This window comes from Mastigoproctus giganteus, chromosome 13 (assembly GCF_048544385.1).
Source record: "Mastigoproctus giganteus isolate SK-2022 chromosome 13, ASM4854438v1, whole genome shotgun sequence".
In the NCBI taxonomy this organism is placed as follows: domain Eukaryota; kingdom Metazoa; phylum Arthropoda; class Arachnida; order Uropygi; family Thelyphonidae; genus Mastigoproctus; species Mastigoproctus giganteus.
In genome coordinates, this window is record NC_143587.1 from 71694172 (window position 1) to 71982529 (window position 288358).

The 288358-nt window shown below is 37.5% G+C and overlaps 2 protein-coding genes and 1 long non-coding RNA gene across 3 annotated transcripts; 2 read left to right on the forward strand and 1 right to left on the reverse strand.

The window, feature by feature from the left end:
- Positions 1 to 10958: 10958 nt before the first annotated feature.
- LOC150076158 (uncharacterized) lies at positions 10959 to 21767 on the forward strand. The gene is made up of 5 exons (XR_016547842.1): positions 10959 to 11044; positions 13042 to 13068; positions 16078 to 16134; positions 20090 to 20146; positions 21685 to 21767. It is a non-coding gene; the product is annotated as an uncharacterized LOC150076158 (long non-coding RNA).
- Positions 21768 to 40866: 19099 nt separating this feature from the next.
- LOC150076159 (synaptophysin-like protein 1) lies at positions 40867 to 124872 on the reverse strand. The gene is made up of 6 exons (XM_090387725.1): positions 124717 to 124872; positions 118453 to 118518; positions 92802 to 92923; positions 66908 to 67106; positions 51191 to 51382; positions 40867 to 41113 (listed from the first exon to the last, which is right to left on the reverse strand). Exons 1-6 carry the CDS (start codon positions 124801 to 124803, stop codon positions 40979 to 40981), a joined length of 801 nt encoding a protein of 266 aa, XP_090243851.1. The 5' UTR covers positions 124804 to 124872; the 3' UTR covers positions 40867 to 40978.
- Positions 124873 to 125353: 481 nt separating this feature from the next.
- Prosalpha5 (proteasome alpha5 subunit) lies at positions 125354 to 221492 on the forward strand. The gene is made up of 9 exons (XM_090387064.1): positions 125354 to 125539; positions 152415 to 152510; positions 156643 to 156769; positions 179531 to 179598; positions 193262 to 193369; positions 203514 to 203572; positions 211351 to 211453; positions 211615 to 211701; positions 221367 to 221492. Exons 2-9 carry the CDS (start codon positions 152415 to 152417, stop codon positions 221442 to 221444), a joined length of 726 nt encoding a protein of 241 aa, XP_090243190.1. The 5' UTR covers positions 125354 to 125539; the 3' UTR covers positions 221445 to 221492.
- Positions 221493 to 288358: the final 66866 nt, after the last annotated feature.

Consider the following 288358-nt stretch of genomic DNA (forward strand, 5'->3'; position numbering starts at 1 on the left):
TAATTAAGGTTACCTTTAACGGGGTTAGGAATTCTAACCTAAATATATGTAAATACCACCAGTTGTAGTTTTTTTTTCTTTCCCCCCATAGGTTGGGCAACTATGGAACACAGTGCATCCATTGATATTGCACTACCTCTAATTGATGCGTCTGCAGTGCTTTTATTGCACTAGACAGTAGAATAAGGCCCGGCTCTGCGTGCCTAGGAATGCACACTGGGGGCCTGCTGCTAGGATGTCGACCGCTCCCTGGTGGTGAAGAGGCCTGAAACAACATAAACAACATAGGCATGCACTTACACCTTACAAATACACACACACTCAGGCCGTTTCACAGAGTGCTGTTGCATCACAATTATTCAGGGTGGCGTTGGACGCATGTCTGGGATCCACTGAAAACAGATACACATACATATCCTTTCTATACTAAGATAGTGCAGTATTCGGGACTGAGCAATCTGAGTAGGGGGGTGCAATGTATTCATTGACTTTGCACTACCTCCAGTGGACGCAATAAAAGACAGGAAACAAGTCCAGCTCCAAGTGTCGAGGACGGGCACTGTGCAGCAGTTGTCCAGGTTATGGCTGCTACCTAGTGGAAAAGAGACCTGACATTCACAATACATACTACAGAACATTCATTAACACTGAATATACAGGGTTATTCAAAAGTTTCCGTATATAGGGAATAATGTTGGATGGTTGGATCAGCAGTTTCCGGGTTCCTGAATTGGTCACAGCGGTCCCGTGGCGTGGCTTCCGAGGTTCCCCACTCGATTTTTACTTGTGGGGCACTTGAAGGCCATGATGTTCCAGGAAAAGATACGAAACATGAATCGCCTAAAAGAACGCATTCGAAATGCAATTACGCACATAACACCAGATGTGTTAACGTGAGTTCAGCATCAGTGGGAGAGACGCATCTGTATGTGTTTTCAAAGGAATGGCAACCATGTAGAGCATGTTTCTTGAATAAAGCGACAGTTTATTAAAAAAAAAAAAGTGACCATTTTCCTATGTATGGAGATTTTTGAATCACCCTGTACATCCATTAACCACGTCAGGCCCGTTTTACAGAGCTTCCGTACTTCATCACAGTGACACTAGGTGGAGATGGACATTAGTCTGGGAGCCATCATAGACAGGGCACATATACCTGTTTTTCTATATATTGTACTCTCCGTATTCAAATTCTGCATTCCTTATATCTGAGTGACACGACGTCTCTGAAATCTTAACAATGTTAGCATTTGATGTCTTGACCAGCACTTCAAATTCTTCATATTTATTTTCTATACTCCTAGCATTGGTACACATGCACCTGTTCTTAGTCCCAGTTACCCTAACACAGCCCAGGTGTTCATTTGTTTCATGATGACTTCCAGCAGTTCTTGAAATGCCCAGCACTCTGCTTTTAAGGGTGCTGAGGTTAGCATCAGCAAATATTCTTGTACCCTTTCTATTTAAGTGCATCCCATCCATGTAGAAGCAGTTTCTCCTATTAACAGGCATAGACTAAAAAATTCTACCCCACGAGCCTTGCACAATCTCTCCAGGCCCGAAGTATATGACAAGGCTTTTTGTCATATACTCCCTTCTGTCGTGTCTGGGCAGAATTTCAGGCTCGCATATCCCATTGTATAAGGCAATGGTCAGGCCACATCTTGAGTACTGCATACAGGTTTAGAGGCGTCATTTTAGGAAGGATGTAGAGCTGCCGGAATGAAACAGAAGAAGGCAACGAGATTAGTGAGGGGAACAAATGGGTGCACTAACCAAGCCAGGCTTCAGTTCTGCAAATTACAGTATCTGGAAACTAGGTCCCTGAGAGAGGTGATGTCATCGAGGTGTTTAAGGCTTTGAATGGATTGAGCAATGGATCAGCTCAGTGCTGATGGGATTCATCCTTTTCTTTAGCCAGCGGGTGGATAACTGCTGGAACAAACTGCCATCTCTTCTTGTGGAAGTTGATAGCTTAAATAAATTCAAGTAAGAACTAAGCAAACCATTAAAGAGAATAAATAGGTGAAACGGGAGGTGTCATGTTTTTTTTTTTTTTTTGACTGATGCTGTATAAGCTTGCTTTCTTTCATCATTTGCCGCTACTAATGCTAGAAATCTAAATTTAGCTTGTAACAGAGTACGGGATAAAACTATGTTGAATTTATTCCATAAGGAATATGTCACAATGTTTATAAGGATATATTCAATTCATTCCAGGGTGATGGACTGTAATCTAAAATTGGCAGTACAATCATTTTATAAATGTTTACCAACAATTTGGGATTATTGAAGTTCCAACAAATTCATTTATTAGGCCAAGCTCTTTTCTGGCCTGTTTTTACACATAATTATATTATATTATACACTTTGCCGAAGCCCAAAACTTGTAGGCCTGTGTAATCGGCATTATACAAGGATTATATATTCGTATATTGCGCATATATTTATCATATATTGTACATATAAAGACATTATTCTGCCTTTATCCCCCCTCCAACTCATATAGCCCATATAAAAAACTTTTTTTTCCTGTTTTGTAATTCATGTAATTCTGTTTTTTTTTTTATGCTAAGAATTTCTATGGAAAGTACGGCTTAAAATCGGTTTTCACTGTAATAAAAATCTTTATTCTTTCTATTTCAGATTTAAAAAAAATAAATAGAGGGTTAGAGGACTGTTCAACTATAAATTGTTCACTTGCGAACTTAAATTCATTTTAAAATGTAAACCGATAAGAATAAATTCACACAGGGTTTGACAAACTTTTATTCTCGTAATTATTCTACATCTCAGTAATTTTATAAGACTTATTTTAATGTGGAAATAATTTATATAAATTGGTATAACAAATTGAAAAACTAGGAAAATTACAAAAATTTGCTGTGGCCTGTAGGGCAGACAGTGATAATTGTACAAAAGCTACAAAGGAATTAATACATGATGTGGATTTTCATGCCCTTCGTTTTATGTATTTAGCGCTCAGCAGAATTATAACTACCAACGTCATGGTATTTGCGATATATGCTATTATATGCTATATTTGCTATTTTCCATTGTATCATATAGATTTGCTATATGATACAGTGATCCAGCAACATATTCATCTTTTTTTGTTTAATTCTGAAGATCTCAATTTCATTTACTAAGATAAAACGAAGCATTTGATCGCAAACTTTATGACGCTACTATATTCCCCAAGAGTGTAGGAGGCCAATCGATAAATCAATTGCGTATTTTATATAATAACAGAAAAATTAATGGATGTTAAACAACAAGGTGGGTATTTGATATAAACGTTTAAACTTCGCAAAACTTTCTAAACGGGAAGGCAATAAACTCCTCGCAAAATCAGCCACATTAATAGCAGATTCCACGCAATTGTTTATATTTCTTAGACTGGATCCAATACCATCTAGGGCCCTGTTTGTCATTGTATACTCGAATTTAATGCAAAAGTTATCCGAGTTAGCAACACGCAATCTTTGTCATCAGCCAGAGGTTATATTCATTGCATTATTTCCTCTTATAACCTGCGTTTTGTTTTTATTTTTACTTCCTCTTTTTAGAATTGTATGGAGTATGGGATTTCTATTTACAAAAGCATAGGCTACATCTGGAGATTCCTAGGTCTCGGTGAAAAATTCACTTCTTTTCAAGCAATTTATATATTCAATCTTTTTCATTTTCTATTCTTGAGCAAATTTTTAGATCTGGCTTTCCTTTCTTTTAATTACCACGTACGGCACAGATAGTTCCTGTAATTTGGCAAAGGATCATTAAGGTTATCATATTTTATACGCGACCATATTTTATATTAGAAAAGTACCGCTATACCACCTTCTTTTGTGTAACATCTTAAGCAGCATTTCGGAATAGGTCTCTTCTATTATATTTCTATTAATATAAGTACGAAACATTCTCAAATATAACAGTTAAAGTTTAATCAATTCATCCAAAAGAGATGTGCAAGCGGTTCTTTATGTTTAGAAATATACGATGTGATAAAACTTTCTCCACGTATTTTTTCATTTTCAGAAGAAATTCTCCTATATACAATAATTAAAATAAGTCCCAAACATTGCTGACTTGATGTACTGAATATAAAATAACAAACAATATAGATCTCTAGGGCATAAGCTTAGAAATATCGATCTCCATTTTACTTAATTTGAAGTTCTAGCAAGGAATTACTCGAATAATTAAAATGAAACCGTATTACTGGAAAAAAAATAAAATATATGGGAAAAGTATTCATTTAAATAGAATTTTATCCAAAACTAATATTTTTATTTGAAAGAAGCGTTTAGCCCAAATATGGACAAATATTAAATTTAATAAAATATATTTATTATAAGAAATAATATGTAAAAAGAGAATAACTAAACAAAAATAGTTCTGAATGAGTCCTGACTACATTTCGAATCGGAGCGTGAAAACCAGAAAGGTGTGCACACCACATTACCTAATTTCTCTTCTACCATTTGCTGAGCTTCCGATAATGTGCACTCTCAGATTAGAAAAATGATATGTGACACTAAAGAACTAAAACTGAGTATTTCTGCAGCGAGATTAAGAGAAATATCTTCGAAGGTTCCTGTAAAACTACGCATGAAAAATATTACAACGCTACTATTTCTGTTATGGCCAATTACAGCTAAACACATACAATTCTCACGATTTTAGCGTTTCGGTTAGTTTGGGATATTTCATTTGTACGTCATAGTTACGCAAATTCCTCAACGTATTCATTTCCTCTTCAACTGGGTTGAAATGTCAAGGTAATGAGACCGCTTAATTGAAGGTAACTATTATGTCACGATTTTTGCCCGATTCCATGCTCTGGCATAACTCACGATCATATGAATGGATGCTGATATATGCATTTTCAATTTTACCTATATTAAGCGAATGCTGAGATTTCGATAATAACGTGAACTACTCGTTTTTTGATTAGTACACGTGACTCCTAAGTTCCTAAAAAGGAATCTTAAGAAGCAAATACCGTTAAGTGATTCAGCAGAGAAAGGAACATATAAAATAAATCTTGTCCATAGCTCGCACCTGCACGTAAGAAAATCGCAAGTATGAAGTCAAATCTGACTTCGATTCTTTGGTATCTGCTTGCCGTAGGATTGCTGTTGGTACAGTCCGCCCATGAAGACGAACTTCTATCGAGAGTGAGGCGGACGTGGGGATGGGGAGGAGGAGGATGGGGAGGTGGAAGATGGGGTGGCGGAGGAAATTGGGGAGGCGGAGGAAACTGGGGAGGTGGAGGAATGTGGTGGAATGGAGGCAATTGGTGGGGTGGCAATGGCGGATGGTGGGACGGCAGAGGTCGATTTAATCAAACTAGTATGTACAACGAACAATGCTGTAAGTATTTTTTATTTTAATTTCTTATTATCGTTTATTTTATTTTTTAAACTGAATTTTTAATTTTAATTCCTCACTAGAAGTAAATTAGTGTTTCTAATTTACTTATAGACTTATAGTAATAATTAAATGAGATAGAACATACGGAAGTTCCTATTTATTCGCTGCATCTACACTGGCGTTCAAAGGAAGCATCACCTAGGAATTTCACAATTCTAACCCTTTTTTCGCGATGGTATGTTACATTAATGAATAGCATCACAAATAGAAATATAAACAAAAGATATTTATTAATAGTAATTAAGGCAAAGCTAAGTAATATTTGACAGCTACTCTCAAAATTTTCCAAAATGGACATTTGCAACCTTTATACAACAGTTTTGGTAAACATGACAATTATGGCTAAAATGTTATCAGAAGCCCTCAATTTGCTTCAGTTTATCATTTTAAATGGAAAACAAAATGAAAAGTTCACCACCAGGTGCAAACTAATATTAAGTTCAACCGCCTCTGGCCCTGATGACAGCAGCACACCATCGAGGCACTGACGAGATCAATTTCTGAGGATAATCAACCGATAGTTCGTGGTTCCAAACACGAATTATGGCTTCCTGAAATTCACGAAGGGTCTTTGCTTTCTTTCTGGCAACTGCAGATTCCACACGATGCCAACAGTTCTCTATAGGATTCAGGTCCCGGCTGTTTCCTGGCCAGCTAAGAGTTGTAATGGACCGTTCTTCCAACCATTTTTTCACCTGTAACGAATGTAAACACATTACTGTCGAACCTCTAATGCACAAATGAAGCTAAAGTAACTACAGAAGTACCTACTTACACTTTTCGCCCAATAACAAGGAGCAGAGTCGTCCTGAAAGATGCAGTTACTTGGCAGGTTGAAATTGTCTCTAATGGTTGGCAGCAATTTGCCTTCCAATATAGCCAGGTATGCATTGGCATTTACGGAACCTTTTAAAAACTGCAGGTGACCTATTCCGCTATACGAAATGGACCGCCATATCATTTGTCTGGTAGGGAATTTCACTGTAGACACCATTCAGTCTGGATGGTATTCTTCACCACATCTACGGCGAATCGTTTTTCTCCCATCAGAGCCATGCAGGTTGAATTTCTTCTCAACCGAGATAATAACTGACTTCCACTTCTCGGGGGTCCATTTGACATCTTCCTTACAACAAATTAATCTGGCCTTTTTCATTATTTCTGTGAGGGGGGGCTTCTTAGGACGACGGGCTACAAGTCCAATTTTGAAGAGGCGTCTTCTGACTGTTACTGCACTTGCTACCACTCCAGCGTGTTCTTCCCATTATCTTTTCAGCTCAGACGAAGAAGCTTTACAGTTTTTAAGGCATAAGCGCTTCAAAACGCGGTCCTGTTTTGGAGTAGAGACTGATTTGTGTCCGGTTCCTTTTTTCCTATCAGCATAACCAGTATTCTTGAGTTCGGAAAGAAATCTACTCACTGTCGGCTGATTACAAGCAATATGACGGGAAAAACATCTATAAGAAACATGACGGGAAGAACATCTATAAGAAATATGACGGAAAGAACATCCTTCCTCACGTAAAGCAACAATATCACTCTTTCTTCATGGTGTCAATTTCACGTAACTTGCCATCCTGACAAGCAAGGAATGACTGCAACTCTTGCAGAGCATGCTTATATAGCTGAAAGTAACAGCTGATGCAATATTACGTTATTACCTATGCGTGTCAATCTTATCTGATGCAATCTGTAAGAAATATTGCCATATACTTACGTTATTCGGATGACAATTACAATTTAAGGGGGAATGCACTTTCTTTGAACACCAGTGTATAAGGATAATTCCATGCAATATACGCTTCCATTTAAATAACGAAAGAAAATTCACCCTTTCGCTTTTAGAGCTTCAACTTCTGTAACACAGTGTTCCATAGAATTTCGTCCACTCCAACACTGTTCGCGGGAAACAACTCTTTAATCCCCTCCCTCATAATAAGCATAATTTCTCATATACTGCGAGAATCCCTTGTTATTTCTTATAATAGGTCGCCTGCATCCATATACAAGATCGTTCTAAAAAAAGGAAACGAGGTATCAACTTTCGCTTCGGCTGAAGCTTACAGACATCCCTTGTCAGGAAAGACAGTCCGTGATTTCAATCCTTTGTCCAACAGAGTGGTTATTTCGAAAAATGCAAAATTGTATGGCTCAAAAATAGTAAATATGCCAGGTGCGCGAGAGTTCTTCTTCCTGCTTCCATATTAGAATTTCTAGTATGAAACTTTGCTAATTGATTTGGTATACAATGATAAACGCTCCATTCCATTCTTATATTCAATGTCAATAAGATCAATCTGGCTGCAGAAGTTCATTTGAAACAGTAATTATATTAATTATTGTTAAACTCTTGCTAATTTTATTATCACTCCTTCTTCTGTTAACAAGGAACTTACACTGTTTAAAATAAGCCATGGTTATATTTTCCTTGTTTTGTTGCTGCTTCAATTCATGTCTGATACAGTAGCCAAGACTTAAATGCGTTTCGTGTTTTATGTCAAAACATCTTCTTCAGATTTAGGTATGGCAGTAAAGCCCCAGGGCTAATTTTTTTCCCCCTGTCTAAATAGGAATATTGAATAAGATTTCGCCATTGAACGTAATATTCAACGATTCTGCGTGAAACTGCATTGTCATCGGTTGTGTTTTGTAGTAGAAGTTTTGCAAGTATATGTATTTTAGTCGTGTTCTGAAAATGAATGAAAATATGTGGAACGTGAATTTTTTCGTGAAGAATTTGTGCAATTGAATGAATGTGTCCTGGATATTTTCGACATGTCGAAATACTTATCGACTTTCGAAATGGACGAAAATGTGGAAGCATGACGTAGCCGAGTGGTTAGGAGCGAGAGTACATAGCACGCGTTCCTTGAATGGACCGGGGTTCAAACCCGTGACTACTAAATACGATAAATATTTGTATTGACGATTTATTGTAAATTCTTCTGACTTGGTTGTCGTGCCGGAGTATAAACAGAAAATTTATTTATTTATTCAAAAGTCGGTCATTATATCGCTTGAATGACCTTGAACAGAAAGGCTGCTAAAGAGAGAGAGAGAGAGAATCGTTATTGCAATTTCAAAATATATAGATTCCATAAATTGCAAGGTCATAAGGCTAGGAGCTAATAGCCTTCAACTCCGAAGGACTCATAATTATTAACAAAGAAGAAAAAGCAACATTATATCTTCGATGTTTGAAATTATAAAATCATAAAAAATAATAAGTAAAAAAAAACACTGTTCTTGGAGGTGAGCCTCGAGTGGGATGGCTTAACATCGAGATAAAGAGCTTAGCCTCAATTAAAAAGAATAAGCAGACTTAAAGGAAAGCAATCTGGTCACTTGAACGTCATTCAGAATAGGTAACGTGCAGTACAGAATGTCAAAAGTGAAAGTTAACTGGTGCAAATCTACAGTACACTGTTCGCGATGCCTTGCAATCGTTTTTTTTTTTTTTTTTTTAGGGAAAGGGGGAAACAGTACACTGAACTGACCTGTTTGGCAGTGTATAAGAAAGCAACATCGGCGTAAATCCTGCTATTTTAAATAATTGAACTTTCAATTTAATTATTTTAGGCTTTTAGTAATTTAATATTTAAATCTTAATTTAATTTAGTTATAATTGAAGAAGGATAGCGAATTATTTTCATTCATAAATGATTAATAGCATTTTATTTTTTTTATTTCAGCCCGTAGAACTTCGTTTGAAAACAGACGTGATTTCTATAACTGTATCAATAATCGAGACTCACGTCAGGTATGTAACTAATTTCGGTCTTCATTTTGAAGATTTACGCATAAATGATTTAAGATTCTTATTTCTTAAAGATTTACAATCTATAGCCAAACATCCCATCTGAATGCACAGTTAGTCTGCAGATTTTCTGATGCAGTGGATTCGATTATGCGCACCAGTCAAGAACCTGGTTGATAAATGCCACGTACGCTGTACATATGACATGTAATCTTATTTGTAACAGCTAAATTTTTGACAGTAAAATAAATTTAAGTTAGAGCTAATGAAGGCTGGATTTCTCGTAATATCATTTGGTAAAAGTCAAAATGAAGTGCTTTTATTTTCTTTGAGTCCAGCGTACGTTAATACTTATGAGATTCAGTTGCTTATGCTATAGTGTATTTATAGCCCCAGTCGGATTAAGCTACGGGCTAGCAGGGCCCTTAGGTTTGTATTCTTGTTTGGTTCTTGGGATACAATAACAGTACAAGAATATAAACTAGTTGTTTCCATTTAACTTTAAAATACATTAAGCCTATACTATAGCAGCATTTTAAAATACAAACAGTTTAAAATATACTATACTGTTGTACTGGAAAAAGTGTCTCTTCATAATGACTCTTCAGTCCTTATCGATATAGAAGAAAATGTGTATAATTAAAAGTTTTAGAATATCTTTTGGCTATTTTCAGTAGTACTGCGGGATAAATAAGCAAAGAAATAGCAATAGAACGATAAAAAATAACTTATCGTGTCATGTTGCTCATAACTTATATTAATCCCTCTAATTATACAACTTTTTACTTTTATAATGAATTTATAGTATGCTAATTCATGGTAATATATCTGGTATTTTAAATCGTTGCGAGTAAAGCAAAAAACAAAACAATAAAGAGATTCTGTTATTGTTTTGTTTTTTCCTTTACTCGCAACGAACTAAAATTTCTAAGAACAAGAATATCTGTCCAATGTCAACTTGCCTGGTCACTGGTGGGCAAAAGTAAACGCAGAGTTGGGTTCATTTACCCCTCTTAAATCGAAGTGAAAAAATGTAAATATGGACATGTGCTTATTTGCAAACATTACAATATCTGCTATTTACTTGATTTAAATAGAGTGGTTGGCCGTTTGTCATCACTACAATTCGACTGTGAAATACACCACAGTACAGTACTCAATTGTTTTCAAATCTGGTACATGTGGAGGTCAAGCGATGACGCTAAAGTCTACTGAATGCTCATTCACCCTGTACCATCAAACCATGAAATATGATATAATGGCTCCACCTCAAAATGAACCCCGAGTGAGTATTTATTGAGGTGGAGATCGATTGGCAAGGTGGACGCTAGCCAATCACAGGCGAAAGTTGCAAGTGATGTCCGACTAAATGTGAGAGCCTGCTTGTGGAACGGGGGAGGGGTTTCCAGGAAGAGCTGCAAAAGATTGATCAAAGGCGACAAACCTGCAAATGATCGATATCTGAACCTAATTGCTAGATGATATAATAAGAAGACAGTACAACTCTCTTCTGAATATGCACTCGCTTCAATTTTAAAGTCTTCAAAAATGGAGTTTGGATGAAAAGCCAAAATCTTTTAAGTTTCACATATGCAAGCAAATAATTCAGTATCTTAAAAGTGCTGAAAGGAACATTTCTTAAGATAATAAACAGAACTTCAACGGAGTTGAAGTTCTGTTTATTATCTTAAAGTCATAATTAAGATTCCGTTACTCTATATTCTTTTTTGTTTCTATTATCTTAAGGTATCTGACAATAGGGAGGAATGTCGCAGACAAACCGGAATCAGCATGAACAACCTCAATGAATTTCTGAACCGGTATTGCAACGATGAGAATTTTCGTAATAACGTAAGTAGTTCTGTCAATTTAGATGCCTAAAATCTAGAGGTGCCACTTCTCCGGGTTTTAACGAAGTCTTTAACATGACATATCACGATTTTTAAAAGCGTATGTCTATATTAAATCAAATGTGCTAGTTGTAGAATTATAATTTTTATTGCAAAACTACATTAGGTAAGTATGTGCATACAAATTTGAATAAACATAAAACAAGTCAGGCAACTAATTAATAAGGTTTCTGGTAACTGGTTTTCTTAAAAAATTATATTTCTAATTGTATGCTCTATGATCGACCATTTTCTTGCCCCTATTTTAAATTATGGCATTATTAATAAAGTGTCCTCAACTGGAAATTAGAAATCTACAAATAGTTATCACAAAATTCCTTTTATTAATTTTTTCCTTATAGATAATATTTGACAAATTAATTTGTTAAGAACTAATCTAAAATACCATCTAGGGTCATAGATTTTGAATAGGTACTCCACTGAAAACAAATCTGTGAGATCTGTTTTTAGATTTTAATCTTTTTAGTTTGCTTGTCTGTTTAGCGGTTTAAAATAAAGTTTTATGAACTTTATTTTATAAATTTCATAAAAGGAGGTTGCTCATAACTCATTGGCCACTTAGTGTATAACATAGTTTATATTGAAGCCCAGCAAAAATTACAGAGGAGTTGAAAAGATATTTATCAATGATATTTACAACTGAAAGAAAGATGGAGTCTCTGAGGAATATTATGGGATTAATTTACTGTAAAATAAGTAATATAATGATTCAGAAATGTGTTTGCTGGAAAAGTTACTGAGGTTAAAGGAGGGCAAGGCCCTTACCGTAAAATGTTATACAATATATTCATTACAATTGGAAAAAAAAAAAAAAAGTATGCATGTGAGTGTTTGTGTGTCAAACCCAATGGTTTGATAGATCTACATTGATACTGGACGGATGGCAATGGGAGTGTTAATAAGAATGTAAATAGACTCCAAGAAGAACCACTGGAATGGGTGTGCTAATATCTCTTCAATCCACAAAAATGGTGAGAAAGAGAAGTTAGATAACTATAGGCCAATGAGTTTGACTTCTGTGGTAGGGAAAATCACGGAGTCTGTGGTTAAAGATGCCTCTCAGGATCATATCGATAAAAATTGTATCATCAGTAGATGCTGACCAATTTCATCAATTACTGTGGTGAAATCATTAAACAGTTAGATGCAAGAAAGAATTTTACGTTATATACCTAGACTTTTGATATCCATCCATCTAAAAAGCTTTTGATATCCATCCATCTAAAAAGCTTTGGATATCCATCCATCTAAAAAGCTTTTGATATCCATCCATCTAAAAAGCTTTTGATATCCATCCATCGTGAGAGGCAGCAAATATAAAGTGAAATAAATTGCGATTACTGGTAACATTATACCAGGCTACCCCGAAGACTGACTATTTATTTCATAAATAGTCAGTCTTCGGGGTAGACCAGTGTAACAAGTAGGGTCCCTCAGGGATCCGTGTTGGATCTGTCCTTTTCTAATTTTCATACAGAATATTGGCAAAGTGTATTCAAAGGAAGCAGTCAAAGTTCGCAGATGAATTGAAGGATGAGTTGCAAGCTGGAGGAAGTTTTAACTACAACATACCACTTCCATTTGTTTTCAGACTCATCGAACATGACCATAACAGCACCAGTCCGGGAATTTTATTTCCACACCTCGTATATATTTCCTTTCAAATTAACAGACGACCCATATTTGCCACAGGCTTTACCCCCTAATAATCAATGAAATCGAGATTTTACTACATCTTCAAAGATTTGCATTTATTCATTATTCCTTTCCTTCATGTATAAATATAGTGCAAGCACATCAGAAATAAATATAGCGCAAGCGCATCTTTCCTTCATTTAAGATCTTAAAATCTTACATGAAAAAAAAAAAAAAGATATATTATATTATATAAAATAGTAACATATAAAATGTGATTTAATTATATACATTTTTTTACAGTATGAAAACTGCGTCAGAAATAGAATGGTAAGTTGTTTTATGATTTTATTTGAATTACATGTATGTATATCATTAATGAATATTACATACACCCCTTCACACGTACGTATATTGTCCCACGTTACGAATTTACAGTAGTATTCATCTAGGTGATGCACTTTAATTATACCTATAGTATTTTATTTATTTATTATTATTATTTTATATTTGAGGACGTTTAGTTAAGTGAAATTAGTGTAATAACATGCTACTGACCAAAATATTTAGTTTAGGAATGATGTGAAGCAGACACAAAAACAACGGACTGGGCATTTGAGCGAAAAATGGTTGTGTGGTCCGATAATCCTGATGCCAGTTACTCCATACTAAGGTCACGATAGTATTTGGTAATAGCAGCACAAGTCAATGAACCCATTGTGCCAGGTGTCAACCCACCAGCGTGCTATATTCACTGTGATGAAATCTTCAGTGATGGCGTGGGAGTATCATGCAGACGTTAATTATACTGATAAGAGTGGATCAACGTCTGAATGCCACAGCAATCTGTCTTCATGCTAAGCAGTTTATCCACCTCGTAACAGTTACTTCCAGCAGGATGATGTGCCTTTTCACAGTGCACGGATCGTTGTGGAGTGGATCCTGGATAATGAGAGTGACCATACTTCTTTTGCCTGCTCAGTCATCTGATGAATGAGTTGAAATGAGCTGTTCATAGCAGGGATCTGCTGCTGTCGAGCCAAGCATCTGGGGGATCCAATCGAGTCTTCAGGGACTACCTCCCTTTTGAACGTCTTCGGCACTCTTAGAGTAACATGCTCCAACGACGACTTACAACTGATCTGACGGCTAAAAGAGGTGCTATTCTCTATTAAGTCAATATCCTTAGTAAACTGACTGCTCGGTGTATATATTATTGAAAAAAGACTAATATACACAAGGTTTTAATCTTTTAATCTTTGTGCTTGCCTGGTTGAATGTAGGCCCCGATTATTTATTCTTTAATTTTAATTTCAAGTATTTAGTAGTTTGATTTTTAAATTTTGCTTGTATGAAAGTGAAAGCTGACACCTCTTCTTTGTTACAATATGCAATAATTCTTTTAAAGTGGTACAATAGTGTTTAGTTTTATAAATCTTAATCTACATTACTAATTACATTCTTCATTCTGCCGAATTACGTATATGACTACATTTATAATATCGGTTATGAATACAAAATGAACTTAATTGTTAATAAAGAAATTTTAAATAAATAAATGGAATCGTCGTTGATGGACACAATAAGGTGCCGAGAGCGTGTATTTTTGTGTTTTGTGTTTTTGTAATAAATACATAAATAAATGAAAAAATACTTACTTTTATTTATTTTTTTAGGGTTATGGTGGAAGTTCTATAATCCAATAGGCAATCACCACTGCTCAAAATTACGCAGTTTTCTCTCACAACTGTGCACCCAATATCTCACTGCAATCTTATAAATTTATTAGTTAATAGGTAACATAACCCAATTAACTTAATGATTAATACAGCATTCGGCTTCTACTATTGCGTTCAGCCGCCTATTATAGCACCAGTTTCCAAGTTGGACTTGGACTCTTTGGAATCTACTGAGTTTATCCGATATGATGTTGTATTATGATGATGTATATGACTATCACTTAACTAGCAGTACTGATACAGTCCAAAATTAGAGTGGCGTTGAAATATGATCAGGTCCAGACCTTAACTACTATTGTGATACTGATTTATAGCCAAGTGTAATTACTGACAAAGTTATTGAAAATTACACAATAAACAAGCCAGAAAATATTGGCGAGATGAGCAAATTAAAGTGTGAGTACCAAGACAACAAATGAAATTATTTTCGAAATTTGCAAGAACAGCATTTGTATTGCTTAAACCGAATGGTGAAAAATAAAACTCGAATAACTTATTTATAGCGTCACAAACAAATGCGTATATTGTAGTGGAGTACAGACATAAGCCTTGCGTGAAAATTGATTACAGGTTTTTGTTAATGGAAAAATATACAAAAAAATTTTAAATGAAATCTCTAAAGACAAAGTTATGAAACTTTGCATGTAACTAATTTCTGAGTCAACAAATGGGTGATGGATAAAGGTATTGGCCTGAAGTATTGAAACGCATACACTAAAATTATTGTCCATGTTAGGAATAATTTTCAGAGGCCATGAAGAAAGTTTGAATTTAAACTAAAAAGGTAATTACTGAAGTTGCCTTATGTACCTTAGAAAATTTGATGATTTTTTAAAATTCATTTGGAATACTATAATAATTGTAGCCAAGGAATTAAAATTTATTTAACACAACTGCCTTAATGAGTTCTTAAAACTAACAGGAGATCAGCTCTAGAATAAATTTATAAAAAAAATTAAACGTACGATTTATTTTTGATAATCACTGACTCAACACGGCATATAAGTCATACTGAACAGCTTGCTTTTATTATACATAATACATTAGGAAAAATAACTGAATAAAATAGATTCGGTTATTTTTTCTAATGTATTATTAGGAAAAATATCACAATCTTATCTAAAAAAGTTAAATAAGGTGTGATAAATACTTTGCAAGTATTAAATCTAGAAATCAAAAACTTATGATAATTATTTGAATATCATAAGTTCAAGGATGAACTAGACAAACCCTTAGAAGGGATGGACAGGTGATAGGAGATACCTTAGAAAAGTATCCCCCCCCTTTTTCTTTCTTTCTTTCATTATTTGCCATTACTAATACTATACTGCCTCAATCAGTGAACCAGTATTTGAACGCTGCAAAACGTTCAATGAATTTTGAATCTAACCAGAAGTTTAGGCTTTTTATTATTTTTTGTTGTTTAATTAATATTTTTATTCATTATTTTATGATTTATAATTTTTCTATATATACAGAAACATCAATTCTCAATTCAAAGTCAATTTTGCTTATCTGGATAGCGAGTTTGCCGCTCTGTTACTCATTATCTCCATTATTCTTTCTTTTTATGCGTCTTTTTTTTCTTTTTTTTTTTCAGATAAATCAAGGTAGTACTCTAAGATGTGGAGGTGTTGTTTCACGAAGTATCTTAAATGTAAGTTATTAAATACTACTTTTTCATTAATAATATAATTAGACGAATGCTATTTCGAATTAACAAACAAATATTTGTTCGTTTAAATGTTAGAAAATAGTTCCACTATATCAGAATATTGATTATGAAAAATATAAACTTTAAATGAAAACTGAAAATGAACCTAGTCATGGAGCACGCAATCCTGTTTACTAACGTTGAATTCTACAGTTCATGAAACAGATACTTTTCATTGCGACCAAGAAACGCAGACATACCAGAGCTTCCAGTGTAAATTTTATTTCTGCACATCCTTCTTCACAAGGGTGTACCATCACGAACTTAGAACTTGGTACAAAGCAATTTATTTTTATATAACTTTCTCAGTTTCCTTTTTTCCTTTTGGGGTGGTCTGTTTTCAGCTCAAGGCCCTGGTGCAGCTGCACTACTGCATCATAGGATAACACACCACTGCTTCCTCAACTGGGATATGGGTTGCATAACAACGGTTTCCATGTATAAAATTAAACTCTCGGACAGTATCGGTTTCCAACACTTCCCAATAGTCACAAAACAGAATACATTGCGGAACTGGCAGAAATATTCTATTGCAGCTTTGCAGTTAGGTAATCTTTTGAATATTATTGACTGGTAAACAAAAAATGATAGCTAATTTCATTAACTACAGTTTTTTTTTTTTTTTTTATGAAAACCCCAAACACGAAAGGTATCAAAACCTATAGTACTTAGTACCGTGCATGGGTTGAAAGAGAAGTATGTGGGGAGGGGGGGATGCCGGAAACTTTGCTCTAGAGACTAAACATGGGTTTTTCCACTTCAAGCCTCCAATAAGCAAAGCGGTGGTATTTCACCGGTTAATGAAAGTCATCTACCACCTGATTGTTAACAGTAAAACGACAAAGAAAACCTATGCGCAAACCATGTAAGACGCCATCATGGCCAAGAGTAAAGTAGCGGATTCAATTTCAACTGCTGGGCAAAAGGAGATATGATCCCCGATTGCAATACATAATGCAATGTGATGCTTCTTGTTATTTAATAAGGATATCAAGGAGCCACAATAACATGTTTAACCTCCTGGATAGATTATGGAGGCAGTTGGAGGATAATACATCTCTCAGGAGCATCCCTGAGATATTCTATGGTTTTTAGGTCTGAAGATAGTGCTAGTTACATCATAGGGATAATGGTATTCATCTCCAATTAGAACTCAAACAGTGTAGCACGATGTGATTGGCCCTTGTCGTATTATAAGACGAACATTTCCCTTTCCAGACTTTGAGAAGTCTCAGATAATGCATTTGAAATGTCATCACTGGATTTAAAATGAATAAATGGATTTCAAATGTTATCACAATGAGGATACCTTAAGATTCAGGGAAACTGCTAGTTTGGTTTGTTATTAGGAGCATTAGCAACTAAGGCCATATTGCTCCGGGGATATGCGGTGGTCATTCCCTGACCTTTCCCCATCCTCCGTATTTGGTGGGCACGGGCTCGAACCCCGGTCTAATCAAGAGGCGTGTGCTACGCACTGTTGCACCTGCCCACCTGGCTACGGAGGCGCCCTGCTAGTTTGGAGGACCAAGGTAATATAAATACCTGTTTTATCTGATAATATTTGTCAAAGTAACGCTTGCACATACCTCGAGAGTTCTTGTTTGTTACCTCAATAGATCATATTAGCAAGATGTTCTGAGGGCAGAAACTTTTAAAATGGGCGAGAAACCAATGACAGGGAAGCAACCTTAAATAACTTAAAGGGGGTGTGTCAGGGTAGTTAAAAACTATACAAGAACACTAAGTGTTGATTGTTTATAGTAATATCAGACGTGTCGTCAATAAAATGAGTGGATTCGAACTGCTGGTTAAGACAAGTAACGCTGACATAATAGGGCTTACGGAAACGTGGTGCGACCGGAAATAGGCAATAATGGGTTTCAGTATAGTATTTACAATGTATTTAGGAAGCATAGCACAGATATAAGGGGTGGTGGGCTCATGCTTTTTATCAAAAGCAGCCTGAGCGCGCAAAAAGCTTTCCCGGATTCAGACGTTTCGCAGGAGAGTATAGCATCTGCATGGTGTGAGATAGTTGGAAGATAAGGTATGATGAAAGTGGAAGTATTCTACAGGCTTGTGTAGGTGATTGTGAAAATTATGATGAGAGCCCCTACATGCAAATTGAACGAGAAAATGAGCACGCATGCCGTATTATGGGTGATTTTAACATGACTCTAATTGATTAGAGCAAATGGGAAGGAAACTCGACATGGGGGACGAACTTTTTAAATCAACAAGATGACTGTTATTTGTATCAACATGTCAGGGAAAGTACTAGGGAAAAGAATATTTTAGACCTAATCATCACCCATGAACCAGATGACATAATAGGGATGGCAGTACAGCCTGCAGAGTCGCCCCAAAATTTGTGGAGTCCTATGGTCTGTGCAAAACTTGTGCAAAACTTATGCAAAACTTTCGTAATAGTGATTTTTTTTTTTTTTTTAATTTTTCAAATTTCACAGTTACTAAGACAAAATTAAATAATTTTATATTATACTGATAATAAAAAAATTTAAATACGAATAATATTTAATACATTAATCAACAATATTGTTTTGAGCGCGGGGCCCTGTTCGACAGAACCGGTTGAAACTGCTTGTGGCCGGCACTGAGTACAGGATCCAATAGCAGGAAGTGATCAAGGAGTTCTACGGTGGACGATGAAGAGAGAGGTAGCAGTAGTTAAAGGCAAAGGAATTGGTTATAATTTCAGGAAAGTAAATTACGACTGCTTAATGTGCTGCATTCACTCTAGTTAACCTGCTCTGGATTACCAGTCCTATCTAATTACCTAATGCAGTTCAGGAAAGATAAAAAAACTTTTAGAGGACTTACTTTCCTTTTCTCAGCAGGGTTTCTCCGTTACGCGAAATCAAGTGATCCCTCTACTAAGCAATCCCCCCGTTTTCGTGTTTGCTTTAATTGCTCCCACCTGCCGTGCTTAAGTAGTAGTAGTAGCTACTACAGTAGCTACTATTACTACTTACAGTAGTAGTAGTAGTAGCTACTTACAGTGTCTACAGTAGCTACTACAGTAGCTACAGTAGACACCCTGTAATCGGTCACATCACAAAAGTGACGATTAGTTTTAACTCTGAAAACTCATTTACTCTTCTAGCTCTTATATTTATCTATCTTTGAATGCGTTTCTTGATTCTACTTTACCACTGCAGAGAGATCGGCTACCTTCCCCTTTGACTATATACCGCGATCCATTATCATCACTTTTGGTGAGTTCCTTTAACAACGCACCTTGCTAATATGCTACCTAATGGCAACATGGTTAAGTGGTTGTGCGCTTCCTAAATCACATGTCTTTTTCGTTTCTTGAAGTGCACTTAATGCCTATTTAATCTTATAACGAAAGTTCTTCAAGAAACCTTAAGTGTTCACTCCGTTGTTTACTATTTAGGAACTTACCGGCCCTCACTCTCTCTAAATCCTTCAAAGCTTCCTGAAAATATGATTCTTTCCTGCCACCACACACTTAGTTACCATTACTTCTTGTACTGTTCTAACATTTTGAATGCCTGTTCTTTCCACCTGTATTATTAAACACAATAGTTGTAAGGTTTATACTTTACATAGCACAGTTGCTATGATCACCACCCTCCCCACACCAGATGAAAATGACTTGAGATCGAATCCCGTCAAAGATGCCAGGAATTTTTATGGGTCCTTTTCATAACGTGGCTGAGTTAATCGGTCTCAAGTGAAGTTAGAATAGTTTATCTCCCGAAACGTAGGATTTTTCGTCCAGTAAACAGCAGATCGACCACAGAGTACACGTAATTTATAGATATATTATATATGCAATATGGCCTATATAATAAGTTTCTGATTTGCCTAAATGAATATATTCATTTGAAATTCTCTTTCGTTTATTCAGGAATGTGCTAGAGTGACATCAAGTAATTGATGCTGAGTTTAATCCTACCTGCTGCAGGTAAATATATGTTCATCATTTTAAAATTAGTTTCCAATTTTGGTTTATATTCCGTTGATGCCTGACAGGCAGTGCCGGATTAAAGCACGGCCTAGCAAGGCTGGTCCGGAACGCTATTCTTTAAGGGGCGCAAAATTTTACAAATCATGAAAAAAAATTTATATATATATATATATATATATATGCTTAGTAAAGGGAGCGCCGAAAAATCTTTTTGCCCGAGTAGCGAAAATACCTTGGTTCGGCTCTGCTGACAGGCAGGCTTTTTCCAATGAATGTAAAAAACAATAGCAATGATTAATATTGCTTTTTACAATATTGTTACAATAAAACTAACAGCAATTATTCAATATATGTTTTCTAATTAACAACAAAACAAGTTTCTTTGTCCGCATTAGTATATATTTTTTAATATATAGAAAAAAGCATCTACAAGAATTAATAAAGCGGAAGTAAATGTAATCATATTTCTTATGAAAAATAACAGTTCTGTTGAGCATCTCACAGTTGTTTTTTTTTTTTTTATAGTTAAAAATGCAAGCTTTTTTGAGTTAACATATAGTCTCTAATCAATATTAGGAACCACCCAGTTCGTTTAAAGCTGCCCATTTTAATTTTCCACTACATTAGATAAATTTACAAATCATATTTAATTAATCGAACTAAATCTTACATTTCTTAACGAAAAGTTTTTAATAATTTTAATACAATATCTAAATAATGCATAATCACTGCAAATCATTAACAAAATATGTTAGTTAATCTTTAAAATATGATTCCAGCATCCACGGATGGTTGCAGAGGCGTGGAGTGATGGATAAGCCTAGTTCCTCCCACCCCGTTGCTCTGATAGGTTGTTAATTACCTCTAGTTTGCGTCAGAATCGACAAAGTCGCCAGAAATGGAAAGTACGCGCCGGCCAACCTGACCTTTGTTTTTAGTACACTTTCAATTTCGGTACCTTGCTGCTGGATTACTAAACGAGATATTAAAGATTAATACAAAAAAAAAAAAAAAATGGATTAGTTTGGTTAGAGTGAATTCCCGTGGCTGGACTAATATCGGAAAACGATTTTCCGATTTTAATCTAGGCGCGAAGGGGATGCTGTATACTAAAGATTAACCCTAGAAATGGAACATACTAACCTAAAAGCATATTCCAATACAAAAAAAAAAAAAAAAGCAGTAAATTACGCAGAGGACTAGACCTTCAAATCACTGCAAAGAAGCAACGGGTAGGAAGAGCTAAGATATCCAACATTGCTTTTCTCAACTATCGATTGGAACTGGGATCATATTCTAAATTTAACCAATATGCTTTATTTTAGCTCCTGACATGTAATCACAGAGTTTTGTGTAACAGTCATAGTAATTTTCTCTCTCTTAGTACAATAAATGAGTATTTATTTTTTAAAGTGATCAGGTATTTATCAATCCCAGATTGATCTAATTAAAGCACTATGTCTATAATTTAAGTTTTGATGCATTTTTTTTGTTTTCATGAACACAGGTATTAATGTATTCATTCTTATTTTCAGGAAAACAACATTTTTGTGCTAGTGCTAATTTGCTTTCAAGTTTATCAAAAATCCTTCATTATAATAAAAATTCTTAATAAAGCTGTTTTAAATACTATGTGAATTTTTGTATTTCTTGAGCACAAATACTAAATACTCTAAAATTTAGGAATATAGCTTATAAAGTAAATATATGTTGTATGGCAAAAAAGCATTTGGATACAGAGAGGTTGTTGCAAAACAGCCTTATTACTTGAAAACATGGACTATCCTGATCGTCTTCTTGGGCATAGTTTCTACCACCTTTTGACAGATGTCACATTCAGCTCCTTTCTTCCTGCAAAGCAGGAAGAAGGGAGCTTCTTTGACTGTCAAAATTCTTCTACATCAGTCAAAATTATTTTCTGCATCCAGTTCATTTGTTGGTGCATCATGTTACTCAACTGGATTTGCAAGACAAGACAGCCCCTTAACAAATCCATGCTGTTTGCCATATAACACTACATTCCTGCCTAAATGATCCTACTTTACTTCTTTAATTAGCAACTCCATTTTTACTGGAACACAAGTCAAGCTTTCAGGTAATTACTAACTTCACCCCTTGTGAATTGGGAAGACATTTGCACATCAATGAGACCTCCCCTGAATCCAATGATGCTTTCATAATTATGGCTATGGATTTGATGCTTTTTTAAAATATAATCTGATAGATCACATCAACCTCAGGTACCTTATTCACTTTTGGCTTCAACGATTTCTCTTCTACTTTCTTCTCTGTTATCACAAAATCATTTGCTCAAGTAGCCTATGGTACATATAAGCTAGTCAATAATCAAGTCACAAAGCAGGTTAGACAAGCGAAGGCAGATTAGGAGAAATCTTGGGAAAAAAATGCAAAAAAAAAAACAAAAAAAAAACCCAGCAATGACTTTTTTACTTATATAAACTCTAGAAGGAAGGGGATGAATCAGGTTGGTCCACTTGATGTTCGACTATTGATGATCCTGCTCAGATAGCTGACAAACTGAACGACTATAAGCTTATTAAACTCTAACATGGAGCTTAATGATTTTGTAATAACTGAGAGAAAAGTGGAGGAGAAATTGTTGAAGTTAAATTGCTAGTCTCTCAGCATGTTTAAAGATGAAAATTACGGATTAATGCGGAAGGGTCAGAAAGGTTCGGTTAGAGAGAGGATATAAGAAAGGCACACGGGACGGGTGGGATCTATCCAGTTATATTAAAGGAGCTGGTAAAGGAAATAAGCAAACCCTTAGCCATAATTGTGAGGGCGTCCTTGGCATAATTATGAGGGCGTCCTTACAGACTGGAAATCTGCAAATGTATCCCCAAATCACAAAGCGGGATCAAAGAGTGACACAAGTAATTACAGACCTGTTGGTTTAACTTCCGTTCCGAGAAAAATAATGGCGTCACTGGTTAAATCATTGCAGGATCAACTAAACAAGACTGCAATAACAATTCTGACACAGTATGGGTTTGTTAAGGGGAAATTGTGTCTGACCAATTTGATTGGATACTATGATGTGGTTACAAGGGAACTGGATGCCAAAAATAATTTCGATATTATAATACAGTAGAGCGTCGATAATTTGAACTAACTCGGGGTAGTTCGGACTTCCGATTTGATCGGATTTTCGAACTTATCAAAAATACAGTTCTGGAGACTACAAAGAAGTTTAGTTAAGCTTAGAAATAAAAACAGTAAGTTGTACTTACGTATTTTTATTCATAGGTAACAAAACAAATGGAACTTTCAGCCACAATAACACATATGTATAGGCCTTTAACGAAAATAATTATTTATTTTTTGCTGCACCATTTTCGAACTTCGTTTCTTTGTTTCTAGATCTATCTCTTTTCAGCAAGAGTACTTGAGTTAGACAGTATTCAGCTTTTTGCTCGCACCTAGCACATTTGGTAGAATCACCTTCCTCCCCACCCTGGGTTTAAAAGATCTGTGTTCGAGTCTCGTCAATGATGGAAGGATTTTTTATGGGCCTTTTTCACGTGGCTGAATTAGACGGCCTCAAGCATCGCTTTACTCCCAGAAACTCGGGTTTTTCGTCCAGCAAACAAAAAATCGACCACAGAACACTAATTTACGCAGTATACACGGAGCAATATGGCTTTAGTTGGTCATGCTCCCAGAACCCAACTACAACAACATCTTCGAGGGATGGGTCATTAGCTGTTCTCATAGTTTTTATTTTTTGCACCATCTGAATTAAGTTTTGATGCGAACTTAAAATTTTTTTCCCTTGTTTTTAATTTCTGTTATGGTTGAGTTTCCCACCTCGTAAAATCTTGCTAATGAAGACCCGCTTTCTCCCTTTGAAAGTCTGTTTAAAATCTCAATCTTCGATTTAATTGTTAAAAATTTCTGTTTCCTTTTAAAAGAAGACCACAACTTCAGTAAGGTAAAATGAAACTCTGTAAATGTTCAGAATCTCTTCATTCCTGTATCTAAACTTCTTAAACATTTTACTCCGCATATCACCTATGCGTATCGTGTCAGTTGCAATTTCTGAGCCGTGTTATTTTCGACTGACGCTTATCGTTTTTGATATTACTGTTTTTGATATTACAACCCAAAAAAAGTCAGCGAACAGAAATATCAGATTGCAGCGTTACATTTAGTTAGTACTGTATGTATATTAATTAAGCTGTTACATAAGCGCAAATTTATTTTTATTTTGCTAACCCGTGGATTCTTTCGATTTTCTCGTATCATATAATTTTGTTAATTGGTATGGTAAAATAAAAATATAAATTTGTGCTTTATATCATTTTTATAGCCTGTGGATAATATACCTCCGAATTTCACTTAATAAAATTGCCGTTTAACAGAATCAAAATTCAATTCGCAAACGTCATCACAATAACCAGTGCTTACTCCAATTATTTAATAGCACCAGCAAAGAAAATAATAATTGACGTTCGGATTTTCGACGCTCTACAGTGCAAATTGGAGCAGTATGGCGATAAAGACAAGCTGCTACCATGGATAAAGGGGTCGTTGAGTGAGAGAAGACAGAGAGTGGTAATTAATGGACACTGCTCTTCGTGGAGTTCCCCAAGGTTCGGTGTTGGGCCCATTGTTGTTTTGTATATTTATCAATGATATTGATGAAGGTATATCAGGTTTAATGACGAAATTTGCAGATGATACAAAGGTTTAGAGGGTTACAAAGTTTTACATGAATTATAGCAATGATGGTATGTTACTGCAACAAGATCTAGAAAAGTTGGGAAGCTAAGAAGTGACAACTAAAGTTTAACATTGACAATACTATTACAAATTACTGCATATGGGTAGAAATAACTCCCCAGAGAAACATACGAACTGTATAGTACTACACTATGGTAGAGAATGAAAAACACGTGGGAGTATTTGTGCAGTTAGATATGAAGTTTTCTGAACAGTGCAGACAGGCTGCCACAACAGGTCATGGAGTCTTGTCAATGATATACAGGACTTTTGCTAGTAGGGAGAAGGAAGTGATTATTCCTCTGTATAAGGCAATGGCCAGGATTTTAGGAAGGATGTAGAGTTGCTAGAACGAGTACAGAGAAAGGCAACAAGATTGGTGAGGGAAACGAAAGGGTGCTCTTACCAAGAAAGGCTTAAATTCTGCAAATTGTAGTGCCTGTAGACTAGGCATCCACAAGGTGATCTGATTGAAGTGTATAAGGCATTGAATTTGTTGAGCAGACTCAACAAATTCAATGGATGGGATTCTTCAACTTGCTCAGATTACAAACCTGAGGGGGCACAAATTCAAATTGAAGTACAGTTGTAGAACAGATGTTTGGAAATTTCTCTTTATCCAGCAAGTGGTTGATTGTTGAAACAAACTTCCATCTGTCATTGCCGAAGTTGACAGCTTAAATAAATTAAAGGAAGAACTGACAAACTTTTAGATCAAATAGTGTGTGAAATGGGATTTTTTTTTTTTTTTGGCTGATGCTGTATAAGTTTGCTTTCTTGCATCTTATGCCTCTAGTAATGCTAAGTACTAAAAATTGTTGTTATTTGGTTTTTAGGAGCATTAGCAACTATGGCCATATTGCTCCGGGGATATGTGGTGGTCATTCCCTGACCTTTCCGCATCCTCCGTATTTGGTGGGCACGGGCTCGAACCCTGGTCTAATCAAGAAGCATGTGCTACGCACTGCCGCTCCTGCCCACCTGGCTACGGAGGCGCCAGTACCAAAAGTACACAGAGTTATAACTCAGTGTACTTCTTGTCTGTGGACCAGAAATACTCCCATTCCTGGCTTCCATGTTTAATGATATAACCTGTCTCGTGGACTTAAAGTTGCATTAATAGAGATAATTGTCTGATTTGCTTGTCTCTACTCCCCCAAATGTACTCAATGTGAAAAATAAAAAAAGTTAGCAATTATCTCTAGATCCAAGATGGAGCTATGGTCATGAGTCCACCCACAAAGTAAAATACTGATTAACTTCATGCCTATCCCATATTTAGAGATCAGCATGTGATATACTGAACTTCTAAAATACCAGTGTGTACTGAATTTGATAAATAACCTAATTTAGCTTTCTGGTAGCAAGATTATAATTACTTTTTTTGTTTCAATAAAGACTCCATTATAGATTACATACATGCATCATTTTAGTTATTTTAAAAAAAAATAATAGACTATATTATTATTATTATTAATAATAGCCATATGGTGCAAGGAAGCCTGAGGCTTATGCTGCACCAGGAAAAAAAAAAAGTTCCCGAGTTACCATGAGAGAGAGAGTCAAAAGTAGAAAGGAATCACCAAGAAAGAGAAGAATGATATCCAGCCCTGGGTGTGCCAAGCTGTGATGTGAGCCGCCCAACTTGGAATTATAGCACTCCTACGAGTACTATAAAGGCAGTTCTCGCTTTACGAGTTTTTTCCCCCCAAGAATCGAGTATCAACAAAATCGAAAATATGAACGTTAATTGCAAAAAATGAATGTTAAACATTCATGAATACCACATTCCAAACTACGCGCGTAGCTATACAATAGTGTACCCCCACTTTACAATATTAATCAGTTACAAAGACACCATTGTATCGTTAAAATATCGTAATGTGAACCCAATAACAGTTTTTTGGCAATTCGTTTCAAGATCTCGGAATTTGACATTTTCGCTGTATAACTAAGCTATGTCTCTCTCTAAAATGTAATTTTAAGGCACGAGCGTGACCTTAAGGCCATATAAAAGTTCGTGAGCGTGGTTTGTAAATTGTATTAGTTACCAATTCAAATCATTAAAATGCACTACACTTTCATAGTTATGATATGTTCCGTTATAAGAATCAAATTTAAATGCTTTTGTGATATTTTTCTAAAGCACATTTCTGGAGGTCATGACCATAAAACAATATGCACTTTCCAGTTTATTGGGCTTTTCTGTTACTGCAAGAAATTATAAACAGGTAGTAAACTCGATGTTATTGCATTTGCGAAAATACCGATAGCTTTGGAATTGTGATTTTTTGCGTTATTTTGGTGAAATGTGTTTCCCCTTTACTGAAATCTTCAATCGTATAAAAAAACAAATAAATTTTCAGAATATTCTCTTCATTCCTTTTTTTTTTTTTGTTTCGTAAACTTGTTACTCCGCGCAAACCGTGTTAGTTGCAATTTGTGCATTCTGTTAATGAATGCTTATAGATCTATCGAAATTTATAAAGAAAATAGATCTTAGAAACAAACGCCTCTTGAATGACTCCTTGTGCAACAAACCAACGAATGGTGAGCCAATAATAAGAGGTCAACGAGTGTGTATTTAGTCGATGAAGAATAAACATTCGTTAAAATTTGTAAGTCATAAATAATTTCTTTATTATTATAATTTGCTTGATAAATAAATCATTGTTTAAACAAACTAATTAGCCAACTGATTTCATTGTTGAGAACGTAATCCCTATTTTTAACCTTGTCTATGGGAAATAAATTCCCGCCTTATGAGCGCGCGTTAGAAACGAATTAACTTGTAAAGGCCAGAACTACCTGTATATTTAGTACACCCAAGAACTCAAATTCTTCAAAATCTCCTGGAAACAATACTCTAAAAATTCTCATTCTTGAACTGCACTTACTATTGCTGGTAATTCAACATTTGCATGATCCAGTCCCATAATACAAGCAGATGTGTGCAGGGAACTCATCAGCAGTAAATTCATTACATCAATTAACACAATGTTCATGCACTCTTGCTGAATTGCTTAAAATCATGTTATTTCATGATGAATACTTAACATAAAATGCAATAGCTCTGTTTGCGTAGAATAAACTGTCAGCAGTTTTAAACATTACATATCAAAGTTATAATATTGTACATATGCAGACAGTTGCATGATTATTTTTCATACAAACTGACACAACTGATAGTGCCAGTGCATTTTCTGTTTAGCCTATTTTAGTTATCAGTTGTTTTAGTTTTCAGAGTAGATGTGTGTGTACTTCAGTGAAAGTTTCAATGCTATGCTGGATGACTCCAAGGAGAAAATGGAAGACTATCAGCTGCAGATAAAATTAGTCATTAAGGCTGTAGAAAAGAGTGACAAGCCTTTAAGTTAAACACCTTTTTTTTGTCTGTCATTACAGCATTCCCACTTCACTTATTCTCTTACGTGGTTTTGACTTCAAAAATGCAAAATTATCTTACAAAACCTCAGTAAAATTTCCTAAACTGTTATAAGTTCATTGGTCTTCTGCAATGTCAAAGCCCAACAGGCACAAATAATTTTCTAAAGAGAGCGAACCATCTATGATGGTTCTCATTTCAGCTATTCAGTGACAGTGAAAATGTTAAAACGTGTGTAACTAGTTCTTACTGATAGAAGAAATAACCACTGGAACGAGAGCAGAATTGGGGACATATATCTTCAAATTTTAGGCAATAATCTTGAAATGAAGGCCTTTATACAAACTGTATTATCACTGAGGCAATTTCTGACAGAAAAATGGATCTGTCGGATGGAACATTTTCCCAAACCAAACTCCCAAAATTTGGTTCCATGGGAATTTTTAAATTCCAAATACCAAAACTTCACTGAAAGCAACATATGTTTGGTTTCTGGAAGGAGTAAACAGGACTGTATGTTCAGATTTACTTAAGTCTGCATGTTAGGGCACAAAAATTAATATAAGCAATTGGAAACATTTCTTGACAGAAATATTTCCAATCATAACATAGGAGAATGTTTTGTATAGAGCTGCATAAGGAATTACTTTGAAGAAAATAAAAGCAAATAATCATTAATTTTAACTTACAAGTTATTCCTATAACCAAAAAAATTTTGGTTAAAATATGGAACATTCACCTTCCATAGAGTTACACATTTTCTAATTAGGAAAAGAATAAAAACAAAAATGTTCATAACCAAATCACACGTCAAATTAAGGATACCAAATGACTAGATTGACTAAGTGATTTTATGTATATAATGTTTTATATACAGCAAATATTTTCTGATTATAACTGGAAATAAAAAAATGTGATTTTGCAAATATCCAATCTTGTGTGTTTATACTGCTTTTATAACATGCATGCTTTTTTGTAACATAACAGTGAAGAAGAAAACTAATGTCCAAACAATGCTCAACATATTTATTGTCATTGTACAAAACAATCCTTTGAATTTTCAACTGCATCAAGTATAAACTTGGCAGTAACACCTGTTGAACACCACTATTATTAAAGTAAACCCATTAAGTACATTAAATGTTTAACAAATTAACATATTATAGTATAAAAACTCAACATTTCATCCAATAAATTTACCAGAATAAATTTTTCTTGTAAAGAAAACATTTAATGAATATCGAAAGATAAAATTCCAAATACAACAATTTCATAAATAAAATGGCAGTATTTCCAACTATATTACAATCACTTCAACTACCATTAGTTATACTCTTAGAGAATATCAATTTTTATATAAACTACTACTATGTATCAAATTTATAAACCTAATTATTATAATAAAATTTTGTTTAATAACTAGCTTATGGGAATAATCAAGTATAATGAACTTCTACACATGCCAACATGAAATATCCCCCCCCCCCCATTTTTTATCTAATGAGTAACCATCTTTGCTGGACTTCCACTACTAAACAAGGCACTTCAGAGTAATTTGATTTTAGGCAATTGAAAGCTATAAGCTACACTCAGTGGTCAGGTGGTCAAAGAATTAGTGTAAGTCTATATACAAAATCAGCTCTAACTGTAGAGGAAGCAATGCCCTGAGAATTGGATTTGTTTTTTAAATAAAACATGACATTTGTACCAATTAATTAGGGTAATAACTATAGCATGACTAACCAAAAATAACAGCATACTACTCTTCTAACAAAATCAATGCTAAAATACACATAGAACACACTAAAATACCTAGGTACAGAGGACACTGATGGAGGACTTGTGGTCATAAACCATTTCCCACATAAAAACGAAGACATCTGATCCTGATGTCAATAAGTACTTTTAAATGAAAGACAACTTTCATTTGAGACTGAAGTTCCCTCTAGGGAGGGTGATTACTTAGAGAAACGATGAAGTGCTCATAAGTGCCATTGCCATCACAGATTCAGTCTTTGGCCTAAACTAGTTACTGCCAAAAACAAAAGTGTGGTAAATCTATGCTGTGATTTGTGATTTTGAGACTGTTTTATTTGACAATTTAAAGCCTCACACCTTTTGTCATTTACATGATTTATGATATGGATTTCTGAATTGTTGTTTAATGTTCCTTGTGAAAAAAATGGTTGTTTAATGTTCCTTGTGAAAAAAAAAAAAAATAAATAAATAAATACCTTCCAGCCACTCCAACTGAAAAGCTGGAGTGGCTGGAAGGTATCAAATTATTTTCTATAAAAGGAAAATAAATTTCTTATTTTAAATTGTTACAATACAACTTTCTTGAAAAACAGTAATTATAACAAGTTTCTTCCATCTGAAATTAATCAAAAATTAGATGTATAGGTACATATAAGTTACTAAACAGTGGGGAAGTGAGAAAAAAAAAAAAGTCTCAGTAAAAATCAATTAGGCTAAAAAGATTTTTTAAAACTTAATATTATATGGCCAAGGAGAAAAAATTGTTAAATACAAGAACATATCTGTGTTATAAATTCCTGTATGTCATGAAAATAGTATTACTTAGAGAAATTCCCTTCAAAAATATGGTATTTTATTTTTTTTATGATATTATATACTATAAAAAAATTCATTCAGCAAGATATAATGCACTGACATACTATAAATTTCTAAGGTTTAAATATGAAAAATTGCCTCCTACAACCACTAAGTTACACAGTTAAATTAATAAGTAATAATTACTACTTTTCTGAATATTATTATTTTTAGAAGCACTTGTACTTTAGAAGTGATTCTAAAGTTCAAATTATGTTACAAAAATCAATCCATGCAACCAATTTTTTTAAAAAAGACTTCTATAATGAATACAACATTCTATTTTTAGAGACCATATTGCTGACCAAGGGGGGAGGAGAGAATCAAAATATTTATAATGCCCATGCTTCTAAACACAGGAAAAACTGCTATGTATTTTTGCTTATTAATGAACAGTTATCAGTTATTGTGCATAAAATGAATGCACAAAAAAGTTCTTTAATGCAGTATACTTTAAAATGATTTATTGAATTACCTGTTAAAGAGAGAATTCAAGCATTCCATTGGTGAAAACTTCCAATTAATACAAAGGAGAGCAATTATACATATATCACATTTCAAAAGTTCTATTTAAATAAATTTTGGTGAATGATTTAATTTATTTACCTATATCAAATTTCTAAAGGGCTAAAGAATATTCAGTTCAAATGGGTGTGAATAAACAAATTACAAATAGTAGTTGTTGTTATTTGTTTTTTTAGGAGCATTAAGCAACTAAGGCCATATTGCTCCAGGGATATGCGGTGGTCATTCCCTGATCTTTCCGCATCCTCCGTATTTGGTGGTCACGGGCTCAAACCCCGGTCTAATCAAGAAGCGTGTGCTATGCACTGCTGCTCCTGCCCACCTGGCTACGGAGGTGCCTACACACAAATAGTAGTGGCAGTAGTTTTCGCCCATGGTAAAACTATTCATATAGCAAAATTCCTAGGCAAGAAGAGTTTGAAAGTTGCTGGTCAGTAATCATAAACAACTAAATAAATTATATTCATAATCATTAATAAGGCGAGTTAAAATAAAAACTGACTCTCAATACCATCTCAAGAAAATATCTATTTTTGAATATTTTTATTGAGAAATATCTCATCAATGAAATCATCCTAAAAAATTAAAAATTTAATTTGAGCATTCTTAAGTACCAATTATCAGAGGCCAGTAACTATTATGAAATATGGATCAGAGTAATGCAGAGGTCTAATATCATTCAGAAAGAAACAGTCTACATTACCCTAACTTTACTTAAAATATTTTTATGATTTCAGTTTAATATATATCTATAATTGTGATATAATCATGGTTGTAATTTACCTACTAATAACATGGTATGTATATTTCATAACACAATACAAAATCACAATGAAAATAAGAGGATTTTCATTATCCTTTCTTGCGTGTGTTTTTGGGTGGCAGAATTAAAACTTGATAAATAAATGGTTAATCAGCCATTTATTTTAAATATGAGATGCATCTTTTAAATAAATGACAGATTAACCTTCCAATGGATTAATCATTTCTTTAAAAGTGATTCAATATGAGGAAACTCATGATGGAGTTCATTCTGTTGTAGGCCTAAAAAAATTTTAATTTACTTAGTAGTTTTAATCCTAATGCTCAAAAACACAAGAAAGGATAATGATTTTCCTTTTCATAATTAGGAAAATTATGAAAATAAAAGGTCAAAACATTTCTTATTTTTGAATTGCAAGCAACAAAAAGTCTAAATAATTTTGAATTACAACACAAGTTTAAAAAAAATAAAAATAAAATAAATAATAATGTTTATTGTTTGGCCAAAGAATAATTTAACTGATACAGTAATATACAACAAATCAAATATATAAATTAACCATATATTTAAAATATAACATCCAACAAACTCATATGATACCCCTGACACAATACTATTTACATACTGTTATAAACAAAGATATGCTTATTTGTTGAAGACTTTGTGGCAATTCATACATTACATAATATTTTACTGAAATAATTAATAATTACAGGAACATCAAAGAAAAAAAAAAATTTTTATACAAGGTAGCAGTTTAAAAAGGCCATAAAGAAAACTAACCATAACAATTAACCATAGTTTCTTTGGGTACCAGATTACTTAAATCTAAGTAACAGTTAAATACTTTATGTAAAAAGAAATCTTTATGAAATAATAAAATTTCATATAAAAATATTTATCTACTGTATATTACTGTTTCATTCCTTAAAATAGTATCTGAAAAGGCAAAATATGTAAAAGGCACTTCTCAAAAACTGGACAAGTTTCTAAAGATTATATTATCTCAACTCTTAAAGTATTTTAGAACCAAGATTATATTGCTAATAATTTATCAAAAAGTAATTTTTATACTAAAAAGTAAGATTAAAGATTAAAATCCTGAATGAAGTATATATACAGTTATCCAATATACAAAAGCAGCGCATTAACTACTTGTGTTAAACTTTACTAGTAACAAATTAAAAGCTAGTAATATTTAAACAATTAAATGTTAATGGCCAAAAAAAAAAATTTTTCACATTTCAATTTTTTTAAAAATCTCACTTGTTTCTACTATAGCTATTTATAAAAGTTTCATTAGTTATTCCAGTTTCAGTAACTAATTGAAGATAATGTCATCGTCATATCACACTGCTTAATTCAGAAACATCTGGCAAATATCCCAGATCTGCTCTCACTCATAAGTACACTAAACAGCTGCATTATTATGGTTTATATTCTATAATAAAATCAATTTGATTCCCATTATTCAAACAACATAATGCAGTTGTTGATAATATCAGTTCAACAGAGAACATTCTGCATACATCACCTGATTTTCATGAATTGCATTTTTCTTTACATGAATCAGTAAATACAAGTCAAGCTCATTGTACAAAAACTAAAAAGAAAAAAAACATGAATGTTTCTAAACACATGATACTATATATTTAACATAGGAATTTAAATACAGGCCATATGAGCACATAATCCATGCACATACTCTCAGACTCAACTGTCTACAAAATAAATTTATCCTACATATATCAAAACACAGTGTATATGTGCACATCTATACCAGTTATGATTGAATAGCATGTTAATAGGTTAATATCAAAATTCACTAAAAACAAAGAGCAAATATTTAAATTTAGAAAACCATACAGATAACTATATATAATTTGGAGATGGCAGATTCTAGGTTAGTGAATTAGGTATGGTAAAGAGGCATGCTCTAGTTCTCACCACCTCCGATTACTTCTGAGTAGTTTACTGCTATTGGCACTTATTGTATTACCTTTGCTCCATTAATTTAATACATGGATTTACCTATAGGTGCATATGGCATAAGCATTTCTGTTCAGAACTCAATTATATACAATAAACATTCCACAATATAGTTTGTCGTCACATACCATATTATGTGACTATATTTTTTTGGACCAAACATTGTTAAGGACTATAAGATGCAAAATGATTATTAAGTGAAAAATTAAGGAAAAATATATTTTAACTGAAAATAATTCACATGAAGAATTTTTCTGAACTTGTAGCAAAAACAGAAATTAAATATAAAGTGACAATTTTACACAGTTGTAAAAAAACTGGCAGAAAAACTGGCTGCCCTGTTTTCATGCTCTTATGTATTCTAGTTTTATCTTTACAATATAGAAACTCTATTTTGTTTTGTATTGCCTTTTCACCATGACTCAGTCATTGTGATATGGATTATAACCAGTGATAATCCTTTATGACTAGTTACAGTGCTTGGAGCAGAAAATATTACACCATTGTCACAATTACAAATGAAACTATATAAAATTTGTTAGAGAAAGAACTAATCTACCATGTGAGAGATTAAACTGTTTAATCGAAAATGTGGAAATTAACTTGAATAATACTCAATAACACTAAAGCAGTTTAGCAACATTTCATGAGGTCAGTATTTTGTGTTGTTGGGCATATAGAGAGGGTTAAAATAAGAGCAAAAGTCTGAAATTAATTATCATGAATATAATAACATTGACTATTTAAATATAAATTATATAAAATAAATTTAATGTAACTAGTTGCTGAAGTGATTAGATTACTCTTCTGTTGATGAGGAGGATCAGGAGTGAAAAGGAGATAACCAACATTAAAGCACTGCCTATATTAAATCAGACATGTAATAATACGAAGAGGTGCAAAATAGCAGTACAAACTACAAAAATAACTAGAATGGCAATTTACAGTAACAAACAATACAAATCACAAATATGCTTTCACTTCCCATTGGCTCCCTTAGGAGTTTCCTAAGCTTTACAAGCCCAATAGTTTGTTCCAAATCAATCCAAGAGTCAGCCCGAAAGGTGGGCCTTCACCATATTTTCTAAAGTCATTAACTATACTTTATTCATAATTTTCCATTTTGTTTTTGGTCTGTACTTTATTACTTGACTGTTTTTCACTGTAAACTGCCATTCTAGTTATTTTTGTAGTATTCAATTTAATACAGAAGGTGCTCAAATGTTAGTTATCACCTTTTCATCTCCAATCTTCCACCTCCTCCCAGAAGAGTAACAATCATTTCAGTAACTTAATCATATTTAAGAAAGAACTAAACAAATTAATAGAGTAGGTGGACAGGTAATGTGAGAAGCTTTTTTTTTTTTTTTTTTTTTTTTTGTAATTTTTGTACAGCACACTCTCGATTTACCGGAATTGGATTAACCGGGACACTTCAACTCCAAATTAAAAAAAAAAAAAAAAAAAAAAAAATCAACCAGAAATCTTATATAAAATTCAAGTAATAAATAGAAAGGTATAAACAGATGTTTTGCAAGTCGTAAATAAGTGACGTTATAAGTCATCATTGGGAGATTAGTGTAAAGTATTACCTAGCAACCCCCCCTGCTGTTTACACACCCCACCGCTCAAAAAGAAAAGAAAGACCAAATGTTTAGTTTGTTTTAGTGCACCGTCGCACCACAAAAGGGCAAATTTTGTTTTGTTATTTGTCAGGGATGTCGGAATTTTTTTTTCTTTTAGAGTAACTTTTTTTCTTTTCTTTTTTTTAGAAATTGCAAAAATGATGAGCAAATGCAAGAATTGTGCTTTCAAAGACTTGAAATTATTCAAAAGTTTGAAAACGGTATATCTGTTAAAAACCATTATAATGCTGGTGAACAAACCATACACGACATTGTAAAAAATAAAGAAAAGCATCATATTGGACACGCAAGTAGTGCGTGGTAAGTTTTTTTTTTTGTTTTTTTTTTATCTATCGCCATATTTTTTACATATGTTGCTGAACATTTTTTGATACAGTAAGTCGCTGACTTATGTAACTTCGGACTTACGTTAAGTTATTTATATATTTTTTATATGACTGAATATTTCAGTGAAGGGGGGACACCCACAGAATTCCAGCTATCGGTATTATTGCAAATTGAATAAGATCGAGTTTACTACCAGTTTATAATGAATTGCACTAACAGAAAATCCCAATAACCAGCAAAGCGTGTGCAAATTGTTTTTATTGTTTTATGGCAGTGACCTCCAGAAATGGGCTTTAGTAAAATGTGAGCTTATGTGGGATGATAATAGTGAGTTTTCGCTTTAATCCCGTGAAGTTCTTTCCAGAAAATTTTATTTTGACTGTTTTCATGGTGTCGACTAAGAGAATAAGTGACAGCGGTACTAGTAAGTCTATTTTTTATTTTTTTTATTTTTGTGTTTTTGTATGGACAGCTCCTAGAACAAAAGTTCATCTCCACCTCATTGCTCTGTTCAGTTTTTATAGACTCTGTCAAGATAAGACCAGTGTGTATCGTGTAAAAAAAAAATAAATTTTGTTTTCATTCCACATAGGAATATCCCATGCTGGATAAAGATAGATGAAAAGGACGGGGGAGGAGTTTAAAAGTTTTTCATCCCGCACGGGAGAAAATGATAGGAAAGAAAAACTGTTTGTGAGCTTATGTGTGTGTTCTGTAGTGTGATGTTGTGTTTTGGCCACCTGGAAGAAGTGAGCACCTGGATGACTTCCTCCAGGTACTCGTCCCTAGCAGGAGGGCAAGGCCTCCCCTACTATCTGCACGCCCTCCTCCCTGGGGAATGAGTTTACCAGGGAGGAAAGAAAAACTTGTATAAGATGAAGAGAGGGAAAGAGAAAAGAGAAGGACTATCAAAAAAAGGAAAGCGATTGGGTTGGATCAGAAAATTAAAATAATAAGGATATACGAAAATGGCCAAATATTAACAAGTATCATGTGGAATTCAGATTTGCCAGTGGAAACGGTGAACACAATAAAGTAGAAAGGCAGAATATGAGAAGCGCTGAAGCGATCGGCACCAATGAAGTCAACTATAATAACTAAAGCTACGAAATACATATCAGTTTTTACAGTACAATAACATGCGTTTTTTCTTCCTTTTATGTTTTCTTTTCTTATGTGCCACTTCACCACTGTCCCCAGATAAAGTTTTTAATGAATTAAAATATATAACTATTTTTCTTCATTCTTCTGAGGATATTATGTGGTTTTTGTAATTTTGGCATATCAGGGATATAGTAGCAATATTTTATTAGTCATCCCTGAGTTACGTAAAACTTGACTTACGTAATAAGTCCTGGTACGTATCTCTTACATATGTTGGGTAGTTACTGTATTTTTGGTTTAACCAGGAAATCGATTATCCGGGAATTTTTTTTTTATCATCTATCCTGGAAAATCGAGAGTCTACTGTATATTGAAACAATCAGTGTCATTATATTCATCATAATTAATTTATAACTTTGGCTATTATTTTAGCACACTCTATAGGCATGACAATGAGAAGCAGTGATTTCTCAAAGTGGCAAAAGACTTTAAATGTTTATATTCAGGTGTATTCAATTTAATTACATTTTTAATAAAACAGCTTAATCCATCACATGGTAGATCAGTGCCATTTATTTTAGTTCATTCCCATAAGATGAGTAACTACATAATACTCCTCTTCCAACTAATAAGAAAATTTGTAATTTTTGTCCTTTCTAATGACATCATTATCAAAACATCAGAGCACTTTCAGCAGATTTGAGATTAGGTTAAAGGGTACATCCTAACGTTCACTAATAGTACTGGCTGCTGAGAAAAAATCTGAAAAATATATCTGTACTTTCAATAAGTGGCGAGGGGATGTCTGGATTATAAGATGCAATGCAATTTTAGGCCCTTTGCTTTCAACAACAAAGCATCTTACAGCCCAAAAGACATGGTATATATACATGCATGTAAAGAACCACTTATAACTGAATAACACACCCAATACTACTAACAGAAAAAAATATATATACATTTTGAAAAATATCTACATATATAGATACTTCTGAGCTAAAATATTTCAGATTATGGAATTAACTATTCCTTTAGTAAAGAGTATGAGATGTGCTCTGTTTTGTCACCTCCTTCCAATTAATTTTGAAAAGCTAATTACAGTTTGCACTTCCTACTGTGTTTCTTGTATTATCTTTAATAAATTTTGTTCTTGGAACTGTTACTGATTTAGTGCAGTAGGGAATGAATATTTTGTATGCTATAATCATTTGCAAACAAAATGAATAAATATTTTGTTTGCAAATGCCACATTCTAGTGATAGCCAATGAAGTGTTATGTTTTATATGGTTTCCTTATGGCACCAATTCCATATTGGTATGGACTGGAAAAACCTGAAAAAATTTACCTATAAACAAAGTTAAATATTAATTTCTATCAATTCATTCTTCATTATACTAAGTCATTAATCATCTGAAAACACCAGGTGGGACAAAACTTGCACACATCAGGAAGTGTTGGTGTCAGCTAGCTATTCAGAATTATCAGAAGAGTATCACATAAGAATTCCACACCTCTTTGTTAAACTACTAAAGTAGAAACTAGTGAAATAAGCAAATCTTGTAATTTATATAATGCTTAATTTAGATATGATGCAATAAATTTTAAACATGCAAAAAGAACATAAGTATACTGTATATGAAAAGAAACAAATTATTTATACTGTTCTCATTTGGTATAGTTTAAAGAAAACAGTGCTTTTGGCAAAGTGACTGTAAAATAATAATGGAGCTACTGCAACAAACCGCTAGTAATCATATCATAAAACTGTGATTATTTTAAATTAAAAGTTCAGTCTTTGTAGATAAACTTATTTATATTCAGATTAGCAAACAATACATAATGTGGATTATACAGACATAACAGAATCAAGAATCACTTTATGCTAATCATACATTTTGATCACAATACTTATTTAGGTAATGTTACGATAGCTGTGTTGTGTATTCCAATAAAAATCTTCTATTCGATGGAATGTCATGACATAAAATTATTGCTAAAACCATTTTTAGTGCAGTAGCTTTAACATTATAGTTCTCTACCAAAAGAGATAAATATTTAATATACAGCATACCAAATAAAATAACCATTATTACAATCCTTAAAATTAACTGTAATACTGGTTAATGCTTTAAGCACTATTCTATGTCTGCCTTTTACATGCTATGAAAACAGTCAGAATGTGGTCCAAAAAACTAGTAGCAAAATGTTTATGTTTACTTCACATAACCAGTAGGAAATGATTATGTTCCACAAATAAAATATTTTATTTTATTTTATCCTAATATGAAGTAAGATAACTTAATAAAAATTATAGTTGCCATTTTTAAAGATACTATTTGTAGTAGATAGATATTTGATATTATCTACTATAAAAAGCCTTTGAATTCTGATGCTTATATCATTTATTAATTTACCTTTAAAGTCCTTCACAAAAACAGTTATAATCATAAAAAAAAAGAAGCAATGACACCATCAGTCTACAAAAGAAAGCTTGCCTAACTGCCAAAAAAAAAAAAAAAAAAAAAAAAAATTGTGCAAACACATAAAACATCATTAAAATTATACATAAACTATACACAACTGGTTCAAAATATAGTGACACTCACTCTGCATCTACCAGATTAATATGATACATTAACTGAAATAATTTAGTGAGATCTTGGGCCATTATTTTAAATTAATTTGAGCAAACATCATATTAAATGCTATAGTTTGTTACAGTTTTAGCCAAATTATACTTTTATTCATGGATTAATTTACTTCCCAAAAGAAGAAATTATATGACATAAGGAAAACTATTCTCCCCTACTTCCCACTATTACTGAGCTGCACTATTGTACAAAATTGTTATATATATAAAAACAAAATCTTTAATACAGTACTCATAGTGCACAGTTAAGTAAAATTCATACAACAAAGCAAATGATCATAATGACCAATGCAGTTACAAAATTATGAACTTTAAAATTAAATCACTATACCATTACATATATTTCATATCATTATGGTCACACTGTATTATCAAAAAAAAAAAGTTTGTAAATCAACAAACATGCAAAATGCTACATAAAAATATCAACAAATATTTATTTTTCATCTTGATTCCCATAGTTATTTTATTCTGTTATTCTTCTAAATTGTCATTTATACTTTAATTTCAGCTGAAATTTCTGATTTTATCAAATTCACCCAAACTCCTCTCAAAGAATAATTCAAATTACAGGAAGCTAAAATACTATTACTCATTACAGTTATCTGCTAAACTATCAGGTTAGCATCATCTACTTTGATAGATGAATTAGTTATTTAATCAGTGGTTCACATTTTTATATTCCTAATTATTTATTTTATTTAAAATATTTTCTCTATAAGCTTAATAAATGGAAAACAAAATTAGTAGCTAATAACTAGAAAATCATCACATTTATCAAAATTAAGAAGATATTAATATTGATTCAATTCCAGTATTAAACACTAGAAATAATAAGGCATAAAACTAAGACAAAAAATAAAATAAATAGAACTCTATACTTTCTAACATAAAATTTATAATTTTCATAAAATTCAATTGTCTGCTACCTGTAAATCATTTAGGAAACTGCACTATTTTTCTTTAGCTATTAATTACAATTCCATAAATTTAACACTGAGAGGAAATGGCAGAATTAACCAACATTTCACTTCTATTCACTCCCTGAAAAATTTTCAGGTTTCATTCCTTAGTTTATGTTCATGCTTGGCCCCCAATCTTTGGCCCCCCTTGTGATTGTCCTTCTGATACCTGTGGATCCTGATGAAATATTGTCTCCTTATAAACAAACCAAAGTCCACTTGCCCATAGAGCAAAGTTTGCAAAGCCAAAAACCTAAAATAATAGTTCAAATGAAAATCAGTTTATTTCAAAATAAATAGACATTTATTTTGAATAAATTGAATACAATGACATTTTCACTTAAAAGAATCACTGTAAAACAATGAAAACTAAAACCGATTATCCTAAGTGTGTAAAGGATATTATGTGAAATAGTAACTATAAATATAATTAAATGACATACTCAATCCGTATGACAAAATTATAACTCAATGAAGTGGAAAAAGTGAAGGAACATTTTCACAAACTTCTGAACCCTGTAACAGTATTCAAAATAATATGGCAATGTTTCTCAATTCAACTATGGGATTAATTGAGATTAATTCTGTCTTCAGGCTGGGATAGGGATTTCCTCGTTAACTAAAGACCAATATTTGCACGAGCATATGACATAAGCACACAAACACAAAAATGTCATTAAATTAGCACACTGCATTGGCATATAAACATAGTCTTTAAGAAAATAGTCAGAATGTGCTCCAAAACACTAATAGCAAATTGTGAATTATGTTTAACTCACATAACCAGAAGAAACTGAGGACTTTTTTACAAATGAAAGAAGGACAACAAAGAGGTAGATTAACTGAACAATATAAATTAGTTGAGATACTACTATAAGTAAATATTTCATATTTAGTAAATATGAAATATTACTAAAAAAAATCTTTCTAATTGTAGTGCTGTTTTAAATGTAAACCAATAAATAATAATTCTGTCATGTGGAAAAAGTGTTTATATTAATCTATCATTTTTATATTCAATTATATCATTATCACCTAGGGAGAATGCAAATAAAGTCAAAAATTCCCAACATCTACGACACACTAAATAGTTCGCTGTTATGTGTGGCACATGTAGTTACACATGATCATACTTCCCAGTTAATTTTCTTAAATGTTATTTCCATGCAATGAATTTTATTAATACATATCTATTGGTTATATATCACATTGCAAAAGTATTTTTATATGATATTAGTATTAGTATTTATGGAATTTAATTCCATAAATCTGTCAATGATAAATTAACACTTACAATTTGGGTTGGATGAATTTTGAATCACACTATACTTTGGAAATTTTTACAGATAGGCTACTGTATATGAATGCTACCCAGTAGTTTAACTGTTGCAAGTATTAGCCAGTTTCCTCTATCAATTTTCTTTATCCTTGATGGGAGTCGAAGACACTTCTCGAAAAAAGGTAAAATTTTTATGCTCCCTTAGAGTGGCAACAGAAAAGACACCGGCACCTGAACTGAAGATAGTCGATAATGAAAAGGACCTTGGAGTAACTATACAGTCTAATACGAGGTCCTCTGAACAGTGTAAACAGACTGTTGGACAGCTGATGTGTTCTGCCAGTGACACACATTGATGTTCCCAGTAAAGACATGGTTTCCTATTATTATTCCACTATATGCAGCAATGGTTAGGCTACATTATGAATAATGCGAAATAGGCTTAAAAACAGCATTTGAGGATCTGTTTGGGGGGGGGGGAGAAGAGTAACAAGATTGGATTTGGGCACAAAGTGACATCCTTATCTAGCAAGACTAAAGTTCTGTAAGTTATAGCATTTCAAAACTAGGAATTTACAGAGTAACCTTAATCAACCCTTTTAAAGCTATGAGCTATAACAGGACTCAATTAACTAAACACTTAAATCATCCTCAGAGTCAGTCACTTAACATATTTTTTATAATCACAAGGGGTCATAAATTTAACTTCAGAGGAGATAACTACTGAATAGATGTCAGAAAATTTTCCTTTACTCATAGTCAAAGAGTGACTGAATGTTGAAATAAATTCCAACTTAGAAGTGGAATTTATTGTGGAACTCAGAAGTCTATATATATATCATAAATCATGGATTTATCGGAAATATCTAAATTCAGGGAAGGACTGAAAAAAAATAAATAAATAAAATAAAACACACACACACTAAAAAGACACCATGAAAATGAAGGAGAGTAACAGTGATTTTTTTTTTTCTTTTTGGCTGATGTTACATAAATTTGCCTCTTTAAATCAAATCATTTTGCAATATACACTGAGTGATCACTGAATTATGTCCACCCCTATGAAAACTGAATGCAACCCGTTGACCACATGAAGAACGAGAGTGCAGAGTTAGTCGACTTACATAACCTAGATAAGGTGTCAATGGTTCAATAGGTAGTATAATTCCAAGCTTGATGGGTAAAAGGGAGGATTTATTGGACTTTGATAAAGGACAGATTGTGGGTGCTCAATGAGCTGGTGCCTCGATTTCCGAAACGGCTGAACTAGTGGGATGTTCGAAAGCTGCTGTAGTTAAAGTGTACCAGGACTGGTGTCAAAATGGCCAAACAACAACCCAACGGCAAAACTGCAAAGGTCAGCAAAAGGTTGATGTTAGAGGTGAGTGCCGGGTCCAACGACTCGTACAGGCACAGAACTATCCAATAAAATATTGGATGCTTGCACTATACTAGCAGACGATCGCTATGGCATCCTCTCCTAACCAAAGTTTATCGGCGTAAAAGACTCACCTGGTGCAAAGAGCATGCAAGTTGCACATTAGAAGACTGGAAAAAGGTGTGCTGGTCAGATGAGTCACGTTATTTACTCCACAACATGGACAGTCGTGTACGGATTTGGCATCAACGACACGAGGCTCTTCATCCATCATGCATGGTATCAAAAGTGCTGGCCGGTGGAGGCAGTTGTATGGTGTGGGGCATGTTTCACTGGCAGGAACTAATGGAACAATGTATCAGTGGTTTCCACTAGCGTCAACTGCTTGCTGACTGTGTACACCCCTCTATGTTACACTATTTTCCAAATGGTGTCTTCTAAGATAAAAATGAGCCGAGCCATCGGGCACTTGTGCAGGAATGGTTTGAGGAACACAGTTCTGACTTCTAGCATATCGATTGGCCTCCGAACACCACCGATATCAATCCTCTAGAGCACTTGTGGGACACTATGGAAAGGTATATCAGGCGTCTGGATACACCAATCACCTCTATATTTCTATATTTCTTCAATTTGACACTATATCCCCTCATTTTTTTTTTTTTTTTTTGTTAGTTGTTGACGCATCAGCTTCTATGGCCATATTGCACATCCCAAAGTTTTTGCATTTTACTGTGATCCAAGCCCGAGGAGGGAATCAAACCTGCGACCTTTGGGTTGTGTCCCCTCAAGTTCTTAGTCTGAGCAAGAGGAAGAATCCCATCAGCATTCAGCTTGCTCAACCCATTCAAGACCTTATACACCTCAATCAGATCACCTTGCAGGTACCTACTCTCCAGGCACTGCATTTTTGCAGAACTTAAACCTTTCTTGGTAAGAGCACCCCTTTGTTCCCCTCACCAATCTTGTTGCCCTTCTTTGTACTCGTTTTAGCAACTCCACATCCTTCCTAAAATGAGGCCTCCAGAACTGTACACAGTACTTTAGGTGTGGCCTGACTATTGCTTTGTTCAATGGGCTAATCACCTTCCTGTCCTTACTAGCAAAATTCCTATATATCATTGACAAGACTCAATGACCTGCCCTGGCAGCCCATCTGCACTGCTCAGCGAACTTCATGTTTGACTGCACAATTGCTGTTGTTTGGTTTTTAGGAGCATTAGCAACTAAGGCCATATTGCTCGGGACTGCACAATTACCCCCAAGTCTTTTTCACTTTCCACTTCCCTGAGTGTAGCACCACAGAGTTTGTATGTTTCTCTTCGGTTATCACTACACATATGCAGTACTTTGCATTTGTCAATGTTGAACTTCAATTGCCACTTCTTAGCCCATTTTCCCAACTTATCTAGATCCAGTTGGAGTAGCATACTGTCTTTACTGTTGTTAACAATTCTGCCAACCTTTGTATCATCAGCAAACTTGGGCATTAACCTGATATACCTTCATCAATATCACTGATCATTATACAAAACAACAATGGGCCCAACACCGAACCCTGGGGAACTCCACTAACAACATTTCTCCATGGAGAGCAATGCCAATTTATTACCACTCTCTGTCGTCTGCCACTCAATCATCCCTTTATCCACTGTAGCAACTTACCCTTAATGCCATACCTCTCCAATTTGTACAGCAGTCTTCCAAGTGCAACACTATCAAAAGCTTTCCAGAAATCCAAGTATATGATATCAAAATTATTTTTTGCATTCAGTTTCTTTGTGACCATATCTTAGTATCCAATCAAACTGGTCAGACAAGACCTCCATTTAACAAATCCATGCTGTGTCTTAACTATTACTGCAGTCTTGTCTAGATGAACTTGCAATGCTTCTTTAACCAGTGATTCCATTATTTTTCCCAGAACACAAGTTAAACTAACAGGTCTATAGTTACCTGTGTCAACTTTTGAACCCCCCTTTGTGCATTGGTGATACATTTGCAGCACACATCTAGTCCATGGAGACCTCCCTTGAGTGCAAGGAAGCTCTCATAATTATGGCTAAGGGTTTGCTTACTTTCTTTGCTGCATCATTCAATATAACTGGATAGATCCCATCCACCCCAGGTCCTTTTTTTATGTTTAACTTCAATAATTTCTCCTCCACTTTGCTCTCAGTTATTACAAAATCACTTAGCTCCATGCTAGCATTTGATACACTTCTGGCACTCCCCTCATTGAATGACTCCTCATGTGTGAATGTAGATGCAAATTACTCATTCAGTTTATCAGCTACTTGAGCATGATCATCAATAGTCAACCCATCTATGTTAAGTGGTCCAATCTGATTCATCCCTTTCCTTCTAGAGTTTACATAAATAAAGAACTCTTTGCTGTTTTTCTTTGCATCCTTTGCCAAAGATTTTCCATAATCTGCCTTTGCCTGCCTAACTTGTGACTTGATTACAGATTAGCATTAGCATTAGTAGAGGCATTTGATGCAAGAAAGCAAGCTTATGCAGCATCAGCCAAAAAAAAAAAAAAAAAACCACGTCCACTTCACCCCTCTGTTCGTTCAAAATACCTGTCCAGCTGAGCCTTAAACTTATTTAGGCTATCAACCTCCACCACAAGGGATGGAAGTCTGTTCCACCAACCAACCACCCGCTGGCTAAAGGCAAATTTCCGCACGTCTATCCTACATCTGTCTTTCCTCAATTTGAATTTATGCCCTCTCAGGTGATTTTTCTGAGCTAGAGGAAGAATCCCAACAGCATTGAGCATGCTTAAACCATTCAAGGCTTTATACACCTCTATCAGATCACCTCGCTGGTGCCTAGTCTCCAGACACTGTAATTTGCAAAACTTAAGCCTTTCTTCGTAAGAGCACCCCTTTGTTCCATTCACTAATCTTGTTGCCCTTCTCTGTACTCGTTCCAGCAGCTCTACATCCTTCTTGAAATGAGGCCTCCAGACCTGTATACAGTACTCTAGGTGTGGCCTGACCATCGCCTTATACAATGGAATAATCACCTCCTTATCCCTGCTGGAAAAATTCCTGTATATCATTGACAATACTCCATGAGCTACTCTTGCAGCCCGTCTGCACTGCTCAGAGAACTTCATATCTGCCTGCACAACCACCCCCAAGTCCCTTTCATTCTCTACCACTGTCAGTGTTGTACCACAGAGTTGATACGTTGCTCTGGGGTTGCTGTTTCCCATGTGTAGTACTTTACATTTGTCAATGTTAAACTTCATTTGCCACCTCTCAGCCCATCTGCTCAACCTTTCCAGATCCTGTTGCAGCAGCACAGTGTCAGTAGTGTCCTTGACAACCCTGCCAACCTTTGTATCGTCTGCAAACTTGGACATTAAGCCCGATATACCATCATCAATATCATTTATAAATACAGAAAACAATAATGGACCCAACACTGAGCCCTGAGGGACTCCACTAATAACATCAGTCCACGATGAGCAGTGTCCATTGATTACCACTCTCTGTCTTCTCCCCCTCAACCACCCCTTTATCCATAGCAGCAATTTGCCTCCAATGTCACACTGCTGCAATTTGTGCAGCAGTCTTCCATGTGCAACAGTATCAAAAGCCTTTCTAAGATCCAAATATATGATATCAAAGTTATTCCCTGCATCCAGTTCCTTTGTGACTGCATCATAGTATCCAATCAAGTTGGTCAGGCAAGACTTCCCCTTAACAAAACCATGCTGTGTCTGAGCTATAACTGAAGTCTTGTCTAAATGATCCTGCAGTGCTTCTTTAACCAGTGCCTCCATTAATTTTCCTGGAACAGAAGTTAAGCTCACAGGTCTATAATTACTTGTGTCAGCCTTTGATCCTCCTTTGTGAATTGGGGTCACATTTGCACATTTCCAGTCTATGGGTACCTCCCCTGAGTCCAAGGAAGCTCTCATAATTATGGCTAAGGGTTTGCTTACTTCCTTTGCTGCCTCCTTTAATATAACTGGATGGATCCCATCCACCGCGGGTGCCTTTCTTGTGTTTATCTTCAACAGTTTCTCCTCCACTTTACTCCCAGTTATTTCAAGATTCTGTAGCTTACTGCTAGAGTTGAATACACCTCTGGCATTCCCCTCGCTGAATAACTCCTCATGTGTGAATGTCGATGCAAAATATTCATTTAGTTTGTTAGCTACCTGAGCAGGATCATCAACACTTGACCCATCAATATCAAGTGGACCAATCTGATTCATCCCCTTCCTTCTAGAGTTTACATAAGTAAAGAACTCTTTGCTGTTTTTCTTTGCATCCCTTGCCAAGGATTTCTCGTAATCTGCCTTCGCCTGCCTAACCTCCTTTGTAACTTGGTTGCATATCAACTTGTATCTATCATAGGCTTCTGTGTCATGTGTTAATTTGTATGTATCCCATGCATTTTTCTTCTCTGCCATATGCCTCATTAGTTCATCTGACATCCATTTTGGCCTAAACCTTGAACAATATTTCTTAGTTGGTATGTAAAGCCTAGTAGCTTCCAAGATAAGTTCTTTGAATGCTTCCCATTTTGAATTTGCTGTTGGTAACATCATCAGTTGGTCCCACTGTATAGAATTTAAATACTGTCTCAGTCCATCGTAGTCGCCTTTACGGAAGCAATAACCCTTCCCTTTACCCCTAATGGTAGTTACCTCTTTGAGTAAATCCCACTTCAGCAAACTGTGATCACTGCCACCTAGTGGTTCATTTATCTGCAGATTCTTAATGCATGAAGAATCACTGCTGATAATCAAATCAAGAGTATTACTCCCTCTAGTTGCCTCCCGAACATGCTGATGTAGAAAACAATCATCAAATACAGAAGCAATAACCCTTCCCTTTACCCCTAATGGGGTAAAGCACACTGTGATCACTTCAGCACACTGTGATCACTGCCACCTAGTGGTTCATTTATCTGCAGATTCTTAATGCATGAAGAATCACTGCTGATAATCAAATCAAGAGTATTACTCCCTCTAGTTGCCTCCCGAACATGCTGATGTAGAAAACAATCATCCAATAAATCCACAAAAGCCCTGCTAGTGTGTGAGTAACCAGCCCCCAAAATCCAGTCAATATCTGGGAAATTAAAATCTCCCATTATAAGACACTCTGATTTACTGGCCCACTCTATTTCACTGTACAGTTCCTTATTATACTCATCAGAGTCATTAGGCCTATAGCACACTCCTACTCTCAATTTTGATCTCCCAATGTTTATGTCACACCAAACTGACTCCACACTGCACTGTCCAGCGATGTCGACTGGCTTCACTTCCTTGGTTTTTATGTGTTTTTTAACTAATAGCATAACACCTCCCCCCTTCCTATCCTGTCTATCCTTTCTGTAGACGTTGTACTCCCCAAATTGCAGTTCCGCATCCCTTATATCTGTGTGACACCACGTCTCTGATATCCCAACAATATCTGCCTTTGATGTTTTGAGCAATACCTCAAATTCATCAAATTTATTTACTAAACTCCTAGCATTGGTGTACACGCAAGTATACCTGCACCTGTTTCTATTCTTAGCTACCCTAACACAACCCATGTGTTTACTTGTACCGCAATGACTCCCAGCAGTCTCTGAAATACCATGCATCTTGTTTTTCAGGCTTCTGCTCATTCTAATAGAAGCAGTGCAAGAATCTCTTTCACCTCTGCCAGTGGCTACTGTCAATCTATTGGTCTTTGTCTCCCCCCAAGCTAGCAGTTTTCCGACCCACCTAACACTGCCTCGATAGCATCAGCAAATATTCTTGCACCCTTTCTATTTAAGTGTATCTCATCCCTGTAGAAGCAATCTCTCCCTTACACTTCCCATAGGCTTGTGTCACCTGATACTTTATATGCATCACATAAATTCTTTTTTATGCCACAAGTCTCATTAATTCATCTGACATCCATTTAGGCCTAAACCTTGAACAGTATTTCTTAGTTGGAATGATAGGCCTAGTAGCCTCCAAAATTAAGTCCCTGAAGGCTTCCTTTTAGGGAGCCTTCCTTCCTTCAACGTTGAATTCATTTAGAATTCAACGTTGGTAACATCATCAGTTGATCCCATTGTACAGAATTTAAAAACTGTCTGAGACCACTGTAGCCACCTGTACGAAAGCAGAAGCCCTTTCCTTTAGCCTTGATGGTAATTACATCTTTAAGTAATTCCCACATCAATACATTGTGATCACTGTCACCCAGTGGTTCCTGTATCTGCAGATTCTTAATGCATGAATAATCACTGCTGATAATCAGATCAAGAGTGTTACTCCCTCTGGTTGCCTCTCGAACATGTTTCTGTAGAAAACATGTCATTCAATAAATCCATAAAAGTCTTGCTAGTGTGCAAGTGACCAACCCACAAATTCCAGTTAATATCTGGAAAGTTAAAATCCCCCATTATAAGACATTCTGATTTACTGGCCCACTGTATTTCTCTGTACAATTGCTCATTATACTCATCAAATTCATTAGGCCTATAATACACACCTACTCTCATTTTTCCTTTGCCAGGGCTTATTTCACACCAAACAAACTCAACACTGCATTGTCCACCAACATCAATTGGATGCACTTCCTTAGATTTTATGTGTTTCTTAACTAACAGCATAACCCCTCCTCCCTTCCTGTCCTTTCTGTACACATTGTACTCCCCAAATTCCAATTCTGCACTGCTTATATCTGTGTGACATCATGTCTCAGAAATCCCAACAATATCTGCCTTTGATGTCTTGACTAGCACTTCAAGCTCATCAAATTTATTAACTACACTCCTAGCATTGGTGTACATGCAAGTATACATGCACCTGTTCTTACTCTTAGTTACCCTAACACAGCCCACGCATTTACTTGTTCCACTATGACCCCCAGCAGTGGTGGAAATTTCCATCACCTTGCTTTCCAGGCTGCTGTTCATTCTAATAGAAGCAGCGCAAGAATCACTTTTGCCTCTGCCTGCGGACACTGTTAACCTTTTAGTCTGTGTATCCCCCCCAAGCTAGCAGTTTTCCGACCCACCTAACTCTGCCTCGATAGCATCAGCAAATATTCTTTCACCCTTTCTATTTAAGTGTACCCCATCCCTGTAGAAGCAGTCTCCCCTGTTAGCAAGCACAGACCAGGCTGAAAAAACTTTTATCGCTTGGGCCTTGCACAATCTCTCCAGGGCCGAATTGATTGACAAGGCTCTCAATCATATACTCCCTCCTATCGTGTCTGGGCAGAATTGCAGACACTTTCACATTCAACCCTAACTCATGACATTTTTTCAACACTGACCTGTATTTGTTGAGTAAATCTGCAGATCTCTTACTCTTAACGTCTAATTTATATATAGTGTATTATAGAACATTTCCCACTGTGAAACTGTTGTAGTACTTTCTATAAATAACAGTGTGTGGAAACTTATACATTATGTTATTTGTATATGGAAACTGCATGGGCAGTTTTTCTTCTGGACAAAAAATCAGAGTTCCCAGAGGGAGAACTGTGCAACATTCATAAAATTTCCTACCACATGGATTCAAATAGAGGCTGTTTAAATTCTATATGGGGTGGAAGTACAGCAATCATTACTACTGTATTACTACACAGATTACATCACATGATTGGTAACTACTAATTAATGAAAAACTGGTCAGTTCTGCTTTTACTTACCAAAGATACATTTAAAGTTGCATAACTTCCACTGGAAATTGACACACATTCATTACTTTCGTCTTTACAAAATGTTGTAAAAGAAAACAGATTTTCTGGAGCCAAATAATACTTCACATCGTTAATTCCTTCTGCCCATGCACTTGATGCAGCCAACCAGAATAATGCTAAGACAGCTGTTACACTAAAATCCTACAAAGATAAACACATTAACTTATTTACAAAATTTCCAATGTTAACTGAGTATAAATTCATTTGTGTATGTGCACACATGCATATGCATCACAGCAAGCATGTGCTGACTGTCAACGAAACAACAAAAAAACAGTATAACAACTAATTTCTATTTTACTGATACCAAATTATAATGTACATTATAATTAACACTGATAAGTGTCAGCCATTTAGTGTTGGTCAAAATTGCAAACTGAAAAACAGTACAATATCATTTTATACCATTAAGCAATGAAATTATCTAATGCCACTACTGAAAAAGTTATTCACAAACGCTTACTGTGTACACTTCCAGTAAATTAACTTGAAAAATTAAAGCTTGATTTCAATTCCGAAAAAAGGCATAGGAATGCTAAATTACCACCTGCTGTATAATACATAAATTTAAAAGTTTAGGCATTCTTACTGCTTTAATATTATTAAAACAAAGCTCAAATAACAGATAAACTGCAGTTTATATAAAAATGTGCTAAGACTGTCAACGAAACAACAAAAAAAAAAAAAAGAAAAAAAAGAGTATAACAACTAATTTCTATTTTACTGATACCATAGCAAGCAACCATTATAAACAAATATAAAAAAGCATGTGTGTACCCTGTATGCACAAAAGATGTTTTATGTGAAAACATCTTTGATGAAAGTGTGAAATGGAAATGATGCAAATTACATCACTTCCTAAATGACACTAATGCAGTCACTAATGTTGATTCAGTAGAGTAAGTAATGGGCTCACGCCCACTACTTACTCTAATTCAGTAAAATTTCGTGAAGTAAGTAGCGGGCTCACGCCTACTACTTACTCTACCAAATCAACGTTAGTGACTTCGGCATTTAGCCAAGAAATATTTTTAGATTAAACCATGCACACCATCTATCATCTCTCACATCATGGAGTTATACTTCTTAACTGGGTTGTCATGCTGAGAATAAGTAACGTGTCTTCTCCACTGGTGAAGCATCACTTATTCAAAGCAGTGCAATACCTTGGCCACTTGGTGTGAAGGTTGATTCACAATATGAGATATAATTAAACGATTCATTCATACTATGTAGGTAGTAGAAATGATGCAAGTGCAGTAACCCATTCATAAACAACTCTTTCATACTCCTTAAGAATTGTTGATGTTAACCTGGCATCGGATGCCTGGTTAAAATCAATGGGGGGTCATGGTTACCTGACAAGAGACTGGTTTTGTTTTTTTATTTATGGAAAATGATTTCCATATTTATTTTATCTAACTTTTAATTTTTTCATAAAAAATTTAAATATTTTAAATTTTATATGCTTTTACACATATAATTTTAAAAAACAAAAAATTTAATTCAGTTGAAAGCAAAAAAAAAAAAAAAATTTTCAGCCATAAATATAAACAAGAAACTTATTAGTTTCTTCCATTTTCTAGTGCAGAAAATGGTTAGGAGCACAAAATTTCAAAATTACACATATGCATAGCTCCATGCGGGTGGGCGAAGTATTTACAGATCCAGCTAATAGAGCAGTTTTTCTTTAAATGTTTGCCATTTTATTGATTTAATTGGCATATTAATTTATTTTCTAGAAGTAGCTTTATATTCCTAGTTACGATACTTAGTTTATTTTGAATTTAGATAGAGGTTTTGTAGGTTATTACTTAGTATTGGTTAAATTTGTACCATTTGAAACTTGCCACCATATTAGATGGATACAGAATAGTGTAAAGCATATCTCGAACTTCATGCTTAAGGTATAACGTAAAACTAGATAGCGAAATACATAGCACTGTACTGGGACTCTGTTAGCTTAGTATAGTATTGTCAATTCATCAATTAAATTTATTTTTTATTATTAAAAATAATATTTTACAATCTTATTAATTTTTATTGTTAATTATATTGTATTCAAACAGAAATTATGCCCCATACTATAGCAGGAAAGCAATGTCCACAAAAAAGGAGAAGTGCTGTGATTCTGGAGAGCACCAAACAGGGCAATCTTCCAATGCATCACAGTCTAAAAAAATGTGCAAAATGTGACATGTTTGCAGACCTTTCTGGAACAGGACATGATCTAGCAATGGAGAATGTCTTTGTGTGTGCTAGGTGCAGAGAATGTGAAGAAATCAAGCGCCAACTCAGCATCTATGAGAGCTCGAAAAGTTGGGTAGATGCCCTTGAAGGAATTAAAATGGAGGGGTCCATCAAGCTCTCAGCTGCCCAACTCAATATCAGAGCTCACTCTTGTGCACCAGGCAACACAGCAGCAATCTTCTGGGCAGAAATTGCACTGATCCCACAGGAGCTAGTTATTGTTGGTGACTCAATTGTTAGGGAAATGGGAACTATATTGTGCAAAGAGGACCGGTGTATGTCTGCCAGAGGCAAGAGTTGATGTTGTAGAGCAGATATCATCTTTTAACGGCATAAAAGGTGATATTGTTGTACAAACATTGACACTAATGACATTAAATGTAGATCTGCAGATTTACTTAACAAGTACAGGTCAATGTTGAAAAAAATGTTGTGAATTAGGGTTAAATATGAAAATGTTTGTAATCCTGGCCAGATACAATAGGAGGGAGTATATGATGAGAGCCTTGTTAATCAATTCGGCCCTGGAGAGACTGCTTCTAAAGGTAGGGGGATATGCGTAAATACAAAGGGTGCAAGAATATTTGCTGATGCTATCGAGACAATGTTAGGTGGGTCAGAAACTACTAGTTTGGAGGGGTTCACAGACTAATAGATTAACGGCAGCCGCAGGCAGAGGTGGAAGTGATTCTTGCACTGCTTCTATTGGAATGAGCAGCAGCCCAGAAAGCAAGTTGCTGGGGTTTCAGGAACTGCTGAAAGTCATGATACAAGTAAATATATGGGCTATGTTAGAGTAACTAAGAATAAGAACAGATGCATATACACCAATGCTATGAATATAGTAAAAAAAATTGAAGAATTTGAAATGCTGATCAAGACATGAAAGCCAGATATTGTTGGGATATCAGAGACATGGTGTCACACAGATATAAGGAATGCAAAATTTTAATTTGGGGAGTACAATATGTACAGAAAGGATAGACAGGATAGGAAGGGAGTAGGAGTTATGCTGTTAGTTAAGAAACAAATAAAATCTAAGGAAGTGCATCCAGTTGACATAGATGGACAGTTTGGTGTGACATAAGCACTGGAAAAGCAAAAATGTGGGTAGGAATTTGTTACAGGCCTAATGATACTGATGAGTACAATGAATAATTATACAGAGAAATAGTAGGCCAGTAAGTGAGAGTACCTTACAATGGGATATTTTAACTTCCTAGATATTGTGGGATTTACTTAAAGATGTAACTACCATCAGGGGTAAAGGGAAAGGTATTTGCCTTCGTAAAAATGATGTGGTCTTCCCTCGATTTTTTAAATTCTATACAGTGGGACCAGCTGATGATGTTATCAACAGGAAATTCTAAATGGGAAGCATTCAAGGATGTAATCTTGGAAACTACTAGGCTTTTTGTTCCAACTAAGAAATACTGTTGTAGGTTTAGGCCTAAATGGATGTCAGATGAACTAATGAGACTCGTGGCAGAGAAGCAAAATGCATGGGATGCATATAAATTATCAGGTGACACAGAAGCCCATAGTATATATAAGCTAGTCTGTAATGAAGTCACAAAGGAGATTAGGCAAGTGAAAGCAGATTTCTTTATTTATATAACTCAAAAAGGAAGGGGATGAATCATATTGGTCCATTTAATATCAATGGTTTGACTGTAGATGATCATTCTCAGATAGTTGCCAAACTAAATGAGTATTTTGAATCTACACATGAGGAGTTATTCAAGGAGGAAAAGGTCTGATGTTTCTCAAACTTTAACAGGAAGTTAAATGATTTTGTAATAACTGAGATCAAAGTAGAGAAGAAATTGCTGAAGTTAAACATAAGAAATGCACCTAGGGTGGATGGCATCTCTCCAGTTATATTAAAGGAGGCAGCAAAGGAAGTAAGCAAACCCTTAACCATAGTTATGAGAGCATCCCTGGACTCGGGAAGTCCCCACGGACTGGAGATGTGCAAATGTATCTCAAATTTACAAAGGGGGGGATCAAGGGGTGACATAAGTAATTACAGACCAGTTGGTTTTGGCTTCTGTTCCAGAGAAAATAATGGAGGCACTGGTTAAAGAAGCATTGCAGGATCATCTAGACAAGATTGCAGTAATAATTCAGACAGAATGGGTTTGTTAAAGGGAAGTCTTGTCTAACTAATTTGATTGGATACTATGATGTGGTCACAAAGGAACTGGATGCAAAATATAATTTTGATATCCTATACTTGGATTTCAGGAAAGCTTTTGATACTGTTGCACATGGAAGACTACTGTACAAATTGGAGCAGTATGGCATTGAGGACAAGTTGCTACAATGGATAAAATGAGGGATGAGTAAGAGAAGAAAGAGTGGTAATCAATGGACACTGCTCTTTGTGGACTAATTTTATTAGCGGTGTCCCCCAGGGGTCAGTGTTGAACCCATTGTTGTTTTGTATATTTATCAATGATATTGACGAAGGTATATCAAGCTTAATGTCAAAGGTTGCAGATGATACAAAGGTTAGCAGTGTTATTAATAACAGTAATGACAGTACACTGCTGCAACAGTAACAGGAAAAGTTGGGCAGATGGGCTGAGAAGTGACAACTGAAGTTTAACATTGACAAATGCAGCATACTGCATATAGGTAGCAGTAACCCCAGAGCAATGTACCAGGTGGGTGCTGTTACACTCAGGGGTAGTGGAGAATGAAATAGACCTGGGGGTAATTGTGCAGTCGGATATGTAGTTTTCTGAGCAGTTCAGACAGGCTGCTAGAGTAGACCATGGGGTCTTGTCAATGATATACAGGAATTTTGCTAGCAGAGATAAGGAAGTGATTATCACCTTGTATAAGGCAAGGGTCAGACCACACCTTGAGTACTGCATACCGGTCTGGAAGCGTAATTTTAGAAAGGATGCAGAGTTGCTAGAATGAGTATAGAGAAGGACAATGAGACTTGTGAGGGGAACAAAGAGGTGCTCTTCAGCAGAAAGGCTTAACTCCTGCAAATTGCAGTGTCTAGAGACTAGGCACCAGCAAGAAGATCAGATTGAGGTGTATGGGACCTTTATGGATTGAGCAGGCTCAGTGCTGATGGGATTCTTCCTCTTGCTCAGATTACAAACCTGAGAGGGCATAAACTGAAATTGAGAAAAGACAGTTGTTGAATAGATGTGCAGAAATTTTCCTTTAGCCAGCGGATGGTTGATTGCTAGAAGAAACTTCCATCTCTTGTAATGCGAGCTGATAGCTTAAATAAATTCAAGTTAGAAGTGGACAAACCTTTGCAGCTAATGGATGGGTGAAATGGGAAGTTTTTGGTTTTTTTTTGGCTGATAGTGTATAAGCTTGCTTTCTTGCTTCATATGCCTCTACTAATGCTAATTTCTGCCAATCTTTGAATCATCTGCATATTTGAACATTAAGCCTGATATACCTTCATCAATATTATTGATAAATATACAAAACAACAGTAGGCCCGTGGACTAATTATTAGTCCACGGGCTAAAATATTAGTCCACTAAAAGCAGCATCCATGATTACTACTCTCTGTCATCTTCCACTCAAACATCCTTTTATCCATTGTAGCAACAGCAAATCCTCACTAATCCAGTTACAATTAATTCGGATCGAAATATGAAAAATCTGTTTGCAGTTGAGTACTTTGACAGACACATGGGATTTAGGAAGGCAGATAAGTCACTAATTGCTCAGAGATAGATAGACCATATGTTACATTGTTTTGTGTGTTGTTCAGTATCGCTGTTGACTCTTGAGATGGATGGATGTTATTGCTTATATCGCTTCATTTGCGTAGTTCTTTATACATAGATATGTACATAAGTTAACATATTTCATATAATTAATGGTACTAAAGAATTGAAAAGTAGAATTAAAAGAAAAAACATTACTTTAACTATCACTAACAAGTTCAAAGTGATAAAACAACTTGAAAATGGTGTTCCTGGAATAAAAAATTGCAGAAGAATTTAGTATTGGCCAACAGACTGTGTCAGATATTAAAAAATAAAAAAGAATCTATAAAGACATTTGCTTTAAATTCGATGTGGGAAGTGATAAAAGCAGTGTATCAAATAGACATTAAGGTCCTTGAGGTTGTCACAGACATTCTCTCAGATATGCCAGACAAGCTGTACTTGCTACCTGGGAGTCTAAAACGCTGATGGAACTGATATTCGGGTGACACTCAAGTCAAGTGGACCCAATTTCGGCAAAGTCCGAACGGTCTGTGACAGCCAAATCCCCTGCTTGCACCTTCACGATGGTGGGACTGTTAGTAATCCTGGGTATAACCTCCATGCACAAGTACATGGTGGGTGACCACCCAGGTGTGAACCAACGTAAGCAGGGGTCGAGGTGTGGTGCCCACACCACATGGAGGAATGCTGCCCCTCTATGTTACCAGGCAATACTAGGTGGTAGATGACTCTCATCAACCGGTGAAATACCACCACTTTGCTTATTGGAGGCTTGAAGTGGTGGAACCCATGTTTAGTCTCTAGAGCTAAGTTCCGGTCAACACTTCCCTATCTCTTCCATCATGCAGTATGATTGATGACTTTTGAGGTTATGATGAACGTCGTGGTGAGATCCAATATTCCTTACATTTCGAGGGTACAGCTCTAAAACAGTGTTCACAGGCCGGCCGCTAGTTAGCACACCGGACCGAACCTATTGGTATCTCTCTAGGAGGCTTCCGGATCAGCTAGTGTATAATCTTGCTACCTCTACTCTGCCAGATAGTGACGGGAGGGAATCCGAGTAGTGTGCATGCGGGGAGCACTGCTGAGGCCACGTTATGTCAAGGATCTGGGTATATTCTTACTACGTGTACGTCATATCCAAAAATTTCATTACTTCATACAGCATGTCCCACCCACTTTTTCTTACTATTGAATACACCATGAATTGTCAAACTAATAGAGCAAGCTAAGAAAGCTCCAGGTCCTTGATGCTAAGAAAGCTCCAGGTCCTGATGGTATTTCTCCACTTGCTCTCAAAACCTGTGCTCCTGAACTTACTCCTGTTCTTTGCCGCCTTTTTTCACCTACTTATTCCAAAGGTGCTTTTCCTTCTGTTTGGAAATTTGCTCGTATCCAGCCAGTTCCTAAAAAGGGTGACAAATCCCTCCCATCCAATTATCGTCCAATTGCAATTACTTCTACTCTCTCAAAAGTAATGGAGAAATCAATTAACCGCCAACTCTTAAACTACTTAGAAACCTTCCGTCTGATCAACGATCGCCAGTATAGATTTCGTCAGTGTCGATCCACTGGTGATATTCTGGCTTATGTTACCCATTTATGGACTAATTCAATGGAAAGGTTCGGTGAAACACAAGTAGTTGCTCTTGACATCTCAAAGGCTTTTGATCGTGTTTGGCATAAAGGTCTTCTAAACAAGCTTCCATCTTATGGTTTGCCAACTGTTTTTAGTAATTGGTTATCCAGTTTTCTCTCTGATCGCTCACTGTGGGTGACGGCAGATTGGATAGCACGCCAGGCCATCCAAAAGATTTAAGTCATCCAAACTTTAAAGTTATATTTCTACCACCACAGTTGTACTAGGTTAATACAACTTCTTTCATTCAGCCATTAGATTAAGGCATTATATCCACCTTTAAAATTCACTACATCAGAAAATCGTTACAATGGATTTTGGAAAAAATCGATTCCAAATCTATTGAAGTAATGGAGGCATGGAAATATTTCTCAATTGTGGACTGTATCAGAATCATAGCTTTATTGCTCAAAGAAGTAAAACTGTCAACGTTAAATGCGTGTGGAAAAATGTATGGCCAAGAGTCAGTTCATTCAGGAAATATGGTCGAGCCGGCAGAAAACGGAATCAGTGCGATTCTACTATCGTAGAGAGAATAGTCCTCCTGCCCACACCGGGTGGAAAAGACCTGAGTTCGAATCCAGTCAATGACAGGAGGAATATTTATGGGTCTTTTTAATAATGTGGCTGAGTTAGTTGGGCTCAGGTGAGGGCAGCATGGTTTTTTTATCCATCCAAACAGAAAATCAACCTCAGGACACAAGCAATTTATAGACAATATACGCAGAGCAACATGGAATTAGTCACCGATGCTCCTAAAAATATAAAAAAGATACGATTACTGAAGACATTCAAGAATTATTGGTAGAAAAACAGGCTGGCAAAGTAGATTTGGTGGAAATGGCATTGTAAGTAAAACTAAATAAATTCAGAGGATGATAGCACAGATGAAAATTCTGAAGTTCCAAATTTTACCCTAAAAAGCATACAGAAAAGTTAGCGGAGCAATTAGACTCTTAATTTTTTAATGCAGATTCTTGAATGAATCTGCATTCAAAATTTCTTGATTTATCAAGAAAAAGCAAACAAAACCAGATCACTGATTTTTTTAAAGAGAGCAGAAGATACATGAAATCTAGAATGGTGTATTTTTGCTAGTTTTGTTAACGAAATAGTGTATTTTTGTTAGCTTTTGGAACGTAATCCTCCTTTTTGTACCTTTTCTTAGTCCAGTATAACACAGTTTCTTACAACACAACATTTTATAGGAACCTAACTACCATGTTATACAAGGGTTACCTGTAATGTAGATTGGGATATTTGTCGTGTGGGAGGCGTTTGCAAAAATTCAATAAATCACCTTCTGTGAATTTTAATTTCAGTTCATCATTACAATGGAGGTCAATTAGTTTGAGTTGCAAATTTGGTTCAGCTTCTTCATGTAAAGCTTCAAAAGGACAGATAAATATTTTAAACAATATCTTATCTCACTCAAAGTTTTCAAATCTCTGTTCAGATGACTGCTATAGTTTTCCAAAGTGGTATGGTGTCTGGTGCACTCACTACTATTAGGTTTAAATATTTTCTAACAATTTGGAAAGTGGCAAGAGTTGTTATTTGAAAATTGGGACTGTCAAATAACAACTTACCACTTCCCAAATGTTGTTATTTGAAAGGTGGAACTGAAATAGTGATAATATCATTTGAAAAGGTGATATGTCATTGGTAAGTTTGGATATAAGTTGATCTTTTCCTTTAAATCTCTTATTTAGTTCATTCTAATGATCAGATATGTCCACCAAGAATTCCAGGTGGCAAACCCAATTTTCATCATCAAAGTGATCCATCCTTCGTCCTTTATCAATAAGAAACACTTTTATTTCTTCGAATGGCAACAAAAACCATTGTACAACTTTACATGTGCTAAGCCAGCATACTTCAGTGTAGCACACAATGCAACTACATTCACTTTCGATTTCATTGAGAAACTCATTGAATTGTCTATTTAACCCTTGTGACCTAATAAAATTTACAGCATTCACAACATCATCCATAACTGCTTTGAATCCTAATATTCTCCCCAATAGATTTTGCTGATGAATAATACAGCTTTAGTGTACTAATTTTGTCTGAAGATCTAGCTCTTTCATATGATCACAGAGAAGAGACACCATACCACTTCTGGAGCCAATCATAGAAGGTGCACCATCAGTAATTATTCCCATAAGTCTAGATAAATACAAATTATACTTTTTAAGACAAGGCAGAAGTCCCTCAACCAAATCTGATCCTTTCACTTGGCCTTTTAATGGATACAATTCTAAAAGTTCTTCATGGATAGCACCCCAAGTACAAAAATAGACAATTGTGCCCTTGAAGTGACATCTATTGACTCACCACAGCAAGAGAAAAGCAAGTACCCTGTTTCAAAATTTTAGAAAAATTACTTCTGATATCATTTGAAATATCAGATACTCACCTTTGAATTCTGTCACTGCTTTAAACTGATATTTTCAAACTTTTTTGTACAATTTTTGCAAAATAACTTCTGTGAATATTGGTAAACTGTGCTCACATTATACCAATGATCATGGAAACATAAAGAAAGTAAACATTTTTTTTACAAAATCCCGATCAGAAAAAGGTTTTGATGACTGAGCTATTAGCTGAGATATTTTGAAACTTATTTCAAAGGCTTGTTCTAAGATTTCAGATCACTTCACAAAAATATTTTGCTGAGCTTACAAGGAATGAAGCAATGAACTGACCTTTTGCCTTCTCAGTTCTCCAAAATATTTTTCATTTAAATCAGCATATTTTGCTTCAAAGTGCCATTTCAGATTATACTCTTTTGGCATGCTTATGTTTTCCTGGCATATCAAACAAATTAACAAATAATATTTTTATTTTGTTCAATTGAAATAATGTTTGTCCATTGCTCTTGGAATACATGTTTTTCATCTTCCATGTTTTTATTTATTTTTTTCAGCCATTGATTTCACCAGTTCAATTTTACACTTTTAAAATAATACAATAATAGCTTAACAATGGTACAGGAAAACAAAGTATTTTTAGATCATCAATAGTTATAACTCATATAGTAAGCCGTACTTCCCATGTGCAATATTTTAACATGAATACTCTGATGTTGCAACAATAACTATTTACAATGCAAGAGAATTCCCTATTTCTTTATTTAATGCAGTACTGATGTAAGCAGTGTGGCGCCTCCCTAGCCAGGTGGGCAGGAGCAGCAGTGCACACTTCTTGATTAGACCGGGGTTCGAGCCCATGACCACCAAATACAGAGGATGTGGAAGGTCAGGGAATGACTACCCCATATCCCCAGCCCGGATAAAGGGTGAGGGTTGGCGTCAGGAAGGGCATCCAGCCATAAAAATTTCATGCCAAAACACTAAAAACGCTGACCTCATATATATAATGGGAAAAGGAGAAGACAAAAAAAAAAACAAAAAAAAACTGATGTACACAGTGTGGAAACAACAAACAACAGTGATGGCATCTGTTACATACTATTAACATTTATGATTTCGGCAACTATTTATTTTATTACTTTTGATACTTGAACTGCATATTTTATGAAAATTTACTGACATACTCTTATAGGCCAAGAAGGGCCACAAAAAAATGTTTAGGTGGGCAGCATGCAGCCTGCTTGCACATAACTGCTCTAAACCAACATACACAGATACATACATAAATGCTAGAAAAAAAAAAAAAAAAACAGTTGGTGTCTGTGTTTACACATATCAAATACTGTCACGAGTATAATGAACAACAATACAGAATACAGAGTGAGTTATCAACAGTGATTCATCATTTATTAAGAATCTTCAGGTTAAGAAACCTTTAGGTGACAGTGATCACTCTTTCATATGATCAGGGAGATATATATCAATGCACTGCATATTGATATGGGATATATTCAAAGACATAACTACAGTCAAGGGTAAAGGAAGGGATTTTGTTTTTGCAAAGATGATCATAATGGACAGATATTTTTAAACTCTTTTTACTAAAACCAACTGATGCTAAAAATATAAATTCCAAATGAGAGGTGGTTAGAAAGGTAATTTTAGAAACCATTATGAATCTTATACCAATTAAAGGATACTGTTCAATATCCAGATCAAAATGGATGTCAGATGAACTGAGGAGCTTAGTAGCAGAGAAAGAAAAAATGCATGGATTGATTATAAATTATCAAGGCATAGGGAATCCTACAATAAGTGTTAATTAGGGGGTTAGGAAGGCTAAGCAGATTACAAAAAAGTCCTTGGCTAAGCTTATAAAGAAAAGCAGGAAGGAATTCTTTGCATATGTCAACGCTAGAAGTGATGAATCACGTTGGTCCATTGGATATGAATGGTATGACTACTGATGATCCTCTCAAGATTGCTGATAAACTAAATAAATATTGTGCATCTGCATTCACACATAAATAAGTTGTAAGTTTGTAAAGAAATTTCTGCAGCTGAAAGTACACAAAGTGCCTGGGGCTGATGGAATCTATCCAATTATATTAAGAGAAGTTTAAAAAATCAGATAGGTAACCTTTGGCCATAATAATCAGAGTATCCTTAGATTTAGGGGATACTCTCCAGTAGACTGCAGATTTGTAAAAGTATCCCCTATTCATAAGTATGACTCAAGGAGTGAGATGGCTAATTATAGACTTGTCAGTTCACAGTAACATCAGTGCCAGAGAAAATAATAAATCATTAATTTAAGGAGTAAGATAAGATCATCTTGAGAGGAGTGAAGTCATAAGGTAATTATAGCATGGGTTTGCTGAAGAGAAATCATGCTTCATACTTCATAAATCAGATTAGCTACTAAGAGGTTACAAAGGAACAGGAGGTAAAAAATGATTCTGACATTAGCATCAAAACTAAAGAACTAAAATGGTCTTGGGCAGGACACAGCTCGAAAACACAATGACAGATGGACTAAGAAAATAACAGAATGGTACCCAAGAGGAGCTAGAAGAAAACCTGGAAGACAAAGGCGAAGATGGATAGATGAAATTCATGAGTTTGTGGGTAGTAAATGGATGGCCAGTGCTCAAAACAGAAGGAACTGGAAAGTTGCTGGAGAGGCCTTCATCCTGCAGTGGATTGAAAATGGCTGATGATGATGCAAGAAAGCAAGCTTATGCAGCATCAGCCACAAAAAAAAAAAAAAAAAACCCACTCCCATTTAAAGGAGTTTACTGGAAACTAGGTATCTGTATGTTACCTACCCATAGTGTATAAAGCTTTAAAAGGGTTAAGTAAACTAAATGCTAATGGCATCTTTATTCTTTCTGATATTATCTACTTAGATTTCAGTAAAGTTTTTGATACCATATATACAATTGATATATATATATATATATATACAGGAATAATATGGCATTAGGGGGAAGTTAGTATTACTATGGATAAAGGGATGATTAAGCTATAGGAGACAAAGTGTTGTTATAAGTGGCACTGCTATTCATGGACTAATATGATGAGTGCAGTTCCATAGGGGTAGCGCGTTAGGGACCTTACTGGTTTAATGTTAATTAATGACATTGATGTAGCTATTTCAAGTTTGACGTCTACGTTCACTGATGATACAAGGTGGCACAGTGGTTAATGATAGTGATCAGAGTATGCTACGTCAAGAAGATCCAGATAAATTAAGGTTTGCCAGTGATAAATGCAAAGTACTGCTTATGGGTAGCAGTAATCTCAGAATAAGATACCATTTGGGTGGTACCACACTCAAAGCATGGAGTATGAAAATGATCTAGAGGCAATCATACAGTCTGACATGAACTTCTCTATGTGGTGCAAACTGCAAAGAGAATTTCATGTCAAAGAATTTCAAAGCTGCTAGAGCCGACTGGGCTAGCCAGGTTGGGTAAAGTGCCTGCCTGGAAACCCAAAGGTCGCGGGTTCGAATCCCGCCTCGGGCTTGGATCAAAGTACTGCAAAAAAACCTTGGGAGGTGCACTATGGCCACAAAAGCCGATGCACCAACAACTACAAAAAAAAAAAAAAAAAAGCTGCTAGAATAGGTCATGGGGCTCTGTTAATGGTATACAGGAACTTTGCCAGTAGGGACAAAGATCCCTGCACCCCTTCCAACAGATCTGTTGGAAGGGGTGCAGATCCTTATCAAAAAGACCTTGGATTCTCTAAATTGCAGTCTCTGGAAACTAGATATCTGTGTATTACCTACTCATAGTGTATAAAGCTTTAAAAGGGTTAAGTAAACTAAATGCTAATGGCATCTTTATTCTTTCTTGAATAAAACACACATGGGGACAGAAATTTAAATTGAAAACTTCCAATTTAAAATTCCAACTTAATTTAAATTGCAGAACAGAAGTGTAGAAATTAGCATTCAGACAAAGAGTAATCAACTGCTGGAACAAACTTTCACCCAGGGTTGCGGAGGTGGGTAGTTTGAATAAATTTAAGGAAGATTTTAGACAAATTATTGGAAGAAATGGGCAAATAAAATTTTTTTATTGCATTTTTTTAAATATATTAAAAATTAAATACTATATTCATAATAGTAGCATTTATTTAAAAATACATTTTGCAATTTACATAGTTCCACAAAGTGGGTTTTGCATCTTACTCTTTATAAGCGTACCAAGGATAAGAGTGAAAATCTTCTTTTTAACTAATCAGATACAAATGGATAAAATATGTTAAATTATACTGTTTACAAAACTTAGGCGCCTCCATAGCCAGGTGGGCAGGAGCAGTAGTGCATAGCACACGCTTCTTGATTAGACCGGAGTTCAAGCCCGTGACCACAAAATACAGAGGATATGGAAGGTCAGAAAATGACCACCGCATATTCCCAGCCCGGATAAAGGGTGAGGGTTGGCTTCAGGAAGGGCATCCAGCCGTAAAAAAAAAAAAAAAAAAAAAAAATATATATATATATATATATATATATATATATATATTGTTTCCGAAACTCTTATCAAATAAAATAACTACAGTAAACTCTTTAAAAAAGAGCATCTTCAGAGATTGATAGGTGCCAGATTTTAGAGAGATAAGCACCAGATTATAGTAGTTGAGCAGTTTTAGAGGAGCAACTAATAACTGAACTTATTTACAACTGCATATGTTTATAACCAAAAGATAGCACGTGGTTAAAATATAAATAAATAACAATAAACAAGTTCATGGCAAATGTTGTCAAATAGCATAAAGTCAGTTTTAAATACATGCCTGTTTGTTTGTTTGTTATTTGGTTTTTAGGAGCATTAGCAACTAAGGCCATATTGCTCCGGGGATATGCGGTGGTCATTCCCTGACCTTTCCGCATCCTCCGTATTTTGTGGTCATGGGCTCAAACCCCGGTCTAATCAAGAAGCGTGTGCTACGCACTGCTGCTCCTAGCCACCTGGCTATGCAGGTGCCAAATACATGCCGAGTATAGTATCAGAAAGAATAACAACTAAATGTGTTTCAGAGAAAAAAATATTATTTTTGGAAGATAAAAAAAATAACTATTCTTCTTAAGGCAGTTTCTCAAACTGTGGTCCACAGAGATACTTGGGGTGGGTGGGGAGGTCTAAGAATAACATGCAAAATTTCTTAAAAATATTTAAAAATTAAAAGAATTTTTAGTACAGAAAAATGATTTTGTTGAACCTGGCAGTTTCAAAATATTTTTCACACTAAAGGGAGGTCTACATGTCACTAAAGTTTGAAAACCACTGTCTTAAGGAATGATTATATGAGGTATATACAATCTTTATCAATTTACATGACATTTTGATTTTACTGAAGTTAATTATATAGCGATAGCTTAATTTTATTAATGTACCATGAAGAAAATCAATTTCTCACTCATAATAACAAATATTGCTGGGTCTTTTTTGGCCATAAAAATAACTACAGTATAGCAAAAGAAAAAGAACAGGTGACTCATGATTACTCACTAGGACTTTTCCTCCCGTATTAGTTAGGTGTGGGAATTGTGTGGAAAGGAGATAAGTGGCTATCCATACAGTAAGAATCAGAAGCCAAGTGATTGATCACGATAAGAAAAAGATCAGCATTTATAAAATAAAACAGAAGCTAATAAATTAATACTTACAACTAATGGCAGTATCCGGTTTTCTCTGTACAACACATGAAAGAATACATAAACAATGATGACTATAAGTGTATACATAAAAGAAAGAACGCCCGTTGCTACAAAGAATTCTGCTGAGCTTGAGAAATCAAATGGAAGCTTAATATCTTCATCGAGTCCAGAACAATCTCTATAGGTTTTTAAGGGATCATTACGTTTACTAAAATAATTAAAAATAATTTTTTTTAAGAAACTCGTAACTGCATCAAATTATAAACCAATTTAAATCAGAAACTAACGTCTTAGAACAAAAAACTAATTTTCAAAAATCCCAGAAACAGATTAACTTAAAAATCATAAATTTTATGAAACTTAAATAAAGCAGCATTTTATATAAATAATTAAAACAGAATACAAAATTCCAATAGTAAAAGAAATATTCCACAAGCAGAATATTTCTTTTAATATTGGAATTCTGTTAATATTTTATTCATAGTGTAAATAATTATACAGTACACTACATATAACCAAAGTCAATGTGTTGTGATACCTTTAATTTAGTTAAATTTAGTGTTAATGTCAGTTCATTTATCATACCACAACATAATAAATATTGTGGTATGATAAATGATATTAAATGTGGGGCATTAATTCAACTTGACCTAGATGCATTTTTGTATTGAGAGAGCACTGACTGTCTTTGCAAGTTCCAGCTGTGAATTACAAGCTCCAAAAAAGCATAAGTGTTTTGCTATTTTATTTACTTAATTGTCATATTAAATTATGCTTTATAAGTAGCTTTATAGTTCCAGTTACACTCGTTATTTTTATTTTAGATAGAGTTTTTGTAGGTTACTACTTAATATTGTATACGTAAAACCATTGTTACATTTGAATCTTGCAGCCATTGTTTTCATATAGAGTGAGCGGTAGGGAATTTAAATTTTTTTTAATTGTAGTAAATAGGTAGCTCTAAAGTAAAACTAAATAGCGTAATACATATTACTGCATTTAGGAATCTATTAGATAGTGTAGTATTGATAATTAATAAATTAAATTCATTAATCTTATTAATTTTCATTGTTAATTTCAATATCATGCCCCAGACTAGAGCAGCAAAGCAACAGGCACAAAGTAGCAGGAGTGCTGTGACTCGGGGGAGAACCAAGGGGGGCGATTCTCCAACGCATCACAGCCTAAAAAAAAAATGTGCAACTTGTGAAATGTTTGTGGAACTCTCTGGAACAGGACATGATCTAACCAAGGAGGATGTCTTTATCTTCACTAGGTGCAGAGAGTATTATGAAATTATGAGCCAACTCAGCATTCTGATGGGAGCATGAGTTTGAAGAGTCGGGTAGAGGCCCATGAAGGTAATAAAATGGGGGACCCACCAAGCTCCCAGCTGCCCAACTCAACGCCAGAGCTCACTCTTGTGCATCAGACAACACAGTGACAATCTCCAAGGCAGAATGCTGTGGTCCCACAGGAGTCAGTTATTGTCGGTGACTATTGTCAGGAAGACAGGAAATATATTGTGTAAAAAGGATAAGTGAAATAGGACCAGAGTATGTCTGCAAGGGGCAAACGTTGATGATGTTGTAGAACAGATATAATTTTTTAAGGGCACAAAGGGTGATACTGTTGTACATTTTGGCGCTAATGACATTAAGAGTAGGAGATCTGCAGATTTACTTAACAAGTATATGTCAATGATGAAAAAAAGTCATGAGTTACGGTTAATTTTGAAAGTGACTGCAATTCTGCCCAGACACGATAGGAGGGAGTATATGATGAGAGCCTTGTCAACTAATTCGGCCCTGGAAGGATTGTCCAAGGCTCATGGGGTAGAAATTTTCCAGCATGGTCTGTGCTTCTTAACAGGAGAGACTGCTTCTACAGGAATGAGATACACTTAAGTAGAAGGGGTGCAAGAATGTTTGCTGATGCTTTTGAGGCAGCATTAGGTGGGTCAGATAGCTGCTAGCTTGGGGAGATTCACACAGACTAAAAGATTAAAAGCAGCCACAAGCAGAGGTGAAAGTGATTCTTGCACTTCTATTAGAATGAGCAATGGCCTAAAGGGCAGGGTGTGGGGGTTTCAAGGACTGGTGGGGTCCTCATGAAACAAATAAATACATGGGCTATATTAGGATAACTAAGAATTAGAATAGGTGCATGTATACTTGCACATACACCAATGCTAGGAGTACCGTAAATTGGAATTTGGAATTTGGAGAGTACAATGGGTACAGAAAGGGAGGAGGGGTTATACTGTTAACTAAGAGAAATATAAAATCAAAGGAAGTGCATGCAGTTGCACTTCCTTAAGCACTGGGAAAGCAAAAAATGAGAGTAGGTATGTATTATAATGGGAAATTTTAACACTAGTCCACTAGCAAGACTTTCGTGTATTAAATGACTCTTTTCTGCAGCAGCATGTTCGTGAGGCAACCAGAGAGTGTACGACTCTTGATCTGGTTTTCAGCAGTGATTTGTGCATTAAGAATTTGCAGATTAAGGAACCACTAGGTAGCAGCAATCAGTGTACCGATGTGGGATTTAATCAAGGATATAATTACAATTAGGGAGTAAAGGGAAGGGTTTTTGCTTCCGTAAAGGTGACTACAGTGATCTCAGAGATTTTTTAAGTTCTATACAGTGGGACCAACCGATGATGTTACCAACAGCAAATTCTAAATGGGATGCATCCAACAAATTAATCTTGGAAGCTACTAGGCTTTTCAGACTTGTTAAGGAATATTGTTCAAGGTTTAGGCCTAAATAGAGGTCAGATGAACTAATGAGATTCGTGGCAGAGAAGAAAAATGCATGGGATGCATATAAATTATCAGGCGACATAGAAGCCAATGGCAGATATAACCTAGTCTGTAATCAAATCACAAAAGAGATTAGACAAACGAAGGCAGATTACAAGAAATCTTTCGCAAATGATGCTAAGAAAAACAGCAAGGACTTCTTAACTTATATAAATTGTAGAAGGAAGGGGATCAATCAGATGGTCCACTTGATATCGATGGTTCGACTGTTTATTACCCTGTTCAGATTGATTGGGTTTTTAATGGCGCATTGGCAACTAAGGCCATAATGCTGCAAGAAAATCCTGCTCAGATAGCTGATAATCTAAATGAGTATTTTGCATCTACATTCACACATGAGTTATTAAGGGAAGAAAATTCCAGAAGTTTATGAAACGGGGTGCTTATTGATTTTGTACTAACTGAGAAAAAAGTGGAGGACAAATTGTTGAAGTTAAACATAAGGCACCTGGGATCTATCCAGTTTAAGGAGGCAGCAAAGGAAGTAAGCAAACCCTTAGCCAAAATTATGAGAGCATCCTTGCACTCAGGGGAAGTAACCATGGACTGGAAATATGCAAATATATCCCAAATTCACAAAGGGGGATCGAATGGTGACACAAGTAATTACAGACCAGTTAGTTTAACTTCTGTTCCGGGGAAATTAATAATAGAGTCACTGGTTAAAGTTGCATTGTAGGATCATCTAGACAAGAATGAAGTAATAATTCAGACAAAGCATGATCGTTGTTAAGGGAAAGTCTTGTCTGACAAATTTGATTGGATACTATTATGTGGTTACAAAGGAACTGGATGCAAAAAATAATTTTAATATCATATTCTTGGATTTCGGGAAAGGTTTTGACACTGTTGCACATGGAAGAGTATTATACAAATGGGACCAGTATGCTATTAAGGGTAATTGGCTACAATGGATAAAAGGGCAGTTGAGTAGGAGAAGACAGAGAGTGGCAATCAATGAATGCTGCTCTTTATGAACTAATGTTATTAGTGGAGTCCCCCAGGGTTCGGTGTTGGGCCCACCGTTGTTTTGAATATTTATCAATGATATTGATGAAGGTATATCAGGCTTAATGTTGAAATTTGCACATGATACAGAGGTTGGCAGGGTTGTTAATACATTAATGGCAGTGTGTTACTGCAAGAGGATCTAGAAAATTTGGTAAGATGAGCTGAGAAGTGGCAACTGAAGTTTAACAATGATAAATGCCAAGTACTGCATATGAGTAGAAGTGACCCCCAGAGAAACGTACCAACTGTGTGGTACTACACTCAGGGTTGTGGAGAATGAAAAAGACCTGGGAGTAATTGTACAGTTAGATATGAAGTGTTCTGAGCAGTGCAAACAGGCTTCCAGAGCAGGTCTTGGGGTCTTGTGAGTGATATACAGGAATTTTGCTAGTAAGGAAAAGGAGGTGATTATCCCATATCTTGTATACTTTTTTTTTTTTTGTTAGTTGTTGGTGCATCAGCTTCTGTGGCCATAATGCACCTCCCAAAGTTTTTGCATTTTACTGTGATCCAAGCCTGAGGCGGAATTCGAACCCGCAACCTTTGGGTTGCCAGGCAGGCACTTTACCCACCTGGCTAGCCCGGTCGGCTCTTGTGTACTGCGTACAGGTCTGGAGGCCACATTTTAGGAAGGATGTAGAGTTGCTTGAGCATGTATAGAGAAGTGCAACAAGATTGGTGAGGGGACTGAAGAGGTCCTTTTACCAAGAAAGGCTTAAGTTCTGCAAATTGCAGTGGCTGGAGACTAGGCACCTGCAAGGTGATCTTGATTGAGGTGTATCAGGCTCAACCCTTAAATAGGTTGAGCATGTTGAATTCTGATGGGATTCTTCTGCTTGCTCAGATTACAAAGCTGAGGGGGCATAAATTCAAATTGAGAAAAGACAGTTGTTGAATAGATGTGCAGAAATTTGCCTTTAGTCAGAGGATGGTTAATTGCTGGAACAAACTTCCATCTTTCATTGTGGAAGTTGATAGTGTAAATAAATTCAAAGAGGAACTGGACAAACTTTTACAGGGAATGGACATGAAAAATTGTTGGGTTTTTTTTTTTGGCTGATAATACATAAGCACATACACTTGCTTTCTTGCATCATATGCCTCCATTACTGTGTGTGTGTGTGTGTGTGTGTGTGTGTGTGTGTGTGTGTGTGTGTGTGTGTGTGTGTGTGTGTGTGTGTGTGTGTGTGTGTGTTGTTTATTGGCACATTAGCTACTATGGCTACAGTGCATCTGCTTCCATTACTATTAATCTAGTAGCAGTGAGTATTACCTTGCTAAAATTCATCAGAAGTGCATCACATTGTCAATTAAAATATATATAAATTTTATTAATTTATTCTATGTATGATAACAAACAATTCGCAATGAACACAGCTGTGTATTAAGTTTTCTGACGAAGCCAAACCTAGTGGAACCAAACCAATCCACCTTTTCAATTTAATGTACACTGATAATTTTCTCTCTAAATAACCACTCATATACCATGTGGATTTTTAGTTAGTTTATTTAGCCTATTGACTAAATGTACTATACCATTAACATCAGCAGAGCCATATGATGCAAGAAAGCAAGTTTATATAGCATCAGCCAAAAAAAAAAAAAAAAAATCCTGCCCATTTCATCCATCCATTCACTCCAAATGGTTGTCTAGTTCAGCTTTGAATTTATTTAAGCGATCAACTTCTACATCAGATGGAAGTTTGTTCCAGCATTCAACCATCCCCTGGGAAAGGCAAATTTCCGTGCATCTATTCTACAACTGTCTTTCCTCACTTTGAATTTATGCCCCTAAGGTGCAGAATCTGAGCAAGAGAAGAATCCCATCAGCACTGAGCTTGCTCAAACCATTCAAGGCCTTATACACCTCAATCAGATCACCTTGCCCAAATTAAAACGTGAATTAATCAAAAATATGATAAATTAGGTAACATTTTGGGAACCTTGCCAAAACCTATCATCAGACCATATTTGGCTATACTGTTAACAGCCTCCTGCTTGCAGAATGTCTAAGTCACCTTCATTCAGTAAATATTATCTAACTTCAACACATTACTTAATTATACAGTACATTTAATCAATAGACTAAATAAATAAATTATCTTTATTCCTGTCACAGAAGGTTGCCAGGGGTTTATATATTAAATGGATATTACATAGAAAAATGATACATGGAGAAACATAGTATATAAGTAACAAATAAAGGTTTGTTTGGTTTGGTTTTTAGGAGCATTAGCAACTAAGGCCATATTGCTCCGGGATATGCGGTGGTCATTCCCTGACCTTTCTGCATCCTCCGTATTTAGTGGTGACGGGCTTGAACTCCGGTCTAATCAAGAAGCGTGTGCTATGCACTGCTGCTCCTTCCCACCTGGCTACGGAGGCGCCCTACAAATAAAGGAAAATAAGAACAAAATAGCATATCCTGTAATGAAAGGAAGGTACAACAACGAATTGTGTACGGGGGAAGACTTAAAAAAAAAAAAATCTATGGAGCATTGTAGCAGATACAGACAGTTCCAGTAGAGTATATGACAGGTTACCAATCCGTAGCTGAAAGTGCTGAAGTAAGATGCAAAGCAGGTGTTAAATGGCTTAGCCAATGCAATTAGGATGATGAGTCAGCTGGGGAGTTTGTGGTGAGGAGCACATTGCACCTATAAGCTGCATTGGCAGCAAATGGGTGGAGGTCAGCACCGAGTTCTTTGATATAGCCAAGCATCCGATTCTGTAGGAAACGGTCTAATAAGGGCTCACATCTGATGAGTATGGGCTTGGCACACCCAGGATCCTGAGCTGGATATCATCATTCTTCTTTTCTTGGTGATTCCCTTCTACTTCTCTCTCTCTCTCTCTCTCTCTCTCTCTCTCTCTCTCTCTCTCTCTCTCTCTCTCTCTCTCTCTCTCTCTCTCTCTCTCTCTCTCACACACACACAGAGTAATTCAGAATTTTTTTTTTTTTTTTGGCTGGTGCAGCATAAGCCTCAGGCTTATGCTGCACCATACAGCTAATAATAATAATAATAATAAGGCAAGTCTGTTGGATTGCACAATTGAAGTTATTATTATTATTAATATCCATATGATGCAAGGAAGCCTGAGGCTTATGCTGCACCAGGAAAAAAAAAAGTTCCCAAGTAACCCTGAGAGAGAGAGAGAGAGAGTCAAAAGTAGAAGGGAATCACCAAGAAAGAGAAGAATGATGATATCCAGCCCAGGATCCTGGGTGTGCCAAGCCCATACCCACTAGATGTGAGCCCCCGGGTTAAATTGGCATTGATCTTAAATGTTTCCGGTTGGGGGGGGGGAGGAAAGACGCACCATGAACACATGTCCCACATACTGAGCTACAATATAATGCCCATGACCATTTTAGCAGTGAATACTAGTCTTCTGTCTTCAACCAGTTTTAGCATTAGCATTAGTTGAGCCATATGATGCAAGAAAGCAAGGTTATATAGCATCAACCAAGAAAAAAAAAAAAAAAAAAAAAAATTCCCATTTCACCCATTCAGTCACTCCAAATGTTTGTCTAGTTCAGCCTTAAATTTATTTAAACTATCAACTTCCATGACAACAGATGGAAGTCTGTTCAACCAATCAAGTACACACTGGCTAAAGGCAAACTTCTGCACATCTATTCTACAACTGCCTTTCCTCAATTTGAATCTATGCCCCCCTCAGGTTGTTATTCCCGGCAAGCGGAAGCATCCCAACAGCACTGAGCCTGCTCAAACCATTCAAGGCCTTATGCAACTCAATCAGATCACCTCACAGGTGCCTATTCTCCAGATGCTGCAACTTGCAGAACTTAAGCCTCTCTTGGTAAAAGCAACCCTTTGTTCTCCTCACCAATTTCATTACCTTTCTCTGTACTTTTTCTAGCAACTCTACATCTTTCCTAAAATGAGGCCTCCAGACCTGTACACAGTACTCAAGGTGTGGCCTGACCACTGCCTTGTACAAAGTGATAATCATTTCCTTGTCCTCTGCTAGCAAAATTCTTATATATCATTGACAAAACTCCATGACCTACTCTGGCAGCCTGTCTGCACTGCTCAGAGAACTTCATACTTGACTGCACAATTACCCCCAGGTATTTTTCATTTTCCATCTCTCTGAGTGTAGTACCACACAGCTGGTACATTTCTCTTGGGTTACTGCTACCCATATGCAATACTTTACATTTGTCAATGTTAAAACTCCAGTTGCCACTTCTCAGCCCATCTGCCTAACTTTCCTAGATCCTGTTGAAGTAGCAAACTGTCTTTACTATCATTAAAAACCCTGTGAACCTTTGTTTCATCTGATTTATTACTACTCTCTGATGTCCCACTCAATCAACCGTCTATCCATTGCAGCAACTTGCCCTTAATGCCATACTGCTCCAATTTGCACAGCAGTCTTCCATGTGCAACAGTATCGAAAGCTTTCCTGAAATCCAAGTACATGATATCAAAATTATTTTTTGCATCCAGTTCCTTTGTGACCATATTGTAGTATCCAATCAACTTGATCAAACAAGACTTTGGTTCCCTTAGCCACTGATGAGTGCCTGGGTCTGCTTACTACCTCCTTTAATATAACCACCTGCCCCAGGTACCTTTTTCATGTTTAACTTCAACAATTTCTCCTCTGCTTTGCTCTCCATTATTTTAAAATCATTTGGCTCCCTGTTAGTTTAGTAAATTTCTGTCCTCCCCTTCCTTACAGAATTACTCGTGTGTGAATGTAAGCACAAAATACTCATTCAGTTTGTCAGTTATCTGAGCAGGACCATCAACGGTCGAACCATCAACATCAAGTGGACCAATCTGATTCATCCTCTCCCTTCTACAGTTTAGATAAGTAAACAATTCTTTGCATCCTTTACCAAGTTCTCATAATCAGCCTTCGCTTGCCTAACCTCCTTTGTAACTTGATTACAGACTAGCTTATATCTGCCGTAGGCTTCTGTGTCACCTGATAATTTATATGCATCCCACGCATTTTTCTTCTCTGTCATGAGCCTCATTAATTCATCTGACATCCATTTAGGTCTAAATCTTGAAGAGTAGCCTCCTTGGTCCAAGTTCTTGTGCCACTGCTGTTGTAGTCTGAGAAAATTATATCTGTGAGTGGTTACATTTTACAAACCAGTATTCCTCAACATAAATACTCTTCGCATTAGTGTGGGAACCCAATGCCAAGATTTCAGCTCCATACAGGATTCCAACATAGAGGAAGATGGTTATCTATTTGTGAGCTAGCACTGGTTCATCGATGTGGAGGAGTTGGCATTTCACTAGCCAGCACAGCCAACAGAATTTAGTGTTTTTTTTTTTTTTTAATATCATCGCAGAATCGTAACTTGGGGTTGAAGACAATGTCTAAGTCTGTGTGCATGGGTGCATTTAGTATCTGGGATCTCCAATAGTAGCTATGGAATGTGTTGGATTATTTTTCAGTGAGAAAATAATTTGAGCCAATTTAGACATTGATGGAGAGCTTGAAACATTTAAGAGAGTTTGAGGTCACTGAGAATTGCACTAATGTTAGCATTCATATCTGTCACCTTGTCTCCAGGATTGGTCAGGTCTAGTTAGTATCTTTAGATACTATGCTGATGATCTTAGTTAAGATCATCAGCATAGCACATGACGTTGGGCCTGTTCTCAATGAAGGTACGATGATGGCTATGAATAAAATTCCAGAAAGCATCCCCCATGTACTCCCGAGGTTCTTGGGAGTACATGGGGGACTCGTTAACATGGACTTGTTAGCATGGAGCATTATGGTTCTGTTGTGAAGAAGAGCACTGATGAACCATAGCACATCCCCATGAATTTCAAAATATTGTTCCAAGAGGGTGATGAACGTCAAGATGTGGATGGTGTCAAAGGCTGCTTAGAGGTTAAAGTAGGTGATGGCCATCTCAGCATCTTCCTCAAAATCTCAAAGGATGGCAGATTTAGTGACAGCTAGTTTGGTAATGGTAGATCTACAAGAGACCCAACATAATGAATCCACGGAGGACAATGCAGTATTTGGTGAGTTAGGATAGGAAGCAAGACTTTCCCCAAAAGCTTTAGGAGACTTGAAGAACTGGCCATTGGTTGGTATTCCACAGAGATGGAAAGTGGTGTTGGGAGAAGATTTTATTAAATATTATGGTTATGGTGTCAGAGGTAAGAGCTAAGATATTTTAGCATAAATTGGGGAATCTTATCATCCCCATTGTAGCAGCCAGGGATAAGAAATTAATTGCAATGATTAACTGCTACTTCGTTAACCTCATTGTGCCCAATGAGCCTGTCAGATTAACATTCTCACAACATTGTAGTTGATTGGAAGTCTCTCGCTGGCTAGCTATAAAATCCATCAAGTGGTCAATATCAACCCTTAATAATACTGTTGATGGACAGGAGTTACACACAGCTTTGCCTTTCTTGAGAGTTGCTTCTAGATACATTAATTAATTAATCTTTATTGTACATAAAGGTACAATACAGTGTACCCATCACAGCATGCTGCCAAGGGTTTCACATGGATGAATATACAGGTGACCCCTGCTTAACACTGATAATTTGTTCCGGAAAAACAGAGCACTAAGTGAATCTGCACTAAACTGTTGCTGTTGTTATTTGGTTTTTAGGAGTATTAGCAACTAAGGCCATGTTGCTCCAGGGATATGCGGTGGTCATTCCCTGACCTTTCCGCATCCTCCGTATTTGGTGGTCACAGGCTCGAACTCCGGTCTAATCAAGAAGCGTGTGCTATGCACTGTTGCTTCTGCCCACCTGGCTACAGAGGCGTCCCGCACTAAGCGAGCACCGCATTCCCATAAGATAACGTGTATTTGCGAGTTGCGGTCAGTGCCATAAGATATTTCCTAATAAATAATACACGGTAATGAAAAGATGCACAAATGTCAGTCAAAATATTTAAAATTCAAATATTTGTACATATGAGTTGAGTTGCTTGGTTTTTAGGAGCATTAGCAACTAAGGCCATATTGCTCCGGGATATGCGGTGGTCATTCCCTGACCTTTCCGCATTCTCCGTATTTGGTGGTGACGGGATTTGTACATATAAAATATTCTGCATTACATATGTATATAATTATGTGGTAACTACTTACATATCAAAATTAAACTTAAAATCATGAATTTAATTGATCTAAATTGATTTAATTTAATTGATGAATTTAATCATTAAAAATGTGTCGATTTTGGGTTGTACTTTGGCCCTCTTCCTGGTAAACTTAAGGGGTTTTAATTTTAAATCCCCTGCAGCGTTACCACCCAACAATAAAGCTTTGAAATCTGGTATGTTTTTTCTTCTTTCAATATGAAACTTCTTTTAGGCATTCATTTCCAAAAAAGTCCTGCTTCATCTATGTTAAAAACTTCTTGAGAAGTATAACACATAATACCCTTCTTCAATCATTTTAACAAGTTATATTTTTAAAGTTTCGGCTCCTTGATCTGCACTTGCAGCTTCTCCCTGGATTTTAAATCTTTTCAACCAGCCCTTACTAGTTTTAAATGGTTCCACATTTTTTTTTTTTTTTTTTTAGGTGAGTTTTCTTCAGATCATCATATAGGCTAATCTCTCTCTCTCTCTTTTTTATAATATTTAACTTAATTGAATTCTGCATTGGATATTATCTTCAATAAAATTAGTTCTGCACAAGTCTCTGCATCTCAATCCTAATAACCAGCCTAGCCCTAGTTGCTTGCAGTGGAACAGCTGTCTTTCTCGCTGCTAAATTTAATTCTTTATTTTTTATAATTGTTCTTGCAGTTAAACTTGCCAGTCCTAAATTATGGCACACATCTGCTTGTCATTGACCGGAATCAATTTGCTTCAAAACGTCTAATTTAATTTTCAAATTCAGTCTTTTTCTTACATTTATAGCCTTCATACTGCGACCAGACGCTGTTGCTTTTTCATTCTTATGCGTCATTATTAACTCTTCGAAAATGTAACTGCATTGGTTGCATTAATTAATTATGATTCAATGTCCGAGTAAACTGTCTGTTACTTACGATGTCTAATACTGTACTGAGTGATGACTACACTTAGGATAAATGCATATAACGCAAATATTACAAGCAATATACTGATCATTTTTTAAAATATTCATCTCGGAACTACGTAACAAGTCACTGTACTGCAATTAAATTAGCATGCGAGAAAATTTCACTGAGCGTGGGAAAATTTCTCAAGTCGGCGTGAGAAACATTTTAATGCTGTTTTGCTATTCATTTTCAAGCTATCGACTCCATCAAATTAAACAATTTCATTAAATATGCCAAAAATGCAATCTGTAATAGTGATTTATGATAGCGTTATAGCCAGATACGGGTTATAATATAAGAACAGTGTTATAGTGAATCAGCATAAAGCGAACCCTGTTATAACGAGGGCCTGCTGTAATAAGATATACAATAACAAAATAACATTGATAATTATTAAAAATAATAACAATGATTATAACAAAATATCAAAATTGAGTCCATAAAGTCCAATCCAGGAACAGATACCACGTGAACCACTTCTCCATACATCTACATTACAGGAGTATGTGGTTCACAGAATAGAGTGACACAGATCGAGTTTTTCACAGTTCAGAGATAGATTTTACAATTCAAATCCGTCCCCCTACTGGGTGGGGCACAGATCACATGCTTTAGTTAAGATCCTTCTCCTGTACTGCTTATCGCAGACAAATTGGTATAGATCAACATCCAACGATTGAATAATTAATATTTGTGTGGGAAGAAATCTTTCATTCATGTGCAGTCTCATATGGGTCGAGCACAACTGTGGCTTTGCTCTCAGCGCAAAAGGAGGAACTCTCCAGCAGATCATGTCCAAGTTGTTGGGGGTGGAAATCTTTCCCGTGAGCATTTTCACAGTGAAGGTTAGGCATCTCTGTTCCATCTTCACTGGCAATTGTTCCAGACTAAGAGCGGTGACCATCGCTATAGTTGGCTTGTGTGAAGGTAACTGAAACTTCTATGTGGCCCATTTCAGTAACCAAAACTTGGCTGCATATAGCGACATTAGCGTAGTTTTGGTCACAGAACCTAAAATTTCTGCTCTGCAGAGGATGCATTGGAAGATGATGGTCTGGATGTATCTCTTGGTAGTGCCTCGATTTATGGCGTACAGAAGGTGCTGTTTTGCCATCCAGAAATTTTGGCTCATTTGAAGACACAAATGTTCAAGATGGTAGTTGAAACGTAACGTTGGGTCAGAGTTCACCTCAAAGTCATGATGTTTTGCTACACACTTGTTGGTTTCCCCCATCATGCGTAGGGTGAATGACTGTTGGATCGGACTTCAATGAAAAGACCATGCAAGTGGACATGTCTGGATTAATTTTCAGACCAAAGAATTTGGTCTGAAAATTCCAGCATTACCAGCTTATTGCATATACAATGCACATTTTGGTAAAATAACTTCAAGCGGATTTTTTTCCATACCACCTGTCTAGCTGGATTGTCACATGTCATTCGTGAGGATCTGTGCTCTATAATAAGAACAGGGATTAGTGACCTATGATCTTTCATCCTCATTTGGTCACACCCAGTTGCAGCAGGTTATTGGTTAACTCACTGAGCCAGCTGGTTGATTTACTGTCTTGGGATGGCTCGCCCTTCAGCTAAGCAGGATTGTCATAGTATGGCCTAATCAGTGTTCCTAAGGGCCAACTGGAGGGCTGTTTTCAGAAATACCAACTTGCTTGCATCACATTCGATCTTGAATGAGGTGTAAGTCAGCCTCCTTGATGAAAGCTGATGTACAGCGACCACTAGGTTAAAATCCTCCTCAATTATAGTTGCCACCTGTTCAGATGTGTTAGGTGCAAGCCACGATACAAATAAACTCTTACACTTGCGCTTGAGACCATATAAGTCTGATCTACTCACTGCCTGTAATCTAGACTGAGCTGTTCCAGACATATAATTCCTTCACCGTTCATTCCTGCTGAATTGTCCAGATGGTTGTGGGTTTCTGGTTAGCTGGTCCGTTGGTGAGGTGCTGATGGAGGGGGCAACTTTAGGTGAGGTTCTTCCCACAATATCAGCCCAGGAGGGTGATGTGTTACTTCTAAGATGTTCCATAGCTATCACGTCAGCCATTTCAATCCACTGCAGGATAAAGGTCTCTCCAGCAACTTTCCAGTTCCTTCTGTTTTGTGCAATGGCCATCCATTTACTACCCACAAACTCATGAATTTCATCTGTCCATCTCTGTTGTCTTCCAGGTTTTCTCTTTGCTCCTCTTGGGTAAAAGTAAAGTGCAGCCCTTATCAACCCACTGCAGGATGGAAGCCTCCTCAACAATTCATGCTGAGGGAAATGGACCATAATCTGCCACGCTGGTCCAGAGCGGGTTGGCAGATCGACCGTATTCAGCAGTCAGGGGCTTGAACCCCGGTCTACTCAAAGAGCGTGTGCTACTGCACTCCTGCTCCTGCCCACTCGGCTACGGAGGCCATTCTGTTATTTTCTTAGTCCATCTATCATCATGTCTTCAAGCTGTGTCCTGCCCACGACCATTTTAGTTCTTTAGTTTTGATAAGAATGTCCTTTATTTGAGTTTGCTGTCTAATCCATATGTTTCTCTTCTTATCTAACAGTCTGATTCCCAATATAATTCGTTCCATTCTTCGCTGTGTAGTTCTCAGCTTCTCTTCCATTCTTTTGGTGAGTGCCCAAGTTTCACTTCCATAAGTCATGGAGGGGAGTATACATTGGTTCATTATTTTACGTTTCAGAAAAATTGGGATATTGCTCCTCAGTATGTGACTATTTCCTGAATGCTATGTCCCCAAAATTTATTCTTCTCTTGACTTCCATCCATTTATCATTATTACAGCTAATGACTTGTCCCAGATAAGTATATGACTCCACCTTTTCAATTACTGCCCCTTCAATCATTATATCTGTTTCTGTGACATACTTGTTCATCATTAATTTTGTTTTAGCCACATTCATCTTTAGTCCAAAATCCTTACTAGCTGTGCATAACTGATTAAGATTTTTCTCTAATTCTTTGGGATCGTGGCTTATGACCACAATGTCATCTGCAAATTGTAAATGGATTAGGTACTCTCCATTCACTTTGACTCCTTTCTGCAACCAGTCTAATCTTCTGAAAGCTTTCTCAAGGGCAGCAGTAAACAACTTCTGAGATATTGTCTCCTTGTCAAACTCCTTTCTCAATTTTAAATTTATTACCTGTCTTTGTCTAGTCTAATAAAGGAGGTAGCATTCTCATATATTTTCTTCAAAATCATAATATATGGGGTATCTATGCCTTGTCTTTCCAGTGCCTGAAACATTGCCTTATGCTGTATGGAATCAAATGTCTTTTCATAATCCACAGATGCCAGACATAATGGTGTTTTATATTCATTTGCTTTCTCCATTAGCTGTGACATTACGTGAAGGTGATCCATAGTTGAGAATCCTGTCCCAAAGCAAGCTTGCTCTTTCGGTTGATTCTCATCAAGTATTCTTTCTAATCTGTTAGTAATGACCCTTGTGAACAACTTGTAGATGTGGGATAACAAGCTAATTGGTCTATAATTTCCTATTTCTGATTTATCTCCTTTCTTATGCAGCAAAACTATGATTGCATTATTCCACTCCTTAGGCACCACACCTTTTCTAATGCATTTTGTGAAGAGTCTTGCCAGTTTTTGTGTCGTGTCTCTTCCTCCCAATTTTAACAACTCTACAGTAACTTCATCTTCCCCTGGGGCTTTCTGATTCTTCATTTTCTTCAATGCATGTTCTACCTCATCAGGAAGGATATCGGGTATGTCGTATGTGTTACTAATTTGAGATCCATCTTCCCCCACTGCTAGTATCATTCCCTCGCTCCTTGTATAATTCCCTATAGTAGTCTTCTGTATTTGAATTATGCCTTCTCTGCTGTTTATAAGTACACCATCGCTATTCTTCAGTTTCAGTATCATTTGTCTTTCTGTATTACTGTTCATGACTGCTGATTTAAATCCTTTGTTTTCCCATAATGCTTGTTCTACTTTTCTTGTGTTAAATTTTCTTATGTCCTCTCTGAGTCTCTTTCTAATGGCTTTGCATAACTCGTGTCAGTGTTTTTTTTTTTTTTGCTCTTCATTTGTCGTCTTTGGTTCATCATGACAAGTGTTTCTTGACTGATTTTTTTTTTCTTCTTTGGATTTCTTTTTACCTCTAGGTTTCTTGGGTTTTATCACTTTCAGAAAGTTTTAATATTCCTCGTCAATATCTTGGTCCTGAACAGTCTGCAGAAGTTCAAACTTGTTCTTAAGTTCCAGTACATACTGCTTTTTATCCTCATCTGTTATCTCAAAGACCTTTGTATTATTTACTCGAGTCAGTTTTTTCCTTTCCTTTCCTACATCTATATCAAGTGTACATCTTACCATTCTGTGATCACTTCCAACATTTACCTTGTTCAGGACAGTAACATCATTCACGATATATCCTCTGTTAGTGAGGATGAAGTCGATTTCATTAGTGGTTAATCCATTTGGGCTCTTCCATGTCCGCTTTCTGTTCACCCTTTTCTTGAAAAAAGTGTTCATTACTGACATTCATTCAGATTGTGCAAATTCCACAAGTCTTTCACCTCTTTCATTTCTTTCACCAATTCCAAAATTTCCCTTAGTTCCCCTTTCTGCATTGTTTTGTCTCTTTCCAACCTTAGCTATAGCACCCTATAACGCACAACACTCAACAAAATGAGGTGGGTGGCCTGCATCGGAATGCACGTGTGCACTTCTGTCTACAGGAGTGGGGTGTCTACAGGGTGTCCCCACACAATTCACTTTTGTCACTTCACTGTGTGTGCCACTGGAGAGGACTGACTTCTCATGGTTATCTTGGACTGCGGGATGGTGCATTGTCATTGGTCATTTCACATTTTTGTCGCATTTATTTTTTGGATCCATTAGGGCGTGGTTGCGATGCTCGATAGGAGTTTTTCTAGTAATAGCTGCGAGTGTTCATTAAAGATGAACACTTAGATGCATGCGGATGACTGGTAGGAGGTTGCTGATTTGAGTGCTGGGTATCCACTCCCAGTTTTCCATATTCCCCTGCAGCACTCACTGCTGTCACAGTCAAATTGGTTGGAGGGTTAGAATCAGATATATATTGTGTAGTCCATTTGGATTGCGGTATCAGTTCATTCCCCAGGCTGACAAGGAGAACTAGGGGACTGCTGGCAACCTGATGGAGCAACTTGTCTGCCCACAGTTGTCTGTGTGATGCGGGTGCAAGCTATTGCACTGTCAATGTGTTCTTGAGATTCAGTAGGGTCGTTATCATTTACTGTAGAATGGTTGGCGAGTTGGCTGCTTAATGAAGTCAGCAATTTCAAGCCCCATTTAACATAAAAAATATTCCAATTTAAGGCCAACGGCCGACAATCATCTGATGGCAACTTGTTACGCACTCCCGAGCTGTGGGTGTGTCTGTTATAAGAGTTTTGCATGTTATTTGCCTAATTTAGTCGTAGTCGCTGTTTACACGTCATTTGCCTAATTTAGTCGTAGTCGCTGTTTACACGTCATTTGCCTAATTTAGTCGTAGTCGCTGTTTACACATCATTTGCCTAATTTAGTCGTAGTCGCTGTTTACACTTCATAAGGTATGTTTCAGTGTGGTGCATTGCAATACATGGTTGCCATTTTACCGGGGTAGTATCAGTCTGGGTGACTTCCTTACCTGTGGTTTGCAACTTCCACTGGTAGCTTTTCTACAATGCAAACATCCCCAGTGGGCTCTCTTAATAGAGGAAAGGCATTTTTAAGTCTGCCATTTAAGCCTATGGCATATATAAGGTGGTCTGTAACCAAGTAACAAAAGAAGTTAGGCAGGCAAAAGCAGATTACAAGAAATCTTTGGCAAAAGATGCTAAGAAACACAGCAAGGATTTCTTTACTTATATAAACTCTAAAGGAAGGGGATGAATCTGATTAGTCCACTTGATATCGATGGTTCGATTGTTGATGATCCTGCTCAGATAGCAAACAAACTGAATGAGTATTTTGCATCTACATTAATAACACATGAGGAGTTATTAAGGTTTGAAAATGGCAGAAGGTTATCAAATTGTAGCAGGGTGCTTAATGATTTTGTAATAACTGAGAGCAAAGTGGAGGGAAAATTGTTGAAGTTAAACATAAGAAAGGCACCTGGAGTGAATAGGCTCTATCCAGTTATATTAAAGGAGGCGGCAAAGCAACCAAGCAAACCCTTAGCCATAATTACGAGAGCATCCTTGGACTCAGGGGAGGTCCCCACGGACTGGAGATGTACAAATGTATCCCCAATTCACAAAGGGGATCAAAGGGTGACACGAGTAATTACAGACCAGTTAGTTTAACTTCTGTTCCGGGTAAAATAATGGAGTCACAGGTTAAAGATGCATTGCAGGATCATCTAGACAAGACTGCAGCAATAATTCAGACACAGCATGGGTTTGTTAAGAAAAAGTCTTGGCTGACAAATTTGATAGGATATTATGACACGAGTAATTACAGACCAGTTAGTTTAACTTCTGTTCCGGGTAAAATAATGGAGTCACAGGTTAAAGATGCATTGCAGGATCATCTAGACAAGACTGCAGCAATAATTCAGACACAGCATGGGTTTGTTAAGAGAAAGTCTTGGCTGACAAATTCGATAGGATATTATGATGTGGTTACAAAGGACCTGGATGCAAAAAATAATTTTGATATCATATATTTGGATTTCAGGAAAGCTTTTGACATTGTTGCGCATGGAAGACTATTGTGCAAATTGGAGCAGAATGGTATTAAGGGTAAGTTGCTACAACGGATAAAAGGATGATTGAGTGGAAGAAGACAGAGGGTGGTAATTAATGGGTGCTGCTCTTTGTGGACTAATGTTATTAGTGGAGTCCCACAGGGTTCGGTGTTGGGTCCTCTGTTGTTTTGTATATTTATCAATGATATTGATGAAGGTATATCAGGTTTAGTGTCGAAGTTTGCAGATGATACAAAGGTCGGCAGGGTTGTTAATGACAGTAATGGCAGTGTGCTACTGCAACAGGATCTAGATAATTTGGGTAGATGGGCTAAGAAGTGGCAACTGAAGTTTAACCTTGACAAATGCAAAGTACTGCATATGGGTAGAAGTAACCCCAGAGAAATGTACCAACTGTGTGGTACTACACTTAAGGTGGTAGAAAATGAAAAAGACCTGGGAGTAATTGTGCAGTCAGATATGAAGTTTTCTGAGCAATGCAGACAGGCTGCCAGGGCAGGTCTTGGGGTTTTGTCAATAATATATAGGAATTTTGCTAGCAGGGAAAAGGAGGTGATTGTCCCTGTGTATAAGGCAATGGTCAGGCCACGCCTTGAGTACTGTGTACAGGTCTGGAGGCCTCATTTCATTCATCATGTGGCGTCAGATGACTGGAACCGGAATCCATCATGTTTTAGATGATACATGTATTACTGAAGTGCAATTCTGCTGTAGATGCATCAGGATAGGGAGGGTTAAAAATATTTTATACAGAGAAATGTGCTGAATTTATGGCCTGCACCCTTATCAAAGTGCGTTGAGTGCAAACACCTATAAATACTTTCCAGCTAATTCAACAGTAACCTATTTCTGTAATGGAGTCACACTAATTAAAGTGTTTATAGCAGATCATTTCCACTATTGTAACGTGAACCTAGTGTAGCATTCCTCTACAGTGCAGGGATTAGTGAGTTGGCATTTACTCCGATTGCGAACACTGGCAATCTGAATGCATTATAGAGAAATATACATCATGCACTGGTGTTTGGTGAGAGAATCTCAGGGTACCACATAGACATTGGGATTAAAAAATGAAATACAGTCATACCTCGGTTAATGTTACCTCTGATAATGAAGTGTTTATATAATGAAGTCAGCAATTTCAAGCCCCATTTAACATAAAAAATATTCCAATTTAAGGCCAACGGCCGACAATCATCCGAATGGTGACTGATGGCAACTTGTTACGCACTCCCGAGCTGTGGGTGTGTCTGTTATAAGAGTTTTGCATGTCATTTGCCTAATTTAGTCGTAGTCGCTGTTTACACTTCATAAGGTATGTTTCAGTGTGGTGCATTGCAATACATGGTTGACATTGTTTCAGTGTGGCACATTGCAATAATTGATGTAGGTTCTTTGATAGCATTACATAATGTAGATTTTGTAAATTTTAATAGAAATATATATATATTTTTTTTTAGTTAAAATGTCACAATCAAAGAAAAGAAAAGCAATTTCTTTGGAAACTAAACTAAATATTGTACGACATGTTGAAAGTGGCGAAAGAAAATCCGATGTGGCACATTCTTTAGGATTAGCGCAATCAATTTTAACAACCATACTAAGTCAATCAGAAAAAATAAAACAGTCTGTTCAGAATTATACAAATGTTACAGCGGCAAAATTAACTTGCTTAAGGAGTCCAATTTTAGAAAAAATGGAGAAAATGTTAAGTTTGTGGATAGATGATATGTCACAACATCATATGCCTTTAAGTCAAATGGTGATTCAAGAAAAAGCATTATTTTTGTTTAATCACCTGAAATGTAAACAAACTGAAGAAATTACGGAAACTTTTGGGGCTTCTCGTGGTTGGTTCAAGAAATTTAATAAACGGGCCAGGATTCATAGTGTAAAATTAACAGGAGAAGCTGCAAATGCAGACGTTGAAGCTGGAAATAAGTTTCCAAAAAAACTAAAGGAAATAATTGAACGTGAAGATTTTCCACCAAATTTGGTGTTCAATGTTGACGAAAGCAGTTTGTTCTGGAAACGGCTACCATCAAAAAGCTTCATTTCTATTGAAGAAAAATCAGCTGCTGGGTTCAAAGCAGCCAAAGACCGTTTAACATTACTCTTTGGATCAAATGCCTCTGGCGATTATAAATTCAAATTGTTAGTTTACTATTCAGAAAATCCGAGGGCGTTTAAAATGTAACATAAAAACGAATTTACCTGTAATATGGAAAGCAAACAGAAAAGCATGGGTTACCAAGGAGTTATTTACTGATTGGTTTGTTAACCACTTTTGTCCTGAAGTAAAACAGTATTGTCAAAAAAAAAAAAAACAACTTTGAAGAAAAAGCTCTTTTGTTGTTAGACAATGCTCCGGGACATCCTACTGATCTTAATGCGTGGGACACATGCATTCCTGTCAAAGTTGTGTTTCTTCCAGCAAACACAACTTCCCTGATTCAACCATTGGATCAGGGAGTAATAGCATCATTTAAAGCTTATTATCTGCGTCGAACATTAAGCATTTTAACTGAACTAGAGGATAAAGAGGAAATGACAGCTAAAACGTTTTGGAAAAACTACACCATTAAAAACATTGATAGTTCTTGGAAAGAAGTCACTAAGAAATGCTTAAATGGAGTTGGCGTAAAATATGACCAGAAGTTGTACTAGAAGAAGAAAATAACATCCAAGAAATTAGAAATGAAGTTATTCAGATGGTTCAATCAATAGGTTTCGAAAATGTCAATGAAGAGCATGTTAGAAATTTATTGAATCCAGAAGATGATGGTTTTTCAGTGAAAGATTTAGAAAACCTTGTCAGCAGCAAAGACAAAGAAAATGAAGACGAAGTTAAAGAAGTTCCTGCCAAAAAAGTGTTAACAACCAAAGATTTAAAAAGATGCTTAAATGACATTGAAAATGTTTTAAATTTTTTTAGTGAAAACGATGCTGATTTAGGAAGAAGTGGTATTGTTAAACGATCAGTGTTAAATGCAATAACTCCGTATAGGCAATTGTTAAATGAAAGAGAAAAAAAGCATAAACAATCAACTTTAGACTCATATTTTAAAATGTGATTTCACTTTGTATGTAAGTTGACTGTTTATTTAATAAAACTTTTCTTTGTTCGAAAAAAAGCTTTTCATTTTCTTTACGTAGGAACGTATCCCTATTCTGGCCATAGTATTTTTACCTCTGAAAACGAAGTAATTTTGTGGAACGCATCCTATTCGTTAATCGAGGTATGCCTGTACTGATTTTCTGGTTATACACAGGAGCACTTCCACACGTAGCCACAAGCACCGATAATCACATCCCTTGGTTGCTAAGAGACTACTAATACAACTTCACAAGTATATTGCAACACACAATATACATGCCTTTTAGCAGATTATTGCTTCTGTACAAATATCACAGCAGAAATGAGGGAAAACCTTGATGGCTGGAGCTTTTTTCCAATCAAGGATGGCTCTGGAGAATGAGGAAGCAATTCTATTTTCCATGCTACCAGATTGTTTCCACTTAGTGTGAAGAAACTTTGGTATGGAAAGTACTGTTCAGCAGTGGGTCCACCAGGCTTTGGAATGTGCAGTGATGGTGATTTTCTTAGAGGCAAAATAGTTGGAAACTTTTGGATCCAATCAGTGAGGAGATTTATTGCTAGGTTGGGATCACAATGCTGAAAACAGGCTCATGGAATGGCTGAGGTAGTAACAACCGTGGAAATGATCGGTACTACCCTTCAACTAGGCTTACTGAAATTAGGCATGGAGTATACCTATGCAAAACAAATGATGACAGAATCACAACCAGACTGGAACTGCTCTTTGGTGCATTCCTCAACAACACTTGTAATGGAAATAAAAGCCAAGTCAAATAAGTAGGGTCTTCTTGTTGGTTGACGGGGGGTCATACTTAAAGTCTTGAAGAAGGCTTTCAGTTTTCCACTGTGATCAAGTAGAGGTGGTTGACAAGCCAGTTGATCAGCCGATCTATCCCTTGCAGATTTGGAACAGAAAGCACAAAAATGAAAGCAATGTCCACTATGGAACCATGGCATTTTAGGATAACAAGTATAGCATCAAACTGTTGTGAGCTACAATCACCACAGCAGATAAAGGTGAAGAGTTTGGAGTTGAAGAGGATGGTGGCACTGTCTTCTTTTCGATCATCTGTGGAGGAACAGTATAGCCATAAACCTGCTGGGCTGCAAAGGGAAGAGATTGTGGTCGTTCTTTAAGCATGTCTCCGTGATGCATATAAACTTCAAGGGGAGAAGATATTCAGTTGTGTATAGTCTATTGTGGATGGACCTGGCATTCTGAAAGAAGAACCTGTATGTTGGGGTCGATTTCACTAATGTATACATTGGTGGAGGCCTAATTCTTGGTGCAATTTAATAGTTCTACAGGTTGATAAAAGCACAGATATCTTTTGCCAGTTGCCATTGTTCTGGACTATATTTGTAGCAAGATAATGCAAAATATTATTCACATAATATTCAAAGTTATTTTCAGTACGCATATCAAATGAGAAAAACAAGTGTTCACTCAAAATAGATTTCCAATACTATCATATAAAAACAAAACTTTCAGTTCTGTTACCTTTGTACATAATGTTGTGTCTCATTTATTTATTCTTTGCTGTGTTTGTGTAATTTTATTAAGTCTGATATAAAGGTCTTTGCTATTTATTCTGATCTCGTATATCAGGCTTGGCTGTTTCCTTTTGTTGATTGGTGCTCTTCATCTGCTGTTTTTGTCACATTTCAAAATTCTCATCTTTTTGTTCTTTCCTTTAAAATTAATATAAAATTTTGGTCAATTTATACCTTGAAAATTATAAAACAGTTTTATTATCTGAAGTTTGAAATATAATCATTAGATACTCTATCCCCAGTAAAAGCACTGTTTGTGGATTTTTATATTTGTATGTAGACAATTTTGGTTCAATGTGTGCTGACAGAATAATTCAAAGTGAATTGAATTTTGTCATTCCAGCTGCTTCTTCAATTTCCAAATTATGTGCTGACTATAGAACTTTTACTGAAGTGACCTGCAATGAAGATAATTTACATTTCTTTTATGTTCTTCTATGTTGAGTATTAATGCTGATAATTTGACACAAATTAAAAAGTACCTTGATTTGTCTCAAATTATTGATGGACCGTTCAAGAACATTCACCAATTTAAGATGTCAAGCAAAAGTAGATGCATAACACTTGGGTGGGTTATAACTATTTGATCAATAAATTAATCCAATTTAACATATTCAAGTGAATAGATTTCATATTTGAATAGATTTATTTTTTTAAATACTTTTTATTGAGGATAAAATTAAATTTTTCATTTTACTTCTCCACAATTAATTTCTTTTGTCAAGAAAGTTAGAAAACTCATAGTTATAGGTAAATAATCACATAGGAGTGTAGTTTGCAGTTTTTTGAGGATAACAATGACCAAAAAAGCCTATCATTAGACACCAAGCAACCTGCAAGTCATATAAATGAATGCAAAGGTTATAAATTAAATAGCAAACAGCATACTTAGCTAATCTCATATATATGAGCGGGAGCTTCAAAAAGATTCGTATTCACCCAGAAGTATTTGTAATAGAAGGTTGAAACACACACCATGTATTACACTTTTTCAACATAGCTACCAGACAAAATGACACATTTTTTCTGCCTCTCAATACACTTCTGCAAGCCAGTTTTATAGAAGTCCTTTGACTGACCAAACAATGCCTCAACAGAAGAAATCACCTCATCATCAGCAGCAAAATGTCTTCCACAAAGAAAGGACTTCAGGGTGGGAAAGAGAAAAAAATCCAAAGCTGCAAGGTAGAATAAGCAGGATGAGGCAATGTTTCAGTTTCCCTGACACACTGACAAAATTTCATGTGCACATTGTGTCCTTTCCTTCTTTCAGTAAGGGGTCAGAAGTCTGGGAACCCATCTAGCAGACATTTTCTCGTATGCAACTGTTTGCAGAACTAGCTGCAGAACTCCCTACACTAGTTTGGAGTTCTGCAGCTAGTTCTTTGACACTAATATGGTGATATTCCACAATTAATGCCTCAATTTTTGCAACACTCTTCTGTTACAGCAGTTTCTGGATGGCCTGGGATTTCTTCATGCATTGAGGTTCTTCCACATCTGAATTGTTTATACCAATGTGCAACAACACTGTAACCTGGGCAGTCTTCTCCATAAACAACAACCATTTCTTCGTGGATTATTTTGGGTGTTTTCCCTTGCAGAAAGAGAAACTAAAGCACTGATCTGTATTCCACTTTATCCATTGCGACACTTCACTTCATTCAGTACTGCAAAGAAAAAAAGATGACTTGTCAAATCAAAACTAAAATTTATGTGGTTGCTACAGAGATTTCAAGGTATCAATCAAAAAAAAATTTCATCTTGCTGAAAAAAATAAAAACCTACATCTGAAAAATGAATGGATATGCTTCACCTCATTTCAGAATATAAATTAAACTAAATAAGCATCTATATAATATTAAAACAATGTGATTATCAACATAAAGTATACCTTTAAACTCCCTGCCAAGCACACCAAAAAAAAAAAAAAAAAAAAAAAAGATCCACACAGATGTATTCTTGCATTGCATTCAATTTTCTTTTTTGGAATAAAGGATATGAATTGAAATGGATTAATCCCATCCTTTATTCTAATACTATACTGGAAAATAAGAACAACTAATATTATTAACAGCAGTTTTATTATCCATAATTTTTCCCTAACTACCTGATTATCAACATGATAGAAATTGAAGCCAGAACCAAAATTCCAAGCAAATTAGTATACATAAGTGCATATTGTATTTGTACACAAACATATAGAGACTTATTTTTTATTGTTTTTTTTTTTTTTTTTTTGCAGTTATTCTAATTAAAAAATAATCCATTATGCAGATTGAAACTGAAGGCCTTACTGAAGGAATACTAAAATTTACAGCTTTACATAATTTTACATTACAACTAAAATTTACATAATTCTAACAGATATTTTAATTTGTAAGTTTGATAAGCTTTGCAAGACTGTTTCCCTGTAATAGGTACACAATGCACCTAAAAGAGGTTTATATATACCAATAACTATTTTTCCATTGTGTATTAGAAAATACATGAAGTATAACTGTTAAGTACTAAGTCAATTACTTTCAGTTAAGAGTCACAATTCATACATATATATATTTTTGCACATTGTAATTATAACAATGAAAGGGTGAAAAAAAACAAGATCTTACTCAAAAGGGTATGCAATGTCATAGGACATAGTACGATTTTCTTTATCAGTTGGACAAATAAACATGAAACTTGCTGTTGTTGAAAATCCTGCTGTTGTTGCAAAAGCACAAATGGCCAAAATCTGAAATTAAAAATATTATTAATTTTATTTGTGAATTAAATATATTCCATTTCTAATCTTACTAATAAAATCAGTAGTAAGAGAGAAACAGAATCTGCTGTTAAATTACATGGTATCGTAATTTATCACTTAATTGGAGAGAGATCTGAGTTTGAATTCCAAGAAACTAGAGAAATTCTTACAGGCCTCTTTAAACACAAAACAAGAACCAGAAATATAAAGGTACTGGTGTTATTACGAAGACAGTACGCTACTCCAACTGGATCTAGATAAGTTGGGCAAATGGGCTGAGAAGTGGCAACTGAAGTTTAACATTGACAAAGGCAAAGTACTGCATATGGATAGCAATAACCCAAGAGAAACATACTATGTGGTACTACACTCATGGAAGTGGAAAGTGAAAAACACCTGGGGGTAATTGTGCAGTCAAATATGAAGTTCGCTGACAGTGCAGACAGGCTGCCAGAGCAGGTCATGGAGTCTTGTCAATGATATATAGGAATTTTGCTAGCAGGGCCAGGAAGGTGATTATCCCCTTATACAAGGCAATGGTCAGACCACATCTAGAGTACTGTGTACAAGTCTGGAGGCCTCATTTTAGGATAGATGTAGAGTTTCCAGAACGAGTACAAAGAAGGGCAACAAGAATGGTGAGGGAAACAAAGGGGTGCTCCTACCAAGAAAAGCTTAAGTTCTGCAAATTGCAGCACCTGTAGAATAGGCACCTGCAAGGTGATGTGATTAAGGTGTATAAGGCCTTGAAAGGGTTGAGCAAGCTGAATGCTGATGGGATTCTTCCTCTTGCTCAGATTAAGAACTGAGGAGAGACAGTTGTAGAATAGATGCGCGGAAATTTGTCTTTAGCCAGCAGGTAGTTGATTGATGGAACGGACTTCCGTCTCTTGTCGTGGAAGTTGATAGCCAAATAAATTTAAGGCTGAGCTGGACAGGTATTTGGAACAAATGGAGGGGTGAAATGGGAACGCTTTTTTTTTTCTTTTTTTTTGGCTGATGCTGCATAAGCTTGCTTTCTTGTGTCCTACGCTAATGCTAATTAAATTTGGTGCATTCCTAAATTGACTTTTTATAACTTAGCAGTATAGTAAACTCCCATTACATTGTTTTTAAGGGACTGGCCTCAAAGAACACTATATGCAGGTACCCCTATGTCCATTAAAGAGAAATGTTTCCTTTTACATCAATATTGGGCAGATAGCATTGACTTTTTTTTTCTTTTTTTTTTTTTCTGGGCAGTGTTTTTAAAGTAATAGTTTATATTAAGTTAAAAACTTGCACAATTAATATACTATGTTTAATATACTTTTCACACACACACACACACACACACACACACACACACACACACACACACACACACTACTTGTTCTTTTCTTCTGGCATTCCAACTCTTTTTTTCGTTTTGCTTAAAAATAATGAAAATTAAACTAAATATACATTGAGTATTACTGTATTAACATAATAATACTACAATTAATGAAATTTATCGTGCCATGTTGAGCATATCTAATTATAAGCAATGATTCTTCAAGCATTAAGAATATTCAGGTAAAAGACTTCTGGTGGCAGTGATCACAGTGTGCTGATGTGGGATTTTCTTAAAGATATAGTTTGTGCCAAGAAAAAAGAGAAGGGCTTTTGCTTTCATAAGGGTAACTACAGTGGTCTTACACAGTTTTTAAATTCAATGCAGTACGATTACCTGATGATGTTAACAACAGAAATCTCTCCAGGAAGTAATTATAGAAGCTACTCGGCTTTTCACAACTAAGAAATACCATTCCAGGCTTATGCCTAAATGAATGTAATTGAATTGATGAGCTTTGTGGGAGAGAAGAAAAATGCATGCAATGCATATAAATTCAGATGATACAGAAGCCTATGGTTTTATAAACCTCCTTCGTGACTTGATTACAGACTAGTTTATAAAACTAGTCTGTAATCAAGTCACAAAAGAGGTTAGGCAAACTAACTAATATTACAAAATGTCTCTGGCAAACAATGCCAAGAATATCAGCAAGGATGCAACCAAGAATAGCAGCAAGATTGAAGTTTAACATTGACAAATGCAGAGTACTGCATATGTGTAGCAGTAACATCAGAGTAATGTACCAACTGTGTGGTACTACCTCAGGGTAGTGGAGAATGAAAAAGACATGGAAGTAATTGTGCAGTTAGATATGAAGTTTTCTGAGCAGTGCAGACAGCCAGAGCAACTCATGCAGTCTTGTCAATGATATACAGTAATTTTTCTAACAGAGATAAGGTGATTATCCCTTTGTACAAGCCAATGGTCAGGCCACACCTTGAGTACTGCATACAGGTCTGGAGGCCTCATTTTAGAAAGGATATAGAGCTGCTGGAATGAGTACAGAGAAGGGAAACGAGATGGTTGAGGAAAATAAAGGATTTCTCTTACCAAGAAAGGCTTAAGTTCTACAAATTGCAGCATCTGGAGACTAGACACCTGCAGGTGATCTGATTTAGGTGTATAAGGTATTGAACAGTTTGAACAAGCTTAATGCTGATGAGATTCTTCCTTTTGCTCATATTATGCCCCTGAGGGGACATAAATTCGAACTGAGGAGAGATAGTTGTAGAATAAATGTGTGAAAATTTGGCTTTAGCCAGTGGGTGGTTGATTGCTGGAACAAACTTCCATCTGTTGTTGTGGAAGTTGACAGCTTATAAATTCAAAGAAGAACTGGACAAACGTTTGGAGCAAATGGATGGATGAAATGGCAATTTCTTTTTTGGCTGATGCTATATAAGCTTGCTTTCCTGCATCACAAGCTTCTATTAATGCTAAAAGGACTTCCTTACTTATATCAACCGTAGAAAGAAAGAGGTTGATCAGATTGATCCACTTAATGTCAATGGTTTAACTGCTGATGATCCTACTCAGGTTGCTGACAAATTGGATAAGTATTCTGCATCTACATTCACACATGATTTATGCTTTCTTATTCCATTAGTGGAATAAGAAAGCATAAAAAGGTGACATAGAATGGGAGTACAGTCAGGAGCACAGGTTTCAAGAACAAATCAAGAAATATCAACAGGATCTGGGGTTTTCTTGGCATCAAGGTTGTTCAAAGTTCCTCTGACATTCTTTTGACAAAAGACCACAGGAAGCATTGAATGGAGTGTACCAAGAATGGTAGGAGGCAATTTACCAAGAGGATTGATATAAGAGTTAGAAGAAAAGTAGGATGATAGCAGATCGACTTTATTTTTAGCTGAGGTGGCAACAGAACCGTCAGGTTATAACAGGTTTGAGTCAAGATGGGCAAAGTTGTGGCCAAGTTGTTTAGTAAGATACCAGAATGCTCAACTACTATTTGTACAAGAAGCAAGTTTTCTATTACCAGGTCAGCTTTATCTTTACTTCAGGTGGCAATAAAACCATAAGGTTTTAACAGAGGTGAGAACAGAGATGAGCAAAAATTGTGGCCAATAGCTTTGGCAAGAGACCAGAATGTTGACTATTCTTTAGACAGGAACAAAATGTTCTATTCTTAGCCTGTTGAAAACCTAGTTTGGACTGATTAATAACTGCTTTCTGTTATGAGCTTTGATATAGGCAGAAACTGACCCTGGAGATTTTAATGCAAGTCAATTTTGATTTGCAAAGTTCTTATCTTAAACAGCCTTAACACTTAGAGGGGAAAAAAAGTTTAGATAAAGGTTTTCATGGATGAGATTTTAAGGTGGAGTGTGAAATAAAGTATTTCATCCCTACAACAATTATTTCACTGACATGACTGAGTAAATGCTGACCTCAGAATATATTAGAGTAATCCAACCAAGGAAAAGAAATTTTGTAGATCATCCCATTTTGCATTCTTGTAATGCCAAACAACACGAGGTTGAGAATGGCCACGAGAGAAAGGCACCTTTGGAGAAGAGACCATCACCAAATTGTGATCTAAGGTGCCTAGAGGACCACTCACCTCGACCATGTAATTAGTAATAGTGGCAAGCAATGCAAGAAAGCAAGCATATGAGCTTATGCAGCATCAGTCAAAAAAAAAAAAAAAAAAAAAAACTTCACACAACCATTCCCTCTAAATTTTTGTCCAGTTCCTCCTTAAATTTATTAAACCTATCAACTTCCACGATGACAGATGGAAGTTTGTTCCAGCAATTAACCACCCGTTGGCTAAAGACAAATCTCCACACATCTATTCTATAGCTGTCTTTTCTCAATTTGAATTTATGCCCTTAGGTTCGTAATCTGAACACGTGGAAGAATCCCATCAGAATTCAATGTGCTCAACCCATTCAAGGCCTTATACATCTCAATCAGATCACCTTGCAGGTGCCTAGTCTCCAGCCGCTGCAATTTGCAAAACTTAAGCCTCTCTTGGTAAGAGGATCCCTTCATTCCCCTCACCAATCTTGTTGCCTTTCTCTCTACACACTCAAGCAAATCTACATCCTTCCTAAAATGAGGCCTCCAGACCTGTACGCAGTACTCAAGGCATGGCCTGACCATTGCCTTATACAGAGGGACAATCACCTCCTCTTCCCTGCTAGTAAAATTCCTGAATATCATTGACAAAACCCACATGACCTGCTCTTGCAGCCTGTCTGCATTGTTCAGAAAACTTCATATCTGACTGCACAATTACTCCGAGGTCTTTTTCATTTTCTATCATCCTAAGCGTAGTACCACACAGTTGGTAAATTCCTCTGGGGTTACTTCTACACATATGCAGTACTTTGCATTTGTCAATGTTAAACTTCAGTTGCCACTTCTCAGCCCATCTTCCCAAATTTTCTAGATCCTGTTGCAGTAGCACACTGTCATTAACAACCCTGCCAACCTTTGTATCCTCTGCAAACTTCGACACTAAGCCTGATATACCTTCATCAATATCATTGATAAATATACAAAACAACAGTGGACTCAACACCGAACCCTGTGGGACTCCACTAATAACATTAGTCCACGAAGAGCAGCACCCATTGATTACCACCCTCTGTCCTCTCCCACTCAACCATCCTTTTATCCACTGTAGCAACTTACCCTTAATACCATTCAGCTCCAATTTGTACAGTAGTCTTCCAAGCGCAACAGTGTCAAAAACTTTCCTGAAATCCAAGTATATGATATCAAAATTATTTTTTGCATCCAGTTCCTTTGTAACCACATCATAATATCCTATCAAATTTGTCAGACAAGACTTTCCCTTAACAAACCCATGCTGTGTCTGAATTATTGCTGCAGTCTTGTCTAGATGATCCTGCAATGCATCTTTAACCAGTGATTCCATTATTTCTGTATTTATAAATGATATTGATGATGGTGTATCGGGCTTAATGTCCAAGTTTGCAGGCGATACAAAAGTTGGCAGGGTTGTTAAGGACACTACTGATACTATGCTGCTGCAACAGGATCTGGAAAGGTTGAGCAGATGGGCTGAGAGGTGGCAAATGAAGTTTAACATTGACAAATGTAAAGTACTACATATGGGAAACAGTAACCCCAGATCAACGTATCAACTCTGTGGTACTACGCTGACAGTGGTAGAGAATGAAAAGGACCTGGGGGTAATTGTGCAGGCAGATATGAAGTTCTCTGAGCAGTGCAGACGAGCTGCAAGAGTAGCTCATGGTGTCTTGTCAATGATATACAGGAATTTTTCTAGCAGGGACAGGGGTGTGATTATTCCCTTGTATAAGGCATTGGTCAGGCCACACCTTGAGTACTGTATACAGGTCTGGAGGCCTCATTTCAAGAAGGATGTAGAGCTGCTGGAACGAGTACAGAGAAGGGCAACAAGATTAGTGAATGGAACAAAGGGTTGCTCTTACGAAGAAAGGGTTAAGTTTTGCAAATTACAGAGCCTGGAGACTAGGCATCGCCGAGGTGATCTGATAGAGGTGTATAAGGCTTTGAATGGCTTGAGCATGCTCAATGCCGATGGGATTCTTCCTCTTGCTCAGAATAATCACCTGAGAGGGCATAAATTCAAATTGAGGAAGGACGGATGTCGGATAGATGTGCGGAAATTTGCCTTTAGCCAGCGGGCAGTTGGTTTGTGGAATAGACTTCCATCGCTTGTTGTTGAAGTTGATAGCCTAAACAAATTTAAGGCTCAGCTGGACAGGTATTTCGAACAAATGGAGGGGTGAAATGGGAGTAGTGGTTGTTTATTTATTTTTTTTTTTGGCTGATGCTGAATAAGCTTGCTTTCTTGCATCATATGCCTCTACTAATGCTAATGCTATTTTACCTGGAACAGAAGTTAAGCTAACTGGTCTGTAATTACTCGTATCAGCCTTTGTGAATTTGGGGATACATTTGCGCATCTCCAGCCTGTGGGGACCTCCCCTGAGTCCAAGGATGCGCTCATAATTATGGCTAAGAGTTTTCTTACTTCCTTTGCCACCACCTTTAATATAACTGGATAGATCCCCTCCACCCCAGGTGCCTTTCTTATCCTAACTTCAACAATTTCTCCACCACTTTGTTCTCAGTTATTGCAAAATTATTAAGCACCCTGCTACAATTTGATAGCCTTCTGGCATTTTCAATCCTTAATAACTCCTCATGTGTAAATGTAGATGCAAAATACTCATTCAGTTTGTTTGTTATCTGAGCAGGATCATCAACAGTCAAACCATCGATATCAAGTGGACCAATCTGATTCATCCCCTTCCTTTTGGGGTTTATATAAGTAAAGAAATCCTTGCTGTTTTTCTTAGTATCCTTTGCCAAAGATTTCTTGTAATCTGCCTTAGCCTGCATAACCTCCTTTGTGGCTTGATCACAGACTAACTTATACCGGCCATAGGCTTCTTGTCCCCTGATAATTTATATACATCCAATGTATTTTTCTTGTCTGCCACAAGTCTCATTAGTTCATCTGACAACCATTTAGGCCTAAACCTTGAACAATATTTCTTAATATTTATGAAACGTTTAGTAGCTTCCACGATTAATTCCTTGAATGCTTTCCACTTAGAATTTGCTGTTGGTAACATCATCAGTTGGTCCCACTATAGTCACCTTTACAGAAGCAAAAATCCTTTCCTTTACCCCTGATGGTAATTATATCTTTAAGTAAATCCCACGTCAGTATACTGTGATCACTGCTACCTAGTGGTTCCTAGGTGGGAATCACTAGGAAGGGCTGTTTGTGGGAAAAAGATCAAGAGTTTTGGCTGTGTGATTAGGATTGCCTGGTATTCTAGTAGAGAAATGATCAATCCAAGAGAGGTGATTAGTAATCTCAAAAGCCACAGCACGTAAACCAGCTGGGTACATGTGATTAGAAAACTGAAGTCACCTGGAGTTGTGAACATTAAGATCAACAAGAAAAATTACTTCACTCTTAGAAAGTTAGATTGGAAAAGTCAAGTTTCAGAGAAAGGAAGTCAAAGAGTTCGAAGTGATTAGTGGACTTCAGAGAATCATAGAGGCAACAGATGAATTTGACAGAACGGGGTAAAGAGATTTTAACACAGAGAAGATCGAAAAGAGGAGATTCCAAATGACTTTCTCAGACAGGGAATATCAAAGTGGACATATGCCCAAGAACCACCTTTGAAGCAAAAGGAATTCCACAGCAAATAATTAGGATAACTGAGATAAGCATTAGTTGAATCAACTAATAATTGGGATTCTGTCAGAAAAATTAAGTGAGGCTTAACAGACTAAGTGGAAATAGACATCAAGGTTGTAAGTGAGACCATGTATATTTGTGAAATGAACGAGGAAGTGTTTGGGAGGTTTAGATCTTTCTGCAGATATGTTTGTTCTATAAGCTTGCCGCCTCCGTAGCCAGGTGGTCAGGGGCAGCAGTGCGTAGCACACGATTCTTGATTAGACCAGGGTTCGAGCCTGTGCCCACCAAATACGGAGGATGCAGCAAGGTCAGGGAATGACCACCGCATACCCCCGAAGCAATATGGCCTTAGTTGCTAATGCTCCTAAAAAAAAAATAAATAAATAAATAACAAATAGATCTATTAGCTTGACTATTCATGATGTATTCAGTGGTAAGAAAAAGTGGGGAGAACTGTTATATGAAGAAAATTTTTGGCCATGGCACAATCAAGGCAAGAATAATGTAGCCTCAACAATGTGCCAACCCACATACACACTATTTGGATTCTCTCCAGTCACTATATCACAGGGTGGAGGCAGTGAGATTACACTAGCTGATCTGAATGCCTCCTAGATAATTACCATAGTTTTGGTCAGGATGAGATTTTAGGCTGAGTGGACTATCCAGCAGCTGGCCCATGAACACCATTTTAAAACTATACCTTCAAAATATAAGGAAGACTGGATCTTACTATGACGCTCATCATAACCATAAAAGCCATCAATCATACAGCATGATGGAAGCGATTAGGGGGTTGCCGTAGCTTTGCTCTGAAAACTAAACATGGGCTCCACCGTTGATGAGAATTGTCTACCCTCTAATAAATTCCTAGTAACATAGAAAGGTGGCATTCCTCTGTGTCGTGTGGACACCACACCACACCAGTTCACACTTAGAAAGTCACCTCCAGTATATTAGGTACCGCATTTCAGGACATGTACAGGGAGGGTTATACTCAGTTACAAAGAGTCCGGGGCTTAGAGGGCAACAGATATCCTGTGTGTTAACAGACACTCAGCCTAAAACACTGATGGATCCAATATCTCTCTATTACAGAAGATTTAGGAAAAGTCTGGTTGGCCTACCTCCCTAAAATCCACTCATGCACACCATCTCGATGGTAAGCCCTGTTACGTCACTTAGGTGGCAACGAACGTGTAGAGTGGTTCTCTTCAAGACACCTGGTCAGCGTGAAGAGGAAAAGACCAAACCCTCCAGCATATGAAAGCACGACGAAACAAATGGCCCCCAGTCCCCAGCAGCTTTCACTCTCCCTCTTACGGCAGCGAGAGGATCAGAGTGAATGCAGAGGGTGCTAAGAATCTCTGGGTACGACCAGGCTGCCATGCACACAAAATGAACTTGGCCTGTTATAACGTAAGATCACTCATCGGTGAAGGCAGGATATTAGAGCTGGAAAAGGATTAGAAAATGTGAATTGGAATATCATCGGTTTGGTTGAAACAAGAAGAAATGAATCACTTATAAGTTTATCAAGTGGAAATCTGCTGTACACCAAAGGAAACAGTGAAAGGAGTGAAGGTGGAGTTGGGTTTCTGGTCCATAAAGATTTTAAAAAGAACATTTTGGAATTCAAAAGTACATCACCAAGAGTGTGAAGACTAATACTCAAGATTTCTAAGAGGTACAAGCTAAAGATTATAATGATTTATGCACCAACATCGAGCCATGATGATGAAGAGGTTGAAGAAATGTACACCGAAATTGAGAGTCTTCTAGATAAGCAGAAAACCCACTACACTATTATTATGGGAGACTTCAATGCTAAGGTTGGAAAAAGACAAAACAGCACAGAAAGGGGAACTATAGGAAATTTTGGAATTGGTGAAAGAAATGAAAGAGGTGAAAGACTTGTGGAATTTGCAGAATCTCAAGGACTGTCAGTAATGAACACTTTTTTCAAGAAAAGGGTGAACAGAAAGTGGACATGGAAGAGTCCAAATGGATTAACCACTAATGAAATCGACTTCATCCTCACTAACAGAATATATATTGTGAATGATGTTACCGTCCTGAATAAGGTAAATGTTGGAAGTGATCACAGAATGGTAAGATGTACACTTGATATAGATGTAGGAAAGGAAAAAACTGACTCGAGTAAATAATACAAAGGTCTTTGAGATAACAGATGAGGATAAAAAGCAGTATGTACTGGAACTTAAGAACAAGTTTGAGCTTCTGCAGACTGCTCAGGACCAAGATATCGACGAGGAATATTACAACTTTCTGAAAGTGATAAAGCCCAAGAAACCTATAGGGAAAAAGAAATCCAAAGAAGAAAAAATTATTCAAGAAACACTTGTCATGATGAACCGAAGATGACAAATGAAAAGCAAGAAAAACACTGACAGGGAGAAAATTGAGTATACTGAGTTATGCAAAGCCATTAGAAAGAGACTCAGAGAGGACATAAGAAGATTTAACACAAGAAAAGTAGAACAAGCATTAAGGGAAAACAAAGGATTTAAATCAGCAGCCATGAGCAGTAATACAGAAAGACAAATGATACTGAAACTGAAGAATAGTGATGGTGTACTTATAAACAGCAGAGAAGGCATAATTCAAATAGCAGAAGACTACTATAGAGAATTATACAAGGAGCAGGGGAATGATGCCAGCAGTGGGGAAGATGGATTGCAAAGTAGCAACACATACGACATACCGAATATTCTTCCTGATGAGGTAGAACATGCATTGAAGAAAATGAAGAATGAGAAAGCCCCGGCGGAAGATGAAGTTACTGTAGAGTTGTTAAAATTGGGAGGAAGAGACATAACACGAAAACTGGCAAGGCTCTTCACAAAGTGCATTAGAAAAGGTGTGACACCTAAGCACTGGAATAATGCAATCATAGTTTTGCTGCATAAGAAAGGAGATAAATCAGAAATTGGAAATTATAGACCAATTAGCTTGTTATCCCACATCTACAAGTTGTTCACAAGGGTCATTACTAACAGATTAGAAAGAATACTTGATGAGAATCAAACGAAAGAGCAAGCTGGCTTTGGGACAGGATTCTCAACTATGGATCACCTTCACGTAATGTCACAGCTAATGGAGAAAGCAAATGAATATAAAACACCATTATGTCTGGCATCTGTGGATTATGAAAAGGCATTTGACTCCATACAGCATAAGGCAATGTTTCGGGCACTGGAAAGACAAGGCACTGATACCCCATATATTATGATTTTGAAGAAAATATATGAGAGTGCTACTTCCTTTATTAGACTAGACAAAGACAGTAGGAAATTTAAAATTGAGAAAGGAGTTCGACAAGGAGACACAATATCTCCGAAGCTGTTTACTGCTGCCCTTGAGGAAGCTTTCAGAAGATTAGACTGGTTGCAGAAAGGAGTCAATGTGAACGGAGAGTACCTAATCCATTTACGATTTGTAGATGACATTGTGGTCATAAACCATGATCCCAAAGAATTAGAGGAAAATGTTAATCAGTTATGCACAGCTAGTAAAGATTTTGGACTAAAGATGAATATGGCTAAAACAAAAGTAATGATGAACAAGTATGCCACAGAAAGGGAAATAATGATTGAAGGAGCAGTAATTGAAAAGGTGGAGTCATGTACTTATCTGGGACAAGTTATTAGCTGTAATAATGATAAATGGCTGGAAGTCAAGAGAAGAATAAATTTTGGATGGATTGCATTCAGGAAATATAGTCACATACTGAAGAGCAATATCCCAGTTTGTCTGAAACGTAAAATAATGAACCAATGTATACTCCCCACCATGACTTATGGAAGTGAAACTTGGGCACTCACCAAAAGAATGGAAGAGAAGCTGAGAACTACACAGCGAAGAATGGAACGAATTATAATGGGAATCAAACTGTTAGATAAGAAGAGAAACATGGATTAGGCAACAAAATCAAGTAAAGGACATTCTTATCAAAACTAAAGAACTAAAATGGTCTTGGGCAGGACACATAGCTCGAAGACATGATAACAGATGGACTAAGAAAATAACAGAATGGTATCCAAGAGGAGCTAGAAGAAAACCTGGAAGACAAAGGCGGAGATGGATAGATGAAATTCATGAGTTTGTGGGTAGTAAGTGGATGGCCAGTGCTCAAAACAGAAGGAACTGGAATGTTGCTGGAGAGGCCTTCATCCTACAGTGGATTGAAAATGGCTGATGATGATGATGATGACCAAGAGCCCCACAATCTTGAAGGTAAGAGCAAAGGATTAGCAGAACAACTGGACTTTGCTGAAATTCAGTCCACTTGACACAACTGGACTAAATATCAGTTATATCAGCATTTTAGACTCTTAAGTAGTAAAACTCAGATTGTCATACCTGAGAGAATGTTTGTGACAGCCTCAAGAAACAATTTTGATACACCATGAAATAAATACATTTTTTGTGTGACATTCAAATTCCAATTCCAGGTATCTGCGAAATGTCAGCAACAGGTATCTACTCTTGCTGTAGAAGCTGTTACCATCTAAAAACAAACAGCTGACAAAAATACAGATGTTCATGTTGCATCTGCCAGACACTAAACAAGTATCTAGACTTGAATCTGGGGGGAAAAGTGACCTTGAAAATTCTAAAAATTATGATAAAAGCTTTCATTATTATTATTCTTAATTTCCCTCATTTATTTTCATTCGACATTTTTTAACTAAACTTCGCAAATCATAATTAAAAGATCATTTAGATCAGTAAACGAAAATCATAAAATTTAATTTTTTTTTTTATAATTAAAACAAAAGAGACATATCACAGATGGCAAGTGACTGTGTTAAAATTGAGGCTATCTGCACCGATCAGACAATTTCATATCTGATTATGAAGAGCCATAATTATGAGAGCATCCTTGGACTCGGGGGAGGTTCCCACGGACTGGAGATGTGCAAATGTATTCCCAATTCACAAAGGAGGATCGAAGGGTGACACGAGTAAATACAGACCAGTTAGCTTAACTTCTGTTCCAGGTAAAATAATGGAGTCACTGGTTAAAGATGCATTGCAGGATCATCTAGACAAGACTGCAGCAATAATTCAGACACAGCATGGGTTTGTCAAGGGAAAGTCTTGTCTGACGAATTTGATTGGTTATTATGATGTGGTTACAAAGGAACTGGATGCAAAAAATAATTTTGATATCATATATTTGGATTTCAGGAAAGCTTTTGACACTGTTGCGCATGGAAGACTAATGTACAAATTGGAGCAGAATGGTATTAAGGGTAAGTTGCTACAATGGATAAAAGGATGGTTGAGTGGGAGAAGACAGAGAGTGGTAATTAATGGATGCTGCTCTTTGTGGACTAATGTTATTAGTGGAATCCCACAGGGTTCGATGTTGGGTCCACTGTTGTTTTGTATATTTATCAATGATATTGATGAAGGTATATCAGGCTTAGTGTCGAAGTTTGCAGATGATACAAAGGTTGGCAGGGTTGTTAATGACAGTAATGGCAGTATGCTACTGCAACAGGACCTGTTTGTTATTTGGTTTTTAGGAGCATTAACAACTAAGGCCATAGTTGGCCTTAGTTGTTAATTTTAGGAGCATTAACAACTAAGGCCATAAGAAAGGAGATAAATCAGAAATTGGAAATTATAGACCAATTAGCTTGTTATCCCACATCTACAAGTTGTTCACAAGGGTCATTACTAACAGATTAGAAAGAATACTTGATGAGAATCAAACGAAAGAGCAAGCTGGCTTTGGGACAGGATTCTCAACTATGGATCACCTTCACGTAATGTCACAGCTAATGGAGAAAGCAAATGAATATAAAACACCATTATTGCTCTGGGAATATGCGGAGGTCATTCCCTGATCTTTCCACATCCTCCGTATTTGGTGGTGATGGGTTCGAACGCCGGTCTAATCAAGAAGCGTGCGCTACGCACTGCTGCTCCTTCCCACCTGGCTACGGAGGCGTGACAACAGGATCTAGATAATTTGGGCAGATGGGCTAAGAAATGGCAACTGAAGTTCAACCTTGACAAATGCAAAGTACTGCATATGGGTAGAAGTAACCCCCAGAGAAATGTACCAACTGCGTGGTACTACACTTAAGGTGGTAGAAAATGAAAAAGACCTGGGAGTACTGCAGTCAGATATGAAGTTTTCTGAGCAATGCAGACAGGCTGACAGGGCAGGTCATGGGGTTTTGTCAATGATATATAGGAATTTTGCTAGCAGGGAAAAGGAGGTGACTGTCCCTCTGTATAAGGCAATGGTCAGGCCATGCCTTGAGTACTGCATGCAGGTCTGGAGGCCTCATTTTAGGAAGGATGCCGATTTGCTTGAGTATGTACAGAGAAGGGCAACAAGATTGGTGAGAGGAATGAAGGGATCCTCTTACCAAGAGAGGCTTAAGTTCTGCAAATTGCAGTGGCTGGAGACTAGGCACCTGCACGGTGATCTGATTGAGGTGTATAAGGCCTTGAATGGGTTTAGCACGCTAAATTCTGATGGGATCCTTCCACTTGTTCAGATTACGAACCTAAGGGGGCATAAATTCAAATTAAGAAAAGACAGATGTAGAATAGATGTGCGGAAATTTGCCTTTAGCCAGTGGGTGGTTAATTGCTGGAACAAACTTCCATCTGTCGTTGTGGAAGTTGATAGGTTGAATAAATTTAAGGAGGAACTGGACAGGCATTTGGAGGGAATGGTGTGATTTTTTTTTGGCTGATGCTGCATAAGCTCATACGCTTGCTTTCTTGCATCACATGCCATTACTACTACTGACTGCACAATTACCTTAAGGTCTTTTACATTTTCCACTACCCTGGGTGTGGTACAACGCAGTTGGTATGTTAATCTGGGATTACTGCTACACATATTGTAATCCTCCATTGGCACTTCTCAGCCCATCTACCTAAATTTTGTAGATCTTGTTGCAGTGGCATACTTTGATTATTGTCATTAACCACCTTGCCAACCTTTAAATCATCTGCAAATTTAGATATTAAGCATGATATGCCGTTATCAATATAATTAATGCAAAACCATCTGTAAAGACATTTCTGCATTACTACTTCAAGCAGTTACTCAATTATTTTCCCAGTAACAGAACTCAAGCTAACAGGTCTGTAAATACTTGAGTCACCCTTTGTGAATTGAAAATACATTCGCACATGAGGGAAGAGATGGGGGTTGCTGCAGCTTTGCTCTGGAGATTAAACATGGGCTCCACCACTTCAAGTCTTCAACAAACAAAGTGGTGGTACTGCACCAGCTGATGAGAATCATCTACCATCTAATAAATTCCTAGTAACATAGAGAGGTGGCATTCCTCTGTGTGTTGTAGACACCACACCACACCTCAACCCTTGCTTACACTGGTTCACACCTAAATAGTCACCTCCAGTATATTAGGTGTCATATTTCAGGACATGCACAGGGAGGGTTATACCCAGTTACCAAGAGTCCCACCATCTTGAAGGTATGAGCAAAGAATTAGGATTTTGCAGAACGACTGGACTTTGCTCCACACGGACCCCTACGAATTCAAATATACTCTTATAATTATGACTAAGGGTTTGCTTACCTTCTTTACTGATTCTCTTAATATAATTGGATAGGTCCCATCCAACCCAGGTACCTTTTTATGTTTAGCTTCAACAATTTCTCTTCCACTTTCCTCTCAGGTATCACAAAATCTGTTAGCTCCCTCTTAGAATTTGAGGCTAAGGTCAAGAAAGCCAACACGAGAACCATGGGAAACTTTTGCCGGAGAAATTCGCTTCCCACTACCATACTTTCTCCCTGCATTCGTGGTAAACAGATGGTGCATGTTATCGGTAGTGGCAGTAGAAGTTGGTAATGATAGTTAATGTTGGTTAAGAGCAGATTATTGGTGTTCATGAGTGGACTGAAATCTACTTATGGGTACACCCTCCAGACTGCCTCAGTCTTAGAGTGTTTATCCCCCACCCTTCCCACTGTTTTAAAATAGCAAAATAAACTTCTACTGCCACTATCAATAACATGCACCATCTGTAGAAGTCGTTTTCCTATTTTAAAACAGCAAGAAGAGGGCATAAACACCCTAAGACTGAGGAAGTCTGGAGGAAGTTGGTAACACTGTAAGTAAATTTCAGCAGCGAAGGCATTACACTCACAAACTCCAATAATCTGCTTTTAATAATGAGAAAAAACTAATCAATACATCGTTTGACTTCTACTACCACTACCGATAACATGCACCATCAGTTTACTGAGAGAATGCATGGAGAAACTGTGGTAGTGGGAAACGAGTTTGTCCGGTAAAAGTTTCCCATAGTTCTCGTGTTGGCTTTCTTTACCTTTGCTGAATTTGATAAACTTCAGGCATCCGCTTCCCTAAAGAATTCCTCATATGAATGCAAATTGAAAATACCTATTCAGTCTGACAACAATCTGAGCAGGATCATCAACAGTTAAACAACTGATATCAAGTGGACTAATGTGATTGAAACTCCTTCTTTCTTTACATCCTTTGCCAAAGACTTTTCATAATCTGGCTTAGTTGCCTAACTTCTTTTGTAACTTGATTACACACTAGTTTATATCTACTGTAGGCTTCAGTGTTACTTGATAATTTATATGTAATCCATGCATTTTTCTTTTGTGCCACACACATCTCGTTAGTTCGTCTGACATCCATTTAGATTTAAGAACTGAAAGGTATTTCTTAGTTGGTATAAAAAGTCTAATAGATTCAATGATTACTTCACTAAATGCTTCTGATTAGAATTTGCTGTCGGTAACATCACTTGATCCCACTATATAGAATTTAAAAACTATCCGAGACCATTGTAGTCACCTTTATAGAAGAAAAAGCCCATCCCTTTACACAAATGGTACTTACAACTTTAACCCATTACCAGCCATAATTGAATTTAAAAGAAAAACGCCATTTTCTCGCTTAATATCAGCTAAAAGCATTCAAATGAAGACATTGTAAAAAAAATTTATTCAAAAAACTTCCTGGTTACAGAAAAAAAGTACGTCCCATTTTTGGGACGTTGGCTGAGAATAAGAAATATTTAGGAAATTAGACAAAGAAAAAAATAAAATTTATTCAAAATCAAACAACGGTGTTTTACACTATGTATCAAATTTCCCATTATAAAACATTCTGATTTACTAGTCCACTCTATTTCTCTGTATAGTTGTTCATCACATTTGGCACAGTCATTAGACCTATAACCCACTCTCCATGTCAACAAAATGTACTGCCTCAGATTTTATGATTCTTAACTAAGAGCATAACCTTTCCCCAACCCCCTATTGCACTGTCTGTCCTTTCTGGACTGCAGATATGAGGGAACCATGAGAACCACCTAACAAACTGAGCACTTCAATGTCCCTTCTGTACATGTTATATTCCCCCATATTCAAATTCTGCATTCCTTATATATGAGTGACACCATATCTCCAATGTCTGCATTTGATGACTTACCCAGCAGTTCAAATTCATCAGATTTACTTACTATGCCCCTTGCATTAGAGTGTATGCTTTTCCCCAATATATGCATCTGCTCTTACTCTCAGTTACCCTAACAGAGCCCATGTATTTGCTTGTTCCATGGTGACCCCTAGCAGGCCTTGAAATCTCAAATACCTTGTTTTCCAGGTTGTTGCATATTCCAATACAAGCATTGCAGGAATCACTTACCACCTCTGCCTGTGGCATTCTCCCAAACTAGCAGTTTTCACAGCTTCAGAAAATATTCTTGCCCCTTCTATTTAAATGGATCCCAACCCTATATAAACAGTGCATCCTATTAAAAAGCACAGACCATGCTGAGAAAACGTTCAACACCACGAGCCTTGCACAGTCACTCCACGACTGAACTGGTTGACAAGGCCCTCATCATGTACTCCCTCCTATTGGATAGGGACAGAATTGCAGGTACTTTCAAATTTAATCGTAACTCATGACTTTTCTCAACATTTTTCTGAACTTGTTAAGTAAGTCCTCAGATCTACTCTTAATATCATTAGTGCCAATGTCTATGTCAATATCACCTGTAATGCCCTTAAAAGATTATATCTACTACACAACGTCATGTCATCAACTTTTACTCCTCACAGACATACACTGGTCGTATTCCATCCATCCTTTTTGCACAATATATTTTCTATTTCTCTGACAACAGAGTTACAGCTAATGGCTATCTCCTATAGGGCCACTGCATTCTGCCTTGGGGACTGCCACTGTGTTTCCTGATGCATGGATATAAACTATAGCACTGAGGAGAAGGGCAGCTGAGCATTTGATGGGCTCCCACTTTAATTCCTTCAAGGGCATCCACCCTGTTCTTTAAGCTCACATATTTCCACATCAGAATGCTGAGTTTGCTTAATTAATTCACACACACAAAGATAACCCCCATGCTGTATCATGTCCCATTCCAGACAGGTCTGCAAACGTTGAACAAATAGCATGTTTTGTGAGGACATGGTTCGTAAATGAACTGCCCCTTCAGTTCTCCCCCAAGCACAACATTCCCGCTACTTTGAGCCCTTTTCTTTGCTGCTCTAGTCCGAGGCATGATTTCCATTTAAATTCAATATAATTTGAAAGTACTACACTAAACTAATATATACCTAAATGCAATAATAACATTGCTCTATTTACAGGTTATAAGTCGGTAATAAGTATTACATGCAAGTTTATGTTATATACATTATGCTATCAAGTTTATGTTATATACATTATGCTATCAAGTTTATGTTATATTGCTGTAAATTAATTACAGCCTTACTAGATAATAATAATTGGCACCTCCATAGCCAGGTGGGCAGGAGCAGCAGCACATAGCACATGCTTCTTGATTAGACCGGGGTTCGAGCCCGTGAGCCACCAAACACGGAGGATGCAGAAAGGTTAGGGAATGACCACTGCATAGCCCCGGAGCAATATGGCCTTAGTTGCTAATGCTCCTAAAAAAAAAAACCAAAATAACAAATAACTAGATAATAAAAAAATTTCTTTGCTAAAAATAAAGAATATGGGCCAATTGTTCAAGTATGGAGACCTTATCTGAAAGAAAGAGACACCAAACTTCTTGAAAGGGTCCAAAAGACAGGACACTTACACGGTGAGATCGGCAAATGGGTGACCACATGAGGAAGGATTGAATACGTGGGCTACAGAGCTTGGCAACCAGGCACCTCAGTGGTGATATAACTGAGGTTTATACTCCGAGAATGGTTAGCAAAACGAACGAAGGCGGAATTTTCACTATTATAGAGTATTCCAGAACCAGTGGGCATAAATTCAAATTATAGGGGAAGAGGTTTAGACTAGATTGTAGGAAGTTTTTTTAGCCAATGCACTTGTTGATCGCTGGAACAGGTTAATACTACCTTGAAAGCTTCAGAAAATATTCTTACCCCTTCTATTTAAATGCCTTCACAGGTAGTTGCGGCAGACAGTTTTAATAAATACGAAGGTCAACTGGATAGTTACCTATGTGGAGAGGGAAGCAAATAATTTGTATTTTCTTATCTACTCAGGTTTTTTTTTTTTTTTCCAGCCAACACAGCAACAGCCTCTGGCTTCCTTGCACTTTATAGCTATTACTACAACTAACTTATATGATTAGAACCTTCAAGCTACTTATTTACCAAATATTAAAACCACAACAATTACCACTATCGTGCACTACACTACAAGTTATAAGATAAAATATGATAGTCGTGGCAAAATCACTGATAGAAAGGCTCTACGAATATTTGTAACATACAAAATCTTTAGCTAAATTTAAAAATAACCTAACAAACATGACTAGGAACACAATTTAATATGTTAATTAAGTATGAAAACACATCCATTTCCAAGTGCTCAGAATTCTTCAACTGTACAGTTTATAGCCTTAAACCTGAGACTGAGTAATTACAATAATATTCCTGATTTAAAAATTTATTATGAAAACACTAACAAAGGTAGCACAAATAAATAAGCCATATTAATAAATAAAAGCTTAAAAGTTTTTTTTTCCAAGATACAGACAGTTACTACTTTCATTTGAAGAACATAGCAGCAACTGATTATATGCAAAATGGGTTCATCTGTGAGATTTCTTTTCTTCTTTTCCTTGGTCTGATTACTGTTTCAAATCTTCTGATGTCAATGTTTGCTCAGACCATGTCAGTGAAATTATCCTTGTAGGGATTGAATCCTATATTACACAATCCATTATAAAATTTCGTCCTTTATCTAAATCTTGGTTTTCCAAAAAATGTACTAAGGCTGTTCAAGAGAAGAATGTTGCATATCGTAACTGGGTTTTTTCCAAATCTCCAGGTTCATTTTCTGCCTACACCAAAGTTTGCACCGATTGTAAAGCAGTTATCAATCAGTCCAAACTATATTTCAAACAGCGTAAGAGAAGAAAGCTTGCTTCTTATTCAAATGGTAGCCGAGCATTCTGTCTCTTGCCAAAGCTATTGGACACACATTCTGTCCATCTCTGTTCCCACCTCTGTCAAAACCAGATGGTTCTATTGCCACTTCAGCCAAAGATAAAAGCTAACCTGCTAGCATCCTATTTTTCTACCATCTTGTGTATTGATGACCTTGGTAAACCACCACCCACCATTCCCAGTACAATCCAAACAGACCACAGGAGGAACTGAATGGTCAATGCCTCCTGTGGTCTTCTGTAAAAAGGATGTGAGAAGGATTTTGACCAATCTTGATGATAAGAAAACTCCAGGTCCTGATGGTATTTCTCCACTTATTCTCAAAACCTGTGCTCCTGAACTGACTCCTGTTCTGCATTACCTTTTCTCACTTTCTCATTACAAAGGTGTTTTCCCTTCTGCTTGGAAAATTTCTCATATCCAGCTAGTTCCTAAAAAGAGTGACAAATCATCACCCCCAATCCAATTATCATTCCATATGGATTTCTGCAGTGTCGATCCTCTGGTGATATTTTGGCTTATGTCACCCATCTGTGGATAAATTCAATGGAAAAGATTGGCGAAACTCAAGCAGTTGTTCTTGAAATTTCAAAAGCTTTTGATCGCATTTGGCATAACGGTCTTCTAAATAAGCTTCCATCTTATGGTTTGCCAACTGTGTTTTGTAATTGGGTATCCAATTTTCTCTCTCACCACTCACTGCAAGTGATGGTAGATGGCTTCTCTCTTCTTTCCACTAATGCTGGTGTTCCCCAAGATTCAGTTCGTTCACCCACTCTTTTCCTCTTGTATATTAGTGACCTTCTTCCATCAACTGGAAATCCTATCCATAGTTCTGTTGATGATAGCACATTGCATTCCACTTTTCAGTTTGTTTTTCCCACTTTTCATTGCATTCTACTTTTCAGTTTGTGCATGCCCTGCACAAACAGCTTCAACTTCTCGAATATCCACTATCAATTCCTTAAATGCTAATCTCTAGGTAATTCTCCAGTGTGGCAAAGACAACTTAATTGATTTCAGTTCTTTTATAACACAGACGTGTTTTATACCTCACAAAAACAATTCTTCTGCTCCTATGCTTATCTTCAATGACAGTGATTGCTAGGCAAAATCATATATCTCTACTGGGGATTACCCTAACTTCTAATCTCTCTCTCTCTTGGCATAAGTGCATTACAAATATTGCTTCCTCTGCATCTATAAAACTTGGTTTTCTCTTTTGCTCTCAGCATTACTTTTGTTCCAAATGTTCACTGTACAAATCACAAATCTGCCCTACCATGGAATATTGTTCCCACAACTGGAGTGGTGCCCCCCCCCAAATCTCTCTCAGGCTTCTAAATTCCATTCAAAAAAGGGCAGTTAGATTGATTAATGACTGATTTCTAATGGTTATGAGACAGAGTCTCTCCGCTCTTTGTCTCACAGGCATTCTGTTTCTGCTGCATGCCTTTTCTACAGACGGGCACTTCTGAATTGGCTTCTATAATTCCCACTTTCTTTTCCAAAGCAGTACAAACATGTGCTGCAACTAGTCAACATCCTTTTACTATCCAACTTCAAACTCACAGGACCAACTTTTCTTCTTCTTCATTTATTCATTCAACTTCCATTTTCTGGAAGAACCCTCCCTCACATGTATTTCCTGAAAATTACGATCTACAGAAGTTCAATTGTAATGTGAACAAAATATCTACTTTCATCTTCTCAACTTTCAACCCATGCACAGTATTAAGTACAGGCAACTCTTGGTTTGCAAACGAGTTCCGTTCCAAGACTTTCATCATACGTTTTGTTGGTGTGTGTATCTTGCATTCCTGAGCTTTTACAACATGTATCGTATACGTTAGCGGCATTTTAAACATTAAAACCATGTACTAAACATCGAATGGTCTATACAATACGTTTCATTATAATGTATGTAAGTGTTATGGTTTATCATGTACGATACATAACATAAAATAAAAAAAGAATAAAAAACAAGATACAGTACTTGTTAATTTGGGTAAGGTAAAGAAAGCCTGCATGAGAAGTATGCAAAAGTTTGATGAAATTTACCGGTAAAAGTACTTTGCCGTAACAGCATTTGTATTGTTGCTCGCTCGGTAAACAGATGGTGGGTGTTATCGGTCTGGAGCAGAAGTTGAATCCCACGGGAGCTTGGAACCCTCCCGAAGTGTGGGGGGGAGGTAACCTGACCTTTTTTCTTTAGAATTACTAATTGAATTAACTAAGTGACTCACGAACAGAGTCATATTGGAAGTTCTGGCGTCATAAAAAATGTTTGTAACGTAGTTTCACCGGTAAACTTGTTTGAAGTTTTCCGTGCGGGCTTCCTTTGCCATTTTTTTTCTTAATAAACAATTTATCTACTAGTCCATCAGTGATTCTAAAGAACAAAGGTCAGGTTACCCCTCCACTTTTTTTCCATGGGAGGGTTTCAATCTCCCATGGGATCCAATTTCTACTCCTGCCCAATAACACCCACCGTCTGTTTACCGAGCGAGCAACAATACAAATGCTGTTACGGCAAAGTACTTTTACCTGTAAATTTCATCGAATTTTTGCATGCTTCTCATGTAGGCTTTCTTTACCTTCGCCGTTAATTTTAATTAAAAACATAGAGAGTTACAAAATAGAAAAAGAAAATGAGTACTAACATAATATACACTGAGTGATCACTGAATTATGACCATCTACCTAATACTTTGTAGGTCCTCCATTTGCCCTCAGTACAGCAGCTATCCGACATGCCATTGATTCAACAAGATGTCGGAAGTGTTCAGGAGGTATGGCCAACCAAGCTGTGTGTAATGCGGTCAGCAATGCAGGTATGGAGGTGATTGGTGTATCCAGACGCCTGATATGCCTTTCCATAGTGTCCCACAAACGTTCTATGGGATTGATATCAGTGGAGTTCGGAGGCCAATTGATATGCTAGAAGTCAGAACTGTGTTCCTCAAACTATTCCTGCACAACAAGTGCCCGATGGCTCGGCGCATTTTCATCTTGGAAGACACCATCGCCATTCGAGAAAAAATATAACATAGCAGGGTGTACACAGTCAGCAAGCAGTTGACAATAGCAGAGACCATTGATGCATTGTTCCACATGCACCAGGGGGGATCCAAGTTCCTGCCATTGAAACATGCCCCACGCCAAATCCATACACAACCATCCACGGTGTGGAGTAAATAACATGACTCATCTGATCAGCACACCTTCCGGTCTTCTAACGTCCAACTTGCATGCTCTTTGCACCAGGCGAGTCTTTTATGCCGATGAACCTTGGTTAGGAGAGGAAGCTGTAGGGGTCATCTCCTGGTATAGCCCATACGAGCGAGGCATGGTCATGCCAGATATTGTTCTGGGTTGGCCCATGTTGTATTGGGTAGTCAACTCTTCAACAGTGCTGCGCCTATTTGCCTGTACGAGTCGTTGGACCCAGCATTCACCTCTAACATCAACCTTTCGCTGACTATTGCAGTTTTGCCGTCAGGTTGTTGTTCGATCATTTTGACGCCAGTGCTGGAACAATTTCGAACACCCCACCAGTTCAGCCGTTTGGGAAATCGAAGCACTAGCTCATCGAGCACCCACAATCTGTCCTTTATCAAAGCCCGATGAATCTTTCCTTTTACCCATCACACTCAGAATTTTACTACCTACTGAACCGCTGACACCTTATCTATGCTATGTAGGTTGACTAACTCTGCATTCTCGTACCTCATGTGGTCAATGGGTCGCATTCAGTTTTCATTGGGTTTTTTTTTTTTTTTTTTTAATTTTGTTAGTTGTTGGTGCATTGGCTTCTGTGGCCATAATGCACCTCCCAAAGGTTTTTGCATTTACCCTGATCCAAGGCGGGATTCGAACCTGCGACCTTTGGGTTGCCAGGCAGGCACTTTACCTACCCGGCTAGCCCGGTCAGTTTTCATAGGGGTGGTCATAATTCAGTGATCACTCAGTGTATGTGTACTGTACATACAAATGTATTCAACTTTTACTCCTCAATATCTTCACCAGAGTTCAATATTTTCCACATGTGACACTAGGTGCAGATGATGATAATGGAAAAACAGCTGGGGTTTTCCACTTTTTTAAAATACGTTTTATAGAATATTGCACAGCACAGTTAGTTTCTTTTTTTTTCTTCAAAAATCTCAATGCAGCATGCTAGACAGTCAAACTCCTCTTTTCACTTTTGCAATTCTTTCCCTATTTGCATCCTCTTCTTCAATGATTGCCAACCCCTCAGAAATTGATTTAAAAGTTGCAGCCATTTTCTGCCTTGTAAATGTTCTGGGAGGCTGTGGAATATCAGGTTCTTCTGTTACTTCAGAATTTAGATGCGTCTCTATTTCAATTTTCATCAGTTGTTAATTCCTCAAAATGTGAGTCCAAAAACTCTCTCACACATCAAGGTCGAGGTCCATTTTATTGCCCGGTTCAACAATTTCTTCAGTTATGGGTTCTACTGGCTCCTCCAACTCACTTAAATTATTCACAAACTGTGGACACAAGTTTTTCCACACACCACTTAAGTTTGTTTCCTTCACATCCCCTGAGGCACCAGCAATGTTTTGCATTGTATTATAAATGTTGTAGCCTTAGTTTCATCAACCAAGAACAGTTCAGTATAATTATCATATAATAATTTTCAGATAATTATTGTAATAAATACATTTTTTAAAAGTTTATTTATTTAAATCTTACAATTATGTTCACTATATGTTTGGCATTTTGTTTTATAAGGAACTCTAACTATTGACGACTTTAAGAAATTTTGAATGAATTGTGACGTTTGTTATAGCAAATGTTTGTAAACCGAGAGTTGCCTGTACTATAGTTTCTAATACCTCTTGTGTTTTAGTTTTTCATTAAAAAAAATCTAATTTTCTAAAGCAAGAGTCAACCTGAGATAGCAATTTGTGTCCCAGCATATCACACAACAGAATCTGTGATTTCTGTTTGAAGAGAATTTTGAAAGGATACAAAAAAGACATGCAAAATGGACATCCAGTCATTATAATATCAAATATTTACCAATTCTGGATGCATCTAAATAAAAAAATGGGATATACCAAATGGTTACTAGTAAATTTATTAAAAGAGTTATAAAATATATGGTAAGAAACAGAATACCCACAAATTTAGCACATTTTGAACTTTTAAGGTTTTCTTAAATTAGCATGACTTAAATTTACTAATTTGTTAGTTTATCTATAATAAAATTTCAAATTCAGGAACATTTTATGCATTTTACATTTGAGAAGGAATTCTAACAATACAATTAAAAGGATTTGATTACACACCAGGAGCCTGGTATATATTTGAAAAATAAACAGTTTTTCAGGCAAAATAATAAATTGAAATCTAAATTTTACATTTATTTATACTAACATTTCTACTCTGATGCTTTGTTCATATGATAAAATAACACAAAATAAATCCATACTTACAAACTCAATAACTCTGATAAAGCCTCTTGGCTCTTTAAACACACTAATGCTTAAATCCATGACAGTCTAGAAGGTACAAAATAAAAATAAAAAAAGTTTATAACAAATCTAAGAGACTGAGCAAATGTTGTTATTTGATATTTTACAAAATTAAAATAATCAACTAAACTTTAATCAAAAAATATAACAACCTTTCCAAGTGTTTCTACTAGTCTTTAGCCTTCTCACAAGTATTAGCATTAGTAATGGGCACATGGCACAAGGAAGCCTATGGCTTACGATGCACCAGCCAAAAAAAAGAATAAAATAATAAGAAAATTTTAAAAATAAACCATTAATAAAAGAAAAGAAATAGACAACCTATGCATTTCCCTCTTCCTGTAACTATCCAGCTGACCTTTGAATTTCTCCAAACTGTCAGCCTCTACCACCCATGTAGGTAACTTATTTCAGTAATTTATAACTAGTTGGCTAAAATAAAACTTCCTGCAATCCAGTCTAAACACCTCTCGACCATAACTTGAATTTATGGCCCCTAGTTCTAGAATCATTTATAACCGTGAAAATTTCGTCCTCAGTCATTTTACTTTTGCCTCTCAGAGCCTTAAACACTTCAATCAAGTGTCCTCTAAGGTGCTTAGTTTCCAAACTCTCCAACCCACATATTCAAAGTCTTTCCTCATATGGACACCCTTTTGCCGATCTTACCAGGCAAGTTACCCATGCTCTAACAATAGCCTTATACGTCCTTATCTCTACTATCAAATGTTTGATAAATCATCGAGGACACCATGGGCCTTCCTTGCTACCTGTCTACAATGCTCAGAGAATTTCATGTCTGACCGTATCATAACGCCCAAGTCCCTTTCCTCCACTACTGGCTTTAGTTCAACTTCACCAAGTGTATAACTTATTTTGAGGTTACTGTTCTCCAGATGTAATATCTTACACTTTGCTGGATTAATGTATAGCTGCCATTTTTCTGATCATCCCTGACGTTTATCTAGGTCACTCTGAAGAAGTTCTGCTTGACAGTGATCATTAACTACTCCACCAATCTTTACATTATCTGCAAATTTAGATATCAAGCCCTCTATCCCTTCATCGATATCATTTATGAAAATCAAAAACAAACAGTGGTCCTAATACTGATCCTTGGGGAACCCCACTTCTTACATCAACCCAATCTGAGGAATAACCATTTATCACAACCCTCTGCCTCCAGCCCTGAAGTCATCCTGCTACCCATTTAAGGATTCTCCTTCAGATTCCAACCTGTTCCAGCTTATACAGTGAGCACTCATGTGGAACTGACTATTAAGCATGTAGATAAGTTTTTCATGTGTGGGTTCTTGGGAGTACATACATTTTTTCAGGATCATTTCAAATATGTCATTTCACATATGAATTGTTTTTGAATTTGTACAGTATATACTGCCATCTTTTATCTGTTTTCAACTAACAGTTTTAATAGATGGCAGAGCAAAAATTAGAGGAGCAGGATATCATACCTATCAGTCACTGTTGTGTGATTTTTGCTTACAAAAGCAAAATTGAAGAATCTCTAGGATTCAAATGTAGTAGTTGATGAAACTGAATTAAGCGATACATACATAGATACAGAGAATATCATAAAAGTAAAAAGTAAACTGCAGCCATTATCAACCCACTACAGGATGGAAGCCTCCTCAACGATTCATGTTGAGGGAAATGGACCATAATCTGCCACGCTGGTCTAGTGCGGGTTGGCAGATCAACCGTATTTAGCAGTCGGGGGCTCGAACCCCGGTCTACTCAAAAAGCGTGTGCTACTACACTCCCGCTCTGACCACTCAGCTACGAAAGCCCTATCACTGCTTAAAAAAAAAAAGTAATGTTTCTTTTTTTCAAATTGTTTTATTTTTTTTTTAATTCTGATTTTTTTTTGACAATTTTACCATAATATTACTACACAATCAAGTCAAAATAAGAAATTAATATTTGAAAGTATTTATGCAGAATTTACATTTATACAAAATTTCATGCATAAACCTGTTCAATACAAGTTTATGCATGCTAATGAAAATCCACACACATATGACTAACTCATTCATGAAAGGGTTAAAGAATTTAAATTCAAAGTGTATTCAAAAAACATTCTTTTTATAAATTCCTGTGTGCAGATTCTTGCTGCAAAAACTAAGACAAAAAATTCATGGCTTGAAATGGAAAAAATTATGGGTTGAAAGTAATTAATTATTCCATTTTGTCCAAAAAAACAAAATGCAAATAATCATGTTATTACATACCAAAGAGTGTCATGGTAGCATATGCAGGCCTATAATTCTGAAAACACCATTCATTCCCACACATTAATTGAAACAGCCATGATGCATCAGTACAATATTTGCAAATTGTATTTAATTAACACAGGATTGCCAACAACAGAATTGAAATAATGTAATTTTATATTTATACATGAAAATGTTACAAGCCATGGTTGGGTTAGTCCAACTCCTTAAACAAAAGAGCACAACAATTATTACTCCTGCCTCATGCATATCATGGGGAAAGGTCTAATGATAATGCAGAGGGATGAGATTTCTTTACACTGTGCCCCAGTGGCTCTCAAAACTTTTGTCACATGAGTCAGTGGCAATCCCACCTACAGAATAAATGGGAGTTGTTTTTAATCTCAGAACACATTTGAAATAGGATAAGCAAAACCCAGGTCATGTGGCTTGGGAAACACTGCACTAAAATATTCACAAAGGAAGCCTAACAATTTGACGCCCACCTCATCACTGCTACATATAAGGTGTGCCAATAGAGTTCTGACTGGTGCGATAAAAAGAATACAAAGTGAAGGAGCGCAAAATTAGTTTTATTTTTATTCAAAATAATCACCATTTGACTGAATGCACTTATACACCATTCTAAAAGTTTCTGAAAAAAATCAGCATCCAAAGAGATGATGTTCAATTCAGTGCATTTGAGGTCAATTTTCATCTTGGGAAAGCAGAAGTCTACGGGTTCTAGATAGGGAGAATAGGGTGGCTGGTTGAATGCCATGTTTCATGAGAAATATCTTCACAACAAGTGCAGAATGAATGGGAACATTGTTGTGCAACTAGAATCAGCTGCCTTTCTCTTGAAATTGCATCCTCACCCAGGAAATGCACATGTATGTAGAATGCAGCATTGATTCTTTGCACGTCAGGTAAAAATTCCTTGTGAATCACACCCCATTTGTCAAAAAACATGATTGGCATCATCTTGATCCCGGATTTCTGTAAACAAAATGTTCTGGGCACTGGTGATGATTTTGAAGTCCAATGCATGCTCTAATGCTTTGTCTCTGGGTTGTACTGAAACACCCAACACTAATCTCCAGTGGCAATGCAATCGAGGAAATTTGGATTGTCTTGCAAGTCTTCGCATGATAACACTCTTCATTGCTTCTACTCATCCATGAGGCCATATGGCACAAATTTTGTATAGATCTTCATGCAGAATTTGATGAATTATCTCCTTATTCGTATCCAACTGATGAAATCGTCATTTGATCCTCAGAATGTGGGTCAAATGATGATATCTTGACACAATTTCTGAACTTTTGCAACTCTGTCCTCATTTCGAGAGGTTGACAAGCACCCACTTCTTAGGTCATTACAAACAACTTCTGTCATTAAACATTTCATACCATTCAAACACACTGGTATGGCCTAAAGTCTCATCACCATAAACAGTTTTTAACATTTCATATGTTTCTGTTGCAGCTTTTCCAAGTTTAAAGCAAAATTTTGTTCGCTGCTCCATTGCAAAACCATCACATGAACATTAATTTTACTAATGAAAACAATTATTACTTGCAAATTATCAGCCTACGGATAATATATATACCACCATCTGCTGGAGGAAGTTTGAACTACAATATAATGCTTCCATTTTTATATATTTATTTTCAAACTCATCTAACATGAATGCAAACAGCACCAATCCAGGAACTTTTTGCCACACCTTCTATGTATATTTTCTTGTGTTTGACTAATATTTATACTTTTCCCCCCAGATGTATTTTTAAATTTCCAATGACATATTTTCATAACACCTTGAAAATTTCCATGTTTGGCCATATTGAATGAAGTTGCAACCCAGGAGGATTGATGCCATTTTGTGTGGGTGTAAGTACATCTCGTTCCACTTCCATGTTCTTATCTTTTTTCTCATTATAATGTCTACCTTCTCATCATTTTTATGTGGTATAAATGGAAAATGAAGGTTACTGTTCGGAATTGGTTTTAACGATACAAAAAGAAGTTTGCTGTATTTTATCATGTTATTAGCATATTTACTGTTTTTCCCCTAACACCCTGTTTTCTATAGGACCTTAGTCCTGACAAACTACTTTTTGTAAGAGTATTCCCCACCCCCAATGGTTAGTAAGAGATTACTGTATTCTATGAGCCTTTTGACTCTCTTTCAGGATGAAAAAGCCAACTTTCTAGAGAAAAATTCCTAAAATCTTCATCCAAGATCAACTAACTTTAATACAGTGTAAAAACTTCATTTTGAAATGAAAGACACTGTTTCGCATCTTTGCTCAAAATTAACCAGAAAATTCTTTTTAAAAAAATTGTAAAATGTTTTGGGCAAATTAAAATATTCCACAGCTTAATAAACTTTCTGGAAATAGTTCCCCCATTAATACTATCAAAACCGAATTACTAGAGAAGTTGGCAGACCCAAACCAAAAATTGGAGCAAGATATATTTAATCCAATGTCCTTCTATAAATTACTCTTGTTGCTTGACTACTCTGGAGAATAAAAGGAAACTTATAGTTACACAATAACAACAATGTGAAAAATTCTTGCAGATGACAGCCATACATTGGATTTTAAAAAGGCCCTTGAAAAGGTATAGTTCTATCAGGAAGTACAGAATTTACTAACAACAGCAATGTTCATTTTAAGGAAATGAATATTAAAAATAAAAAGTCCATCTATGTATTTTAATACATAGAAGAAATTCAGAAGCGAAAAACTCTAAAAGTGCCCTTTTCTCATTTACTCTCCAGAAGGCATCAATTAAGGGTTCAAAGGGTGTTTAGGGATTTCCACAAAATCTGCTATCATTTTTATTAGTTTTTTCAATAACATTAAAGCATTCGCATTTCAACATGGAAATGTTTCATTATGCTAAAGAATTCAAATGACATATAGTTTGACATTTGTCAGTCATTATCAAAACCAGCAAATCAAATATATACTAAATGCAATTTGGCTGACATGAACAGTAGCAAATCTTCTGAGCCTTGTGTGCAGAATCTAATCATATCCTGACATGAACATTTACTCCCCAATTTTCTTTACTGTGCATTATTATTATTACTAGCCATATAGCACAAGGAAGCCTGAGGCTTATGCTGCACCAGCTACTTTCGTACAAGGTGCTACAGGCTGTAATTGCAATTTATTTGGAAGCAAATACTGCTGGTGCCATTAAAGCAAAATTTATTTTAGGCATCTGCCCTCTCATATATGGCATACGTAACTGTAAGGGGGGGGATTGCATACACGTTTTTTTTTTTTTTTTTGGCTGATGCTGTATAAGCTTGCTTTGTTGCATCATATGCCACTGCTAATATATTTTCTGAATGGAAATCAAACAGACTGCAACATAAATTACAGCATTAGCATGTAATCAATGCTTTTCTTTTAAATTAAATGTTCAAAAATTTTAAAAATCCATGTTTCATGCATTATGCACATATTATATTCCACCATCCCAACATTTCGTGTAAAACAAGGGGCATATAGGTAATTAAGTCTGAGTCACTACAAAAGTTGGTCACATTGTATTAGCAAAGGAGAAAAAAAAAATGCTGATTGAAATTATATATTTTTTCCACCCAGAAAACATTTGACTAAACACTTCTGGATATATTACAAAACATATCAGCTAAAGGTACATTACAGATGCAAAGCTTGGCATTCTCAGTAGTAACAATGAATAAAACTTGTGTTTCCAGTGAATGTTTTAATGCTGAATGTTAACTTTACATGTATTTCGAATTCGTTTTGTTCTCTTAACTAATGAACTCTAGTGTTGAAACCAGATCTGCCTCTCCACGAAGAATTTAAAATAGGCCAGATGGGGTCGGAAGGATTTCGGCACTAGACCTCACGCATTTATTACCTGAATGGTCTAGGACAAAATCGACAAATGCATTCGCGTACTATGTATACATGAGGAGGGGGAGGGAGAAAGATTGTTTACTCACTTTGAGACTCAAACGTGAGCTTAGAGAATACCTGTCTATGCCAGTCCGAACAAGGTCAAGCTCTTTGCAATGAATTTCGACTACCATATCATCAGTAAAAGTGGGGCTCACACATGGCGGCTTTTCATCCCGTCTCTCTCTCCCTCACATTTGCTTGCTGAACCGACCGTTCTTACTAGGTCAGGCGCATAGTTTACATTGACTACTAGATCCCTTAACTTACTAAGAGTTCGCCTGATGCTATTTCCGACTACGGTTAAGCCCAAAAATAAAAAGCAGCCCTTGTGCATTTCTTTAGAAGTCGTGATCGCAGCTTATTTACTGCTATAAATAGTGCAATAAAAGTATCCTAACAAACGACATACTTTATATAAATAATATTTATGTATATATTTTCATTTACGGTGAGTCTAAAAACTACATACTAACTCCAACAACTGATCCTTCTTACTTGCATTCAAAGAATTAAAACACCTCCTGTTTTTCTCAATCACGCCCACATGGAAGTCAACAAAAAAAAAAAAAAACACTCAATCTTCTAAGCACTCGGAAAAAAAAAAATAGCGCAAAAAAAAAAAAGTATAATCTCCAACCAGAGATCACAACGATTTGTCGAGCGCTCTCTGTCGGTATTCAAAACACCAACTCACTAAAAGTGCAAGTTGTGATCCTTGTGTAAATGAAAGCCGGCAGTATTTGACGTGAATGTAATTTTTTTGTTGAAATTTGTGTTTTTGGTGAAGTGCACCCAAAATTTTAATTGTTTAATAAATTACAGATTTAAGTTTCTTATTTTATATTTTACCGACAGGGCGCAAGCAAGGTGAGTTAATAATGAATGCCTGGTTATTGCTTTTGCTAGTTGACTGTTTTACCTGAATTATTACACGTAGTTCTAGAAATCAAGTGACTGGCACAATATAGTCGATGCATCGAAAAACCTACAATAGCAAATCAAGAGACAAATAAACCTGTTAAGCGGCTAGTTATACTGAATGACTGTGTTTCTTTAAAGAGCTTTACAAAAAAAAAAAAAAAAAAACGCACTGACAGTGAATATCATGCTACCGGACATTAATTCCGTAAGGGTATAATTTAATGACGAATTAAGCTATCTCCAGAAACTTCCATCCCGTTTCTTGGGATATCAATTTATTAATTAATTTTACAAAACGCTACCTTGATATGATATTTTTCACTAATTGCTTTAATAAAAATTGGAGCACATTGTTATTAGCTAACCACAGGACCCTTGGGTTTTTTTTATTTTATTTTTTTTTTATTTGGACACCTGAAGAGCATCTGCATCAAACAAACAAATTGAGTTTGATTATGTTTGATGAAATGCTTCTTGATTAAGATAGATAACCACCTTGTGTTAATCAGATTGTGAGGAACCAAATTCCAGATTAGCGTACCATGTGGTTACCACACTAAGGTAGCAGAGAATGATAAAGACCTAGGTGTAATTGCTTAGCCATACATGAAATTCCCTGTGCAGTTCAGACGGGCTGCCAGTACAACTCTCAGAGTTTTGTCAGTGATATATACAGGAATTTTTCCATCAGAGATAAAAGCTGATTATTCCATTGTATAAGGTAATAGCAAAGCCACATCTTGAGTACCGCACACAAGTCTGGATGCCTCACTTTAGAAAAGACCTGGATCTGTTGGAATGGATGCAGAGAAGAGTAACAAGATTAGTGAGGGAAACAAAAGGATATCCCTACTAGGAAAGGCTTCATTTCTACAAATTGCAGTATCTGGAAGCTAGGCACCTGTCAAATCTGATTGAGGTGTTTAAGGCTTTGAATGGATTGAGTAATCTAAATGTTGATGGCATTCTTACTCCTCCTCACACATTAAGCAGGCATAAATTTAAATTGAGGAATGATGGTTTCAGAATAGATATGCTGAATTGACCCAGACATTGCCTTTTACAAGGGAATCAGGATTTTCAAAATCCAAATCAATTCTATGTCCAACTTGACATGTATTTGCTTGTCAAAGGCCACCCCCACAGTTTAATGTTCTTATTCAAGCTAAGCAACAACAGCCTTCACACTGATGTCTTTAAAAAATAATATTTAACTTTAACTTTCCTATATTTTAAATTTATTGTGTTATATAATGCATTAATAAAGAAACACATTTTGCAAGAAAGCAAGCTTATATAGCATCAGCCAAAAAAAAAAAAAAAAAACTCTTCGCATTTCACCCATCCATTCACTCCAAATATTTGTCTGCCTTGAATTTATATAAGCTATCAACGATAGGCGAAAGGTTGTTTCAGCAATCAACCACTCTCTGGCTAAAGGCAAATTTCCGCTCATCTATTCTACAACCGTCTTTCTTCTATTCAAATTTATGCCCCCTCAGGTACAGAATCTGAGCAAGAGGAAGAATCCCATCAACATTGAGCTTGATCAAACCATTCAAGGCCTTATACACCTCAATCAGATGCCTGCACAGGTGCCTAGTCTCCAAACACTGCAATTTGCAGAATTTAAGCCTTTCTTTGTAAGAGGAACTCTTTCTTCCATTCACCAATCTCGTTACCCTTCTCTGTACTTGTTCCAGCAGCTCTACATCCTTCCTAAAATGAGGCCTCCAGACCTGTACACAGTATTTAAGGTGTGGTCTGACCATTGCCTCATACAAGGAGATAATCACCTCCTTATCCCTGCTAGAAAAATTCCCATATATCATTGACAAGACCCCATGGTCTACTCTAGCAGCCTGTCTGAACTGCTCAGAAAACTACATATCCGACTGCACAATTACCCCCAGGTCTATTTCATTCTCCACTACCCCTGAGTGTAACAGCACCCACCTGGTACATTGCTCTGGGGTTACTGCTACCTATATGCAGTATGCTGCATTTGTCAATGTTAAACTTCAGTTGTCACTTCTCAGCCCATCTGCCCAACTTTTCCTGTTACTGTTGCAGCAGTGTACTGTCATTACTGTTATTAATAACACTGCTAACCTTTGTATCATCTGCAACCTTTGACATTAAGCTTGATATACCTTCGTCAATATCATTGATAAATATACAAAACAACAATGGGTTCAACACTGACCCCTGGGGGACACCGCTAATAAAATTAGTCCACAAAGAGCAGTGTCCATTGATTACCACTCTTTCTTCTCTTACTCATCCCTCATTTTATCCATTGTAGCAACTTGTCCTCAATGCCATACTGCTCCAATTTGTACAGTAGTCTTCCATGTGCAACAGTATCAAAAGCTTTCCTAAAATCCAAGTATATGATATCAAAATTATTTTTGCATCAAGTTCGTTTGTGACCACATCATAGTATCCAAATTGATCAGACAAGACTTCCCCTTTACAAACCCATGCCGTGTCTGAACTATAAATGCAGTCGTGTCTAGATGATCCTGCAATGCTTCTTTAACCAGTGCCTCCATTAATTTCCCTGGAACAGAAGTTAAACTAACAGGCGTAATTGCTTGTGTCACCCTTTGATCCCCCCTTTGTGATTTGGGGTTACATTTGCACATCTGCAGTCCATGAGGACCTCCCCTGAGTCCAAGGAAGCTCATAATTATGGCTAAGGATTTGCTTGCTTCCTTAGCTGCCTACTTTAATATAACTTGATAGATCCCATCTACCCCAGGTGCCTTTCTTATGTTTAACTTCAACAATTTCTCCTCCACTTTGCTCTTGGTTATTACAAAATCATTTAGCTCCCTGCCAGAGTTTTTTTTTTTTTTTTTTTTTTGTTTATGTGAACCCCAAACATGAGAGGTATTAGAACCTATAGTACTTAGTACCGTGCTTGGGTTGGAGGTTGAGAAGACGAAAGAAGATATTTGTTGACATTAGAGGAATGCCAGAAGTTTGATAAACTTCTGGCATTCCTCTCCCCGAATCACTCCTCATGTGTGAATGTAGATGCAAAATACTCATTCAGTTTGTCAGCTACCTGAGCGGCGCCTCCATAGCCAGGTGGGAAGGAGCAGCAGTGCGTAGCACACGCTTCTTGATTAGACCGGGGTTCGAACCTGTCACCACCAAATACGGAGGATGAGGAAAGGTCAGGGAATGACCACCGCATATTCCCGGAGCAATATGGCCTTAGTTGCTAATGCTCCTAAAAACCAAACAACAGACAAACAAACATCAGCTACCTGAGCAGGATCCTCAACTAATATTACCACATATTACTATATCATATTTTTTTTTTTTTTTTTTTTTATATTTTGATAAATGTATTGTAGTCCTTTGTAATCCTATGTATTTTCTTTTATGCATTTAAAAACATTCTAAGAAGGGGCCCATAAGCTTCACCAGACTGCTGAAGGGGTCCATGGTACAAAAGAGGTTAAAAATCTGCTCTATATGTTTCTGGGCCATCTTTCATCCCAACTGAGCACGATTTTTCTTAGTGACTTCAACAAGGTCAAACTAATAGAACAAACTTATCTGCTAAAAGATCTAAATCTCCCAAACACTTTCTCCTTCATTTTGCAAATATATGTGATTCCATTTTCAATCTCAATTATGTCTATTTCCGCTTACAGTCTGCCCTACCCCACATACCTTTTCTGACAGAATCCCAATTATCAGTTGATTTAATCATTGCTCATCTCAGTTGTACTAATTATTCACTGTATGATTCCTTTTGATTCAAAGATGGTATTTGTGCATATGTCAGCTCTGATATTCCCTGGCAGAGACTCAGTAATTTGGAATCACCTTCTTTCGATCTCCTCTGGCTTAAAATCTCTTTGCCCCATTCACAACAGATGAATTTGACCATTCGTTAAAAAAATATCTGTTGTCAATTGTTCTCCCAACTCCACTAATCACTTGTAACTCTTTGACCTCCTCTTTAAAACTTGACTTTCTCCAGTGCAACTTTCCTAACATTGAGGTAATTTTCCTTTGTGATTTTATTGTTCACAACTCTAGCCGGCTTCCATTTTCTAGTCGCACGGACCCATCTGGTCAAGATGCCAAGGTTTTGCAGTTACTAATGGCTTCACACCGATTGTTCATTTATCTACCTATAGAAAAAATGAAGTGCTTCAACATATCTCACAGTGGGTAGCAATACACAAACTTAGGATTTCACCCCAAAAAAACTAAGGCCACTGTAATAAAATCCCAACTGAGCACAATTTTTCTTAGTGACTTCAACAAGGTCAAACTAATAGAACAAACTTATCTGCTAAAAGATCTAAATCTCCCAAACACTCTTTCTCCTTCATTTTGCAAATATATGTGATTCCATTTTCAATCTCAATTATGTCTATTTCCGCTTACAGTCTGCCCTACCCCACATACCTTTTCTGACAGAATCCCAATTATCAGTTGATTTACCAGATTGATTTACTTGACCAGATGGCAGTGATCACAGTGTGCTATTATTATTTATTTTATTTTGTTATTTGGTTTTTTTTTAGGAGCATTAGCAACTAAGGCCATATTGCTCCGGGATATGCGGTGGTCATTCCCTGACCTTTCCCCATCCTCCGTATTTGGTGGTGACGGGCTCGAACCCCGGTCTAATCAAGAAGCGTGTGCTACGCACTGCTGCTCCTTCCCACCTGGCTATGGAGGCGCCCAACAGTGTGCTGAAGTGGGATTTACTCAAAGAGGTAACTACCGTCAGGGGTAAAGGAAAGAGTTTTTGCTTCCGTAAAGGGGAGTACAGTGGTCTCAGAGAGTTTTTAAATTCTGTACAGTGGGATCAACTGACGATGTTACAAACAGTAAATTCTAAGTGGGAAGCATTCAAAGAATTAATCGTGGAAGCTACTAGACTTTATATACCGATTAAGAAATATCGTTCAAGGTTTAGGCCTAAATGGGTATCAAATGAACTAACGAGACTCGTGACAGAGAAGAAAAATGCATGGGATGCATATAAATTATCAGGTGACGCAGAAGCCTGTGGCAGATATAAGCTAGTCTGTAATCAGGTCACAAAGGAGGTTTGGCAGGCGAAGGTGGATTACGAGAAATCTTTGGCAAAAGATGCTAAGAAAAACAGCAAGGATTTCTTTACTTATATAAACTCTAAAAGGAAGGGGATGAATATGATTGGTCCACTTGACATCGATGGTTCGACTGTTGATGATCCTGCTCAGATAGCAAACAAACTGAATGAGTATTTTGCATCTACATTCACACGTGAGGAATTATTACAATTTGAAAATGGAAGAAGGTTATCAAATTGTAGCAGTGTGCTTAATGATTTTGTAATAACTGAGAGCAAAGTGGAGGAGAAATTGTTGAAGTTAAACATAAGAAAGGCACCTGGGGTGGATGGGATCTATCCAGTTATTTTAAAGGAGGCGGCAAAGCAACTAAGCAAACCCTTAGCCATAATTATGAGAGCATCCTTGGACTCAGGGGAGGTTCCCACGGACTGGAGATGTGCAAATGTGTCCCCAATTCACAAAGGTGGATCGAAGGATGACACGAGTAATTACAGACCAGTTAGTTTAACTTCTGTTCCGGGTAAAATAATGGAGTTGCTGGTTAAAGATGCATTGCAGGATCATCTAGACAAGACTGCAGCAATAATTCAAACACAGCATGGGTTTGTTAAGGGAAAGTCTTGTCTGACAAATTTGATTGGTTATTATGATGTGGTCACAAAGGAACTGGATGCAAAAAATAATTTTGATATCATATACTTGGATTTCAGGAAAGCTTTTGACACTGTTGCGCATGGAAGACTACTGTACAAATTGGAGCAGAATGGTATTAAGGGTAAGTTGCTACAATGGATAAAAGGATGGTTAAGTGGGAGAAGACAGAGGGTGGTTATCAATGGGTGCTGCTCTTCGTGGACTAATGTTATTAGTGGAGTCCCACAGGGTTCGGTGTTGGGTCCACTGTTGTTTTGTGTATTTATCAATGATATTGATGAAGGTATATCAGGCTTAATGTCGAAGTTTGCAGATGACACAAAGGTTGGCAGGGTTGTTAATGACAGTAATGGCAGTGTGCTACTGCAAATGGATCTAGATAATTTGGGCAGATGGGCTAAGAAGTGGCAACTGAAGTTCAACCTTGACAAATGCAAAGTACTGCATATGGGTAGAAGTAACCCCAGAGAAACGTACCAACTGTGTGGTACTACACTTAAGGTGGTAGAAAATGAAAAAGACCTGGGAGTAATTGTGCAGTCAGATATGAAGTTTTCTGAGCAGTGCAGACAGGCTGCTAGGGCGGGTCATGGGGTTTTGTCAATGATATATAGGAATTTTGCTAGCAGGGAAAAGGAGGTGATTGTCCCTCTGTATAAGGCAGTGGTCACGCCACGCCTTGAGTACTGCGTACAGGTCTGGAGGCCTCATTTTAGGAAGGATGTAGATTTGCTTGAGCGTGTACAGAGAAGAGCAACATGATTGGTGAGGGGAATGAAGGGATTCTCTTACCAAGAGAGGCTTAAGTTCTGCAAATTGCAGTGGCTGGAGACTAGGCACCTGCGCGGTGATCTGATTGAGGTCTATAAGGCCTTGAATGGGTTGAGCACGCTGAATTCTGATGGGATCCTTCCACTTGTTCAGATTACCAACCTACGGGGACATAAGTTCAAATTAAGAAAGGACAGATGTAAAATAGATGTGCGGAAATTTGCCTTTAGCCAGCGGGTGGTTAATTGCTGGAACAAACTTCCATCTGTCGTTGTAGAAGTTGATAGGTTAAATAAATTTAAGGAGGAACTGGACAGGCATTTGGAGGGAATGGTGTGATTTTTTTTTTTTTTGGCTGATGCTGCATAAGCTCCTACACTTGCTTTCTTGCATCATGTGCCACTACTACTACTACTATATTCTTAGGAATAACCATAAACTTGACAAATGACATAAAAACTTAAAAGAAACTGATACTGCAAACACTGAATGGAATACTGCAACGAAGAGGGGAAAACACCAACCTATAAGTTCGTGCCTCGAGTGGACACCCTAATGCCGAAGAAATATTTATGGTTTGCTCCAGGACTAATAATGACATACATGATAACAGGACACCATTCTTTAACAAAAAGTTAAATATCCTGGGACTAGTGCAGGACCCAAGGTGCTCCTCCAGGGAGGATGAAAACATGGAAGCACATACTGCACAAATTATGATGACAACAAGAATCAGCTTATTACAAGAATTGGACCCCTTCCAACAGGTGATGAAAACCAGTTACTGATGGACAAAGAAAAATGCAAATTTTCTCAGTCCACATACATGATGTGTGCTGAAGATAAAACCAATAGGCACAGGATGACCACCCAAACCCAAATTGTAGTGAAAAATGAAGCCAGCAATAGAAATGACTATCCTGCACAACAGATCACTTAGCTGCACACACTTTTTTTTTTTTTTTTACACATTACTGCCATAAATACTGTCACAAAAATAAGACTCCTGTAAAAATAGAAAATGATATCACAGAGCTGTGGGTTTTGCATCATGTGTAGTGCTAATGTATGGTTTTCTTTAACAGGTATCATCAAATAGTAAAGGAACCCAGTGAAAATGGAACTGGGAGATAGAGAAAACAGGACTACTGTCATAGGTCTTCATAAGGCAGACCATGATGCACCTACAGTTTTCAGACTTCTGAAACCACTTGGAATAAGTTAGAGTTGTCTATAGGGCAATTGATAGGTACAATGACCAACAGAGAATTGATGACAGGCCCTGGTCCAGCCGCCCAAGAACTGTGAGGACCCCTGCAGCTATCAAAGTGGCTGAGAACAGAATTTGCAGGAATCCCCTACGAAAACAGAAAATCATGTACAGAGAAATGGGAATATCACCAAGATCGATGTCACGCTTAATCAAAAGTGATCTAGGAATGAGTGCCTACTGCAGGAGAACAGGACAGTTCCTAACTCCAGCTCTGATGGAACGGAGGCAAAACAAATCAGAGTCACTGCAGTGTCGGTACATGAATTGTAAGCATCAACAGATACTCTTCACAGATGAAAATATTTTTACTATTGAGAAGAATTACAACCATCAAAATGACAAGATGTATGCCCATAGTTCTGCAGATTCATGTCAGGCCATTAAAAGGGTTGAAAGGGGTCATCCAGCATCAGTGATACTTTGCGGGGGGGGGTCTTCTACGAAGGTGTAACAGAGGTGCATTTTTGTGTTCAGTTGTATAAACCAGTGCAAGGATGTACATGAATGATATTCTGGAGCCACATGTGGGATCCCCCCCCCTCAATCAGACTGTCTTCAGTGGTCAGCACTGGATCTTCCAACAGGACTCAGCACCTGTCCACAAGGCAAAGTTCACCCAAACATGGAGAGAATGTTCCTGGGTTCATCAAGCATGACAAATGGCTTTCTGCCAGCCCAGATCTTAATCCACTTGATTACTGTTTGTGGGCTATTTTGGAAGGGATGGTCTGTGGTAAAAGGCATGCCACAGTGGAGAGCCTGCAGAGATCACTGGAGCATGCTTTGCCAATTCCCCCGCTGGATGTTGTGCATACTTCTATTGATGAATGGCCAGAACATTTGAGATCGTGTAAAAAACAAGGGGGGGGGAGGCATTTTGAATGAGTGTTGTGTTGCTTCATTTGTTGGGTGTTCAAGAATAAACCCACAGATTTTTGAGTTCTTGTGTCTTTTTATTTTGTGGCTACATGCAGTAACATGTGACAATATTTATGGCAATACTATGTACCTACATATAGGTTGAATTTAAGTCTAATTTAGTATGTTAGCCTGTATTTATTTAGATACTTATCTAACCTTTACTTAGTGCTCCATCTAGTACTTAATTACAGTTTCCCCCCATCCTTTTTAAATATATGTAGTAGTTAATTTTATTAAGCTTTAGGTCTGAGTCAGTATGTAATTCTGTCCTTCACAAGTTCACCTAGTATCCACATAGTATTTAATGAACAGATTTTGAAGTGAAACTTCTTTAGGCAGTTTTCAGATGGGAGTAACTTACATTTGTGGATTGACAAAAAATGCAATGAAAATGCGACTGTTGCCATAAGTAAACATATTACTGGAAATCTGAACAGCTAACTATCGTACTAGGATAAATGTCCCAGTTCTTATACGATCACCTGAAGTTAAGCAGTGTTAGGCCTAGTTAGCAATTGGGGGAGTGACAACCTGGGGATACCTGGTGTAGTTGACTTTTTGCCTTTTTTTTTTTTTCTTTTGTTAACCTGTGGAAAATATTCTTCCGATTTTCACATGTCATTTAATTTTGTTAATTGGTAAGATAATAAAGTGTAAAAACTGTGCTTTATATCTTTACTTTTATAGCCTTTACTCTTACTTTTATAAATTTATATTTTAAAATTCAATTCGTAAACGTGATCACAATGACTGCTGCTTACTACATATCGTATAGTGAGCAGTATTTCATTATGGAGTGACCATCATAAAGTGATTTAATCATACAGTGAACCAATCGTAAAGGCAGGGTCCACTGTAGTGAGCATTATAAGGTGTATAGCGCACGTGCAATGCGTCCGTGGATTGGCAAAAATCACCAAGAAAATGCGACACAAAATGATTCATCCTCCCACCATTGTACCACTCCATACCAGGCACGAGCGACGCATGACTCAATCAGTGCCCCTACTGATTGCATCTTGTTAATTATTTCATCATTCTCCGCCGTATTTAATAAAAAAAATTTCAGTGGAAAAGAATTTATAATTCAACATGCCAAAGACTGATAGTGAGCATTGTAAGGCATATAGAGCACATATACATGCACGCAACCACCGAAACCACCTCCATTGAGTATAAAGGAGAGAAAGAAGCCGGAGAAGGCCCATCCACATCTTCAGAGCCTTACATCTTCCCAGAAATGTCAGAAGTGAATTTGGAAGGAGTCATGGAAGTTGATACTGCAAATGAAAACTATGAAGAGTCGTTGAAGCCCAATTGTAAGTGAAAAGCGAAGAAGCCAAAACTGACTGCCAGAAGTACTCCATCAAATCATTCAACATGTAATACACAGAGCAGCAACAGGATTTTAAGGTTCACCGAAGCATCCATGCATAGTTTAAACGTACATTCCTGGATAATGATTTCAGTTCAGTTTGTTCCGTGTGTGACTGGCTTTGGTTCAAGAACGATGTGAAAATTGTTGCAGCTCGAAATCTTCAAACAGCATTTCCAAATGAGGATGTAAGTCAAATGTCGGCCTGTAACAGCTGTCATAGCTCTCACAAGAACAAAGTGATTCCGGTTCTATCGAAGTTAAATGGTTTTAAATATCATTCGATGCCACAGCACTTGCCAAAACTAGATTTGATAATGGAATATCTCATATCTCCGAGGCTCCCATTCATGCAGATTCGGCACCTGAGGCATTCATACAGTCAATACGGTATCCTCAGTCAAGTGATAAATGTTCACCTAAAGAAGTTTCACTTAACTTCTGCTATATGTGCTCGGCACACAATTTTTTTTAGGTGGATACCTCCTGTCCCCCATCCACCTCTTTTCTCCTACCTCTCTTGACTATTATCTCTGTGCTCTTTTCCAATGAATTTTTTTTTTTTTTTTGTGAGCCCTTCCTGGGAAGCTCAGGCAACACCAGGGACGGCCTGGCCAGTGTGATGATTCTGACTCGCTGGCCCAGCTTCCCATGCCATGGACAGAAACTATAGGTCTGTGGTGCTCTATGGGCCCCTTGACTAAGAAGCCAGAAGAACTACGGAACCCTACATTGCTTTTACTGTGAAATGTATCTCAACACAAGAGAACTGATAATGGAGTTGTGGGCAGTCACCAGTGCTGTTTGACCTTCAACACTATATCCACTTACCACAATACTAGACAGTCCTAACTACAGAGTCAATACTCAAATCTTTTTCTCACAAAAAACCTTCCAAGTACCTGGTTGAGCTGAGTGGTCCTCTTGGCACCTCAGATCACAACTTGGTGATGGACTCTTCTCCATTGGAGCCTTTCCCTCATGGCATTAAAAGAATGCAAAATAGAATGATCTGCAAGATTTCTTTTCCTTGGTTGGACAACTGTTTCAAATCTTCTGTTGTCAACATTTGTTCAGATATCACTTTGTGTGGAATATACATGGATAATATTTATTCAGGATCATTAATAGTTATGCCAATCATATCTAATGATACAATGTGGTTCATTCCTTTACTATAGTCATAACATAAACAAACACCTCTTTGCTACTCTTTTTTTTTTTTTTTTTTTTTTTTTACATTCCTAATCCCCAAAGTCCTGTAACCTACTTTACCCACTTCGTGATTTTATTGCAGACTAGTTTGTACTTACTGTATGTTTCCATGTCCCCTGATAATTTATAATTATCCCATGCATTTTTCTTCTCAGTCACTAGTCTCATCTGTCATCCATTGAAGTCTGAACCTTTTATAGTAACTCTTATTTGGTATGAAAATCTTAGTAGCTTCTACAAAATATCAGCCATAGCCAAAAATCTGCTGTAGATAAGAGGTCAGGTGCAGGGATGCATAATTATGCACTTTTATATTTGTGAGCTCCTCTGATCATGTGCTCCTGCCAGAGTGTAAACAGAAAAAATATTTTGCTTATTTTAATCATTCCATGAATGGTGTGTGTGTGTGTGTGTGTGTGTGTGTGTGTGTGTGTGTGTGTGTGTGTGTGTGTGTGTGTGTGTGTGTGTGTGTGTGTGTGTGTGTTGTGATTTACTGGCCCACTGTATTTGCCCATATAGTTTTTCATTGTACTCATCATAGTCACTTGGGCTAAAGCATATCCCTATCCTCATTGTTGTTTTTCTCTTATGTCAAACCAAACTGACTGAACATTACACCCTCTTTTGTTAACCAAGTGTACTGCCTCTATGTACTTATTGCTAGAAAACCACTTTGGTTATCTAGCAAAAATAAGGATATACTTTCATAGCAGGCAGAATATACTCAGCGGTAAGAAATAAACAAGTGCTGGCCATCTGTATGCAGACCAATATGTATTCAAGTGGATTTTTCACTACTACATTTTCTCATTTGTGTTTACTGTTTTTTAAGAGATAATGCTGACCAAACAGAAATTATACAGAGCAGTCAAAGCAGCTCTTGCATCACAACAATTGAGGTGTAACCATAAGTATATTATATGGTTACAACTCAGGCAACAACTCGGCCTTCTTGTGGGCCTATATGAGAGCTTGAAGGACAGGGTGGATGCCCTCGAAGAAACTAAATTGAGGGGCCCATCAAGCTCTCAGCTGCCCACATCGACGCCAGAGCTTGCACTTGGGCATCGCGTGACACAGAGACAACCCCCCAAGGCAGAATGCGCTGGTCCCGAAGGAACTAGTAGTTGTTGGTGACTCTATTGTCAGGGAAACGGGGAACATGCTTTGTAAAAAAGATAGGTGGAACAGGACCAGGGTATGTCTGCCAGGGGCAAAGGTTGATGACGTTGTAGAGCGAATATCATCTTTTAAGGGCACAAAAGGTGATATAGTTGTACACGTTGGCACTAATAATATTAAGAGTAGGAGACCGGCAGAATTACTTAACAAGTACAGGTCACTGTTGAACAAAAGCCGAGAATTAGGGTTGAATTTGAAAGTGTCTGCAATTCTGCCCAGACACGATAGGAGGGAGTATATGATGAGAGCCTTGTCGATCAATTCGGCCCTGGAAAGATTGTGCAAGGCTCAAGGGGTAGAATTTTTTTCAGCCTGGACTGTACTTGTTAACAGGAGAGATTGCTTCTACAGGGATGGGATACACTTAAATAGAAAGGGTGCAAGAATATTTGCTGATGCTATCGAGGCAGTGTTAGGTGGGTCGGAAAACTGCTAGCTTGGGGGGAGACAAAGACCAATAGATTGACAGTAGCCACTGGCAGAGGTGAAAGAGATTCTTGCACTGCTTCTATTAGAATGAGCAGAAGCCTGAAAAACAAGATGCATGGTATTTCAGAGACTGCTGGGAGCCATTGCGGTACAAGTAAACACATGGGTTGTGTTAGGGTAGCTAAGAATAGAAACAGGTGCAGGTATACTTGCGTGTACACCAATGCTAGGAGTTTAGTAAATAAATTTGATGAATTTGAGGTATTGCTCAAAACATCAAAGGCAGATATTGTTGGGATATCAGAGACATGGTGTCACACAGATATAAGGGATGCAGAACTGCAATTTGGGGAGTACAACGTCTACAGAAAGGATAGACAGGATAGGAAGGGGGGAGGGGTTATGCTATTAGTTAAGAAACACATAAAAACCAAGGAAGTGAAGCCAGTCGACATCGCTGGACAGTGCAGTGTTGAGTCAGTTTGGTGTGACATAAGCATTGGGAGATCAAAATTGAGAGTAGGAGTGTGATATAGGCTTAATGACTCTGATGAGTATAATAAGGAACTGTACAGGGAAATAGAGTGGGCCAGTAAATCAGAGAGTCTTATAATGGGAGATTTTAATTTCCCAGATATTGACTGGAATTTGGGGGCTGGTTACTCACACACTAGCAGGGCTTTTGTGGATTTCTTGGATGATTGTTTTCTACATCAGCATGTTCGGGAGGCAACTAGAGGGAGTAATACTCTTGATTTGATTATCAGCAGTGATTCTTCATGCATTAAGAATCTGCAGATAAATGAACCACTAGGGGGCAGTGATCACAGTGTGCTAAAGTGGAATTTACTGAAAGAGGTAACTACCATTAGGGGTAAAGGGAAGGGTTATTGCTTCCGTAAAGGCGACTACGATGGACTGAGACAGTATTTAAATTCTATACAGTGGGACCAACTGCAACTGATGATGTTACCAACAGCAAATTCAAAATGGGAAGCATTCAAAGAACTTATCTTGGAAGCTACTAGGCTTTACATACCAACTAAGAAATATTGTTCAAGGTTTAGGCCAAAATGGATGTCAGATGAACTAATGAGGCATATGGCAGAGAAGAAAAATGCATGGGATACTTACAAATTAACACATGACACAGAAGCCTATGATAGATACAAGTTGATATGCAACCAAGTTACAAAGGAGGTTAGGCAGGCGAAGGCAGATTACGAGAAATCCTTGGCAAGGGATGCAAAGAAAAACAGCAAAGAGTTCTTTACTTATGTAAACTCTAGAAGGAAGGGGATGAATCAGATTGATCCACTTGATATTGATGGGTCAACTGTTGATGATCCTGCTCAGGTAGCTAACAAACTAAATGAATATTTTGCATCGACATTCACACATGAGGAGTTATTCAGCAAGGGGAATGCCAGAGGTGTATTCAACTCTAGCAGTAAGCTACAGAATCTTGAAATAACTGGGAGTAAAGTGGAGGAGAAACTGTTGAAGATAAACACAAGAAAGGCACCCGGGGTGGATGGGATCTATCCAGTTATATTAAAGGAGGCAGCAAAGGAAGTAAGCAAACCCTTAGCCATAATTATGAGAGCTTCCTTGGACTCAGGGGAGGTACCCATAGACTGGAAATGTGCAAATGTGACCCCAATTCACAAAGGAGGATCAAAGGCTGACACAAGTAATTATAGACCTGTGAGCTTAACTTCTGTTCCAGGAAAATTAATGGAGGCACTGGTTAAAGAAGCACTGCAGGATCATTTAGACAAGACTTCAGTTATAGCTCAGACACAGCATGGTTTTGTTAAGGGGAAGTCTTGCCTGACCAACTTGATTGGATACTATGATGCAGTCACAAAGGAACTGGATGCAGGGAATAACTTTGATATCATATATTTGGATCTTAGAAAGGCTTTTGATACTGTTGCACATGGAAGACTGCTGCACAAATTGGAGCAGTGTGACATTGGAGGCAAATTGCTGCTATGGATAAAGGGGTGGTTGAGGGGGAGAAGACAGAGAGTGGTAATCAATGGACACTGCTCGTCGTGGACTAATGTTATTAGTGGAGTCCCTCAGGGCTCAGTGTTGGGTCCATTATTGTTTTCTGTATTCATGAATGATATTGATGAGGGTATATCAAGCTTAATGTCGAAGTTTGCAGACGATACAAAGGTAGGCAGGGTTGTCAAGGACACTACTGACACTATGCTGCTGCAACAGGATCTGGAAAGGTTGAGCAGATGGGCTGAGAGGTGGCAAATGAAGTTTAACATTGACAAATGTAAAGTACTACACATGGGAAACAGCAACCCCAGAGCAACGTATCAACTCTGTGGTACTACACTGACAGTGGTAGAGAATGAAAGGGACTTGGGGGTGATTGTGCAGGCACATATGAAGTTCTCTGAGCAGTGCAGACGGGCTGCAAGAGTAGCTCATGGAGTATTGTCAGTGATATACAGGAATTTTTCCAGCAGGGATAAGGAGGTGATTATTCCATTGTATAAGGCAATGGTCAGGCCACACCTAGAGTACTGTATACAGGTCTGGAGGCCTAATTTCAAGAAGGATGTAGAGCTGCTGGAACGAGTACAGAGAAGGGCAACAAGATTAGTGAATGGAACAAAGGGGTGCTCTTACGAAGAAAGGCTTAAGTTTTGCAAATTACAGTGTCTGGAGACTAGGCACCAGCGAGGTGATCTGATAGAGGTGTATAAAGCCTTGAATGGTTTAAGCATGCTCAATGCTGATGGGATTCTTCCTCTAGCTCAGAAAAATCACCTGAGAGGGCATAAATTCAAATTGAGGAAAAACAGATGTGGGATAGACGTGCGGAAATTTGCCTTTAGCCAGCGGGTGGTTGGTTGGTGGAACAGACTGCCATCCCTTGTGGTGGAGGTTGATAGCCTAAATAAGTTTAAGGCTCAGCTGGACAGGTATTTTGAACGAACAGAGGGGTGAAGTGGAAGTGGGTTTTTTTTGTTTTTTTTTTGGCTGATGCTGCATAAGCTTGCTTTCTTGCATCAAATGCCTCTGCTAATGCTAATATATATATTGTATTTTTATTTTATGGGGAAGATTACAGTAAGAGAATTATATTAAGAGACATACTAGATAGATCTATGGAAAATGCATAGGTGAAGTATGTTATACCCGCACGCACACACAGTGGATTCCGCTTATTTGGGACACATCGGGATAGTGCATTTTGACCCGATTAAGCGGCTGCCCTAATTGTGCGAAGTTCACTTAATAGTTAAAATACAGTGGATCCCCACTTTACGACTGATTCTCTGTACGATCAAATCAAGTTACAATGGACTTACCATAGTAAAGTATGTTTACTACACAATATATAGTAAGCACCAGTCACTGTGATCATGTTTGTGAATTGAATTTTAATTCTATTAAACAGCGATTCTAATAAGTGAAAATAGGAGGAATGTTATCCACAGGCTATAAAAGTAAAGATTTATTAAGCACAAATTTACACTTGATTAACTTACCAATTAAAAATTTAAATGATACATGAAAATCAAGAATATTTTCCACAGGTTAGCAAAATAAAAATAAATTTACGTTTACTTATATAGCTTAATTAATATGTACTGTAATATGTACATACTAACTAATTAATATTTCTGTTCACTGACATTTTTGGGGTGGGGGGGGGTTTAAAATTTCAAACAGTAAAAAAGATATGTAATTAATAACAAAGAACACGGCAACCACAAATTGCAACTAACATGATACGTGCCAGTCAGAATGGAGTAACAAGTTACGAAAATTAAAAAATAGGAATGAACAGAATATTCTGAAAATTTATTTACAATTTTTATATGATTGAAGATTTTATGGAAGGGGAAACACATTCACCATAATAACGTAAAAACCCACAGAATTCCAGGTGTCGATATTATAGCAAATTCAATAAGATCGAGTTTACTATCCATTTATAATAGATTGCATAACAGAAAAGCCCAATAAATTGGAAAACTGTGATTGATTTTGTTTTATGGTTGTGACCTCGAGAAATCTGACTGGACCATGTGGTATGGTTGGAGACAATCGTAGGGTAATCTCAAGTGCTGTGGTCTCCTTCCCTGATTAAATGACATGTTATCCCAATTAAGCGAAGAAAACCTTGGCTATTTTCTCGATTAGGTTCTGTTCTTTAAGATTTGTCCCAAATAAACAGCTGCTCCGATTAACCGGTGGCCCAAATAACCGGAATCTACTGTAATATATATATATATATATATACAAAAAGATGACACTGAAAAACAAATTTTGGGTCATATCTTGTTACGGGCATGAAAGTAAACTTAATTTATAGATTTTGTGGTGCTGAATATAGAAATAGTGCATGGCAGATTGGCTCTTGTTTTCAAAAAAGTAGTTTTTTATATTTACACATGGTATTTTTTTATTTATGTGGCAGTAAAATGTAGCTATGAACATACCTATATCAAACACGGGACCTTTTCACCTTTCTCTTGTTTTCAGCTTCAGGAACATTCCTTTTCACCATCCAACAATAATCGGCTAACATGGCAGCACTCCATTTGCTTTTGTATCTTTGTTCCATCGCTGCGATGTCTTGATGTAAGTGCTCACCATGTTTGTCGCTGACGGCACCACAGTTTGACGGGAAGAAATCCGGGTGCGAGTGCAAGAAATGCACCTTCGATTTCATGTTGCACCCCAGTTTTCCATAAGATTTAATAAGATCTTCCACAAGCTGCCTGTGGTTACCAGCTTTAACATTTCCTAGAAAACCAGTCGAAACATTTCAAATGGCTTCCCATGCTGATTTCTCACTATCACTGAGGACTCATTCGAACTGTTCATCTTTGAAAAGTTACCTTATTCGTGGACCAATGAAAACACCTGCCTTAATCTTCTCTGTACTAAGTCTTGGGAATTTCTCTTGCAAGTATGTGAATACAGGACTGTTCATTTCCAGAGCCTCCATGAAATTTTTCATGAGTGCCAGTTTGATGTGGAGTGGTGGAAGTAAAATTGATTTGGATCTACCAGAGGTTCAAATGCTACATTCTTCATTCCAGGTGTTAATGATTTTTTTTGAGGCCAACTCATCTTCTCATAGTGCATATTCTTGGCACAACTATCCCACTCACAGAGAAAGCAACAATACTTAGTGTAACTCTTTTGTAGTCCTTATGAAATGGCGATTATCTTTAAATCACTACATATCTGCCATTCATACTTCTAATAGTGTACACCTAAGAGAATGCTCTCCATGTTTGCGTATGTTTCTTTTTTGTGGACTGTATATGCAAGAGTTATTGAAGGCAGCATATTTCCGTTGTTTAATAACACAGCCTTAAGACTAATCTTAGAAGCATCTATAAATAGTTGCCATTCTTCGGGAAAGTGCCTCATGTTCATTGCTGCCATTAGATCATCAACATCCTTACAAATAGTGAGTTCATCTTTTGTTTGATAGAATTTATCATAGTCTTTATTTCGAGTACGAAATGTTGTCACTTTCACAGAATGATCTAGAAGATTCCGCTCTTGTAGCCTTGAGGCCAAAAGCTCTGCCTTATTCTTTGGCAGTTTGAGATCCCTGATGAGGTTATTAAGCTCACTTTCTGTGATCTTATGTGGTTCAGAAGGATAAAGGTTTGGACAAAATGGTGGATCCCTTGGCATAGACGGCTGCTGTACTTATTTGTGTATATCAAGTTGATGTTCATCAGAGTGTACAGAAAAACAGTCAGGTGGTTCAGGAATAGGTAGTATTTCACCATGAGGCACAGGATGAATTGCAGATGGTATATGGTGGTGGACATACCCAAATATATTTGGGTACGTCACTGTCCGCCTTTTCATTGGCATCCCTTTTCTAAAGTAACAGTCTGTGATGTGATTTGTTGGTTCCCTCCATATCATGGGCACTGTGAAAGGCATAAAATGTCTCTTTTGATTCACCCACATGTTGAGTTTTGATGAACAGGTAGTGCAGCATATGTTTGGAGCCCAGTTCTTGTTTTGATTGCCTACTTTACACACAAAGTAGAAGTACATTGAGACTCGTGGCAGAAAAGAAAAGTGCATGGGATGCATATAAATTATCAGGCGACACAGAAGCCTATGGAAGATATTAGCATTAGTAGAGGCATTTGATGCAAGAAAGCAAGCTTATGCGGCATCAGCCAAAAAAAAAAAAAAAAAACCACTTCCACTTCACCCCTCTGTTCGTTCAAAATACCTGTCCAGCTGAGCCTTAAACTTATTTAGGCTATCAACTTCCACGACAAGGGATGGAAGTCTGTTCCACCAACCAACCACCCGCTGGCTAAAGGCAAATTTCCGCACGTCTATTCTACATCTGTCTTTCCTCAATTTGAATTTATGCCCTCTCAGGTGATTATTCTGAGCAAGAGGAAGAATCCCATCGGCATTGAGCATGCTCAAACCATTCAAGGCTTTATACACCTCTATCAGATCACCTCGCTGGTGCCTAGTCTCCAGACACTGTAATTTGCAAAACTTAAGCCTTTCTTCGTAAGAGCACCCCATTGTTCCATTCACTAATCTTGTTGCCCTTCTCTGTACTCGTTCCAGCAGCTCTACATCCTTCTTGAAATGAGGACTCCAGACCTGTATACAGTACTCTAGGTGTGGCCTGACCATTGCCTTATACAAGGGAATAATCACCTCCTTATCCCTGCTAGAAAAATTCCTATATATCATTGACAATACACCATGAGGTACTCTTGCAGCCCATCTGCACTGCTCAGAGAACTTCATATCTGCCTGCACAACCACCCCCAGGTCCCTTTCATTCTCTACCACTGTCAGTGTAGTACCACAGAGTTGATACGTTGCTCTGGGGTTGCTGTTTCCCATGTGTAGTACTTTACATTTGTGAATGTTAAACTTCATTTGCCACCTCTCAGCCCATCTGCTCAACCTTTCCAGATCCTGTTGCAGCAGCATAGTGTCAGTAGTGTCCTTGACAACCCTGCCTACCTTTGTATCGTCTGCAAACTTCGACATTAAGCTTGATATACCCTCATCAATAGCATTCATGAATACAGAAAACAATAATGGACCCAACACTGAGCCCTGAGGGACTCCACTAATAACATTAGTCCACGACGAGCAGTGTCCATTGATTACCACTCTCTGTCTTCTCTCCCTCAGCCACCCCTTTATCCACAGCAGCAATTTGCTTCCAATGCCACACTGCTCCAATTTGTGCAGCAGTCTTCCATGTGCAACAGTATCAAAAGCCTTTCTAAGATCCAAGTATATAATATCAAAGTTATTCCCTGCATCCAGTTCCTTTGTGACTGCATCATAGTATCCAATCAAATTGGTCAGGCATGACTTCCCCTTAACAAAACCATGCTGTGTCCGAGCTATAGCTGAAGTCCTGTCTAAATGATCCTGCAGTGCTTCTTTAACTAGTGCCTCCATTAATTTTCCTGGAACAGAAGTTAAACTCACAGGTCTGTAATTACTTGTGTCAGCCTTTGATCCTCCTTTGTGAATTGAGGTGACATTTGCACATCTCCAGTCTGTGGGTACCTCCCCTGAGTCCAAGGAAGCTCTCATAATTATGGCTAAGGGTTTGCTTACTTCCTTTGCTGCCTCCTTTAATATAACTGGATAGATCCCATCCACCCCGGGTGCCTTTCTTGTGTTTATCTTCAACAATTTCTCCTCCACTTTACTCTCAGTTATTACAAGATTCTCTAGCTTACTGCTAGAGTTGAATACACCTCTGGCTTTCCCCTCGCTAAATAACTCCTCATGTGTGAATGTCGATGCAAAATATTCATTTAGTTTGTTAACTACCTGAGCAGGATCATCAACAGTTGACCCATCGATATCAAGTGGACCAATCTAATTCATCCCCTTCCTTCTAGAGTTTACATAAGTAAAGAACTCTTTGCTGTTTTTCTTTGCATCCCTTGCCAAAGATTTCTCGTAATCTGCCTTCGCCTGCCTAACCTCCTTTGTAACTTGGTTACAGATCAACTTGTTTCTATCATAGGCTTCTGTGTCGTGTTAATTTGTATGTATCCCATGCATGTTTCTTCTCTGCCATATGCCTCATCAGGTCATCTGACATCCATTTAGGCCTAAACCTTGAACAATATTTCTTAGTTGGTATGTAAAGCCTAGTAGCTTCCAAGATAAGTTCTTTGAATGCTTCCCATTTTGCATTTGCTGTTGGTAACATCATCAGTTGGTGCCACTGTATAGAATTTAAATACTGTCTCAGTCCATCATAGTCGCCTTTACGAAAGCAATAACCCTTCCCTCTACCCCTAATGGTAGTTACCTCTTTGAGTAAATCCCACTTTAGCACACTGTGATCACTGCCCCCTAGTGGTTCATTTATCTGCAGATTCTTAATGCATGAAGAATCACTGCTGATAATCAAATCAAGAGTATTCCTCCTTCTAGTTGCCTCCCGAACATGCTGATGTAGAAAACAATCATCCAATAAATCCACAAAAGCCTTGCTAATATGTGAGTGACCAGCCCCCAAATTCCAGTCAATATCTAGGAAATTAAAATCTCCCATTATAAGACTCTCTGATTTATTGGCCAAATCTATTTCCCTGTACAGTTTCTTATTATACTCATCAGAGCCATTAGGCCTATAGCACACTCCTACTCTCAATTTTGATCTCCCAATGCTTATGTCACACCAAACTGACTCGACACTGCACTGTCCAGTGATGGCCACTGGCTTCACTTCCTTGGATTTTATGTATTTCTTAACTAATAGCATAACCCCTCCTCCCTTCCTATCCAGTCTATCCTTTCTGTAGACGTACTCCCCAAATTCCAGTTCTGCATTCCTTATATCTGTGTGACACCACGTCTCTGATATCCCAACAATATCTGCCTTTGATGTTTTGAGCAATACCTCAAATTCATCAAATTTATTTACTAAACTCCTAGCATTGGTGTACACGCAAGTATACATGCACCTATTTCTATTCTTAGCTACCCTAACACAACCCATGTGCTTATTTGTACCACAATGACTCCGGGCAGTCTCTGAAATATCCTGCATCTTGTTTTTCAGGCTTCTGCTCATTCCAATAGAAGCAGTGCAAGAATCACTTTCACCTCTGCCAGTGGCTACTGTTAATCTATTCGTCTTTGTCTCCCCCCAAGCTAGCAGTTTTCCGACCCACCTAACACTGCCTCGATAGCATCAGCAAATATTCTTGCACCCTTTCTATTTAAGTGTATCCCATCCCTGTAGAAGCAATCTCTCCTGTTAACAAGTACAGTCCAGGCTGAAAAAAATTAAGCTAGTATGTCATCAAGTCACAAAGGAGGTTAGGCAGGCGAAGGCAGATTACAAGAAATCTTTAGCACAGGACGCAAAGAAAAACAGCAAAGAGTTCTTTATTTATGTAAACTCTAGAAGAAAGGGGATGAATCAGATTGGTCCACTTGACATACACGTTTTGACTATTGATGACCCTGCTCAAGTAGCTGATAAACTGAATGAGTATTGTGCATCTGCATTCACACATGAGGAGTTATTCAAGGAGGGGAATGACAGATGTTTATCAAACTCTGACAGGGAGATAAGTGATTTTGTAATAACTGAGAGCAAAGTGGGAGAGAAATTGTTGCAGTTAAACATAAAAAAGGCACATGTGGCAGATGGAATCTACCCAGTTATAATGAAGGAGGTGGCAAGGGAAGTAAGCAAACCCTTAGCCATAATTATGAGAGTATCCTTAAGAGTCAGGGGAGGTTCCCATGGACTGGAGATGTGCAAATGTATCCCCAATTCACAAAGGGTGACACAAATAATTATAGACCTGTTAGTTTAACATCTGTTGCAGGGAAAATAAGGAGGTGATACAGGATCACCTCGACAAGACAGCAATAATAGTTCAGACACAGCATGGGTTTGTAAAAGGGAAGACTTGTCTGACCAATTTGATTGGATACTATGATGTGGTCACAAAGGAACTGGAGGCAAAAAATAATTTTGATATCATATGCTTGGATTTCAGAAAAGCTTTTGATACTGTTGCACTTGGAAGACTGCTGTACAAATTGGAGCAGTATGGGATGGTTGAGTGGGAGACAGCAGAGAGTGGTAATAAATGGACACTCCTCTACATGGACTAATATTATTAGCGTAGTTCCCCAGGGTTCAGTGCTGGGCCCATTGTTGTTTTGTGTATTTCTCAATGATATTGATGAAGGTATATCAGGCTTAATGTCCAAGTTTGCAGATGATACAAAGGTTGGCAGGATTGTTTAATGGCAATAAAGACAGTATGCTACTGCAACAGGATCTAGAAAAGTTAGGCAGATGTGCTGAGAAGTGGAACTGAAGTTTAACATTGACAAATGCAAAGTACTCCATATGGGTAGCAGTAACCTAAGAGAAATATACCAACTGTGTGGTACTACACTCAGTGAGGTGGAGAATGAAAAAGACCTGGGGGTAATTGTGCAGTCAGATATGAAGTTCTCTGAGCAGTGCAGTCATGGAGTTTTGTCAATGATGTATGGGAATTTAGCTAGCAGAAACAAGGAGGTGATTATCCCCTTGTATAAGGCAGTGGTCAGGCCACACCTTGAGTACTGTATACAGGTCTAGAGGCCTCATTTTAGGAAGGATGTAGAGTTGCTAGAACAAGATTGGTGAGAGGAACAAAGGGTGCGCTTACGAATAAAGGCTTAAGGTCTGCAAGTTGCAGCATTTGGAGACTAAGCACCTGTGTGGTGATTTGATCGAGGTGTATAAGGCCTTAAAAGGTTTGAGCAGGCTCTCTGCTGACGGGATACTTCCACTTGCTCAGATTATGGAACTTGAGGGTCATAGATTCAAATTGAGGAAAGGCAGTTGTAGAATAGATGTGTGGAAGTTTGCCTTTAGCCAGCGGGTAGTTGATTGCTGGAACAGATTTCCATTTGTTGTTATGGAAGTTGATAGCATAAATAAATTAAGGTTGAACTAGACAAACATTTCACCCATCTGTGACCGGATGGGTGAAATGGGAGGGTTTTTTTTTTTTTTTTTGGCTGATGCTGTTTAAACTTGCTTTCTTGCATCATATGCCTCAACTAATGCTGAGTAGGCCTTTTTTATGGCTCGAGTTAAGGAAAGCTTTATTGAAGCTAACGTGACTTCTCCACATACATAACAGATAACAGAAGTCATCTGGACTATTCACAGTTATAGGCATATTAATCTTACACAACACAAATGCTGTGCAAAAAGTAGGAATCTCACAGAGAATAGCCGTTAACCAAAAACAAATCGTCCAGTACCTAGCCATATTCGAGGATTACTGCAACAGAGTTTAAGACCCATTTGAAGTAACAACTTATCCCGTGATGCAGAGTGAGGCGACACATGATAAGAACATGGTGGTACTGAAACTGTGTTGCCGTGTGTTTTGCCAAGAGCCATTGTTGATAATGTAGAGTAACTTGCTAATCATCATCATCAGCCATTTTCAATCCACTGCAGGATGAAGGCCTCTCCAGCAACTTTCCAGTTCCTTCTGTTTTGAGCACTGGCCATCCATTTACTACCCACAAACTCATGAATTTCATCTATCCATCTCCGCCTTTGTCTTCCAGGTTTTCTTCCAGCTCCTCTTGGGTACCATTCTGTTATTTTCTTAGTCCATCTGTCATCATGTCTTCGAGCTATGTGTCCTGCCCAAGACCATTTTAGTTCTTTAGTTTTGATAAGAATGTCCTTTACTTGAGTTTGCTGCCTAATCCATGTGTTTCTCTTCTTATCGAACAGTCTGATTTCCAATATAATTCGTTCCATTCTTCGCTGTTTAGTTCTCAGCTTCTCTTCCATTCTTTTGGTGATTGCCCAAGTTTCACTTCCATAAGTCATGGTGGGGAGTATACATTGATTCATTATTTTACGTTTCAGACAAACTGGGATATTGCTCTTCAGTATGTGACTATATTTCCTGAATGCTATCCATCCAAAATTTATTCTTCTCTTGACTTCCAGCCATTTATCATTATTACAGCTAATAACTTGTCCCAGATAAGTATATGACTTATCATAACTTGCTAATATGAGACCCCAACTGTAATTTGAAAGCAAGAGTCAACGACAAATTTTAATGTGATTTTCATTTTTGTAACATTTTACGTGTTGACCGGTGTAATATACAAATGGATAATATACAACACTTATCATTGTATACCTACAATCTGGGTGACTTCATCTGGGAACAACCACCCAAACTGAAAGGAAAAACAACAATAAGGGGATCACTGTTTCTGGAATATTTAATATGCACTAAGGCAAAATTGATTTTAGGTTGTGTAACAAATAATATAATTTTAGATAAAATAACATATAATAGAATTTTGAGCCTATATAGCAATTAATATAATTTTGAATTATTTAAACTATAATAGAAATTTTAAATGCTTCATAGTGCACATTGATCATCTCTGTTGACTTAACAGAGAACAAAGGATATTAGTTTGGAGATTAAAGCAAGAATAAAGCATATTTACCATGTCCAAACAGAGAAATCACATGTGGTCTTTACTGTAGTCAAAAAGGAAATTACATTTGATATATGACCCTCTAGTGAGAATTAGAAGGTAGTTACCCCTGTATTGGACATGGTAAAATGTGTGCTGATAACCACTTAGTTATATATTAAGTTCACTCACAATGAAACTTTGCAATAGCGAGGTGAGATAAATGGCTTCCAATATTTTTATAAATGATAAATTATATTACATATGGGTTTATTTTTACTTTTTGCTCTACTGGTTTGCCATGCTACTGACATTTGTTTCATTTATTTTTATTCTAATATGGCAAGACAGAAGAGTGAAAATTGTGAAATTATACATTAACGATCAAACCAACAAGGAGGGAAGAGAATAAAATTATTGCAGCAGAAACTCTTGAGGATAATTTAGAAGTCTAAATACAAGAATAATAAAATATAATCAATTAAATTTTGAATAGCCAATTAAATGAAATTTAATGGTGCCCCCTCTGACGGGCACCAGGTCCAAATTTATGTGAAATATCACGAGTAGAGATGTGAACAACTACAATAAAATAACATAAAATAAAACAAAATAAAAACAAAAATAGACTGACCATTATGCCCCATCTCAACAGAGGACCACAAGGCCAATAATGGTCAGGGAATTGCTGCATTTCGATCGCCAACCAAATCGCCGTAATGGTGAATCGATCGAAAGATCAGTCCATCATCCGATCCCCAGATTGAACCGCCAGTGCAGAGGACTTGAATAGCGGTGGTCCTGATGCAGCAAAAATTTAAAATAGGATAGATACCAGCACTCAAATACAAAGCCATACAACTGACAAAAGTTATCTTAACCAGATTATACAATGTATAGGCAAAACATGAGCTATGGATATATATATATCCCTAGCTCATGTGTATATATATATATATATATATATACACACTATATATATATATATTATTATTTTATTTTTGTTTATTTGTATTTTACTGTATTAATTTTACTTTACAGTTCACCCACCTTCTATTGGCTTTGTAATTTAGCTCATAATTTTCTTAACTAGAAGGGTGAGAATAGTAGAAAAGGAAGTATAGTAGATATGTGAAAGAATGTTAATATTCTAAAAGTTATAATGAATTATTTATTATTTATTAATAATTCATCATAACTTTTAGAATGTTAACATTCTTTCACATATCTACTATACTTCCTTTTCTACTATTCTCACCCTTCTAGTTACGGGCACTTTGTAATTTTCACATCCATTTATACATACTTTATTCAATATATTAATACCAACTTATATATATATATATATATATATATGTATATACATTTTATACAAATTTCTCTGCTTTTCAGATGTTTCTAACAAGATCAGAATATGACCGAGGAGTTAACACATTTTCACCAGAAGGGAGACTTTTTCAAGTAGAGTATGCTATAGAAGCAATAAAGGTAATCTTTATAACTATTAATTTCATTTTAGATTGTTCAGCTGCAAAATTTGAAATAGCTCTGAATACAGTAAATCCCCTACTTACTTAAGCCAGAGTTACATAACTTTGGACTTACGTAGATTTTTTTGGTAAAATTGTAAAGATATTTTCTGTATAATTTTTAAGAGTGAAGTTGAATGATGGAACAATTAGTGTAAGGTTTTTATTTTTGGTCCCATACAAACTATGTTGGATAATAAACTGAGGCGTAAATAGAGGCACCTCCGTAGCCAGGTGGGAAGGAGCAACAGTGCGTAGCACACGCTTCTTGAGTAGACCGGGGTTCGAGCCCATCACCACCAAATACGGAGGATGCGGAAAGGTCAGGGAATGACCACCGCATATCCCGGAGCAATATGGCCTTAGTTGCTAATGCTCCTAAAAACCAAACAAGCAAGCAAGCGTAAATAGAATCTAGGTAAATAACAATAGTTAACATTTCATTTTCTGCTTTAAAAATTCTGAAGAAATATTCGGCAATGTGTTTGAAACAGGTGAACTACATCGAAGCACTTCACTTCAGAGAAACTCCCCACAACGTTCAAGCCACATGGACTGTGTCCCATTGGCTGTTTCTTTGGCACGACTATCCCACTCGCAGAGAAAGCAACAATGCTTAGTGTAACCCTTTTGTAGTCCTAATGAAATAGGTTTGTTTGTTTGTTATTTGGTTTTTAGGAGCATTAGCAACTAAGGCCATATTGCTCCGGGAATATGCGGTGATCATTCCCTGATCTTTCCGCATCTCCGTATTTGGTGGTGACGGGATGAAATAGGTGATATAGCAATTAATATAATGCCCTTCATCTCTACATCCTTTTCTTCCTACCTTTTCGAATTGTAGAGTCAGTTCAGTTTTCTCAAATATGTATACTTTGCACTTTTATACTGGCAAGTGTAATGCAATATGCTATCATCGGCAACACTATGGATAGGATTTACAATCAATGGAAAAAGGTCATTAATATACAAGAGGTAATGAGTGGGGGAAAGAACTGAACCTTGGGGGACACCATCATTAGTGGAGAAGTTAAAAGACAGAGAGCCATCTACCATCACCCTCAGTGAGTGATCAGAGAGAAAACTGGATAACCAGTTACAAAAAAAAAAAAATTGGCAAACCATAAGATGGAAGCTTGTTTAGAAGACCTTTATGCCAAATACGATCAAAAGCCTTTGATGTCAAGAGCAACTGCTTGTGTTTCACCGAACTTTTCCATTGAATTAGTCCATAAATGGGTAACATAAGCCAGATTATCACCAGTGGATCGACACTGACGGAATCCACACTGGCAATCGTTGATCAGACGGAAGGTTTCTAGGTAGTTTAATAGTTGGTGGTTAATTGATTTCTCCATTACTTTAGAAAGAATAGAAGTAATTGCAATGAGACGATAATTGGATGGGAGGGATTTTTCACCCTTTTTAGGAACTGGCTGGATACGAGCAAATTTCCAAACAGAAGGAAAAGCACCTTTGGAATAAGTAGGTGAAAAAAGGCGGCAAAGAACAGGAGTAAGTTCAGGAGCACAGGTTTTGGGAACAAGTGGAGAAATACCATCAGGACCTGCAGTCCTGATGGTATTTCTAGTTTAATAGTTGGTGGTTAATTGATTTCTCCATTACTTTAGAAAGAATAGAAGTAATTGCAATGAGACGATAATTGGATGGGAGGGATTTTTCACCCTTTTTAGGAACTGGCTGGATACGAGCAAATTTCCAAACAGAAGGAAAAGCACCTTTGGAATAAGTAGGTGAAAAAAGGCGGCAAAGAACAGGAGTAAGTTCAGGAGCACAGGTTTTGGGAACAAGTGGAGAAATACCATCAGGACCTGCAGCTTTCTTAGCATCAAGATTTGTCCAAATCCTTTTGACAGAAGACCACAGGAGGCATTGAATGGGGAGTGTATTTGGAATGGTGGGAGGTGTTTTACCAAGATCATTAATACATGAGTTGGAAGAAAAATGGGATGCTAGCAGGTCAGCTTTATCCTTGTCCAAAGTGGCAACAGAACCATCTGGTTTTGAGAGGTGGGAGCAGAGATGGGCAAAAGTTGTGGCCAATAGCTTTGGCAAGAGACCAGAATGCTTGGCTACCATTAGGGCAAGAAGCAAGTTTTCTACTCTTAGCCTATTCAAAATCTAATTTGGAATAATTAATAACTGCTTTACAATTGTTCCGAGCTTTGGTGTAGGCAGAAAATGAAACTGAAGAATTGGAAACAAGCCAATTACATTATGCAACATTCTTCTCCTGAACGGCATTACCACATTTATTGAAAGACCAAGATTTAGATAAAGGAGGGGATTTTAAAGTGGAGTGTGGGATAAAGGATTCCATTTCTACAAGGATAATTTCACTGACACAATCTGAGCAAAAGTTGACATCAGAAGTTTTGGAATAGTAGTCCGACCAAAGAAAAGAAATCTCACAAGTCATCCCATTTTGCATTCTTGTAATGCCAAACAACATGAGGTTGGGAATAGCCATGAGATAATGGCTCCATTGGAGAAGAGACAATCACCAAGTTGTGATTTGAGAGACAACAGATGAATTTGACAGAATGAGGTAGAGAGATTTTAAGCCAGAGAAGATCGAAAAGAGGAGATTCCAAATTACCAAGTCTCTGACAGAGAATATCACAATGGACATATGCACAAGTACCATCTTTGAGGCGAAAGGAATCATACAGCGAATAATTTGGGCAACTGAGATGAGCAGTAGTTGAATCAACCGATAACTGAGATTCTGTCAGAAAAAGTACATGGGGTTTGACAGACTGCAAGTGAAAATGGACATCATTAAGGTTAGATTGTATATTTGTGAAATGAATTTGGAAGTGATTGGGAGGTTTAGATCTTTTCGCAGATAAGTTTACTTTATTAGTTTGACAATTCATGGTATATTCAATAGTAAGAAAAATTGGGGGGGCCATGCTATATGAAGCAATGAAATTTTTGGATATGGCATACACATAGTAAGAATATACCCAGATCCTTGACATAATGTGGCCTCTACAATGCTCCCCCCCCCCCCCCGGCATACACACTACTCAGATCCCTTCCAGTCACTATCTGGCACTGTAGAGGTAGCAAGATTATACACTAGCTGATCCGGATGCCTCCTAAAGAATTATCAATAGGTTTGGTCCAGTGTACTAACTAGTGGCAGGCCTGTGAACACCGTTTTAGAGCTGTACTCTCCAAATGTAAGGAAGATTGGATCTCACTGTGATGTCCATCATAACCTCAAAAGTCATCAGTCATACTGCATGATTGAAGAGATGGAGAAGGGTTGGCTGGAACTTAGCTCTGGAGACTAAACATGGGTTCCACCACTTCAAGCCTCCAATAAGCAAAGTGGTGGTATTGCGCCGGTTGATGAGAGTCATCTACCACCTAGTATTGCCTGGTAACACAGAGGTGTGGCATTCCTCCATGTGGTGTGGGCACCATACCTCAACTCCTGCTTACGTTGGTTCACACCAGGGTGGTCACCCACAGTGTGCTTGTGCATTGGGGGTTATACCCAGGATTACTAACAGTCCCACCATTGTGAAGATGCAAGCAGAGGATTTGGCTGTCACAGACCATCCGGATTTTGCCAAAATTGGGTTCACTTGACTTGAGTGTCACCCGAATGTCAGTTCCATCAGCATTTTAGACTCCCAGGTAGCAAGTACAGCTTGTCTGGAATATCTGAGAAAATGTCTGTAACAACCTCAAAGAAGGATCCTCAAGGAATATAAATAGCATTCACATGGTTAATGCATATTTTGTAAGTAAATGATGGTATTCTGTACTCTTTTCCTGATTACTCTTTGCATTGTTAATTTTGGTGATGGCTCTAAATTTGTTCATGTTATTAATTTAGACAAATGGAATTCCTCATTCAAACTTCCTTATGTTTTTTTGTGTTAGTACACAGTTTGCATAGCACTCAGTAAATAAGGGATGCTAAAAATATTTTGAAAATTTTGATTTTTTTTTTTTTTTTTTCATTGTAATTGTTAATACAGATTGTAATAAAAAGTTTTATTACTTAGTTTCCGATGATGATAAAGTATTATTTTTATGATCTGCTACTCTAGCTTGGGTCTACTGCCATTGGAATTCAGACACCAGAAGGTGTTGTTCTAGCTGTAGAAAAAAGAGTTACTTCTCCGTTAATGGAACCCACAACTATTGAAAAAATTGTTGAGATTGACAACCACATTGGTAAGTTCAATTTTTCACATTCCCAAAATGTACTAGTAGATGAAATTATAATTGGTTTAAATGTATGATATACGGTATATTAAAAATAAAGGTAGTCTTAACTTTAAAAAATCATATATTTAGGGTTATCATGCATTATTATCCTACATTTATCTTTTTAAAAACATTCTATTTATACTCCAGCATGACCACTATTTGACAAGAATATTGTCTTGAAATGTATTTAGCAGTAACCTGGTCTCCAACTAACATAAATACATTCCCTAATGGCTTGTTTCAAATAAAAATGCCAAAACTACCTTTAACTCCAAAAAAATTAAATTTAAATTGCTGAAGTCCTATTTCTGCAGCTCCCCTGTTCCATTAAGTTCAGGTGTCTTTCTGGTGCAGAATATTGTCTAACTGCTCTGTTTTGTATCTTTTGACCACTGTGTTTCAACTTTGACTACCTTCCTATGCAGTGTCAAACTTAACGTGACAAGATGTGGTCCACATTCCAGACATCACTCTCTGGTAACCAGGAACAATCAGTGTTTTTATTTATTTTTCTCTGGTATAAACTTTCCTTGTTAATGATAAGCAATGCACTATTCTGGATAAATAATTGGCTGTGTTTCGTTGCCATAGATGCCATCTCCAAAATGTACTTTCTAGCATATCAAAACCATGATGAAATTCTGTCATAATCCTGTAATTTATATACATACAGGGACTGCTGCTAAAATACTAAAGAGATGCCCATCAGATTCCTCACATCTTTTATTCTCTTAAGCTTATAATACATCTATACAAGACAAGAGAATTCTTATTCCTAAACCACTGTGGGTATTCCAAATTCTATTGACCAAATTACAAATTCTCTCATTTCCACTTTAATGACTTTATGCATGGTCATTCTTCATGGGGGGGGCCTTAAATTTCTGTCAGTTACTTTTTCCCTTTGCCATTCAAAATTAGAAGCTTAAATCATAAAGAAATTATCTACTTTTAATAAAAGATTAAACAACAATGCAAATTTAAAGACAAAGAATGATCAGACTTACTTGAAACAAGCTGGAAAGAAAACATTCCAATAACCCAAACATTCAAAGGCCAATTTTTATTGTTTTGAAATCCTTTTGAATATTGTTTTCAAGTTTAAAGGAAGGAACAATAAGGTGATTGTAAAAACTGGTTTTATAATGCTACACTATTTTTAAAATTAAAGGAATAGTGTGAATTATGAGGAAAAAAGTAATGAAGATAAAAAAAAAAGTAAAGTGCAGCCATTATCAACCCACTGCAGGATGTAAGCCTCCTCAACAATTCATGTTGAGGAAATGGACCATAATCTACCACGCTGGTCCAGTGCGGGTTGGCAGATCGACCGTATTCAGCAGTCAGGGGCTTGAACCCCAGTCTACTTAAAGAGCGTGTGCTACTGCACTCCCGCTCCTGCCCACTCGGCTACGGAGGCCGTTCCTGCACTATTTTTAATCACTTATGGATAATTACAAAATTGTCATTGTCAAGCCTTGAAAAATACATCGAATGCTGTACTGTTTTATGAATTAAAGAAATCAAATGAATTAGGAAAGAACACCAGTTACAAGAAAACTGTTATATATATTTATTTATTTAGAAATTTTGTGGATTGTATGTTAATGTAATTAATAAAATGATTTCAAGAAGCCCTTAAGATTAAGGAGACTATCATTAGTAACTCTTTTTTTATTTTTTTTTTGGCCGATGCTATATAAGCTTGCTTTCTTGTATCATGTGCCCTTGTTAATGCTAATGATTTTAGCCATAATTATGAGAGCTTCCTTGAACTCAGGGGAAGTACCCATGGACTGGAGATGTGCAAATGTGACCCCAATCCACAAAGGAGGATCAAAGGGAGACATAAGTAATTACAGACCTGTTAGTTTAACTTCTGTTCCAGGGAAATTAATGGAGGCACTGGTTAAAGAAGCATTGCAGGATTATCTAGACAAGACTTCAGTTATAGCTTGGACACAGCATGGGTTTGTTAAGGGGAAGGCTTGTCTGACCAATTTGATTGGATACTATGATGTGGGCATAAAGGAACTGGATACAAAGAATAATTTTGATGGAACTGGATACAAAGAATAATTTTGAAGGAACTGGATACAAAGAATAATTTTGATATCATATATTTCGATCTTAGAAAGGCTTTTGATACTGTTGCAAGTGGAAGACTGCTGCACAAATTGGAGCAGTGTGGCATTGGAGGTAAATTGCTGCTATGGATAAAGGGATGGTTGAGTGGGAGAAGACAGAGAGTGGTAATCAGTGGACACTGCTCTTTGTGGACTAATGTTATTAGTGGAGTCCCCCAGGATTCAGTGTTGGGTCCATTGTTGTTTTCTGTATTCATTAATGATATTGATGATGGTATATCAGGCTTAATGTCCAAGTTTGCAGACGATTCGAAGGTTGGCAGGGTTATTAATGACAGTGCGCTGCTGCAACAGGATCTAGAAAAGTTGAGCAGATGGGCTGAGAGATGGCAACTGAAGTTTAACGTTGATAAATGTAAAGTACTGCAATGGGAAGCAGTAACCCCAGAGTAACGCGTCAACTGTGTGGTACTACACTGACAGTGGTAGAGGGTGAAAAGGACCTGGGGGTAATTGTGTAGGCAGATATGAAGTTTTCTGAGCAGTGCAGACAGTCTGCAAGAGTAGCTCATGGTGTCTTGTCAAGTTATATACAGGAATGTTTTTTTATCAGGGATAAGGAGGTGATTATCCCTGTGTATAAAGCAATGGTCAGGCCACACCTTGAGTACTGTATACAGGTCTGGAGGCCTTATTTTAAGAAGGATGTAGAGCTGTTGGAACGAGTACAGAGAAGGGCAACAAAATTAGTGAATGGAACGAAGGGTTGCTCTTATGAAGAAAGACTTAAGTTTTGCAAACTACAGTGTCTGGAGACTAGGCACCTGTGAGGTGATCTGATTTAGGTGAATAAAGCCTTGAATGGTTTGAGCATGCTCAATGCTAATGAGATTTTTCCTCTTGCTCAGAATAATCGCCCGAGAGGGCATAAATTCAAATTGAGGAAAATCAGTTGTAGGATAGATGTGCGGAAGTTTGACTTTAGCCAGCGGGTGGTTGATTGCTGGAGGAAACTTCCATCTGTCGTAGAAGTTGCTAGCTTAAACAGATTCAAGGCAGACCTAGACTAATGTTTGGAGCGAGGGATGGGTGAAATGAGAAGGGTGTGTGTGCTTTTTTTTTTTTTTTTAGCTGATGCTATATAAGCTTGCTTTCTTGCATCATATGCCCTTGCTAATTCTAACATGATTTAAAGATCTAGTTACCATAAACAACACAGCATTTGACATAACTATACCTCTAAATCACATGAACTGGTCATCTTAATCTCGGCACTTTCTTGGAATCTTATTAATTACATGAACACCCAATCTGCACAATTTGTTCCTAAATAAATACACAGTGTATATTAATGCATAGTTTTCTCGTAACTAGTGTTCTTTCCTAATCAAATAATTCATTCATAAAACTGTACAGTTTGTTGTAACTAGTCCTCAATTCAATGTATTTTTCTAGACTTGACAATGACAGTTTCATAATTATTGCATAATTGATTAAAAGTAGCTCAGTATACCTTTACTACCTCTTTTTTCTTCATAATTCACACAATTTATTTAATTTTAAAAATACTGCAGTATTATGTAACCCAGTTCTTACAATCACCTTATTTTTCCTTCATCTAAACTTGAAATTGATAACCACAAGGATTTAGCTTGATTCAATAAACTCTGTTGTTGTTGTTTTTTTTTTTTTTCCTCCAAAAGATGTGTGGAGTGCAGTGTTATTAATCTCTTATTACGGTACACTTTCAGAATAAAGGCACCTTCAGGGATTGAAGGTGCCATTATTTTGATTTTTCCATTATTTAGAACGTTTTATTAACTACATACAAAAAACATAAACTTCCTGTAATTTGTAAACATAAACATGCTTTAGTATATAAACATAAAAAAGAAAAGTAATAATTCTCCTAGCTGATCCCTTCGATATGTCTCCTTTAGATGTAGAGGGTGCCATTTCTGCCGTCTCTGTGTCAACAGACTGTTTTTCTCAGACAATGTCTAATTTTCTAATTCCATGTCTTATCTTAAATTTAATCAACCATCCGTCAGTAAAAGCAATTGTTGTATCAGTGCCCATTTTTTTCTTTAAAACGATACCGATCGTTTTAATAAAACCCACTCATGAAGCAGTTAATCTAAGTTTTCTCATTTTGGCCTGTGTAAACCTTTTCTATCAGCTATGTCATTGTTAGGTTCTGAGCATGCAGTAAATCCTAAAAGTTTGTGCTTTGAATGTTTAATATCATACACTGTTGATGATCCAATATTATATTCTGCCATCCAATACACTCCTACTTACACCCCATTCTATTTTCTTTATTATAGCACAGTGGTTTTCTTCCGGGATGCCACATAATTTGAGTTTAAGTTATTTAAACATATATATATATATATTTTTTTTTAATTTATATATTTATTTCATTATAAAAGGTACATCTTTATTATTGTGTTCCATAATCCACAATGATAGTATTTACGTATGTCAACTAATCATTCTATTTACAATTCCAAAATAAAAAAAAAAAAAAATACCAAAAGCCTCATATTATAAAAGATAACAGTTTCATTACATGCATTATGTTATGGTTAACTTTTGTTTATAACACAGGATTTCCCAAACTGTTTCAAGCGCGAATCAGTGTTTGCAGATTTTTTTTTTGTTTTTTTTCTAATGCTTTTTAATGCTAAATGTGAATACTGTTCTTAAAATATGGTTCTCATAATGTGGATATAACTTCGCAACGGTGATGGCTTGTTGTATTACCTGTGTACCTGTCCGCCCACTGATGATGAAGCCGCACAGCTTCGAAACGATCGTCTGGGTGGTGGTACTGCTGAAAAAAAAATAACAGTAGTCTTTTCTACTAGAGAAGCGTTATTTATTTGAAGTAAAGCAATAGTAATTTTTCTCGTTGTGAAGGCAACCACATTATGAGATACAATTAAAACGATGCCCTCTACACTACATACGTAGTTCAAATATACGAGTTAACTATGGTGTATTTACACCGATACTATATAGTTAAAATATGGCTTAACCAAGACTTTGTAAAATGTAATAATTACCTCTTTGTCCCTACTGGAAAAATTCTTTTATACAATGGGTGATCATTTAATTCGCAGACTGGTGCAAAATTTTATATTTGACATACGAACTTTCCATAACTACCACTAGAGGCACTCTCCCTGATTACTACTGAATAGACTCTGTGTGCATGCAAGTACAGTGGACTCTCACTTTACGATATTAATCCATTCCAGAGATTGTGGAAATATCATTGAATTAAAAATCCATTACGAGTAAACCCAACTGCATCAGTGAACAAAATGTTGTTTAAAAATTGGGGGTTCAGGACACACTGTTGTTGCATCCATTGGCAGAAGTTTGTTATGTTACCCATCTTTGGACAAATTCAATGGAAAACTTTAGTGAAACTCAAGCCGTTGCTCTTGACATTTCAAAGGCTTTTGATCGTGTTCGGCATAAAGGTCTTCTAGATAAGTTTCCATCTTATGGTTTACCATCTGTTTTTTGTAATTGGATATCCAGTTTCATCTCTGACCACTCACTGCGGGTGATCGTAGATGACTCTCTGTCTTCTAACTTCTCCACTAATGCTGGTGTTCCCCAAGGTTCTTTCTCCCGCTCTTTTCCTCTTGTATATTAATGACCTTCTTCCATTGACCAGAAATCCTATCCATAGTTTTGCTGATGATAGCACATTGCATTCCTCCTTCCAGTTTGAGAAACCTTGTCCTGCTGATCTCCAGGTATTTCTCCAGTTGGGCAGTGATAATTTAGTTGATTTCAGTCCTTCTAAAACTCATTCCTGTCTTATATCTCCAAAAAGGATTCCTCTGCTCCTATGCTTATCTTTGATGACACTCTGATTTCTAAGCTAGATCATATATATCTCTATTGGGGATTATCCTGACTTCTAATCTCTCTTGGTATCAGCACATTACAAATATTGCTTCCTCTGCGTCCGAAAAACTGAGTTTTCTCTTTTGCTCTCGGCAGCTTTTCTTCCAAACAGGAATATTGTTTCCACATCTGGGGGCAGTGCCTCCAAAATCTCTCTCAGGCTTCTAGATACCATTCAAAAGAGGACAGTTAGATTAATTAATGACTCATCTCTAACAGTCTCTCTCTCTCTCTCTCTTATTGATCTGTTTCTGCTGCATTCCCTTTCTATAGATACTTTCATGGGCACTGTTTTCTGAATTAGCTTCTGTAATTTCCGCTCTTCCAAAGCAGTCCAAACACGTGCCACAGCCAGTCAACATCCTTTTACTGTCCAACTTGAAACTCACAGAACCAACTTTTCTTCTTCCTCATTTATTCCTTCAACTTACGTTTTTTGGAACAACCTGCATATGGATTTCTTGAAAATTTCAATTTAAAGAAGTTAAAGCCTAATGTCAGCAAGTATCTTCTTTCATCTTCTCATCTGCTTACTCATACCCAGTACTATGCTATAGGTTCTAATACTTCTCATGTTTGGGGTTTTAATAAAAAAAAAAAAAAAAAAAAGGTGATAATGCATTACTTCTTTACCAGCGACTCCATTATTTTCTCTGGAACAGAAGTTAAAATAACAGATCTGTAATTACTCATGATCCCCTTTGTGAATTGGGGATAAATTTGCACATCATTAGTCTGCGTGGACCTCCTCTGAATTCAAGGATTTTCTCATATTTATGCTAGCTATGGGTTTGCTTACTTCCTTTGCTGCCTCCCTTAATATAATTGGATAGATCCCAGATGCCTTTCTTTCTTTTGTTTAACTTCAGCAATTTCCCTTCCACTTACCGCTCAGTCACTCCAAAATCATTTAGATCTTTGTTAGAGTTGATAAACTTCTGGCATCCAATTCCTTAAAGAATTCCTCATTTGTGAATGTAAACGCAAAATACTCATTCATGTCAGAAACCTGAGAAGGATTATCAACAGTCGAACCATTGATATCAAGTGAACCAACTTAATTCATCCCCTTCCTTCTAGTGTTTACTAAATAATGACTTCTTTGCAGAAGATTTCACATAATCTGCCTTTGCTTGCCTAATCACCTTTGTAACTTGATTGCTGACTAGTTTTTAGACCTAGTATGTCTTTTTCTGCAGGTTTGTTTGTTTGTTTATTATTTAGGAGCATTAGCAACTAAGGCCATATTGCTCCGTGAATATGCGGTGGTCATTCCTGACCTTTCCGCACCCTCCGTATTTCGTGGTGACGGGCTCGAACCTCGATCTAATCGAGAAGCGTGTGCTACGCACTGCTGCTCCTTTCCACCTGGCTAAGGAGGCGCCTTTTCTGCAGGTAATGTGTTAAAACATAAAACAGCATTTCTTGTCATTTGATCAAATTAATTTGAATGGTTCCTTCATGAACCCCTTCATTTTCATTTTCTTCATCTTGTAAGACTTTATAATATCACAAGTGGTTTGAAATTTGAATTCATTTTCATTTTTGACCTTAATCCAATCTGTAACTTCTTCTCTTATTCAGTCCATCAGTATAACAGTTAATATCAATTCTTTACTATATCATTACTTCCAATTTCTAAATATTTTAGAAAATCATATGATATCAGCAATAATTTTTCCACAAGTTCTCAATAAAATTTAGTAATATAAAATCTCAGGCTTAAAGCATGAGGCTTAAAGCATTTTTTAAAGTTATCTTTTTAATGTAATGCCCTCAGTTTGTATTGCTACATGAACAAAAACTTTTTTTTACAGTTCCATAATTTAATTGCCTGAATCACATTGTGGTCAGTTGGCTGCATTAGAAGTTCATAGTCAGGAGGAAGAAACATTGTTATAATGTTACCATCATTGCTTTGCAATTCATCTACATTTGGATGACTTAATGTATTATTATAAATTGGCAGAGCTTTTTCTGACATTTTCATTTCATTTAGTATCTTTTTTTGCAAATGGAACAAATTCAGAGGGGGAAACCATTCAGTGAAAAGTTTTCTATTTACCCAGTTTTTCATGTGGCCCTTTTAGATAACAGAAAGTAAAGCAGTCTTTGAAAACCTGTGTTTCTGTTATTTTCCTGTCAGCAGGAATATAATTTTTGGCTGTTGGTCAAATTTGCCCAAAGCATAATGTTCTGTGTTTTCTATGCATAGGAACATCATAACAATAAAAATAATTACACACAAAAATGTGTATGTAACTCAGTTATCTAACTCAAAACTTAACCTATATCACTGAATCCAACTGTTAATCATTCATTCTTTTCCAATTAAAGAGCAAGTGATTAGTAACAGTATAAAAAGACTGCTGATCCAGAATGTCCTTAGTTTTAGAATGTCGGGCCAAGAAGTTTTGAACTGTGCCCTAAATTTTTCCTTGGTCAAGAGCATGTAGATGGCACATGATTGATTCTAGCTCTCCCCAGACCTGCACTGACTTCCATAACAGTGGTATGAAAAAGAATTGACTCATGACATTTCAAAAAAAATTCTAACCTCTCTATTAAGTTTAAAATTCATTTTTTATTATTATTGTTGTTGTTATTTAAAAATGTTATTCAAATCAGAATCTTGTTCAGATTAATTGCAATTTGGATTACCACAATTGCAGTGTATTTGGTTTTTGCATATTTTGTATATAAACATGATTTTGATGATTACAAGAAATTATATTTCAGGACTTCATTACTTCATCCTTTTAAATTTCAGGACTAATTAGATGTACAGTCGAACTTGGTTATAATGAGCATCAAGGGACCAACAAAGTTTCCTCATTATAACCGTTACTCACTATATGAGTGATAACAGAGATGGGGAAACAATTTGGATCATTAAATAAGGAACACTTTACATCAGGATGAGTTTAATCTACCTCTTATGTTTTTTTTTTTAAATTCTCAATAACTTGATAAAAAAATTCAAAAAACAAAATAAATATTAGAGATAAAAAAATATATAAGTACATACCTACATATTATTTAGCATTAGCAAAGGCACATGATGCAAGAAAGCAAACTTATTTAGATTCAGCCAAAAAAAAAAAAAAAAAAAACGCACCCTTCTCATTTCACTCATCCACTTACTCCAAATGTTCGTCTAGTTCTGCCTTGAATCTGTTTAAGCTATCAACTTCTACAACAACAGATGGAAGTTTGTTCCAGTAATCAACCACCCACTGGCTAAAGGCAAACTTCCGCACATCTATCCTACAACTGTCTTTCCTCAATTTGAATTTATGTCCTCTCAGGTGATTATTCTGAGCAAGAGGAAGAATCCCATAAGCATTGAGCATGCTCAAACCATTGAAAGCTTTATACACCTCAATCAGATCACCTCACAGGTGCCTAGTCTCCAGACACTATAATTTGCAAAACTTAAGCCTTTCTTCGTAAAAATTAACCCTATGTTCCATTCACTAATCTTGTTGCCTTTCTCTGTACAGTCGGTCCTCGTATAACACGTGTTTACAATACACGAATTCGATCATACACGATTTATAAATAGGGGAACGATATCTTATATAACACGAACCGAATTCGCTTATGCACAATTCGCCTTTGTGTTTACAAGAAATGGCAGTCGAACGCAGAATCACCCCAACCGAATGCAACACGATAGGGATGAAGAGAAGATTCCGAAAATGTATTTGTGTTTATATCAGTGAAGGGGGAACACATTTCACCATAATAACGTAAAAACCAACACAATTCCAGCTATCGATATAATCGCAAATGCAATTAGATGGAGTTTACTACCAGTTTATAACAGATTCCAGTAGCAGAAAGGCAACTGGAAATTGTTTTATGGTAGTAACCCCCAGAAATGTGCTTTAGTAAAATGTGAGGTGTTAATAGTGTATCTCGGCCTTTACGGTGTTGTTTATTCAGTTGCTACACGCGCACAACTTTGTTTATGTATATCAAGCGTGCCTCCTCATTTTGTAATTGTGCTTTATTCCCTAAAAATGAGTAAAATACTTAAAAGGTGTGAAAAGGAAGCGTCCTGGCGAAGACACTGCAGATTCAGAGAGGAAAAAAAAAAAAGCAATATCGATAAACAGAGGAGGACTGGATCAAAAATTCTTACCCAGGAAAATTTATAGCAGCCTCATACTACGGTTTATGGCCAAAATCACACCGGACTCCGGCCCACCGGGATTTCCTGGGTAAGGCTTATGGCCAGTCCGCCTCTGTCGATAGAGAAAAAAATATGAAATTGTGAAACGCTTTCAGCAAAATGAAAGACCATGTGATATTGCACGTGCAGACCGAAATGAGGCAACGCCGAGAATTAGAAAGAATGCGGAGAAAATAAAAACAACTTTCATAGCAGGAACAACTCAAAGGGTAATTAAAATCCATTAGATTAAGACACAAAGAATTGGAAGAGATGGAACGGCTGTCATCTGTTTGGATAGAAAATCAAACAAAAAAACAAGTTTTCTTACGATAGAAGCAAAAGCATTAGCAATATTTTATTACGTAATAGTCGTAATAAAATACTTACGTATTTTATTACGACTATTTTATTTAATATAATAAATTTTTTACTATTTTTATAAATTTTTATTATTTAAACAAATAATAAAAAATAAATATTTTTATTGTTTATTATATTATAATAAAAATATTATAATATTATTTTTTATTACGTATTTTAATCGTTATAAAATACTTACGTATTTTATAACGATTAAAATTACCCGATTATTTATTGTGTTTGGTAATGTTTTGGTTCCAAATGTGTGTTCAATCTTGGATGGTCGGCACCTAACCCCACTTTTCCCATAGGACCTGTTGTTTATATTGCACGATTTTGCATTGCACGAGCTTTTCTAGGAACACAACTATCGTGCTATACGAGGACAGACTGTACTCGTTCGAATGGCCGACCGGGCTAGCCGAGTTGGTAAAGTACCTGCCCGGCAACCCAAAGGTCGCGGGTTCGATTCCCGCCTCGGGCTTGGATCAAAGTACTGCAAAAACCTTGGGAGGTGCAATATGGCTACAGAAGCCGATGCGCCAACAACTACCAAATCAAAAAAAAAAAAAAAAAAAAAAAAAAACTCGTTCGAACAGTTCTACATTCCTCTTTAAATGAGGCCTCCAGACCTGTATACAGTACTCAAGGTGTGGCCTGATTATTGCCTTATACAAGGGGATAATCACCTCCTTATCCTTGCTAGAAAAATTCCTGTATATCATTGACAAGACACCATGAGCTACTCTTGCAGACTGTCTGCACTGCTCAGAAAACTTCATATCTGCCTGAACAATTACACCCTGGTCCTTTTCGTTCGCTACCACTGTCGGTGTAGTACCACAGAGTTGATATGTCACTCTGGGGTTACTGCTTCCCATATATAGTACTTTACATTTGTCAATGTTAAACTTCAGTTGCCTCCTCTCAGCCCACCTGCTCAACTTTTCTAGATCCTACTGCTGTCATTAGTGTCATTAACAACCTTGCCAACCTTCGTAGTGTCTGCAAACTTGGACATTAAGCCTGATATACCATCATCAATATCATTGATAAATACAGAAAACAACAATGGACCCAACACTGAACCCTGGGAAACTCCACTAAGAACATTAGTCTACGAAGAGCAGTGTCCATTGATTACCACTCTGTCTTCTCGCACTCAACCATCCCTTTATCCATAGCAGTAATTTTCCCCTAATGCCATATTTACCTCCAGTGCCACACTGCTCCAATTTCTGCAGCAGTCTTCCACGTGCAACAGTATCAAAAGCCTTTCTAAGATTGAAATATATGATATCAAAATTATTCTTTGTATCCGGTTCCTTTGTGACCACATCATAGTAGCCAATCAAATTGGTCAGACAAGCCTTCCCCTTAACAAACCCATGCTGTGTCCAAGCTATAACTGAAGTCTTGTCTAGATAATCCTGCAATGCTTCTTTAACCAGTGCCTCCATTAATTTCCCTGGAACAGAAGTTAAACTAACAGGTCAGTAATTACCCGTGTCTCCCTTTGATCCTCCTTTGTGGATTGGGGTCACATTTGCACATCTCCAATCCATGGGTACCTTCCCTGAGTCCAAGGATGTTCTCATAATTATGGCTAAGGGTTTGCTTACTTCCTTTGCTGCCTCCTTTAATATAATTGGATAGATTCCATCCACCCCAGGTGTCTTTCTTATGGTGATCTTTAACAATTCCTCCTCCGCTTTACTCTCCATTATTACAAGATTATCTAACTTACTGCCAGTTTAATACATCTCTGGCATTGCTCTCTCTGAATAACTCCTCAAGTGTGAATGTAGATGAAAAATATTCATTCAGTTTGTCAGCTATCTGACAAACTGAATGAATATTTGAATGAAACTCCTAGCAGGATCATCGATATCAAGTGAACCAATCTGATTAATCTCCTTCCTTCTAGAGTTTATATAAGTAAAGAAATCTTTGCTGCTTTTCTTTGCATCCTTTGCCAAAGATTTCTCGTAATCTGTCTTTGCCTAACTGCCTTTGTGACTTAGTTACAGACCAGCTGATATCTATCATAGGCTTCCGTGTCACCTGTTAATTTACATGTAATGCTAATGTTAATGTATCCCATGCATTTTTCTTCTCTTCTCTTCCATATGTCTAATTAGTTCATCTGACATCCATTTAGGCCTAAATCTTGAACAATATTTCTTAGTTGGTATGAAAAGCCTAGTAGCTTCCAAAATTAATTCTTTGAATTCTTCCCATTTTGAATTTGCTGTTGATAACATCATCAGTTGGTCCCACTGTATAGAATTTAAATACTGTCTCAAACCACTGTAGGCACCTTTGCGAAAGCAAAAACCCTTCCCTTTACCCCTGATGGTAGTTACCTCTTTGAGTAAATCCAACTTTAGCACACTGTGATCACTGCCACCTAGTGGTTCCTTTATCTGCAGATTCTTAATGCATGATGAATCACTACTGATAATCAGATCAAGAGTATTACTCCCGGTAGTTGCCTCTCGAACATGCTGCTGTAGAAAACAATCATCCAATAAATTCACAAAAGCCTTGCTAGTGTGTAAGTGACCAACCCACAAATTCCAGTCAAAATCTGGGCAATTAAAATTACTGGCCCACTCTATTTCTCTCTACAGTTGTTTATTATACTCATAAGAGTCATTAGACCCAGTAGCTTCCAAACTTAATTCTTAATTTTTCTCAATTTTGTTTTCAATTTTATCAATTAATAATCAAGTTTGCTTTCCAAGTGCTTACGTCACACCAAACTGACTCAACACTACATTGTCCAGCCATGTTGACTGGCTGTACTTCCTTGGATTTTATGTGTTTCTTAACCAATAGCATAACCCCTCCTCCCTTCCTATCCTGTGTATCCTTCCTGTACACATTGTACTCCCCAAATTCCAGTTCTGCATTCCTTATATCTGTGTGATACCACGTCTCTGTTATCCCAACAATATCTGCTTTTTAAGTTTTGATGAACACCTCAGATTCATCAAATTTATTTACCAAACTCCTAGCATTGGTGTACACACAAGTATACATGCACATGTTCCTATTCTTATCTACCCTAGCACAGCCTATGTATTTACTTGTTGTCCAATGATGCCCACCAGTATTTGTATTAATAAGCTTGTATAAATTACAATATGCTTAATATTAAACACAATTTATTTGTCTAATTTAAAACCATACACTTAATACTAAACACAATTTATTTCTCTGTAATTAAAAACAATACTATATTTAATAATAAATATGATTTCAATTAGTCTTTATTTATGAATCTTAAAATCAATGCTTGTTTTAAAGATTTCACTTTGATATTTCTTAAGTTTTCCCTTAAAACACAGGCGTCTCCGTAGCCAGGTGGGCAGGAGCAGCAGTGCGTAGCACATACTTCTTGATTAGACCGCGGTTCAAGCCCGTGACCACCAAATACGGAGGATGCGGAAAGGTCAGGGAATGACCACCGCATATCCCCGGAGCAATATGGCCTTAGTTGCTAATGCTCCTAAAAACCAAATAACAACAACAACAACAACAACCCTTAAAACACTCAGTGCATTAAAAATCTCATTACTTGCCTCAGTTCCTTCAAAAAAATTGCCTAATGAGTCCATTGCACCTTGAGCTTGTGAGATTGTCGGCACTGATTTTGAGTCACTTTCAGTTGTTGTCATATCATCATCTTCACCATTGTCGTTATCATCTTTGTTGAGCACAGCATCCACAAGTTAATAAGTTGTCGTCAACTCATACAAATTCATCGATGTTATCTGTATTAAAACGTACAATGTTGCTATGTAGCAACCATTCAGATAATGATAAGTTGTTTTCTTCATTTCCACTGATGCGCCAATAAAACCAAAAAAAAAAAAAAATTCTTCATTTCCATCTTCTTCATCTACAATTGAAATTTCATTTGAATTTAATTTTGATTTCTTGAAGCAATTTGATATGGTTGTTGAAGTAACTTTGTTCCACTCATCATTCAATAAATTTATAGCATCCAATATCGATATAGACTCAGTAAGTTTCTGTTCTCTTTGACTGATCAGATGTAGAACTAGAAATCTTTTATAAAATCCTTTCAAACTCTTGATTACACCTCATGTTCATTGGTTGTAAAATTGATGTCGCATTGCAAGGCAGAAATACTAGTTTAATGTTGGACAAAGTTCCGGATCTGGGGATGTGCAGGACAGTTATCAACTAACAATAAAACATTTTTCTTATTTTTGAATAGCTCTTTATTCCAATCATTTACCTATTGCCGAAAAATATCCAAAGTCATACAAGTTTTCTTGTTTGCAGTGTAATCCAGAAGAAGTTTCCTTACGTTTTTGAAACACCGAGGTTTTAAGGATTTTCCGATAACAAATAGCTTTTTTTTTTTTTTTTATCAGTTCCAGTCATTATTTCACATACGAGCACCTTTTATTTTTTTCCACCAACACATTTTTCCCCTTTGAATTTAAGTGTATTGTCAGATGTCAAATTAAAAAAGTCCTGTTTTGTCGGCGTTGCAGTAGTAGTACTACTACTAGTAGTAGTAGTACTAGTAGTAGTAGTACTACTACTACTACTAGTAGTAGTAGTAGTTGCAGTAGTAGTACTACTACTGCAACTACTACTACTACTACTACTACTTAGTAGGAGTAGTAATAAAGGCATATGATACAAGAAAGCAAGCGTATCAGCTTATTAGCATCAGCCAAAACAAAAAAAAAAATAAATAATAATAATAATAATTTCACTAAACCATTCCCTCTAAAAGTTTGTCCAGTTCCTCCTTGAATTTCTTTAATCTATCAACTTCCCAAACAACAGATGAAAGTTTGTTCCAGCAATTAACTACCCGCTGGCTAAAAGTAAATTTCCGCACATCTATTCTACAACTTTCTTTCCTCTTTTTTGAATTTATGCCCCCTCGGGTTCGTAATCTGAGCAAGCGGAAGAATCCCATCAGAATTCAGCATGCTCAACCCATTCAAAGCCTTATACACCTCAATCAAATCACTCGCAGGTGCCTAGTCTCCAGCCATTGCAATTTGCAGAACTTCAGCCTTTCTTCGTAAGAGGATCTCTTTATTTTCCTCACCAATCTTGTTGCCCCCTTCTCTGTACACACTCGAGCAATTCTATACCCTTCCTAAAATGAGGCCTCCAGATCTATATGCAATACTCAGGGCATGGCCTGACCATTGCCTTATACAAAGGGATAATCACCTCCTTTTCCCTGCCAGCAAAATTCCTGTATATCATTGGCAATACCCCATGACCTTCCCTTGCAGCCTGTCTGCATTGCTCAGAAAACTTCGTATCTTACTGCACAATCTCTCCTAGGTCTTTTTTATTTTCTACCACCCTATGTGTAGTACCACACAGTTGGTACGTTCCTCTGAGGTTACTTCTACCATATGCAGTACTTTGCATTTGTCAGTGTTAAAACTTCAGTTGCCACTTCTCAACCCATCTGCCCAAGTTTTCTAGATCCTGTTGCAGTAGCACAACTGCTGTAGATGTCTTCGTCATTGAAATCTTTCCTGATTTCTGCCCAAACACGGTCAATCAATTCACTTGCCATTATTGGATCTGCAGATCAAGATTCTCCACTAATTTTTGGATAAACGATGTTATGTCGGCTTTTATATTGATCTAGCCAACCGTTGTTACACACAAAATCATTGTGTCCAAATTGTTTAGCAAATTTTTCTGCTTGAGCCTTCAAGGTTGGACTGTCTATTGAAAATCCAGCACTTTGCATGGTGAACCATTTAAGCAATGGTTTCTCAACGTTCTTGATCTCGCACTTAGTAAATTTTTTTTTTTTTCCCTTCTTGTTTATGTTCGTGTCCAGTGCCGATATGTAAACATCTTTATTCTTCCACAATTTCGATACACTTGAAGAGGACAAATAAAACTTTTTAGACACCAACATTTTTTGCATCACGAATAATTTCGACTTTTTCGCGAATCGAGAGGCACTTTTTTTTGTTAGTAGACATATTTCCGAAGGAAGGGTTTGTTTCTAACTGATTTTACTTTAAAATGATAAAGTGATCTGCATACAAAGTTCCTAAAAGTCCCGGAATGCATACAACATTCTTAGAAGTCCCGTTTCCAAAATTCTTAGAAGTCCCAAAATAAATTTATGGTTCAGTGAATACAAGACAATCTGTAAATAGGGTAATGCAACAAGCGGAATGGCAAAGCACTGTTGTATAGCCCTGGTCGCTAAACCAATGCAGGTAGTCATCAAGCTAAGTCAACCTTTTCATTTTCGTCTATTCTTCAGTTTCATTTTCTGCCTACACCAAAGCTCGCAACAATTGTAAAGCAGTTATTAATCAGTCCAAACTACAGTTTGAACAGGCTAAGAGTAAAAAACTTGCTTCTTGCCCTAATGATAGCCGAGCATTCTGGTCTCTTGCCAAAGCTATTGGCCGCAACTTTTGCGCCCATCTCTGCTCCCACCTCCGTCCAAACTAGATGGTTCTGTTGTCACTTCAGCCAAGGATAAAGCTGACCTGCTAACATCCCATTTTTATTCCAACTCATGTATTAATGATCTTGGTAAAACACCTCCCACCAATCCCAACACTCTCCAACTTCTCCAACTTCTAACTTCTCCGCTTATAATGCCGGTGTCCCCCAATTTTCAGTTCTTTCCCCCACTCTTTTCCTCTTGTATATTAATGACCTTCTTCCATTGACTGGAAATCCTATCCATAGTTTTGCCGATGATAGCACATTGCATTCCACTTTCCATTTTGAAAAACTTTGCCCTGTTCAATCAGCTTCAACTTCTCGAAAATCTGCTACCAATTCCTTAAATGCCGATCTTCAAGTAATTCTCCAGAGGGGCAAAGACATCTTAGTTGACTTCAACCCTTCTAAAACTCAGTCTTGTCTTATATCTCACAAAAAGGATTCCTCTGCTCCTATGCTTATCTTTAGTGACACTGCGATTTCTAGGCAAAATGATATATCTCTTTTGGGGATTACCCTGACTTCTAATCTCTCTTGGCACAAGCACATTACAAATATTGCTTCCTCTGCATCTAAAAAACTTGGTTTTCTCTTTGGCTCTCGGCGTTACTTTTCTTCCAAACAGCTGCTCACTCTTTATAAATCACAAATCCACCCTGCCATGGAATATTGTTCCCACATCTGTGGTGGCGCCTCCGTAGCCAGGTGGGAAGGAGCAGCAGTGCGTGGCACACGCTACTTGATTAGACTGGGGTTCGAGCCTGTCACCACCAAATACGGAGGATGCAGAAAGGTCAGGTAATGACCACTGCATTTCCTGGAGCAATATGGCCTTAGTTGCTAATACTCCTAAAAACCAAATAACAAACAAAAACAACATCTGGGGTGGTGCCCCCCAAAACCTCTCTCAGGCTTCTTGATTCCATTCAGAAGAGGGCAGTTAGGTTAATTAATGATTCATCTCTAACAGAGTCCCTGCACTCGCTGTCTCATAGACGTACTGTTTCTGCTGCATGCCTCTTCTACAGATACTTCCATGGGCACTGTTCTTCTGAATTGGCTTCCATAATTCCCGCTCTCTCTTTCAAAACAGTCTAAACACGGGCCGCCACCAGCCAACATCCATTTACTGTCAAACTTCAATCTCACAGAACCAACTTTTCATCTTCCTCGTTTATTCATTCAACTGTCATTTTCTGAAACAACCTTCCTTCATACTTATTTCCTGAAAATTACAGTCTACAGAAGTTCAAGTCCAAGGTCAACAAATATCTTCTTTCGTCTTCTCAACCTCCAACCCAAGCACTGTACTAAGTACTATAGGTTCTAATACCTCTCGTGTTTGGGGTTTACATAAAAAAAAATAAATAAAAAAATAAAAAATTCCAATAATTGTGTTTTTTTTTTTAATTATTCGAGTTACCAAAATTTGTTCCATATCCATGTAGTATGCTCGTTATAACAGTGAGCGATTATATGGGAATACGCGTAAATTAAAATCATTATGGCTTTTTGCTCCTTACATCCATGGTCTCGTCATTTTCGTGCTCGTTATAACCAAGTTCTGCTATGTATTAGTATTAGCTATGGCTTATGCTGCACCAGCCAAAAAAATAATAATAATAATAATACATAATAATGAAATAAAATAAAATAATAATAAGAAGAAAATTTTAAAAAATAATAATTAATAAGAGAAAAGGAAATAGACAACCTGTGCGTTTCCCTCTTCCCGTAGGTAATTATCCAACTAACCTTTGAATTTCCTCAAACTGTCAGCCTCTATCACCCATGTAGGTAACTTATTCCAATAATTTATAACTCGCTGGCTAGAATAAAACTTCCTGTAATCCAGTCTAAACATCCCCCCCCCCCCGTAACTTGAAATTATGGCCCCTTGTTCTAGAATCATTTATAACTGTGAAAATTTCATCCACATTCATTTTGCTTATCCCTCTCAGAGCCTTAGAAACACCTCAATCAAGTCTCCTCTAAGTTGCCCAGTTTCCAAGCTGTGCAACCCACATATTCAGTCTTTCCTCATATGGATGCCATTTTGCCGATCTCGTCAGGCGAGTTACCTGTCTTTTGATCCTTTCAATAAGTACAATGTCTTTCTTTAGGTGCAGTCTGCATACTTGAAACCAGTATTCCAAGTGTGGTCTAACAAATAGCCTTATATAATGGAATTATGACATCCTTATCAGTACTCGCAATTGTTCGATAAATCATCGATAGGACACCGTGGGCCTTCCTTGCAACCAGTCTCCAATGCACAGAGAACTTCATGCCTGACCGTATCGTAAAACACAAGTCCCTTTCCTCCACTACCGGCTTTAGTTCAACTCTGCCAAGTGTATAAGTTATTTTGGGGTTACTGTTCCCCAGGTGCAATACCTTACACATTTTCTGGATTAAAGAAAATGTGCCATTTTTCTGACCATCCCTGAAATCTATCTAGGTCACTCTGAAGAAGGTCTGCTTGATGGTGATCATTATCTACTCTACTGATTTTTACATCATCTGCAAATATAGACATCACGCCCTCTCTACCCCTTCATCTATGTCATTTATGAAAATCAAAAACAAAAGTGGTCCTAATACTGATCTTTGGGGAACCCCACTTCTTACATCAACCCAATCTGAGAAATAACCATTTATCATAACCCTGTCCCTCCTGCCCTGAAGCCATCCATCTACCCACTAAGGATTTTTCCTGTGATTCCAACCTGCTTATAAAGTAACCGCTCTTGTGGAACTGAGTCAAATGCTTTGCTGAAATCCAAATAAACAATGTTGAAATAATTCCTAAGTCCAGCTCTTAAGTGACCCTGTCAAAATAGCTAACCAGATTAGTTAAACATGATTTTCCATTTACAAAACCATGTTAAGTATCCTTCAGAATTCCATTTCTATCTAAATGATCCTGAATTCCACCCTTGATCATTATCTCCATGATTTTCTCTACTATGAACTTAGACTAAGCTGATAATTTCCCACTTCACTCTTAGAACCGCCCTTAAGTATTGAAGACACATTGACACTTTTCCAGTCTAATGGAATGACTCCCAAGTCCAGCGATGCTCTGATATGTCTCAATGGTTCAATGCACTCACTTGCCACCTCCCTTTAAATTATACAGTGTATGCCATCAACCCCAGGAGCCTTACTGACTGGCCTGTAGGATCAAACGTTTTTTTCATTAAATAATCATGTGAAATTTCAACATAATTAATTCTGTTTTTAAACTTTCTCCCATAATTTCTCATTGATGGAAAGGATTTTTCTTCTGTAAACATTGATGCAAAATAACTGCTGAGTTCATCTGAAACTTCAGCTGGGGTATCTAATACTATCCCACGTCCATTACATAAAGGTCCGATCTGGTTTGTCCTTCTCTTTGTATTTATATATGTGCAGAATTCCTTATCCCCCCCCCCCATCATTTGCTCTCTTTGCCAGTGAGTAACCTTTTCTGTGGCACTATTACAGATCAATTTGTAGCTGTCATAGGCTTCAATACTTTTTATTGCTCTGTAACTTTTCCATGCTTTTTCTGCTCACTCAAGTAATCTGACAAATGCATTATTCGTCCAACTTGGAATCCTACTCGTGGAATGGCTTTTTTTAATGGTATATAAGCATTCAAGTCTTCTGTGATTAATGTTTTAAAGGTATACCATAATTCAGTTGTATCTGCTCTCTGTGAGATATCTACTCAGTTAATAGAGGCCATGTAGCATCTTAACCCATCCTAATTTCCTTTCCTGAAATTATAACCTGTTCCTTTGCCTTTAACTACTGCTACCTCTCTCTTCATTGTCCACCGTAGAACTCCATGATCACTTCCTGCTACTGGTTCTTGTACTGTCAGCCCTATTATGTCATCTTGTTTATGAGTGATGGTAAGGTCTAGAGTATTCTTTTCCTTAGTACTTTCCCTGACATATTGATACAAATAGCAATTATCTAGTTGATTTAAAAATTTAGTCCCCCATGTGGGTTTCCTTCCCATTTTCTCCAATCAATTAGAGGCAAATTAAAATCACCCATAATAAGACATTCATGCTTACTTGCCCATTCCATTTGCATGTAGAGGCTCTCATAATCTTCACAATCACCTGGCCTGTAGATTACTCCCACTCACATTATACCTTTGTTGCCAACTATATCGCACCATGCAAATTGTATACTGGCATACGAAACTTTTGAATCTGTCTCGCTCAGGCTGCTTTTGATAAGAAGCATGATCCCACCACCCCCTTCTATCTTCTCTATCATTCCTAAATCCATTATACATACCGTACTGAAACTCATCATCCCCTATCTCCAGGTGGCACCACATTTCCGTAAGCCCTATTATGTCAGCGTTACTTGTCCTAACCAGCAGTTCAAATTCACTCATTTTATTGACAACTCTTCTGACATTACTGTATAAACAATTAAGACTTAGTGTTCTCATATATTTAACTACCCTAATACACCACTTAAAGTTATTTGAGCTTGCTTCCCTGGTATTAGCTGCTCTGTCATTTGAAATATTTTTGCTCGCAGAACATTTTGCTAATATGTTCTGTTGCAGTAACACAAGAACTCTTGTGGTATGTGCAAGTGTTACTTTGATCAATATTATCAGATAAACACATATCTATATTACCCTTGTTCCCCCAAACTAGCAGTTTTCCTGAACCTTTAAGGTATCCTGTTTTTACAAAACAGATTCCTTCTGCCTACAAGTGCAGGCCAAGCCGATAGAAATTTCCCACCAATAGCCTTGCAGAGTCCTTCAAGTCTTGAGTTAATCCACAAAGCTTTCAGCATATAATCCCTCCTATCGTGCCTGGGCAGAATTGCAGACACATAAACATTATGTCCTAACTTGTAGCATTTCTTTAGTATGGTCCTGTATTTGTCTAACAAACTGATCAACTTAATGCTTAATGTCATTAGTCCCCACTTAAATAATAATATTCTCTTGAACCCCTTTAAAATCTGACAGTCTGTTGGTTACATCATTAATAGTTGCTCCTGGCAGACATACCCTGGTTCTAGTCCACCTATCCTTATTACAAAAAATATTTCCCTTTTCCCTGACAATGGGTCTCCTAATAAAACTAAGTCCATTTGAACCAGAATAGTTTGCACTTGGTTATTCTGTTCTGGGTCCCAAATCGGGAGTGCATCACTTGGTAGGTTGCAAGAGTCTTGAGTCCCTGATGAGCTCCCAGTTACATTATTCTTGAGGGCAAGCACCCGTTTTTTCACTGACTCAAATTCTAGAAATGCACTAAATTTTAACTTAAGATTGGTGCACTCAACAAAGAAGAGAATTTCCAAGTGAGCTAGGATTATCTACTAGATCGACCTTGGAATACATAATATTAATAATATTAAAAAATCAAGCTATTACAGGAAAAAAGTTTATCAAAATAAACTTTATAATATACTAAATAACCTTTGAAATCCTGCTAATTCCCTCTTATCTATGCTTGTTTGATGAAGAGCTGCAATAGACATGTCTGCTTGCCACAAATGCCAACAGTAGAATGAAAGTTTTTTAGTTACTTTAAAGTCCTATTAAGTTTTTTAGGTACTTTAAAATGTTAGAACACTTTTTTTTTTTTCTTTTTTTTTTAATTAGTAAATTTTGTGTCTTGAAATACTGTATTTTCTTAGGTTGTGCTGTAAGTGGGCTCATGGCTGACTCTCGAACAATGGTAGATAGAGCAAGAGTTGAAGCACAGGTAATATTTTGTTTATCATAATAGAAATATTTATTAATGAGTCTACATAATAAGACTTGGTAATATTTTCTAGTTAGCAGTTCCAAAATCTTAGAGAAAGTGTAAACTTTGAAATAATATATTAAAATGTTCTTTCTTCAGCAGTGTATTGTGTGTAGCAGCTGTAACTTTAAATACTCCTTGTCCAGACTTCTATTTTATCCTTCTCCTTCTATTTTAGGCACCTCCGTAGCCAGGTGGGAAGGAACAGCAGTGCGTAGCACACACTTCTTGATTAGACCGGGGTTCGAGCCCGTCACCACCAAATATGGAGGATGCGGAAAGGTCAGGGAATGACCACCGCATATCCCGGAACAATATGGCCTTAGTTGCTAATGCTCCCAAAAACCAAATAACAAACCTTTTATTTTATGCTTTCAAAAGATACAAAGATACTTTAATTAGTTTATGCATGACTGACAACTGTTCCCTTGAAAAGTTTAGTCTAATTCTGATAATTCATAGTCATGATTATGCATATCTAACAGGAAGTTAAAGTCACCTTGATTTAATTTGAATGATATGATTCATCAGAACTGTTATTCAGTTCAATATATTTTCAACACGTGCAAATGATGAAGGATTTCTTTCAAAGAGTTATATTACAAATAGTTCCTTTATAGAGTAGATGGCATTTTGTTTTCTTCTTTTATTATTTTATACATTTAGCATCACCAAAATGTTGTATCTGCAATTTGTTTAAAACCAATTAGTCTTGAAATAGCTGTGATCTTCACAGCTATTTCGAGACTAATTGGCCCTTTTCATCATCCATACATTCAGATGCTACCTGAATACCAGTACAGTAGAACCTCTATATTTGTCATTAATCCATTCCTGAGGGATGGAAGAATATAGAATCAGTTTTTTCCATAGGAATTAACTAAAATTGGAATAATCTGTTCCCAGACCTGAATCTGATACATAAATAAATAAAAATTTAACCAGAACTTTACCTTTACTGAGGAGCGATGATGGCAGAAGCTGAAGAGGAGGAAAGGAATTATGTATTGTTTAGAAGGGGAGTCACCTTCCATTAAAACATTTAGTACTGTAACTCCAATTTGGTGATAGATGTCTTTTTTGTCCCTTTCCTGACGATTCACTAGTACTTGATTTAGCAAACAACTTGTCCAATGTTGTCTGTTTTTTAAAATTTTCCAAACCGAACCCAACACCATCATTGAATGAATTTATATTTCGATTAACTATGGCAATGTTTGGGTGCCACTTCTCGACCATACTCTGGGGTTTGGTCCAGTTGGACAGCATTTCCTTAATGTCATGTCGATAGTTGGGATGCTGCCTTTACTTGACCCTTCCTCCTCTGGAATTTCCACAACTGCTTCAGCTTCCTGTTCTTTATGAAGGTTCAACAGTTCTTCTGTGGTGAGCTCCCTTCTATGGTCCTCCACCAATTCCTCTATATCCTCACTATCAACCTCCAATCCCATTGGACCTGCCCAGAGACACAATTTCATCAACAACAGGCTCTGACCCATAACCTTCAAAGTCTCTTTCTGAGATTTTGAAGGTTTTCCACAATTTCCTCCAGGCCCAGTGTCTACATTGTCCTGGAAGGCACTTCCCTCCACTCCCATGTCTTATCAATTATCCTCAAACAATGGAGGATATTGAAGTGATTTTTCCAAAATTCTCTCAATGTAAGTTCTGTCTCCGAGGTCACTTCAAAACACCTTGGAAACAGGGCTTTTGTATAAAGTTTTTTAAAACAGGCAATGACCTGCTGATCCATGGGTTGGATTAGAGGAGTTGTGTTTGTTGGTAGATATTTAATGCAAATAAAGCTGTATTCCCCTGCCAAATAATCTTCCAAGCCAGGGGCAATAAGCAGGAGCATTGTCCAAAACCAAGAGGGCCTTTACAGATAAGTTATAACTTTCTAGATAAGCTTTCAACTTGGGGCAAACACTTTGTGAATCCACTCCAGGAAAAACTGTCTTGTTACCTAAGCCTTACTGTTAGCCCTCCACATCACATTTAGTTTACTTTTCATGATATTGTTCTTCTTAAAAACTCTGATTTTCTGAATGATAAACAAGCAATGGTTTAATTTTGCAGTCCCCACTAGCGTTACCACACAGCAAGAGTGTTAATCTGTCTTTCATTGGTTTGTGTCCGGGCAGTGCTTTTTCCTCTTTTCTTCTAGACATTTTTTTCCAGAATAGGCCTGTCTCATCACAATTAAAAACTTGTTGAGGGATGAATCCCTCAGTGTCTACATAGTTTTTGAAATCTTCAACAAACTTTTTAGCATCTTCTGTGTTCGAGCTTGAAGTATCTCCATGCTTAACTACACTATGAATGCCCATTTGCCTTTTAAATTTTTCAAACCAGTCCCTACTTGCCATGAAATCACCACTGATTCCTGGGTTCTTTTGCTGCAGGTCATCATATAACTGCCTTGCTTTTTCGCCGATGATAGATTCTGAAATACTATCACCAGCCATTTGCTTTTCAGTAATTCATACTAATAAAAGATTTTCCATGTCTTCATACGTTTGTGATCTTTTAGCAGCAAGAATTTTTACACCTTTTGCCACATCAGCGGCTCTAATTGCTTCTTTATTTTTAATTATGCTGCTTACCATAGTTCTCGGCATGTTAAATTCTAATGCTAAGTTGGAAACGTGTTCCACTTTCAAACTTAGCAATGATTTCTTTTTCAACTTAATTGTTGTTCTCACACCTTTCCTTTTTGGTTGTTTTTCTTCACTACACTTTTTTGGGGTGATGGTCACTTCTTTTTACAAAGATAACTGCAAAAAATTGCAAAATTAAAAGAAATTTCAAAGAGAAAATAACAGGTGATGTGCACCGAACGATCGCATAAGGCAGACTGCTGGGGTATTGCACAGGGCTGGTTGACTGCATGGGCAATTGCATGAGGCTAGGATGACCATGTGGTGGGTGACTTTTCGTGACGAATATTGGATTTTTGGATGAATATCGGAGCATTTTTTTGCCGAAAAAATGTGACAAATATTGCATTTGACGAATATAGAGGTTCCACTGTAGAGGCTACCTGTCATCTGCTGAATGACTGTTAAATCTTGAAAGAGCTGTCATGATGGTACCCTAAGTTTAAGACATATAACAGATTCAAATTTTTTGTAATGCTGTTCATATAAAATTATGTTAACCATTTAGTTTAACTCATGGATAATGGTATCACTTCTAACATGAGACCAAACCCAGGACTAGAGCATCCCCAAGACAATTGAATGTAGAGTTGCATACAGTTTTAAATTATTGAAATGCCTTTGTTTAAACATAATCCCACAGTCTTGCTATTTCATACACCTTTGTTATTTAATATGCCATCCTACTAAAAATGAAATGAAATAAATAATTGAGAGAATGAATGTTACTTCAAGTCAAACCTGTGAATGATTTATGAATAGTAAATATGAGAGTGACTCGTTTGTTTAAAACATTACTGTGAGAAATAAGATAAAAAAACACTTTTATATCGTAGTCAAATTCCTATTTATGCCTTTTGAATATTAGAAGCAGATACAAAGCAATTTTCTTTGTCTGCTTGTTTTTTTTTTTTTTTTTTTTGCAAGCAGGATTTAAACTGGTTAGCAAGAGATAACAATAAAGTAGTTTTAAGTTTTACGATTTCAAAGAATAAGATTTTTAAATATGATCAATACCACCAACAAACTAGTGGTATTGATCAAACAAGTCACTAAAAAAATTAGTGACTTGCTTTAGAAGTTATCGTTTGAACTAATCATGCTAAAACATATCTTGTGTTATATGACATATCTGTTAGATGTTTGAGGATAACTTTAACACCCACATTATAAGCTAATTGCATTAAACCTAAAATGAAATTTACCTTTTAAAAACACTAAACAGCAGTACTGTCTGTACTTGAAACAGGAAATTTTTGAAATTGTCATTTACTTATAATGATTCAATGCTCTCAAATAAGGCACTGTGTGCAAGGAAACCAGTATACAATATAACATGTAAATAGGCAACAACCTATTTTAGCTACATCATTGGAGTTCTACACACATACATATGAAAAATGAATTAGAATGAGCTCAAATAGTCATGATCCTATATTAGTATTAGCCATAGGGTGCCGAGGAAATCCGAGGCTTTTGCTAGATGAGATAAAAATAAGTGTTTGACACTTCATTTAGATAATGATCCAGCTGACCTTTGTGTTTCCTCAATTGCCCATGCAGATAAATTATTACCCCTGTAATTAGCAGCTCACTGACTAAAAGAAAACTCTTGCAGTCCAGTCCTCTTTCCCCATAATTTGAATTTATGGTCCTTAATTCTAATATAATTAATAACCATGAAAATTTCACCTTCATTTCTTTTATTGTCCCTCTGAGATCCCCATAGACTTCAGTCAGATTCCTTTGAGGTACCAAGCTCTGTAGGCCGACCAGGCTAGCTGGGTGGGTAAAGTGCCTGCCTGACAACCCAAAGGTCATAGGTTCGAATCCTGCCTCGGGCTTTGAGCCTAGTGCAAAAACCTTGGGAGGTGCATTATGGCCACATAAGCTGATGCACCAACAACTAACAAAGGGAGAAAAAAAAAAAAAAAAAAAAAAAAGCTCTGTAGGCTACTATTCAAAGTCTCCTCTCTCATGCCATTGCTCTTTTGCTAATCTCACCTAAAATAGTGAGTTTATAACTCCCTGTCTCTACAAGCAAATCAATGAATTATTGGTAGGGCATCATGGAACTTTCCATGCAGTTTAGACAGATCCCCTTTTTTTTTCCTAACATTTTTATTTGAGCTCCATAAGTTATTTTGGGCTTACTATTTCCCAAGTGTAAGACCTTACATTTTGCTGTAATAAAACATAGCTGCCACTTTTACCATCAATGGCTTAAAACCCATGCAAGCTATCCTGAAGGAGCACTGATCATTAACTACTTCCGAACGTTGGGATCATACCTTGTATCCCTTCCTCAAATGTAATTTAAGAAAATAAGAAACAATGATAGTCCCAGTGCTGATCCCTGAGCACCCACTTAAGTCATCCCATGATCCCAACATGTTTTAGTTTGTACAGTAATCTCTCATTTGTAAATGAGTCTAATGCTTTGCTGAAATCCAAATAAACAATAGTAAAATTATTTCTTACATCCAGCTCATATATAACTGTCAAAATAATAAAAGGATAATCACGTTTAATTAACTAGTTTAGTTAAACATGATTTTCCCTTTACAGAACTGTGCTATGTTTCTTTCAGAATACCATTTCTATCCATACATCCCTTTACTCATTTTTGTGATAATCACCTCTGTGATTTTTCTACCACTGAACTCACACTGACCTGTTTATAGTTATCCTCTTTGTTCTTATAATTGCCTTTATATATTATTAATATGTTGACACTCCTCCAATCCAAAGGAATCTCTCCCAAGTCTAGTAATGCCCTTGTAACTAACATTAATGGTTCAGTGGATTCTCTTATGGCCTTCCTTAGAATTATTGGGTATTTACATGCCATCATCAGGTAATCCAGCTTACTTTTGAATTTTGGTACCTAGTTCCAGAATCATTTTTAATAGTGAAAATCTCACCTTCATTTTGCTGTCCCCTCTCATCAGAGCCTTACTGACCTCAATCAAGTCTGCTCTAAGGTTGCCACTCTCTGTAGCTTACATTCAGTCTTTCCTCACATTAATGTCCCTTTGCAGATCTCACCAAGCACGTTGCTTGTCTTTGGACCCTTTCAAGAAGCTTGATCTCTCGCTCTCTCTCCCTCCCTCCCTCCCCTTTTTTTAAGATGCACTCTCCATACTTCATACTTGAACACAGTATTCCAAGTGCAGTCTTACAACTGCCTTATACAGTGTGAATGTGATCTCCTTGTGTCTACAAGCAAATTTTCAATAAATCAATGATAGGACACGATGGGCTTTCCTTACCTCCAATCTACCCTGGTCAGAAAACTTCATATCTGAACATATCATATCTCCCAAATCTCTTTCTTCCTTTACTGTTAAAGGAAGAAAGAGACTATGGTTAATTTTTAAACTGTAATAAAATTTATTCTTAGTGGCAAAATCTGTGACATGAGCAAACTCTATCAAATTAAGCCTGTAATCAAACCATGGTTTAGTCTGCACAGGAACTGTAAAGAGGAAGTTGTTCTTGCTCGGCGCTGTACAGGACACAAGTATCTGACACACTGTTTTCTGTTGAGGGCTTTTGGGTTGCTGTTCCCCAAGTGTAAGACCTTGCATTTTGCTGCATTAAGACAGCTGCCACATTTCTGATTATCCGTGAATGCTATCTAATCCTGAAGGAGTGCTGATCATTATTATTGGTGATATTGTTATATACGTTGGCAAGGCGCCTCCGTAGCCAGGTGGGCAGGAGTGGCAGTGCGTAGCACATGCTTCTTGATTAGACCGGGGTTCGAGCACGTGACTACCAAATACGGAGGATGTGGAAAGGTCAGGGAATGACCACCGCATATCCCCGAAGCAATATGGCCTTAGTTGCTAATGCTCCTAAAAAACAATAACATAACATACGTTGGCACTAATGACATTAAGAATAGGAAATCTGCAGACTTAGTTAACAAGTACAGGTAAATGTTAAAAAAAAAAAGCCGTGAGTTAGGATCAAATTTGAAAGTGTCAGCAATTCTGCCCAGACATGATAGGAGGGAGTACGTGATGATGCCCTTGTCAATCATTTTGGCCCTGGAGAGATTGTGCAAGGCTCATGGGGTAGAATTTTTCTCAGCGTGGTGTGTGCTTGTTAACAGGAGAGACTGCTTCTACAGGCATATAATATATTTAAATAGAAAGGGTGCAAGAATATTTGATGATGCTATTGAGGCAGTGTTAGGTGTGTCAAAAAACTGCTAGCTTGGGGAGATTCACTTATATTAATAGATTAGCTGTAGCTGCAGGCAGAGATGAAAGTAATTCTTGCACCACTTCTATTAGAATGAAGGGTGGAATGCTGTGGATTTCAGGGACTGGTGGGAGCCACCACAGAACAAATAAATACATGGGCTGTGTTAGGGTAACTAAGAATAAAAACAGGTGCATGTATACTTGTATGTACACCAATGCTAGGAGTATAGTAAATAAATTTGATGAATTTAAGTTCTGGTCAAGACATCAAAGGTGGATATTGTTGGAATATCAGAGACATGGTGTCACACAGATATAAACAGTGCAAAATTGGAATTTGGGGAATACAATGTATACCGAAAGGATAAGAAGGGTGGAGGGGTTATGCTGCTAGTTAAGAAACACAAAATCTAAGGAAGTGCATCCAGTTGACAGATGGTCAGTGCAATGTTGAGTCAGTTTGGTGTGGTGTAAGCACTGGGAAATCAAAATTAGAGAGTAGGAGTGTGTTGTAGGCCTAATGACTCTGATGATTACAATGAACAACTGTACAGAGAATTAGAGTGGGCCAGTAAATCAGATTACCTTATAATGGGGGATTTTAATTTCGCAGATATTGACTGAAACTTGTGGGTTGGTCACTTGCACACTAATCAAGGCTTTTGTGGATTTATTGGAGGATTGTTTTCTACAGCAACATGTTAGAGAGGCAACCAGAGAGAGTAATACTCTTGATCTGGTTATCAGCAGTGATTATTCGTGCATTAAGAATTTGCAGATAAAGGAACCACTAGATGGTCGTGATCACAGTGTACTGATATGGGATTTACTTTAAGATGTAACTACCATCAAGGGTAAAGGGAAAGGTTTTTGCTTTCATAAAGGTGACTACAGTGGTCTTAGACAGTTTTTGAATTCTATACCATGGAACCAACTGATTATGTTACCAACAGCAAATTCTAAACGGGAAGCATTCAAGGAGGTAATCATGGAAGCTACTAGCCGTTTCATACCGATTAAGAAATACTGTTCAGGGTTTAGGTCTAAATAGATGTCAGATGAACTAATGAGACACGTGACAGAGAAGAAAAATGCATGGGACGCATATAAATAGGCGACACAGAAGCTTATGGCAGATATAAGCTAGTCTGTAATCAAGTCACAAAAGAGATTAGGCAATCAAGGCAGATTATGGGAAATCTTTGCCAAAGGATGCCAAGAAAAACAGCAAGGACTTCTTAACTTATAAACTGTAGAAGGAAAGGGATGAATCAGATTGGTCCACTTTATCGATGGTTCGACTGTTTATGATCCTGCTCAGATAGATTATAATCTGAATGAGTATTTTGCATCAACATTCACACATGGAGTTATTAAGGGATGAAAATTCTGGAAGTTTATCAAACTAACAGGGTGCTTATTGATTTTGTACTAACTGAGAGAAAAGTGAACGAGAAATTGTTGAAGTTAAACATAAGAAAGGCACCTGGGGTGGATGGGATCTATCCAGTTATATTAAAGGAAGTAAGCAAACCCTTAGCCATAATTATGAGAGCATCCTTGGACTCAGGAGAAGTCCCCATGGAGTGGAGATGTGCAAATGTATTCCCAATTCACAAAGAGGGATCTAGGGGTGACACAAGTAATTACAGACCAGTTATTTTAACTTCTGTTCCTGAGAAAATAATGGAGTCACTGGTTAAAGATGCATTGCACAATCATCTAGACAAGACTGTAGTAATGAATCAGACACAGCACGGGTTTGTTAAGGGAGTCTTGTCTGACAAATTTGATTGGATACTGTTGATGTTGGTTACAAAGGAACTGGATGCAAAAAAATAATTTTGATATTTTCAGGAAAGCTTTTGACACTGTTGTACATGAAAGACTACTATACAATTTGGAGCAGTATAGTATTAAGGGCAAGTTGCTACAATGGATAAAAAGGTAGTTTAGTGGGAGAAGACAGAGAATGGTAATCAATGGAAGCTGCTGTTCGTGGACTAATGTTATTAGCAGGGTTCAGTGTTGGGCCCCACTGTTGTTTTGTATATTTTTCAATGATATTGATGAAGGTATATGAGGCTTAATGTCGAAGTTTGCAGATGATACAAAGATTAGCAGTGTGCTACTGCAACAGAATCTAGAAAAGTTGGGCAGATGGGCTGAGAAGTGGCAACTGAACTTTATAGCATTGACAAATGCAACGTACTGCATATGGGTAGAAGTAACCCCAGAGAAATGTACCAACAGCGGGGTATTACACTTAGGGTGGTGGAAAATGAAAAAGACCTGAGAGTAATTGTGCAGTCAGGTATGAAATTTTCTGAGCAGTGTAGACAGCTACCAGAGCAGGTTATGGGGTATTGTGAGTGGTATACAGGAATTTTGCTAGTAAGGAAAAGGAGGTGACTATCCCTTTGTATAAGGCAATCTCAGGCCACGCCTTGTGTACTTGTCTGGAGTCCTCATTTTTGGAAGGGTGTAGAGTTGCTTGGGCGAGTACAGAGAAGGGCAATAAGATTGGTGAGGGGAACGAAGGTGTGGTCTTACCAAGAAAGGCTTAAGTTCTGCAAATTGCAGCATCTAGAAACTTAGGCACCTGTTAGGTGATCTGATTGAGGTGTACAAGGCTTTGAATCGGTCAAGCAGGCTTAATTCAGATCTGATTCTTACTCTTGCTCAGATTACAATGCTGAGGGGGCATAAATTCAAATTGAGGAAAGTTAGTTATGATGTGTGGAAATTTACTTTTAGCCTGTGGATAGTTGATTGCTGGAACAAACTTCCATCTGTTGTTGTGGAAGTGGTGGCTTAATGAATTCATGGAGGAACAACAAATGCTTAGAGGGAATGGATGTGTGAAATGAGATTTTTTTTTTTTTTTTTTTTTGCTGATGCTATATAAGCTTGCTTTCTTGCTTCACATGCTTCTACTACTATTAACTACTCTTCCAGTCTTTATCGACAAATTTGGAAATTATTCCCTCTTTTTTTTTTTTTTTTTTTTTTATGAGAACCCCAAACATGAAAGGTATCAAAGCCTATAGTACTTAGTACCGTGCATGGGTTGAAGGAGAAGTATGGGGGGGGGGGAATGCCAGAAACTTTGCTCTAGAGACTAAACATGTGTTTCACCACTTCAAGCCTCCAATAAGCAAAGTGGTGGAATTTCACCGGTTGATGAAAGTCATCTACCACTTTAATATGCTTTATGAAACTCATAAACAACAATAGTCCCAGAACTAACTCTTGGAGGATACTACTTCTAATGTTCGACCAATCCGAAGAGTAACCAGTAATCACACCCTCTGTCACTTGCCCTACAACCACCCTGTGATGTATCTTAGAATATCTGCCCCGGTTCTAACATGTTTCAGTTTATAAAATAACTTCTCATGAAAGACTATGTAAAATTCCCTGCTAAAGTCCAAATAAACTGCATTGAAAATTTTCCTTACATAAAGCTCATGAGTAACTCTGTGTCAGAATAGCTAATCAAATTAGTTAAACACAGTTTTCCCCTTAATAAAACAATATTGTTTTCTTCAAAATTCCACATCTTATCTAATTGTTCATGGATTTCACTCTTAATCATTGCTTCCATGATTTTACCTACAACTGAAATGAGACTGATATTCTACAAAGGGTACTAGGAAAGTTTTGCAATATGACGCAACAATGAATCACAGGAAGCTGCTTGTTGCTGCATGTTGAGACATGTTCATACGTGCATAGTAGCCGCCGGGCCAAGTCGATGGGCTCAGTTATTCATTAGTAGTGAGAGTGTAAAGTGCTTGCGATGGCATCGTCGTCACGAAATGAGATAAGGACAGTTTTGCGTTATAATTTCGTGCATGGTTTAACCATAGACCAGTGCTTAGAAGAAATGACTCTTGCACTAGATGATGATTGTCCACATCGTACAATGATATTCAGGTGGTATAGAGAATTCCAAAGGAGAAATTTCACTCTGGAGGATTCTGAGAGGCCGGGAAGGCCACGAACGTCAGTTACGGAGGAAAACGTTACTGCTGTGAGGAAAATGCTTGACGAAAACAGGCGAGTGACCTACCAACAGATAGAGGATACTTTGGGCCTAAATGCACCAGCAATTCGTTCGATTCTGCAAGATCATTTGCACGTGAAGAAACTTTGTTCTCTCTGGGTGCCGCATCAACTGACTGAAGAGCAGATGACACGATGTGTGACTTGGTGCCGGGAGATGTTAAAAAAGTTTGATAAGGGACAATCTCGGTATGTGAACAACATCGTGACAGGTGACAAGACTTGGCTGTACTATTACGATCTGCCGACCAAGGCTCAAAACAAAGTTTGGGTCTTTGATGATGACGACACACCCGTAATTGTCAGAAAATCCCGATCTGTAAAGAAGAAAATGATAGCTGTATTTTTCAAATCGAGTGGAATTGTGGAACGTGTCGTTTTGGACACGCAGAAGACAGTCACAGCTAAGTGGTATACTGAACAATGCCTGCCTAAAGTCATTGGATCTATGAAGAACCTGTGGCCAAAGTCAAGAATGGACACCTGGTACCTCCATCACGATAATGCTGCAGCTCACCGCGCCAAAGCCTGCACCAAATATTTGACCACGACAGGACTGAAACTTCTCGAGCACCCTCCCTACAGTCCAGACCTTGCTCCCTGCGACTTTGCACTCTTCCCGCATGTGAAAATGAAGCTAAAAGGGAGGCGGTTTTCCAGTGATGAGGACCTTCTACGGGCTTGGGACAACGAGTGTGCTTTACTCCCTAGTGAAACTTGGCAGAACTGGTTTAAAGATTGGTTTCGGAGGATGGAGAGGTGTAATGAATGTAGAGGAAATTACTTTGAAAAAATTAAATAAACAAAGCTGTATTGCAAAACTTTCCTAGTACCTTTTGTATTGTTACCAATTTTACTCTTAGAACCAAGCCTTTATGTATTGGTGATATGTTGTTGATGCTCAGAAATCTCTCCTAAGTTTAACAATGCCCTCATAATTAACCTTAATGGTTTAATGAACTCTTTTGCCAATGCCTTCAACTTTACTGGGTATATCCATCGATTCCAGGAGTTTTACTTGCCTTTAGGCATGAACTGTTTTTCTAATAAACTGTAATCTGTGATTTTAGTATCCTTAATTTTATACTGTTCCATTTGACTATGAAGGATCTTGAATAAAGATTAATGTGATGTACCTGTGAACAGGTTCATTAGCTGAATTATCCAAGACTTTTCCACTCTCATTATGCAATATTTCAATTTCTTTCTGAATTGCTTTTTCTTTATATTCACATACTTTAAAAACTGCTTGTCCCAGTTCTTTGCTGCTCTTTTAGACATAATTTCTCATACTCAGCTTTATGTTTTCTGTGATACTATTACAGATCAACTTGTGGCTGTCAAACTTTTGTGCTTTTCATCACTCTGTAACCATCACATGCCGTCATTCTGCTATATTACTATCCCCCTTGTGCTATATTTTCTTAATGCATGTATGACTTTTATGACTATTGCTTTAAAGATATTCCATGATTTTATTTTCACCATCCATAATTTCCATTATTTACTGTATTGACACATGAATATAAGCTACAGGTTGCAAAAGCAATGAACTCATGACTCAGAGAGGAATTGCCCACAGCCATTCCTGTCTGAGTTATCCTGTAACAAAACAGTTTAAGTAAATTAAATGAAAAGATAATATTCTAACTTATGTTGCAGTGAATGTTTTGTTTATTATTAAAAATAAATGATGCTCAACTCCATCCACATTAACAAACTAACAAAGCTTAATCAGAATAAAATCTCATCTTTCAGTTCTTTTCAGAAAGTCATCAAAATTATAAGTTTCTGTCAACAGACAAGTTGTATGCTATATTAATTCTAAACAGCTGAATTGTGGTGCTGTCTGTCAACCCTTTCAGAATTTAGGGAGGTAGAGATATGTAAAATAACCAATATTTGCAGTATAAAGTTTTAACTTTAAAAAGTAAGAATAGGCCATAGTCTATTCTTAGTTTAAAATTATGCTCTATTCTTATTTTATTCTTACTATCACTGTAAACACACTATGTTTTATTGTCGAATGGGAGAGGTAATAGTGATTAAAAGGGGGGATAATCATATGCATCTTTACTCTTAATTCCAGTTTCCTTAAACCAGTCTCTAGGCATAGTTTAAGATACTTTTGAAAGATTCTACTATCCCATTATTGTGGAGAAAATTTTCAAATGGCTCCAGTTTGTTAATGAAGCATTTCTAGATACAATTTATATAACATTGTTTTGTTCCTTAGAATACACTCGCCAGTTTACTGCACTTACTTCATGAGTATCCTGTATTTTGGTTGCATCTGTAGTTTTAGTGAGGTAGGGGAATATACAATTCCAATAATTAGCCTGGGATAAGTCCTGTTGTTCATAAAGTTTTACTTTAATTAATACAATATTACTCTATCTCTAATTAATCTGTCACATAATACAATATTTCACATAACCAGTAATGTCAAAACATTTTGTAGTGATGCCCTTGGCAATATTTTATTTGCTTACCTCTCCTTGAATAATTGAATTTGCTAAGGATATAGATGTTTATATTATAGTGATCATATCATCCTTTATAAGTCTTGTTTTTCTGCATATGTTTGCATTTGTCCTAAAAAAAAAAAATATATATATATCATTGTATGTTTGTTTTACTGCTTGTCCCAAAACAGTGATATATTTGAACAAATTTCAGAATCACTGGTTTTTATATAATGAAAAAATGAAAGTTGAAAGTGTTGCTCAGGCAGTTTCTAATCTGGCAATTCAGTTCGGAGACAGCGATGATGATGGAAATGCCATGGTAAGTTTTCTTTCAATATAAACTAATACTTGATTATAAATAACTGCTTTGTGCGCGTTTGCGTGTAGCAATCTTGAAAGGAATGGTTACACCACTCTGCATGGTTTTCAATCTATATTTGTGGAAGTTACGTCTAGTCTTCAAGCAAAGACAAGATATTACTGAATTTGTAAAAAATTTCATCTGTACAGAATAATCTGCAGAGATGCAGATTACTTCATAAAGATGTTAATTACTTTTCAGCTGCCATTATTCTCAGTGGTAACTGCATATTGAACTTGCACTTCCAATGTTTGTGAGCATAAAATGGTACATTTGATTTCTCGTTAATTTTACTATAGTGATCACTACTATATTAAATATTAATTATAAAAATTCTGTACACTCAAGCAATTTGCCAACTAGCATATGCCTGGCCTGGAGTTGCCAAATCCTTTTTGATGTGTACTGTGTGCACAGTATTCAGTTTAGTTTTGGTCAGGCAAAAACAGTTACCTAATTCAATAGTGATGCCATTTTGCAGCAGTTGAACTGGGGATATTGCAGTTTGTGTCTTAGGGTACACTAAAGCATTCAACAAAAATGGAGTGGTGGTCAAATAAACATCATGCATTTGCTGCCGAAACATTTTTTATGTCAGGTGACTGAACAACATCTGTAACAGATGTGAAACCTCCAGGTTGGATGCGTATGGTTCAAACTCCAGAAAATATTGAAAGAATCAGAGCAATGTTACAGTGCAATCCTTGTTTATCTGTTATCAGTTAAGAGAATTGAACATACTAGAATGAAATGTGTGCCATATATTGCATATTGATTTAAAGTTCTGTCCATATAAAATGCAAATGGTTCACAATTTTTTGTTTGTGATTTGGATACATTTGAAATTCTGCAGTCTATTCCTACAAAACGTGAATGAGGATACAAACTTAATCAGTTGTTTAATCATTTCATTTGAATGGGTATATGTCTGTGACCTCCCTCCCCTGCCTGGGGATGGGGTTTTAAAGGGAACTGGGTTAGAGTACCCAGTTGAGCTCGCCAATGGTGTTTTGGCAGCAAAGCCGCAGAATGTCTTTGTTGGTGTCATGTCCAAGCAGTGTCGAATCCAGTATGAAGGTCAAGCTGCCCATCCCGCTCCGGTGGGATATGTTAGCTGGCAGTGGGGAACCCACCAGTTGCCCTTTTTAAATCTAAAATATAAGCTTTTGGCTACTTCCAGGTAAAGTGGGAGAGCTCCGGCCAGCAACTATAGTGCAGGTGTAAGGTGGTGTAAGGTGTATTTAGTGTCAGATGGCACCAGGGGGTTCCCCCATCTCCGCGTAGTTTTCATTGTGGGTGTACCAGTTCACTGGAAATGCCAGAGATTTAAAAGTGTATGGATCTTGTATATGTGTAGTGCCGTGTACCGTTGTTCATCTGGTCGTTTAGCCGCTGGACCCCTGCTGAGGCCCAACGTTGCCTCGCCTTTGCCCCGTGGAGGCAGACCAGGAACCCAGTAGGCTTAAGTTACTCTGGCAGTTCCTGCCACCTAATTTCCTAAGATTTCAGTGGCTAGGACCTTAAAAAAAAAAAAAAAAAATTTTTATTGTATTTATATTGCATGCATATATGCGTGCATACAAGCACATATATACACACATGCACATATGTGCCAACGTCAATCGTGGGGTTGACGTCACTTGAGTTGGGTGCATATATGCATGCATATACATACCAACGTCAATCGTGGGGTTGATGTCGCTTGAGTTGGGCCAGAACGTGGGTGAAGATATTTTGGATGTATTTAAATTTAGGTGTGTGGGGCTTCGCTAGCGTGAAGATAGAGAGTGGGGGGAGGCTGAAGACTGGGGGGAGAAAGACAGAAGTATGGAGCCAATAGGGAAGACAGCCCCAAGTTTCAGTGTGGCATGCCCATGCCCCACCAGAGTAGAAATGGGGGGGGACGAGAGAATCGTCTCCCCGGGGGAGTAGGGTTTAAAGGTGAAGGGGGCTAGGGTGCCCTCTTCAGGCTGCCGTGAGGCTTTGGGAGCTAGGTTGCAGTTTGTTGTTTGTTGTCTCTATTCTTGTCCACTTGATTCAAATTGGGACACTCATGAGGCAATCCCTGTCTTTTTTTTTCGTTGATTCTCTTTTCTTCTTCTTTTCCCTTCTTTTCTTTATTCCTTTCTTTTCCATTCATTTTCTTTTCTTCCACAATTTTCTTTTCCAGGAGTTGTCTCTGTCTTATGCGATTTATGTTACTGTACTATCAGTCTCGGTGTATGGCAATTAACACCCTTCTCCTTGTGAAGAGGTCCTGTGCATACTGGGAGAGCGCGCAGTACTCCTCTTCTGTGTCAATGAAATGATGTTCAAGTCCTTTGGGGAGGTAATGGATTTTTGTGATGAGGATGCATCTGAGGTATTGTGGGCAGTCGTAAAGCAGGTGGTCCCAGCTTTCGACCTCCCCGCACATGCAATTTGGGTCATCGACGAGGCAGAAGCTGAACAGTTTCTGGTTGAAGGGTCCATGTCCTGTGAGTAATGAGGTCAGGTGCAAGCCCGGGAAGAACCAGCCCGGTTGCCTTGGGTATATTTTGTTCAGTTCTGGAAAAAATTTACGAGTGATCTCACACTATAGTGCAGGTGTGCTTACTGTGCGCATGCTCTGGTAATAGTGAGTAGTATTGTCCTTTGTATCGATTCTAATTTATTCCTATTTCTTACTATGGCCAAGCAGGTAAACCACACACCGGCTCCATAGGTGATAACATGTAGCAACATTACACGAGGGCAGGAGCAGCTGTGCATAGCACACGCTTCTTGATTAGACCGGGGTTCGAGCCCGTGACCACCAAATACGGAGGGAGGATACGGCAAGGTCAGGGAATGACCACCGCATATTCCCGGAGGAGTATGGCCTTAGTTGCTAATGCTCTTAAAAACCAAATAACAACAACAACAGCATGGTATATGATTGCCAGGGTCTTTCTTTTGAGTCCCCAGTCTGCTCGACTGATCCTGGCAATCATACCTTCAATAATTTCTTAGAAGTGTTAGAAATCGATCCAGGCACATTAAAATGAGTCATTACTGGTGACGAAAGCTGGTTTTTCCAGTGCGATCCAAAAACCAATTGCCGAAGTGAGGAGTAGCACACAGAAACATCCCCATATCAGAAAAATTCACGAATAATCAAATCAAAGGTGAAAATGATGAATGATTGTGTGTTGTTGTTTTTTTTTTTAATATTATTATTACCGAGGTATCATCCACAAAGAGTTTCTGCAACAGGGACAAACAACGAACCAAAATTGGTACAGAGAAATTCTCAAGCAGTTACTAAAAAGAATCCTCTGTGTAAAACCAGAGATCAATCAAGATTAAATCCTTCACCGTGAAGATGCACTATCCCATTCTGCCTTCTGCATTACAGACTTCACCAGACCTTGCTCCATGTGATTACTTTTTGTTCCCAAAACTGAAAAAGAAACTAAAAGGAAATCATAAGTCAATGGAGACCATTGAAAAAATCTGTAACTGACTCTGTAAAGGAGCTGACAGATAAACACTACCTGTCTTGCTTTAACAACTGTAAATGCCATTGGAGACATTGTGTAGCTGCAGAGCGAAGTTATTTTGAGAGTGACCATTGTTATTTTGCATAAAAATCAAAATAAAAATTTTTATTGATTTAATCTCATTACTTTTCTGACAGGCCCCATATGTACAATTTACAGACCAAATGCACTAGCTCCTTTTGGTTTTGGGTGTCTTGCATTTAAAAAAATAAAATAAAAGTTTGTAGAAAATATGAGTTTTTTTTTTTTTTTTTTTACACAATGAGATTTCATTCAAATATTGTATGGAAATTATTTCTGTATACAATTGTTATAAAACAGAAAATACAAAACCGAAGGTAGGAGAATTCTTTTATTTGCTTTCTTGTTCTCTGGGCCAGGAAAGTTTATATTCATTATAACTGCTTATGGCAGTTATTGAATCAGTTGTGCAGGTAATTATTACAAATTACCTGCACAACTAGGCTATTATACTTTTTTGCAGCAGTGAAGAGATTGTCTTGGAATGAATGTCACTGACAATATGTTACCCCATGATGGACCAACTGTTTTTATTCTTTATATAAGTGAAACAATATTTAGTTAATATCATTTTATAGATAAGCATTATTAACACAATATTTAAAAGCTAAAACTTTCTGTGCAGCATCTACAGACAGATTTGCATTTCAGTATTGATAAAAAGAAGAAAAACTGAAATGCAAATATTCATATACATAATACAATAAATAATATTACTATAAATAATACACCTTGCTATCATCACATGCAGCAAGACCATTCTTTTAAACATGGGCAACATTTAATAGTATGCAGAGCTGGCCATATCAAACAGCCATATGGTTTTGCCTATATGAGTTTATTCACAAGTTAGTTTGCACATTGTGCAGGCTCTGAAACCTAGAGCATCTTATCGGGATAAACTGCCTTCTCCATCTCTGATCAGCTAACTGCAGCCATGATTGTAGAGGCTTTAAAGAATTCCTCCAGTCTCTGATGGTATTCAAACTGCAGATCACTCTAAATTAGTGACAGGTGGTGAGACCCATATATCACTTTGGGTGACCAGTGCCAACTAAGAGAAGGTTTCTATCTGGGACAAGGACATGTGTATATGTAAGGGCAGAACCTAGAGTGTAAGTTCAGCTCCGCCTCGTATCGCTGTGAATAACAGAATCAACTATAAAGGAGCAGAAGTGTATGTGTTCTGTTCTGGCCTCTTGGCTACCCAGAAGCATCAGTCACCTGGGCAAATGATTCTGGGTACTCGTCCACACCTTGGGAAGGTGGGCCAGTCCCAGCAAAATACATACTGTCTCAAGAGAGACTCTGACCCACCTAGTGTTGCCAGAAGGTGGTCCAGATTCCTCTGGGGTCTATTCCAGAGGGAGGAGGAAAATGTAAAAAAGAAAGGGGGGAAGAAACCACCAGTGGTGCAGTTAGGGAAAAAAAATAATAATAATAAACTTAAATTAGTCTGCACTGGAGTGGGAACTCAAAGTAGAGTGCATGAAGAACAAATTAAATAAATAACAAATAATTTAATAAAATATTAAAGTAAATAAAATAAATAAACTAGCTGCACTAGAGTGGGAACTCCAGGCTGACCCCGTGGAAAAAAAGAAGGTGGCGTTCTGCAAATATGGATCCCTTAGGTCACTGAAGAGGTATGGTTAGGTGCAGTTATAACAATGTAGCTCTGCTTCCTGTGCTCAAAGAATTGGGATGCATAGGATTGGAATGCCTTTAGATTGTCAGGTGTTTGGAGTAGAGGCTCTGGTTGATGTTCCAAGATACCTGGCACAACCTGCAGCAGGATCCCTAAGTCATCGTACAACCTGCATTCAAAAAAAGATGTTTTCAGACCTGCCACAGAAATAGCAATCTGTTGGTAGCAAACCCAGTAGATGTAACTTTTCATTGAGGGGTCCATGTCCAGTAACCAAGTAGGGGGATACCAAGTTGAAAAGAAAGCCAGTGCTTTACCATTTTCGAAGTTGTGAAAGTGACATCAGGGAGGAATTTTCTGCGATTCCAAGGTGAAAGAAAGCCAGTCACATCAGGGAGGAATTTTCTGGTAATGGAGCCTGTGTGTGAGGTATTCCATCTAGACTGCCAAATTTTGGCTAGTTTGTTATAACAGTGGGCTCTTTCTGCTTTGGGTCAGCATTGAGATTTAGTTCTATGCCGTGTATCTTCGTTGGTATTTTCTTTTTAATTCTGAAGTTTAGCCCTCTTAAAATTACAAATAGATCAAGTGGCAGAATTCCAGCTATCACCTGGATTTTTACTCGCTGGACCTGGTGGAACCACATTCCTGCTGCATAGGCCACAAATGGGATGAAAACTGCTTTATAATACAGTAAACCCTCGCTATTCGCGGGGGTTACGTTCCTGAGAAATGTCGCGAATACTGAGTTATGGCTCCCATAGTAATAAAGGGGTTCCGTTCCAAAGTATGAAATATATAAGAAAAACTAGTCTAAAATTTTGTCTATGTATGTATTATATGTACCTTCATAATATGACTGTACATGACAGTACATAGTGAAATGCAAGCATATGGCATCGAAATGAAAATAAGAAACAATTTAATATTAAATGTAATATTTATTAGAAATTTCAAACAAATCTTTCAAACCAGCGCCTTTGCTAGCAAAAAAAAAACATCCCGCCAGTGCTATCACCAGTTTCGCTAAAGTGTTGATAAAGAAGTTTTGCCTTTTCACGAATGATCAGTGAACTTAACGGAATTTTATTTTGAATTCGGTCTTCTATCCACAGATTTAAAGCTTTTCCATTTTTTTTTATTTAACATCACGAGTTACAGAGCAAATTTTTGAAGCAATTAGCGCGGTTTCACTGACACTACGGCAGATTTTTTCTTCCGATTTCTTGATTGATCGTACTGTTGACTCATTGATTTTATAATGTTTTGCCACTGAGGAGACACTTTCACCATTAGAAATTTCGTCTAATAACTCAATTTTATTCGCTAGTGTCATCACCTTCTTTGATATTTTCACATTTCTCTTTTTATTCGTAGCCATATTTTTGTAGGGGTTAGAAAGAACTTGACCATAATCAAGTCACTTTCTTCCGTTAACGCACTCGAAAAAGTCTGTTTTACACTGCAAAATGGTAGAGTTATCATTTTTGTAAGCATATCAATTTATAAATTGATAAATTTATTCAATTTATAAACATATAAACTAAAATCAAACGACGAAACCTTCCATGACTAACACATACTGAACAAGGATTAGCAAGAAACATCCACGCTCGCGATTTTTTCACCCCTCTCCCCCCACCCACTGAGCGCTGTTTTGACCGGGAAAGATAATTTTAGCCACGCCCATGTTTTTTATGGCTGAAAATATTCACGGCGTTTTAAAATTCACATTTTTTTAGGTTTCATTTTATATTAAATCGGCGGTCGCGAATACAGATACCGCGAATAGCGGGGGTTTACTGTACAGTGTTTTGTTGGAAAGCCCCCAGTTGCTCTTGAAGATCCTCATGATTGCAGCTGCAAATTGTTTCGTTTTGACCCCTAGGTATTGTAAATGCAGAAGGAAGCTCAGCTTACGGTCAATGACCACCCCTAGGACTTTAGCCTGCATCACAATTGGAAGCTGTTTCCCCAGAGATCTTGATTTGCACTGGGTGGCACGGATCAAGCTTTGATTTTAAAAGCATAATTTTTGTTTTGCTGGTACTGATTTGAAGCTTGTTAAGAACTGTCCAGGAGTAGAGATTTGCTAGGACAAGATTTGCTTTGTTTTCAGGGTCGGAGTGTGATTTCCCAGAAATAACCACTGTCAGGTTGTCTGCAAATGCCATCTGGGACAGGGAAAAATAAACTTTTAATACAGTGCAGCTTCTTGATTTAATGTTTGCTTGTGAAGCTTGACTAGCAATGCACAATCCTTTAATCATCCGCTGGATAAAAAAAAAAAAGGTAAAGTGCGGCCATTATCAACCCACGGCAGATTGTTTGTTTGTTATTTGGTTTTAAGGAGCATTAACAACTAAGGCCATATTGCTCCGTGAATATGCGGTGGTCATTCCCTCACCTTTCCGCAGCCTCCGTAGTTGGTGGTGACGGGCTCGAACCCCTGTCTGATCAAGAAGCGTGTGCTACGCACTGCTGCTCCTTCCCACCTGGCTACGGAGGCGGCACGCCCACTGCAGAATGGAAGCCTCCTCAACAATTTATGCTGAGGGAAAATGGACCATAATCTGCCACGCTGGTCCAGTGCAGGTTGGCAGATTGACCGTATTCAGCAGTCAGAGGCTTGAACCCTGGTCTACTCAAAGAGCGTGTGCTACTGCTTGATTGATTTGATTGATTTGGTAGTTGTTGGCGCATCGGCTTCTGTGGCCATATTGCACCTCTCAAGGTTTTTGCAGTACTTTGATCCAAGCCCGAGGCGGGAATCGAACCCGCGACCTTTGGGTTGCCAGGCAGGTACTTTACCCACTCGGCTAGCCCGGTCGGCCTGTGTGTGCTACTGCACTCCTGCTCCTGACCACTCGGGTACACTGGTGTTAAATATTCACCAAAACAACTTAATGACTTATTTTATATTTAAAAACTAAAATGTATATTAAAATGACTTTTAGTTTTTCTTACTTATTGGTTTGACTTTTGATCTACATCATCAATTGTTCGTTATTGAATAAATTTGACCATAACAAAAAAAAAAAAAAGCATACTTTCTTAAGACTACCTAATTCAGTTATTGTAAAACAAGAATTTAAAATTAGTGGCATCTCTTTTATCCATTTATTGAAGTGTGCTAGATTCACATATCATTACAGCATCTGGCTGACATACAATTGTTGAAGTATGTGAGCTGTTCAGTTAGCTCTCAGTGATTCCAGCCCTAACAGAATTAAAAATAATGTCCAATTCAGACAACAGTAAATGAAATGGTGGGCAGAACATAGGTCTCATATGTCTGAAGTACTCGGGGGAGGAGGTTAATTAAAAATATGTGTTTTCAATATAAAGAAATGGATTTTTCACAAGTGTGTTCATAATATATTGAAAATAAAGGCGGCATCAAAAATTTTACAATTTTGAATTATTTCTTGCTGAATTTTTAACCTTAAAAATTAGCAAGAAATATTGAATATCGCACTTGGAAAAAATCACTGTGCCATTAGAGGGTTAATGTTATTGCCACCAGAGATTTGTTTTCACCATGTCATGTTTCTGTCATGTATGTAAATCGATTTTAAATGACTGCAGCCTTAATGTGGCAGTACTAAAAAATATTTCATATAAACAGTACTTCAAAATATGTCATTGTTTATAATGAATATATACACTGTGCTGCCACTTTATTAAGTACACCTACCTAGTATCATCTAGGAATGGAGTACCATGCAGACATGAGTGTGTCATGCAGTTCCTTGAGATTCGACAGAGGTGTAGGCCTGCAGCGAAACAGCCCTTTCCAGCCCATCCCAAAGATGTTCAATAAGATTGAGATTTGGGGGACTCGTCGGGCCACTGCAGCAAAGAAAAGTCATTGTCGTGTTCCTGGAACCATTCCATAATGATTCAGGCTTTGTTCCCCGCTGCATTATCCTGCTGGAAGTAATCATCTGACTGAGGATAAACTGTCAACATGAATGGATGCACTTGGTCAGCAACGATGTTTAGGTACGATGTGGCATTCTATGGTTATCAGTGGACCTAAAGTGTGCCAAGAAAACATTCCCCATATCATAACATTGCCCCCCACCACCTTGCACAGTAGTTATCAGACATGACGGGCCCATGGATTTACGTTGTATTCGCTAAATTCTGAGCCTTCCATCAAGATGATGCACCAGGAACTTCGACTCGTCAGACCAAGCAAGTGTTTTCCAATTCTCGATTAGTCCAGTGCTGGTGTTGCTATTCCCACAGGAGGCATGCTCTCTTGTTCTTCATTGATAACAAAGGTACGCAATGTGGCCGTCGGCTGTTTTAGCCCATTCGCGATAAAGTGCGACTAGTGGTCCATTACGATGTTTTCTTCATTTGCTCATTTTCTTCAATGTCTTCATTTGTTCTGCGCAACAAGGTTGTATTCTGACGTGATGTGTGCCATTTTGGCCTGTCTGTTTGCTTGCACAATTCTAGCCATCCTCCTCTGACCTCTCTTCCACAGGAGTGCCATTGAGAGGATGTTTTCTGTTCATTGCACTGTTTCAGAGATGCTTTGTCCGCATGTCTTGCACCTACTACCATGCCACGTTTGAAGTCTGTTAGATCACTCCTTTTCCCCATTCTTGCTATGGTTTGTATGCTTAACTGATACTAGAAAGGTTGTTCTGCTGCATTTATATCCACAACTGTGGTCACGTGACTTACAATGTTGTGGGACAAGCCATTTGTGTACACAGCAGGGGTGTACCTAATAAAGTGGCAACAAAGTGTAAACTATGGTAGTTTTGTAACCTACCTTCTGTCTACTCAATTAAAGCATTTTTCATATTTTTTTACTTCTGTTAATAAAATTTCATAAAGCTTTCTTATGTGTATTCATATCTTGATATATTCTTGAAAACATTTCAACCTTTAGAGTCGCCCTTTTGGAGTAGCTATATTGTTTGCCGGCGTTGATGAAAGAGGCCCTCAGCTGTAAGTGTTTCCTGTAATTACTTGTAATTCTAATGTCTCATCATTAAATTTTGAAAAGCTTACATATGAAATTTATTGCTGGCTACATTTACTTATCACTATATACAGGGTAATTCACTACCAGTGTGACAAACTTGCAGGAGGTATAGGGGCCACAAAGACGAATCAGAATCGCATATCATTGCAGGGTCCAAAATGCCTTCGCCATGCGGGAGGTCGCGTGAACAAAGAAGCAAAGAAAAAGAACAGAAACAGCAACTCGTTAGTGTAACAGAAATCATTTTAATGACAAGTTTTACATTGGCAAAAAGCCATGCTACAGAAGGTGTTCGAAAGTTCGACCAGAAGCAGTCACACAGGCGTCACAGTGCCGCCGCATGGAATCTCTAACGTTCTGGAAGATTCCTGGCGTGTCTCGAATCTCCCCGGCAGTTACAGAGATGCGAGCGACGAGGTCTTCAACTGAATCAACGGGCTTCTCGTACACCAATGTCTTCATTTGACCCCAGCAGAAGAAGTCCAGGCATGATAGGTCCGGCGATCTAGCAGGCCAATGAACTGGACCACCACGACCTATCCAATGCTGTCCAAATGTAACGTTTAGGTGTTGGTGGACGTCATTGGTGTAATGTGGGGGAGCCCCATCATGCTGGAACCACATTGAGCAGCGCAACGACTGAGGAACATGTGCTTCTTCAATAAGTTCGGGCAGGACTTGCTGTAGAAAGATCAAGTATGCCCTACCGTCCAGATGAGGGGGCAGAAGGTACGGTCCAATGAGGTGGTCTCCAACAATGCCAGCCCAAACATTGACAGAGAAACGCCGTTGAGTTGCACGTGTTCGCATACCTTGGGAGTTCTCCAAAGTCCACAAATGGGCGTTATGTTGATTGAAGGTTCCCTCTCTTGTGAAACTTGCCTCATCCGTGAACAATACGGATGCAGCAAATGCGCTGTCTGCTGCACTCTGTTGAAGAAACCAAGTAGCAAAAGTCCTCCGGAGTGGATAATCCACAGGCTCCAATGACTGGACGCGTTGCAGATAGTATGAACTCATTTGGTTTGTTGACAGTATCCTCCATACAGTGGATTGGGAAATACCCAATCGTTGGCCTATCGCTCGAGTACTCGTACTCGGATTGCCTTCTGCAAGACGTAGGACAATCTCCTCATTGTCTGGCATCCTCATTGTTCGCTCTCGATTCATGGTACCTCTCGTGAAACAACCAGTCTCGCATAACCTTCTGTGCACACGTGCAAAAATCATATGATGAGGAGCACGCCTGTGCGAGAAACATTCCTGGTACAAGCGCAGAGCGGCACGCCCGCTACAGTCCGTAGCTCCATACGCGATGTGCATGTCGGCCAGTTCAACATTTGAATACTCGTCCATCCTACTGCCTCGGGAACCGGTTCGCAAATGCTGACTTCCAGCGGGATCGCTGTTCACGCGACCTCCCGTTCAACGTCCTCTACCGCATGACAAAGGCATTTGGGACCCTGCAATGCTATGTGATTCCGATTCATCTTTGTGCCCCCTACACCTCTTGCAAGTTTGTTGCACTGGTTGTGAATCACCCTGTATAGCCACACAGTGTTCTGGAAATTGGAAATAAGATGTTGTTTGATTTGTCCTGCTGAATTGTAAATAAAATGAGTATTTCTTATTTAATATATTCACACTTTGGTGTGCCCCTAATGACTTGCTCCATAAGTACAGATAGTGAAAAACAACTACCATGCAAACACTGCTAGTAAGCTAGCAAGAAGTATTTTGCCACAGTTTTATTAACAGCCTACAGTTAAAAATTCCATAATATTAATAGGGTACAATGAACAACTAAGAAGAATGAAGTAATTGCAATAAATAAATTTTATTCAACATAGTTGCCTCTTGAGCTATACATGTGGTGTATTCCTATCTGGACTTATTACAATAGAATTGGCTATTTTGATCCTCTTAACAACTGTTGATGAATAACATTATTTGTTCTATAGGTCTGTTCTCTTCCCCCTCAATGCACAAAATAGTAATTCACAGGAGTCATGTCTGGAGCATAGGATGGGTGTGATAATAATTCATATCCTGACTATTGTTCCTAATCATGACTTTACAAGAATCATTTACTTTGCAGTATTTTTCATACAGAAATAATTAAAATTAATTCATTACACTGTAATTATTACATTTGTTAATAGCATCATGTCCCAGAACCTTTTCCAGTTCCTTGGTCATATACACAACTTCTTAATGAACAGAATGTTCAGGAAAGTAAGAGAAGGTAGTTGATGTCATAAGAGAACAACTGATGAGATTTTAAGGCAGAATGAGTAATAAGGGATGCAATCCAGCCAAGTAAAAGATGACTATAAATCGCAGAGATCATCTCATTTTGTATTCTTGAAGTCCCAAACAACATAAGGCTCAGAATGGCCATGGGAGAACAGCTCCATTGGTGAAGTTAGCATCTTAAAATTGAGATTTGAAGTACCTAAAGGACTAATAACATTAACTGCATATACTTGGAAGCGTTGTTGGTGAGAAAAAGATCAAATGTGTAGGGTGTGAGTGTGCGCGCGGATAGGATTGTTTGGTAATCTAGTAGGTAAACGAAAAGTTGAGCAAAGTCGTTGGTAATTGCAAAAGCCTCAGCATCTGTACCTGCAACATATGTGCATCTAAAAAACTGAAGCCAGCTGGTGTTATGAACATTAAAATTACCAAGGTAAAGTACCTGTTATGAAAGTTAGATTGGCTAAAGTCAGTCTTCAAAAAAGTAAAATTAAAAAGTTCAGAGTGAATTGTAGAAATTGGGAGAACAATAGGGGCAACAGTCAAATTTTATACAATAGGGAAAAGAGATTTTTTTGCCAGTCGAGATTGTGGATTAGAAAGTCCTGGCTTGGAATCACAGATTTCCAGAACACCATTGAAGTGAAAAGATTCATAGAATGCTTAATTTGGGAAGCTTTGACAAGTGGTGGTTGAGGCAGCTAATATTTGAAATTCTTTTAGATAAAGTAAGTGGTTTGACAGGATGAAGATGAGCATCATTGAGTTTGGAACTGAGACCATGTATATTTGTTAAATGAATTAGAAATTTTTTTGGAAATTTGGTCTTTTCACAGAAGTTTGTTCCATGTGATGCAGTGATGTGGACGAGGCAAAGTTGAGGGTGGGGTGGGAGGGTTGTGCTGCCTGAATTAATGAAATTTTTGGATATGTGAGGCAGCAAGGATATATATATATATTTGGAATTGTTTACATGGTAACTGTGTTACCATGCAAACAAGGCCATAGTAACACAGTTACCACATGGAGGAACTGGCATAGAGAAGTGAGAAAGGAGCACCAGATTTCAACATTCACTGTTTTCGTCAGTTAGAACCTGGATTTGGCACCAACCCAAAGAATGTTTTGAAAAGGAGTTTGCAAGTGAACACACATATCTTTCCATATCACCTGGCCTTCCCCTCCAGTAGTTTTTCTAGTTCTTCCTTGAATTTATTCAAACTATCCATTTCCAGAGTATTTGGAAGTTTGTTCCGACAATCAACCACCTGCTGGCTGAAGGCACACTTCCACATGTCTGTTTTGCAACCATCCTTCCCAAATTTGAATTTATGCCCCCTCATGTGTGTAGTCTGAGTGAGAGGAAGAATGCGATCAGCATTTAGCCTTCTCAATCCATTCAAAGGGTTAAACACTTCAATCTGATATACCTTGCATATGCCTAGTCTCCAAATACTGCAATTTGCAGAACTGAAGTCTTTCTTATAAGAACATCCCTTTGTTCCACCTCACCAATCCCATTGCCCTTCTTTGTACTTGTTCCAGCAGCTCTACATCCTTCCTAAAATTAGGTCTCCAGGCCTGTATGCAGTACTCAAGGTACAACCTAACGATTGCCTTGTACAATGGAAAAATCATTTCCTTATCCCTGCTAGAAAAATTGTTGGCAAAACCTCATGAACTGTCCTGGCAGCCTGTCTGCACTGCTCAGAGAACTTCATATAACTACACAATTACCCTAAGTCTTTTTCATTTTCCACTACTCTGAAAAAAGTACCACACGGTTGTTGTGTTAATCTGGGATTACTGCTACCCGTACCTTGCATTTGTCAGTGATAGAATTGCCATTTCTCAGCCCATCTGCCTAATTTTTTGAGATATTTTTGCAGTAACATGCCTTGATTACTATCATTAACCACACTGCCACCCTTTTTTATCATCTGCAAACTTAGACATTGCCTGATATACCATCATCAGTATCATTAATAAATTATTGATACTGATGATGGTTAAAGTCTACAAAGAGAAGTGTCCATTGAGCACCATCTTCTCCCACTCAACTTTCCCTTTATCCATAGTAGTAACTTTCCCTTAATGGCACACTATTCCAATCTATACATCAGTCTTTTGTGTGCAACAGTATTAGTAATGGTCATATGATGCAAAGAAGCTTGAGGTTATGCTGCATCAGCAAAAAAAGTAAAATAATGATAATAAAATTAAATGAAATAAATAATAAAAGAAAAGGAAATAAACAATGTATGCATTTCCCTCTTCCCATAGGTAACTATCCAGTTGACCTTTGAATTTCTTCAAACTGTCAACCTCAACAGTAACTTATTCCAGTAATTTATAACTCGCTGATTAAAATAAAACTTCCTGCAATACAGTCTAAACATCTCTCACCATAACTTGAATTTATGGCCCCTAGTTCTAGAATCTTTATAACTGTGAAAATTTCGTCCTTATTCATTTTTCTTTTTGCCTCTCGGCACCTTAAACACCTCAATCAATTGTCCTCTAAGGTGCCTAGTTTCCAAGCTGTGCAACCCACACATTCAAAGTCTTTCCTCGTATGGATGCCCTTTTGTTGATCTTACCAGGCAAATTACCGATCTCTGGACCCTTTCAAGAAGCTTGATGTCTTTTTTTTTAGGTGCGGTCTCTATACTAGAACACAGTATTCCAAGTGTGGTCTAACAATAGCCTTATATAATGGAATTATGACTCCTTATCTCTACTAACAAATGTTTAATAAATCATCGTAGACATCTTCAGTAAAGCATTGTAAACAGGCTGCAAGGAAGGCCCATGGCCTTTCTTGCAACCTGTCTACAATGCTGTTCAGAGAACTTCATATCTGACTGTATTGTAACTCCCAAATTCCTTTTTTCCACTACTGACTAATATCAAAACTTGTAATTATTCACAATATAAGTGAATGCATTACATGAGTCATATTCTCACAGAACAAAACTTGCCATGTTATAAATCACAATGATTTATTAAACAACAAGCTTCACAAAAGAAAAGAATTCTAAACAGTGGAACAAAATGAACCTTTTGCGATGTTCCTGATCCAAATCAGATCTCTTGTCTGCCTATAGAAATTCCCACCCGCTTGTATCCTTTTACTCATTTCTACATCTATTACTCCAGTCTTTGTAATAGTCCTTCCTAGATACTTTAAGTTGTTAACCATTTTGAGCTGTTTCCCTTCCATTGAATGTATCCGTCAAGCTTGCCATTCCTGTTTAGAACCATTACTTCACTCTTCTCCTGACTGAGAACCAATCCAAATATATCAACTTGCCATTGCACTTGTTCCCTGCTCTCTCCCCATATGCAGAGATCATCTGCAAAGAGCATAACTTTCATTTGGTCTTGTCCAAGTTGTTCCACCACTGTAAATTGCACATCATTCATAACAGCTATGAACAGTAGTGGTGACAGGATGTCTCCTTGCCTCAAACCTGATGTTATTTTGAAGCTCTCCTTCAACCCTACCACTGTTTTTACTTTTCTCACTATATTCAAACATGAGGAGTTAAGGGAGGAGAATACCAGATGTTTATCAAACTCTAACAGGGAGTTAAATGACTTTGTAATAACTGAGAGCAAAGTGGAGGAGAAATTGTTGAAGTTAGACATAAGAAAGGCACCTGGGGTAGATGGGATCTATCCAGTTATATTAAAAGAGGTGACAAAGGAAATAAGCAACCTTAGCTATAATTATGAGAGCATCCTTGGACTCAGGGGAAGTCCCCACGGACTGGAGATGTGCAAATGTATCTCCAGTTCACAAAAGGGGATCAAAGGGTGACATAAATAATTACATACCTGTTAATTTGACTTCTGTTCCAGGGAAAATAATGAAGTCACTGGTTAAAGAAGCATTGCAAGGATCATCTAGACAAGATAACAGTAATAATTCAGACACAGCATGGATTTGTTAAGGGGAAGTCTTGTCTGACCAATTTGATTGGATACTGTGACGTGGTCACAACAGAACTAATGAGACTCGTGGATGTAAAAAATAATTTTGATATCATATATTTGGATTTCAGGAAAGCATTTGATACTGTTGCACATGTAAGACTACTGTACAGTTTGGAGCATTATGGCATTAAGGGCAAGTTGCTACAATGGATAAAAGGATGGTTGAGTGGGAGAAGATAGAGGGTGGTAATCAATGGATACTGCTCTACGTGGACCAATGTTATTAGTGGTGTCCCTCAGGGTACAGTGTTGGGCCCATTGTTGTTTTGTATATTTATCAATGATATTGAATAAGGTATATCAAGTTTAATGTCAAAGTTTGCAGATGATACAAAGGTTGGCAGAGTTGTTAATAACAGTAATGACAGTATGCTGCTGCAACAGGATCTGGAAAAGTTGGCCAGATAGGCTGAGAAGTGGCAACTGAAGTTTAAAATTGACAAATGCAGAGTATGATATGGTAACAGTAACCCCAGAGAAATGTATCAACTGGATGGTTGTACACCCAGGGTAGTGGAGAATGAAAGAGACCTTGGGGGTAATTGCACAGTCAGATATGAAGTTTTTTAAGCAGTGCAGACAGGATGCCAGAGTAGGTCATATGGTCTTGTCAATGATATACAGGAATTTTTGCGAGCAGGGATAAGGAGGGGATTATCCCATTATATAAAGCAATGGTCAGGCTACACCTTGAGTACTGCATACAGGTCTGTAAGCCTCATTTTAAGAAGGATGTAGGGTTGCTAGAATGTGTACAGAGAAGGGCAACAAGGCTTAAGTTCTGCAAATTGTGGGATTCTTCCTCTTCCTCAGATTACAAACATGAGGGAGCATAAGTTCAAACTGAGGAAAGACAGTTGTAGAATAGATGTGCTGAAATTTGCCTTTAGCCAGTGGGTAGTTGATTGCTGGAATAAACTTCCATTTGTTGTTGTGGAAGTTGATAGCTTAAATAAATTCAAGGCAGAACTAGACAAACATTTGGAACTAATGGATCAGTGAAATGGGAAGGATTTTTTTTTTTTTTTTTTTTTGGCTCTTTCTGTATAAGCTTGCTTTCTTACGTCATATGCTTCTAATAATAAATAATAATAATATCAGTACATTATTAGCCTCAGACAACTTATTTCATATATAATTGTGTTATTTGTTATAATGTGAATAAGTGTAAAATATAGTAAAATTGGTCGATTTTTTCAACAGTCACTAAATTTTGTACGCATCATAGTTTTTAAACCAAAATCACCAAAAAAAGAATCATTAAACCTAGTTACAAAAAAAAACAAAAAAACTCAATTCTCGAAACCAGCAAGAGCTATCAATGTCCAACATAAAACAGACAAATTCTAGATGTGTAAATTAGGAATACGTCTATCTTAAAAAACATAGATGTGTTTGTCTATTTCATAAGTTATGGTATAAGCAAGGAGAAGCCTTTTGAACCTCTGCTTCTGGAAATTAAAATAATTTTGCTATGGTTTTACAGATATCACATGGATCCTTCGGGTACTTATGTCCAGTATGATGCTAAGGCTATAGGATCTGGATCTGAAGGAGCACAGCAAGCCCTTCAGGAAAATTACCACAGGGTGAGTTTTTTTTTCTTATATAATTAATAAAATGATATTAACAATTAATAAAAATTAGTTGACACTAATTTATGGCATAATTGACTTTCGTTTTTTTTTTCTAATATTGATTATGCACTGTGAAATAATATTTATTTTTGTTTATCTTTTGTTTTTTGTAGTCTATGACATTGCAAGAAGCATTAAAGTCAGCATTAACTATTCTTAAACAAGTCATGGAAGAGAAGTTAAATTCTACAAATGTTGAGGCAAGTTGCATTAAATTTATTAAAAAATTTAAAACATCTATTTTGAAAATCACATAATTTCTTAAAGTTGGATCAAGAGGATATAACTGTTGGATCAACAGTTATATCCTAACTTTTAGGGGATATAACTGTTTCACTTATATCCTGAAAGTTTTTCATAAATAGTATTAGTAATATGTATACATTCTTTCACTGTTCATTAATAGAATAATCAGAACTATTAACTGCACATTGTTCTGTTGTCTGATTTGCATATTAAGAGTTAGTCTCCAGCCAGAGAACCCAAGAGCTCCTTTCTCCCTTTATTCTCAGTATTTAGGACACTTTTCACCTTGTGTATTTTTTACAATAACCAAACCATTACATTTCCTCATTTTAGAATTCTGCTAATAACAATGTCAAAATGGGTTACTAGATGTTAAGCATTTAACTGAATGAAAGGGTTTGGTGGTTTTTTTTTTTTTTTTTTTTTAGGAGCATTAGCAACTAAGGCCATATTGCTCTGGGGATATGCGGTGGTCATTCCCTGACCTTTCCACATCCTCCGTATTTGGTGGGCACGGGCTCGAACACCAGTGTAATCAAGAAGTGTGTGCTACACACTGCTGCTCCTGCCCACCTGGCTATGGAGGTGCCATGAATGAAAGGGGGGAAGGTATAGGACAGTTACATGCTATTGGGAGGCATTGACAGTTACATATATGCTTATAATATGAGTATTTCTCAGTCCCAGAATAGAATAATCAAATGCATACTGCTTTGGTTGAAGGAGATTTAGTTTTATGGGGAGATTCTATTTGTCAGAAAAATGGATAACCTTTTTTTTTTTTTTTTTTTAGTAAAGATAGGTGGACCACAACCAGGGTGTGTGTTTGCTGACCGGATTAATTGATGATGATGATAATGATATCAACAGATTGTTAGATTTTAGGGTGGGTAAAGAGATCATTGTTATACATGGGGGTACTAAAATATTAAGTGACACAACATGACAATTACTGTAGTTGGATAAATATAGGGCCATACCAAAAAAATACTACTAGCTCAGAATGTTTGTGCAATTCTGCCCTGACATGATAGGAGAAATTATATGCTGAATTCCTTGCAGATTAACTCTAGACTTGAGGACTACCACCCCCCATGGGTTATTTTGAGTTTTACTGCCCACATGCAAGCCAACCCATGAACACACTTCCATAGGCATTACAAAGTGGAGCAATACAGCTATGAAATAAAAAAAAAACAGGAAGTTAGGTCAGGACGCTACGTGTTTGTTATCCATTAAGGTTATTATTATATTAATACCACGTGAAATTAATAATATTGTTTATTAGGCTGTTTGCCTACATTACTATATGTTAAAGTGACATTTCGAGTATCTTACCGATATCCATCATCACACCATGCTGTTGGGAAAATAGAAAAGGTTACAAGTTTTGAATATTTTAGAATATTAATTACAATTGACAGTATTACAGTTATCAATATTAAAATTTTAAAATTACGATTCTAAAGTATTAAGTTGTCAGCACAATAGAAAACAGGGAGTCTAATGTTAAATTCTTACCTGCTGACAGACTCCTTTTGCCGATTCTCCCAGAAACCTGATGTCCATACAAGCAATCTCACAAAGTGATCTGTAGATTGTTAATAATCTATAAATTATTGAAATATGCAATGGATAGGACTTCCTTTTAGGGAAGAAAGCAAAGTCCACTTGCACACCTCCCAGGAAAGCATCTCCCTACCCATATTCACCAACTGCAAAGAAGTTTTGAGGCAAACTGTTCCACTTATATCCAGGAAAAAAATAAATCAGGTGGGAAGTAAGAAATGTGGGTGAATTTCTCTGTATTCAGAAGGTTGTTTTGAGGTGTATCACATTAATAGAATAAGCTTTCCTTTTGATATTTTTTGCTTTTAATTGTTCTACCTAATACAGTCAAGATCTTCCCACACTGGTTGCATAGGACTGCAATCAATAAATGTAGCATGATTTATTGTTGTCAGGTCACAAGTTTTAGGCTGGAGTTTCACATATGTTTGCTAATCATTCAGTAGCTCTTTCATTGCTGTGTGCATTTATTTTATCATGATTCTCTGAGTCTAAAAAAAATGTTGAATTTGGAACATTACACAAAAACATCGATTTAATTTAGCAGACAATGACTGCTGGAAGACCTTTATCTATTTGTACATCCAGGCTTATGCATAGGAAATGCTGTGTGACTCAGGGAAGCACTTGTGGAATTTTGAATGATGACTTCACCATATTTCAGGTTGCTTGGTACGAGATGATTCAGCTGCTTACTGACAATTAATATAATGAGCAAAGGTGCTGCTGTGAACAAGGAAAGATACTTTCTGATATTGTGCTGGCTGCTAGAGACAGTTTTACAAAAGTTCCTTGAAATGGTGGCCACTGAAAGATTGGAAATGATTGCATAACAATGCACCTGCACACTGTTTTTTTTTTTTTTTTTTTTTTTTTTCTCTCATTCAACAAGAGCTCGCTAAACATAATACTGTTGTATTACCATTTCCTCCTTACTCACCTGAACTCCCACAATGTGATTTGTTTCTTTTCCTTAAGAAAAGAAACAAAGCTTACAAGGCTGCCACTTCTGCAACAAATTCTGGGTTACTTACTGTCTGCCAGGGCAAAAGTTAATGACATTGTAGAGCAGATATCTTCTTTTAAGGGCACAAAAGGTGATATTGTTGTACACGTTGGAACTAATGACATTAAGAGTAAGAGATCTGCAGATTTACTCAACAAGTACAGGTCCAGTGTTAATGTTCAAAAAAAGTTGTGAGTTAGGGTTGAATGTGAAAGTGTCTGCAATTCTACCCAGACGCAGTATGATGGAGTATATGATGCAAGCCTTGTCGATCAATTTGGCCCTGCAGAGATTGTGTAAGGCTCAAAGGGTAGAATTTTTTTCAGGTGCTTGTTGACAGGAGAGACTGCTTCTACAAGGCTAGGGTACACTTAAATAGAAAGAAGGGTGCAAGACTATTTGCTGATGCTATCGAGGCAGTGTTAGGTGACTCGGAAAACTGCTAGCTTGGGGGAATACACAGACTAAAAGGTTAACAGTGGCTGCAGGCAGAGGCAGAAGTTATTCTTGCACTGCTTCTATTAGAATGAGCAGCAGCCTGGAAAGCTTTCCAGGAATGGAAATTAAGATTTCTAGGACTACTGGGAGTCATAGTGGAACAAATAAATACATGGGATGTGTTAGGGTAACTAAGAATAGAAACAGGTGCTTGTACTTACATGTATACCAATGCTAGGAGTATAGTTAATAAATTTGATGAGCATGAAGTGCTAGTCAAGACATCAAAGGCAGATATTGTTGAGATATCGGAGACGTGGAGTCACACAGATATAAGCAGTGCAGAATTGGAATTTGGGGAGTACAATGTGTACAGAAAGGATAGACAAGACAGGAAGGGAGGAGAGGTTATGCTGTTAGTTAAGAAACACATAAAACCTAAATAAGTACATCCAATCGATGTAGGTGGACAATGCAATGTTTAGTCTGTTTGGTTGTGACATAAGCAATTGAAAAGGAAAAATGAGAGTAGGTGTGTGTTATAGGCCAAATGAATCTGATGGGTATAATGAGCAATTGTGCAGAGAAATAGAGTGGGCTAGTAAATCAGAATGTCTTATAATGGGGGATTTTAACTTTCCAGATATCGACTGGAACTTGTGGGTTGGACACTCACACACTAGCAAGACTTTTGTGGATTTATTGGATGACTGTTTTCAACAGCAACATGTTCGAGAGGCAACCAGAGGGAGTGATACTCTTGATGTGATTATCAGCAGTGATTATTCATGCATTAAGAATTTGCAGATAAAGCAACCACTGGATGACAGTGATCACAATGTACTGATGTGGGAATTGCTTAAAGGTGTAACTACAATCAAGGCTAAAGGGAAGGGCTATTGCTTTCGTAAAGGTGACTACAGGGATCTCAGACAATTTTTAAATTCTGTACAGTGGGATCAACTGATGATGTTCCCAACGTAGAATTCTAAATGGGAAGACTTCAGGGACTTAATTTTGGAGGCTACTAGGCTTTTCATTCCATCTAAGAAATACTGTTCACGGTTTAGGCCTAAATGGATGTCAGATGAACTAACGAGGCTCGTGGCAGAGAAAAAAAATGTATGGGATGCATATAAAAGAATCAGGTGACACAGAAGCCCATGGCAGATATAAATTAGTCTGTAATCAAGTCACAAAGGCAGGTGAAAGCAGATTATGAGAAATCCTTGGCAAAGGATGCAAAGAAAAACAGCAAAGAGTTCTTTACTTATGTAAACTCTAAAAGGAAAGGGATGGATCAGATTGGACCACTTAACATAGATGGGTTGACTATTGATGATCATGCTCAGGTAGCTGATAAACTGAATGAGTATTTTGCATCTACATTCACACATGAGGAGTTATTTAATGGAGTATCAGAAGTTTATCAGACTCTAACAGGGAGCTAATTGATTTTGTAATAACTAAGAGTAAAGTGGAGGAGAAATTGTTGAAGATAAACATAAAAAAGGCACCTGGGGTGGATAGGATCTATCCAGTTATATTCAAGGAGGTAGCAAAGGAAGTAAGCAAACCCTTAGCCATAATTATGAGAGCTTCCTTGGACTCAGGGGAGGTCCCCATGGAATGGAGGTGTGCAAATGTATCACCAATTCACAAAGGGGGTTCAAAAGGTGACACAAGTAACTATAGACCTGTTAGTTTAACTTTTGTTCCAGGGAAAATAATGGAATCACTAGTTAAAGAAGCATTGCAGGATCATCTAGACAAGACTGCAGTAATAGTTAAGACACAGCATGGGTTTGTTAAAGTCTTGTCTGACCAGTTTGACTGGATACTATGATGTGGTCACAAAGAAACTGAATGCCAAAAATAATTTTGATACCATATAGAGGCCTCCGTAGCCGAGTGGTCAGGAGCGGAAGTGCAGTGGCACACGCTCTTTGAGTAGACCGGGGTTCAAGCCCCTGACTGCTAAATACGGTGGATCTGCCAACCCGCACTGGACCAGCGTGGCAGATTATGGTCCATTTCCCTCATCATGAATTGTTGAGGTGGCTTCCATCCTGCAGTGGGTTGATAATGGCTGCAATTTACTTTTTTTTTTTTTTACTTGGATTTCAGGAAAGCTTTTGATACTGTTGCACAAGACTGCTGTACAAATTGGAGAGGATGTGGCATTAAGGGTAAGTTGCTACAATGGATAAAGGGATGGTTGAGTGGGAGATGACAGGGAGTAGTAATCAATGGACACTACTCTTCGTGGACAAATGTTATTAGTGGAGTTCCCCAGGGTTCGGTGTTGGGCCCATTGTTGTTTTGTATATTTATCAGTGATATCGATGAAGGTATATAAAGTTTAATGTCCAAGTTTGCAGACGATACAAAGGTTGGCAGGGTTGTTAACAACAGTAAAGACAGTATGCTATTCCAACTGGATCTAGATAATTTGGGCAAATGGGCTGAGAAGTGACAACTGAAGTTTAACATTGACAAATGCAAATGACTGCATATGGGTAGCAATAACCGAAGAGAAACATACCAACTGCGTGGTACTACACTCAGGGAAGTGGAAAGTGAAAAGTCCTGGGGGTAATTGTGCAGATGGGCTGTCAGGGCAGATCATGGAGACTTGTCAACGATATATAGGAATTTTGCTAGCAGGGACAGGGAGGTGATTATCCCCATTATACAAGGCAATGGTCAGCCCACACCTAGAGTACTGTGTACAAGTCTGGAGGCCTCATTTTTGGAAGGATGTAGAGTTGCTAGAACGAGTACAAATAAGGGCAACAAGATTGGTGAGGGGAACAAAGGAGTGCTCTTACCAAGAAAGGCTTAAGTTCTGCAAATCGCAGTGCCTTGGGGAATAGGCACTTGCGTGCTGATCTGATTGAGTTGTATAAAGCCCTGAATGGCTTGAATATTTTGACAGTGGTTATATACAGGGTGTTTCAGTTAAACGTTTCAGAACTTCTAAGAGGGGTAGGGTACATCCTGACAACTCAAAATCATATAGCAATGTGGGGTCGGAAATGCTTTCCTGAAGCGGTGTTGTACACAGAAGCACCATAAAGAAAAGAGACCGTAAGTGAGAAATCGTTTTAATAATACATGAAAAGAAGCAAAAGGTACATGGATTAAAGTAAGTGTTCGAAGTTTCTTCAACCTCGTATTGCTTTCGCACAGTGGTACCTTGGAAAATGTGCTACAAATCCCCTTTTTCCTGCTGAAGTGTTGTTTTCCGATGAGGCATCCTTCACAAGGGAAGGAATTTTCAACACGCATAACGACCATATCTCGGCGGTCGAGAACCCGCATGCAATACGATGTCGTGCAGCACAGATTCGATTTTCGGTCAATGTATGGGCCGGTATTATGGGAGATCACCTCATCGGACCTTACCTGTTACCGTGTCATCTAACCGGACCTATCTACTTGATCTTTCTGCAGCAAGTATTGCCACAACTTTTGAGAGATGAACAGATTTCTGCATCGACGCAACAGACAATGTGGTTCCAACACGATGGAGCCCCTGCCCATTATAGCGGAGATGTTCGTAACTACCTGGATGTCACATTTGGTCAGCAGTGGATCGGACGTGGTGGTCCCGTGCGTTGGCCTGCTCGGTCACCCGACCTATCATGTCTTGATTTTTATTTCTGGGGTCATATGAAATCGCTAGTTTATGACACCCCTGTTGACAATGCTGAGGAGCTGGTTGCAAGAATCGCAGTAGCTGCCGAAGAAATTCGCCTGGAGTATTCCAGAATGTTCGGATGTCCATGCGTCGGAGATGTGAGGCGTGCATTGTAGCCCGTGGAAGAAACTTCGAACACTTACTTTAATCCATGTACCTTTTGCTTCTTTTCATGTATTATTAAAACGATTTCTCACTTATGGTCTCTTTTCTTTATGGTGCTTCTGTGTACAACACCGTTTCAGGAAAGCATTTCCGACCCCACATTGCTATATGATTTCGAGTTGTCAGGATGTACCCTACCCCTCTTAGAAGTTCTGAAACGTTTAACTGAAACACCCTGTATAGGTTTGGTTAGATTTATATATGAGTGGGAACTTTTTGATTGTATCACATAGAACTTAATAGGATAATAATTTTTTGAGTACACTAAAATGTGAATATTTCATTATTTTAAAAATAAATCACAATCAAAATTATTAATTCATGGAAGTATTAGTGATTTATAAACAAAAATGAGTTAATATTAAGAATTAAATCATGAGCTGATCATTCACAAAAGGAGTTAATGGAATCATTAGACCCTCTTGTGATTCCCTTGAACTAGAGAAGTAATATCTCCCAACTCCCCGAGTGGTGGTGCAAAAGAGGTAGTTGGTATGATCATAGAATGTTTTTAAGGATATGACAGGCCCATCTTGATAGGAATGGTATCCTTAATGAAGCATAACATAGATTCTTGAAAGGGAAATTTGCTTTATTAGTCTGATTAATTACCACGATAAAGTAATAAAAATAGCTGGACACAATAAACACATTCAATATTTTTTACTTTTATTTTGTAAAGCCTTTAATACAATTCCTAAATGAAAGATTCTCATATAACTTTGAGAAAATTCTGATTACTGGTAAGATCCTTTGTTGGATCAGGGACTGGCTAAAAGATAGAAGACAGTTGGTAATCATAAATTAACATTTATCAGGATTGACCTGTAGCAAGTGAAGTCCCTTGGTGATCAGTGCTGAAACCCCTCCTGTTTCTAATCTTACTTAATGATATCAATAAGGAAATATAGACTAACTACCATGGTTTGACTATTTGCAGAAATTGCCTGAAAAATGGCAAGTAATGTTTAGTGTTTCTAAGTGTAAGGGTTTCGCACGTAAAGGACAGATATCCAGAAGATATTCAAGATAAGAAAAGGACTTAGGGTTTATGATAAAAAATCAGATATGAAATTTATCATGCAGTGTAAGAGAGCAGTTAGGAAGATGTGTCTTATCCGTGATTTATAAGATTGTTGGAAGAAGGGTGTCATTGTCCATCTGTATAAGACAGCAGTGAGACCTCATTTGGAATATTGTAGGCCTTACTAATGTCTGAAGGCCTTACTAATCTGGTTACCTGATCCAAGAAGCTTTTGAGAGAGGGTTTAGATTAGGCAATTAAATTGGTTTAGCAGCACTAAACAATTTTTTTTTCATACAGTTTTTATGTAAAAAAGACAGATTAAATGTAGTTTTAATGCAGTATTGTTAGCTTTAGACAATCCATGCATGCTTTGCATGTATTGTTATTTGACTTGTGAGCCTTATATCTCTTGTGAAGTGATACATGTGTGTGTATATATATATATAGACAGAGAGAGAGAGAGAGAGAGAGAGAGAGAGAGAGAGAGAGAGAGAGAGAGAAAAGAGACTTTAAAAAGAAAAGTATATAGTAAAAAAAAAAAAGTAAACTGCAGCCATTATCAGCCCACTGCAGGATGGAAGCCTCCTCAACAATTCATGGTGAGGGAAATGGACCAAAATCTGCCATGCTGGTCCAGTGCGGGTTGGCAGATTGACCGTATTTAGCAATCAGGGGCTTGAACGCCAGTCTACTCAAAGAGTGTGTGCTACTGCACTCCCGCTCCTGACCACTCGGCTACGGAGGCCTACTAGTGGAGGAGTAGTAAATATATAAGTTGTAATTAGACTGAAGGTTAAATTTAGAGAATGTAAAACTATAGGGAAAATTTATAGAACACTTTTATTAAGTGTTCTATAAAGTCTTGGTGATGAAGTAAATAATAGATAAAAAGATTGCCCTATATTTACTTTTCACTTCTGCTAATTATTGAAGAAGAAGAAAATTCAATTAATATAAGGGGAAACAAATCAAACACCTGAAATGTAACACACTGCATACATTGCCTAACTTGTTTTATACTAGCCCGACAGTGGTGGCATAGAGCTTTACAAACCATCTCTTGAAAATCTCTTGACATTAATCATCAGTTGAGATTATTTGAGAGCTCCTCTTCTGTCTAACTTCCTAAACAAGCACATACACAGCTTTACTTGAGTAGCCTTAGAAGTAAATGTGCTGTTCACACAAGGTTATTAAGTGAAAATAGCAATGTAATATGTACCCATTATTTTGAATTTTTACCCTTCCAACTGTTTTACAAAACTTGAAAATAGAAGTGACTAGTAGTTTTGTATATACCATTTGTTTAATTTTTTATTTTATTTTTTTTTCCCAACAGAATTAATAAAAATTGATTTTTTAAAAATAAAATAAATGTAAAAAACATTTTCAAATTAAAATTTTTCATTTAAAAATAATAATTATGTTCATTAAAGCTTTCAATTCATTAGGATAAGGTTAGTCAATACTGTAAGCAATATTTTGATAAAGCAGAAACTTTTTTTTCAGAAATAAAAATAAATAAGCAGGCCTCTGAAATTCCATGCCATGGTTTATGTTGCAATTTTAACACCACTGATGCCTAGTGAAAAAATTATTCTTAGTGGCATCTATAGTTTTTGAGTTCCAGAATTTGTTTTTTTTTTTTTTTTTTTTTTTTTGTTTAAAAAAAATGCAAGATAATTGTAATTTTGTGGTTATTTTTTATCAGGTTGCAACTGTTACACCAGATAAAGGTTATCATATGTTTATAAAAGAAGAGGTTGAAGAAGTAATTAAAGGAATCTGATAAGTGGAACACATTATCACAAATTGGACTGTAAATCATTAATAATAAAGAAATTATCTGTTGTAATAATTTTTTTTCCATCACATTTTATTAAAATGCTTTATAAGTTTGTGCTAATGTAGTTTTTAATTTCTGTTTTACTGCATACATGAATAAAACTTTTATAATTATTATGGCATTTTAATCATTAAATCATTTTTTTAAATTTATTACTCTTGAAATTAAATCATTATATATTATACTGTCTTTATAGCAACAAAAATTCGATGAATAAAAAATATCAATATCAAAAAAATTGCTTATGCAATTTTTTTTCACCAGTTCAAATAATCACTTCAAAATATCTTAGTCTAGCTATCATTCTTTAGACTGCATTTTACAGGTGCAATTGTAAAGGTAACCCTCTTATAACACGGTAGTTAGGTTCCTGTAAAATGTCATGTTGTGCGAAACCATGTTATACCGGACTAAGAAAAGGTACAAAAGAGGGGTTACATCCCAAAAGCTAACAAAAGTACACCATTCTATATTTTTCGTATCTTCTGCTCTCTTTAAAAAAATCAGTAATCTGGGTTTGTTTGCTTTTGTTGGATAAATCTTTGTGAATTTCATCGTATGGAACTAAGCATTTTTGAAGCTCCATTTTGAACGTTGGGCTCCTTTCATTCAAGAATCTGCATTCAAAAAATAAGATTCTTGTTTGTTATTTGGTTTTTAGGAGCATTAGCAACTAATGCCATATTGCTCCTGGAATATGCGGTGGTCATTCCCTGACCTTTCCGCATCCTCCGTATTTGGTGGTGACGGGCTCGAACCCTGGTCTAATCAAGAAGCGTGTGCTACAGCACTGCTGCTCCTTCCCACCTGGCTATGGAGGCTGTTGTTGTTTTCGTTTTTTAGGAGCATTAGCAGCTAAGGCCATATTGCTCCGGGATATGCAGTGGTCATTCCCTGACCTTTCCGCATTTTGCCGTATTTGGTGGTGACGGGCTCGAACCCCGGTCTAATCAAGAAGCATGTGCTACGCACTGCTGCTCCTTCCCACCTGGCTACGGAGGCGCCAACTATGGAGGCGCCAATAAGATTCTAATTGCTCGGCTAACTTTATGCTTTTTAGAGTAAAATTTGGAAGTTTAGAATTTTCATCCTCTGAATTGATTTGGTTTTACCTCCGATGCCATTTCCACCAAATTCACTTTGCCAGCCTCTTTTTCACCTAGTAACCAGTAATTTTTGAACATCTTCAGTAATCATGTCTTTTTTAAATTTTTTTTTTTTGGAAAATCGGCAACTAAGGCCATGTTACTCTGTGTATGTTGTCTATAAATTGTGTGTGTTCTGAGGTTGAATTTCTGTTTTGCTGGATGAAAAACCCAAGTTTCTGGGGGGGGGGGACCCATGCTACCCTTGCATTATTCTGACTAACTCAGCCACATTGTGAAAAAGACCCATAAAAATTCCTTCTGTCATCGACGGGATTCGATCACTGATCTTTTCCACCCAGTGTGGGAGGAGGGGTGATTCTATCAACTGTGCTACCCACGAAGGCTTCAGTGGTCATATCATCAAAATCTTCCCCTCTTACCGACGTAGCAAGTTCTACTATCGCACTGATTCCATTTTCTGTTGGTTCGGCCATATTTCCCGAATGAACTGACTCTGGCTATACATTTTTCCACATGCATTTAACATTGACGGTTTTACTGCTTTCAGCAATAAAGCTGTAATTCTGATACAGTCCACAATTGAGAAATGTTTTCATGCCTCCATTACTTCAATAGATTCGGAATCATTTTTTTCCAAAATCCATTTTAACAATTTTCTGATGTAATAAGTTTTAAAAGTGGATATAATGCCATGATCTAATGGCTGAATGAAAGAAATTATATTAACCTAGCACAACTGTGGTGGTAGAAACATAACTTCGATTTTTGGATGGCCTGGTGTGCTATCCAATAGTAATAAAACTTTGAAATCTAGTTTTTTCCACAAATTCAATAGCACAGAACATAACACAGATTTCCCAACAAAACAAAATACAAGGATTTCTCAATATATTTTTTTTTGACTAGCGAGTCAACAGTGGTGATTCAAAAAGAGTGGAAAGGTTGAAAAATTACATCCAACATAGCAGGGCTTCCCCCGCACAAAAGCTCAAAGATACCCTGTTATGTGAGGTTTACCGAAATTCTCTAACCGTGTTGTGTGAGGATTGCTGCAATTTATCAATCATGTTAGAGCGAAACCATGTTGTAGAAGTGCAGTGTTTATATGGGGGTTGCCTGTATTTCATTTTCAGCCTTCTTTAACAGTACAGCGAGTTTTGCCACCTTGTCACTTATTTTTAGAAGGCTGGGCATAATCTCAATTCTTGGTTTTCTTCACCACCTATCTCATTTTAACTTAATTATTTTGATTCTTTCTGCTTGAAAGTTGGTACTAATACCATTGTTTATTACAATTAACATATATATGTCATTATCACTATTGGGCGAAAGTAAATCAAATTCTGAATTGGAAAGTTTTAAAAGTGTCTGTTTCTTCATCAGAAAGGCCTTTTCGAGATTTTTATGCCACGACTAAACACTGTTTCTGGCAGAGAGTAAATACACAGTGAACATTAAAAATAAAGAAGAAAAACTACAGCCACCAGCTGCTATAATTGACTGTAAACATTTTCAATTAGTTTGTAAAAGTATTTATATGAAGTTTAAATAGAAGGCAGTTCAGTAATTACATCAGAAGAGCAGAAAAGCGAACTATAAAATTGGCAAAACAGAAAGGTGCATCTGATGGGACATTGAACTGGAAGAGAAATTTTACAATGGTGCATGAGAGCTGATGTTGGACTGCAAAGGGTTAATATCACACTAGCCGAATCATACATGCCCTAACACTGTTGATCAACAACAACCCTTCAAAAGACATAGTTAATGTTAACTTGTTCCTTAGGTACCTCAGATAACTTATTTGGGGCCTCTATCCCCATGACTATCTTCAACCTCAAGTTATTTGGCATTACAAAAATGTCTAGTGGAATAATCTGCATGGATTATTTCGATACAAACATCAGAATCATATGATAAAGGAATGATACTGTGCATTATACTTTGTCTTTTGATCTGGGGATGTTCTCCTCCCTCTGTGAACAACTAAGCTTGTGTTTATTCTTACTTTAGAAAAGACACCATTATCTGCAAGTTGATCTAAAATTACTAATTTCAGTTTTAATTGAATAGCATCACCAAAAGTGACAAATCTACTATTCGTTAGAAACTCTAAGGTACCATCACGACAGACTGTTTTTGGCCTCTTCCTGGCTTCACTCTCAATCTTCTTGTTTCCTCAAACCAAGTAACCATTTTTCTGACACCACATGGTGTCATTAGAACTCTGCTGATGCTTGCAATGCCTATAATCCTCAATTTCCATTCTGGTAGTGGAGCTTCAAAATCAAAACATGCTCTAGTAAGATGAAAGGCATTGTGCTCCTAATGTTTTGATACCTGCATGTTATCTCTAATGGTATCTGCAGCATCTTGCACCTTTTACAGTAAACTCCTGTTTTAACATTCCACTTAGAGCACTATCCTGCATTTAACACCCTTCCTGCTCAGGAGACCACTTCACTGACAGACTAGCTACATTAAACAGAATACCAGGCCATTTCAAAGCTTTCATTCTGCAGAGTATAAAATAAAATTTAATGTAATTGGATTTTTATAAATTTTGTAACCGATTATGGCTTTTTATCTACCAGAAACAAGCATAATCATTGCCAAACATGTTGTGAATAATATAATAGTGAAGCTGAGTGACACATCAAAACATATGCCTGAAAATCTGACTGGAAGTTTAGATACCTCTCCTGAGCGTACAGGCTAAATATTCAATGTGTAACATGACCCATTCTGATAAACAGCTTCACTGTTTGGATGGAGACAGACAAGCCAGATCTGGTATCACAGATTTTGAGTGGTGATGCATAAAGGCAATCCAATATCTCATTGTGACCACAGAACCTACAACTATTCATGTGGATGAACTGATCTGATCTAGTCATGTCTCTTCATGAGCTTACATAGGTAAGATGCAGGAAGAGTGTTGTGAATAGTTCAAATAATCTGTCCACACGAAATTGCATAAAACAACCTCCTAGGCCAAGATCGCAACAAAATATTTTCACCAGCCCTCTCACAACAGCTTTTACATCTGTCCACCATATGAGAGGACAGTTTCTCACTAGTACACCAATCTCCTCAAAACTTCAAACTACAGTCCCACATGTTAAACCAAGGAGAGGAGTATGTACATTTCAAGGCTTGACCCAAACACTGCATCTAACCAGGTTGTCTCTGCCTTAATGTATTATTCCACATTTACACTGGTGTGTGATGCAGTTAATTTTTTAAGCAATGTCATTCTTTGGTATAGCCAGTAGGAGTAATTATTTAACCATTTTATGAGCAGCAGAGTACAAAATTGTGTTGCAGCACTTCAAAATGAGCTTGTATTCCTGCAACCATCAACTGACTCCCTATGATCCCAACATACACAATGACCTCTATGCAGCTTCCTGATAACTCAGGATGCAGCTCTAAGAGCCAAGACACTACAGTGGACTCAACCAACTGCAAGTTAGTCTGATGCTTGCAGTAAGGAATTCTGATACCCCACTGCCCATTCTAATTTGTATCTTTGCCAAACAAAGAATAAGTCACCAGCTTAAAATGCCAGCCTGGTGTGTTACTTTAACTAGAATTCCTCTAGTAGTAGTACCACTCTTCCTAATTGACCAAAATGCACAAAGTCTCAGGAATAAGATTGATATGATTGAATAAATTCTTCTACCTGGAAAGGTTGGAAGTTCTTTGTGTCACCAAAACATGGCTGCAGCATGATATCATAATTGCATACCCTTCAAGGTATAGGCCCGAATGACTGTCAGATGGACTGATGACACTCGTGGCAGAATAGAAAAATGCATGGGATGCATATAAATTATCAAGTGCCACAGAAGCCTATGGCAGATAGAAATATCTGTAATCGAGTCACAAAGGAGGTTAGGCAAGCAAAGGTGGATTCCAAGAAATCTTTGCTGTTTTTCAGAAGAAATGGGATGAATGGGAAACGTGGTCCACTTGATATCAATAGTTCCACTTTTGATGATTCTGCTCAGAGTGCTGACATGAATCAGTATTTTGTATCTACATTCACACATGAGGAATTCTTTAGGGAAGAGGATGCGAGCGAGAAGTTTATCAAACTCTAACAGAGAGCTAAATGATATTGGAATAACAGAGGAAAGTGGAAGAGAAATTGAAGTTAAACATAAGAAAGGCAGATGGGATCTATCCAATTATATTAAGGGAGGCAGCGAAGGAAGTAAGCAAACCCTTAGCCATAATTATGAGCGCATCCTTGGATTCAGGGAAGGCCCTGCAGACTGGAGATGTGCGATGGATCTCCAGTTCACAAAGAGGGATCAAAAGTGACACAAATAATTACAGACCTGTTAGGTTAACTTCTTTCCCAGGGAAAATAATAGTTACTGGTAAAAGAAGTAATGCAGGAACCATCTAAACAAGACCAGTTATATTTCAGACACAGCATGGGTTTGGTAAGGGTAAATCTTGTCTTACCAGTTTGATTGGATACTGTCATGTGGTCCCAAAGTAATTTTAATATCATACACAGTAGAGCATCAAAAATCCAAATGAACCAGCATTTATTTTATTTTTTATGCTAGTGCCATGAAATAATTACAGTAAGCACCAGTTATTGTGATCACGTTTGCAAGTTGAATTTTGATTTTTGAATGGCAATTCTAATAAGCGAAAATCAGAGGAATATTATCCACAGGCTATAAAAATGAAGAGATAAAGAACAAACTTACACTTTTATTGCTTACCAAAATTAAATGATACATGAAAATCGGAAGAATATTATGCACAAGTTAGCAAAAATAAATAAATTTATGCTTATTACATACACTGTTTTTTTTTTTTTTTTTTTTTTTTTTTGATTTGGTAGTTGTTGGCGCATCGGCTTCTGTGGCCATATTGCACCTCCCAAGGTTTTTGCAGTACTTTGATCCAAGCCCGAGGCGGGAATCGAACCCGCGACCTTTGGGTTGCCGGGCAGGTACCTTACCCACTCGGCTAGCCCGGTCGGCTTACATACACTGTGCTGCCACTATTAGGTACACTCTGCTGTGCACACAAATGGTTTGTCCCACAACGTTGCAAGTCTATGACCACAGTTGTGGATATAAATGCAGCGGAACAACCTTTCTGGTATCAGTTAAGCGTACAAACTATAGCAAGAATGGGGAAAAGGAGTAATCTAAAGAACTTCGAATGCGGCATGGTAGGTGCAAGACATGCTGGACAAAGCATCTCTGAAATGGCAGTTCTGAACTTTTCACGCACCACAGTTTCAAGGGTGTATTGAGAATGGCGCAACGAACAGAAAACATCCTCTCAACGGCACTCCTGTGGAAGAAAATCGCTTGTTGATGAGAGGTCAGGAGGATGGCTAGAATTGTGCAAGTAAACAGATGAGCCACAATCTCGCACATCACGTCAGAATACAATCTTGGTGCGCAGAACAAAATATTGCAACTAGTCACATTTTATCACGAATGGGCTACAACGGCCACATCGCATACCTTTATCAATAAAGAACAAGAGAACACACCTCCTGTGGGCACAGCAACACCAGCACTGGACTATTGAGGATTGGAAAACAGTTGCTTGGTCTGACGAATTAAAGTTCCTGGTGCATCGTGTTGATGGAAGGCTCAGAATTTGGCGAAAATAACGTGAATCCATGGATCCGTCATGTCTGATGACTACTCTGCAAGTTGGTGGGGGCGGTGTTATGATATGGGGAATGTTTTCTTGGCACACATTAGGTCCATTGATGCCCATAGATTCACTTCTGAATGCCACATTGTACCTAAACATCATTGCTGATCAAGTGCATCCGTTCACGTTGACAGTTTATCCTCAGTCAGATGGTTACTTCCAGCAGGATAATGCGCCAGTGCACAAAGCCTGAATCACTGGAATGGTTCCGGGAACATGACAATGACTTTTCTTTGCTGCAGTGGCTCACTCAGTCCACAGATCTCAATCCTATTGAACATCTTTGGGATGAGCTGGAAAGGGCTGTTCGCTGCAGGTTTACACCTCCATTGAATCTCAAGGACCTGCATGACGCATGTCTGCATGGTACCCCATTCCTGCACGTTTTCAGCATCCTCTGTCCATGCCTAGACGAATTCATGCTGTTTTGAAGGCTAAAGGAGGCTCAACACGCTACTAGGTAGGTGTACCTAATAAAATGCCAGAACAGTTAATATACATATAGTACTAACTAGACCTCATGAGTAGCACAGTTGGTAGGATCATCGTCCTCCCCACCCCAAGTGGAAAAAACCTGAGTTTGAGTCCCATTGATGACATGATAAATTTTAATGGGCCTTTTTTCACAATGTGGCTGAGTTACATTACATTTATTGTGTAAAGCGATACCTGCTAATATCTGCAATACTGCTAGTCAATTTAGAGAATTACAAACGAATCTCTCTGTGCTTGCCTATTTGCAGGGTGGGAAGGCCTTAAAAAGACAAAAAAGTAAGTAACAATAATAACTAGAAAAGAAGAATACACATGTATAGAAACAATTCAAGTTCCAGGTTAAGGTGTCCAAGACCTTGCCAAAGATAGAACTGCCAGCACAAGGAGCTTGAACTCTGTAGAATCACAAACTGCACAAAGCAGAGCCATTCAGAATTATTGCACAGAACTCTACGTAATCCAGCACTAAACGTGGCTGAGTTAGTTGGTCACAGGAGAGTGGCATGGTTTCTCCCGAAAACTCAGGTTTTTCATCCAGCAAACAAAGTCGATCTTGGAACAGACAATATACTCGGAGCAATATTGCCTTAGTCACTGATACTCCTAAAACACTACAGCATTCAGAGTACTAACTAAACATAAAAGTTTGTAATCTGATATGGTTTACCAACAATTTTATTCCTGATGTCAAGAAGTATGAGCAAGAAAGCAAAATGGGCCAGGTACTATTTTCCCAATTTGCTTTATGTATGTTGGTAAACCATATCAGATTTGATACCTCAGAATGCGTAGGCCCATCAACACTGGGCCTACGCATGCTTTCACTGCACAGAGACTGCGATGGCTTCATACGAGCAACAAACAATACTATCCAACTCAGTTGCTCTTGCCGAATAGAGTGAGAGAGAGCAAAGAAACGAAGTTCAAAAGTGGTGCAGCAAAAAATAAGTAATTATTTTCATTAAAGCCTATACATATGTGTTATTGTGGCCGAAAGTTCCATTTGTTTTGTTACCTATGAATAAAAATATGTAAGTACAACTTAGTGATTTTATTTCTAAACTTACTAAACCTTTTTTCAGTCTCCAGAACAGTATTTTTAAAAGTTCGAAAATCTGAACAAACTGAAGTCCGGACTACCTCCAGGTCCCAATTAGTTCAGATTATTGACATTCTACTGTACTTGGATTTCAGGAAAGCATTTGATACTGTTGCACATAAAAGACTGCTGTACAAATTGGAGCAGTGTGGCATCAAGAGCAAGTTGCTGCTATGGATAAAGGGATGGTTTGACAGATAGTGGTAATCAATGCGCTGCTCTTTTTGGACTAATGTTATTAGTGGAGTCCCCAGGGTTCGGCGTTGGACTCATTGTTTTCTATATTCATTAATGATATTGATGAAGGCAGATCAGGCTTAATGTTCAAGTTTGCAGATGATATAAAGGTTGGCAGGATGATTAAATCACAGTATGCTACTGCAACAGGATCTAGAAAAGTTAGGCAGATGGGCTAAGAAATGACAACTGAAGGTGAACATTGACAAATGCAAAGTACTGCATATGCGTAGCATAAACCCCAGAGTAACATACCAACTGTGTGGCACTACACTCAGGGTAGTGGAAAATGAAAAAAAACCTGTGGGTAACTGTGCAGTTGGATATGAAGCTCTCTGAGCAATGCAGCCAGGCTGCCAGGACAACTCATGGAGTTTTTGCCAGCAAGGATAAGGAGGTGATTATCCCATTATATAAGGCAATGGTCAGGCCACATCTTGAGTATTGCATATATCTCAGGGACTCACATCTGGTGAGTATGGGCAGCTAGATATCAACGTTCTTTTTCTTGATGATTCCTCTCTCTCGCTTCCTTGCACCATATGGCTAATAATAATAATTCTGGAGTCCTCATTTTAGGAAGGATGTAGAGCTGCAGGAATGAGAGCAGAGAAGGCAATGAGATTGGTGAAGGGAACAAAGGGGTGCTCTTACCGAGCAAGGCTTCAGTTTTTCAAATTGCAGCATCTGGAGACTAGGCACCTATGAGGTGATCTTATTCAGGTATTTAAGGCTTTGAATGGATTGAGTAAGCTCAATGCTAATGGGATTCCTCCTTTTGCTTAGACGACTCACATGAGGGGGCATAAATTCAAATTGAGGAAGGATAGTTGTGGAATGGATGTGTGGAAGTTTGTCTTTAGCCAGCAGGTGGTTGTTTGCTGGAACAAGCTTCCCTCTGTTGTGGAAGTTGATAGCTTAAGTAAATTCAAGGAAGAAATAGACAAAACATTCGGAGGGAATGATATAGCAAGCGTTTTTTTTTTTTTTTTTTTTTTTTTTGCCTGATGCTGTATATACTTGCTTTCTTGCATCATTTGCCACTAGTATTATTAATGCTAACATCCCTGTAATTGACATATGCGCTATTTACATTTCAACAGCACCTATGTGAAAGATAGTCATAAATGTAGCAAACTGGATGAAAAATAATTTACATCTGTCAGCTGTACATTTGGTCACCAGAGATTTCAATCTCTCACCTCAGTTTGCTCATTGCAAACAACTTCTGATTGCTCATTTGGAATCTATTGATATCAAACTAATGTACAGCTATCCAACCAGACAACATAATCAGTTAAACCCTGCATCCATGCTGTGCATGATTAGTACCAATCCTGAAACTTCCTTTTGATTCCAATAATGAACCTACATTAGCAGAAGTGCTCCTCCCTATACATAATTCCTTCCATGGCAGTTCTGCTGAATTAGCTAAAATAACTAGCCCTAAATATCCCAATATTCAAAAATTACCTTGAGGCAACCAAGAATATTATATAGCCTCTTCTAGAATCCTGCGAACCTGCTCTTGCGATTAATCCCAAACATGATTTGTGATGTACACCATCACAGATCATGTTCCATCAAAAAAGATAATCACTTCTCTTTTGAGAGTATGGAATAGAAACCTCAATGTCACCTTTTTACTGAAAAATACAAATCAAAATATGGAATCAGATCCATGATGTGTTACTGACCATATAACTTATTCTAAAGCTTGTGCCCACTTATTTAACTGTCAAAAATCCAAAGCAATCAACTCCTAAATCATGTCTGAAAAAGTTTCTTACAACTGAAATATTTCTAAATTACCAAGCCATTTAGAGCTGCAATAGTAGACAGATCATGTCACCAGATTTAAAGCTCTCAATTAACAACTTGACTAGCTGTGCCTGCCCCATGATCCTCTGCAATGTGTTGCACAAGTTCTCTCCATTCAGTTATGATCTCTAGACAGCTGCTTATTAGAGCAAGCAATTTGATTAATTGTAGATTTCTTAAAATACCATTTATAATTGACTTAATATGATAGCATAGCTCTTAAATGCTAGAACTCCTGGTGATCTGTAATGCCCTCTCGAAAAAACAAGCTTTCTAAATGAACAGTTATTTAATTAGGCCAATCTCTAATGCATCGAGCCTCCTTGAACCGGCTGACAAAAATTCTTTATGCATTAAAAAGCTACTCCACAACCACCAATCTGGCTGCAACAACAAGTAACATTTGTCTGCTTTCGAACACAGAGAGGAGCTTGCAATCACCTATTTAGACATTGGAATAGCATTTGATGCAGGTCAAGTGTCTGCACTTTTGAGTCTCCTCAAGTCTCATAACATTATTGGAGACTGCCTGTGTTGCTTCACTTCTTTCCTGTGCAACAGAATTTGCGAACTTAAAGTGAATGGAAACATCTTCATTAGATCCATTGGCACTGGAGTCACTCAAGGAGCTCTTTCTGGGTTGTTATTATTCATGGCAGTTATTGTTATCATTGATTCAGAACAGCCAAAATCTCAGTTATGCAGTTTAAAGGTTCTCACCGCAATCATTCTGAATGACACAGCCAAACGACTGCTATTATCAACTAGTAAGGCTCTGTTTCTGACATAATATGATAAGCAACCTTGTAAATCAAATATTTGAAAATTTTATTTTATTCATATACTATCCCTTCTGTTCTCTTGATATAAACCCCCTGGCCTTGCGGCAGTAACAAGCATTTGCAACATCAGTTATGTATGCACCTTATTCTCTTGCAGTAAAGATGGCAATAAAAGGTGTCTATCTCTCTCTCTCTCAATTTAAAATAAAACTGATAATCAAATAAAATCACCAGTTTGATTGAAACACGTTTAAAAAGGCTATTACAGTATACAGTTTCCCATGGGAGCATGTGACACTTCTGCAACCCTACAGCTTATAGTAATAATAAAACTTACTCAAAACTTTCAATAAAAATTAATAATGGAAAAATATCAAAGTTTGTATTGGCTCTTTAATGGATTTTTTAAATGTTTGTTTCTTTTATTTATTATATTTTGTCCATTTGTGTGTCCCCTCGTGGGTTACCAAACTACGTGCCTTTCCCAGATCAAAACATTAAAAAATATATATTAAAGGAACCTAAACTCAATATTGAAAAACCAAGTCCAAGCTTAAATACCTTGTTGCCTGAAGCAAGATATGAATATGGTGCCTTCCACCATAGGCAGGTGCCTCACCTTAAGTTCTGCAAATTGCAGCATCTGAAGACTAGGCACCTCGCAAAGTGATAATGAAGTGATCTGATTGAGGGGTATAAGGCCTTGAATGGTTTGAGCAAGCTCAGTGCCGATTGGGCATAAATTCAAATTGAAGAAAGACAGTTGTAGGATAGATGTATGGAAATTTGCCTTTGGCCAGCTGGTGGTTGACTGCTGGAACAACTTCCATCAAGCGCAAGCGGTGAAGTTGACAGCTTAAATTTTTTTCAAGGCAGAACTAGACAAACTTTAGGAGTGAATGGATGGGGTAAAATGGGAAGGTTTTTTTTTTTGACTGATGCTTGCTTTCTTGCATCATATACCTCTACTAATGCTATTCAATGAGCCCTGACAATAGCAGTGACAATCTGAGATACTGGTTTCTTAGGTATTACAGTGCCCAGAATGTTGCCATATAACAGTAGCATAGCAGCCATATGAGCCGGAGTACTATGATTTTACTTATTATTCTTAGCAAAAGCCCATTAAGTCTTAAATTCAATTTCTTTCATTTTTAATTTTGTAAAGACACTTGCCATACTTAATACAAAAAACACTTACCAAACTTAATACAAATGTGAAAATTTGGAATTAAAATACATTGTTTCTAATGATTCTTCCTTATTTACTCACTATAGCCACGACCCTGTTACATGTGTGCTTATTATAATTTAGCTCAGTTTGTGTGTTTAAAATGTAACAAAATAATCCATAAAAGTATGATTTTAGCAATGTGAGGACTCTGATGTTACCCTGTAATCATGTTAAGAGTTTCTTTGAGCAGCAAAAAAATGTTTGGAAATAACAGAATTTAATCATGTCATACATTATTAAAAAGATAGACCATTAGTTAAGACTTCAGTTAGTGTTCTTTATTTTCCTACAATTTAGATATATCAAGTAATACAAATACATCCAAAAGATTTAGTACATAATTGTAACTGACTGCAGCATTGTCACTGTGGTTAAGATCCATAATCTGGAAAAAAAAAAAAATAATAATAATAATAAAGTTTATAGAAAAAAGTTAATATTTTTAAGATGCTCAATCAAATTGACAACTGAATAATTATAGCAAAATAAGCATATAGAGCTAATCACACTACCACTCTCCTAAACTGGAGACTGCCACTACCACTCTCCTACCTAAGCTGAAAACTTTTCTGCATGAAATGGTCTGTTTTAAAATATCATTTGGAGAACAGGATGTTAAAATTCACAAAAATCTTTAGTTAATAGTGGATCCACAATTTGTCTGCATGAAATAGTTTGATTGCCTTAAAATACCATGTGGAGAATAGAATGTAAAAATCCACAAAAATGTTTAGTTAATAATGGATTCACAACCTTGCAATTAAACACTTAAAATATTGAAAATTTTGAGCTACAGAGACATTTGGGAATTTCAGCATTCATCTCATGCATCACTTAAAAAATGGACTAGTAGTAATGCCATTCCCTCAATATTCTTTATTTCTGTGCTGTTTGCAATTAGAGGTCAGCTAAAAAATTCAGATATCAAAAATGCTTGCTGAGCTAGAAAACTAGGGAAAGCACTGCCTTAAATCTTCAATGGCAAATAAGATGGAACTAATAGCTGGTGACTCAGCCTTGCCATAGAGCAGTGGTTCTCAACTGGTGGGTCAAGGTGGTCCAGGGGTCTCAAATATCCTGGGAAATCACAGTGTAATAATAATAAGCTTGTTATGACCAATAAAGGATTCCAGGAGTCTTTGTTGATTTTGGTTTTGTTTAAAGAGGGCATCACCCGAAGTAGAATGGCAAATGTTGGTTCAGAGAATGACTTTCCCCCCCTCCCCTCAAATGGATCTCAACAAGTGAGGCTTCTGTAACATTAAAGAAAATTTTAAACATCTATTTGACTTCCTCCTCAATAGGTTTATTATTATTAGCCATATGGTGCAAAGAAGCCTGAGGCTTATGCTGCACCAGCCAAAAAAATTCCCAAGTTAACCTAAGAGAGAGAGAGAGAAGTAGAAAGGAATCACCAAGAAAGAGAAGATTGATGATATCCAACTCAGGACCCTGGGTGTGCCAAGCCCATACTCACCAGCCCCTGGGGGCATAATAAGGATGGGTTTTGTGTAGGGGCTCTTTAGTTGAAAGCATTTATAATGTACTTGAAATTGAAACTTCACTATAAGAGTAACCATCAAGACAGGTGAAATACAATACAGGGAATTTAAAATTATTCAGAATAAATGACTAATGACTGTTACAAATAGGCTCAACTCTATCACTAAATATGTTAATGTGTGTATATCTTTTGATTAAATACCCTAAATTATGTATAATATTGCATTCTGTGATTTATATTTTATTGAATCGTTTAATTTTGATCTTTTGTAGCACTTAATTGTCTGCATTTATGTTATTAACATTATGATGGTGGTTACTATCAGCTAGAAAGGTTTTTTGCTGTGGGCCAGATAATATACACTGAAAGGACAATGCATGAGGTTCCTGGGTGGTGCAATGCTGTTACCCCTCTCGCTAGTGGACAAACCCACCGCTTGGCAGGTATATAGATGCACTCCATTCATCTAGATGATAATTCAATGTCAGTATGGATAAATGCCACGATTTAACCAACTTTGAAAGAGGGATGATAGTGGGTGCCCAATGCATGGGTCACTATCGCAGAGGTCATACAGAAATTACAGTATCCCTGTTCAACAGTATCAAGAGTGTATTGGAAATACGCCATTTCCAAAATAACATCTCATCATGGATAGCACTGGGGGGAGAAAGGTAGTGGATGAATGTGGGCATCGACGTCTACCTTGCATTGTTTCAGCCAACTGGAGAGCAACAGTGGCACAAATCACTGTTGACTTCAACGAGGGTGGCCACAATAAGTTATGGGAACCTACGGCCAACCAGAGTCTCATTGCTAACACCATGACACAGGATTCTACACCTCAACTGGGTGAAAAAACATCGGCACTGGACCTTGGATAATAACTGGAGATGGGCTTCCTGGTCAGATGAGTCCCATTTCCAGTTATTTCAAGTGGACGGGAGGTTACATATCTGGTGAAAACTGCACGAAGCTGTGCACCCATCATGTCAAGGAACAGTTCAGGCAGGTAGACAGTTGGTAATGGTCTGAGGCGTGTTCAACTGGCACACGTTGGGACTTCTGGTATGTCTAGATGCATTTCTGAATGCTCATCCTTGCAGACCATCTGCATCCCTTCATGGTCATCATGCACCCACAGGGAAAGGGACTCGTCCAGCAGGACAATGCACCTCCCACAGAGCTGTGGTGACTAGAACATGGTTCAAAGTGCATTCCACAGATTTTACCACCATAGAATGGCCTCCCAGTTCACCAGACATGAACCCTGTGGAGCATCTTTGGGAAGCTGTGGACAGGGCCATGCCAGGCCATTTTAGTACCTGAGGGAAGAATGAAAATTTGCATCCTACTGTTAATGATGGCAACGTTGGCAATTATTTAATCTTTCTTTTGGTGCCCCTTTCAGCTCTTCATGTGAGGCAAGAGCCTCGTTTGCCTCACCCTCAGCACATCTCTGGCTGTGGAAAGGTCAGTTTGAGCTTTGGATCCTCCACCCAGGAATGCGACAGAATTATGGACAGCGGTGCAGCAAGCGTGGATGGAAATACCTATGGAATGCTCTTGTGAACTAGTGGACTCAATGCCTTGCCATGTGACTGCCCTTATCCAGGCGAAAGGTGGGCCTACCTGTTACTAGGTGGGTATCCCATGATTTCTGTTCACTCAGTGTACATAGATTAATACATGTCCGATCAAATCTGTACATTGCCATAAAATGTACAGCCTGTTGTTAACTATGACTTTGGCATATCAAAAAACAATTATAGTAAATTCCATTGATCATGAGTAGGATAGTTCTGTCAGAGGACAAAAAGAATTTAGTTCTATCCATGGGACGCATATTATGTGATTTAATTCCTTAACCACCATAAATAATAAAATAATGGAAACCCCATTGTTAATTACAGTACAGTATAGAATTTTCATGTGTGCATTTGAATGTGCTGATAGCACAGTATGCCATCAAATGCAACTGAACATGTGCCATTTGTCAAAGTTCACAGTTACTCTGGTTATAAGCTGTTTAGTTCTATATGACCATCACAGGATATAAACAAAAAATTTATTTTATTTTAAGTTCATATGTTCTCTGCTACATGCCAGGTCTATGACAGCCCAAACTCAATCATATCTCTTCTCCCTACCCCTTGCACCATCCTTCAGCCTTAATCTCAACCTTGTCATCCAATTCTTGCTCTACCTCTTGCATATCACTTTCCCTTCAATTACATCTCTTAACACCTATTATATGCTCAACCTCAGAGCTGGAACTAGGCAATTCTACACCTAGAGCAAAAGTGTTATAAGTTATAGGTATTTAGTTAAGCTTTCACTAGCATTGCTAAGGTCTTCGATGCCCAGGGGCAACATGTCTTCCTGGTGCCCAAAGCTTGGTGCCTGGGGGAAATTCGCCCTCTTTGCCCCCCCTTGCTATGCCTCTGCAGTCTTTATGAATTTATAAAAATTACTATTGCAAGTCTACGATTTGCATATCTCTATACATTACAAAAAGTTTTTGTACTAGTGATATTTATTAGAGCCAATGGGAGAAGAGAATGAGGCAATTACGTCAACAAATGCAATCAATTATTGACAACTGCCTCCATAGTATTCACCAACCTCATGCTTCCCTGTCTAACATTTGATGTTCCATTGTAATGTTTTTATATATTAATGAATATTGTATATTTGTAAATACAGTAGTTTAGTATACAAATATATAAAATATTTGTATAGTTTGTAAATATTTTAGTCTTGCTCTTTGGGATGCAACAATATTTCTCATGCATTATGAAACCCGAAGCAAAAGACCTTTTCCTAAGTGACCTATGTAAATAATTACACAGGTAAATAATTACATAATGATTGAATGCCGTGCACTGCAAATGCACAGATTATTTCCTGGTTAGATATCGATCATAGTGACAGTGTTTTTTGTCATGCGGCACTGGTGGTTTCCCATAACTCCACGTTTTTAGTCTGTGTAGAATACAGTACTCTGCATAAGGCCAGGGTTCATGTTTTGTGAAGTATTAGTGTGGGTTGTGTTGTTCCTCAGGCTAAGTGGCCAGAGGAACAACCGCCCTGGGAAAGTGAGCCAGGCCACATTAGTAAAGAAGAAAGCTCCTGCAGGGTGAACCCTGGTGTAGCCTAGGCATCCAAGGAGCCCAAAAAAAAAAGAAAAAAATTTTTATTGGAAAGGAGATAATGGGGAAATAGGAATAGGGTGGGATAACGGCAGCAGGGAACAGAGGGGGCAGTAGTTGAGGTACTCACCTGATTTGAAAGGGGACCCTCTGGTACAGGATGCCCATCCTGGTGCAGAGGGTGGCAGTTGAAAGTGAGTGGTGGGGTGAGCCACTACGCAAAAGAGGGTAGGGCCAATCAGGGTGCGGGAAAGGAATTGTGGGTAGGACACTCAACCACCCCAGGTAGTAGGAATAAAAGAACATAGGGAAAGAGCTTCCATGATGGGGCGTGATTTTTGCATCTCTGTCCCACACTGGCCTGGGGGTTAACATAATGGCCAGTGTCAGCATTCCACACCATGCCAGCTAGAAAAAGCTACAGCATGGTGTCAGTTTGGATAACCATGAGGGTCTGCATAGCCATCAGTCTATCCAGTGAAGAGGCTAAGGTAGAACGTAATTAATAATAACTTTCATTCACACAATTTTACTTTTTATAGTTTTTCCTTACACTTTCTCTATTTTCTTTTATATATTACATTGGATATCGATCAGTGCATTTCGACAGGTGTGTCTTTCACGTAGAAAAGATTTGGCTTACTCCGTCATAGCTCTACATATTACTTCGAAAAGCATGCATGGAGGTTGGCAAGAAAAGCCAGCAGGGGGTACAACCCCCTAGTATTTATTAATAAAATAATACAATGAATATAAAACAAAACATGGGTTGAGCACGCTGAATTCTGATGGGATCCTTCCACTTGTTCAGATTGCGAACCTAAGGGGGCATAAATTCAAATTAAGAAATGACACATGTATATTAGATGTGCGGAAATTTGCCTTTAGCCAGCGGGTGGTTAATTTTATTATTGTTATTATCCATATGGTGCAAGGAAGCCTGAGGCTTTTGCTGCACCAGCCAGAAAAAAAAAAAAATCTAATTTACCCTGAGAGAGAGAGAGAGAGAGAGAGAAGTAGAAGGAAATCACCATGGAAGAGAAGAATGATGATATCCAGCTCAGGACCCTGGGTGTGCCAAGCCCATGCTCACCAGATGTGAGCCCCTGGGGTTAAATTGCTGGAACAAACTTTCATCTGTCGTTGTGGAAGTTGATAGGTTGAATAAATTTAAGGAGGAAGTGGTGTTTGATTCTAAATTAACTTTTTATCACCATTTTACCTACTTTAGCATTAGCATTAGTAGAGGCATATGATGCAAGAAAGCAAGCTTTTGCAGCATCAGCCAAAAAAAAAAAAAAAAAAAGCCTTCCACTTCCCCCTTCCGTTCGTTCGAAATACCTGTCCAGCTGAGCCTTAAATTTATTTAGGCTATCAACTTCCACAACAAGGGATAGAAGTCTGTTCCACCAACCAACTACCCGCTGGCTAAAGGCAAATTTCCGCACATCTATCCTACATCTGTCTTTCCTCACTTTGAATTTATGCCCTCTCAGGTGATTATTCTGAGCAAGTGGCAGTATCCCATCAGCATTGAGTATGCTCAAACCATTCAAGGCTTTGTACACCTCTATCAGATCACCTCGCCGGTGCCTAGTCTCCAGACACTGTAATTTGCAAAACTTAAGCCTTTCATCGTAAGAGCAACCCTTCGTTCCGTTGATTAACCTTGTTGCCCTTCTTGGCAAAGAAAGTGAGAAATTATGCAGATATGATTGTCAGGATCAGTAGATCAGACTGGGGGCTCAATAGAAAGACCCTGGTAATCATATGCCATACAATGTTCCTACCTGTTATTACCTAAGAAGTGCCAGTGTGTGGTTCACCCGCTCAGTCACAGTAAGAAACAGGAATAAATTAGAATCGATACAAAGGACAATAATTCTCACCGTATTACCAAAGCATGTTGCACAGTGAGCACATTTGCACTACAGTTGCTGGCCGGGGCTCTCCCACTGTACCTGGAAGTAGCCAAAAGAGACTTGTATTATAGACGTTAAAAGGGCATACCAACAGAATTTCAGGGGATAGCCCTTAATACAGCCAGCACCTTCAATGCTGAAAGAAAAAGAATAGCCACAAAGCTCCATGAGCTATGACAAACAAAACGGGAGCAAGAAACCACAGGTCTAGTTACAAAAAGGTTTCTGCCATGGGTGGCAATGGTCAGCCCAAAGCCGCCTAAGTGGTATGCCCCTGTACTTTTTACAACATTCATATTGACAGGTCATGGCTCTCTAAAGGCAAAACTAACCTCTTTAGGGCTGACTGATGACCCAAATTGCACCTGTGGCGAGAGTGAAGACTGGGCACACATTCTATATGAATGTGTAATATATGACTTCCCCAGAACAGAGCTAATAGCACAGATTGGCCCATCCCAGGGGAGAAGAACATCGGTTCATCATAGAAGAAGAAAATTATAAAGCCTTTACATCCTTCACACAGAAAGTATTTGAAATGCTCAGAACTATCCAAAGAATGGCAATTCAGCCCCCCCCAGCAATTAAATAATAATCAATAGTTAAAATTGCCCACGTTTCCCTCCACGCCCAGACAATGACCTAATAACTGTCAGGACAGCAGTATTCTGCACTCTGAAATGACAAAACCGAATTGACCTGGGTACCCCCTAGGACTACTCTGTCATTTGTAGGAACCTGGGGCCCACACCAAATAAGTAACCATGTGGGGGAGGGAGATGTACAGGCAGCCAGCTAAGCAGATTAGCTGAAAAATATCAGTAAGCTGGTAGCAAGGGGATGCAATGTAGAATGAAAGACAGCATGAATAGGCTAGTCGCTGATTGAAATAGTGAATTAGGAATTATGGTAAAAGGGATTAAATGTCAGTTTTGGTGAAAGAAAGACGGACCCAGCACGAGGGAAAGAGTTATGGTTAATGGGAATGAGTGGAACAGCAAATGTAATTGACTGAAAGAATACAAAATTAATAATAACTTTTTTTTTTTTTTTTATGAAAACCCCAAACATGAAAGGTATCAAAACCTATAGTACTTAGTACCGTGCATGGGTTGAAGGAGAAGTATGGGGGGGAGGGGATGCCGGAAAACTTACACTACTTTATATATACTAACAAACATTTACTAACAACACTATCACTGCATTCTCCCCTGGCTTGCAAAAAATTTGCATCTATGCCTGCACCACAACTGAAGAATGATAGTAAGTTGAGGTGCCCAGAGAGTGCAGTGCAGAAAGAGAGAGTCGAACAAATGAAATGAAAGCCAGAAGAATGAATGAGAGTGTAAGTGTACAAGAAAAATAATACAAAATCATAAATGATAAAGTGAAGTTCACGCTAACCATAGTTTTAATCTTTTATATTCTTTCTTATTTAGCTTAAAAATTAAACATTACACACCATTGCATTCCCCTGGTGTGTACGAAAAAGATGTGAGTGAAAAAACATGTATTTTTTTCTGCCATGGATGGCAGTGGTCAGCCATTACAGGGAAAAAAATTTATTATAAACTATAAGAAAAAAAGTATAAAAATAGAATGCAAGCAGAATGAGAATGCGGATTATGAATGAAGTAAATGTGTGTCTCTCCCCCCGCATGGTGGGTTTCCCTGCCAGCTAACATATCCCACCCCCAGAGCAGGATGGGCAGTTTGACCTTCCTACCAGATTCGACAAGACATGGACCTGACAACCATGACCGACGAAGATATACTGTAGCTTTGCTGCCAAACGCCATTTGGCGATCTGAACTGGGTACTCTAACCCAGTTCCCTTTAAAACCCCATCCCCAGGCAGGGGAATGTCTCTGTCTCCTCCCTTCCCTGCCTCCCCCATACTTCGCCTGGTGGGACTCGTCCCCACTGACCTGTTTGGGGATGCCTACTCTATCGCCCCCGTCCCCACTACCTGTTTCCCTTCAGTCTCCCCCACACTCTAATTAAACCGACTGAGTACGCCCCTAACAATGCTGCCAAATTCTAAGCAGTGTCAAAAAATTCAACCTCTTTCGGCCTTTTCAAATTCTAGTGTTCACCCCCTCTTTTTATATATTTGATAATAGAGGTCTGTTAAGTGCTCGATAATTCCTATATTCTATTATATTATGAAATCAACAGGGATTGTCTTTATTTTTGATATAGGATGCTTCTTTTTCAACCAACTCTCCTAGTCCAGCGCGCTAACAGTTCTTTTGAAGGCGATATAAAATTTATAAAAAATTTGAAACATCTACCCCACTGTCAGAACAGTAGTGTTCCAAACCCATCAGTCCCAATATTGGGTTGAGCGCTCAATATTGAGACTGAGGGGTTTGGAACACTACTGTTCTGACAGTGGGGAAGATGTTTCACATTTTTTATAAATTTCATATAGCCTTCACAAAGAACTGTTAGCGCGCTGGACTAGGAGAGTTGGTTGGAAAAGAAGCATCCTATAACAAAAATAAAGGTAATCCCTGTTGATTTCATATTTTTTTTATATACAAATTTTTTGTATATAGGCCTTGCCACTGAAATCCTCGGAAAATAGGTGGCCTGCCAGAATACTAAAATAATCTACTGGGTGCCTGACCTGCTTCCTCGTCGCAAAGTGTGGGCAACGGTGAGTCCCAATAGGGGCCCAATGACTAAATGGTCAGAGAAACAACAGAACATAACATTACACAACAAACCACTCTCCACACACTTTTTAAATCTCTGGCCTCCACAGAGTTCTGTGTGACTTACAAAGGATACAACGCGGAGATGGGGGAAATCCTGTGCCGTCAGACAACTAACACACTTTACAATACATAAACAGAGGTGGCACATGGGCTTAATGTGTAAGGCAATGTCGTTTTGGCACTATAGAAGCAGTTCCACTAGACAGGAACAGTTACAAGAAGAGCTGGCCAAGGTCGACTGAGGGGCTATGTCAACCAGAACAGACTGCTATCTGGTTCTAACAGCAATACGGAATGTTCTACAATACCTGTCATCAACTGTCTCTTGAAGTTGTTGTAGCCACAGGTGAAAACATTTACCACCAGACTTTGTTCAGAAGGCTCGATTCAAGTGGATTCTGTGTAATTCAATAGGTGGTAGATGACTCTCATTGACCGGTGCAATACCACCACTTTGCTTATTGGAGGCTTGAAATGGTGAAACCCATGTTTAGTCTCTAGAGCAAAGTTTCTGGCATCCCCCCCCCCTCACACACTTCTCTTTCAACCCATGCACGGTAGTAAGTACTATAGCTTTTGATACCTTTCGTGTTTGTGGTTTCCATAAAAAAAAAATGAAACTAGTTAGTTGTATCCCATTAATTCTAAACCACAGAGCTCATAAAAACTGTTGCTATGAGCATGTGACTTGCTTAGAGCCTTGGGGTACAGTCCTCTAATTAGTTTTATTTTAGCGTAGAAACATTCTAGATCTTATTTCAACTGGAGACTGAGAAATGCAGTACCATCCCTCCAACATCAGAGGAAGGTAGACTGACTCATTGCAGAGATGCTGTTCTCGTGTGGGGCAGAATAATGATTAGCGGTTGAATCCCTCTGTGTTTTTGATAGGGATACTGTAACTGCATAGAGGTACCAAGAACAGATTCATAAACCCTATGTGCAACTCTAGGGGTGCAGTTGGCTCAGATTTTGTTTTTCATGCACGACTATTCCACTGCACATAGAGCTCAAGTGGGGGAGGGATATTTTGAAACTGAAGGTATCCAACGACTGCCTTGGCCAGTATCAGCAGACTTAAACTCTAAGGTCTGCGCTAGAGGAAGAATGGAATTGTTGCCATAGAATCTTATAGACACCCCTATGTCAAGCAAGGTTCACTGCTATCAGGCTTGTTTAACCATTGGAGGGGGTCATGCTCCATACTGATGTGACCATATTTTCAAGCATCTTGTATCAACTTCTGTAATATGACATTTTTGGTAATTCTTATACAATCTCTATAAATTATACCTTCCAAAGTTCTTTCCGTCACCTCATTTCATCATTATTCTATGGTACACCACCACCATACCAAATTTTGGCCCGCTTCAAAACAAACTGCACGAGTTATACCACATTTTCTGTATTCTGTTCATTTTGTCGAGCTAGTAGTGCAGTGGAACAGTAAGGCTTAATTGTAATTAAATAAGTAGCCCGAAGGTTCTAATCACTTGTTAGGCATATATATTTTGTTTTTAGTTAAGAAATGTTACTTTTTGCTAAATATATAAGTAATTTAAAACTGCAATCTTAACAGTACAGCGTAATGTATATCTTGCACTTCATAGTGAAAGATGTATTGCTGCATTTAGAAATCTATTAGTTTAGTGTAGAAATATTAATTAATCAATTAAATCGATTAATTTTATGAATTTTTATTGTTAATAAATTAAATTGTATTTAAACAGAAATCTTGTCTCAGACTAGAGCAGTAAAGCAACGGGCACAATGCAGGAGTCCTGTGGCTCTCAGGAGAACCACAGGACTAGAGCAGCAAGGCAACGGGCACAACGCAGGAGTCCTGTAGCTCTCGGGAGAACCAAAGGGGACAATTCTACGTAGCACAGCCTAACAAAATGTGCAACTTGTGCAATGTTCGGCGATTGTTCTGGAACAAAACATGATACAGCCAACAGGTAGTGCGTATTTGGTGCAGAGAGTGTGAAGAACCTAGACACCAACTCAGCATTCTGATGGGCATTTATGAGAGTTAAGAGTAGAGTCGAAGGAATTAAAATGCGAGACCATCAAGCTCTCCACTGCCCGACTCAACACCAGAGCTCACACTTCTGCTTTAGGCACCACGGTGCCAGTCCCAAAGTCAGAATGCACTGGTCCTCAGGAGCTAGTTATTTTTGGTGACTATTGTCAGGGATACAGGAAATATATAGTGTAAAAAGGATAGGTGGAATAGGATCGGAGTATGTCTGCCAGGGACAAAAGCTGATGACGTAGAACAGATATCTTTAAAGGGCACTGAAGGCAATATTCTACACTTTGACACTAATGATAGAGACATTCTCAATAAAGAATACATCAGAGGACTTACTTAACCAATACAGGGCAATGTTGCGAAAAGTTCGGCGATTGTTCTGGATTGTTCCAGAACAATCGCCGAAAAGGAGGAAATACATTATGAGAGCTTGTCAATCAATTTTCCCCTGGAGAGATTGTGCAAGGCTCATGGGGTTGAATCCTGTGTGGTCTCTGTATATTAACAAAAGAGACAGTTTCTACAGGTATGGGATACACTTAAATTGAAGTGATATAAGAATGTTCAGTGATAGGTAAGTCAGAAGACTGCTTGCTAGCATGGAGGGAACAGACTAACAGAATAACCAGAGCAGCAGGCAGAGGTGAAGGTGATTCTTCCATAGCTAATATTGAAAAATGTAACAGCCTGGAAAGCAAGGTATCAGGTATTTCAGGCCCTGCTGTGGGTCATCATGAAACAAGTGAACACATGAGCTGTGTAAGGGTAACTAAGAGTAAGAACATGTGCATGTACACCGATGAGCCAAAACATTATGACCAGTGAGCTGTTATGTAAATCGAAGCGACTAACTGCAGGTGAACTACGGCGGGTGCGCGGATCGGGACATGGTATAAAACACCTGATATTGAGCTCCGTTAATCAGTGTTACTCTTGTTCTTCAGATGGAAAAAGCAGCGGATTTAAGCGAGTTTCACAAAGGCCAAACTGTAATGGCCAGACGACTGGTTCAGAGCATATCCGAAATGGCATAGCTGGTGGGATGCTCACAGTCAGCCATGGTCAGTACCAACCGATAGTGGTTCGAGGAGGGAAAACCCAGAAACCGCCGGCAAGGTGTTGGACGATCACGGCTCATCGATGCTCGATGTGAGCGAAAGCTCTCCCGTATAGTACGTGGCAACAGAAGGGCGACTGTGGCACAACTAGCCTGTAATGGTGACGGGAGTAATGTGTCACAACACTCAGTACATCGAACCCTGCTTAAAATGGGGCTGCGTAGGCGAAGGCCGTCCGAGTGTCCATACTAACCATGATTCACCTGCTACAGCGCCTACAATGAGCATGCGAGCATCGAAACTGGACCTTGAGTGATTGGAAGAAGGTTGCCTGATCCGATGAATCACGTTTCCTGTTGCACCATGTGGACAGCCTGGTACGTGTGAGTCGTTTATCTGGGGAAGTGATGGCGCGAAAACAAGCTGGTGGTGGCAGTGTCATGCTTTGGGTGATGTTCTCCTAGGATACCCTGGGTTCAGTCATCCATGTTCCGGGCACTCTAATGTCTACCACCTACCTAAACATCAGGACCTGGAAGTGATACGCAGTGAACCCCTCTACAGCCTTTCCAGAGGCATACCGGATACCTGCTTAAATTTCACATTAAATGTAGCCAGCGAACCGAAAATAGAGAAACGAAGACTAACTGTATATCTCCAGAAAACCTGGAAAACACGGTGGCAAAACTCAACAAAAGGGCAAATAACGCGAAAATTTCTCCCAACTGTCTCGACTGTATACGCAAAATACCCAAGCTGGCCCTCCCCAGGATTACTGGCCACGGCGCCATCAGATTCAAAGTGATGATATTTGGACTGAGCAACACTCCTCTCTGTCATTGTGGCTTAGTGGAAACGTGGGAGCATTAAATGCACCACTGCAAGCTTTATGAAGACCTCGGATGCCGGCTAATTACGGAATTACATTATGTACCAGAGAATCAAGAGGAACGCTTACTGGAGGAGGAGCACAGCTACAAAGCACTGGCAAACTTTGAAGATCTTTTTTACAGAAGGCATACTCTTCCGCCCCCACAGCCACAATAGCGATTCTCAGGCCCACAATATGACTTTGCAAATAACCAAATAAGGTGCACGGACAGTCACCATCAATACAATCCACAAAGGGACTGCATCCCAGGAAGAAACAGCATAAACTTAAGTAATCACATACTGGACCAAACATCCGCAACCACAGACCTAACTAATTTACCTGTCCTGGTGCTAAGTGACAACTACGGACAGGATCCTACACCTGGACTCGACAAATTCGGATCCAACAAATGGACTCAAGATCCAACAACTAATGACCATGACTCCAGACAGAGACATAAGTAACCACAGACTGGACTAAATTTCCATAACTACGGACCTGACTAAGGGATCTGTCCTGCTGCCAAGCGACAACCACAGACAGGAACCTACACCCGGATTCGACAAACTCGGACCCAACCAAGGGCCTGACTCAAGCAGACATACAGCTGCCAGGCCATATGGCGACCTGTGCCGGCTCCCTTGCTGGGCACACTTTGCTCCCTCCCCTGACAGAGGGGGAGGTGACAGCCTTCTTGTTGCCTCCCCCCCTGCCATCCCACATCTTTCTCTCTCTTGCGGGGCATGGGCATGCCCCACTGGCACATGCTGGGGTCGGCTACTCTATTGATCCCAGTCTTTCCTAGCTATCCCCCCTAGCCTTCAGTCTCCTCCCCTCTCTATCTGTATGCCAGTGCAAGCCCCCTACCAAAATTCTAGCTTCTTCAAATTATTTCGCCCGTTCGTCGGCCATTAAATTATCAAACGCAACCCTTCAAACCGGAAAACATGTATGTGATCAACATACAACGAGCCAAAATTATTTTATTATTTTTTTATTTTATTTATTTATTTATTTATTTATTTTTTAGGTTCTCGCCACTAAAACTCAGGAAAATATGTGGCAGGACCTGCCAGAGTAAATTCAAATTATTGGTATCTGGTCTGCCTCCACAGGGCGAAAGTGGATCAACGTCGGGCCTCAGCAGGGACTTGGCGGCTAAATGGCCAGAAGAACAACAGTACACGACACCACACATTTCAAGATCCATACACTTTTAAATCTCTGGCCTGTACAGTGAACTGTATCACCACACAAAGTAAACTACGTGGAGATGGGGGAAACCCCTGGTGCCGTTTGACCCTAGATACACTTTACATTTACCTAAACATCATTAGAACCTAGCCACTGAAATCTCAGGAAACTAGGTGGCAGGACCTGCCAGAGCAAACTACAACTACTGGGTACCTGGTCTGCCTCCACGGGTCGAAGTGTGGGCAACGTAGGGTTTTAGCAGGGGTCTGGCGGCTAAGTGGCCAGAGGAACAACGGTACACATCACACACCTCAAAATCCATATACTTTTAAATCTCTGACCTTTACAGTGAATTGTATCACACCACAATGTAAACGATGCGAAGATGGGGGAAACCTCTGGTGCCGTTTGACCCTAAACACATTTTACCTAAACATCATTGCTGACCAGGTACACCCTTTCATGGCAACGGTCTTCCCCTCTGGTGGTGCCGTCTTTCAGCACGATAATCTGCCATGCCACACTGCCCGGATTGTTCGAGACTGGTTCGCGGAACGTGAGGAAGACTTCAAACTATTGCCCTGGCCTCCAAATTTCCCAGACATCAATCCCATCGAGCATCTGTGGTTTGTGTTGGAACAGCAACTCCGATCTGCGGCGTCTCAACCACGGACCTTAAAGGGAGTTAAAGGATCTGCTCGTTAAGTATTGGTACCAGATACCACAAGACGCATTTAGAAATCTTGTGGCGTTCATGCCTCTCCGGGTACAAACTGTTTTGGCTGCACGTGGAGGACCAGCATCATATTAGGTTGGTGGTCATAATGTTTTGGCTCATCGGTATATACTTGCATGTATGCTAATTCCAGGAGCATTGTAAATATGCTTGATGAATTTTAAGTATCGATTAAGTCATCAAATGCAGACATTGTAGGGGTAGCAGAGACGTGTCACTCAGAAATAAGTGATAAGTTCAATATGAAGAGTGAATGTATACAGGAAGAACAGACAGGACAGGTGGGGTGGATGGGTTATGCTCTTAGTTAAGAAGTTTATATTAAATCTAAGGCAGTAGTGACATGACATGACATGGATTACCAATTCAATTTTGAGTCAGTTTGGTACGATATAAACACTGGGAAAACAAAATTGGGAGTAGGAGTGTGTTGTAGGCATAATGACTGTGAGGAGTATACCAAACAGCTATACAGACAAATGGAATGGGCCAGGAAATCAGAATGTCTCACAATGGGGAATTTTAACTTTCCAGATGTTGACTGGAATTGGTGCATTGGTCACTCACACAACTAGCAAGGCTTTTGTAGATTTTAAGATGCCTGTTTTATACAGCAGCATGTTGGAGAGGCAACAAGAGGAAACAATACTCTTCATCTAGTTAGCAGCAGTGATTCTACGTACATTAGAATTTGGAGGTAAAAGAGCCACTGGGTGGCAGCAATCACAGCTTACTAATGTGGAATTAAATTAAAGACATAACTACTATCAAGAGTAAAGGGAAAGGCTTGTGCTTTCGTAAGGGTGACTGCAGTGAGTTGTCTCAGACAGTTTTTAAATTTTATGCTGTGGACCAATTGATGATGTTACCAACAACAAATTCTAAAGGGGAAGCATTCAGGAAAGCTTGAAATACTGTTCAAATGGATGTCAGATGACCTATTGACACAAGTGGCAGAGAAGAAAGGTGCATGGAATGCATATAAATTATCAGTTGAATCATAAGCCTATCGTAGATATAAATTAATCTGAGATCAAGTCAGAATGGAGGTTAGCCAAGCTAAGGCGGATTATGAGAAGTCTAGCAAAGAAAAGAGCAGCAAAGACTTTTGTGCTTGTATTTACAGTAGAAGGAAGGTATTGAATCACATTGGGCCATTTGATGGCAATGGGTTAACTGTGTTGACCCTGCTCAGGTTGCTGATAAATTGAATAGGTATTTTGCATATACAGTCACACACGTTGAATTCTTTAGGGGAGGGGACGCCAGAAATTTCTCAAACTCCAATAGGAACCTAATGACTTTATGATAACTGAAAGGAAAGTGGAAAAGGAATTGTTGAGGCTGAATATAAAAAAGGCATCCCGGGATGGATGGGATCTATCCAATCGTATTAAGAGAGGCAGCAAAGGATTTAAGCAAGGCCATAATGATGGCAGCATCCTTGGATTCAGGGGATGTCCCTATGGATTGGAGATGTGTGAATGCGTCCCCAATTCCTAAAAAATCAAAAGGTGGCATGATTTTAAGCTAACACTCCTGTTAGCTTAAAATCTGTTGCAGGGAAAATTATGGAGCCACTGGTTAAAGAAGTAATGCAGGAACTACTAGGTAAAAAAAAAGAAAGGTAAACTGCAGCCATTATCAACCCACTGCAGGATGGAAACCTCCTCAACAATTCATGCTGAGGGAAATGGACCATAATCTGCCACGATAGTCCAGTGCGGGTTGGTAGATCGACCGTATTTAGCAATCAGGGGCTTGAACCCCGGTCTACTCAAAGAGCGTGTCCTACTGCACTAGTAGACAGGAATGCAATTATACAGCAATCACAGCATGAATTTGTAAAGGGATGGTGTTGTCTAACCAATCTGATGGATTACTATGATGCAGTAATCAAGCAACTGGATGCAAAAAAATTTTTTGATGTCATATATTTGGATTTCAGGAAGGCTTTTGATACTCTTGCACATAAAAGACTGCTCTATAAACTGGAGCAATATGGCAAGTTACTACTATAGATAAAGGGATGGTTAAGTGGAAGAAGACAGCAGAGAGCGGTTATCAATGGGCTCTGCTTTTTGTGGACTAACGTTATCAGTGGAGGCCCCAGGGTTGAGTTCTGGACTGTTAATTGTTTTCAATATTCATTAATGATATTGATGAAAGTATATCAGGCTTAATGTCAAAGTCTGCAGATGATACAAATGTTGGCAGGGTGGTTAACAACAGTAATCAGGGTGAGCTACTGTAACAAGATCTAGGAAAATTGTGTCAGTGGGCTGACAAATGGCAGTTGAAGTTTAACATTGACAAATGCAAGGTACTGCATATGGGTAGCAGTAATCCCAGAGAGCTTATCAACTGTGTGGTATTACACTCAGGTAAGTGGAAAATGAAAAGAACTTTAGTGTAATTGTGCAGTCGGATATGACGTTCTCTGAGCAGTGCAGACAAGCTGCCAGGACATCTCATGGGATTTTGTCAATGATATACGAGAATTTTTCCCGCAGGGATAAGGAAGCGATTAACCCTTTGTACAAGGCCATGGTTAAGCCACATCTTGAGTATTGTATACAGGTCCGGAGTCTTCGCTACAGGAAGGATATAGATCTGCTGGAGCAGATGCAGAGAAAGGCAACCAGATTGGTGAAGGGAACAAAAGGATGCTCTTACCTAGAAAGGCTTCAATACAGTACTGCAAATTGCAACTTCTGGGGACTAAGCACCTGTGGGGTAATCTGATTGAGTTGTTTAAGGTCTTCAATGGATTGAGTAAGCTGAATGTGCATTTTACACTACTACTAGATCTGAAGCGGGAGAGATGACAATTCAATTTACCGTCATCCCACTTCAGGGCTCTCAACACTGATTGTACTTTGCTATAAAATTCCAATGGATCAGAAAAAGTAAAGAAGGTTGTATTACCTAAAATGTTTTATTTGCTTCTTTTCTCTTGCACTGAATAATGGCTAGACAATGTAATCATTAAGTCATTATATAAGGGAAACAGATTTTAGAAAAAAAAATTTAATTAATGTTGGTCAGTGACCATTAATGGCGCTAGAATCAAGACCAGCATTAAGAGCAGGCAAACTAGTCAATTACCGGAGGTAACATTTAACCTCGAGTGCCATTTAGAAGTGTCTCTTATCACCAATGCCGTTTATGCGAACTTGTTGTCAGGCACCCAACCCTGTTTGGAGATGTGACTAACAAATAATAATGCTTACCCCAATGAAGTTTGATGCATTCCACTATTATTAATCCTCTTCTTCTGTACATTTCTGTAGAATAAAGGAATTAAATTTGAATTAGAAACCGAACTATGAAACTTCCAATATTTTGTTTAAAAATGCATTGAAGAATAAATATGAAAGACAAAAGTATTACCATAAAAGCCCAAATATTTCTTATTGCCCTGGCACTGTGTCAACTCTAAGAAAATAGATCTGGACTAACTTTCTGACATTGGCTTACCACAATGTAAATTTGAAGTCATGCTGTGATATTATGGTACAAAAATCAAATCAAATTATTATATTAGAGCCACCCGTAATCTCTTACATATACAGTACCTATATTTGTATTATGACTGTAAATTGCGTGTGTTCTCTGGTCGAGTTGCCTGTTTGCTGGACAAAAAAACCCAAGTTTCTGGCGGGGGGGGGGGGAACCTTGCTGTCTACGCCTGCGATCGACTAACTCAGCCACGGAGTGAAAAAAGCCCACTAAAGTTCCTCGTGTCATCGACGGGGTTCGAACCCGGGTCTTTTCCACCCGGTGTGACGATACCATTGTGCTACCCGCGCAGACTGATATCATGGTACAGCAGAAATCTTAACCAACCTCAAATTACACAGACAAATAATATTGTATATAGCTTTCCATGCTTTGTATGTGTTCAGGCCTGTAGCCAAATTTGTTCAAGCCTAGTTTCCTCTTTGCAGGAATGCACAAGAGAAACAAGGCAAAATCTCTTAAAACAAAAGTGAAAAGGTTGTACAAAGTTTTTCTGATCTGACTAGATTGAAACCCAAACCATTCTGAACACACTCTTTTCATTATGGTCCTTGACCCTTAAATTGTTTAGTTCAAACAGCATTTTTTTTTTCTGTGTTATATAATGAAGCAATTCACTAAATTTTGCCCATCCGGTTGAAAAAATCAAGATATCCAATAATTCTACTTCTAGGACAGAAACTATGGAAGATAAAAGTTTAGATAACATTAAGATGCGAGTCTGATAATAATCTAAAGATAAGTTAAATTATTTTTACACATGATTCATTTGTTCGTCATAAAATATGCATAGCCATTTGTTTATTTTGCTGATACTTACATGCACATGGATCCCCTCTGAATGGTTGATAATTCTTTTTGATGCTCTTGGTATGTGCACATCTTGAAGGAAAAGAGAAAGAAAGACAAAATATTAGTGGCTAACTTTATAAGTATTTGAGTTTAGCCAGTTATAATATTTAGCCTCTCTTTCTCACACTCTTACCCTCTGACAGTGCAAACACCAAATTAAAAAATATCTAGAATAGCGTTCATAACTACTGACATTATGTTGTGTAAGAAAATTCGCATTCCACCTCAAAAAATACATGGGTTCATTGTTACCTGTGGTTCTGGGATGGTGGCCATCGTAAAACCGTAATAACGAGAATGTGGTTTGCCACCATGGCATTAAAATATAAAACTTTTAATGACTGGCTGTGATTCTGGTATAGTGGAAGAAGTTTGCATGTTGTGGGATTGAATCCAGAGATGGATAGCAATTACAAAGGTGAAAGTTTGAATATTATTTTTTTCTGTAACGTTTAACTTAACTTACAAAGACATAACTATCATACCTTCAGATTTGCTATCATGGGAAGTCCTCATGAATCCGTAAGCCCAGCTTACAGATGGTTTGGTATAGTTGTTAAAGATCACGTGAGAGTCAATCAGCAATCTCTCTTGGGTGGAGACAAGAATTAATAGTTTTGCCTCCGTTAACTCATATTAACTCAAATTCAATTAACTTACAGCAGCAGCAAGATGAAAAAGTCTTGTATCAATAATGAAATCACATTCTGTTGTTATTAATAATTTTTCCTTAAGTAAAAGAAATCTAAAAGAAAATTTAGTAAAAAAAATTCGTTATTGAAGGATTAGCTCGGATTTCCTTGATTGTAAATTTGAGCAAGACTTACAATACTAATTCTAGAATTTTCTGCAACAATCAGGAACTGAGTATTTTGGAAATAGAGATTCAGTTGATTTTAAGTTTAGCAGTAGATTTAGAACATTGTAGTTAGGCAACACTTCTGTTTCAAATCATTGGATTCTATGTTTTCTAGTTAATATTCTCCCTTATTATATTTTATTTTTCGGAAAAAATAGTGATTAATGGCCTCATGGGATGAATTTTCTGAAGAAGCTCTCCCAGCAGTGAGTAAAAGAAAAAAAAATATAAACTTTCTGTGGCTTCTTTGCATTACAAAAATGATAGCTCCCTCAGTACAAAGTAGAACTAGAGAAACAAGTAACTGTGCCACTGCATGCAGTGGCACAGTTTCTTTATAGTCCTAAGGCTGTTGGGAGCTTTGGACTAAGGCAATTATTTAAGAAGGGGTTATTGCACAACTCAACTTTACACAACTCATGCTCATTTAGCTTTGCAGAGTTTCGCATCTTCCTAGTACCACTAAATGCAGTTTTGTGGGAAAACCACTGACACTGCATCCACTATTTCAGTGGTTCTCAACCGTTATGGCAGAAGTTCAATCTGGAAGTTTGGAAAGATCCTTGGGTCCCCCTAAGATTATTGTAGGTATAGAATGCTAAGAAAGAGGCTTTTTTTTGTTTTGCGTGTGTGTACTGTATTATAGTCGAACCAAAAAATCATCGCTACTCTTAATATTTTAAACTAAAAAAATGTATTATTTAGATTCCAATTAAAAAAAAAAAAAAAAAAACTTATTCAATGAATCTAATGAGAGACCTGCTGCAACTGATTTTTTTTTAAAGATTCGATTTTTCAACTTTTCATGGAGTGACATGTCACAAGAGATATCAATCAGTTCTTTTGTGAATAGGATAGAGTAGTTTTCGTTTTTCAAGGAAGGGTTAGCGATCCACCTCTAATTTTCAATGTCTGCATTGACAGAAAAAATATTCTTCAAAAGAGATCGAAAGTGCATGTGATAATTAACTACTGCTTTCTGCAAGTCTGTCTTGTCCTATATGTCTTTGTTCGGTTTTAGAAGCATTAGCGACCAAGGTCATATTGCTCCATGTATACTGTCTGTAAATCGCGTGTTCTGTGGTTGATTTTCTGTTTGCTGGACGAAAAACCAGAATTTCCGGGAGAAAGATTATGCTACCCTCGCCTGAGACCGACTAACTCAGCTACGTTGTGAAGAAGGCCCATAAAAATTCCTCACGTCATCTACGGAACTCGAACTCAGGTCTTTTCCACCCGGTGTGGGGAGGGCGTTGATTCTAACAACTGTGCTAACCACGAGGGCTCTGCAAGTCTGACTCTGCGCAATATATATATATTATTTATATATATATATATATATATATATATATATATATATATAAAAATATTTTTTACATATATTTTTATATATATATACATATAGTAAAAGTATATTGCCCTGCTTCAGCACTCTTTCTCCAAAGAATAATTTTATCTTTCAATGCAGAGATGTTATCATTAGCTATGAAAAGTGTCGTGTTTTTACCTTGAAGTGCATCTAGTCTGTCAAATATATTGGCCAGGGATGCAACTCTTGTGAATCGTATACACTAGACATAAAGTCGATGAATCTCTGCAATTTATTTCGAGTTGTTTTTGTGGCTTCTGCTTTACGGTCAGTAAGAAACGTCACAATTTCGGAGCGTAAGTCCAAGAATCTCATCTGCACTTTACCTTGACTCAGCCAACGTGCTTCAATTAAAAAAGTAAGCCGTCGTAGTCGCTGCCCATTTTGTCCCAAATCTGCGGGAAAGCCATGTATTTAAGCCGCTAGATTTCGTATAATTGACGATTTCTATTAATGTCTTAAAAATCATCAGTATAGACATCAATACACTTCTTCGAGTCAAGTTCATCAGTAAAAAAAAGCTGTCATTTTTTTTTAAATATCACTCCTGTTGTCGTGGTTTTCAAATCGTCACAGATTATTATTATTATTATTTATTATCATTATTATTACTAGCCATGAGAGAGAGAGAGAGAGAGAGAGAGAGAGAGAGAATCAGAAGTAGAAAGGAATCATCAAGAAAGAGAATAATGATGATATCCAGCTCAGGACCCTGGGTGTGCCAAGCCCATACTCACCAGATGTGAACCCCTGGGTATTTTCTCAGCTCACCATTATACGGGCATCGAACAAATACTATACAATCATACTAACATCGAGTTACAAGGTAAAAGAAGGCAACAACTTAAGTCTACGAATGAGTTCATTCAGTAGATTATCTGAGCGAAGTAAAATTCTTTTTATGGTGTCATTAGAGAACGGCACCCGTTTTATTTTTGCTGACTGATTTATCTCGAGCTGTCCGAATATTGTCTCGCACAAGTCAATAGTGCATGGCATTATTAAATTTTCACCAATAGTGTGGGCCTCTCCTTGACAAGCAATGCGATAGCAATGAGGCTTCTAATAATTCTTTCTTAAGACTCCCCAATACAGATTTCACCAACGAAATCTGTTTTATGTACTACTGTACTTCTTTTTCTCTTCGAAATAAGAAATGGACTTACCGTTAAAGTCTCGATGGTTTCTTTCAAAATGTCTCGTCAACAGAGGGTTTCATGCAGTTATTGCTGAGTTTCTTTCACATATTCAACGCAGAGGGATTTGATTTTGCTTATCACCACAATAACAGAAAATAATTACTGTAAAATATTCATTTGGATACTGTCGTCGTCCGCCCCCTTCTTATTTTGTTTCTTATCTGGAGTTGATTTGCTCGTAGACAGACTTGGTGAATGGTCATGATTACACCGCCACTTGGTCTGTCATACTGAAGTGTTCTGGACGACTCGCTTTCGCATCTTTTCTCACGATTTTGTGTTCTCTCGGTAGCATCTAACTTTCTCTTTGTTCCTCTTACTAAAATTTATCGATGATTGGACGGTGTGAAATTAAGCATTTCTGAGACTTGTATCTATTGTACATTCTTATTTATAAGAGGGGAATATATCTAAAAATTGGCTGTATATTCGCTTCGATGTATTCCTTTGCACAGGAATTTTTGTAAACAGGACTCATCAATGAATAATTACTGTAAACATTCAGTTTCTCCCCTCAGCTTGAGATTAGTATTAGTATTAGTAATGGCCCAGCATAAACCTATGGCTTATGCTGCACCAGCCAAAAAAAAAAAAAAAAAAAAAAACCCGAATAAAAACAATGATAAAAAAAGAAAAAAATAATAATAAACAAATAAATAATAATAATTAATAAAAGAAAAGGAAATTAAGCCTATCATACTATGCGCTTCCCTCACCCGAAGGTACTATCCAGATAACCTTTGAATTTCCCCAGCCTCTACCACTCATGTAGGCAACTTATTCCAGTAATTTATAACTCGCTGGCTAAAATAAAACTATACCTGCAGTCCAATCTAAACATTTCCCCCCGTAACTTGAATTTATGTCCCCTAGTTCTAGCATCATTTATAATCTTGAAAATTTTGTCCTCATTCATTTTACTGATGCCTCTCAGAGCCTTAAACACCTCAATCAAATCTCCTCTAAGGTGTCTAGTTTCCAAACTCTGCAACCCACATATTCGATGACTTTCTTCATAAGGACGCCCTTTTGCCGATTTCACCAGGCGAGTTACCCGTCTTTGCACCCTTTCAAAAAGCTCGATGTCTTTCTTTAGGTGCAGTCTCCATACTTGAATACAGTATTCCAAGTGTGGTCTAGCAAAAGCCTTATATAATGGGATTATCACTTCCCTATCTCTACTTGCAAAAGTTCGATAGATCATCGATAGGACACCATGGGCCTTCCTTGCAACCTGTTTACAATGCTCAGAGAATTTCATGTTGGACCATATCGTAACACCCAAGTCCCTTTCCTCCAGTACTGGGTTTAGTTATTGGGATTACTGTTTCCCAGGTGTAATACCTTACACTTTGTTGGATTAAAGCATAGCTTCCATTTTTCTGACCATTCCTGAAGTCTATCTAGGTCTCTCTGAAAAAGCTCAGCTTGACAGTGATCATTAACTACTCTACCAATTTTAACATCATCTGCAAATTTAGACATCACGCCCTCTGTCCCTTCGTCGATGTCATTTATGAAAATTAAAAACGATAGTGGTCCTAATATTGATTCTTGGGGAACCCCACTTCTTACATCAACCCAATCTGAGGAATAGCCATTTACCACAACCCTCTGCCTCCTGCCCTGAAGCCATCCTGCTATCCATCTAAGGATTTTCCCAGTTATTCCAACCTGTTCCAGCTTATAAAGCAACCGCTCATGTGGGTCTGAGTCAAAAGCTTTGCTGAAATCTAAATAAACAATGTCGAAATTATTCTCTAAATCCAGCTCGTGAGTGACCCTTTCAAAATAGCGAACCAGATTTGTTAAACATGATTTTCCCTTTACAAAACCATGCCGAGTATCCTTGAGAATTTCAGTTCTATCCAAATGATCCTGAATTCCACCCTTGATCATTGCCTCCATGATTTTTCCTACCACTGAAGTCAGACTGACAGGTCGATAATTCCCACTTCACTCTTAGAGCCACCCTTATGTATGGGAGATACATTGGCACTTTTCCAATCCAAAGGAATCTCCCCACAGTCTAGTGATGCTTGCATAATTAGCTTCAATGATGCAATGCACTCACTTTTCGCCTCCCTTAAGATTATAGAGTAAAGGTAAAGTTGCATCCATTATCAACCCACTGCAGGATGGAAGCCTCCTCAACAATTCATGCTGAGGGAAAAATGTACCATAATCTGCCACGCTGGTCCAGTGCTGGTTGGCAGATCGACCGTATTCAGTAGTCAGGGGCTTGAACCCCGGTCTACTCAAAGAGCATGTGCTACTGCACTCCCGCCCCTGACCACTCGGCTACGGAGGCCGTTATGATTATGGGGTATATTCCATCAAGTCCAGGAGCCTTACTGGCCTGTAGGCTCGAAAGTTTTTTCATTAAATAATCTTGCGAAATTTCAATATCATTAATTACATATTTTTCAACTTCGCTCCCACAATTTCCCATTGCCACAAAAGGTTTTTCATTTGTAAATATCGATGCAAAATAACTGTCGAGTTCATCTGCAACGGCAGCTGGTGTATTTATTACTATCCCCTTTCCCTTACGTAAAGGTCCGATCTGGTTTGTCCTGCTCTTCTTGGCATTTATATATGTGAAGAATTCTTTATCCCCCCTCTTTGCTCTGTTTGCTAGTGATTTCTCATAAACTGCCTTTGCCTGTCGAACCTTTTCTGTGGCTCTATTACAGATCACCTTGTAGCTGTTATAGGCTTCAGTACTTTTTATTGCTCTGTAACTTTTCCATGCCACCTTTTTCTGCTCAAGTAATGTGGCAACTTCACTATTCATCCAACTCGGAACCCTCCTTGTGGAGTACTTTTTTTATTGGTAAATACGCATTCAAGGCGTCTGTGATTAATGTTTTAAAAGCGTACCACAGTTCAATTGTATTCATTCTCTGCGCGATATCTACCCAGTCAATAGAGGCCATGTAGTACCTCAAGGCATCGTAATTTCCTTTTCTGAAATTAAAACCCATTCCTTTGCCTTTTACTGCTGCTATCTCTCTCATCATCATCCACCTGCTACTGGTTCCTCTTCTGTCAGCCTTGTTATGTCATCTGATTCATGGATGATGATGAGGTCTAGGATATTCTTTTCTCTAGTATTTTCCCTGACATGTTGATACAAATAACAGTCATCTAGTTGATTTAAAAATTTTGTTCCCCATGTCGAGTTTCCTTCCCATTTACTCCAATCAATTTGTTTCCAACTATCTCATCCCATACAGATTCTATACTAGCACGTGAAACGTCTGAATCCGGGAAGCTATCGTCGCACTCAGGCTGCTTCTGATAAGAAGCATTACCCCACCACCCCTTCTATCTACCCTATCCTTCCTAAATACATTATACAAGCCGTACTGAAATTCATCATCCCCAATTTCCGGGTGGCACCACGTCTCCGTAAGCCCTGTTATGTCCGCATTACTTGTTTTAACCAGCAGTTCGAATTCGCTCATTTTATTGACGACACTTCTAACGTTACTTTATAAACAATTAAGACGTACTGTTCTTGTATATTTAACAACCCTAACACAACCCTTGAAGTTTTTTTAGGCTTGCTTCCCTGGTTTGTGTTCCATTGCATCTCAATGCAATGGAACACAAACAGCCACCTCTGGAGAGAAATACGGCTACCATTCGTCAAGCGGGGTACATTCATTTCAAAGTAAATTTTTTGTAACAACGGCATATGACATCCTTTTTCGTCGATTAGAAGTTACAGTTAGGACAGCAAAAACTGCTAAGGGCTAAACTAGACAAAATGTAAGCTCTGGCTTACCAGTAATGAAAAAAAAAAAAAAAATCCCTAAACAGTCCTTACTCGGAGTGGACGAAACTGAATGATGCATACAAGTCAGTCCGCATTGGAATTGGCCTGCATCTCCACGATGTTAGTTTTTTGTTTCTTTATGTTACAATTTTCTACACAGAAAAAGAAAAAGACTTGGCCATACAGATTGAATCTTACTAAGTTTTCAATGGTGATAAAGTGAAAAAAGCGAAATGCTTGGACGCCATACATGCAAATATTTTTAAATTAGCATGTCAAACCTTTGTTAAAATGCAAATCCAAATTTAACAATGGTCTTAATCTTGATCTTTATTAAATAAATTCTAATTAATCTTTTTTTTAATTCAATGATATGAAAACTGAATAAAAATACAGATATTAGAATTATGACTTACATCAACTAGTTCCTCAGTAAAAGTGCGATTTTCTTTCTGCAAGATCAAGAATACAATTATAAATATTACAAAAAAGTATCAGATTCCGTTTTATTATTATATATCGTACTAAAACGTCTAAAGAAATAAAATTCAGTAAACATGAAATCTACGTTAAAAGCTACATTAATCATGGGACAATGACCTCTGACTAATCTATTTTAATTTTTAGCCATCCTCAAAAACTGAAAAAAAAAAAGCATAAACTATTTCTATAAATTCCATTACCCTTCTCCTCTCTTTGAAGGGTAAATTTCGCAATTTACCCAGCAATAGAATTGAACAAAGCCTTTCCAATTGGGTGAAAAATACAGCCACTACCCTTCTACTGAGGGAGAAATATCACTTTATACCGCTTACTACCTAAAACCTGCCACAACAACATGACCATAAAAGATGAAACAAAAGCAAATCAAAACAGACTGAACATTGAGCCGCATCTCGCTGAAAGGCCATAAGAGCTGCAGTGAAATGCAGTAATCTCTACATTTCGAACATTAAACAAATCATCGCACCAGCAAAACAGACCAATAATCAGCCAGCCAATGCAACAGATCTTCAGAACGTGGTCCTTATGTACTTAAAAATTAAATATAGAGCAAAAGAAAACACAGAAAAAGCAAAGCCAAACAGTTAACCAAAAATAAAGTTAAATAGGAAATAACCAGGATATGGCAGTAAGGGCGGTCCATTGGCATCACAGCCCACTACTACCATATAACATATCGAAATGAAATATAAATTAATATAAAAAATATAAGTAAGTAAGGAAAATATAGTAAAGCTTTATTACGTTTTCCTTACTTCTTGTATTTTCCATATCAATTTAAATTTCATTTTAGTAGTAGTAGTAGTAGCAGCAGTAATAGGAGTAGTAGTGACAAAACGATGCAAGAAAGCAAACTTACATAGCATCAGCCACACACACTCCCTTATCCTCCCAGAATTTGTCTAGCTCTTGCTTGAATTTATTGAAACCATCCACTTCCACAACAACAGAGGGAAGCTTATTCCAACAATCAATCATCAACTGAATGAAGGCAAATTTTTGCTTATCCATCCTGCGACCATCTTTCCTCAACTTAAATTTATGCCAGCTCATGTGTGTAGTCTCAGCAAGAGGAAGAATGCCATTCATATTCAGCTGGCTCAATCCATTTAAGGCCTTAAACACCTCGATCAAATCACCCCACAGACGTCTAGTCTCCAGAAGCTCAATATGCAGAACTGAAACCTTTCCAGGTAAGAGCACCCTTTTGTTCCCTTCACCAATCTGTTTGCCCTTCTCTGCACCCGTTCCAGGAGATCTACATCCTTCCTAAAGTGAGGCCTCCAGATCAGTGTACAATACTCTAGATGCGGCCTAACCAGGGTCAAGTTATTCTGAGATAACTGATACCCACACGCAGTACCTTGCATTTGTGAATGTTACACTTCAACTGCCATTTCTCAGCACATCAATCTAATTTTTCTAAATCTTGTTGCCGTATCATATCATACATTTTGCCTGATATACCTTCGTTTAGCGTATACATGCACTGCAAGCGGCGCATTTTACAGTGGAAACATTAACCGCCTCGGCCAAAGAAATTTACGACCTTCTCAAGCGCTGGAAATATTATATTCACGCCGTTCTTCATTTCTCAGGAACTGCAGCTGTGTATAATTTTCCTGGAAAGCAATTATAAACATAAGGCCATTAATATTACCATACACAGTATTTTCTGAAAATAAGACTTTAAGCAAAATTAGATAAAAAATCGCTTGTGGCTTCACCGATCAATCTGCAGATTCAGTGAAAGTTATTTCATTGAATCTGCAGATTGATCTGCAATTATGCCTGTGTTTTTATGTATTTGTAATTAAGTTTCTTATGGGTTCGCGTATCTCAGCTTTCCAAACCAATGACTGAAAGTATTCATTGTAGAGTTCACATCAATTCGTTGTACAACGGTTCGGTGTATGACAGTACGGTGTACTAGACAATTTGGTGGATGACATTCCGCTGTATGTGACAAATTTGTGTACGCACAATTTGGTGAAAGACAATTTGGTGACTACGAAATTCTGAGTGCGACAATTTGGTATATCACACAGAAATTAGAAATTAACAAAATCAGTGAAGTAAAAGGTTTAAGAAACAAGATTATTCATTATTATTTTTTTAACATACCTACTCAGTTGATTTCTATGCTTTTCCAGGAGCTTGAATTGGTTGAGGGTTTGGAAGCCAGAAGAAAATTACGGGCGTAGAAACCAGGTGAAGGAAACAGGAATGAAGATTATCACTGTGAAAGTTGTTAAAGTCATACACTGTTTGTTTTAGTAATATGAGTGGTTGTGGGTTGCGAAGCCAGAAAAACTCATTTACGTATAAACTATAGGAAAGGAACGTTAATGAATATAGTTTCCTTTTTTTTTAAAACTCCGAATCTTACTATTCCAGTAACGTGGATTTGTAATGAAGTTGCAAGAAATTTATTGACTAACACAGAAAAAGAGGGATGTCCGTCTGCTTTTTTATTTATTTATTTTATTATTTTTATTTATTTAGTTTATTATTTATTTATTTTTTATTTATTTATGGTTTTTTTGTTGAGGCCTAACGGCGCCTTGGCTGTTCTTCCAGGTTGAGCATTCGAAAGAAAATCCAGAAGAAACTTATTAAACGAAAAACTACAGGAAAATAAAGTTATTGAAGTTCACTTTATTTTGGGGGGGGCTGCCTACACTATTCAAGCAGCAAGAAGAGGAGGCAAAAAGAACGCTTTTCCATATAGGGGACTCGGACTCCAATTTCGGTCCCTAAATAATCTCCAGGGAACTGACTCGCCTATCCTTAACCACGGTACTAGCCTACTGCTAACTTCTTTCAATAAAAACTATAGAGCGAGTTGCAAACCAACGTCAGCAGATGCACTTTACCCAGCCAGCACCCATTAATGAACTCTGCTTTAGGTGGCGCCTCCGTAGCCAGGTGGGAAGGAGCAGCAGTGGGTAGCACACGCTTCTTGATTAGACCGGGATTCGAGCCCGTCACCACTAAATACGGAAAGACCAAGGGAATGATCACCGCATATTCCCGGAGCAATATAGCCTTAGTTACTAATGCTCCTAAAAACCAAATAACAAACAAACAATCTACTTTAGGTTTCTGAAACAATCCCCACTCCCAATGTATATTTTGTAAAAAATGCAACTTACAGAAGTGAAAGTAAAGTGCGAACAAAGTTCTCTTGTATTACCATTAGCATTAGTAAAGGCATATGATACATTAGAGTAAGCTTATATAGCATCAGCCAAAACAAGAAAAAAAAAAAAAAACTTCCCATTTCACCCAACCATTCGCACCAAAAGTTTGTCCAGTTCTTCCTTGAATTTATTTAAGCTGTCAATTTCCACAACGACAGATAGAAATTTATTCCACCAGGTCTATTCTACAACTGCCTTTCCTCAATTTGGATTTATCGCCTCTCGGGTGCGTAATCTGAGCAAGAGGAAGAATCCCGTCAGCATTGAGCTTGCTCAAACCATTCAAGGCCTTATCCACCTCAATGAGGTCACCTCGCATATGCCTAGTCTCCAGACGCTACAATTTAAAGAACTTTGGCCTTTCTTGGTAAGAACAACCGTTTGTTCCCCTCACCAATTTCATTACCCTTCTCTGTCTCGTTCCAGCAGCTCTACATCCTTCTTAAAATGAGGCCTGCATGCAGTACCCAAGGTGTGTCCTGATCATTGCCTTATACAAGGGGATAATCACCTCCTTATCCCTGCTAGCAAAATTCCTGTATGTCATTCACAAGATCCCATGAGCTGCTCTTGCAGCCTGTCTGCACTGCTCAGAAAACTTCATATCTGACTGCACAGTTACTCCCAGGTCCTTTTCATTCTCCACTACCCTGAGTGTAGTACCCCACAGTTGGTACGTTTCTCTGGGGTATTACTACCATATAACAATCTTTAACGTGTCCGGGGCACTTTTATTAATGGGGTCTCTTAAAGAAAAGTGGAATGTGCATTAAAAAACGGAGGTGGATAATACTCCATCAAAAATACAAAATATCAAGAATAATACCTTGATCACTAAATTCACTATTTACAGCACAACGTGCTAAAAGTTTACATTTTCTGTCTTACTTTGCCCTACCCCGACTCTCCCAGAGAATTCCCTGAATTTTCGTAGCTCCTAATTGTCTTTTACCAAATTCTCATTTACCGAATTCTTACATACAGTGAAATGTTATTCACCAAACTGTCATCAAATAATTGTCATGCACTCAATTGTCATATACAGCAAATTGTTATGCACTCAATTGTCGTATACAGCAAATTGTTATGCACCAAAGTGTCGTACAATGAATTGCAACAAATTGAAGTGATCCTTTCATTGAAAGAATCTAATAGGATTGTAAGCATTGGTTCTACAAAAATTTAAAACTGTGAACGTCATTTGTGTCAGACACCATACTTTGCAATAACTTACTAATGTTAAGTAACATTCTTGCACTGCTTTCCTAACTTTACTCTCTAGAAACGTTTCCATTACATTGTAATCTCTTTCAGTTTACGCTTCCATCACATTGGAATCCCTTTCAGTTCATGCTTCCATTACTTTTTAATCTCTTCAGATTACAAAGTGATGGAAGTGTAAAGTTTTCGATGAACTTCAAAAAAAGTTCATCGGAAGCTATCTGAAGTTGTTGCCACCGAACGTGGCCAGTGACAAGCTATCTTCCAAACTTTCTGTTTCTCACCATTTTAAACCGCCAAATGAATTTCTTTTACGGCATCTTCAAGTGTAAGGAATATGCGACCTTTTAAATTGGTCTCTAGATTGGGGATCATAATAAAATCATATGCTCAGATGTGTCTCCAACCGGAAGAAGAAATAATTACGAACCTTTCAGCGAACTACACTTTGCCTGCAGCCTTCGCCTGCCTGTCTTGTAGCATATAAGTAAGAGCTGCCATGATTAGGGAGACTCCACTCTAAATCTAAAAGGGAGTTTCTGACGTTTGTCTAGTTCTAGAATGAATAATCAGACTCTAAAACCAGAGGGTCTTCGATTCTGAAACACGTTGCTTCTGGCATAGCCCGTGATTTCATTTTCGAACACAAGTTGAATGACTGTGCCTTATTCCTTCTTTTATGTGTGAGGGATATGTTTCTTAAACAATGCTTCTGCACATTTCTTGTGAAAAAAATTGCCAATAAACCCTAATTTCACGAAGTTGAAATTGTGTCCGACCTTTCAAGCGTGTAGTATATATGACACCGCTTTTTTGAATAGTTGAATAGTTGAATACTGGATAGTTCGCAGTGGAGACGTAACATTAATGCACTCACTGTTATGAACTCTAAGATCTTTGCATGGTACTCTGAAATGCTGGGGTACAGTAGCTGATCGTGGTTAACGAGGTGTATAATCCGTCCTTTGACACTCTTTAGAAAAATGCATTTGGCTAAGTTTTGTTTGAATCTGCTGAGTTCTAATTTGCATCTACATACATCGCTGAATAATGCACCCACTTTGTAAAGGCTGAAGTTGTCTTTTGTGTTGGGCTGGTTCAGCGATTGTCAGCATGTTGGCTGGTGCACGTGTTGTGGACACTAGTTTGTATATTCAATGGTTGGAGTCGATTGTTTCGAATTTTTGTTGGGGGAAACTAAGGCATGAGACGTTAACATATCATAACTGTAAAGTTGTGCGTATTCTGTGGTCTGTTTAATTATTATTATATCTGTTCATTCTGTTTATCCTACTAAGAGGCACCTTATTACATTTTCTGACTAGGGGTTTATTCATAGACGGAAGCTTCGGTTCTAGCCTGTAGTTTTAACAAATAGAGATCACAGTTTCATGTTAAATACATTGATTATGATTAAGATAGCTGTGTTCGTGGCTTACAAAATATATCACATAATAATTTATGCAATAATTTCTCCTTAACTGTCTCTATGTGAACGGAGGCAATTTTTTCATTCTGGACATGGGTAAGATTTTTCAATTGTTATCAGTCTGCTTATGTAAACATGCATTTTCGAAAATTTCTTTCCTATATTCTTTGCTTGTGCAGAGTTTTCAGGATCAATGTTCAGGTTATTGAATAATCTTATTGTGTTGGCCGAAAGAATCTTTATAGGATGTATAATCGCGTTATTGTAATCTTGAATTGTTCTTCGCCCGTAGCACATCTTTTCTCCTCTCTTGTCTTGCTTTCGGTATATCCAGTCTTCCAGTTAGAAGTTGGGCAAGTGTAAAGATGGTTTTCGTTAGTATTATTTGTCTCCAAGCTATGATTTCTATATTGCTGTCGAGAATAGCCCTTGAAATTGTTTTGAGGGATGAAGAAATCATGAATTATTGACACTTTTACACCATCAAAATGAGTATGTCCAATACCATTTTGCCCTTTTACACGTTCTTGGTTGCCAAAATTAAACTGGATGCATTTTAAAATCCCTACAGTTTAGAATTAACTCGAAGTCTGCTTTATATGAATTTTCCATGCCAGGATTCTTTTATGTGTCTGTAAATTTTATGTTCTAGAGTTATTAGTTGCAGCAACTTTCATATTAAAATACCCAAATAACTAGAAGACCGCCTTAAAGAGAGCAAGACATCGACACTCAAGAAATGGACTTTGATAAATCTACAACTGACCACATCTAGAAAGTGGGAAAAAAAAACAACTTATCATATTAGGACTACTCAAGGCCGAACCTATGAGCCCATGTGTCCATAAATTGTTTGTGTTCTATAGTCACTTTTCGTGTTCTGCTGGACTGAAAATCCGACTTTCCCACTGAAATTCGAATTTTCAGTCCAGCCTTGCTGTCCACTCCTAAGACCGTCTAGCTGAGTTTATGGAGAGAAAAAAGCCTATAAAAGTTCTTCGCGTCATTGACCGGATTCGAACCAGGGCCTTTTCGACCGGGTGTGAAGAGGACGATGATTATAACTACTGTGCTACTCGGGCGGGTGCCATATCTGGGAAGTTCGGCACCATGTCATCTCCTACGAAAACAGGACTTATTGACAGTTTTTACAGAATATATCCAGAAGTACTGATGATGGAACATAGCCACCACACGTATAATAGGGACCAATGCACAACCGTACTTCCTGTTTCCGAAAACATCATTTATCATGAAGTATGTTAAATTTCGGTTCATACCCCGAGAAGATCAAATAACGTAAAAAGAGTTCACAACGTAGATAGAATAAAAGAAACATCACCGTGTTTAGTAGTCACACGAACTTTAGTAGTCAAGGCATTACTTTGTGCAGGTCTCTGCCCTGGCCCTTGATCACTTAACTATTGCTAGGCAGTGCTAGAACCATATGAGAGCTGAAATAATTTTAAGATAATAAAAACAAAACTTTAATATTTTGTATAAAATTTGTAGTAATATTTATACATGAAGTATTGCACTGACTGATTATTAATTTGCATTAAGTAGATTTAGAAAAAATAAAATGTAAACAAAAAATTACGTACTAGGCCTGCTAAAACGCATTCTCCCATCTGAAAAAGAAAGAAATAAAATCCGTTTAGAAATAGAATTTGTTTCCTCATATTATTTTCATAATATCAATTACTGCTACTATACTATTACTACATGAAAAGGTAAAATAAATACAGAGAGAGAGAGCCCTGAATTGTCCTATTCTTATTTTGATTAATTATGCGTGTGGATTTAAGGTCAATGCAATGTATTCTGAAGCCAGCAGAAATATCTGCAATCAACGATGCAAATAAATTTTTAATGTCTTCCGTTCATCGTAACGTTATTTAAACACAAGTATATCTTTGATCGTAATACAAGCATAATTATGAGCAATTTGAAAGGATCTATCAGCAGGCTCGCCTCAATTACTAATAATTTTTATTCTAATATACTTACCTCATTTTGCAGAGTATTGTTAATGCACCACCTTATTCGGTAGTTTTCGCTTATATCTGGACTGTCTGTAATTATTTTTCGGCAGGTCTTTCTTGCTTTTTGCACCTAAGACAAAATTGGATTTAATTACATTGCTTTTGAGTTAACTTTCATAAAGGTTTGACAGGAAATTTATCATTAATATTATTGTAATAGTTCCATTAGATAATCCACAATAGCAAGACACTCGGGCAATCTTGGGAATAAATCACATTCAAAGGCATTAAGAGTGTAAAAAAGTATGTATATATAATACCTGTATCCACCCTTGCCATACTTTTCCCACTTCCAGAAAATACTGATCCAACTGCTCCTTGAATTTCATTCGATTTTAGCTGCAATGACTGATTCAGAGGTCGTGATAGATTTCTAATTAATTTCTGCTAGAAAGTTCGTGATTTTGTGTTCCACCCCTCTTTCATGGTATTCGTGAGTCCCATTAACATGGAGAATTATCTTGTCCTTGTCTCGAATCTGAGTAATATCTGAAAGGTGTTCAGTTTGGTTGAGGCTCTGTGCTGACTACTGTGGCTTGAAGTGTTATTCTCTGCAAACTACGCATTGACAACCCTTGTTTTGTGACATGAACAGTTGTCATTTTGGAAGACGTAAGAGCCATAAAATCGGCAAAATGTTGGGGCACAGAATTGTCCAGAATATCTCTGCTGGATACAGCATTCATGGTTCATGCATTGAGTCCAATGGACTCAGTCAACTAAAACAGCTAAGCATACTATGTCTCTAACTGCGGGTATTCTTTGTCGACATTTTACAAAAAAATGCCGACAGGGAATGCCAACCAAAAACTAAACTATTATATTTATATTTAGGCCACCCGAATAATTAAATTCATCTGGCGTGCTGTGTCTTATGTCTGTTAACTGCGTGTGTTCTATGGTCCATTTGTCTGTTTGCTGGACGAAAAACCCAATTTCCACAGAGAATACCCGAAGAAACTCGTTTTTGTAGAAACTCCGAGTTTCTACAAAAACACCGTGTTTCTTTGTTGTTATTTGATTTTTAGGAGCATTAGCGACTAAGGCCATATTGCTCCGGGGTTATGCAGTGATCATTCCCTGACCTTTCCGCATCCTCCATATTTGGTGGTCACGAGCTCGAACCCCGGTCTAATCAAGAAGCGGGTGCTACGCACTGCTACTCCTGCCCACCTGGCTACGGAGGCGTGTGTTTCTTTGGTGGAATTTAAAATATGCATCCCCCTCGCCTGAGACCGCCAGCCAAGTTGTGGAAAATCACATAAAAATTCCTCCCTTCATTAATGGGGTTCGAATCTAAGCCATTCCACCAGGTGTAAGAGGACGGTGATTATAACCACTGGTTACCCACGAGGTCCATACTACGTAAAACACCCAGACCGCAACAGTTCCCCTCCAACTTCGCAAATACGATAACATACTCAGGTAGTACCGTTATCTAGACATCCTTCATGTTCAAACAAGTCCATTGTCTGAAAGAGCGAGTAGCGTGACTCGTCACTCCTCAGAAATGATTTCCTCTGGTCCACAATCTAGGTTCTGTGTTCTTTGTACCATGCTAACAGACGATGTGCATCTCTGTTTGTTATCAAAACTTTATGGGCTGCAGTTCTTCCATGAAAATTCATTGCGTGCAGTTTTACGGGTTTGCTTATCGCAGCTACAAACTCAGATTCTGTAGGGTGAAATATCAAAATAAATGAGGTAACCAGCTGTCTCAAAATGCACCGGCCCTTGTCATTCAGCATACCTAGTAATTTTTTGGCTCGATATCACCTTTAGACTTTTATTTCTTCAAAACACTGCCAACTTGAAAATATTCATTTCCTGAGCAATAGCCATCTCAGTAACCAGAAGAATTTAAAAAGAACCAGATAAACAGCAGAACTAGAATATTTAATAATAAAATTACAAAATTAGCAAAAGAAGGCATTCGCTTATCCCTTGTAACATAAAGTGAAGGGTTCAAAGTTTGATAAAATAAATTGGCAGGATTATATGAGAAATCATAGAGAGTTTAAATGGATATAAAATCCTAAATCGGAGCGATTACAGTTCTTGGCAGAATTATGGCAGAACTGATGGTACACGCATTTTTTCAGATAGTGAGAAAACGATGACTGCAGTTGCTTTCGATCATACACAAATGCGGATTGTTAGAGACTCCTCAAAGATTCCAATATTTACATTTGGGAATGTCCTAATCAATTTAGGGTTTTTATCCAATTCTGGTTTAAGCAGAGGCTGAAGTTATTCCGAAACGAGTCTGTCGAGATTCTTCATCCATTATGTATATTCCTAAATGTTTACCGGATCCGGAATCTGGGTATCTAATTTGATAAACGATTTGAAATTGCAAATTCCGATTCTGTGTATAATGAAAGTTGCTACAATGTAGATCTTGACTTTGATCTGCAGATAAATAAATAAATAAATTTTCTGTTTGTTCTCCGGGAAACACATAAGGTAGATCTTTTAGCCTACTTTAGTACACACATTAAATACTCCGAATTTTTTAAAGGAAAAGATGGGGTCGTCGAAGACCAAATTATCAATGTAGAGGAGAGAATTGACATAAAGCAGGTATTTACGTAAATCATTATAAATGTCTTGTTTGAAGACTATAAAGATCCAATTTAAGGTTATAACGATGTCCTATCTGCTTCTGAGTGAACGTTGGAAACGTCATCTGAAATATTTAGCTTTGCGTCTAGTATAACGTCATACCTCGACTATTCTCAACACAGACCTTCCTACAGAGGATACAACGAATGTAGATAATTTGCATAACTGAAACGCGACACAGATAACTCCTATAGAAATAGAAGAAACACAATAGGAGACTTTGCCTAACATTGATGTAAGAGAATCGATAACTCCAACTGAGAACGAGCTAGTAGGAGACCCAGGATCAGTCAGATCAAGCCTTGAACATCACACTCAAGAAACAAACTTAACACCTCAAGTAACCATCTCACAGGTTCTCAAGGTCCAAGATTTTCGCATCCTCATTACTGAGGTTTTAGAAACGCAAAACATACAGTTAACTCAACAGAACAACTTGGGTCGGGCTGTGGATCGTAATATCGCCCATCGCCTCCAATCCAACCATGATGTCTTAATAGAAGAGGTGCACTCGCTTCGAGAGCAGAACCAACGGGTACTGACAGAAATATACCAGTTAAAATCACAGTTAGAAAACATTGAAATCCACTTATTTTTGGAATCTCAGTACCTTCGAAACTCTCCTAAATCTACAGAACGCTCCAGGAGTCGACGTAACGAAAACATGTCTCAAGTTGATTTTGAGATTACAAAACTGAACCAGGATCTTAATGCGTACACCCCCAAGTGGGGCCCTTTTCAAACAACAGCACTCTACTACTCACATGATGCCACGAGGATAGAAATGCCAGTCCCCTCTTACCATTTTTCTGAGGATGTCCAACCACAGGGTACTAGAAAACCAATTCTCCAAACACACACCTCAGTGAATCACACGCCATTGTCAACTGCACTCCCAAGCCAGCAGCATTTCCCGGTGGAGGCATCCGGTGAACTGGCACAAGAGAACGACCCAGCAACTAACATTAGTCAACACATACAATCACGAAGCTTTCAGAACCAGCCTCCGGAATAACAACCGAAGTGGTTGTTATTCTGGAGGCTTTCCCACCAAACAGACATATACCAAGGTACAGATGCACCCGTAAAGCAGGACAGGTTAACCTCAGGGTCGGTAGTTAAACCTCCTCCTCTTGTCAGGCGGTTAAACCAGCAAACTGCCGGTGTGGTTCAGTTAATTCACCTAAGCATTAATGTTCTTCACGCAAATGAGTATTCACTAGACACCAGATCATCGAAACCTTGTAGAGACTAAACTCACAACGCCTGTCTTCCATTTATATCACGGCTGTCCCAACTCGAAGAAAAATTTTTGTCTCAAGATTAAGTCCAGCTACAACGGGGACAAACTTCAAGACAATGTTGGCCACTGAGTTCGCAGTACAGGTAGAAGTGAAACTCATTAAAACAAGGCGCCGTACTTATGCCTCTTTTATCTTCTGTAACTTTGATTTTTATATTTCGTAATTTCTATAATGAATTTTAGAAAAAAAATAAAGGGACCTAAAGAAATTATTTCTAAAAAGGTTTAAATATCCACTCTTTTCAGATAACTTTTTATTATTTTCTTGAATACTTTCAAGGTCAGTATCTACTTTTTTATGTTTTATTTTATGATCACCAAAAATCATTTAAGATCGTAATTTAAGATCGAGTAATGAGAACAAGAATTCTTTTTTTAAAGAATGTGTCATACATAGTTAATTATAAATTGTTGTGGCACAGTTAACAAAACAAACAAGCATCTACTCAAGCGGAAAACGAGGAAGGTGGGATAACTGATTATCTTTGATGTGTGCCTGCATTTATATATTTATTATTTATTACATACCTTTAAGCTTATGTTTTCCTCGATGCATAAAAGGCGCTCCATGTTTTTCTCATCATCATCCTGAGCTGAAAAATTGAGAGCATTGCTAAATTAGTTTACCATTAAGGCTAAAGACAAGAACACCTGTATGTTTATAATTATACCTTATAATATAAATTACGTGGGTGTATCAAAAAAGACATTCCCTACCTTTTATCAACAAACTGCTGAGAACAAAACATGGAGGGGACAAAAAATTGTCATATTAGGACTACCGAGAATTACCTCATCTACCCGTGTATTGTGTTAATAAAATGCGCGTGTGTTCTACAATCGGTTTGCTGTTTTGCTGGACTTAAAAGAAATCCTAATTTCAGGGGGGGGGACCTTACTGTCCTCGCTTGATACCGACTAACTCAAGCGAGAGTGAAAAGAGTCCATAAAAGTTCCTCGCGCCCGAGTTCGAATCCCATCATCAGGGAGATTCGAACTCGGGGCTTTTCTGGGAAGGACAGTGATTATAATCCCTACGCTACCACGAAGACATGGAGATGGGAGGCTACCGATGGCCGGATATATCAAGTACATATTCAGATAGTCCATGTTTTCATTGCTTGTTGAACTATTTCATTGGACCTCTCAAGGGTTTGTTCGATACCATAAAGCAGCTGGTAAGTAACAGTTAGATTAATCATTCACGCATCAACTGAAACTTGAAAAAATGGCTCATATTCCAATTTATTTTAAAAGCATTTGACTATTTTAACGTTAGTTTCTCCTAGACCCTTAGACTGAAAGGGATGTGCGTCGTTCTGCTGAGTATTTTTACCCCGTTCCCCTACAAACAGTGTTATTATTGTTGCCGGTGTGATCTGAAATTAAAAGCAAAACTTGAGACTGCAAATGTAAAATTCGTTCGTCAACCCAATCTCGAATCGAATCAACTTGGAACATCCGAATAGAATTTAATCTAGAGTCGAATCACTCTGACAGACAAATTCTCTTTTTGGGCAGAAACTAACAGCTTATAAGTAAATCCTCTTATATGTGCCACACTTTATTTCACGAAAGAAAGAAAAAAGGTATAGAAGAAAGAAAGAATGTGTCGAATAAATATTCCAGTAAACAAAATTCTATCAGCAAGGTAACGCAAACAAATATGATCTAAGGTTGCCATTAACATATAACAATAGCTTTGATGGTCATATCGCGAAAATCGGTTATTCATGCTATTAAGACGATGAGGGTTCATCGAGAGAAACACTTCTAATCCATGAACCCCATATTTCCTGTCATTATTTAAAGCTCTTATTATTCCAGACCTTAATTTGGCGTCGCAGATGTGAAATCCCCATCGCCTCCTCTTATGTATTCAATGATGATGATTGTTATTCTTATATTTGTTGATTTTTGATTGCAAATTAAACACTATATCTATGAACACAAAATCTATGATTTCACCATTTTTATTTAATTGATTTTAAGCAATAAGTAACAATTTAAATTTATAAACAACATTAATGGGAGACTTCTTACAGATAGGCATGAAGCAATCGTGCATTCCTGGGAAGGCCAGCTTTATCAGCGCGCAGTCGCACAGTTGCTAGAGAGCTCGAAGGTAGCGAACCCTGGAACACTGTGCATCATGGTTCCAGACTACTTAAACCGGCATTGAATCATGAGCTTGAGAGCAGATATGCAGACACGAAGATTTGCTTCTTATTTCCTTGGTTGAAATGCATTTACATTTTTTTTTTATTTTTATTATTAACAAGCGACCCCTAGCCAGTGGTTGAAAATACAGTGTCGCTTTGGTAAGAAGATGAGAAGGATAGTAAAATATTAAAAGCTTTTCCAGATATTGCAAGATATTCTTCCTTCATAGATAGCCAAAACGCAGACAAAGAAAGATCATGAAATGTCATGATTTTTCTTGTGTTGTGTTACAAGATAACTCGGTAAGATATTTTGCGACACAACACAAAGTAATTCGGTAAGTTCTTTCATTTCCACAGATCTAAGATTTGATGCATTATTGAAGGAATCTTGTGGAAGAATCGTAGAATGCAAACTGCCCATTTATATTCCTTCGTTAAAACCGATCTAAAATAGCTGGTCAAAGCAGACTAGAGGTGTGACAGCAAATTCTTTCAGGAGCTGGACTTCTATCAACACTCTTTATTTAACTGATTTTCTTTACCAAAAACTTGTCCATTGTAAATACAATTAGAACATAAATCGAAAATAATAATTTCTGCGCTACTGTTGACACAGTCTCATATTTCTTCTAACGAAACTGTAAGAGACCCATTGACCTTCTTAAATTTACGACTTTTCGCTTTGCAACCCAAGCGGTTCTTGTTATATTTCTTAGAAATATAAGCCACCTATGATCTCCAAAATTAACCACTTTATATTATATTCATATGGTATGTTTCATTCAGTTAAGCCGATCGTGGGTCATGAGAGAGGGAGCCTGCCTCAGCAAAACTCGATGGTGGAGCTGGATGTGCTAAATTTTCTTGGCAAAACCTGGATTTTGATTTTTTTTCCTGCGGTATAGTACCGGTTTGAAATGTCTGCACTAGACAACAGAAGACTCTCTATATGACAAAGGTGAATCTGGAAGCCACGAGAAATAGCTTTATCCGTAGGACAACGAGGATGGCTAACAGAATCGGAATCGACTTTCTCACAAACAACTGCAAATTTCAGGATATTTTTCGACCAATTAAACCCATTGGTTTTCTCTACATTTTATGTAACATTTTTACATTGAGTAACAGTGTACGTAACTTATTCGACAATGCCCTGGGTAAAACAAATGAATAAATTCCTCATAACTTATTATCACGAAAATGTATCTTTTATTTATTGATTTAAATTACATATAAGATACGTACTGTTTGTACCTAAGCTTGCATTGTCAATGGCCAATCCTGCTTGTGGGCTATAACTCAATTACGTCTGTCACGTATTCATAAAAATAAATATTAACCACTCTCGCGGCCCGTCGGCAGTGGTGGGTAGCACATTTTTTCTCTTGGTTACTGTAAGAATAATAAAGCTTATTTTACTGATGCTCTTACTGTTCTGTATGGAGGAAAGGTCTTTCTCATAATTTCTCGCTTATTTTTTTTTTTTTGCTCTTCACTCTATCCGGAAAATAGGTCCACAAATATGCTATAGCATCCAGATTTCTGTAATATTTCTATACGAGGCCATTTGTTAATAAAACTCTCGGTTCAAGTAGCTGCGTTCGTCACCAGAGCGTTATGTGTATCATGTCTATAAATCGCAAATAAAGGCTGGGGCGGAGTAAATATGGGGACGATAGAGTAGGCGACCCCAGTTGATCAGTGAGGCAGCCCATGCCTCACCAGAGAGAATAATTGAGGGGGGGGGGGTAACCTCCTCACCCCCAACAGAAAACAAAAGAGAGTCTGGCTAGAGTGCCCGACTCAGGTCGCCGTATGGCGCTGTCAAAAAACTATTATTTTTAGGCCACCCGAATAATTAAATTCCTCTGCCGCGCAGTGTTTCTTATGTCTGTTAATTGCGTGTGTTCTATGGTCGATTTGTCTGTTTTGCTGGACGAAAAACCCGAGTTTCTGCTAGAAAAACCTTGCTATCTACGCCTGAGACCGACTAACTCAGCCACGGAGGTAAAAGAGCCCATTAAAGTTCCTCGCGTCATCGATGGGATTCGAACCCTGGCCTTTTCCACCCGGTGTGGGGTGGACGGTGACGATACCACTGTGCTACCGCACAGGTATGGCGCTGTCAACAGGGCTTCTGGCTATAGATGGCTGCTATCAATGGTTTGTCCATCCGTTAGATCTGGGTACTGTTGTCTTTGTATGCTTCCAGCGCGATGTGTGCCCAATGGGATATGCCAGTTGCAGGTAACGACTAGTGTCATCGACCAGGTGGTTCCAGTCATTGTTAATTTCATGGGTTCATTTAGAGATTTATACGCCTGGAGAGGCTGGATTGTCCTAGCCCTATCAGTTTGGTCCGTGCCATCAATTTAGGGGTACTTGTAGGGTGCCTTATCCGTTGTTGATCAAGCTAGTGTGCTTAGCTCAGGTCAACGATAGGCAAGAGTCAGTTGCTTGTTTAGAAGTTCTGCTGGTGAGGTGATATTCACTCTTTTGTCGTTATCATCATAGGTGGAGGCTTGGTCTATCATTGGAGAGCTTTTATTTCTTTTCAAGGCAGTTGTTGTTATGTTGTTGGCGATCAGTGTGCGTCTTCGCTTATAAATATCTTCCGCGAACTTGGAAAATGCGGAGTATTCCTGTTGGCTGTTGAGGAGATAGTTTTCCTGATTTGTAGGCACGAAGGTAACCTGGAAATTAGCTGGCAGCGGAGGTCACCATAGAGCTGGCATTCGTGCATGGGGTGGTTCCAACTCTCGAACTCTCCGCAGCAGCAGGCAGGATCATCTGTGATGCCCAAGGCTGGCCCTGAAAGCCCCGTGGCCAGTCAGTAGGAAGGTTGAATGTAACCCTGGAGGGAACCATGGCGGCGCTTCCGGGAACAGTTTGTTGACGTTTGTGAGACACTTTCTGGTGACCTCTCCTTTAGTGGAATTGTCCTATCTGGATTGCCATATTTATGTGAGATGAGCAGTGAGTCTTTTCTTTTTCAGAGCGCGACTGTGGCAGGATCAGCAGTGAAGCCCATGACAGTGCATGCCCTCTCCTTAGATAACTCGAAGACATCTCCGCGTCTGGCTATTTCTAGGTCAAGTGGTAGGGTATCTGCAGCCAGTATCTGCAGCGCATGGGTACTCACTGTGCTGCAGGCTCGGGTGACTGCTAGCAGCATGACTTTGTGGATGGATTCGAGGATTCAGTAGTTGACCGCCATGATGACCTTAGGGTACCATGCTCCAGATGCATATGTTGCTATTGGGACGAAGGTGGCTTTACAGATTAGTTTGAGGGTCTTGCGGCTTAGCCCCCAATTCTTTCTTGCTACCCAGGAGACATAAGGCAGTGTAGCTTCTAATCTTCTTTCTAACATAATTAAAATGTCCCCTAGTTCCATAATGGGATGGTGTGTGAATGAAGTTTGCTTTTGAAATGAGAAAATCTTTACACTACGCTTCAGTTTTTCAGGTTTCGCTATTATCGCTACGTTATCCTTGTGCTGCATTCAAATTGGATTACAGTTTTAACCTCTCCTCCCCGTTGCAAATTGGTATATATAACTTCCTCCTCTCTGCAACAGGGATCGAGTTCAGACCTGTACAACTGGATGATCAGTTTTAGCACTATTGTTTGCTTCCAATTAGCTTTTGAAACTCATATTTGCCTTGTTGTTTTTACAGCACATCAGCATGTTAGGCTACATTGTGCTTTAAATAAATACGTTTTCTGTTTATACTTCCAGACGATGAGTCAGAGGAGTTTACAAGATAAAGAGAATACAAGAAATAGCACCATATTTAGCAGATCACGGGCTTGAAACTCGGTCACTCAAAGCACTTGTAAAAATTATCTTATGCACCTTCGGGCCTGATCACTCGGCTAGAGGGCTTAAGATCACTCATTTCGCTCCCATTGCGATAGTATGGTGTGGGAAGAGAAATCAGTAACCACGAGGAAGCCATTGTTTTCCTTCCTGCTATGGTATATTTTACTGCACAAGCGTGTGTTCAGAGGTCTATCTGCATATTGTGAGGGACGGAAACCTTCCTGGAATATATGGAGAACAGAAATCCTGGAGTTGCGTATAAGTTAGAGGGAGAGAATCTAAAAGTGGTCAGGATGAAAAAGAAATAGGTGTTATGATTCAATCTCACTTGAAAATTTCCAAATAATATAAACAGGCGGCTAGAAATGCACATGGTGTTCTGTCTATGATTTACAGGACACCATATGCCCTGTAAATGGACTTTGCACTATGCAGTACTGTAACTGTTCCCTTCAGCAAACGCAGAAAATTTATTCATTCGATCCTGGATCTTTCTATAATTAATTGCTTAAATTATGTTCGTTTTAGTCCTGGAGCTAGATTGACTCTTGAATACTAAGAAAGAAAGTTGTAATTTCCCTAGCCACAATATAAATGCTGTATTTATACACACACATACACTTTATTGTCGGTAATAAAATAAAGAAGCCACAATTTGTATTCGGCAAAGTTGCCGATTAATCATCCTATTTTTGGACAGGCTGGTGCGCAATTAGGTTAATTACAAATCCAAAAGACTCAATGTCGTTAATTATTCACAATACTATTAGAAAGAAACAATCCGTTTCTCGTGCGCACGCGCATACATATACATTACACAATCATGATATGGAACTATACCTGGTATACCATTATATTAGGCTACCCGTATATTTAAATTCATATGCCGTGCTGTGTGTCTTATGTCTGTTAATTGCGTGTGTTCTATGGTCGATTTGTCTGTTTTGCTGGACGAAAAAAACCAATTTTCTGGTGAAAATTGGGATTTTTCGTCCAGCAAAACAGACAAATCGACCTGGTAGAAGGCGTTTTCAAGAAAAATAAACGGCACCTCTCTGCAGACAGTAAAATGTAAAATAAGCAGCTGGCACCATTAGTGACATTACGCAAGGTGTAGAATTATAAGTTTAACTCCGAGATAATTTATCACCCAGAGTACATAACAGAGAGAATCTCCCGTGATCATATCTGCGTTGCGGTGCATTCAGACGTCAAAAATGTGACGCGAAAGCCTGTGCTATACTAAACAGTACATGGTGTCGTTCCTAATCGCTTACACGGGAAAATATTCAAAGTACTCATCCTGTTTTGCTTAGAACACCTCATCAGCCTAGGTATACCCACTTACACCTGGTACAACGTGCAGCGTGTATGATACTGATGGTGGTATGTACTTTGGCTATAAGGTTCTTCTTGTTTTTTTCACCATAACTAAAGAAACAGTTTTTATAGGATTTTTCATTACTGATAGCAACTTGAGAAACATTCATCACACAGAGGGCCGAAATTTGGTACGCGACTAACTCTGGTAATGTTTTAAAACAGATGACACCGAAGATTCGTCTGTGTACTTAACAACCAGGATATTCATATCAATTAAACATCTTGAGCGTTTAATAAAATAAAGAATATGAATTCGTTTCAAACAAGGTTTGGTCTTGAAAAATGCATAATTTATTTTACTTAGTGTTATATATTGCATTGTACAAAAGTTACCAAACACGTCATTTCCTTCAGAAGAATTTGTAGCAGCTTGGCGGGTTTAAATCACGAAGTCGGTGGTTTAATGTTTTTAAAATAATTCAGTGTGTGTGTTTTTTGTTTTCAAGTTATTATCATGAAATTGTGAAGATTTTCTTTTGAGATATAATACTATGCCGTTTGATATTAGTTTGAACGAATTCTTAGAGTACGAAATAGAAGTTTTTAATTGCTCGTGTAATTTTATCACATTTTATATCACTGGCGAGTGCACCAATGAAAACTTAGTGTTAAAGAAATAAAATCAAATAAAATATTAAAATCCTTAATAGTATTAAAATAAACATTAAAAATAGTGCCAGCAGGGGTCAATAATTGAGCAAAAACAAAACTTGTCATAATCAGAAATTTAACTTTGACATAGGTTTTAAATAAATCCGATTAAGCAAATACGTCTACCTGTAATCCATTTTCCATCCTGGAAACTTTATTTAAATAACCGAAAGTAACTTACACTAACCAGAATTTACTTTAATTTCACTTTTCATATAATTTTATTATACAGTTATAGTAAATGGTTTATTTATATCGAAAATTAATTCTTTCAATAATGTTGCTTTATATTAGGAAGTGTATTCTGTTTAGGTTATAAACAAATAATTATGTACTAAGCAGCAGTACTATAAGAAAATGAATCCACACGAAGCTTACCCCGATCTACATCGAGATATTTCATCAAACATTTTGTTTCAGAATTAGATGCGCAAAAAATAATAATAAAATAGTACATAATAAATACGAGTAAACTAATAAAATAAAATAAAAGTAATTATCATATACCTGGTATAAAAGTCAATTAACACTTACTGCAAATCATTAGGAACTCAACCCCAACATCTTCGAGGGCCTCTTGCTCATCATAGTAGTCTGCTTCTTCATTGGCTTGTGTAGTACCAGTAGTTCCCAAATCCTCAGAGGCCTTTGTTTTAGCTTCTGGAGCGTGAGTAGTAGTTTCTGAATGCACAATGAAAATCGAACTGCAGACAACGAGACAACAGAATGCAGCGAGGACGAAGTTTGAAAGCCCCATTCCGTGTTCCTTGCGGATTTCTGTGGAAAAACAGCACTAGTGTCGGATATATATATATATATATACATCATATATATATGGACACACACACATACACACACCTCAGCATTATTACGTATACTGTTTGAAACGCCTCTTAAATGATCTCCAAGCCGTGTCTAAGAATTGACGAATTCTAATTTTCTGCGGAATGTAATATTCTACTACTGAAGAAATCTTAAGTAAAAACAAACCAGTGATCATTCTGAGACCCAACCCCTTACTTATTACGAGGGTCATTTTTTATTATGATACATTGCAACTTTCTGAATCCCCCACAAGATATTCGATATGCGGTTGGTGTTGGCAACCAGTTGGTTCAAGCCACTTTTCCACATGCTGCTTCCAGTATTAGATGCTGAAATCTAACACACATGCAGTAAATTAACCTGAAGAATACAGCTACTCTTTTTGTTCGTTGACCATATGACATTTAGTGGAGATTTTAAATATAAAAACCTATAATCCAATCCTTAGTCTCAAAATACATTGTAATGTTGTTTACGATGCCCTCTCACGTACTCTTCTAAGTCTGTGTGCTTGTGAAATCAAAAATAAATCTTCCTGCCCTGTGAACTGTTAATTAGCATCTTTGTGTCCTTATCTGTATGCCCAAACGTACTTCTGACTTTATATATTCAAATTATAATTTGAATTTGAATAATTATTATTAAAAATAAGCTCCAACGCCATTGAAATAATAATTATTATTTTAATTCCACAGGAAGTTGTCGCTTACATTCTTATCGTGTATTTTTCTGCACAAGTGTGTGTGTGTGTGTGTGTATGCTCATGGGCCCTCTGCGCGTGTAGCACAGTGGTATCGTCACCGCCCTCCCCACACCGGGTGGAAAACGCCTGGATTCGAATCCCGTCGATGACACGAGGAACTTTAATGGGCTTTTTTTCCCTCCGTGGCTAAGTTAGTCGGTCTCGGGCGTAGGCAGCAAGGTTTTTTCCCCCAGAAACTGGGTTTTTTTTTCGTTCAGCAAAACAGGCAAATCGACCAGAGAACACACGCAATTTACAGACATAATACACATGCGGGTATGTGTAACAGATTACGGGTGGCCCTAATATAATAATTTGAATTTGTGCTAGTGGGCCAGTTTGTATCTATATTGCAGTCAAATGTAACTATGCTCCCTATTAATAAGCAAATAAGGTTCGTTCCAAGCCTTCACTTCACAGTAGAATATTATCCTCAATGGTTTTCGTATATATATTCACCGTTCGACTTTTACCAGTATGGACCGTTTTGTCGCAGTTTTGGAAACCAGTGTAATTCCTGAAAATTACAACTTCCAGGATTTCTTCTTCGGTGTAAAAATCCTATAAATAGCAAAAGCCTGTGGCTTTGTTACATATGGCTGACACTAATACTAAAATGATTTTTTTTTTCAATTTTTTTCCTCTTCGGAATACTCTATTATCATAAAAAGAGAAGAAAAACAGAATGAAAGGAGAGCAACGATCTTCCAAAAATAACTAGGAATAATGAAACCTTATAGTTTCCAAAAATAACTTCAGAGTCAATATTAGACCACACTGTAATATTACGCTCACTCTCAAATATCTCTGACATGCAGCCTTAAGGTAAACATTTCAAAAAAAGCATCAAAACTTTCAAGCGCGAAACTGGTGTATTCTCGAAAGTTAAGAAAAGCGCCTTACATGCGAAGTGGACAAGAAAGATTAAAATAACAAACAAATTTTATATTCTCAACAGTTTTGTAAAAACTTTTGAATACAGGAAGTCTTATGCTTGAGATCTTTCATTAATCCTTCCCTCTAACTTTAGAGAATTGTTTGCCTTACTGCTGCATATTTAGTTTATAGGTCAAACAACGCTCTGACCTAGCATTTCTTAACCATGCTTCTGTCGTGGAATGCGTTGGATTTTAATTTATCTTTGCATACTGTTCAATCTCGCTATTTCCTTCGTCACCGAGAGGACTACTCATATGGACAACGTGAGGAAATCCAGGTAGGATAATTTAACTGTAAGCAGGTTCTAAATGAAAACGCAATAAAAATAGTATAAGAGAGATTCCAGAAAGTTTGGCAAGAAATATACCACATACAAATTTTGGTATTACTCTATCTCTCTTTGTCATCCGTCCCATTGGATATAGCAGCATTTAAAAACACATTTAAACTCTGACATCAAAATAACGTCACTATAATTGAGCTAGCGCTGGCTAATAGAAATAGGGTCTGTACTGCTTAGAGATCCCAGTTCTATTAGAGAGACTTTCTGGGAATAACGGCATCAAGGACCCGAATGCTTCATTGACTGAGGCGAAAAAAACAGGAAATTTCTTATTAAAGAACTTTTAGAACCAGAACTGTAGAGTTCGGAACCATTACAAAAACCAGAGTTGAACATAACTTGGAACTGCAGTGCTGAGTACGGTATCGCTAACTGATCATTGAAAGGATACCGAAATTAAATGAATGATGAAGTATAACTCTTATTTCAAAGAAAGAATAATGAAAACTTTAAAGAAGGATATTTCAGCTTAATCTAGAATTCTATATGTGGAGAGAGTTTTTTCATTAGTGTGGGTACTGCTGCTAGACGTAATATTCATCCGGAAGCGCAAGAGCGAGAAAAAACCCAGCCGGATCCCCAGAGAGAAATGAATAACCACTAGTGGACTCTTGAGTGGATCGACAAGAATAGAAGAAGGACACGTGACTTCTGAAAGAGAGAGGAGAGCAGAGGTAAAGCAGTGAAAAATTGGGCGAACGCGTAATAGAAGTACAGAACACGTATTCTTACAAAGAGGTTTCTGGATTGAGGGGACTACTAATCACAGGCAGAGTTTTCAACTCAGTTAAATCAGCATGGAGAAATGACTGGGTCGTAATCTAATTCCGTTTGGCCAAGGTTCCTGCATATAAATTATGTTTCAAAAAATATATAAAATAATAAATGAATAAATATCACTTTATTAATCAGCGATCGATTAAATTACGCTCAAGGAAGAGTGATCCGTCCTGAGTGGCACCCAAGATAGGCTTATATCGAATTTAATGTGACAAAAAAACAAAAATAAATAACTCGATTACAAATATTCGTAGACTTATATAACAAAATTTCACAATGCTGATTACATATACAAATAGCACTAATGAATGAATATCGATTTAAATTTAAATATCATACAGAGACAAATGAAAAAATAAAAAAAATTACAATTGGGCCTGTTCAAGTTATTGTTCAAGAATGTTGGCAAAGACAACTAGAGTGATAGACTTTATCAGTTACGAGTATATCAGTTATACGTCTAAATCCTTGTCATTTACAAACTTCAGAGTTGGGTACAGGAAAAATCTATCCAGAGTTTGGGGTTTTGACGGATATAGAGAACATCTGGAACGCTTATTTTTCCGAGGAACTCTTGATACCACTTTTATTCCAAATAGATGGAAGCGGTAGAATTGAAGTACAGTAGAACCCGGATAAGTAATTCCCGCATAAGAAGTTTTCCCCTGTACTAGGTTTGGTTTTATAAGTCCCAATTTCATCTCTATATATTGTAATGCATTATTTTCAAGCGTAAGAAGTTTCCTGTTTAAAAAGGAAACGTCTTTTTTTTCCCTTTTTATGCATTTTCCCGCATAAAAAGTTCGTGATAAAGAACACACAGTGTATTATTGGAATGACGTTTTCCCACTTAATACGTTTTTTTTTTAATATAGAAAATATTTATTTTTAATATTAAAATATATTAAATAATATAAACATTTGGTAGTCGAATAAGTCAAATAATAAGGCGAAATGGCATCGTTTTTATGTACATACATGTACCTCTTATTGTGATTACCTTAAAGCGAGTTGCCTTGACATTGCACTGCCTCCAATAAGCAACACTTCGCAATGGAGAAGAGTAGGATGGATAGCACCACCCGACCACCTCTGAGTGGTGGTATGGTGGTTTTAAATCTATTTTTTTTTTCTTTAATGAAAACCCCAAACACGAGAGGTATTAGAACTTATATTACTTAGTACCGTGCTTGGGTTGGAGGTTGAGAAGACGAAAGAAGATATTGGACTTGAACTTCTGTAGACTGTAATTTTCAGGAAATACATATGAAGGAAGGTTGTTCCAGAAAACGGCAGTTGAATGAATAAATGAGGAAGATGAAAAGTTGGTTCTGTGAGTTTGAAGTTGGACAGTAAATGGATGTTGGCTGGTGGAGTGTTCGAAGTGTTTTGATAGAGAGAGAGAGAGAGAGAGAGAGAGAGAGAGAGAGAGAGAGAGAGAGCGGGAATTATAGAAGTCAATTCAGAAGAACAGTTTCCATGGAAATATCTGTAGAAAAGGCATGCAGAAGAAACAGTACGTCTATGAGACAGCGAGTGGAGAGACTCTGTTAGAGAGGAGTCATAATTTAACCTAATTTCCTTCTTCTGAATGGAATCTAGAAGCCTGAGGGAGGTTTTGGGGGCACCGCCCCAGATGTGGGAACAACATTCCTTGGCGGGGCGGATTTGCGATTTGTACAGAGTTTGCGATTTGTACACAGCTGTTTTGAAGAAAAGTAATACCGGGAGCGAAAGAGAAACCAAGTTTTTTAGATGCAGAGGAAGCCATATTTGTAACGTGCTTGTGCCAAGAGAGATTAGAACTCAGGGTAATCTCGAAAAGAGATATATCATCTTGCCTAGAAATCGAAGTGTCACCAAAGATAAGCATAGGAGCAGAAGAATCCTTTTTGCGAGATATAAGACAAGACTGAGTTTTAGAAGGATTGAAATCAACTAAGTTGTCTTTGCCCCAATGAAGAATTTCCTGGAGATCGGCATTTAAGAAATTGGTAGCGGATATTCGAGAAGTGGAAGTTGATTGAGCAGGACAAGGTTTCTCAAAATAGGAATTGGAATGCAACGTGCTATCATCGGCAAAACTATGGATAGGATTTCCAGTCAAAGGAAGAAGGTCATTAATATACAAGAGGAAAAGAGTGGAGGAAAGAACCAAACCTTGGGGGACACCAGCATTAGTGGAGAAGTTAGAAGACAGAGAGCCATCTACCATCACCCTCAGTGAGCGATCAGAGAGAAAACTGGATAACTAATTGCAAAAAACAGTTGGAAAACCATGAGATGGGAGCTTGTTTAGAAGACCTTAAACACGATCGAAAGCCCTCGAGATGTCAAAAGCAACTGCTTGTGTTTACCCGAACTTTTCCATTGAATTTGTCCATAAATGGGTAACATTTATGGACAAAAGGGGCTTAGAGGAGAACAGGTATCCTGTGTGTTATCAGACACTCAGCCTAAAACACTGATGGATCCAATATCTCTCTGTTACAGAAGATTTAGGAGAAGTCCGGTTGGCCTGCCTCCCTAAAATCCACTCATGCACACCTTCTCGATGGTAAGCCCTGTTACGTCACTTAGGTGGCAACGAACGTGTAGAGTGGTTCTCTTCAAGACGCCTGGTCAGCGTGAAGAGGAAAAGACCAAACCCTCCAACAATGAGAGCACAACAATACAAATGGCCCTCAGTCCCCAGCAGCTTTCACTCTCTCTCTTACGGCAGCAAGAGGATCAGAGTGGAAGCAGAGGGTGCTAAGAATCTCTGGGTACGACCAGGCTGCCATGCACGGAAATTGAACTTGGCCTGTTATAACGTACGATCACTCATCGGTGAAGACAGGATATTAGAGCTGGAAAAGGAATTAGAAAATGTGAATTGGAATATCATCGGTTTGGCTGAAACAAGAAGAAGAAATGAATCACTCATAAGTTTATCAAGTGGAAATCTGCTGTACACCAATGGAAACAGTGAAAGGAGTGAAGGTGGAGTTGGGTTTCTGGTCCATAAAGATTTTAAAAACAACATTTTGGAATTCAAAAGTACATCACCAAGGGTGTCAAGACTAATACTCAAGATTTCTAAGAGGTACAAGCTAAAGATTATAATGATTTATGCACCAACATCGAGCCATGATGATGAAGAGGTTGAAGAAATGTACACTGAAATTGAGAGTCTTCTAGATGAGCAGAAAACCCACTACACTATTATTATGGGGGACTTCAATGCTAAGGTTGGAAAAAAGGCAAAACAGCGCAGAAAGAGGAACTATAGGAAATTTTGGAATTGGTGAAAGAAATAAAAGAGGTGAAAGACTTGTGGAATTTGCAGAATCTCAAGGAATGTCAGTAATGAACACTTTTTTCAAGAAAAGGGTGAACAGAAAGTGGACATGGAAGAGTCCAAATGAATTAACAACTAATGAAATCGACTTCATCCTCACTAACAGAAGATATATTGTGAATGATGTTACCGTCCTGAATAAGGTAAATGTTGGAAGTGATCACAGAATGGTAAGATGTACACTTGATATAGATGTAGGAAAGGAAAGGAAAAAACTGACTCGAGTAAATAATACAAAGGTCTTTGAAATAACAGAGGAGGAGAAAAAGC

Coding starts and splice junctions, on each gene's coding strand:
- LOC150076159 (XM_090387725.1), bottom strand. CDS start 124,803: ATGGTAGTCGAAATTCATTGCAAAGAGCTTGACCTTGTTCGGACTGGC. Junction 118,519..124,716: donor GCTCACGTTTGAGTCTCAAA/GTGAGTAAACAA, acceptor TGTACCTTCTAG/ACTGTCATGGATTTAAGCAT. Junction 67,107..92,801: donor GACATTGCATACCCTTTTGA/GTAAGATCTTGT, acceptor TAATTATTTTAG/TAAACGTAATGATCCCTTAA.
- Prosalpha5 (XM_090387064.1), top strand. CDS start 152,415: ATGTTTCTAACAAGATCAGAATATGACCGAGGAGTTAACACATTTTCA. Junction 156,770..179,530: donor TGAGATTGACAACCACATTG/GTAAGTTCAATT, acceptor GTATTTTCTTAG/GTTGTGCTGTAAGTGGGCTC. Junction 203,573..211,350: donor GATGAAAGAGGCCCTCAGCT/GTAAGTGTTTCC, acceptor ATGGTTTTACAG/ATATCACATGGATCCTTCGG.